Consider the following 288358-nt stretch of genomic DNA (forward strand, 5'->3'; position numbering starts at 1 on the left):
TGGTAAATCAGTGAATTGCCATCTCAGCCAGACTTAACTCAGTCCTGATATATTTCTTGGCTCTGGCTATCCATTTGGTATGATCAGTTAAACCTAAAATGAAAAGACAATTCAAGGTCAACTGTGAGAAAATACTCTGTAACTTGGCTGTGAATATATTAGACATGACTGAACTGGGCTGAGTTGCTGGGAGAGGTAACAGGTCAATTCCTTCAGCCAAGGAAGAAATGGACATAGATAAATTGTGCTAACTCCGGTGAACTCCCACAAAGGCCTTAACAGAGCTTACTATTCTGCTGAGGCAGGCCCTTAGACGAGGGCTTGGCCTTGTTTGCACAATAAACAAATGGTTCCTAGTATAAGCTAAGCTTTCCAGCCAGGCAAGGATTGCTTGGAAGATAGGTCTGGGCTCAGAGCTAATTGGAAGGAGTTTCTCTGTTGGAGTGGGAGGGGAGAATAGGTCACTTCTGATGAAAATGATAAACCTGAGGAGAAGGGGCTATTAACCCATCCCTGGCCACATGAGATTAGAGGCAGAATTTAGACTAGAATCTGGCCACACCTCAGAGTTCTCTTTGCCTCCTAACTAGCAGTTCTCATCTAAAGAACAAGTATCTTCTTTAAGCTTCCTTGCTGAGCAGTCAAATAAGAGATTGTTTCTTCCTGTTCCTTGGGGGAATTTCTCCTATGAAAAAGAAATGTGCCTTTGTCGATTTTCACAGAATTTGAATTTCCCATTTTGGCTGAGGCTCAAGCCTCCTTTTCAGTACTGACTTCGATAAAGACTAAGCACAAATAGGCCATAACACAACTTATGAAAATGCCGTTTTACCCCATGCAAAGTAAGAGGTAATATACCAACTAAAACTGCCGAAATCATTTGAGGTGAGAAATACATAACAATCTCAGAGGACACCAATTGCCATAGTGCTTGTCTTCTCTTTCCAGCCTTCTCTGTTGGTAGGCCACTTCCCCCCGATGTCTGTGGCTTTACACAAACTATATGTTTTCTCATCAAAGCTGGGCCTCAGTGTATTTGTGGCCATAATATTTATTAGAGATTAAATCTTTCTTGGTGTTCTAATCTAATGTCTCCTCCACCACCAGTTTGCCATCGTGTCTCTCATGGCTTTTTTATATTAAAAATATCTGTGCTCTAGGATTACAGGCAATGGTAAAACCCCAAGCTTGGAAGTTGCTTAGGTAGTCCACTGGTGGATCTCTAGAGAGCGGATCCCTACAGAAGATGACTAAAGTCATTCATACAGCATTTACTGAATATGCAGTGTGTGCAGGGCAGAATGGTAGGCAGCTAAGGGTGCTGATACATAAGACATTTCTCTACCCTCAAGGGGGGGGTGATAGTCTACTGGAGAAGTTTATGGTTTTAAAGTGGGAATTTTCACTTTGAAAGTCATTTGGTTCATTTCAAATCAGAACACAACAAACCACTGAGGTTGCCCACTTAGAGGATCAAATTGCAGCTGTAGGGTTTGGATACAAATACATTTATCTTAATAAAACAAGTTCATCTAAAATTTTAGGGAAATTATAAAGCGATTGCTGAGATGCAGAATGAATATATCAGGTAAGCGTGTCTACTTACTGGAAAGATTGCTTCCTGACTGGTAGAGTTGGCGGCTTGGAATCCTGGTGATTTATTCCTGTATTGAGAGTAGATAATATATGTGAAAGTATAATACCTTTACATTTGTAAAAGGTAAACATAACTGTTATTGTTACACACTGACACTATGTGGGGTAATATTGTTCCATATTACTCATCGTCATAGAGTATTGTTACATATTATACTATTAATATGTAGAGTAATACCCTAAAAATCTATGACAGTGGGAATTTCATGTGATTGGATATTAATTGGTAGACCTGACTGCCAACCATTTTTCAGTCACTATCAGAATAATCTTATGGAATTCTCTTGACCTTTTTAAGCTTTAGATTTCTTTGTTTATGAAATATGGTTATATCTAATCTACTTACTTCTCTTAGTGGTATAAAGGATCAAATGAGACAATGAGAATTGAAAATGTAGGCACTATCTTTCCCCCTTACCCTGTAATCAATGTTGAAAGTCCACTTCCAAAATCCCAGTGCACAGAGGCATGTTCAGAGAGAGGGAAGTGATGGGTGAGAAGGAGGCTGCTTTGCCCTGGTGAATTGATGTGAAGAAAGAAGAAAAGGAGGTAAATTGTGTGGTTTCATTAGCTCACTATACCCCTGACTCTGAGTCTCAGTGGATCACTAGCTTTTGTTACAACAGAAGCAGGATTTTTCAGAATCCCTATAGCATATTTCCCTGTCTCTTCCTGGAACATCAAGCATTTATTAAGTGTCTACCTCATAAATAACATTTTGCTTCCAACATGAAAAAGGCATAGTCCTTCCTCTCAAAGAAAATTGCACAAGAAAGATGACCCTTTATTAGAGGTTTCAGGGAGGAATGGTTCACAAGACAGACAATGAAGGAAAAGAGATCTTTATTAGTTAATTGTATCATGATCAAGATTAATTCAGAAACATTAGAAGACATGTTTGAACAAAGGCTAAAAAATTACTCTAATCACTTGACAAGATGCATCATGCCTCATTTTCCACCGAGTAAAGCACTAGATCACCCAAAATAATGGAGCTCCTTGTTTGCTTTGGAGATGCCTTGGATTTCATTCCCAAACTTTCTCAGATGTGAGGTTTCTCATGTTCTGATTTTAAGGAGCCTTAGGGAGAGAATAACCAAGGTTGCAATAAGACATAAAGAAGAAATAACATCATAGAGAGCACTGGAAAATAACAGAAATGGATGGGCAACTTCAGGGAAATTTGTAATGGAAGAGGGATAGCAGATCATGGCATAGACTCAAGAAATAAGCTATGTACAGCATTCACTTTGCAGCAATTATGTGACTGGTTACCGTAGTATAAAGCTAATCTAAATAAATGATTATAAAAAGCTAACATTTACATGCATGTCAAGTTTTTGACCGATGTATTATCAAATTTATATCTTCTTTTGTAGTGTTTGATTATAATATGGCCCAAGACTAAACCTAATAATTTGAATGGATGAAGACACGTCCTTGACCATCTTCTACAAGCCCTTTTAGCCCCTTATGGCATCTTTGGGCACCAAACAAAACCTGGTGAGAACCCTGTGATCCAAACCTCTCCCTGCCCAATATACACTATCAGCACTTGGGTTATAGATCCAAGTGCCCCATGGCTCTGTTCTCCACTGAGGAAGAAGACCAATGAATCAACTGCATAAAGCCCCCATTAAAGATGAAAATAGATCTAGCCAAGAGACAGAGAAGAATTTAGAGGACTAGGAAGGGAACTAGAAAAGTCAAAGAAGGAGTGAGATTCAAAAAGGAGATGGTGAACTACTAGGCCAAATGGTGAAAAGAGATGTTGAGCAACTGAGAAGAGTTAGGTTTAGTGATTAGAATTGTTGAGCTGGGAAGAATAAAAGGAGAAAAGACAGAAAAGTACAACATGTAAAGGACAAAAGCAGCCAGTGAAGAACTGGAGATGAGGTTGTGGTAATAACGGTGATAGCTAAAGTTTATTGGGGATGTTGGTTATGTGTACAGTATTCCATTAAACACTTGACATGCATTATCTCCTTATGGAAATCCTATTAAGTGGAAATATTATTATCCCCATTTTAAGCAAATTGTGACACAGACTGAATGATAATTTCCACAAGTTAATTTCCTACAATACATTCTGATATTGGATTTAATAGTGCAGATTCAAACTCAGATCTGTTCAACTCTTTTTTTTCTTTTTTTTTTGTGACAGAGTCCCATTCTGTTCCCTGGGTGAGTGCTGTGACATCAGCCTAGCTCACAGCAACCTCAAACTCCTGGGCCCAGGTGATTTTCCTGCCTCAGCCTCCCGAGTTGCTGGTACTACAGGCATGAGCCACCACGCCCAGCTAACTTTTTTTATTTTTAGTAGAGATGGGGTCTCGTTCTTGCTCAGGCTGGTCTTGAACTCCTGAGCTCAAGCGATCCTCCGGTTTTGGCCTCCCAGAGTGCTAGGATTACAGGCATGAGCCACCGCGCCTGGGGGTCTGTTCGACTCTTGACTACTAGGTTATTGTGCCTCTCACTCTCTTTTGAGAAGGTTATTTGAGTCAGAAGGAAAAATAGTTTTATCTTTATCTGATGGAGAAAATGGGGTTGTGGGGCTTTTTTTTTTTTTTTTTATCAGTACAGGGAAGATAAAAGGATCCATGTGAGCAGATGGAAAGGGAGCAGTAGAGATGGAGGCTGAATACACAAGGAGACAAGTTCTAACTGATGGGAACTCGCAACTGGTGGGATAAAATTTCCCGAGGAACAGAAGGGGCTCTGATTACAAACACAGCAGAGTAAGTTAACTTGAGACATAACTGAAGGAAGAGATAGTCACTGAGTGTGATGATTAGGAAATAATTTTGTTTGAAATAGCTTCAAAACTTAGATTTCACAGAGGAAGTCAGCTGTTAACGAATATTTAGTTATTCCTCTTATGAGTTATGAACGCTGTCACGTAAAGTCAACAACCGCATTGCTTGCCATTTCTAATTATTTTCTGGAAAGTGATTAAATAATGAAAAGCGATTTAACTATTACTACTCTATTATGTAAAATATTTATGTCACTCTTTTCATCCGAAGAGTTATATTTTTCTGTTGTCTCTGAATAGTTAAGTCATGTAAATTGGAACACATTTGATTTCAAACGTCAGAAACTCAACTGGAATTGGCTTAGGCAAAAGAAGACTGCATTGCCTCACACAGCCAAACCCCAGGAAGCACACGGTATAGCCAGTCTCAGGAAAACTGGTGATGGTTAGAAACAAGTAATAAAAATCTCCTATGTTAAGTGTAGTCCATTCTTTTACAGATGAGGAAAGTGAAGCACTGAGGCATTAGAACATCGATCCATATCTCTGTGAGTCGGAACTGATAACAGGTACAGATCCTTTTACCCATCTCCATGCTAAATTAGTTTAGCTACTGTGTTAAAAATGGGATCTGGTTTTAGTTGTAGTTATTGGTGTTCTCCAATTTTATTCTTTGTAAACAAATAGCAGTATGTGATTAGGAGTTCATATTTCTGGGTATATCCTCAAGAGTCAGCTTCCCTCTATTTCACATAAAGTAGTAGAAAAATACTCATAATTTATCTTGGGTCAGCACGATGCTGCTTGCTACAAGCCTGTCTTCACCTGGATTATTCATGGTGATCTCAGCAAGAACCCCACCTGCAGAATCATAATGAGTGAGCTGAGGAATAGGAAACTTCGGCTCCACCTGGTCTGCTGACACAAGCCTTTGCACTATCGTTTCATCTTTCATGGTTGATTGAAACTGAGGACTTGCTTCCTCTCCAGCCCTGAGGAAGACTAGACATTTAGACACTGTAAAATATAGACATTATATGTTCAACTTGTCTCTTTCGGCTTTAAATATTTTAAAGGTATTGGCATAGTTCACACAGCTTAAGGATATTTTTCTCCTCATTAATGAAAGGAATTTGCAAAAGTAATTAGTGAATGCTTAGAAGTAAAGCAGAATGTAAAGACTAACATTACAGGTAGGGCTTTTAGAATGTGTATATATGGAAGGAGAGAAACATAGATTTAAATAATAATATTTGGTTTAATTTATTATGGGCAGATGTTAGCCTGGGGTACCAAAAAGATTCATTATTGAGAAAAACTCATATAAGGAACTTCACAATTAATCTCCAGATTAATTGGCACAGCACATGAAACATGTTCCTCAACTAGCAGAATGGCTTGAAGGACTAAAAATAGTCCCAGTTTTTTTTTTTTTTCTTAATGTATTTTGTATTCTCTTTGACCTCCTGGATTTAGATTAAGATTCAGTTAATATTCACTAAATGCCTACTTCGTGAGGGCACTTTGCTAGATTCTGCTATTACATCATTTGGTTCTCACCCAACTCCAGAGATTTCTCACTATTCGCATCTTACAGAGACTCAGAGAAAGTAAGACCCTTACCTCAGGCAACACAAGTGGTGAGCAGGGAGCCGGGGCTCTGGCATTCCACTCCAGATCTTTTCTGGCACCATAGCACGTGTTCCTTCCACTGACTCTTGCTTTCTCCATTTTATCAGAGTCAATGAGCAGCATCAGCATGTAGATATTAGACAGTTATGGGGAAGGGAGGAGGGAGAAAAATATTTCTTTGTTAATTTTAATTTTATGAACAAAAATTTTAGTTTCCATAGAAATAATAGAGAATAGAGTAATTCATAATTTAAGTAGTCATGAGGCATGATATTGTTTTTTCCCATGTCAGAGTGTGTGTGTGTGTGTGTGTGTGTTTGATTTTTGTAGTGTAAGCAAGTTCACTCTTGCAGAAAGGTGTGAAAGGTGAAACACAGCAGGTATTTGAGTTGCAGAGTCTATAGGTGTGAGCTATCTCCCTGCCCCTAGAATTTTATTTACTCATTGAAAGCTCTATGTATCATGTGTCTGAAGACAGCTGTGTCTTGGAGGAAGCACTATGACACTTGTAATATTAGAGGGTCATGTGACACGTGGGACCTAAAGATAAGTGCTCCTTCTGCACAGCCTGTCCTAATCAACATGCTGTTTGCCAACTTCATATGAAATGTCCTTTTGGCAAATAGAAAGATTCTCTTACACAAACAAAGGATGGACACATGCTGGTATTTTTAACCTAAAATTAAAACAGAGGTATCAAGTAAATTATTAAAGATAAAAAATCAGTTATCCCTAAACATATACATCACCCTAATAATAAAGCTAATTTCTCTCCTGTGTATTCTCTTTCTGGGGACATCACTGTTGTTAGAGTGTATCATTTTTGACTCCTGTGTTCTCTTCTGATAAATGATAGTTTGTGAGAGTTGGAGTTCCTGATCTGCATTTTATTTTGTAAGACTTGTGGCCCACAGCAGCACGATTGCATAGTGTTTGTCCTTTTCTGCACTCCCTGATGGTGTCTGGATGTTCAAACAAATATGCTGAGAACAAAGCAAGTGTGCTAAGGAAGAACCACTGCTCTCTAGCCCCAGCTCTCACCGGTGGTTTCTGGCGCAAAAGAAAGAACCCAGGGACTGTCTCCTGATTATACATTTTCAGTTTCTTAAGCAACTGCAACAGGAAGGCATGGGACCAGGCCTTGTTTCCTGAGATACATTATTTTTATCAGCCCATTGCTCCTATCACACTTCAGCTTCTAGCTTTTATGTTTTAAAATAAATCCTTCTTTTCTTTTTTTTTCTATAAAAAAAGGTCACACTCAAAACTGTACATCTACTGTTGCTTATAAAAGTGACGAGAAAAGAAAAAGATATAGTATATCTTCCACTGCTCATTAGGCTTCTTTCTATTATAGATCAATTCTTCAAAGATTGTTTTCCTTAGAACATGCAGGAAGACATAGAAATTGCTTCATGAGAATGTCCATGATAAATGTAAAACTAGAGGGCTTGCCATGTTCCTATTCACTTCTTCTCCTTTCCCTGGTCCCCCTCATCTCTCCTCATTTTGTCTCTCCCTGTCTCTTGTTCATATTCTTTCTCCTCTCCTCTTTCTCTATGTCCCTTTTTCGGGACAGGTTTTTAATGTTGTAAGAATATTCAGATTAAAGAAATATTATCTAGGTGTTCTGATGACCTCAGAGGAAGGTTCTTTAGGGTTTCCTGGTTCTCTGATGACTAATCTCTTCTCCAAAAGTAAATTGTTCATTCATCAGGCAAATTAGTTCTTCTCCAGCACAGTAATGTTGGGCTTTAGGAGGTGAGAGATTCATTAGGTGATTTTTTTTTTTTTAAAGATTAAGGCTGAGAATCTGTATTGTATCCTTCTGGAAGGAAACAGAAGCAACTCAGGCCAGGGTTGCTGTCCCTGGACAAGGAAGAGAGCAGTACTAGTGGATGTGTGTGTGTCGGGGGGACTTAACAAAGCATTCAAGGCCTTCTGTATCTGTCCCAAACTGCCTTTTCAGCCTTGTCTCCAGTACCCCCTGTTATATATGTAACCTTCCCCCTTCTCTCAAGGTTATATTTAACTTTCTTCTTTTTCCTCAGTAAATGGGGCATTGCCTCCACTTCTTGGTTTGTATGCCTGGAAAGTGTAACCCCATAGTTTAAACTCAACAGGCACACACACTGCCAGGGGAAATGCATCTGTCCTTTAAGGCCAAGTTCCACATGCATCTCTTCCTTCACTTTCCTTGAGCTGCTCAACTTGCTCCCTCCCTGTTTATCTCCACCGAACACCTGAACACCTGTAGCACTTACCCCATGTCAGGCGAGAGTTAATTTCCACAATGAAAACATACCAGCACTGAAACCAAATATGATGCTTTTTATAAAATTTAGCAGGCTTTGAAAAAGTGGTGTGTATTTGTATGTGTGTGTCTTGGTGAAGAAGCTGAAGGCAGACAGTCAGTGCGGCTGAGAAGGTCTGGAGAAGGGGTGATTAATACAGAGAGAATAATTAAAAGTGATGAAAATAAAATGTCACCTTCTTTGTTCATGTATCTTACCGAAGCCCATTTCCACTAGTCCTCTCACATACTAGTTATCCCTCACTCTATGTTGGCTTTCATCCTGCAGTTGTTAGTCTTATAGACACTAGAAACTTACCAAGACCTCTCAAACTCCAATTTGGTATTTTAGAAACATCATTTCAGTTTTGAGAGACCACTAGTTAACACCCACATCCACATACAGACTCTATACCCAAAATGCCAAAATGTCTACTAAATTGCATTTAGCCTCATAAATGTTGCTGCTTTTAGCTCCATCTGTATCCTCTTGACTAAAACAAAAAAAGGATAGCTTATACTCTTCTCCCTTCCTCTCTCCAGCCTGTTCCTGAAAGTTCTAACTTCTTGATACTAGAAATGTTTCAGGCAGTCCACTTTCATCCTGTGGTTTACACACAGACTGAAGACTTCAACACATCAAACAAAAGCCCAAGGATGTTTACGTCTTTTTTACCTTTATTTTCCAATCCTATAAATACATACCTTAACAACATACTGATTATATATGCTCTGTAAATAAAATGTGAGTATGAAAAAGCCATTTTGAGTAACCAATTTTGCTTCTATAATAAAGACATGTTGGTGATAAGATAATGGAAAAATTATAGACTTTAAAATACTTTTCCAGATAAAATTCTAAAGATATGCAAATATATATTCATACCCACACATGTCAAACTTATGTTAATTGATAACTCATAGTTTTGAGATGAAAGAACTTTGAAATAAACATTGAAAATATTAAAAATAATACTTTCAATAAAATGTTAAATCCTCCCTTTCTTTTCCTTCCTTCCTTCTCAATTTTCCTTTCTTTCAACAAATATTTAGTATCCGTTACATGTGTATTTGATGCTGTAGGAGCTGATGAACCACAGATTTTTTAGGCCTAGAGCTATTTTATATGGCAGAGAAAGACCTCTTGGTTTAGGATAGCAAGTATTTGTACAAATTGCTTTCCCACTAGAGAAAGAAAGGTCCCACCTTCATTATTGAAATGGTTAGTTTATAGCCTGGGTCTTGCTGTTTATTTTATTAATAATCTGACCAAGACCAGAAAGCTTTGCTGAGAGAGTCGGTGCCTCATTGAAGTTTACATTCTAGGTTATATATTATAAATATACAGAATATATATATTCTGTATATTTACAATATGTAACTAAAGCCATTATTTAGGTGTGGAAAGACAAAATGGAATCAACAGAACCAGACTGGAAAAAAGAGCAGAGAAAGAAGAAATGTGAGTACATGAGAGAGAGAGGATTAGTGGAAAGAGCTTTTCTAACATCTTTCATTTATCTTTGCCAAATGGAAATCTTGAATGATAGAAGTTGGATCTTGGTAGGCAGAAGACAGAATGATCTCCAAGCGATAACATAATGAAAAGGCTGTACCAACGTAATTATTATTAGCTTTCTGCTTTGTCAATAATTCACAATTAATTTCAACTCAATAAACATGTATTTTATACCTATTATGTACCTGTTTTAGGTCTGTGAGAAGCATAGGCAAAACAAAAAATGAGAATTTGGCCTCAGAGAGTTTACTTGATGGGGGGAGGGAGTCACAGCAGAATTACTATATAGATATTATTATCATTGTTGTAATATATTGGATTTTATTATGAATACGATGATTACATCTGATATATCATTATATAGCATCTGTATCATTATAATGTGTATAGGTATTATCATTATTATAATATATCAGATGTTGTCATTCCCAGAATGATATGCATGATATATTTAATTTTTCACTCTAAAAGGGGAATGTGAGTTGTCAATTAATCAGAGTGGTGATGCAACTTAAACATTAAATGAAATGAGAATAGAAATAATGCTTATCAACTTTTTCTGCAACCACACTTTTAGTACATTACAATGAAAATGTTTTATTTCCTCTTATAAAAATAATGGCCCACAGAACCTAGTGAAGAAAGTTTTAGAGCAGTTTCCAAACTTATCTGACAATAAAATTCATCTATTATTTACATATTTCAGGGTCCTTCTCCTGGAATGCTGATTCTCTATTTTTAGGGTGGGCTTTGGAAACCTTACTTTTACAAGGGATTCTATTTTAAGGAAAGCTTGGGAAAGTGCTATTGCAGAAAAATTACAATTGACCAAAGAGGAATGAAAACACAAAGAACTATTTGTACAAGTAAAAGACAAAATAGAAGCACAGCTAATTACATGTCTTATGTACCTTTTACAAGTTGACTGAATCTACATTGGCAACACTGCATGCAGGTAAATTCAATAAAAAATACATTAACTCAAAACATTTTGCCCATTTATCAAGATATTTTCAGCAAATATAAGTCTCTGATTAAAAAGTAGATATAGTTCATTGCAATTATGCAGATATATGCATCATATCAAAAATTTTATCCTATAAGTAGGCCCTAGAAAAAAGTAAAATTAAAAACATGCAACCTTTAAAATTAAGCAAAATTATTTTAAAGGTAATCTTGGATTCGAAATTTAAATTTTACTTGGAGTTATCAAAATTTCCTTTCTTCCCACCCCTATTCTTTGATAATAAGCATTTTATTTTTCTTTCACACTTCCTAGAGTGTAATTTTTCTTTTCAATTTTATCTTTGAAAATAGGACTATAACTACCAACAGTCCTAATAAAGGCCAAATGTTTCTGAAAAGTCAGATTTTAATCTTCCCTTTCACAAGCAATATAATAACGATTGTATTCCCTACTTGTGTTGTTTTTTTCCTTAATTTTAGTTTTAAATGAAAGAATATACATGAAAGTTCTAATTTTGTATATATAAGGTGCTCAAGAAATTTAAATATCCCACTTCGTGAATCATTGTCATCATGACCAGTATCAGCCTCATAGTCAGGCTTGATGGAATTCCTCCTTTGTGTCAGGGATAATGCTGTGGGGGATCTGGAGATGAAATAATATGCACTTCCCATCCTACCAGTGACGGACACACTAACTATAGTGTAAGTTACAATGTGATAACCTGTGCTATGGAAGCTCACAAAGTGGAGGGATTGCAAAGGAGGGCCCCCCGCAAGAGGGAAAGACGTTGCAGAGAAAGTGGCTTTTGAGCTAGCCTGCAAAACACTTTCTATAAAAATGCTTTATTCTCAACAGTCACTAACCTTCCCTAGGAGCATTGCTTTAACTGTTCATTAATTATTTGGCAACGTGAAATGATTAATGTTTAATGCTCTTCTATGAACAGACTTTCTCAAGGTTCAATTAAATTGTTTGAGTCATTTAAGTAGCTAAATGAAAGTTGTGCAATGGAAAGAAAATGCAAAGGCTCCTCAATATCAGTTTACCTTAAATATTATTTCATGCAGATCCTTTACAGATTTACAGACTGACACACTCTAATACTGCATTTTCTCCCTGTGCAAAATGAAGAGGAGAAATTACTTGATCCATATAATGATCTTCACAACTCAGGCCTCAAACCAGGAAAATGACTGAATAACTGAGGCAAAGTAAGTTTTCCTCAACTATTCGGGTAAATATTTAACTTAATATTAATAGAACCATGAGATAGTTCTATTATAAAATAGACAAATAACAGAAGGAAGGAGAAAATTTAAGGCAAGGGAAAAATTACATTTTATACATTAAATAGATGGTTCTGAAAGCAGGTACTGCAGGGAGAGTTTCATTAATGGTAACACTTTTACATTCTAAAATAGAAAATAATCCTTAGGAAAATGTTCCTCATTGGTTTCACATCTCTACTTTTTCAAAGAGCTGTATATTATTTTCTTGCATTCTCTTCAGATTTCAATGTCTAGTGACTGAATGGAAAAATTGCAAAATCTATACATCATAACTGATAGTTTCCTTTGCTCCATATATTCAGTATAGAGGTACAGAAAAATGGGATAGCAAAAAACCATAAAAATACAGAGTTATTTTCCCACAAATCACAAACATCATAACTATAACATCTTAAGTCTTTTGAAATTCAAAGTTATATGTGTACACCAGGATCACACAGTTCTAGCAAGGTTTGTTATGAAAAACAGTAGTTCTCTATCACCCTCTTTCTATTTCTCCCTGCTCAGAAAGCAGCTGCTTTCACCTCTTGTAGCCAGCTATTTTGGTATTTGCCTGCATGTCCAAAATAGCATGTGTTGTTATTCTTTGTTTTTGTTTTTTCAAATTCTAGGTATCATTGACAGTCAGCTATGGAAGCTGAGGAGTTTGCCCTTTTTCCTTTCCCCTGACCAATAACCCCAACCAAAGACCTATAATCCGTCTTATCTTCTCATCTCTCTGATGTAGTTATATCATGATTTTGAGTAATTTTCAGTATGTTATTAATATTTTGAAAATACTATTCACAGATGAACTTTTCTTGCATAGTTCTGTTTTTCATATTATTTATTTGTTTAGTTTCTAAGTGCTTGCTGCCAAGATCTGAATGTTTCTGTTTCCCCCAAATTTATATGTTGAAATTCTACCCCACAAGGTGATGGTATTGGAGGTAGGTCCTTTGGGAGATGACTAGATCATAGAGTGAAGCCTTCATAAATGGGATTAGTATCCTTATAAAAGAGTCCCGAGAGAGACCTCGTGCCCCTTCCACCATGTGAAGACCAAAGAGAACGTGCTGTCTATGAATCAGAAAATGAGCCCTCACTAGACACCAAATCTACCTGTGCCTTGATGTTAGACTTCCCAGCCTCCAGAACTGTGAGAAATAAATTTCTGTTATTTATAAACTACCCAGTTTATGGTATTTTGTTATAGCAGCCCAAACAGAATAAACCAGTATTTTTCATTAATTCTACTAACGTTTCAAAATTATCTGAATTACCCCCCTAGATGCTTAGGTGCAGTAGGTATTCTACCAATTTAATCCTCCTGAAGAGGTCTGTCCAGGTCTCTCTGGTGCTTTCTGACCTGCTGAAGTCAGCAGTGGCTGCTGCCTATGCCAGGTACTCAGCTGCCATGTTGGGTTCTTCTTTCACTATCACCCTAGGGATTCCCTTCATCTCTTTCCTCTCTGTTGGATTTCCTGTTTCCTGTATCATGTGTCTTCCTCTTTTTTGGATTCTTCCCTGGTTTTGGTAGAGTAAAATCTCCTTTCATGAGAAATGGCACAGAGTAGGTAAATTTCTTGAGGTCTTGCTAGTCTCACAACGTCTTTATTCCCCTGATACTTGATTGGTAGTTTGGTTGGGCATAGAATTCTTGGTTGGAAATAATCTTCCTTCAGTGTTTGAAAGACATTGCTCCACTATCTTTTGGCTTCCTGTGTAAATGCTAAGAAGTCTGAAACCATTCTGATTCCTGATCCTTTGTGTGTGGTCTATTTTTTTCTCCTAACCCTAAAACTTCTGTGCTCTCCTCTTTGTCTCCAGTGTTCTTAAATTTCACAATGATGTGTCCATCAGTCATTTTTTGGTCCATTATGCTGGGAACTTAAATTATGGCACTTTAAATTTGGAAATTCATATGCTTCAACTCTAGGGAAATGTCTTAGAAAATATTTATTTCCTCACCTCTGTTTTCTAGTATAGATACACTGGACAATCTGGATTGTCTTTTGCCTTTTTGTCTACTTTCTGATGATTTCTTTGACTTTATTTTCTAATCCTTCTATTGAGTGTTAACTCCTGCTTTCATAGGTTTACTGTACAAGAGACCTTTTTGTGGTCCTTGTTGTTGTTCTTGACAGGTTCATTTCTTATAATGTCCTGCTTCTATTTTATGGTGGCAACATGCAGTAACGTTAGAATTTAGTTTTTTTTTTTAACTTTCTTTTCACAGTCTAGTTTTTCTTCTACTCCAAGTTATTTTTTATTTTGTTTTATTTTTTTCCTGTTTGTTTACATCTTTGTCTTTCATGTGAGCATATCTTCTTATGCCTGGTAATCATTTGTTATCTGTTCCTTTTTAAGAGTGGAACACTAAAATGTTGATTCGATACTCTGCGTACATGGCTAGGACTTGACTATGACCTTCCTTTTAGGGTGAAGTGGTTGGGAAAAGTCAGATCTCAGTTACCTTTTATTTCTTTCCTCTTGGAATGATCAGATTTCCCAGAGAAGATTCTTCTAATCTCCTGTCTAGAGAATGAGAGACTGGCTGTCAGTGCAGGAAGATGCCTGGGGCCTCAGCATTAAATAGATGCTTATTCATTTCTTCCCCCCAAATACTATTATAAAATTTTCAAACATACAGGAAAGGTGAATGAATAGTAAAATACCTACTGCTATATACTTTATCTAGATTCAACAATGATTAATAGTTTGCTGTATTTGTTCTCTTTCTCTCTGAACCTTCGAAGGTAAGGTGTCATCATCATGAACTTCACTCTTAAATATTTTAGTATATAGCTCCTCAAAATAAAGACATTTCCTGGCCGGGTGCGGTGGCTCACGCCTGTAATGTTAGCACTCTGGGAGGCTGAGGCGGGTGGATCGTTTGAGCCCAGGAGTCTCAGACCAGCCTGAGCAAGATCGAGACTCCATCTCTACTAAAAATAGAAAGAAATTATATTGACAACTAAAAATATATATAGAAAATATTAGCTGGGCATGGTGGCTCATGCCTATAGTCCCAGCTACTTGGGAGGCTGAGGCAGGAGGATTGCTTGACCCCAGTAGTCTGAGGTTGCTGTGAGCTAGGCTGATGCCATGGCACTCTAGCCTGGGCAACAGAGTGAGACTCTGTCTCAAAAAAAAAAAAAAAAAAAAAAAAGGCATTTCCTGCATAACCACAAGTGATATTATCATATCTAAGAAAAAATAATGATTTTATCACTTAATGCCTAGTTCTTATTCAAATTTCCCTAATTGACACAAAAAATGCTCTTTTTCTTTTAAGGTGATACCCCTGCCTTAAACTATGGTTGGTATTTCCAAGTCCAGGCCTTACATTTACCCTCCCCTAATAATAAATCTATAGCTTTGCTGGGGGTGGGGGAGGGACAGGCATCTAGCCAGGTAAAGTTGCGGAAGGTGTCTATTTCTTAATTTGCAATCCCCTCCCACCACCACTAGTACCAAACATATGGACCTTTACTCTCACTGCCAGCTGGACTTGGTGGTGCTATTTCCTGAATATGCTTTTTGGAGATTCTGTGTGACACATTGGATCACTTTTTGCCATTTTCCATTACTAAATTAGTGTTCAATTTTCTCATGTCCATTATGTCAAGGATGATAATATTATTTATGATTCAAACCAGAACACATTTGAAAGTGCTGGGGCTCAGGAAATGATACCCCATAGTATGGTACCTTGGCATGCTGAGTACTTTGGACTGAAGGAGATTGGAAGGACTCAGAAGAAAAGTTTCTCTCTGACCTTCTTCTGCCCTTCTGTTTCTTGCCCCTGTTTCTTTCCTGAGGCAGGTAATAGAAACTAGAATTCTTCTTCCCCAGAGATAGCCATAAAACCTGGAAATATTGTTCTAACCTTCCCCTGCCTTTCGGTGTAGGAGATGGCCATAAAAAAGTTCTCTGACCCACCTTGTCTGATAGTAGATCATAAGATCCTCATTCCAGAAGAGGTCATACCTTATACCCAGGAGGAAGGATTGCTACACAGACAGGCCCTACTGGGTTTTCCCCCATCAGTCTATTATCAGATCATATCCTTTTTGCCCAATTACATTTCTACACCATTGTCCATTCTTCATCGAATTTAAGCACAAAACTGAAGAGTTTTCCCTGTGTCTTTGAGTCTTCATTTCTGAAGTAAAACTTTGATTAGATGAATTTGTTATGCTTTTCTCTTGTTGTCTTTTGTATAGGAGTGTCGGCCATGATGGATGAGGAAAGATATCACCTTTTCTACCCCTACAAAAGTTGTCACTACTATTAATTATGACAGATTTATTAATAGGAGTAAACCAGGCTTGTTAATAGGAGTCAGACCAGCATACGGTCACTTTAGGAAGTCATTTCCTACTTATCTGCTTTCCAGTTTCAAGGTTTTCTTCTTACGGCGCTCTCATCTGATCTCCCGTTTGTGCAGCCTATATATTAAAAAACAAACTCTTTCTTGTTGTTTTATGGGATTTTGTGAGCAAATGTAATTGTATGTGTAAAAAAACATACATTATCCTTAACATAATTTATCTTGAACTCACCTTGATCACTCTATACACGTACAACTATTTTATTTTTAAATTTTAGTTTAATTTTTTAAGAGACAGGGTCTTGTTATGTTGCCCAGGTTGGAGTGCAGTGACTATTCACAAAAGTGACTCCACTACTGGTCAGTACAGGAGTCTTTATCTGCTCCATTTCCATTTCACCCCTCCTTAGGCAACCTAGTGGTCCCCTGCTCCCAGGAGGTCACCATATTGGTGTCAAACTTACTGTGGACACCCCATGGGCATAACACGCTACAGCCGAGAACTCTTGGGCTCAAGTGATCCTCTTGCATCAGCCTCAGCCTCCCAGTAGCTGGAACTATAGGAGCACACCATCACCTTGGTCACATTTTGTTATTTTAATGTTCTTGAATGCCATGCTTCATAGAAGATAACATCTCTAAATGCTTACTCTTTGAAGTCTTTGCATGACCTATTGTGAAGTATTTTATGGGAGTGTTCAATAAATATCTATTTTATCTGATTAGAGCTCACCATCACTGTTTATTTCAAACCAGGTAAATGTCAGGCAGACAAAAATTGGAAGGCATATAATAAGGGTTGTTAAGATAGTTTTGAACTAGATTCTAGGGTTTGCTGTTCCCTGTACCTGAAATACCTTCTCCTTGTATCTCTATGAAAATCATACTCACTTTTAAAGGCCCACCTGAAATCTGTCTACTAAGTCTTCCCTGATAATTTTCTCACAAAAAAGTAATTTGTTTTTCCTCTAAAATCTTGTGATGCCCACTATTCATATTTGTGGCATTTATTCCATATTTCTTATTAATGTATCTCATTTCACCTAGTGTGGTGGCTTTCACATTTTGACTGGAACCCATTTTAAGACAAATATTTTACATTGCAACCCAGTATGCATATATGCATATAACAGTACGCACACATAACTTATATGTCACTGAAATAAGAGTGCTCCCCAAAATACTCCCCCTTACTGATACATACTCAGATATTTTGTAAATTATTTTTTTAAGTACTAATAGACTCACTCAAAATTGACTTCTTGACTCTAATCATTTGTGACCTCACAGATTAAAAAACATTGCTGTAGTGTGGGGATTCTTAACCTGGGATCCATGTATAAAAGTCACGATCTTGGATGCAAAAATAATTATATCTCTATTATCACTAACCTCTTACTGAAATTTAGAATTTCATTTTGTTATAGGTGTAGGTAACAAACCGTGGTAGTACTAGCAGTATCTATAACTTTGTCACAAATAGTAAACGTATTTTCATATCACATTATGCATATTGTAAGTATCTTAGATATCTTCTATACTTATCACTATGTTGAAATTCTTGAAGTTATGAGACCTGCTGATGGACCTTTTTATGTATTATTAAAAAGCACATTATATCAGATTTTCTCTGTAATACTTCGATAACTATATTTCAGTATAATCGGTTTCCTCGTTAATCTATGTATTTATACCTTTATAAGCATTCTGAGAAGGGGTCCATGGGCTTCAACAGACTACCGAAGGGGTGAAGTATGGAAGAAAGTTAAGACTTCCTGCTAGGACACTGTAAGTTTTCTAGAAGCAAATATCTGTTTCAGCACCTGCCATATAAGAAAGGCTCAAAAAATACTTGAACACTTTATTTCTGCAGGTTACTCAGAGGTAACTAGAGCCAGAAAAATCTAGTCAGGCATAAGTAAAATATTATGCTAAAAAGTTAATTTGGCAATTTGTAGAAGAGAGAGTTAGCCAGGGGACTGCAGACTAGAAAATTGCACAAAACTTACCCATCATAAGTGCTTGCTATTCCTAGGAACTTAAATTATAGGGCAGATTGTGATTCAGTATGGTTAGACAAATCAAATAGTTAAGTAAAAATTTATTTTGGGGCCTTTGTAATAAAAAAAAACAATGTGTTATATGTATAACACAAGCCCTCTTTGCATAAGGAAATTATATGCTGCTTGAGGAGACAAATATTTAATAAAAAACGGTGTCCTGAGGGCACAGATGTTTTAGGACATAGCAAGTGGTCTGGTGAGAAGGCTGAGTTATGAAAGGAAATACTGGGAGATAATGTAGTGGCTGCTTTTCGCCTCTTTAGCTCTGTAGCTAAGGAATAATTACCCAAAATACTTAGTGTTTAGAGAAAAGGGAAGAGGCCAAAGTCTAAAGGAGAAAATGGCCTCCTCAGCTAAGTTCCTACCTGTATTTATTTCCAAGGACACGTGCAAAAGGTCAGGGTCATTTGGTAATTTCTTTAACAACATCCATACAGGTCAGCTGTTTTCAGCTGACTTTAGCCCATAGCAAACAAGCAGCTTTGGGCAGGAATTTTCACCAGACCCTTCATTCACCCTGCTCATGTTCTTTCCATCCATCCATCCTTTCTTCCAGGTCCAGCCCCCACAAGATAAGGCTTGAACCATCAACTAGGTTGAATTATGGAAGGCTTTGAATGCCAGGCCAAGGAGGCAGGACTTTATGCAATGAATATTTAAGGCCTATAGAAGATTTTTGCATCAAATAAAGGACAAGGTGAAGTTTTAGGAAGCTTCATCTGAGAGTATTACACCGAAGGTACTGAAGGACACAGTAGCTAGAACCTCCAATATGTTGTCTTTGGTTGCTTCTTTTCTCTTCCTGTTCGGAAGCTTGTAGTTACAAATTCTTGCCAGATACTTCCACCAGAACCTCAAACTCAATTCTGTTCCAAAGCCAAACTACTTTTCTTCCCTGCAAACCTGAAACTCCTGACTTTCTTATTGAGGTAATGACACACACCTTCCTGGAAACTGGACTATCTTTGATTTCTTCCTCTTCATCACTCATATGTAATCATTCCCTTCCTCAGGATGATTCCATTATGAGCCTACTAAATTCATGTATCTTCAAAATACACATATGTTAACCCAGTGATAGAACATTAAATTTGGGATCATGAAATAGAATTTTTTGAAAAGGGAAATGTTATTTTTTGTTATTAATACTTGCAGTATAAACAGAACTGTATAAGCTAACATTGCATTTTGTGATTCTTCCATCCCTTAAGAGACTGAGTTCTCAGGCTATATTAATGAAGCAGTTTATTGTCTTATCTCTTTCTGAGTTCTACTTTTACCTCCCGAAGCGGCCAAATCATCACTGCTCTCTTAAGGTAGATTTGGCAAAGTAGTTAAGGCTCTCTTCAAGTAGGAAACAACTAAATTAAAACAGATATATGCTATTATACACACATACTTACATACACATAAAGAAGAAGAAGAGAAAAATGAGGTGGGGACAAACTGTAAGAAAGTTCTGTTTATATTGTATTTACATGCAGTTAAAATTCTAAATGCTCATTGCCACATTCAACCTTTTTTTTCTTCTGATTTAGTCCCTTTTATTGTATGTTAGTCTCTTCTCAATTCCTAGTTTTTTCTTTTACTGATTTCCAGGAAACTTGCATTTTTAACTGGTTTTTACTCTGGAAGCATCTAATGTCATTGGGTGACAGCTGTTCCTCTCTAAGATCCTTGTGAAATGTATAGTATCTCAGCATTTTGTAATATTGAAAGGAGCAGATAATTTTTCAACTAAATCAAAATATGTTAAAGCTTGCTTATAAAATACTACCAACTTAAATTAGACGAACAGTTCTTCTCTTGAATGTCTTAAGTACGATTTGTATATGAGATACAGGACAAAGGAGATAGCCAGAAGGAGTTGATTCTTTTTCTAAGATCTGCTTGTGTTTTCATCATCAGCAAATAGAGTATCTGATCTTTATCAGGGCAGGGACTTGAGATGCCCAGTTTCTGTGTAGTTAACCTTTTAGTAATGGGAGAATATCCTGAATAACATAGTTCCTATGAGTAAGAGGAAAAGGGTGCCCAACATGGTTTGGAACGTCAATTCCTATCCATCTATTGCTCGTACTTTCTTTTTAACTTGCATATTAATTATTTGATACTGCTCTTAGGTGAGATACTTGCCTCCTGCGATGAAAGGATTTTATTGTCATATACTAAGTGTAGCATAGACACTACACTGTTACCTAATTTTTGTCAGAAATAAGTTTAGGGTGAACTCTAAAATCAAAATTATCAACCTTTGTAGAAGGTTGACTTATATTCAAGAATTATAGTGGGTCAAATCATTCAGTTCCTTGGGAATATATTTAACAACCAATTCAACTTAGAAGGTCAATAAGGACATTCCATGGCTCAAAAGTAGTTGAGCATTTTATTTTGTCTTCTTTTCCTACGGCCACATGAACAATAAGGAACACCTGCTTTAAATATTTTTCACACTAAACATCACGCTATGTTCCAAGGCACAGACAATTGCAGTTTCCAATCCCTCAGCAGCATAAAAATGTGGAACGGGCACGCTGACCTTTACTAAATATTGAAAAGTGGGCAGTTTTTTGCTGAGACTACAGTAATAGGTGGGTGTATGCAACCGCTTTCGAGGAACCCCAAGACTTGGAGTTTCTGTGGGCACCTCGCTCCCCCAGCGGGAACAGCAGTTTTCTCTTCTGGCCCCACCACAGAGAACCCAAAGCTCAAAACAACAGAATGAAGACCAGCTCAGCCTACGTCAACTGAAGAATGTGGCGGGCAGCAAAATTCTTGCTGAGGTCAAGAAAAAGAAAAAGGCTTTCCTCTCTAACCAATCAGGTGAGAGGAAGTCTTGGCGCGCCCCTTTCCGTCTACCAATCAACGTCTAGCTGAGTGGGCCAGCCCATTGACCCCGGGAAAAGGCCTTTTAAATTTTGTTAGTATAGCTTTCTCCCGCTTTCCTCTGTCATTCCACGAATTGTTCTCAAAAGAGGAAAAAAATTCCAAGGCTGCTCAGCCTCTCGGTGAGAAGCGAAACTATAGATTCTCCGTCAAAACCATGGATTCTAGGAGGAACAGGGATGGGAAAGGAGGGTTCTGGAAGGCAACTACAGGTCCCGTGGGGCCTTGCGCGGACTCGCCCGCGGGGGACCAGGGGCGGGCCATTGTAGGGAGGAAGGCCGAGGGTCACCGGGCTCCTCCCGACTTCCTGAACGTGAGCCAGCAGGCGGCTAGACCTGGGGTGGGAGGAGCGCGGCGTCGTCCGCCCCGCGCTTTGTGTCCCCCTCCCATCCGCTCTCCGGACGGAGACGTGCGGGGGGCGTGGCCCGCGCGGAGGCTGGTGGGGGAGCGAGCGCTGCAAGACGTGTGTGACGCGTCTCTTTCCAGCTCAGCGGTGTGTGCGGTGTCGCGGCCCCGCCGGCGATTGGCTGTTGAGAGGCGAGTACGAGGCGGCCGTTGGTCGCCGGCAGCACGGAGCGAGGGCCGGGGCGGGCGGGAGGGAGATGGGGCGGCGGTGGCGGCGGCGGCGGTTCCAGGAGGCGGGCGCGGACGGACCGGCGACCGCAGCAGCAGCAGCGGCAGTCCCCGGAGTCCTGTGAAGCGCCCCTGTTCGCGCCCCTGTGGGCCCCGCGTAGAGGGCGGCTGGAACGCGAGCCGCGGAGGAGCAGCTCCCCTAGCGCCACAACCTTTAGGACTCTCGCTCCCATCCTCTTGCTCCTGCTCCGGCTCCTCCATCTTGGCCTCGGCAGTGGCGGCTGCCGGGAGGATGTGCCGCCTTCTGGCAGGGGGAAGAAGGAGGAGAAGATGAAGAAGTACCGGCGGGCCTTGGCCCTGGTCTCCTGCCTCTCTCTGTGCTCCCTGGTCTGGTGAGTAGCCGCGACAACACGGAGGTTCCGTGAGGGGAGAAGTGGGGCGGGGGAGCAGCGCAGGTCACACCCCCAAGTCATCTTGGCTTTTGGGGTGCGGGTTTCCAAGGCCCCCATGTGAGGGACAGACCGACGTTTTATTCCGCTACCGTCCCTCTGACTGGCCCGGTATCACTCCGTGTGGAGATTTTCATGGTGTATTTTGGAATTTACGGAGACTAAGTGGGAGAAAAAGGTGCCTGGATAGAGGCGACCACCAGGTGCCTTTGTACTCGGTCACACTACCCGTGGGGGGACGGTGCAGTGTTTGGGTGGTGTTCATGTAGACTGTAGGTAAGTTGCTCGGATTTACCGCCAGCCATTAGCTTTCTTGGTGTGGTAAGGGCACAAAGCACGTCAGATGTTCTAAGTTCCGGACGTGTAATTTTGAAAACGCAAGTCGTCGTGTGGGTAAGAGTCATGTATAAGCAGTAGTTCTCCTCGACATTTCTCGCACGAGTTTTGACCCCAAGTGCACATGGGGTTGCAGTTCTTGGAAACTTTTGGGGCGTGTTAGGAAGCACTTTTTCAATTCGTTTGGTGGAGAGGGTGTCTTATTACATGTAGTGTATACAGTAGTTTTTGGTAATGTCTCTTAGTAATAGGAGGGTATTAGAAGACGGGAAGAGGGAAGAGTTCCTTGTCCCTAACGCTTTATGGGGTTTCTGTTAACCCCAGGCACTTTGGTGTTTTTTTTTTTTTTTTTTTTGAGCAGAGACAGCTTGTAAGTTGAAAGATTGCTGTCAGTGTACTTGGAAAAACCATTCTTTCTTCCCAGGGAATTTCTTCAGAGATGTGTGACATCTGATGACTAAAAAGATGCTTCTTCAGTCAAGGCGATTTGCTGTTTGTTGTATTAGTGTCCTGTTTAGCACCAACACTATTTTCATTTTTATGGATGCCTCATGGATTCAAAAGGCACTGAAGTTGTAGAGTTGTTGCTTACAGAAAATAATACATAAACAAAGGGGAAAAGAAAACACTTGCCTGGCTGAGGAATTTTGATTGAAAGGATGATAGAAGTTTTAGAGAACAAAAAAATTGGCGTTTTGTCTTTCATTCTGAATCCTTTAAATAGAACCAATGACATTCTCCCCTTTCTACTTTTTAATATGTTGAGTACCAAGAAGTTTCTGTAGGAGATGAGTTCACTTGCTGCTTTTTAAATTTACACTTGTAGGTGAGATGTTGTAAGCCTGTATTTTTTTTACACCTTTTTGGGGCTGCCTAGTTGTTCGTAGATTATGTGTTTTCTTATCTCTCCTCTTTCTCTTTGTTGCCCATCTTTAGACCATGTTTTTCTTCATCAGCCCTTGTTGAATTAATTGGCTAAGGCAAAAATTAGACTTTCATTCAGTTTAAAAAGCACCACTGTCTCTGATTTTTTTTGATTGGACGATGAAAACAAAATCGAGCAAGAGAGTGTGGCTCTAAAAATAATTTGTGAATTTAAATTAACTATGCTTCTATTACTTTTGGGAATTTCTGGCTATCTTTTGCTTAAGCTAACCTCAAATTGTTTTCTCAACTTTATTCATTGAAAATAGTGAGAAGATCATGACCTATTAGGGAAAAACATCAGTAGGCCTAGTATTGAAAATAGTAGTCATAGAGTTCTGTAATGTTTGTGGACTACCAGAGTGAAAAACAGGTGTTGAAGGTTTAAGAAAAGAATGTGAAAAGTTTAAGAATTAGTTTAAGAAACAATTGGATTAGAATATTTTTTTTTTTTTTTTTTTTTTTTTTTTTTGAGACAGAGTCTCACTCTGTTGCCCAGGCTAGAGTGAGTGCCGTGGCGTCAGCCTAGCTCACAGCAACCTCAAACTCCTGGGCTCAAGCGATCCTCCTGTCTCAGCCTCCCGAGTAGCTGGGACTACAGGCATGCACCACCATGCCCGGCTAATTTTTTCTATATATATTTTTAGCTGTCCATATAATTTCTTTCTATTTTTGGTAGAGGTGGGGTCTCGCTCTTGCTCAGGCTGGTCTCGAACTCCTGAGCTCAAACGATCCGCCCACCTCGGCCTCCCAGAGTGCTAGGATTACAGGCGTGAGCCACCGCGCCCGGCCGGATTAGAATATTTTGAGGTTTGTTTGGACCACCAAATTTAGAGACTTTTAAAAATAATTATTGCTTAACAAAGCTATTAAAAGCCATTAAAATAGGATGTTTTTCCTTGATATTTTTTTGGAAGGGTGATGGTGAATGAGATTGGGCAAGAGGAGTGGTGCATGGTGATGATTGGTAAAGGATATGTTTTGTCTTTTGAGACTCTTCTTGGGAAGGTGAAATGATAGCACTGACTTACTGGAGGTGTAACTTTTGCTACAAACTGGTCTGGTTTGTCATTTCCCAACATTTCCATTGCCCTTTACAGAAGTGGGTACCAAAAGCCATTGTAGGGTTAGACAAAAAGTTTGCTGAAGAGTTGATGAGCTCCTTTTAGTAGCCATTTTTGTCGTCTTTGTCATTTAGAAATTGTCCCCAAATTTTGTGATACACATGGGTTGAGTGCTATCTGTTTATACTACAATATTTTAGTTTCTAAAGTTTCCTCCCATCCTACCAATATTACTGTATTTTGTTATCACCTTATTTGTACTGTTATTGTTATAGTTACGTAGATTATCATTATGTCTCCCCACTGCTTTTGTCTTTCCATCCTAGTGTACTTACCTTAGATTACCTTTATAGAAAACCATATTATCCATTTCATTATTTATTTTGGTTACTATTTTTTCTTTCTGCATACTTTATGATTCTTGATTAAGTAGTACAGAGTATTCTAGGTATAAATGCACTATAGCTGCAGCACAGAACAATGATAGCTAATATTTGTTGTCTTTTAACTCCGTGTCAGACACGTGGCGTGTGCTTGATATATAACATCTTTACTCTAGACAGGAACCCTATAAAATAGGTTTTAACTTCATTTTGCATTTCACATACGAGGACGTAGAGAGGTTAAGTAACGTGGCAAAGGTTTAGCAGCTAAGTTTTGGAGCTTAGATTTGAACCTAGGCAGCCTGACTTGTAGCACAGGCTCCTGATTACCATCATTCTTTGACTGGAGGTCAGAAGGCCTGTATTCTATATATATAGTTCTTATATCCTCAATATAGGAAAACTGATTCATTTATACCTCACAGGGTTGTTAGGAGAATAAAATGAAATAATACTTATGATAGATCTTTGTAAAACAGTTAGAGTATATTATCTATATATTTCATCATGAAATCATTCAGCCAAGTTTTTTCCCATGCCTACTGTGTACCAGATGTCCTTATGAGCAGTGAAAACCTAAAGATAGGGTGACCAGCTCATCTTGGTTTTAACACTGAAAGTTCCATAAATCCCAGGAATCCCCTGTGTTAGTCCTATTACTGCTGTAACAAATTACCACAAATTTAGTGGTTTAAAACAACACACATTTATTATCTTACAGTTCTGGAGGTCAAGGCCAGAATAAGTCTCACTGGGCTAAAAAAATTAAGGTGTTTATAGGGCTGATTCCTTCTGGAGGCTCTGAGGAGAGAATCCATTTCTGGAGGCATTCTGCATTCTGTGGCCCCTTCCTCACATCACTACTCCAGCCTCCTGCTTAAGTCCTCATGTCGGCTAATGACTGGGCCCTGCCTCTTCCCCTTATGAGGACTCATGTGATTACATTGGGTCCACCCAGACAATCCAGGATAATCTCCCTCTCTCATAATCCTTAATTTAATCACGTCTGCAAAGTTTCTTTTACCATGTAAGGTAACATTCAGGGATTAGGATGCAGACATCTTTTGGGGGGGGCGTTATTCAGTCTACTGTACCCCCTCAGTCCTGGGTGAATTGGGAATGTTGATCATCATCCTGAAGAGGAAAAAGACTTAATCAGTGGATATTCTGAGTATGTACCCTAATTACTAAGACATTGTGCATGTACCTTTAATATGTGCTTAATTGTAAATTGTATGCAGGTGCCAATACAATATTAGTACACATAAATTAACACAAGTTAGATGTTTAGGAAAGATGAGATAAAAAGTACTTTCTTTTAACAGTACCTTTTTGCTCTCAGTAAAATAGTAAGAATTTTTAGTGAGAGCTATGTGATTGATTTACTAGACTTTAATTTTTATTAATACATCATAATATAGATGAGGAATAGCTTGAACTAGTTAGGAATTTTAGTCCTGTTAATTTTTTGTTAATTTGTGCTTGCATTATTATTTTTGCTGTCTTCGCAGAAATTTTTTTTAAAGCTGCTTCTCCATGTTTTGAGGGTCAGTTTAGTTAAAACTGAATGATCCCTACATCTGCTTACCTGGGCATAATAAACCACCATGAATCATAGTGTGCTGGAAGTAGACCTTTGTTTGTGGAACTTCCACTCTTTCCGTGGATTTCTGGCTATAGTCCTTGCTGTTCTTGATCCATGGCCAGCTGCACCTTCAGACCAAGTATGAATCCTTATATTAATCTCAGTAAAACTTAATTTATTTTTTTGTAGACTAAACGAATCTATTCTTCCTACACCCCAAAGGATCATCTTGGATAAGCGCATATTTAGACTAATGGGAAGAGCTTGATGTTTAAACAATTCTCATATGTTTGACAAATATACTTGGTACTTACGAAGGTCTTTAGGAACACCAAAGGAAGAATTTGGATTCTAGTTATGGTTCTGTTAATAACTGTATATCCTTGGACTAGTTATTTCTGTGAGTTTCAGTTCTCATCTATAAAATGGTTTGCAAGATGGATAGTTGAAGATGGGATTCTTTTAGGCAGAGGGTATACATTCTTGTTCTTGGGTTATCTAGAGTGTGAGTGTATGTGAGAAGAGATGGTAAGGGAAGCTAGACTAGGTTTTGAAGGGTGTTGATTATCGTGAAGTTGAATTCTGATTTTAACCTGACACAGGATGAGCAAGTGGAGTAGTTTAAACAGAACAGGAGCATGAGGTCACATTGGTCTTTTAATTCCATTGCTATGGAGAGTCAAGTTGATTGGAGGGGATACACTTTGGAGGCAGGGGGCCCTAAGTGGTGGTCACACAAGGAGAGAGTTGATAGGTAATCTAAATCAAGGTATATCGACCTTTTTGACCTTGGTAATTTTACTGTGTCAGCCCAGCTTTCATTGATTGAAGAGGTTTATTTTTTGATTTGAGCTTATATCTCTGTACCCTTTCATTTGCATTTGCTCTGATATTTTTGCTGGTTTCTTGATCATTTGTTAATATACATAAGTGAGCAGAAAAGTAAAAAGCTAGAAAAATATATAAGCTGTTTTTGTCTTTTGTGAGATGATAAATACAAACATTGAAAATCCCTGTTCTTTATCTTTTATCTAGAGAAATACGTTTGCTTGTTTTCTGTGTCTATCTCTTAACTTTTTAAAGACTCTGAATCTATTTCTTTTCTTAATAAATATTTAAAAGAAATAAAATAGTAAAATAACATTTGCACCCAAATCATTTGGTGACGTCTTAAACAATGACTATTTCTTAAAAAGTGAACTTAATATGAAAGACTGGGGAAAAAAGTTTATCTTTGATCTGGGATATACATTCCAAAGAAAGCATCTGGTACTTAAAAGAGGTGTTGGGACATTATACACAGTATCAGATCCCTTCAGACAGGTTAGATGAAGCCGGATTGCCTTAATACGAAAAGGTCTATGAAAGAAGGTGTGATATGTTTCTGTAAAACTTGAGCACTTGTGTCCAATAAAAGATGACAAATAATTTCTTTATAATATAATTTAAATTATTTTTAAAAGAGCTAGATGTGTTAACATGTTGCCCCTTTAGGTTATTAAACATTTGAGGATATGGTAGAATGGAAGCAGGTGGTAGGGTTGTCAGGCAATGGAAAAAATAAAAGGTATCAGCATTTAACTTACCTTTGAGCATTACTTCATTTTTCAGTTCATGAACTTGTAAATTATTCTTTCACATTTCTCAACAATCTGAATGGAGAAATATGTATAGCTAATATTCCTGTGCTTATAATGAAAAGGAAGAGAGAAACCTGTAAAAAAAATTTAAGTGCTTTATTCTCTCAAGCTATCTTCAGGTAGAAACACTTACATGTATGTAATACTTTTGTATAATAGTTTATGCATTACCAGAAAGAAATAAAATACTCTCTGCTTGAAACTTAATCATGTACTTGTTTCAGATTGTACTTTAGTGCCAGTTGTGTTATCTATTTTTCAAGACCATATTTTAAAGTAATTTTTTTTTTTTTTTTTGAGACAGAGTCTCACTCTGTTGCCTAGGCTAGAGTGAGTGCCATGGCGTCAGCCTAGCTCACAGCAACCTCAAACTCCTGAGCTCAAGCGATCCTCCTGTCTCAGCCTCCCGAGTAGCTGGGACTACAGGCATGCACCACCATGCCCGGCTAATTTTTTCTATATATAATTTTAGCTGTCCATATAATTTCTTTCTATTTTTAGTAGAGATGGGGTCTTGCTCTTGCTCAGGCTGGTCTCGAACTCCTGAGCTCAAACGATCCGCCCACCTCGGCCTCCCAGAGTGCTAGGATTACAGGTGTGAGCCACCGCGCCCGGCCTTAAAGTAATTTTTAAAGTAAAATTGCACATGTCACAAGAGAATGTAAATTGCTTTTGAGTATTTGCAGTATAAGAATGTTAATCCCTTGGAATGAACTTGTTTCATAAATGTAGATTTTTCTGAAGGAAAGTTTGGTTTTATTTTAGAACTTTATAATGAATTGCTAGTTAAAATTATTTTATATTTTACATAAAAGTGACACCTAGCTTTGTTTAGAAAATGTTTTGTAGCATGAACATGATTCATAGATACTAAACTAGTTTTGTATTGTTATGTAGTGTTTGTAACCTACTGGGAGAAAATATTTAAAGCACTAAGAACAATGCCTCACTCATTGGTAAGCGCAATTGTATAAGTTATTCATTCACTTTGGTAATTAATTTGTTGAGTAGAAGTAAGATGGCCTAAGTGTCAGAGTTAGAAATAGAAACCCATCAATTCATTTAAAATATTATAGTTACCCCACAATATACTTGGTGTGGCGAGGGATGCTGAAGCATGAAGCTGGTTGTCACAATACAGATTCTAATGTGGAGGAAAGGACATAAAACTAAGTCAGATCTCTATTGTAGCCCTTTCTTTGCATTACTAATAGTGAACATTTATTGAGTACTTATTTCTATTCCAAGTGCTTTATATACATTAATTAATTTTATCCTCATTACAGCTCTTTTGAGATAGACACTCTTATTTTAAAGATGAAGGAAGGGGAGCACAAAGAAGTTAACAAACTTGCCCAAGTTCTCATAGCTAGTAAGCAATAGAGCCAGAACCTAAGTAGGCCAAGTTCTGAGCCTGTGTTCTCTTAACCACTGTGCTATCTTGTCAGTAGGCTGGAAGATGGTCTTGGGCAAGTTTTTTTTGTTTTGTTTTTTTAAATTTCAGAATATTACAGGAATACAAATGCTTTGGTCACATAAATTGCCATTGCACTGCCTGAGTCAAAGCTACAAGTGTGTCCATCCCCCAGATAGTGTGCACTGCACCCATTAGGTGTGAATTTACCCATCCCCTCCTCCCCCTCCCACCTGCCCGATCCCTGATGAATGTTACTTCCTTATGCGCACATAAGTGTTGATTAAGTATCAATTTAATGGTGAGTACATGTGGTATTTGTTTTTCCATTCTTGTGATACTTCACTTAGAAGAATAAGCTCCAGCTCCATCCAGGATAATAAAAGAGGTATTAGTTCACTATTTTTTTTTTTATGACTGAGTAGTACTCCATGGTATACATATACCATATTTTATTAATCCACTCATGTATTGATAGGTACTTGAGTTTTTTCCACATCTTTGCAATTGTGAATTGTGCTACTGTAAACTATTGAGTGCAGATGTCTTTTTTATAAAATGTCTTTTTTTCCTTTGGGTAGATGCCCAGTAGTGGGATTGCTGGATCAAATCGTAGTTCTACTTTTAGTTCTTTTAGTTATCGCCATATTACTTTCCACAGAGGTTGTACTAGTTTGCAGTCCTTCCAGCAGTGTATGAGTGTTCCTGTCTCTCCGAATCCATGCCAACGTTTGTTGTTTTGGAATTTTTTGATAAAAGCCATTCTCACTGGAGTTAAGTGATATCTTAGTGTGGTTTTGATTTGCATTTCCCTGATGATTAGAGATGTTGAGCATTTTTTCATATGTTTGTTGGCTATTAATCTATCTTCTTTTGAAAAGTTTCTGTTGTTGTCTTTTGCCCACTTTTTAATGGGATTGTTTGGTTTTCTCTTGCTGATTGGCTTGAGTTCTTTATAGATTCTGGTTATCAGCCCTGCATTGGATGTATAGCATGCAAATATTTTCTCCCATTCTATAGGTTGTCTGTTCACTTTAATGATTGTTCCCTTAGCTGTATAGAAGCTTTTTAATTTGATCAGGTTTCATTTATTTATTTTTGTTTTTGCTGTGATTGCTTTTGGGGTCTTCTTCATAAATTCTTTGCCTAGGCCAATATCTATAAGAATTTTTCCAACATTTTCTTCTAGAATTCTTATGGTTTCATGCCTTAGGTTTAAGTCTGTTACCCATCATGAGTTGATTTTTTTGAGAGGTGAGAGGTATGGATCCTGTTTCTTCTACATGTGGCTATCCAGTTTTCCCAGCATTATTTATTGAATAGGGATTCTTTTCACCCCGTTTCTTTACCTGTTCTCTGTGTGTCAGTTTTTTCATCTGAAAATGGCCATGTCTGGATTGGCTTAGGAAGGAATGAACATTAGAATTATTCATGAAGCTTTTAAAAGAAACACACATGCCCAAGACTCTTACCTTGGAGATTCCAACTTTGTGATACTCTTTTGTGCGTTCAAGTCAGTATTACTGGATTAGATGAACTCTGAGATTTTTTGTACATCTAATATTCTAACATAACTGATTTGAATGTTAGTGAACAATACAGAAAGCTAAATTGTATAGTAGTTGCTTAAAGAAGAGAAAAATTAGGGCTGGAGTTCTCAGGGAATGCTTGACTTGGGTTTAAGGAAAATGACGTGTGGTTCATAAACTTTGCTTCTGTGGAAGCAGGTGCTTCATGAGGTGAAATAAGAGGTACTAGTGTTGCTGATATGAATAATGGCTATTTCTCTGTGTGTGTGTGTGTGTGTGTGTGTGCATGTGCACATGTGTCTGTCTGCTTGTCTGACTGCAGTAGGCAGATGGCACTTAATTGTCAAGGAGAAAGAGAGTTATGAGTAAAATAAATAATGTGCTTGATTTGGGTGGGAGTGGCAATAAGCAAACAAACCTGAGGAGAAAGTAAGAGATAAATTTTGGAGATTATGATGGATTTTGCAAGCTGTGCCAAAGAGTTAGAAAATAAAGATCCAGCAAGAAAAGTTGTGTTTCAAGAGTGTTATTTTGACATCATTGTGCTAGATATATTTCAGAGGAGAGAGACTTAGAGGGATGAGTACGGTTGGCCCTACGTATCTGCGGGCTCTGCATCCACAGATTCAACCAACCTTGGATTGAAAATATATTAAAAATCCCCAATAAAAATAATAATACAACAATGAAAATAATACAGATAAAAACAATGGAGTATAACAACTTTTCCATAGCATTTACATTGTATTAGGTATAATAAGTAATCTAGAAATGATTTGAGATATATAGGAGGATGTGTGTTGGTTATCTGCAAATGCCTTTTTATATAAGGAATTTGAGCACCTGCAGATTTTGGTATCCACAGGGTGTCCTGGAACCAATCTCCTGTGGATACCGAGGGACCGTGAGTGTGCTAGAAAGCAATTGGAGTAATTGAGGTTTGTCATAACAAGGACTTAACCTGGCAGTAGAAATGGAGAAGAGGGTGCATTGAGTAAAGATTTTGAGGAAGTAAATGATCTGGTTTGGTGATAGATTGGCAAGCTGGCAATATAGTGCAGTAGATACAGCACTGGGTTAGGATTCACAAGAACTGGGTTTTGGTTTGCCTCTAACCAGCTCTTGTTCAATATCCCCTTTCTGTCATCCATCTCAGTGTCAAGAGATACTTACTTAGGCTTCTGTGTGCTGCAGCCTGTACAGGATTCTGGTGTACAAAACAGAAAAAGTAGGTGCTTATCTTGCTTGGAGTATGGTGTAATTAAGAGAATAAATTCTAGGACCTAAAATTAAGAATTTGTGAAAAGTGTTCAAAGAGAAAAGAAACGTTAAGTGGTTTTGATATTTTGTTTTTTTGACTTGGGCAATTAGAAGAATTGGTGGTGTTGAAAAGAAATGGAGTACTTGGCAACGGGTTTGGAAGGGGAAGGAGCTGCTAGTTGGAGATAAGTAGAATATCCAAGTGGAGATATTGCATAGGCACCTGAAATGCAGACATTTAGGCTGGAGTTGTATACACAGAGGGAATCATTTTTGAAACAGAACATTTGACTTTTGAGACAGAACGTGGAGCTTCTGAAAAAAATTAGAATAAAGAAAGGTCCCGGCTGGGTGCGGTGGTTCACGCCTGTAATCCTAGCACTCTGGGAGGCCGAGGCGGGTGGATCGCTCAAGGTCAGGAGTTCGAGACCAGCCTGAGCAAGAGCAAGACCCCGTCTCTACTAAAAAAAAAAAAAAAAAAAAAAAATAGAAAGAAATTATCTGGCCAACTAAAATATGTATAGAAAAAAATTAGCCGGGCATGGTGGCACATGCTTGTAGTCCCAGCTACTCGGGAGGCTGAGGCGGTAGGATCGCTTAAGCCCAAGAGTTTGAGGTTGCTGTGAGCTAGGCTGATGCCACAGCACTCTAGCCAGGGTGACAGAGCGGGACTCTGCCTCAAAAAAAAAAAAAAGAAAAGAAAGGTCCCAAGCAGAGTAAAGCTCTGAAAAGAAGGAGGAAACTGTTTGGAAAGAAAAGATGAAAAGAGGTTTAAGGAGGTCATTTGAATGGTCAGCAATATAAAATGTCTTAGATAAGGCTGAAGAACTTGAAAACTGAGAAAAAGAACTTCTTTTCAAAAGAGGGAAGTGGTTGATAAGGCTTTGGGAATAGAAATAGAAGACATTTGGAGAGCTGGTAGGCGTGAGTTCTCATATATTTGTTTGGCATCCAGGAGAAACAGAAGAATGCTTACGTTGAACAAAACAGTTAAAGGCTAGAGTTATCTTATACTAGTATCCTTCAACCCATTCTACACAGTGCCACTAGATTTTCCTTACTAATACACAACTTTGAGTATGGCAGTCCCTTGATAAAACATCTTTCAGAGGCATCTCTCTTTTGCCTGAGGATAAAAATTTAAACTCTGATGTTAAATGCCTCAAGGTTTGGCCCAAACCTACTGTTGTAGCTTTATTTTCCACTGTTCCTTATATAGGCTTTTGGTTTTAGCATGGTTGATCTGTTGGCCTGGTAGTAATTTATTTGGAGAATGTCTTTATAGTTTTGAATTGAAAATTAAAGTAATGAAAGTATTGTGTCTTGTTTTATAGGCTAAATACACCTTAACCAATTTCTTAAAATACACTATTATTAAGTAAGCTTAGTGTATGATTATTTCCAGCAGCTTTGAGGACAAATTGTAGTGGCCAAAATTTTAATGATAGGTTCAGATAGCAAAACAGAACATACTACATTGTATAGTAAGTGCTTCCCTATGTTGGATCAATGAAATTATAGGTCAATTTAGTGACACAGTCCTCTGATAGAATTTGACATGTGGAATATTTAAGAGAATCCAAGACCAATCCTACATCAGAGTGAAGATTAAAGGGCAGAACCACTGAAATTCAAAGGTTTGATTAGAAGCAGGCACTAGAACAGAGCTTTCTTCAGCTTAGCTGTACAGTTCCATGTGATTTGACTGTGGACTGCTGAGGCAGCCAAATAGAATAAAAACTGGAAGGAGAAAGGAGCCTAGTGAGCCCTTACATACTAGCAGACAGACCAAGCAAAAGACAGGCAACTTTAAAAGAGCCCCAGACTGCTAACTGGTTAAGAAGAATATCTGTCTTTTAATAAAACATTGTAATTGAAAGAAAATAGGGTGCTTATTAAGCAAAGGCACTGAAGCCCAGTGATCTTTTGGTCTTGTTTTATTCCTAGTGTGTTTGAGCAACATGGCTTCCATGTTATTCACTCATTTCCCACAAGTCTCTTAATACTTCATAGGATTTCTGTAAATGTTTTCAAATTTCCAGGCAGTATTGTTCAAAAAAACTGTAATTTTCACGGTTACTTTAACCATACTGCCCTAATTGAATGCCTGGCACTATATTTCTGTACAAGGGATTAGATTGAATTTATGTTTAAAAAGCAATTCTTCACTGCCCAGTTCGGTTCTTTTACCACAAAGTCTTTTCTGATTATCCCTTTCCTAAGCTCTTTTTTTTTTTTTTTTAAGAGACAGGGTCTTGCTTTGTTGCCTGGGCATGAAGGCAGTGGCATGATCATAGTTCTCTGCAACTTCAAACTCATGGACTCAAGTGATCCTCCTGCTTCAGCCTCCCAAGTAGCTGGGACCACAGATGCACACCACTATGCCCGGCTAATTTTTCTATTTTTTGTTGAGGTGGGAGCTTGCTATGTTGCCCAGGCTGGTCTGGAACTCCTGACCTCAAGTGATCCTCCTGCCTTAGCCTACCAAAGTGCTAGGATTACAGGCCTCCCCTAAGCTCTTATTGAAAACTTTTACAATCCATAATTAAAGTAGGCACTCAATAGATCACTGTTCTGGGAACAGGGCAGTAAGTTCTCTGCTCTGGAGGTGCTTAGTCTTACGTGAGAAACAGAAAAATAAACAGTTAATTTCAGTTCAGAGTGTGTGTGCTTAGGTAGAGATACCAAAAGGGCTGTAGGAATTTAGAGTTGCCCCCAAAGAAAAGAAGAATTGTAAGGATTTAGTCAGGTTTTGGATGGTGGGGAGTAGGAGTAGGGGCAGAACATTCTTGAAAGAGAGAACAGCATGAGCCAGAGATTTGGAAGCATGAGACAGCATAGTTTATGTTCAAGGAACAACTATAGGTAGTTCTGTATCATTGAAGCATAAAGTGGGAGGCAAGGAGTAGCAGGAAATATGAAACTGAAGACTTAGACAGTAGCAGAATTTTAGAGATTTTTAAATATGTGAAGAGAAGCTTGAATTTTGTCACGTAGATACTGGAGCCCATACGAGGTCTTAAACAGGTGAGTGGCAGTCTGATAATTTAGTGTTGGGTTTTTGAAAGTGGTGTGAAGGATTTACTTGCAGAGATAGCAAGATAGGAATTACCAAGATCTGTTAGGAGGTTGCTCTAGGTAGATGAGGGCAGTCATAATGAGGATTGAGAAATGCTTTAAAGGAATTTGGAATAAAATAAACTAGAGGTTGTAAAGGGAGGGACAAGGCAAAGGAATAGTCACAGATGTTTTTCAGGTTTCTAATTTGAGGACTGGGTGGATAGCAGTACCAAATGGTGGGATCTGAGGATATAGGAGGAAGAGGTTTGGAAAAGGAAGATAATGTGTTCAATTTTGGATTTAGTTGTTTTTTGAGATATTTTGGAATATAAGAGAACTTTTATATTCCAACTTTTAAGTGTTATATACACCAACTTTTAAATGAACTTTATTCATTTGCAATATTAATATAGGGTATCATTGAAGGGTTTTAAGGAATGGATCAGTCTTGAGAAGATATTAAGGGATAAAGGTAAAAGTTTTGATTCCCATCTGCTAAAACCCACAAGAGTAGCTGAAGTCTCCCATATAGAATATAGAGGGAAAATTCAGAACAAAACCCTGGGAGCATCAGAATTTAAATATTGAGCAGAAGAAGCACATCGAATGGGACTCAGAAGAAAGAGAGAGATGAGAAGCAGAAGTGTGTAATTTGAAAAATCAAAAGAGGAGAGAGTTTCAAGTGGAAGCAATAGTCAAAGGTGCTGCATGTAGCAGGGAAATCAAAAAAGGTAAATTCTGCCACACCATACCAGTTTCAGTGGTATATTGAGGGCAGAGACTAGATTTCAGTGGGCTGAGGACTAGAAGAAGGTAAAGTAGTTGAGATTACAGGTATACACTACTCTGAAATTTGATAAGTGAAAGTAGATACAAAATGTAGTGGTTGATAACACTAACATTTGAGAGCATATTCTATGCCAGGCTAAGCACAGCACATACATTTATTTAAGTTTCTCATAATAACTCCATTTTACAGTGATGATATGGATGCATACAGATTTTATAACTTGTTCTAGATTATATAACTAGTAAGTGAGGGGGAGCTGGATTAAAACTTGGGTCTTTTGACTCTGGTGTTCATGCCCCAACCACTATACTACACGGCCTTCATATTTATAGCTTGCCACTATTAAAATCATCATGTTAATCAGTACTCTTCTTTTGTGATAGTTCATGTATTTTTGTCTTGCATTATAACTCACCTTGACTGGTATCACCCAATTCTCGAGTGAATGGATCAGTGTTATTTTCTCAGCTTTCTTTTCATTTATCTGTTGGCCAAAAAATATTAGATGTGAAATGTAGCAATACAGAAAGATCATAGGCTTTGGAGAGAGAGAGATGTTAGTTTGCAGACCCAAGTTGAGTGACTTTGGGCAAGTTACTTCTGAGCTTCACTTTCTTTATTTGTAAAAATTAGATTGATACTTTAATACAAAAGTCTTAACAAATTAAGAAAATGATTATTTTTTTCTTCTAAAAACATTAGATGTTTAGGATTGGATTGATTATACTCAGTTTATGCCACACTCAAGTTTCCCTTTTTGCTGTGTTTTGCATTATTACTCCTTTCTTTTATCTTCTATCTTCAGTCTTACTTCTCTCAACCCCCATCTTAGGCATTCACCCTAGAGTAAATTTGGTGAGTGTTTTTCCAGTTAATCTTCCATGTATTTATTTGGATGTATATTTTCTTCCAAAATAGTATTATTTTGCTTGTATGTTTTAACATTTACATAAATGGTATAATGCTATTAATCTCATTCTTTTTCTTACTTTTTTCCACTTGCACTTCTTTTTAACTTGCTTTAGTTGCTAGAGTAATTATAAAAATGAATTCTAAGTAGTTTATGAGGTGGCAAATGCCTTCAGGAAGCCTTTTGTCCGTTCATTCATTCAGCATGTATTTATTGAGTACTTTGTGTTTAGGCTGCTTCCAAAAGGAGACGTTGTGCCAGTGATTAACGTTAAGAGTATTCTGTTCCAGTTGCCTATCTTGATATCCTGGTATCATAATCTAATTAGAGTGGTTTTATAATCTTAATTATCTGGCAAGCTGAATCACATGCCTTTGCTTTTTTTTTGTTAGCTTGGACCACTTTTTCCCTTATGATATTTAAAACAGTAGGATCCTGCAGATATTTTGATAGGAGTTACATTTGAAGTGATAAATTACTTTGGGAAGAACTGATATCTTTACATTTTTGTTACCATCATTCCATCCATGAACATACTATATCTTTAGAGTTAAAAAATTTTTCTCTATAAATGGTAGTGAATTATTTTTCTTAGATTAATTTCTAAGTTATTTTATATTTTTTGTTAGTATTGCTAATAGCTTCTTATTTTCTTTTTGGTTTTTTGGGAAGAAAATACTGAATTTTTTGTTTTCTATATTTTTAAATTGAGATAATTTATATACAATGAAGTATATAGGTGTTCACTATATAGTTAGATTGGTTTTGACAATTGCATACACCTATGTAACCCATACCCCATCAAGATATAGAATAGGGAGAACCGTCTGGGATCCTGAGGCCTGGAGGAGGTTCTGCATGTGGCCAGCTGGTTGCTCTGCTCCACATCTGGTGCAGTCCCAAGTGGGCCTTCTCTGGGCTAGCCTGATGTGACTGAGCTCAAGGGAACCTGAGCAAGGAGTGCGTCCATTGCAGAGCCAGAGGAGTGGGAGAAACATGACATCATGGACATGGTTTCACCTAAATATCACTGACATGGAGACAGAAAACCTACTGTTGACAAGAGGAGCTGATGGCAGTTTTTTTGCAAGGGTTAGTAAAAGTAACCCATAGCTGTCACCGACATCAGGATTCAGAACACTGGTGATTACTATGACCTGTATAGAGGGGGAGAAGTTTGCCACTTGGGCTGAGTTGATCCAGTATTACATGGAACATCATGAACAATTAAAACAGAAGAATGGAGATGTTAGTGAGCTTAAACATCCTCTGAACTGTGCAGATCCTACCTTTGAATGACAGGTGGTTTCTCAGGCACCTCTCTATGAAAGAAGCAGAGAAATTACTAACTGAAAAAGGAAAACATGGCAGCTTTCTTGTGTGAGAGAGAGCCACACTGGAGATTTTTTTTTCTGTGTGCTCAGGTTATGACAAAGGGAGGGCAGTGATGCCAAGTCTAAAGTGACCCATGTCATGATTCACTGTCAGGAACTGAAACATGATGTTAGTGGAGGAAAATGGTTTGATTCTTTGACAGATCTCATGGACTATTATTACAAGAAGAATTCTGTGGTAGAAGCATTGGGCATAGTATTACAACTCAAGCAGCCCCTCAGCACAACTCATATTAATGCTGCTGAAATAGAAAGCAGGGTTCAAGAGCTAAGCAAATTAGCTGAGACCACATATAAAGGCAAACAAGGCTTTTGGGAAGAATTTGAGACACTACAACAACAGGAGTGCAAATTGCTCTACAGCCGTAAAGAGAGTCAAAGGCCAAATAAATAAAAACAAAATAGATATAAAAGCATCCTGTCCTTTGATCATGCCAGGGTTATCCTATACGACAGTGATCTCATTTCACATTACATCAATGCAAATATCATGCTTGAATTTTAAACTTAAGTGCAATAATTCAGAGCCCAAATAGTGTTATATTGCCACACAAGACTGTCTGCAAAACATAGTGAATGACTTTTGGCAGATGGTATTCTAAAAAAAATGCCTGAGTGAATGTCATGACAATGAAAGAATTGGAGAGAGGAAAGGGTAAATGTGTTAAATACTGGCCTGATGACTATGCCCTAAAAGAATATCGGGTTGTACATTGGGAACGTTAAAGAAAGTGCTGCTCCTGACTATACATTAGGAAGAAAACTTAAACTTCCGAAGGTCGGACAAAGGAATACAGAGAGAACGGTCTGGCAGTATCACTTTTGGACCTGGCCAGACATGGAGTGTCTGGTGACCCTGGGAACCTGCTGGACTTTTTGGAGGAGGTCCTCCATAAGCAGGAAAGCATCATGGATGCAGCGCTGGTCATGGTACACTACAATGCTGGAATTGGCCAGACAGGAACATACGCTGTGATTGATATCCTTAGTGACATCATCAGAAAGAAAGGTGTTGACTCTGACATTGACATCCATCCAGATGGTGCGGTCTCAAGGATGTTCCATACAGGAGCACAGTACTGATTTATCTATGTGGCTGTCCAACATTATATTGAAACACTACAGCACAAGATTGAAGAAGAGCAGAAAAGCAAGAGGAAAGGGCACAAATGTACGAATATTAAGTATTCTTTAGCAGACCAGACACGTGGAGATCAGAGTCCCCTCCCATCTTGTACCACAATTCCACCCTGTGCAGAAATGAGAGAAGATAATGCTGGAATCTGAAAACGTGGGCCTTATGCAGTAATAGAAAAGTTTCAGACGAGAAGACCTGCCAAAACTTTAGTACAGGGATAGATGTGGACTTTCACCCTTTCCCGAAAAAGATCAGGAACAGGTGCAAGAAAGTTTATGTGAAGAATGAATTTGGATTTGAAAGGCTTACATTATTATGGTTACCTTTTGATAAGCAAAATTTGAAACCATTTAAAGACCACTGTATTTTAACTCAGCAATACCTGATTTCCAATTACTCATTTCCTCAGATAAGAAGAAATTATCTCTAAAATGTAGATAATGTTAGATTTTATAGAATTTTGTTTTAAATTGAGGAAGCAGTTAAATTGTGCTCTGTATTTTGCAGATTATGGAGATTCAAATTCTATTTATGGGCTTTTATTTCCTTTTTATAATTTGAATTTTTTTTGCTCTTTGTGGGGGATGATAGGGCACCTGTAAGAAGAAATGATTTGGGAAAATTAAGTAACAACGTTCTAGAGAAGTGAGCACAATCTCATTTACCATTCTTATCCAGTAGTGGATAATTCATTTTGATGGCTTCTTTTCTTTTTCTTTCTTTCTTTTTTGGTTAAATAATAATTAAGCCAGTGCCTGAGACTGTTAGAAGCTTGCTGTCTACCTTGGCATTGCCATTACAGAATCATGAGGAAAAACATGGAAATTTATCAATTCGGATAAGAGATGTGTTTTCTCAGCAGATGACCAGTTACTTTTCAGCTGTTGACTGAGAAGTTTGTGGTGGAAAAACATTTGCTATATTTTCTTTGCATTTGAGTAATTGTCTTGTATTTAGGGAAAAAAGGGCATCTATGGATGACCAGTGTTTTGGTTGTCAAATGTTGCTGACAAACCACCCCAAAACTTAGTGGCTTAAAACAACCCCTCCCCAAATATTCTTCAGTCTGAGCTGGGCTCAATTGAGCTGTTCTGCTGGTCTTGTGGGGGGTCATTCATGTGTTCAGCAGGTTGGCTGAAACACTGGGATGGCTGGGCTTCTCTTTCTGCATTCGGTCTTCAGGGTCTCTCTTTCACGTGGTCTCTTTACTGGCGGGGTAGCTAGTCCTCTTTCACGTAGCCCAGAGCTCCCAAGAGCTTTATTAATTAAACAAGTCTCAAGTCCAGCCTAGATTCAAGAAGAGGGCGTGAAGTGGAGGTGCAGTTCATTGGGTGACCACCAGTCTAACAGACAGTCACAAACAGTGCCATGGAAAACCAATTATTATTAGCAAAAGTAGAAGCTGCTGGTGACCTTGGGAAGCTGAAGCTGCATACGGTAACTGGTATAAGCTGAAAGTCAGACTGAGAAAGAAAGAGAGGATCTTCAAGAAACTTCCTGAACCAGTTCTGCCAGCTCTGATTGTATTTTCTGAAAGATCACTCAGGTAAACTCATCTTGTAAGGATGGATGTGTTTAGGGGAACAGAGCTTTTGAGAACAGAACCACCTCATCATTGAGGTATCCACAGACTGTGGGAAATGTGATGCTTTCTTAATGTAGCTTTATTTTAGTCAGGCTACAGTGAGAAGGAGCAGTCTGAACAGACCTGGCCAGATTGAATAGCTCATTTTTGTTTTAACCAAGCATTATGATTTGCTAATGATCTGCTTTAAGTGCTAGTGTTCTACCTTAAATAATAGTCTCCTCATTCACACTCTTCTGGCCTTGGCTCCTAAAAGGAAGGCCTAGATCCAGGCCTGGTAGTGGTTCTTTTCTGAGATATTTCACTCCCTTGAAACCCTGAGGTAGTTTGGGAGCACAGTGGCTGCCATTTTCACAGACAAAATGTTTATTGATTTCCACACCCGCCACCTCCACCCCGAGCCCCTTCCCCTGCCCCAGTATCTCCTGAACTTAGGATTCCTTCAGAACACAGGTGGGGCCTGAAGGTATTACTTTATTAGGGGAATGTAATGACTACTGTCTTCTTGTCAAGCCTGTAAAGAAAGAGATCCTGATTCAGTATTTGCAACAAGGATCTTGAATCCTGTCCTTTTCAATTGCATTATCACATTGATTTTCCTTTTTATTTTGTGGTAACGTTTTGACTTGACTTTGGGGGAAAAGTCTTTCACCAGCATTCAAGGGTTTGATTGTACAAATATATCTACTGTATTAGCATCTTTGCCTGTAGCTTAAGGTCAGTTGTTTTTGCACTTGGAATGGAAATACCTGATCTTGGCTAGCTTTGTTTCAGGACCTTGATTTCATTTAGATTTCCCTCCAGGAGGTCAGTCAGTTATCATGTTGTTATAATAAATTTACACCAAGACAAGATTTATCATAGTCCTGAGATTGCTAAGGTTTGTCATGTGTTTGGTAAGAGGTGATTGCAGGTTCTTAGATGAGGTGGCTTTACATGGGTTGGAATCAGGCAGAGGGGCTGGGATGATGGGGGCTTGAGGTGCAGGTTTAAAAAAACAGTGGAAATGAAAGTTCCAAAGAAGTGATTTCAAGGAAGTCAAAGGGTCCAGGCCAAAGTGGTCAGTAATGGGTGAATCAGGTTACCTGGAAAATAGGTGAGATGTATGTATGCAGTCTACTTCTAGGTTGCTGGTAGACATTAAATATGCATACTATTCCATAGCTGGCTAAGTATATTAAAATTATAAGCATTGGATTTTACATTTGAAGTGAAAGAATTATCTGGCACATGGTATTGGAGTTTTAAAAAAAGCCAAATTTTAGAGTCTCATGTCTGGCTTGTGGCCCTTCTGAAAGTTATGGTCATCACTCCCAGCGAAATCAATGCCTTTTCAGACATGACTAAAAGGGATGATGATAAAATAGAGGTAGGACTTTCTTGGTATGTGTGCATTTGTTACAGAGCCCTGTTGCTTTGGAACAGCCAAGAAAATGATCAAGATTATTTTTATGGGTTATTTTACTGAGGATTTTAAGAACTAATATAACATTGTGGGTTATTTCTAGTTCAGGGGAATGTGGAAAGGTATGTAATTGTGAGGTGTTTTGTTGTAGGTAAATAGTCTATAGGGGAAACTTAGAGTGTAGACATAAATACAAATCCAGTGCAGTTTTGTTTTCTTTATGTTTTTGGAGGAATAAAGTTTTATATAACAAGTGCATGACCTCCCTGATTCCAAGATGCCTTTATTAGGATCTGTATTAGCCCTTAATTTTGTTGAACTCTTTTTCTTTTTTCCTCTTGAAAAATAAGTTTTAAATCTGTATCACCGTCTTTCCTTGATTGGTTTTGCCAGAGGTTTGTTTTTTAGTATTTTCTTCAAAGAACCAACTTTTGGTTTTCTTAATATTCTTTGCTATTTTTTTGTTCTCTATTTTAGTGATGTCTGTCCACATGTATCCTTCCTTGTTTCTTTGCATTTGCACTTTTTTTTTTTTTTAATCTTTTTGAGTGGAAAGATTAGCTCTTTTGTTTTCAGTGTTTGTCTCCTAATGTGTTCAAAAGCATAGTTTTCTTGCTGCTCTCTTATCTGCATTCCACCAATTTTGACTGGTAATCTTCTGCAAAAGTATTTCATAATGTTCTTTATTGTTTCCTCTTTAACTGAAGGATTATTTTGCTAATTATTTCTTGCTTCCAGGCTTGGGAAATTGTAAACTGTCTTTTTGTTACCTCAAATTTTGTTGCAGTGTGGTTAGAAAGTATATATAGTCTGTTAGATCTTGAGTCTTTAGAATTTGAGGCTTATTTTGAGTCTTTAGTTTATGGCATTTGAGAAATATTCCATATGTGCTTGAGAAGAATGTTTAGTTTGTTCTTGTATAAAATTCTGTATATTTGACCAAGTTTATTTCTTATATCTACTAGAAATCTCTTGTTTCCAAGTAGCTTTTTCCACTTAATCTGTTATTTTGTGAGAGGTAATTTAAAATAGGCAACCATACTTTCTGATTATTATGTTTCTACCTGTAACTTTGTCAGTGCTTGTGGTATATATTTTGTATTGTTAGCTGCATTATACTTATAATCATCATTTCTTTTTACTAATAGATAATCTCTATTATAATGCTTTTCATCTCAAGTTTGATTTTTGTCTTAATTAGAATTGCTACTTTCTTTTTATGTTTTCTTAACACTATATATATTTACTCAGATTTTTAATGATTTTTAATGAGTTGAAAGTTAACTGCTAATGTTTCTTAACAGGGCTCTGTATCTAATGTAATATCTGCTACTTACTGGGTAGTGTTAATGTGCTTTTAAAGTTTCTTCATTAAAACTCAGGAGAAAACAATTCATTTGAAAGTTTGATAGACTCCAGTTTAGTTTTTTTCCCTTCCCTGCAGTTATCAGGCTTGTCCTATTTGCATATTAGCATATTATTTATTGTACATTAATGTGTCTTTCTGGAATCATTGCACTATTTTGCTAGATTTCTTTGATAGGATTATAAAAGTGATTGTTAAAGATAGTTTAGTATCTCTGTGCTGGGCAGATGTGAAAAGGTATCATTCTAAGCCACTGGATATCATTTTAAAAGTGTTTCTTCAGTCAACTTCATGTTAAAGAATGTTTTATCAACCTTCTTGATGAAATCTTCCTTGGCATATTAAAGAATATTTTCTGCCTTCTTACTGAAGTCCTTCTTGGCTCTTCAGTTGCTATATCTTTTAAAAAAACTTTCCCAAGTCCATCTCCTGTTTTCTTTTGTAAGAACTAATTGATTTTCCTTTTCCCCTAACACTTAGTCTTAACCATTATTTTTTGAAACATATAGTTGTAACACACCCTTAAAACAACAGGACGCTTGGTGCAATATTAAATATTGTAGGTAGCCACTACAAGAAAAACTTCAGTCACTACACATTCAAGTGGAAAATACTCCTTCAAGAAAAAAAATATGATTTTTAGAATGAAAGCAATCAGGTTTAAGAAAAGACTAAATTCCCAGAATATGCCAGTTGAACCTAGGCATTCATTTCTTCTGGTGTTATTTGGATGACAACATTCATTACTTCTGTACCTGTAGTATTTTTTAAAAACTCTAGTAACCATTAAGCTATAATCTAAAAGAGGTTTTATGAAAATTATAGGTAAATAATAAATATTTGTTAATAGATTAATATATAGTCTTAATATAGATTAATACATATATAGTCTAGTAATATGCATTAAGCATATTTCTTGTATATGGAGAGTGAACAAAAAGGATGAATATGTTAATGATGTAAATGAAAAATTAAAATTGAGCATTCAATCGTTCTTAATTCAATTCCTGTTAAACTCTATACAGTTTATAATTTATGCAGATGTTTTTTGTCTGTTTGAAAGAGTTCTAGTCTGGCAACTGTACCCAGGCTGAGTATTAAAATAATACATGTATGTGAAAAGCAGGTATAGTATTCAATTCTCTTTTTTTCTTTCTGTTTTAAAAATTGACAATTCCAAAACTTTTTCTTATGGGAATTTAAAAATACAGCCTTCTGAGAAATGTGTCATTAGGTGATTTCATCATCGTGCAAACATCATAGAGTGTATTTACACAAACCTAGATGGTATAGCCTACTACACACCTCGTCTGTTGCTCCTAGGCTACAAACCTGTACAAGCACGTACTGAATTCTGTAGGCAATTCAATGGTAAGTATTGGTATATCTAAACATAGCAAAGGTACAGTAAAAATATGGTGTTATGATCTTATGGGACTACCTTTGTATATGTGGTTCGTCATTGACCAAAATGTTATGTGGGACATGACTGTATATGCACATGGTCAGTCAACTTTCAAATAGTGAGTAACATAAAAGTTGTCAATCATTTTAAACTGAGGGGGAGTGTCAAGGAGTTAAAGATCGCCATTTATCTTGATGTGATTTCTGGTGCTGAGCTTCTTAGAGGTCTAGAAAGAAACTCATTTAATTAGGATTGGGATTTTCATAGTACAATTTTAGCAAGTTGCTTAAGTAGCATGGAATCTGGCCCATTTAGTCATGCAACAAAGTGCTGTCAAGCCATTATTAGTGTGATCCACTGGATCTTAATCAAGGAGGTATGTATCTAATTCATTTGGGGAGACTTGTTGAAAGTAAGGACCCCATTAATTGAGATTCATTTTTGTTTAGTGGATTTGGGATATTTCATGTTACTCTGATGGTTTAAAATTTCTTTACTGTTATTACTTGGTGACAATTTTTATCTATTTTAGGCCTTTTCTTATGCAGAATGTTAAGGTTGTCTCTTATGGATGTATCCTCTGATTTTAGAGGCCTGATACTTATCACAGATTGCTTCTCTTGTACTGTGTACATACATGTTTTCTATAACTCAGATGGTAAGTCCTTGAGCTCACAGTCTCATATAGCTTTGAATCTCCTATGGAAGTTGTATTTTTTCCTGTGGGGATCTGTATTTTCTAAAAAACTCAAACAGTATATCTGCTTTAATTAACATTTGTCCTTAAATGGGAATTGGGGAGGGCAAATCAATTTATATGTGGTAGTTTCGCCTTATCCAGCAGTTTCACTTTCTGTGGTTTCAGTTACTGGTGATCAACTACAGTATTAAATGGAAAATTCAAAAAATAAACAATTTGTAAGTTTTAAATGTTGTGCTGTTCTAAGTAGCATGATGAAATCTCATGCTGTCCCACTCTTTTCTGCCACGGACATGAGTCGTCCAGGCTTTCTGTTCTGTCTATGCTACCTGCTTGTTATTCCCTTAGTACCTGTCCCAGTTATCAAATCGACTGTTGTGGTATCTCACAGTATTTGTGTTGAGGTTAGCCTTTATTTTACTTAGTAATGGCCCCAATATGTGAGAGTAGTAATGCTGGCAGTTTGGATATGTCAAAGAGAAACTGTAAAGTACTTCAAGCGAAAAGGTGAAAAAATTCTTGACTTAATGAGGAAAGAAAAACGATTGTTTGCTAAGGTTGCTAAGATCTACAGTCAGAATGAATCTTCTATCTGTGAAATTGTGAAGAAGGAAAAAAAATGTGTCCTTGTTTTGCTGTTGCTTCCCAAACTGTAAGCAGTAAGGCCACAGTGCATGATAAGTGCTTAGTTAAGATGGAAAAGGCATTAAATCTTTGGGTGGAATACATGAACAGAAACATTCTGATTGGTGGCAGTTGGGTTTGGTACTATCCTTGGTTTCAGGCACCCACTGGGGGTCTCTTCGGAGGATAAGGGGAAACTACTATATATAATTTTTTTTTTCAGGAAAAAAAATATTTCAGCAGCTCTTTTTAGGTAGGGAGAATATCTGGAGTAATGGCAATAATTAAAGGTTCATTTCTGAAAATTCAGAATTTAGGGTAATGGAATTTGATTATATGATAGTAAAAACAAGCATCATGAGATTTAATGTCCATTGGCTATCTTTTCACACAGTGGATATTAGGGCTTACACACACACACAATTCACACACAGATTATAAAACTAATGCATGCTCATGGTAGAAAGTATAGAAATGGATTAAAAATGAAGGGGCATAATCATCAAAATTCTTATACCCACAGTTTTCGATGTTTGCCTGCAAACTTTTTGGTATCCAGATATATATGCTAAGATTGCTGTATGCATAACTTTTGTATCCTGTTAATATTGTAGAATGAAAATTTCCAATAAAAATTAAACATTATTTTAGTTTGTTTTTACATTTTCCTTAAAGTTCTATATAGGCAATATATTCTTGTTCAGATTTCAAAAGTTATAGATTATACAATGAAAACTATGTTTCTACTGCCATTGATAACACACCCATCAGCTTTCATTCATGGAGGCTTGCAAAATGATACTTTAAAAAAAAATTCTTTCAGAGACATTTATGGACATACAAATGTCATACATGGGTAGCATACCACATAATATGTACCTTGCTTTTTTCCTTCTTTACTTTTTAATGTGTTCATAGTTTAAAAAATCAAGTAGCTCTAAAAGGTTTTTTTATTTTTCAAAGAAGCCATTCCCTCCTTTCTCTTTCCTCATTTTCTCTTTTCAAGGAAACCACTTTCTTGTCGTAGCTGATTAATTTGATATTTACCTCTTTTTCTCTAAAATAATTGCTCGGTAAATAGTAATGGTTTTCAGATCTTCGTTATGTTATTTTGAATTGTGTGAAATTAACATTTTTCCACGTAAAAGAATTGTCAAATATTGGCAATTTCAAAAGGTTCTACTTAATAGAAGATTTCTTGATAAGTTTATATCTTGGTATTTTACTGTTTCTATTGCAAATGGGGTAGTCTTCTTATATTACATTTTATAACTGATGGTGATGGTTTGAATATGGAGTCTGTTGATCTGTTTCTTAATTTTATATCCAGGAATATAATTTTTACATCTAGGACTTCTTTTATAAGGTGATTTTTTTCATATTTTCCAATTATATAAACTCATTATCTGCAGCTAATGCAGGTAAACTCATTATTTGCAATTAATGATAATTTTATTATCTCCTTTTCCAGTTTTATATCTCTTTTATCATGTTTTATAGTACTGGTGATAATGGGCATATAGGGGTGTTTTTAGGTTTCTTCACTAAGTATGATATTGACTTTTAGGCTTATATATTCTGCATATATTTCCTATGTTAAATATATACTTTTTCCTATTTTAGTCTTGATTTTAAAAATCTTGATGGATATATAAGTTTGTCAGATATCTTTCATCGGCTATGGAGATAATCATAAGTTATTTTTCCTTGATATTTTTACATGGCCAATTAAATAAATAGATTTTATTATATTAAACCAGTTTTGAATATCAGAGTTAAACTCCACTTGAGTAGTATATGCCTCTGGTATGTTCCTAGGGAGTTTCTTTTTTATCGTTTTTTTTTTTTTTTTTTGAAGTTTTGCATCTTCGAAGCACTGCTAACCTGTAGTATTCATTTGTATGTGTGCTGTTTCTGTTAATTTTTGCTCTCATTCTTATGTTTCCTTTGTAAACGTAATTTGGAAACTTCTATGCTTTGAAATCATTTATTAATAGGTAACTTTAGAATTATCTGTTCTTAAATATTTGGTAGAATTTAGAATAACATTGGCTTTTGGTACTTTTTGAGGAGGTTAGCTATTTGACAACCTTCTCTGTTCCTTTTATGATAATTATCAGATACTGCTTCTGTGAAGTCTGTTGTACCTTCATAAAATTCATAATGCCTTACTTAGAATGCTGATAATGTTTATGTTTTTCTTAGGGCACTAAATAAAAAGTCCTTGTCTTGTGTACATTTATCTTCATTATTAAGTTGTTAAGGGTATAGGGTAGGAACCATCTGTATGTTTATTGCCTCAAATTCTAACCCCTATAGGGAATATGTTGACTTAACAACTTTTCCTCCTTTCTTTCCTTTTTTTTATTGTTGGTGGCGGCGGCGGCAACGGCAACGGTGGTGGGTGTTTTACAGGCTTCCCAGTTGGCGTGTATGTTGTAAAGAAAGTTCTTCAGCTTCAGCGTCATCATATTACTCTCAAGACGTAAATTGTGCACTAGAAAATGAAGATGTACGATTCCAGAAAAAGGTACCTTAAATAAAGTTGACATTATAATTTTTGTGTCAGCTTTCTAAAACTGTCTCAAAACATTCAGAATAAAAGTAATTTCGGAAATACCATGCCATAATTTTTGTTGGAGGTTTGTATTTTCCCTTGCTATAATCTGAGGAGTTACTCAGGTAATTAAAAAATTAAGATAACTTGGAGGTATTTATATATTTATTCTTACTGCTTGTATTTGGAATTTTGTAACATCATTAGTCTTATAGTAAGGAGAAAAATAGTGCATGTTCAGAGAACTGAAAACTAGTGCTCTAGTGCTCTCTTTTTAATGATCTAAAAATACTTAAAGAGTTTCTAAGGAAACCCCAATCTTATAAATTAAAAACTATTAGAAATGAGTATTGCAAGGAGAATCTGCAATCATTGGCTTTGTAGTTTATTTTTAATAGTGAAGTGCAGTAAATAGACAGAGTCCAAAAAACCTGATGGTCTCTAAGTCATTGTAAATGATACAAGGTGAGTTATTGACTAGATATGGCCTTTACCTTCAACTTCAGTGTATGTATTTAAAATTACAGAAGTAATTTATACTGACTCTAAAATATTCGTATTTATATCCCATTCCCCTCCCCAAAGGAATAATAGTTTGCTAGTTCTTGTGAAAATGTTCAGACCTTGTTCTGTGGGTGTAGATACACCTTTATAAACACACACAAATTAATATTTTTATTTCCATTAAAATGTCATGTAAATATTCTACAAATTGACTTCCCCTTCTCCCTAAGTGATATGTAGTTTATTACCTTTTCATGCTGATACATTTTTCTGAATGGCTACATTTTTATTCTATCATATATATATCATCATTTCTTTACTGACAAACTTTTGCATTGTGTTCCTAGCCATGTGTGCACATATGAGTGTGTGTGCATATCAATACATGTATTTATTTAAACACATGTATTTACTTTTAAATGCTTGGGTCTTTTTTTTTGGTGTATTATTTGGAATGGATTATTTATATTTTTGAATTATATAGGATATATTTCTGGGATGAAGCATTTAAAATTTTAAGACTTGTTAAATATCTCTCCAAAAAAATTATAATTTTATGTTTTCATGCAATCTATAAGATTTAGATCTAATCTCTTTTTTGATGAGGTAAATGTAAAAATGAATTTTAGAAAAGCATTAAGTGAGGGAAACAGTCTTTCAGCAAATATTTAGATACCTAGTATGTGCTAGGTAGACTCAGGTAAACAAAGATGAATATAAACTTTGCTTTTATGAAATTTATACTCTAGAAGACATATTTAAACACGTAAAAGTATCAGGAGTCCTAACTCGAATGTGAATTAAATGTCAAAGAGAGAAAAAAGAGCTTTATGTACATTCATTCATCAAGTATTTATTGAAGTTTTACTATATGCCTAACATAATGCTGGGTGGTAGGACTAGAGTGCTTATTACGAATTCAAATGAGGTTCTTCAACTCATGTATTATACATTTTAAGTGTAGTGGCAAGAAGGGGGATACAGGGAGATAGACAATAAGCATGTAAACAAATGAAAGTAATTAGAGTCAAATATATACACGTCAGTTTTTTTGGTTTTACTCTGTAGAAAGAAATAGCCTTTTATTGCTTTAGAACTGTTTTGTGAAACCATTTTATCAGTATTTTTTTCTTTGTTGCTCTATAGGTTGAAAGAGAGGAGCCTATCAATGCTGAATTATCAGGAAAATCGGGTTCAGATTTACCTATTTCTCCAAAAGAACATAAATTAAAAGATGACTACGTTGTGGATGTACAAGTAAGCCTTGTTGCTTTGATTTTTAATAGTACACACTTTTAAACTAGTTCACAAGATAGAAAACCTGTTTGATCACCCCTGTGTATTATTATTTTTTCATTTTGAAGTACCGTATAACTGGACTTAAGCCATTCACCTGCTAATAGTAGTACTTTAGAGAAAATGTAAAATTCCAGATTTAATAAAAAATGTAACTATTCTCTTTGTAGTAAAAGTTTGAGTATAAGTCCTCATTTCTTCTGAGGTTTCATTTTGGGTCGTTGTGATGTATCTTGTCTCTTCAGGGTTTTCAAATGTCAGGAAATATTTTTCTAATCTGTTTCTCTTACAGCTAAAGGAAATATTTGTATGTAGAGCACAGTATTTTGATCCAACATTTTCTCTTACTGTGGAACATGAATTAATTATATAATAGGTTAAAATATGTTTTCTCTCTTTTCCTCTCATATTACATTCTAAGTATTGTTTTTCATTTTGTGCACCAGATTTTATGAAAAATATTAAAAAGTAAAATATATATGCTGTAAACTGACCAGAATGCTAAAGCATCTAGAAACCATGTAATATCAGTAATGGCTGAAGGAACTGTAGGTATTTGATCTGGAGGCAGGAGGACTAAGGAAAAACTGAATATCTCAAATATTAAAAAAAACAAAAACAAAAACAAATTTCAGCTTATAGTTAGGAAGAATTCTCTCTCTCTCTCTCTTTTTTTCTCAGTACAGCCAAGGCTATTGTATAACTTACTGGGTTATCTAAAGAGATAGAGTGAGTTTCGTTTTATTGGATTCTAGAAGACATTTGTCAAGGGTATGTACATAGGAGTAAGAGAAAAGTGATACCTGTATCACTTCCAGTTATATGACTATCCTGAATAGTCCTGCCATCGTTCATTTCCTAGAATTTTTGTCATGGTATACTCTTGCTCAAATACTTTGAAATGTTTACTACATCGTTTATACCTATGCTGTTCAATACAGTAGCTACTAGACACGTGTGCCTAATGAGCACTTGAAATGTGGCTAGTCCAAATTGAGATTTACTCTAAGTGTAAAATACACATTGGATTTGGGAAACTTAATTAAAAAGTGTAAATTATTTTAAAATTTTGAATACATGTTGAAATGATAATATAATATTTGATAATAAGGCAGTAGTTCTTTTCTTAAGGCCTCTACAATAAAAATAAAAATTAATAATTTGTATTTCTTTGTGAATTTTTTAGTGTAAATAATTCTCCAATGATAATACTTTGTATTCTTCTGACTCCATGCCTTGTGTGCCTTGTGTTTTTTTCTTGCTCCCCTACTGGCCCTTCTTTTCTTTAAGGCCTACCTCTTGCAATCCATAGTAGTCCATAGTTTCTCTTTTACTTGAACTGAGCATGAGTACCTCTCATTCATTTGTTCATTCATTTATTGAATATTTAAAATGCCTACTGTGTACTAGGTTCTAGACACTGGAACTATGAAAATCAAGAGAACATAGTTCTTACTCAAGACATTTATGGTACAGTTCAAGAGAGGGAGACATGAATAATGGCAGTTGAGGTGTTATAAATGCTGTGATAAAAGTCTGTACAGAGAAAGAACAGTGGAGGCTTAGAGGAAGGGGAATGAATGGCTAATTCTTTTTAGGAGTGGCTGTAGGGGAGGAGGTGCTGATAGAGGTTTTCAAAAATAAATGGTTATTAGGTAGATTTCAGATTATGTTTTGGAGGGGTAAATCGCCCAGGAATTCAGGAATGAAGGAGCAGCAAGAATCATTTATTGTTTTGTGATGTTACTTGTACATATATTGTTTGTTGATACATGTTATTGCCTAAACTGCTCAGGGACACAAGAACTATGTGTTGTACTATTTTGTATATTTACGTAGGATTTCTTTATTGTTCCTAGCATTGATTACAGCAAGAGGGAAATGTTTCTAAGTCCTAATACAAAGGAGGAAATAGGAAAGGAGAAAGAGACAAGCTCTTTGTCCTAGTTTATGAAAAATGTGTAGAGCCTGTATTTTAATATAAAATGTATTCCTTAGGGTGGTAATATTAGAAGAAAGGATTTTTATGAAAGTGCTTTTTTAGTGAACATTCTTTATATTGTCATTTTTTGGAAATACTTTCTATAAACTCCTGTTCACCGAAAGAGATAATTTACTATTCTCAACATTTAATATCGCTTTTTTTTTTTTTAAACAGAAAATGGAGTCAAAAAAGTTAAGTCCACCTATAGTTGAGACACTCTCTACAGTTGATTTACATGAAGATTCTTCCAATGTAGTTGTGGGCAGTGAAAATGTTGAAAATATTTCCAGCTCATCTACCTCAGAAATCACTCCTGTCTCAAAGCTTGAGTAAGTGGTTACAAAAAAAACTCCCTAGTTAATGATAGAAAAATTTCTTATTAAGATAAGGCAGCTTGAATACTCAAGTTTGAAATGTAGGCTAGATAGAAGACCTAAATTACAATGCCTGTGTTTTGTGTATGTATGTTTGGAATGTAATAATTTTATAATGAGTTTATTTATTTAGCTAACTAAGTGAAGTTGATTAGATCCCAGCTGTGAAATCTCTGCATAGTCTAGGCAAAGTGAGGTTGAGGTTCTTCTTAGGAACCATAGTGCTATGAATAATCTTTCCTAAAACTATCAAAAGCTGAAATGTCAGATTATTCATTTCCATTATGTATCCATTCCATTCATAGTTATGTCTTTGTTTGAATAGCTAGCTACCTTTTTCAGCTTGGTAATAAATACTCAGAATTTAGACTTAAGTTATTTTTAATTAGGTGGGGCATAGTGGCTCACGCCTGTAATCCTAGCACTCTGGGAGGCCGAGGCGGGTGGATCGTTTGAGCTCAGGAGTTCAAGACCAGCCTGAGCAAGAGTGAGACCCCGTCTCTACTAAAAATAGAAAGAAATTATATAGACGGCTAAAATATATATATATAGAAAAATTAGCAGGGCATGGTGGCGCATGCCTGTAGTCCCAGCTACTCTGGAGGCTGAGGCAATAGGATTGCTTGAGCCCAGGAGTTTAAGGTTGCTGTGAGCTAGGCTGACGCCATGGCACTCTAGCCTGGGCAACAGAGTAACACTCTGTCTCAAAAAAAAAAAAAAAGTTATTTTTAATTTAGGAAATCTGTTATGTACTACTCTTTGCTCCTTCTAACAACACTCCAAACAACAAAACAGAATGCCCATCTCTTAATCCTACGTTAAGCATTTCCATTATCAAATGAGTTTGTATATATAAGGTGCATAGAAGAACTGTAAAGCATTCTTTCTTCGGCTTAGATTATGTTTTGGAAATCACTAGTAGCATTTTTAGCTTATCTTATTATTTAATCACCAGATTGTCTTTCTTGTTTCTTTTCTCAGTGAAACAGAAAAATCTGGTACTATCCCTATAGCCAAAACAAGTGAAACTGAGCAATCTGAAACTGATTGTGATGTTGGTGAGGCCCTTGATGCGAGTGCTTCAATTGAACAACCTTCCTTTGTCAGTCCACCTGAAAGGTGGGTATGAGCAGTTGTTTTTTGTTGGTATGATTCTGTAATAACAGCAGTATCACGTTTAAATGGACCTTGGTTCAATTCCACTTTATGATTGAGAGAAAACTCATAATGTTATTTTCTTGGTTTACTTTGTACATGATAGTTGTAACAATTTAGATTGTATAAAACTTGCGGCCGGGCGCGGTGGCTCACGCCTGTAATCCTAGCACTCTGGGAGGCCGAGGTGGGCGGATCGTTTGAGCTCAGGAGTTCGAGACCAGCCTGAGCAAGAGCGAGACCCCATCTCTACTAAAAATAGAAAGAAATTATATGGACAGCTAAAAATATATATAGAAAAAATTAGCCGGGCATGGTGGTGCATGCCTGTAGTCCCAGCTACTCGGGAGGCTGAGACAGGAGGATCGCTTGAGCTCAGGAGTTTGAGGTTGCTGTGAGCTAGGCTAATGCCACGGCACTCACTGTAGCCTGGGCAACAGAGTGAGACTCTGTCTCAAAAAAAAAAAAAAAAACTTGGTATCTAGCTAAAATTTGTTTAATATGTCATTTGTATTCAAATAGCCTTGTTGGTCAGCATATAGAAAATGTGTCATCTTCACATGGCAAAGGAAAGATAACAAAATCAGAATTTGAATCAAAAGTTGCAGCAAGTGAAAAGGGTAGTGATGATCCAAAATCTGCATTGAATGCTTCAGATAATTTAAAAAATGAGGTAGGTATATAACTTTCACTATCTTCTACTTTATTATGTAATGCATTTTTGTTATTAACTAATCTTATAGTAATTTTCTAACCATATTTGTCATAAAATCAGGGACATTAAGTAGACAATAGTGTATGGACCTGACGTGAACTGTGCTTCTTGAGAACAAGTGGTTACTTCATGGTTCTATATCAAATACAGTGTTTATATATAAGTTGTTCCAACTATGAACTCTCTTTGTTGTAAATTATTAAATAAATGGTTTTCTGCCACCATCAGCTGTTTGATGCCAGATACATAGAGTCCTTATTTAAGCAGTTTCTTAGAAAACTATATAGAAGAGGCTATGACTATTAAATTTAAGTATCTTCAAAATTTAAGTTAGTAATACAAAGTTAAATTTGAGCTCTTCAAACAGAATTATTTTATAGGACATTTTACCTTATTTGTGTGCAAAATACATATTTCAGAATGTGATTCTTACAATAAAGATAGGACTTATCACAGTGGAGCAGTTTTACTTTCTTTTTTCCTTTGAGTTCTACTTTGACTTCATGTAAAGGCCAGTATAGAATTTCCTGAAGCAGTGTCAACACAGCAGTTTAGGCTCCCCTCAGGTAAGAAATAACCAAGTAAAAGAGATGAAGGTCACTCTATGAACTTAACAAACAAGTGAGATGAAAGAGTAGTTCAGAGTGCTAAGTACTGCATCCACATTTGTTCCTTTTTAATTTGGGGTCTTCTCCACTTTCTTCTTCGCATAGTTTCAGTGAGTCTGCACTTACAACTAACAAAACTTCATTCTGGAGACTTTCGATAAAACTGTTTCTGTGATGCTTCTTATAAATATAGGAGCTCAGTGTTTCATAGTCCAGCATATTAAAGGAACTAATTTTCCCAGTGAAACCAAATCAAGCATATTTGACAATTAAAGTTTAATTGTCAGTTATCACATCCATAAATAAAATTAGACAAACGTTAAAACATATCTTCTTTGGAGCTATTTAAGTATCAAATATAAAATTTAAGCATGGCAGCCAGCTTTGTCCTAGATTTGCTTGTTCTCCTTAACTTTGCAGATGGGGAAACTGCTCTTTTTCACCTAAGGGACTTAAACTGTTTGTGAGTCTGTGCTAATAGGCAAAGGATTGGAATTTTAATTAACTGTATTAATTGCCTACTAAATAAATTAGTATCCCAGAAAAATTGTCACAGACATTGAGCACATCATGAGTAATATCTAGTAGTTTTAATAGTATCCAATTCAGGATAACTCTGTCTAGTTAAGTTTAGGTGAGTGGGGGCGTTTGCTTTCTGATGCATTTAGTTCTTTGTGCTATCCTGTTATCTCAAGGACCTGGGAGACACTGTTTGCCATGCTTATATAGACAGTGTTTTACAAAGTGATTTTATTGTATTGTTTGTAGACAACTGCATTATGAAAGTGATTTTATTGTATTGTTTAATTCTCTTAGTTGTTGCTAAGAGGAAGTAGTGATCGCTTTGCCTGGGCCTCAAAGGGTATATATGTGTTCTTATACTTTTCATTGCAATTTTTGCATGTGGTCTTTGCTGTTTACTATCTGGCTGGGTTAACTTTTATAACTGTTTCTCGTTTATTTTCTTAATATATTCAAACTAGATTTTTATTATTTAATTTTTAAAATTAAATTAGTGGTAATACTACCTCTTTAATCTTTTTATGCCGTTTTTTTAATAGCCATAGACTTTATTTAGTAAATTAGCTTATTCTACAAAACACTACAAGATGGAAGTTGGGTGGGAACCAAATTGCAAAGTTGTCCTAAGGGGAGGTTTGGAAATGGTTCTACTTTCTTTTAAGAAAAAAATAAATTATAGTTCCAGAAGTTATGGGTATTTCATGTTAGTACTCAGAAGCATGCCCTAATATAACAAATATATACCAAATGAGACTTGTATTATTTACCAAAGTTCACTGTCTAAATAGACTTTTGTATACTTCTCAAGACACAGTTAATAAATAATTAAGCATTGTTTTAGGAATACAGAAATGATTAAATAATTGAATGAACATCTGTGTATTGATTTTTTTGTTTAAGGGAAAAAAATTACAGTTGTATTTCCTTTCTCAGTTACATCCCTTCTCTTCAGATCTAACCACTATTTTCAATTTGGTGGGGTTTTCTGTTGTTTTCTTTTTCATTTTAGAACTTTCCAAATAACTATAAGCAATAGATAATATTATGTGGCATATTTTGAAACACTGTAGAATAATATCATTCTTGCCTTAAGTAGCATTTTACTCAACATTGTTTTTAAGATTTGTCCATTCATTGTTTCCACTGCTCTGTTACAGCTGCTCTGCCACAGTTGATCCATTCTTTAGTTAATGGTATTTAGGTTGTTTCTTATTTTTGATATTAAAAACATTGCTACAATGAGCATTCTTATGCATATTTTTGAGGCACATGTGTGCATTTCACTGACATTTACACGTAGGAGTGGATTTAGTGAGCATACATATCTTTACTTAATATTGTCACATTTTAAACTCCCTTCAGTCAGCAGACATGCCACACTTGGCCACAGACTGTCACATTTTAACCTCTATCATATTGATATAATTTATATGATACCTCTGGTTTTCATTTGCATTCCATGATTATTACTGAAATTTTCTTTTTGCTGAATTTATTTTTATTCTTTGGGTCCCCCTCCTGTCCCCTCCTTTTATTGATTGTAGATATTCTTCATTGTTGGTAATAATTACTTGTTTTGGCTGAATGTGTTGCAGATACTTCTGTCAGTCTCTGGCTTATTGTTCCATGTAGTTTATGGTCTTTTGATTTATTTAATTTTTAATGTTAATCTAGTCAAATATATCAGCTTTTTAAAATGATTTATACATTCTCCATCTTGTTAAATCCTTTTATTAGCCTGATTTATAAATATGTTTTTTCTTCTTCTAAAATGTAAAGTTTTGTTTGTTCATATTTAGGTTTTTAAATTCACCTTAAAACTTTTATATACGTGGTACTTCTTGTTAAGGATTTTCTGGAAATAACATATACTACTCTTAAATTAGTTAGATTCCTTTAGTGGATGTATTATTTTAATTTAGATTTTAAAGGTGTATGCACTATAAATATAGCATTTTATTAATTTGTACAGTTTATGTATAAATAATTGCTTGGGATATAATACAGGCTTCTTTTTTTTAAACAACCCATGCTTATATTGCTAACATTTGAAGGAATATATCCTAAATCCAAGGTTTTAATTCTTTCAAAAGAAATTCAACTTTTAAGTAAACTAAAACTTTTCTTTTTACCTTCTTCCTTTCTTTGATATATTATCATTTATTATGAAATTGGATTTTTATTCAATTTAACAGAAACATTTGTATTTATTTTTATAATTTATTAATTTATATTCTTTGAAAATTGAAATCTGTTTATTTTTTGACATTTCTTTCAGAGTTCTGATTATACAAAACCAGGAGAAATTGACCCTACATCTGTAGCAAGTCCCAAAGATCCAGAAGATATACCAACGTTTGATGAATGGAAAAAGAAAGTTATGGAAGTAGAAAAAGAAAAAAGTAAGGAAGCACTAGGATCATTTTTTAAATTTTTTTTAATTTTATGGGGTGGTTTGAATATGCTTTTCTCTTTTTAATTGGTAAAATAAAATAAAACTTACTTTTGAAAATGTTTTAAAGGTGAAACTTAACCAAGTTGCTGTTGATTACTCATATTTCATTTACCCGAATATAATTATGTAGTTTTAAACTTAATTAAAAGCCATTTTTGTAATTATTAAGTGAGAATAAAATAAGGCAGAACAGTGATTTTCATCGCAATTTATAAGAAAATTGAGGCATGGAAATTTCTTAGTTATATAGATTTAAACTGTAAATAGAATTGGAATAAAGTATTACATTTTATTTTTGCTTTTGTAGACTAAGTCTCAGAGTTAAGAATTCTTTATGTTGGGGTTACACATAGAAAGATAACACTTATCCTTAATAGAATAACATGTAAATACAAACAGCTTTGATTCTCATGGACAAGCTTCATCTTGTTAATTATATTACTTTGATGGAAATCACGTAATATGGATTTTTGTAGTTGATTTGTTTATTGGGGATATTTTAAACTATTGAGGTAAAGCATTTTGAATTTCCTACAGATTTTTAAAATATTCTGTTAAGCATTAAAACCTATTCTTCTCTAGATGATAGGTTATTGCTTTTGAGATCATTGTGTTGCTGGGGTAGTTTCAATTGTAATCATCAAATATATATGTTTATAGTAAGGTTTGTCTGCAGGTCAGTCAATGCATCCATCTTCTAATGGAGGTTCACATGCCACCAAAAAAGTTCAGAAAAATCGAAATAATTATGCCTCAGTAGAATGTGGTGCCAAAATTCTGGCAGCTAATCCGGAAGCCAAGGTATTTTAGCATAAGTTGTTTGTTTTTTTTTTTTTGTTTTGTTTTTAATGTGTAGGAAACCAATAACTTTTTAAAATATAGGTATTTGTTACTGGGAACTATAGGGTATCCCAAAAGTTTCCATACAAAGGAAAAATTTTGTAAAATTTGTAATGAATATTTTGTAAATGAAGGTACGTTTAGCTACAATTTTCCATTTTTCCGACGGATGGCGACTTTTCGGACACCGTGTATATTTTAATGTGAACTATTTTCCTAGTTCACTAATAGATGCCGGATATGCCTTTCAAAACATTATCTTGTATGAATTCTTAGTTACATTGGTTTATACATTTGTACCCTGTTTTTTAACTTTTAAAACTTGTATGAAATTTTAAAAGAAATAGCTAACAGAAAATTGCTTTTGCTTTATAGCAACAGACATTGAATTTTAAATATGTTGTTATAAGGTTAATTTAATGCTGTAGAACTGGTAAATCTTAGCTACTTTCCCAAATGAGTATTTCAGAGTCTTAGGTGTGGTGTATTGTAAAAATACTTAAGTCTTAGAAAGCTTTAGAATTGAAATAAATATTTTTTCATTATTTTTCCTTAAGTAATTTATTCACTTTCCTCTTTTTAAAATAGAGCACATCTGCTATTCTTATAGAAAATATGGATCTTTATATGTTGAATCCTTGTAGCACTAAAATTTGGTAAGTAATACAAAATTTTAAAAAGTACATTCTTTGTGTGTACATATTATATTAAGCTTTTATATTGGGGATAGAGCGATTTATTCATATAATCATATAATAAGCATTTATGATTGATTAGTGCTGGTGCTATGCAAAATTGAGGACAAAATGCCTTTCTTTTTAAGGAGGTCACAGTAAGCAAACAATGGCAGACCTCATAAAACAATTAGGAAATGGTATCTAAAGTACTGTTGAAAAGGGTATTATAGAAAGAGAGATGATGTGCAAGAGGGGATGAGAGCAGGCTTCCTGGAAGCGGTAATTCTTGAGCTGAATCTTGAAGGATTCATAGGAAATGACAGATGAAGGAGGCAAAGATATCCAGGAACTGTAAGAATAAAGGGACAGTGTTAAAAGGAACATAATTGTTCTGGGCAACTGTTAGATGTGACAAGAATGAAGATACAATTAGAATAGTGGAAGATGAGGCTGGACCATTAGTTTATATATAACTGCCATCCAGTGCTATATACCCAGCTTAAAAATTTTTGCACTCTATCTGAAAGACCATGGAGAGCAGCATTTGTTTTTAAGAAAGGAAGTGACATGATCTCACTGGCATTTTATGAAGGCTTGTCCTCAAAGGATGGCCTTCAGCAGAATGCAATTGGTGGAAGCAGAGAAACCAGTTTGGAACCTGTTATCATAGCCCTCCTGAGAAATGGGGGCTGTAACTAAGGCATAGGCAGTTTGGTTGCAGAGAAGAGGAATGTATGCGAAAGACATTTATAGCAGATAAATTGTCAGCTCTTGGTTAGTAATTGAATATGAAGAAGAAAGAGACATCTAGGAAATCTCCCAGGATTTTGGCTTCTCTGTTTGGATGTATGACTCTGCCATTAACTGAGAATAGGAAAAGGAACAGATATGTGGGGAAAGGTAATGTGTAATATACTAACAGTGTTATTAGACTGCTTGATTTTATTGCACAAAGCAGCTGTTTAAAAAAAACTGAGGAAAATCACCACCATCATGTTGTTTTACTAGAATGAATGAATGAATAGTATATATAATTGTAAAAAAATTTAAACTTTTAAATGTTTAAATTAAAAAAAAAATTTAAACTTAAAAGATAATGCTTATTCTACCCTTGGTTTTCACTCCTTTCGGAATGAACCAAACTGTTTAAGGGTATTGAGGGATGGTTTTAAAAGCTTAATTTTTCTTTTTGCCCTTTGATCTATAAATTGAATTTGTGGAAATCATTATCTCAGATCATAATCAAAGTATTAATTTTAGGTTTTTGTTTTTATTTGTAAAAAACCTTTATAGTCAGTGATAACTCAAATTTTTATGCTTTAAAATTTTGTATTTCAAGCAAAGATGTGCCATATGAAGCAGTCATTTTTCTTTATTATGATTTAAAGAATAAGTGATCATAGCCATACACTTGTATTTTAATGTTTCTGCCAGACAGCACTTACTGTCATGTGCCATGTAACGACATTTTAGTCAACAATGGATTACGTGTACAAACGTGGTACCGTAAGATTTCAATATATTTGAACTGTAACTTTTCTATATTTAGGTATGTTTAGATACACAAATACTTACCATTGTGTTAGTTGCCCACAGTATTCCATATAGTAACATGCTGTACAGGTTTATAGCCTAGCAGCAATAGGCTATTCCATATAGCGTATGTGTCTGATAGGCTATACCGTCTAGTTTTGTGTAAGTACACTCTGATCATACAGCAAAATCACCTAATGACGAATTTCTCAGAATGTATCCCTGTAGTTAAGCACCACATATTATATTTGTATATACGTGTTTACTCTGTATTTTACTTTTTGCATATTTATGTATGCATCTTTTCATTGTGTGATTAAAGAACCTCAGAACATGTTTAACTGATTTTACCTGGTTTGAGTAGATTAACCCACCTAAGGCATAGTAAGACCACACTGTCTCATTATAGCTTATAAGTCTTAACATCTGCTAGAGCCAGTTTACATACCTCATCTTCTTCAGAATTGCCTTTATTATTCTTGTCCCTTTGTTTTTTCATTTAAATTTTAGAATCATCTTGTTCTATAAAAAATGCTGGCATTTTCATTGGAATTGCATCAACTCTGGATGAATTTTGGGATAATTGACATTTTAGGATATTGAGTCTTCCTATGCTTTGATTTCATATTTATTGAGTACTTGTTATGTGATGCTGCTGATGCTGGAAAAACACTGTTTTACAAGATAGACTGAGATCTCAGTTGCTATGGAGCTTGTATCTTAGAGAGGTGTCAATCCCTGATCACTAATGAGATTGAGCATATCTTTATGTGTTTGCCATTTAGTTTTTCCTCTCTCCTGAAATACTTATTTTTCTCTCTGTTTTCTATTGATTTATTTATGTTTCTTTTTTTCTTATTGTCTAGTAGGAGTCTAGATAAGACTTAGCAGTTTATCTTATAGAATGGATACAACTTAGTCTATTTTGTAAAACTCTGGATAGGACGTTTAAATTATATATGTTACACAGATTTTCTCCAGTTTGTGGATTGTCCTTTCAGTTTCTTTATAGTATCTTTTGATGAAATGAAACTATTTTGATTTTAATGTAGCTGAATTTATCTGTCTTAAAATGTTGGGAATTTTTTTATGTTGGTTGTTTCTTCCTATCCTGAGGGAAATATAAAGATATTATTTTGCATTTTTTCTAGAATTTAAACATTTTATACTTTACATTTAGATTTTTAATCCCTCTGAAATTGTTTTTTTTAAATATGGTGTACCAAAGGGATTTATGTATGCCCCCTTCCCATTTTTATGTTTAGATAATTGTTTATTTAATAATTTGTATATCCTCTCTGATTTATAATGGTACCTTTGTTGTAAAGTTCCCTTATATGCGTGGATTTTTTTCTGTCTTCCGTGTTCTGTTTCATTGGTCAGTTTATCATTACCTGCAGTAACACCACACTTTAGCTTATAAATCTTAATATTTGGTAGGGCAAGTTTTGTACTTCAGTACTAACTTAGCTATTCTTCTGCCTTTGCTTTTTCTTATAAATTTTAGACTTTAGTTCCCCAAATGTCATGTGGGGATTTTGTTTGGAATTGTATTAAATCTTTAAATGACTTACAGATACTGAATTTTCTATCCATACATAAGGCATGTCTTTCTTTGTTGCCTTTAATGTCTTTCAATAAAGTTATTTTAAAAATTTTTCCATAAAAGTATATGTTTTTTATTAAATTTTTTCCAGGACAACCTTTTTTTTTTTTTTTGGATATAGTTGTAAATGATATCTCATTAAAATTACATTGTGTTGTGTAAAACCGATGCAATTGATTTTTATATATGGATCTTATATCTGACTATCTTATATTCTTTTTTTTCCTAATAATATGTAGATCCTTTGGGATTTCTATGTAGAGAATTATAGCTTCCCTAGCTTTTCTTTTTCTTTTTAAAAATTTGTAATCCCTTTCATTACATTTTGTGTTTTTTGCCATAACATGCAGGCTAGACCCTTGAGAAGAAAGAAACATAGCCAAGCTTAGGAATTGCCGTTTTTGTTGGGAAGCCATATGCTCAGCTGCATCTTGGGTGTTTCTGTTACTGAAAGGCAGAAGGGAAAAATGTGAAGTAGTCAGTTAGTATTTATTTAGTGATTCTGTAAAATGGAGGTAATATCTCTTGCATTTGGTTGTAAGAATTAAAGGGGATGGGTGTAATATGGTCTCTGACCAATTTACATCCAGCAAATGTTAATTTGCCTCTCTTCATTTAACTGTCAATCTATATAAGATCACCTTTGATAAAGCAGTGATTAGAGTGTTAGATGTCATGAGCATTGCTTTTCTCAAATGCCATGCTATATGCAGTTTTATTTTATGCATCTGGAACTATACTTTTAATTTTTTTCTAAGCACCAATATTTTGTGGCATCTTTCCATGTTAATAAATATAGATCTCTAGCATCAATTTTTAAAAACAGCTTTATTAGGTATGGTTGACATACAGTAAACTGCATGGTCAATAAACTACAACATGTTGAAGTGTGTATAATTTGATAAGTTTTGACATTTATATATCTGTGAAACCATCACCACAATAAAGATAGATAAGGAACACATCCATCACTCCCAAAAGTTTCCTAACATCCCTCTGTAATTTCTCTCTCTCAAACCCTCTTCCCCCACAGCCATTACAGCTCTGCTTTCTTTCACTATAAATTAGTTTACATTTTCTAGATTTTTATATAAATGATAGCTTTTAGTACCAGTTTATTTAATAGTATTTCATTGTCTGAGTGAACCATAATTTGTTAATCCTCTATGCTAAATATTTACATTGACTCCCCTGGTCTTATAGACTGCTTTGATATAGCAAAATGTATATGCAAGGGTGGATATCTGGAGCGATGTGTCCTTAAGATAAATTTCTAAGAACTAAATCAAAGACTATGATACCTTTAAGACAATATATATATCTCTAGACTAGTCATTTGACACTATCACTGGCTTTTCTTAGTAAAGTCCTTCACTTCTTCAAGAATGAGCTTTGTCATTTAAATAAAAGTATCTTTTTAAATAGCTGGGGCTAAATCAGTATCTTGTTTTATTTACATTTTTTCCTCCACTAATGATATGGTTGGTTCCTCCTCCTTTCTTAACATTTTAATGAGTAACTTTTAATAGAAGTCTAGTTTTTCCAATTGAATGTGTTTAATACTGTTATTTTGGTTGGTTTATCTAAATAATTGTCTTGTGTTCTTTTTGAAGGTTTGTTATTGAACTTTGTGAACCAATTCAAGTAAAACAGCTTGATATTGCAAATTATGAATTATTTTCTTCTACTCCTAAAGACTTTCTGGTTTCTATCAGTGACAGGTAAATTCTAAAGCTGGTTTCTATAGGGTCTATGTTGGATCTTTGGAATAAAAACAAAAAAAAGGGTCACTCTTGACTTCAATGTTTTATTGTCAGTTTGTTGTGACAGTAACAGTACTACTGTATTATAGATTCTTGTTAGTCATTTACTTTCATTAGCTCATATAATGCTTTAAACATAACAACCATATGATATTATTCCCTTATAAGATGAGGTAAAAGACAAGAGGAGGTTAAGTAGCTTGCCTAGGTCACATGACTTGTGAGTTAGACAACCAAGATTGAAACCTAGAATTCTTGTGACTTCCAAGTCCTTACTTTTAATCATTATGCTCTATTGCTTCCAAACATTTCTTTAAAAATTTATTAAAAACATACATGTACAGGTGCATCCTTTTATGAGGTATATTTTTGTTAAAGTCTGTTCTGAAACCTTTTTTGTACATGTGTGATTATGAAAGAAATAAACATTGTAAGAAATTTGGAAAAGAACTACATCCTATCAACCAAAGATTGATTAGCATTTTAATATATTCCTTCCAGTTTTTCCCATGCATTTATTTATTCTATAAAAAGTATTTGCCTTTTACTTGTTATATCCTGAGAATATCCTTTTGTCTTTTAAACATATCATTTTTAATGTGTACTTAATATTTTTCCTTCAGCGGAGGTGTTTAATCATTCCATAAATACTTTTTGAGTGCCCATAATAGGCCATGTAGGATGCTATTATTTATGTAACTCTTCTTCTGTCATTGATGATTAAGAGTTTTTCCATGGTGTTTCTTCCTCCACCTTACACACAGCATCGCATGTGTATAGTTTTTGAGACCAGTTCTTAAGACCTCTTGAGAATTTCATCTATTATTTTGTGACTAATCTTCTCACATCGCTTCTTTTTCTCTAAGCTGCAATTTTCTTGCATGTCAAGTAGACATTGCAGCTCTGAAAAGTAAAGTTGTTTTTTTTCTTTTTTCTTTCTTTTTTTTTTTTTTTTTGAGACAGAGTCTCACTCTGTTACCCGGGCTAGAGTGCCATGGCGTCAGCCTCGCTCACAGCAACCTCAAACTCCTGGGCTTAAGCAATCCTACTGCCTCAGCCTCCCTAGTAGCCGGGACTACAGGCATGCGCCACCAGGCCCAGCTAATTTTTTCTATATATATTTTTAGTTGGCCAGATAATTTCTTTCTATTTTTAGTAGAGACAGTGTCTCGCTCTTGCTCAGGCTGGTCTCGAACTCCTGACCTCGAGCTAGCCACCGCGCCTGGCCAAAGTGTATTTTTTTTAATGTGGGAAAAGAGAGCTCGTTATTCTGAGGAGTTCTTTAAACGTTACAGTAAACAAAAATAATAGTTTTAGATTATCACATCCAATTTCCCTTTAAAGGGGAGCAGCTATGTACGATATGTCAAATTCAAGTATTGTAAAAGTTTTTTTTTTTTCCTGATCTCCTTTCCACCAGTTCTTATATTTGTACTTTACATCATCATACACTTGTCAGTATGTGCAGAGTTGTTCCAGGATGATCTCTTGACTTTCTGTTTTAAAACCTCCAGGAAGCCCTCCCAAACTCCAAGAAGTGGTACTGGCCCTGCTTTGTCTAATGGTGTGATTTTTCAAGGTATTTTTTCTCAGTAGAGAGGAACCTATCAGTTTAGTTGGAAAAGAAAATGTATTTATTTAATTCAGTGACCCGTTATATTTAAACTATGTTAAATCAGTGTTCACCTGGAGAGGGAAAAAATGTACAGGATATATTTTGAAAATATGATGGAAGCTCTCAATATGTGGTTTATAATTTTTAAAAAATAATATTTATATTTTATATTTTCTAGATATCCTACAAATAAATGGATTAAGCTGGGTACTTTCCATGGTAGAGATGAGCGGAATGTCCAGAGTTTCCCTTTAGATGAACAGATGTATGCAAAATATGTGAAGGTAATGTTTATACATATAGGACTATGTTCTATAATGAAAACATATCTGTTATTCACAATTTATGCACCCCAACCCATTTAGAAATGGAAAAATTCAGAGGAGATTGACCATAATATACCATTTAATAAAACAGTTCTTGCTTGGACATGTATTATTTTATGAGACAAATGTTAATATATTCCCTTTTGTATCACTGGTAACTCTTTTTTTTTGTTTTTGAGACAGTGTCTCGTTCTGTTGCCTGGGCTAGAGTGCTGGGGCGTCAGCCTAGCTCACAGCAACCTGAAACTCCTGGGCTCAAATGATCCATTTGCCTCAGCCTCCCGAGTAGCTGGGATTATAGGCATATGCCACCATGCCCGACTAATTTTTTTTCTATATATTTTTAGCTGTCCGGCTAATTTCTTTCTATTTTTAGTAGAGATGGGGTCTCGCTCTTGCTCAGGCTGGTCTTGAACTCCTGACCTTGAGCGATCCTCCTGCCTCGGCCTCCTAGAGTGCTACTAGGGTCACAGGCATGAGCCACTGCACTCGGCCTCACTGGTAACTTACAGGCTGTTTTTTTATTGGTGGCTCTGATAAGATTCCACATTATAACTCTGAAATTATTTTGAGTATTTATGCAAAACATCATCTTCCTAGTACTTCTATTTTGAAACCCAAATCATTGCTAGTCACTGAAGTCTTTAAAACAGTTCTGATTTCTTATTAGAATCTGATTCCTGGATCATTTTAATTACAATATCCAATTATTGGATGCAGTTATGACTTTTAGCTTTTCTTTTGTATGTTCAAATGAAATATTCTGTGTCCAAATATCAGTTTAAAATAGACTTTTAAGCACTGATATTAAGTGTTCCCTCTGCTTCCTCCACCAACTAATCAAGTAGTAATTATCACTCTTGAGTTAGATTTAGACAAAACAGAAATTCCTACTCCTTTCCTTCCTGCCCTCCCTTTTTTTCTTCAAAATAGTAGCCATACCTTAAAGTACTGTTTTGTTAATATTAATAATATGACCTTTTGGAATGGCAGCAGTTCTGATTTCTATCCTTTCTTCTTGAAATGTGAGAACCTACAGCTGGTACCTAATTTCACCTTCTATGATTATACTGTCTCTTTTTAAAGCATGTATTAAATTGACTTCTCTAAATGGCTAAACTTGTAGTATTCTTAGTCTCAGCATAAAAATGCTAGATTCTGTTTTGAAAATGCAATTCATATTCTAAGTTAATAATTCAACAGAGTTCAAAGAAATGAAGGAACATCTTCAATTCCTTTTAAAATGAGTACTGAAACAATTATTTAATGACCTTTTTATATAGTGTACTTTCTATAGCGTGAGGAGGAAAAAATGTTAAAAATCATTAGCCAGCTGATACAATTGTACTTAATTTTGCAAGTAAGACAACTCACATGTTATGAAATAGTTTTGAGAATCACTCTTTATAATAGCTACTTTGTTAATTATGAAAGCATACTTTATTGGTGGCATAAAAAAATGCCATATAAAACTTTCTACCTTGTCCCTTTTATAAAAGTCAGAGAATATAGAACATTTGGGTAATTAGTAGACTTGAGTCTACTAATCATTGGTAGACTTGAGTCTAAAAGCAAAAAACACTCTGATTCTTATTTATAGCAATAAATATGTAAGTTTACCTGGGTTTTTCTTATTCTAGAAGAACTAAACTCAAATTTACAAACTACTTTTTAATAACTTACATTTTAAAATTGCATTGATAAATATCTTCTACTTCTGTAAATTATATAACATAGCATACCAAAAATTTGTTCTTTCTCTGAAACAACTCATATACAATGTTATATAAGTATAAATATCATTTTATAATATGCTAATCTTTTTATATGTATATACATAGAACATATGCATATATATCTACATGTGTATCAATATATAAATTCACATATAGATATATACATGATACATATCTATAATATTTAAAGTAATTTAAGGCAGATTATTTCGAGATACTGTTTATTAATTGCTTTTAGAATGCTTTAGGGCTGGGCGCGGTGGCTCACGCCTGTAATCCTAGCACTCTGTGAGGCCAAAGCGTGAGGATCGCTTGGGGTCAGGAGTTCAAGACTAGCCTGAGCAAGAGCGAGATCCCATCTCTACTAAAAATAGAAAAAAATCAGCCAGTCAACGAAAAATAGAAACAAAAAATTAGCTGAGTATGGTGGCTTGCGCCTGTAGTCCCAGCTATTCGGGAGGCCGAGGCAGGAGGATCGCTTGAGCCCAGGAGTTCGAGGTTGCCGTGAGCTAGGCTGATGCCACGGCACTCACTCTAGCCAGGGCAACAAAGTGACACTCTGTCTCAAAAAAAAAAACAAAAACAAACAGAATGCTGTAATGTCTAACAGATAAGTAAAATAGCAGTGAATTTTAGATTACTTAACTATATAACCTTAAAGTATTTCATTACAGTTATTTGGAGTAAATTTAAATCGTTGCTTTGATTTCTGGAAAGAATTAAGAATACTACAATGTTATCCATCACAGTACGTTGCTTTCTATACTTTAATTATACAGTATAATTTACAAGTATTTAAAGTTGCTTATGGCACATTATCTAGACTTTGGAACTGATTTCTTTTTCTTTTCCTTTCTCTTGCTTCAGATGTTCATCAAGTACATAAAGGTTAGCAACCTTCTCTTTTGCAATATTGAATAACAGGGCATGGCATATTAATGCATTACAGAAATTTTACAAGTATTGATTTTTGGGGAAATAAGGACTTTATTTTTAGAAATGTTATAATGAAAAAACTGAGTATATTGTTACATGCACTCTGCTGGCTTCTCGTTTCATTTGCTTTTATTCTTTAGGTGGAGTTGGTATCGCATTTTGGATCAGAGCACTTTTGTCCATTAAGCCTTATAAGGTAATGCAGAACAAAATGCATTTACTGAGTGCTTATTTTTAAAAAGGCGGTATATAAAAATCCCAATATATTTTAAGTGAAGAAATAATTTTCTCTTATGTGAAGTTCGTACTGTAGAAATATGAACCCTGAATCCTTTCTTTCCCTTGAATGCAATTTGGAAACATGTCAAAATATCCTCTGTTAAAGAATAAACTTCATTTTGTGTATTTGGTTTAACTTGCTTGCTATTTTGCTATGATGAAAATGTATAGAAACATTTTAGACTGCTATAAAAACTTGGTCATTATATTCCTAAATGTCTTAAGTAGATTAGTTTTACATTTGAATGGAAGCAGTAGATAAGTAAAATGTAAGGAAAAGCCATTATTATTTTGGAATCCAAAAGCCAGTGGCCCTCAGAACATAACCAAAGTTGATGTGTGTCATTCATTATGAAGAGGTAAGTCTTAGCAACTCTGTTTGTTTTGGAAGTCTTTAATGAGATTGTTTTTGATAGGGTATTCGGCACTAGCATGGTGGAAGAATATGAAGAAATTGCTGATTCCCAGTATCACTCAGAACGTCAAGAACTATTTGATGAGGATTATGGTAAGTAATTTTAAATAGGTGAGCATTATATATATTTTTTTACTTTTTAAAATCTAATGGTGAGTATAGATTACTTAAGTCAATATGACTGTTGTCTTTAGACTTTAGTTTTCTTGTTTTTAACCCTAAGCCAATTTTTTCTTAACACCTATTTTCCAGTATGATTGCTTTGTTGTTGTATTATGTTCCAGGTTTATTAGTCAGTTATTTGTAACTGAAACTCCCTTCCATAAAATCAGTACTATAAATTATGATTATATCCCTGTGCCAGGCCCCAAAACCTATTAATCTCATAAAGCAGTTGACATAGTAGGTGGGAGCATTAATTCTTTTGGTTTGCTATGAGCCTAAGAGCAAGCACATTAAAGCCTGAGCTTTTGAGAAACTCCTGTGAGCCTGAGGAGGTAGAAGACAGTTTTATGACCTGTTCCATTTCTGCTTTAAGTCCTTATTTTAAGATATCTTAACCATAGTTTGAACAATCTAAATTTTTCCTTTCCTCATTTTCCTGTAAGTGAAATGAAGAGATTGACTAAGAGTTGATAAAATATTATATATTGAAAGCTTGAATAAAAGTCTTATAAATATGGTTAAAATTTTGGTGTTACAGTTTTCCTTGGTGTATTTTGGTTTGTTAAATGGCTTCTGAATTTTACTTTCTTTTTCCAAACTTGTTTTAGATGTATAATTCATGTTTATTATAAAATGTTTTAAATGTCAACTGACTTTGACAGGACATAATTTGAGTTTTTAAACATATTATTGGAGCTAGTTCTCAGCATAAGTACTTTCATTTTCTCTCTAAACAGATTATCCACTGGATTATAATACTGGGGAGGATAAATCATCAAAAAATCTTCTTGGTTCTGCTACAAGTGGGTATCTTGAGATTTTCCTATTCACATTACTAATGTGTTTCTCAACTTGTTCGTTCTGACATACATGGACATTTTGTTGTGGTATCGTTTAGAAGATGCCTTTTCCCAATGTTGAACTTTGGGCTTTTGAAAAGTATTTCTATGGAAATGGAATAGGAAGAGTAGATGAAAAGAAAGAGAAAAATGGAAGCATTATAAAGGTGTTTCTTCTACTCTAATTAGGCACTCCTATTTTGGGGTAAATTTCTGGTAGTGAAGAAAGGCTGTGAATTTCCTTGGGGAAAGAATTACTAAAGAGGTTGTGCTTCAGTGAAGTCCTAGCAAATGAAGATTTGTTATTTATGGATATGGTTAGTTTCCTATTTAATTACAAAATATAAAGGCTGTTCTTATCCATAATAGTATTGAGTATCAATAATGATACTACTACTAATATACTCTTTGTAAACTAAAGAAACAATGACTAAGACACTTACTTAGTGGCTTATATTGTTGTCATTCCAAAGTAGTGTCTGAACCTAGTGGTAGGCTGCCTAAGGAGACTACTGGAAGACCATTACCTCTGGCACTTTATTTTTACTGGTACAGTGTGAGTAGGTATATTTTAATGTTATTTTTGGTTATTCGTGAAGAATGTACAAGTAACTGGAAGGAGTTTTCTATTTGAAGATTAATAATTTAATAAAAATAAATCTCAGTAAAATAGGAGAGTAGCTGCTTATGCTTTTCACTTGTTGCTCTTAGTGAATTGAATTGCTCAAACATTGACTTTATAACTTTTTTAGATATTCAGCCAGTAGTGCATATACTTAGGTAGTTATTTTGTACAGCCACAGTATATGGAGTTAAGAATCACTTCTCTTTCTTTTCATCTTTCCTTCCTGCCTTTCCCCTCCTTCTTTCCCTCTTTCTCTCCATAGAGGAGTATGAACTTCAGTAGACTTTTTAAGGGATGGGAGGAACATTGTTAAAAATACCTACAGAACAAGAGTCCTTGATTACAAAGTCATATTATAAAGTATTATTCAACTTTGTTACATATTCAATATACTTTGTTTTACTTTATTCCTAGGGTTCTGACATTTTAGATATTAGTGATTATTTTTAAATAGCATACTATCTTGTTGAATATGATGTAAAAATAGATGTCTCATTCACTGCTATAGGATATAATTTTTTTAGGTGTGAAAGAAATGATACGATTTTATCTGGTTGGATATTAATATTGTTTGTGTCCTTAAATTTGTATTAATTCTGTATATTATATGAGAGTCATTATTCTGCTACTTATATGAATTAGCTCAATAATGCCAAGTTAGCTCTGGAAGCATCATTATTTCATGGGGTTGGAAGATAGCCCCAGACTAAAAGATGTCTAGGTTACTGGGAAGGAGAAGGCACCGTTTTACCATAGTTTCAGATAAAGGAAAACTTTGTTGATGTTCTGGGTTTTCTCTTTCTATGTGTCTATGGGATTAACTCCTAGACACCGTTAAAACCTAACCATATGTCAGTGGAGGACATTTCCCTATTGGTAATCTCTTCTCTGACCGGTGTATTATTTTAATTGGTTAGTCATAGAATCTCATTTAGATCCTCCTTTTTGGATCTTTCCCCTTGAAGATGTGTTTTTTGCTAACACGTCACTTATTTTTTCTTTTTACTAATTTCTAGGAGGGCAGTGTTGCCATCTAGTGTTCTAGTTGTTGAAAGAATTTGTATAGTGAGACAAAATGGGTGGGAAGATGTCAGCTGAGCGTAAGTGTGGAAAATGGGGTTTAAAACAATCTCCACCTCTTCAAGTTTTAGAACAAGAGAGGCAGTGGGAGCTGAATGGTAAGACTTTGCCATCATAAAACTTTATAGACATGGTCTAATATTGTTGCCATCTATATCTATGTCCTTTTAGTCTTCTCTGAAGAGTTTGGAACTGCTGTTTTTTTGTTTTTTTTTTTGTTTTTTTTTGAGACAGAGTCTTGCTCTGTTGCCCGGCTAGAGTGAGTGCCGTGGCATCAGCCTAGCTCACAGCAACCTCAAACTCCTGGGCTTCAGCAGTCCTACTGCCTCAGCCTCCCAAGTAGCTGGGACTACAGGCATGCGCCACCATGCCCAACTAATTTTTTCTATATATATTTTTAATTGGCCAGATAATTTCTTTCTATTTTTAGTAGAGATGGGGTCTCGCTCTTGCTCAGGCTGATCTCGAACTCCTGACCTCGAGCGATCCACCCGCCTTGGCCTCCTAGAGTGCTAGGATTACAGGCGTGAGCCACCGTGCCCAGCCTGCAAATGTTTTTGAGCTTGACTTAGCTATAGCCTTGTCCAAGGTGGTATAACTTTAAGGAGTACATAATAGAATAGAATCAGGCCAAAGAGGTGGTCTCTGGCATTAGAATGTCTGAGTTTGACTATAATCATCACCACTTTCTAAATTAGCTTGAAATTGGCCTATTTGAACCTAATTTATTTTTTCTTTATTTTTAATATGGACATATTTCCTAGAAAATAGTATTCTGTAGCTTTAATCATAAAAGAAACTTCTTTTTCTTTTTTTGTATCAAGTAGTTAGCAGTTATAGGAAATACGTGTCACCAGAATACATTGCTTCTGATGAGACTTGGATGTCAGAGAGCATGTACACTGCATATTTAGACATTCTTGCTATTATGTAATATACTTAACTGCTAACAAGGAAGAAACTATTGTCTTAGAGCTGCATTCTTGGCTTTCTGTGTATGCCAGTGCTGGCAACTCTTCTGCCTGATTCTTTTGTTTACATTCTTGAACTAAAATGTTTGAATTTTTTACATTAACAGGAATTCTTTATATTATCCTGCTTTCCCTATGCTTTGTTATGTAAATTTGCCAGACCACTATTTACTTTAATATTTGTGCAAGTCTGCCTTTGCTCTCATACATGTGGTCTGCATTTTATTAAAATCACTATAACTGCTAAAGGTAGATAACGTGCATATTTAAGACAAAATGTAGTTTTTGTTTTCTTTTAAGTCAAAGTATTTTTATGAATATACGTATGTTTATATAAAAATACATAAGTGTTAAGGTCCTAGAAGGACAATTTTACTAGAAGATGGAAGTGGCCGTGTTTCAGAGGTAGTACATGTAAGAGGAAGTAGTTTTTCGTTGGTTTCTCTTGTTATGTTATAGCACAGGTATAATAAACTCTTCAGTCTCAGCAGCCTGGACGGAATTTGTTTTCTGTATCAAAAAGAGCCATTGGTGTACTGAAGACTGAGTAATAACATGGAAATATTTGGCCACTAGGATAATTTTATTCCTAAATGAATTAGGTGGGATGAATAAGTTGCCCAACTCAAAAATAAAGATGTTGACTAATCCAGGAGAAATCAGGGACAGTTATCTATATTTGAAGTTATTACTTTAGCCTATTTTTGAGACTTTTCAGTGGCCAGATTATCACAGTGACAAGCTGTCACGTGTTTGGATGCAAGTTGAGAATGGTCAGAATAGAATATTCACAGTGCTGCTTTCTCTCAAAAGACAAAAAAAAAAAAAGACTATGTTAGTCAATGTTCTGTGAATGTGGGAAAATTATTTCTTTTAGGTTAGATGGGCTGAGAAAGTAGGAGTTTGCTAAATTTTGCTTTTGTTACCAAGTTCCCTGAAATGGTGATAATAAATAATATTTTAAAAGGGTAGATAGTATAAATCATCTTTATTATAGGTGCTAGTATTAAAATTTAGGTTCATGAAAGAATACTTTAAAGATAATTTCTTTATACAGAGTAACATGTGCTCTTTTCTTGAATTCTTTAATAATAAACGCCAAAAAATTTGAAGTCTAAGGTAAGATCTCACTTTGAAGCACAAGAAAGTAGACTGTTGGTTTCACCATTTGGGTTTGTGAAGCAGTCAGCATTGACTAAACTTTCGGTAACAGCATAAGTAAGGGGGTCATATCTAATACTGCAGCATTGGTTGGTGTTAAAAGTGGGTTTACGAGGAAATAACATTTTCCATTCCTGACTTTGTCTTAGTTTATGAGGAAAATATGGAGTTTCCATTTCTGTCATTGTCTCCTGCTGAGGCATCTCGTTAGCCCTGAGAATGAAGGCCACTTCTCCGTTCGCCAATTGGCTAGGCTGAAGGGCCATACATTTAAACATGCTATTTAAACATTTTAAAATGACACATATCAAGCTCTTGTGTTGGAAACAAAGTACTACTACTTTCTTCTCTTTTAGAATACAGAATCATAATTATGTGAAGATCAAAATTATAACTGTCTCCTAGCTATCACCTTTAAAACAGTCTAAAATCTCCTACTACTTTCTCCCACACTAAAGCATATGTTTTACAGGATTAGCTCCACATGACAGTGCTTGGCTTGCTCCCAGCCTTCTTGATATACTAGATTTTTCTCTCTTAGATCCTTTCCTAGTTTTCACATCTCTGGTTTTCATTGAAAGTGTGATGAAAATCGCGTGGATCTCTTTTAGGAAAGGAGACTAAGATGGAAATAACTTATGAGGCTTAGTAAGTAGCCCCTGCCAGGCCTTAATATTTTAACAGGAGAATAGAATACTTCTAGTGAAATTTCAAAGATTAGATTGGGGATGGAAGTTAATTTCATTTGAAATTACATAACATTACTGGAAAGAAGCCTCCTTATTCCTAGCACCAGCTTTTCATGGAGTTCTGCTGTTTTGTGGTCCTCATTTGTGTGTCTATTTTGCATAGATCTTGAGGTTTATACCACTTTTTCATATATCCTCTGTGGAAAGAGAGGCAGCATTAGCAAGTATGCAAATTGCTCTACCTGTAACACTTTGTTTTATGACTTTAACTTTCAACTGATCTGCCCCATATCTATCCCCATGCAATTCACCAAAGAATCTGTATGCTTTATACTGCAGAAACATTGTTACTTTAGCCAATCAGTTTTTAAAAGTAATTCGAGAAATTTGATTCTATACATTATCAATTTGGAATTTATCCATATTACCAATAGATACTATATGCTAATAGTTATTTTCTGCTTTTCTTTGGATAATATCACTGTTTTGTTTACTTTTACCTGTGATAATCCCTCATTTTAGAAAAGCTTTTGTTTTTTAAGTTTTTTTTAACTGTAGCCTTTTCAAAGAAAAACAAGCTTTTCTGTAAAATATGAATTTTAATCATCACATTTTTCCCTGTCCTAGTACAGGATGTATATTGAGTTATACTTGAATTTTCTAATGTGCTGAAAACAGTGTTTTTGTAAAATGTTTGGGAAGCTTTACCAAAAGGAGTATATGTAAATTTAAAATTCCTTCTGAATACAAACAGATTTATACTTTACACTTTTGGTCAAAATTTATTTGTGTCCTATGCTGAGATTTAGTAGTCAGGTGAATAAAAAGGTAACTTGCCAAAAAATGCAAAAAGATCATTATAAATGACTTTTTGACTATCTGATATTAATTTATATGAGAATATTTAGGTATATCGGTATTTTTTTCTGATTGAATTTTGTTTTAGATGCCATTCTAAATATGGTGAATATTGCTGCTAATATTCTGGGAGCAAAAACTGAAGACCTGGCAGAAGGTACCTAATCATTTTATGGGTCTTTTAAAGAGCTGGTATTCCAGGAGTCCTTCTAATTAGGAAAATCAAGTAATGAGCCAAGAAAATTTGATTTTTCGTAGAGAAATACAAAAATAGTTCAAAGGAGCTTACTGATCTTCTGTTATTCATTGTTTATTTGAATTCTACAAGTTCTTTTTAAAGGATCTTGTCTATATAAAATTCATGAATTTGTTTTTTGATTCTTTGCTGCTGTGATAGTGATGATTTTATCCCTTATCTCTTTACTGAGGTTTTGATGTCCTAGTAGTACTTCAAATATGTTTTCCTTTTATGTAACAAGTAGCTACTTAATTTAGAAAACCATCTTTTCCTTGTAGAATGGCAAATAAAATAGTAGCAAGGAGAAATAAACTTGTCTTTTTTGTTTTTAAAAAATGTTTAGTTCTAAGTACATAACTTGAAATGACCCACTTATTTCCTCTCATTCTTTTTTTTTTTTTTTTTCTTTTTTTTTTTTGAGACAGAGTCTCACTTTGTTGCCCAGGCTAGAGTGAGTGCCGTGGCGTCAGCCTAGCTCACAGCAACCTCAAACTCCCGAGCTCAAGGGATCCTCCTATCTCAGCCTCCCGAGTAGTTGGGACTACAGGCATGCACCACCATGCCCGGCTAATTTTTTCTATATATATTTTTAACTGTCCGTATAATTTCTTTCTATTTGTAGTAGAGATGGGGTCTCGCTCTTGCTCAGGCTGGTCTCGAACTCCTGAGCTCAAAGGATCCGCCCACCTCGGCCTCCCAGAGTGCTAGGATTACAGGCGTGAGCCTCCGCGCCCGGCCCTCTCATTCTCTTTAATAACTCTTTCAATATCTAGATGGTATATTAATCATGTAAGATTACACAGAATTCATAGCCATTTGACGTGTTTTAATTATCTGAGAAATTGAGAAATAATATACATTACTTGTAGTTGTGATCTTCTATGATCATTTCTTTCTAAAGCAACTTTGATTAAAAAAAAAAGTCTGTAGTAGCAAACCTATTTGACTTTTTTCTTCTCCAAGAAACTAAAGTTATAATAAAATATTTTCATGGTACAGCTTTTAAAAATGGAACTCAATATGAGCATCTTTCTTAAAATAGGAAATAAAAGTATATCTGAGAATGCCACTGCCACAGCTGCACCTAAAATGCCTGAATCAACAACTCCTGTTTCAACTCCTGTTCCATCTCCTGAGTAAGTTATACTGTGATATTAAATAGAGTTCTATTAAAATGGAGAGCTAAGTATACTATTATTAAAAAAAAAGGAACTTGTGATTTGTGTGTGAAATGATTACCTGTAGAGATCTCTGAATCATAGGACAAACATTCTGTGGCCACTCAGAACATCTTTGAGTTGCTTCTTCCCATTAGTGTTTATGTGTACTGGGAATAGGCTTCGTTCTAGACCAAACATTTGTTGTTTTTATATTATGTATTACTTTCATTATTCACAACACTGATCTTTTCCTTATTGCAAATAATTGACCTGACTCTGCAGGTATAGGCTTGAGGACAAATTTTAAAGGCCTGCTTTTATTTATTAAGGTCAAGTTGAAAAGCATTGATTATGTATCTCTATCTCTAGAAAGCTACAAAGGATACCTGAAATACTTAGAGCAGTGGTTCTTGAGTTATCTGTTTGTCACACAGCAAGCTCTTATGGTGTTCTATTTCTCTGAACTGTATAGGTTTTTCTCCAGGTTGCAGTGGAGCACTTTTGGCAGGGATGTATGTAGATATGTATCAGGTAAAATATACTCATTTTTTTGTCCTACCAGAGAGGATTATTTTTTTGGGTACTTTTTCTTATCTATAATAGATAATAAACTCTTAATTTGGATAATTGAATATAGTTATTATAGATTTAATTTATGTATATTTCATTAGGGATATTCCTATAAAACTTTGCAAGTCCTTTGTCTTAGAGGAACTCTACTTCAGAGGTTAAGATATTTGAACATGAAACAGTTAGTTCTAGGTAGTATGTAATGAGACCTACAGTGAATATGCTTTGAACTGCAATTCCTGAATATACTAATTAAAAAATGAGATTTTTATGCTTTGAAGGGCATAATGAGAAATATATATTCTCCTGTATTAATCCTGCAAATGAAGATATTTAATGGGTGATTAGAGAGAAAATATAGATTATGTGTTACTGATTCCTAGAAGGACCTAAGAAGTCTATTGGGGATAGAGACATTCTTGATGTTTCTAATTACGTGGAGCTGTGATTGCTATTCCTGATTTTGTAACTAGGCTTCTTCAGTTAACAATGCATGGTATAGCTTATTTTTCTAAACTAAATAAAGCTAATTGTATTTTATATATGTATACACACATACACATACATATATATATGTAGATAGGAATATTTGTTGAAAGATAAGTCAGTTTTTACTTTTTTTTAGATAGTTTTTAATAGATATTTTTCCATAATTTTTTACTTAATATTTCTTCATGTTTGTCTTAAATTCTTTTTAATGCTTATATAGCAATCCTTTGAGGAAAATATATGAAAATGAGAGAACCCATGATAGGGTATCACTTTTAAAGTTATTTTGAAAAGCTGACTTAAATTATTTTCCTGGGTTTGAGTGAGTTTAAGTATTGCTCTGATTAGAGTGTATTTAGATGGCATATAACATCTATATACATTAGTTTTTACCAAATTCAATTTAGTTTTTCTCCCTCCTCTTCTCTAGACATTAGTTCTTTTTACTGTCATCATTTATTTTGTAGATAATAATGTACCACCTGAATATGTAAGAAATGTTATTAGAGAGTATGTATATATGGCAATAAATATCTTTCTATTTAGAAAAGCATGGCCTAATTGTGTTTTAATTTGATCCATTTACTATTTTGCTGTCAACAAAATGAAAGTCCACCTTATAGATATTGTCTGTTTTATTATCTTCTCCTTTCTTTGCTATTGTGACATTAGTCTTTATTTGAAGACATTTCCTGGCATTCTTAGTAATTTTTCAGAGTAGGAAAATTGCATATAAAGGTAATTCTTTTTGGTGTTCAAATGACTGTATTTTTTTCATATTGCACCTTTTGTAAGGCTGCACCCAGAAATTATCTTTATCTTGGAAAGAACCACAGGCATCATAATTTACAACACTGTTCCCATCAGGTCCACCTTCCCACTTGCCTATACTCCATACACAATCTTCAGAGTCCAAAAATAGAAAAGAATTAGTGACACTATTAGTTTATCATAAACCACAATTTTTATTTAAGTTTTTAAGTATTTGGCTTTTAACAATAGAAAATTAGCCTAGACAATATTAAGATTATTGGTGGGGGGGATGTGTTTCTTCACTTCTAAAGCAGACGATCTTGTGTGTGTATTTAGTGCTGTGTTGCAATTTAGATCATCCTCAGAACAATTATCTTTGGGAAATCTAGCTGCCTTTTGAAAATAGGGTATTCAAGCACAGAGTACATTTATAAGTATTAAGAATCCTGGATTCTGGTTCTAGCTTTGGAGCTTATAGCTGTTAGATAGGTTAATTTCTGATCTGTAATGAGTGGTGAGGCTTATAAAGATTTGGTGACTATATTATGGGAGGAAAGGTATACTATACATTCAGTGAATGGAAGTATTCACTTATAATTCTTAAACAGATTAAAAGAAAGCAAGTTTGATATGATAAATGTGGTTTGAGTTATCTGATTGGTAACTCGATAAATGGTCTTTCTGTTACCATTTCTGAGCCATATTTGTTTTTATAATAAAAATGAAGATGAAAAATTCATCAAAAAATAATTTGAGTTTCTTCTGAATTCCCAGCCTTCCTTTTATCTTATGTATGATAATGTTTATTTTATTTGAAAATATTTAAAAATATTTTAACTTTAGACTTTCAGATAAAGTGATTTGTAATTATGATATATATTTCTAGGTATATAACCACTGAAGTACACATACATGACATGGAGCCATCATCACCAGATACTCCAAAAGAGAATCCCATTGTACAATTAGTTCAAGAAGAAGAAGAGGAGGCAAGTCCATCTACAGTGACCCTTCTGGGCAGCGGTGAACAGGAGGATGAATCATCACCCTGGTTTGAATCAGAGACACAAATATTTTGCAGTGAACTGACCACAATTTGTTGTATTTCTAGTTTTTCAGAATATGTATTTAAATGGTGTTCAGTTAGAGTTGCTGTTTATTGGCAGCGCAGTAGAACTGCTCTGAGTAAAGGAAAAGATTATCATGTGTCAGCTCAACCACCGTTACTGCTACCTGCAGAATCAGTAGAAGTTTCAGTATTGCAACCTCTGAGTGGAGAATTGGACAGTAAGGGTATGGAAAGGGAAGCTGAAATTGTTCTTGGTGACTTAAGTAGTATGCACCAAACTGATTTGATAAATCGCACTGTAGATGCAATTGAACTTGAACCAAGCCATCCTCAAACTCTTTCTCAGTCTCTTCTCTTAGATATTACTCCAGAAATCAATTCATTATCTGAAATGGAAGTATCTGAGTCTGTTAAATATGAGGCAGGACATACACCATCACAAGTGATTCCCCAAGAGAGTTCTATTGAGGTTGATAATGAAACAGAAAAAAAATCTGAGAGCTTTAGTTCTATAGAGAAGCCATCTGTTATCTATGAAACAAATAAAGTTAATGAGGTAATGGATAATATTATAAGAGAAGACATGAACTCCATGCAAATTTCCACAAAGCTATCTGAAACAATAGTGCCACCTTTAAACACAGCCACTGTGCTAGACAATGAAGACGGGGAAGCCAAAATGAACATAGCTGACACACCAAAGCAAATTTTGACTCCTGTTGTGGATTCTTCTTCATTACCTGAAGTAAAAGAGGAAGAACAATCTCCCGAAGATGCCCTTTTGAAAGGGTTACAGAGGACAGCTACAGATTTTTATGCTGAATTGCAAAATTCTACAGATCTAGGATATGCTAATGGAAATCTTGTACATGGATCAAACCAAAAGGAGTCAGTATTTATGAGACTTAATAATCGTATTAAAGCCTTAGAAGTTAACATGTCTCTCAGTGGTCGCTATCTGGAGGAGCTTAGCCAAAGGTAAGCTTTATTTTGAATTAGCACAATCTATTAAACACGGTAAGTTAAGTAGTGAAATATGATCCTCACAGAAAGAGAGGATTTAATTATCTCATGATATAATAGTAGTAAGCACAGTTTTTAGCTAGAGAGAAAAAGAAACCTATTTGAATGCTGATCAATGACTTAATGGTTTTTTTAAAGTTTTAGAAGTACTTCTCAGTGGCGTAGTACCTTTGTTATTAGGCTAATAACAAGTTTGAATTATTTATACTCACTTTTTTCTTCTTCTTTTGCTTAACTTTAGCTACTTTTATTGTTTGATTCCCAGAGGCCTCATGGAAAAAATGATAATGTATAGGCCTTAAAGCTCTTACTGGAACTTGACCAGATATCACTTAAAAGTTTAGATAAATGAAGACAAGGGTAGACTAAATTGGATGATTAGGCAACATTTGCAGTTCGCACTCTTTTAAACAGGTCCTAGTTCTAGTTCTAATTATTTATGTTGTGTGCTTCTAAGTGCCAGAGACAGTGCCAGTATGTTTTTGCAGTGATTAAGACCTCAGGCAGGCCGGGCGCGGTGGCTCACGCCTGTAATCCTAGCACTCTGGGAGGCCGAGGTGGGCGGATCCTTTGAGCTCAGGAGTTCGAGACCAGCCTGAGCAAGAGCGAGACCCCACCTCTACTAAAAAAATAGAAAGAAATTATATGGACAGCTAAAAATATATATAGAAAAAAAAAAAAAAAATTAGCCGGGCATGGTGGTGCATGCCTGTAGTCCCAGCTACTCGGGAGGCTGAGACAGGAGGATCGCTTGAGCTCAGGAGTTTGAGGTTGCTGTGAGCTAGGCTGACGCCACGGCACTCACTCTAGCCTGGGCAACAGAGTGAGACTCTGTCTCAAAAAAAAAAAAAAAAAAAAAAAAAAGACCTCAGGCACAGCTTCATTTTTTAAACCTACGTATTCTTTTTCAATCACTTAAGTGTCCATTGATTGTCCTTAGGGTTTCTCCCCCAACATTTTGCAATCATGTAGGCACCAAGTATATAGACACCACCTTTTCTTACACTTTAAATTGAAATGTTACTAATAAGATGTCACTCAGTCATATCCTAAGTGGAATTTCTTTCTAATTCATACATACAATTTATTGGCAAATTGTGTGTGTGTGTGCCTGTACATGCCCATTTAGTTACTTAGTTACCTGCTCTTGCCTTTCCCCACCCCTATCTGCACCCCAAGGAAACCACAGAAACACTAAATTTTATATAGCAATGAGATGCATAGAATTGATGTGAAGGTAGCAAATACCTCAAGGAACCTCTTCATTATACCTTTGCAAATGTCCCTATATTCCTGTATTGCACAGGTCTGAATAAGGGTCATTTTAAGAAAAATGATTTATCTCATATGTCCAAATCAAAGTGTTTCCAGTGCTAAGTGAATGAATAAGAAATTAAAGCTAATTTAAACCACTTCTTACTCTGTAGGTACCGAAAACAAATGGAAGAAATGCAAAAGGCTTTCAATAAAACAATAGTAAAACTTCAGAATACTTCAAGAATAGCAGAGGAGCAGGTTGGTCTCCTTCATCCCTTATTTACATTTTATATGAATTTTCATTAAATTTTATAGGATCTCACTGGTAAAAGGATTAGTATGGTTAGTTCACTTTTTCCCCGAATAGCTGATGTTTAAGTCTGTTATATGATGTCACATCAGCTGTTAGCATCATCATTTCCTTTAGAGAAAATTTTCTTGAGCATTATTCATATTACATTTTTTGTGTGTGTATGTGTGTAGTCCACCATAGAAGTGCAGTGGACTTTTCTGCAACTTTCATAAACTCTTTAAAATCTTCAGGAGGATTGGGAGGAAAAAAAATCTTCTGTGGTTTTTTATGTAGATAATCTTATTGACTGCAAATAAGAACAACTTTGTTTCTTTTTTTCGCCTATCTTTTTCATTTTTTTCTCCTATCTTGTTGATTTTAAGGAAACAATTTCAGTATTGCACATTTAAGTGTGATGTATTATCACAATAAAGAAATTTTATACTAAGCTTTTCTAAAAGGTTATTTGGAAGTAGGGCATGGTGAGGTAAGGAGGCCTGAGGTTGCAGAGAGTTTAGTTAATAAGTGCATCCTTCTCCCCGTTCATGGCACATTGTAATTGTGATTCCTTCTTTATTGTTTTTTTTTTAAAATTATTATTAAGGTTTGAGAGTTCTTTACATATTCTGAATATAAGTACTTTATCAGAGATATGCTCAGCAAATATTTTCTCCCAATCCATTACTTGTTTTCTTATTTTTGTTACAGTGTAGTTTGAAGAGCAGACATTATTGATTAGTTGAAGCCAATTTATCAATTTTCTCTTTATGTAATTTTTGCCCTATGCAAAATCACAAAGATTGTTTTCCCGTATGTTTTCTTCTAGAAGTTTTATAGTTTTAGTTTTTCATTAGGGCTGTGATTCATTTTGAGTTAATTTTTTGTGTGTTACAAGGTATGGATCAAGGTTCTTTGGGGGAGAAGGGGGGAGGGGGAAGGTATGTGAATATCCATCTGTTCTAGCATCATTTGTTGAAAAGACTGTCCTTTCTCCACTGAATTTCCTTTGTACTTTTGATAAAAACCAGTTCACCATAGGTCTGTTTCTGGGCTTCTGTTCTATTGATCTATTTGTCTTTCTTTATGCTAATACCACAGTATTGTGATTGCTATAGCTTTACAGTGACACTTGAAGTCAGGTAGCCTTAAGTCCTCCAACTTTGTTCTTTTCCAAGATTGTTTTGACTGGGTTTTTTGCATCTCCATATGGATTTTAGAATCAGCTTGTTCGTCTCCACAAAAAATAAAAAAACAAAAACAAACAACACACACACACAGACACAAAAAAAAACTCTATTTCAATCTTGATTGGGATTGCATTAAATTCACAAATCAATTGGAGAACTGACATCTTAACAATATTAAGTCTTCTGACCCATGGACACAGTATTTATTTAGGTCTTCATTAATTTTAATACGATTTCCCCTCTTCTATATTTCCTCTTTGCTTACATTTATGTCTTGTGTCTCAAAGACTTAAGTACTTTTCAGTGATCTTGTGTATTAACACTATTGGAAGTAAATCTTGATTCAAAGCATTAACCAATCTATTAAATTTAACAGCTCATACTTTAAATGTTTATAATTGCCTTGAATTTATCAGTATCAAATATGAGTCAGGATTCAAAAGAAACAATTTAATGAGTCACATTTAGCATTTTTAAAAATGAAGTAGGATAGAAAGTACCATAGTGGGTCATAGTAAGGGAAGTAAGTGAAAACCTATTATTACAGTTTTATATATCACCACCCCCAACTTACCCACACACAAATGCACCACTGACACTTAAAATTTTTTGAATCTAAATTTCAAAAACTTAAGTCTAGAATAATAAATAGTTATGTAAACATTTCATATAGGGTCCTAAATTAGAGTTTTACATTTCATTGACTTCTTCCTGCCCTTTTTTCTTCCTCCCTAAATTTATTATTATAAGGTCAAATTTTCAGTTCAGCTTCCCTAATATAGGTTCATAACTATGAGTGTAATGTATAATTCCCTAAAATAGACATGCAAATGATATTTTAAATAAGACATGTTTGTTGATTATAAAAGTTTCTAAATTCCAGAGCTGCCCAAAAAATGGAAAGATGAGTATTTTTCATGAATTTCTTTTCATTGGTGATATTTTAGCATTGATTAGACGAACAGTTATAGATATTTGACTATAACATCCTGAGTTCTATCATGATATGCTATGAAAGAGAAATTTTAAAGCTTTCTTGGTATTGAGCCTACTTTATATCCAAAAACATTCTTCAAAAAGTTTTCATTATGTCTTTGTCCAATTGCTTTGCTTTTAAAAATGCATATTTGGCAAAGTGACTGTTTTTGTATATAGCTGGTGATATACTAGTTTATATATATGGAGCCCATATTAATTTGAAGAGTACTTTATCTACTTCTGTTACACAGTAGTTCACATTGTAGCAGTGAGTGGCAAAAAAATTTTATGGTTGGGGGAGTCAAACATAGGTCCCAGATTCTTGAAGTGCTTTGTTTGGTTTTTAATCTGGTCAAACTTTACAGTATTTATTCATTAAGAGCTTCCTATTAGTACATTTGTTTTGGAAGAACTTAGTGTTTTTTGCAGATTATTTTACTTCAATTTGTAATGTAGTTAGTATACAGATAAAACACAAAGAAAAATGACACTTACTCCTTTATCATAGGATCAGCGGCAAACTGAAGCCATCCAGTTGCTACAGGCACAACTGACTAACATGACACAACTGGTTTCAAACTTATCAACAACGGTGGCAGAATTAAAACAGGAGGTAATTGTTATTCTAGTATTGTGAGATACAATGCATGTATGGAGGTTGTCACGAAGGCAAGCTTATTAACAAGAAAGTGGTACCTAAAAACTTTAACCAAACAAAATTATCATTTTTGGAGAACTTTTTCAGAACAACAGAATGTGGAATATTTAAGTTTGGGGAATATATTAATTGTCATAATATTTGTAAAACATGACTTTCATAATTTAGGCCTTAGAAGTGTAAAACTATTCTAGTAGGCTGTTTGCAAACATTGATAGGAACACATACTTCATTTTCAGTTCAAAAAGGCTTATCAAGTTGCTTAACAAAGCAAAAATTTCATTGATTTAACAAAAATTTATTTAGCATCCTAGTATACATGAGACATGCGCTGTATAGTCCTAGGTTGTGGCATACCGCAATGAATAGTCCCTGGCCTCACAGGATTTGTGTTCTGGGGAAGGGATAGAATGCATATATTAAATTTATAAACAGGTGATAATTTCTCCTAGTGATAAGTGCTATGGAAAATATGAAGAAAAAAGAAAGAAACGTATGCGTGTAGGGTGGTGATGGTAAGGAGTGGTGCTTTATTTTTAGCTACAGTGATCTTGGAAGGCCTATCTGAGGACGTAGCATTAGAACTGAGCGCTCAAGAGACTCCTCAAGCAGCCACACATTGCCTGCGATGAGAATGAACCTAATACTAGTAGAACTAGGGCAAAGGACCCAAGATTTGACACAGTGTGATGTGTTTGAGGGCAGAAAAAAAGCTAGTGTGGCTGGAGCATAGTGAGTGAGAGAAGTGAGGCTGAGATATGGGTTGAAGATACTGGCAGGGGCCTGGTCATGTAGCACTTCGCAGGAAATTTAGAGTTTGAGTATTATCTGAATCATTGTAAGTTATTGGAAAGTATTAAGTAAAGAAGTGTTATGGACCATGTCATTAATGCTTAACACTTTGAGAAACCCCCCAAATGTTGCTCTGTGGAGAATTGTCTGTTGGAGAACAGGAAGAGCAGAAGCGGAGAGAAAGCTCATTAGGAGGCAATTTTAGTAACCTGGGTGAGGTGATAATGCTGGCTTGGACTAGGATTTTAGAAGGGGAGTATTGTATACAATTGTTGAATTCAGGATATATTTAAGATTAGAAGGATAAGCTTTGTTGAAATGTTGGGTGTGAGGGGATGAGGAAATAAGGGTGTTTTTTAGATTTTTGCCTTAAATAACTGGGTGATTGGTGGTTCAGTTTTACAAGATGGTAAAGACTGAGTGAAGCACAATATTCTTTTCTCCCTGAGGAGATAATTCAAATGTAAAGCAAACCAAATGTGACAAAATGTTAACAGTTGATGAAAAGCATAAATATGTTTATTGTATTATTTTTAAAACTTTTCCGTAGGTTTGAAAATTTTCAAAGGAAGAATTAGTGGGGAGAGGAGAAGAAAAAAAGAAAAACGTTGATTTAATAGTTCATTTTCAAAGAGTATGCCCTGCATTTATGGTTTTGAAGCAAATTTAAAAAATGTTTAAAATGATTTGTCCTTTGAATTTTAAATAGCACTGTATTTTTTCTAATATGATTTACTATTATTATTTTTTTACTTTTATCTCAGGTTTCAGACCGACAAAGCTATCTTGTCATATCTTTGATTCTTTGTGTTGTCTTGGCACTGATGCTTTGTATGCAGCGTTGTCGAAACACTTCTCAATTTGATGGAGACTATATTTCAAAACTTCCTAAAAGTAATCAGTTTCCAAGCCCTAAAAGGTAATGCCAGCCTTATATTTCACAATGTTCTTTTTTTACTATGCTTTTTATATTTTTGAGAAATTTTGACTAGATAAAGGGATACTGAGGTAATTCGTTTCCCCATTTGATTATCTTGATACTAAAATATTTAAAAAACATCATTGGGGTAGTCAGATGGTCCTATGCCTGATTGGCTCTTTGAACTATAGTGAAAACACTAACAGTAAGTACATAAAACACTTGAAATGTTTTGGTTGAGAAAGAAACTCAAATGTGGAATTCCAAAGGAGGAGGAAAATAGGTATTTTAATATAGTACATTTTAGACAAAGATCTTTAATTTTTTTATTTTCATTAGCAATAACTAGAGTGTTAGAGTTAGTCCTATTGGTATGTACAGTTCTCAGTAGCCTCCATTTAGCCTCAACTACAGTTATATTTATGTGTAGTTTACTCATTTTACCCAATATTGATTTTTCTTAATATGTTAGGTGTTTCTCTTCCTATGATGATATGAATTTGAAAAGAAGAACTTCATTCCCACTCATCAGATCCAAGTCTCTACAGTTAACTGGCAAAGAAGGTAGATTTTTGTGGCTATGCAATATGTATATATAAACATGAAACTAGCTTACTTCTGGCATAAGTATAACGTCAGTATTGTGTTTGTGACCATCTGCATCAAAAAATGGATACAAGTAGCCTTTGTGTTTGTTCTATGTCAAAGCCACTTTATCATTTTCACATTTTATATCTGTCTTTGTTTCTAAAAGCCCAGAGGGTGGGAGGCGGGCTTAGTTTATTTGATTAGCAATTGGTAGCTTTGTTTGCACATGCTCCTGTTTAGAAGTATTTCTTTTTAGAAAGGGGTGTTTGAGAAAGTTCAACAGATATGGAAAACCTGAATGTGCTCCCATAGCATCCTGTGCTTATCTGCCTCCTCTTCTTATACAGGTAGGACCCCTTTTGTCTCTAGTTTAGGACTGTGAGGCACTTTCTGAGCAAAAGTCTTGTCTCTCTTGTATAGCCCCAGAGCCTATAGTTGGGTTCTGTTGTCTAATGCTCAATAAATACTTCCATTTAAATGAATATATGTGTACTGAGTGGCTGTTTTCCTATTTCAGTATCTTTGTAATTAATGCTCATTAAGTGACTTAGAAATTTGTCTTCATAGCAATATTAAAATAACCAGCTTAATTACATATTTCAATTAGGCGTGCTTCCTTAATAATCACTGGCTGTTGTCTCTTTCTTTAGGATTTAATAACCAAGTAGCATGTTTCGGTTTATTTAACCATTTAAGTAATCATTTCTGACCTTCACTGGTTTATTGCCACAGAGCTTTATAGACTTAACCCATTACGTGTGTGTTTACTTAGGGCTAATAAATCTCTTCCTCCTTCCTGCTTGTCTTTTTTTTTTTTTTTTCTTTTGGAAGTGAAATTTGTAATGGAAGTATTACATACAAGAAAGTTAGTTATATATAAAACTTGATTAATTTTCACAAACTGAACACAGCTGTGTAAACAACGCCCAGATTAAGAAGCAGAACATTATCCAGCACCTCAAAAAGTTCCTTATGCTCTTTTGGTCACTAGAGACCCATTCCCTTCCAGAGTAGTCAGTATTTTAACTTCCAACTATTGTAAGATTCACCATGCTATTGAGTGTAGTCATTTGTTTGTTCTTATTCATGTACAGTATTCCATTATACAAATATATTGCGTATTATTCATTTACATTTGGATTATTTTCATTTGGGGCTATTACAGATCTTTTAGTGAACACGTGTGCATTTCTTGAACTCCTGACCTCAAGCAATCCTCCTGCCTTGGCCTCCCAGAGTGTTAGGATTACAGGCGTGAGCCACTGCGCCCAGCCACATTTTTGTTAGGTATACACCTAGAAGTGGATAATAGTATATGTAGTGGATAATAGTATATGTATGGTCAGTTTTAGTAAATACTGCCACACAATTTTCCAGAGTGTTATGTGGATTTGCCCTTCTGTCAGCTGTATATGAGAGTACGAGTTGTTCCACATCCCAGTTAACATCTAGTATTTTTGGTCTTCAGCCATTCTGGTGAGTGTGTATGCATTCCTTATTTGAGCTATATTCATACAATTAGGAAATAATGTTAGAAATATTTTTCCTTCTCAGTATATCTAGTCTTATTTTAAATTAAGTGAAATCATGGCTCTTTTATAATTTCTGTCCTCTTTAACTCTTTAAGATCAAATAGAAGCCTTTTGCACCTGATAATAGAATTACTTCTATTTTAAATAACAGTATCATCTTGGTTTATCTTTACAAGTAAAGAAAGCTGAGTACAGTAGGTAGGTACAGTACTAACTTTAATGCTGATTCTTTTGTTAGTTAATTCACTTATTTTTTCTCCTGTTTGAATTAGATCTCTTCTCATGGCATTTACATAGTCTGCTTTGATTTTACCTGTCTTGTACTTGCCTTATTTTCACTTCTAAGCTCTGTGAGAAGGGACCATGTCTTGTTTTGTTTTGTTTTTAACTGTGGTAAAAAGCACATACACATAAAATTTACCATCTTAACCATTTTTAAGTGTACAGTTCAGTAATGTTAGGTATATTTCCATTGTTGTGCAACAGATGTCCATAATGTTTTCATCTTGCAAATCTGAAACTATGCCCATTAAACAAGAGCTCCCTGCTTTTTCCTCTTCCTAACCCCTGGTAAATACTATTCCATTTTCTGTTTCTATGAATTTAACTACTTTAGATTCTTCATATAAGTGGAATACAGTATTTGTCTTTCTGTGATTGGCTTATTTTACTTAGCATAGTATCTTCAAGTTTTATCCATGTTATAGCATGTGATAGGATTTCCTTCCTTTTTAAGGTTGAATAATATTCCATTGTACATATATAGCACATTTTCTTTATCCATTCATCTGTTGATATATGTTTGGGTTGCTTCCTCTCTTGGCTATTGTGCATAGTACTTCTATGAACATGGGTATACAAATATCTCTTCAAGATCCTGATATCAATTGTTTTGGATATATAGCCAGAAATGGCATTACTGGATCATATGGTAGTTCTATTTTTAATTTTTGAGGCGCCTCCATAGTTATTGCACCATTTTATAATTCTGCCAACAGCGTAAGAGGGTTCCAGTTTCTTCCCATCCTCACCAGCACTGGTTATGTTCTGGGTTTTTTTGGTAGCAGTCATCCAAATGGGTATGAGGTAATATCTTATTGTGATTTTGATTTGCATTTCTGTGATGTTCAGTAACTTTTCAATGTACTTGTTGGCCATTTGTATATCTTCTTTAGAGAAATGTATATTCAAGTCTTTTGCCCAGTTTTTAATTGTGTTATTTGATTTTTTTATTATGAAGTTGTAGGAGTTCTTAATATGTTCTGGATTATAAACCCTTATTAGATATGTGATTTGTAAATATTTTCTTTCATTCTGTACATTGTGTTTTCACTCTACTGATTGTGTCCTTTGATGTACAGAGTTTTTAAGTTTGAAGTAGTTCCATTTATCTATTTTATTTTTGTTGCTTGTACTTTTTGTGTCATATACAAGAATCATTGTCAAGTCCAAAGTCATGAAACTTTTCCCTGTTGTTTTCTTCTAGGAGTTTCATATATTTAGGTCTTTATTTAGGCCTTCGTTTTGTGTTAATTTTTATACATTTTGTAAGAGTCCAATTTCATTCTTTTGTATGTGACTATCCAGTTTTCTCAGCACCATTTGTTGAAGAGACTGTCCTTTCCTCATTGAGTGGTTTTGGCACTCTTGTTGAAATGAAGATCATTTGACCATATTCATGAGGGTTTATTTCTGGCCTCTTTATTTAATGCCAGTGGTCCATCTGTCTTTACGCCACTACTACACTGTTTTGATTACTGTAGCTTTACAATGTGTTTTGAAATCTGAAAGTATGAGTTCTCTAATTTTGTTCTTTTCAAAATTCTTTTGGTTATTCAGGGTCCCTTGAGATTTCATAAGAATTTTAGGGTGAATTTTCTATTTCTGCATAGTGCCCTTGGAATTTTAATAGAAATTGCATTGAATCTATAGATCATTTTAGGTAGTATAGACATCTGAGCAATGTTAAGGCTTTCATTCTATGAACACAGAATGTCTTTCCATTTATTTGTATCTTCTTTAATTTCTTTCATCAGTGTTTTTTCAGTGTACAAGTCTTTAACTTTTAGTTAGGTTTATCCCTAAGTATGTTATTGTTTTTGATGCTGTTGTAAATAGAATTGTTTTCTTAATTTCTTTTTCATATTATTCATTGTGAATGTTTGGAAATGCAGCTGAGTTTTGCTTGTTGATTTTATGTCCTACAACTATACTGTGAATTCATTTATTAGTTTTAACAGGCTTTTTTTTTTTTTTTTTAAATCTTTAGAGTTTTCTCCATATAAGATCATGTCATCTGTGAACAGAGATAATTTTACTTATTCCCAATTTGGATACCTTTTGTTTTTCCTGCCTAATTTCCTTAGCTAGAACTTCCAGTACTATGTTGAACAGAAACTACAAGAGCAGGCATCCTTGCCTTGTTCCTGATCTTAGAGGAAATGCTTTCAGTCTTTCACCATTAAGTATGTGTATTTTTTTTTATTTTTGTTTTTCTTTTTTGTTTGGTAGAGACAGGGTCTCACTGTGCTCAGGCTGCTGTTGAACCCCTGAGCTCCATTTGTCCTCCGCCTTGGCCTCCCAGAGAGCTAGGATTACAGGCATGAGCCACTGTGCCCAGCCTCACTATTAAGTATGATGTTAGCTGTGGCCTTTTCATAAATGGCCTCTATTATGTTGAGGTAGTTTCCTTCTATTACTCATTTATTGGTACAGTTGGCCCTCTGTATCCACAGGTTTCCCATCTACAGATTCAACCAACTGTGGATTGAAAATACTTGGGAGCAAAAAGCTAAAAAATATCAATACAACAATAAAAAATAATACAAATACAAAACCAATACAGTATAACAACTATTTACATAGCATTTACATTGTATTAGGTATTAGAAGTAATCTAGAGATGATTTAAAGTATACAGGAGGATGTATGTAGGTTATATGCAAATATGCCATTTTATGTAAGGAACTTGAGGATTTTGGAATCCTTGGTTGGTGCTGGAACTAATCCCCCTGATACTGAGGGATGACTGTTTTTATCATGACAGGGTTTTGAATCTATCTTGTCATATGCTTTTTCTGTATCAATGGAGAAGATCTTGTGGTTTTTGTTTTTCAATCTGTTAATGTGGTATATTATTACATTGATTTGTTTTCTTATGTTGAACCATCTTTGCATTCCAGGAATAAATCCCACGTAGTCATGGTGTGTAATCCTGTTAGTATGCTGTTGAATTTGGTTTACTAGTATTTTGTTGAGAATTTTTGCATCGGTGTTCATAATGAATATTGGTCTGTAGTTTTCTTAGTAGTGTCTGTCTGGCCTTTGGTTATCAGGGTAATGCTGGCCTCACAGAGTGAGCTTGAAAGTATTCTCTGTCTTCAATTTTTTGGAAGAGTTTTAGGATTGGTGTTAATTCTTTAAATATTTGGTAAGAGTTCTCCAGTGAAGCCATCTGTTCCTGGGCTTTTTTTGGTTGGGAAATTTTTCATTACTTATTCAGCCTCCTTACTCATTATTGGTCTTTTCAGATTTTTTTTTTTTTTTTTTTTTTTTGAAATGGTGCCTCACTATGTTGCCCAGGAGGGCCTTGAGCTCCCAGGTTCAAGCGATGAGCCTCCTGAGTAGCTGGTTCTATAGGAGTGCTCCACCATGCTCAGATTTTCTATTTCTTCATGAGTCAGTCATGGGAGGTTGTGTGTTTCTAGGAATTTATCCAATTTGTTGGTGTACAATTGTTTATAGTAATCTTTTATAACCGTTTTTATTTCTGTGGCATCAGTAGTAATGTCTCATGTCTTATTTTTATCTTAAGCTTAGTATTTTGTACAAAGTTGATATGTATTAATACAGAATTGGCAAATTATGTAATTTCTTGCCTATTAAGTATTTGAAGTTGTGTAATAACTGGAATTAGATGATCCATGTTGTAACATAAAGTATGTAATTCATTATAAATTTTCTTCTCAGTGTTCTTCCTCTCTCTCTCCTCCTCAAATTTGTGCTTTGATTTGCAACTCTGTTACTTTTATTGACCATCCAGATAGACCAAAATTGTTTTGATTTTGAAACACATTTTTATTGTGAAATAAAAGAGAAATGAAAAAAATGTTTATAAAACTAAAATGTACAAGTCATTGAATAATTATAACATGAACACCTGTGTATCTAACACCTAGATCAAGAAATAGCACATGGCTAGTACTCTTGGTGTTCTTGATCCTAGAAGTAACTACTATCTGTAATTTGAATTTTGCCTGGCTTTGAGCTTTGTATGAATGGAGTCGTACCATATGTACTCTTTTTTGTCTCTTTCATTCAGCATTATATTTTAAAGGTTTATATACATAATTGCATTCCATTTTCAATAATGTATAGTATTTCAGAGACTGATTAAATCACAATGCATCCATTCTGCTTTTGTTTGTAGCTTGAGGCTGTTACAAATAATGCTGTTTATAAATGTTTTTTTTGTTTGCATACTGGAACATGGTTGCGTGAGTTTCTCTAGGAATATTACCTATATGTAAAATTTCTGGGTTGTAGCTTGTAGCCTATGCTTATCTGCAAGTTATGAGATAACGGCACTTTTCTAAAGTGGTTCTACCAGTTTATGCTTCCACCAGCATATGAGAGTTTCCATTGTTCTACATTCTTACTGACACTTGGAATTTTCAAGTTTTAAAATGTTTGTTAACCACTGTCTAGGGATGGATATGCTTGAAGCTCTGACTTGGGTGGGGCAAAAGCAATAAATGTAACTTAAACATTTGTACCCCTATAATATGCTGAAAAGAAAAAATGTTTGTTAACCTCATTGCAGCTGTAATTTGCATTTACCTGATTACTAATGAGGTTGACCTTCTTTATTTATGCCTTTTGATCATTTGGCTTTTCTGGCTTTTTAAAGGTTTTGCCTGTTCTTTTGTTGGGTTGTCTTTTTTTTTTTTTTATGGTCTATGATTCTTTTTAGGATTTGGATTCTATACATTGGTTGGTTAAATGTGTTACAGATATCTTATTTCACTTTGAGACTGAGTTTTTTAAATAAGACAGGAAGCTCTTAGTGTTACAAAATGTGTGATTTTTTTTTTTTCATTGTAGTTAGTGCTTCTTTATCTCTTGCTTTAACAGAATTTTTTACTCAAGGCTATGGGTGCTATTCTCTTGTATTTTCTTTTAAATGTTTATTTTGTCTTTGATTTTTGGATCCTTAATCCAACTGGAATTGATTTTTTTTGTGTGTATAGTATTAGATAGGGGTTCCAATATAACATTTTACATGGATATTTAATTATTTTGGGTTTCTTGGCCATGATTGGCTCTTTGCATTTCCATGTAAATTTACAATCAACTACTAAATGTTTCATCCAACCAAAAAAGCATTAGGCTTTTGGTTGAGATTACTTTGACTCTACAAATCAGTTTGGGAAGAACATTGTATATCTATGTTGGTGTGTGTGCGTGTTTATTGTTCTTTTGTAGAAATACAATAGATTTTGGTGCTGTTTGAGTTCCATGTCCTTATTGAGCCTCTACCTGCTGAATTTATACACTTCTGATAAAGGGGTGTTAAAGTCTCTGACTATAATAGTGAATTCATCACTTTCTTTTTGCAGTTCTGTCAGTTTTTGCCTCACATATTTTGATGCTCTGTTGTAAGATGCATCCAATGGAGCTCGGCGGGTGACTGGGTCAAGTGGTTGCTCCTGGGGAGGGCAGGCAAGAGGAGCAACTTAGAGCAGGGAGCTGCTTGTGGGCACAACCTTGGCTCAGACCCAGGCCCTACTCCTCTGGCCCTGCCCCCTCCATTGGTGCACGCCCCGGTCCAGATTCATGACCTGCTGGGACAGACTCGGTTGGGTGGCCACCCCCAGGTGAAGAGCACCCTGGGCTTTGGTTGGCGTAGGTCCAAAGTCATTCTATGCTGACCCAACCGCAAAGGTCAAATGGCTTAAGGAAAGCCGCTGGCGGACGGCTTGGAGCGGCCTCCAAAGCCCTCACGGAGCAGGGCTCCTTCCGGCCCATCAGCTCAGCTGGGAGCTGCGGACAAAGGTCGCACATGGGTAGCCCTGGGTATGTTTTGTTTGGCACGTGCAGTATTCTTTTTAAAAAATCTAATAAGCCACTAACATTTAAAAAAAAAAAAAAAAAGGATCAGGATCATTATGTGTTCCTGAAGTATTGACCCCTTTATCATTATGTAACTCCCCTCTTTATCACTGATAATTTTCCTTTATCTGAAGTCTGCTCTGTCTGAAATTAATACAGCTACTCCCGCTTTGTTTTGGTTTATATTCGCCGGGTATATTTTTCTACATTTATTTATTTTAACCTATATGTATCTTTTTATTTGAAGTGGTTTTCTTATAGACAACGTATATTTGGGTCTTGATTTTTGATTCACTCTGACAATCTGTACCTTTTAATTGGTGTATTTAGACTATTGATGTTTAAAATGATTATTGATATAGTTGGCTTAATATCAACCACATTTGTTACTGTTTTCTATTTGTAGTCCTTGTTTTTTGTTCCTGATTTTGTTTTGTTCACTTTTTCTTCCTTTTGTGGTTTTAATTGAGCATTTTTACTTTTTTTAGTGATTGCCATAGAGTTTGCAATACATATTTACAACCAATCCAAGTCCACTTTCAGATAACACTATACCTCTTCACAAGTAGTGTGAGTACCTTATATTAACAAAATAATCCTAAATCTTCCCTCCCTTCCCTTGTATCATTGTTGTCATTCATTTCACTTACACATAGGCTTATGCATACACACACATAAGCACACTTGATACAATGTTACTATTGTAATATTTTGAACAAATAGTTATCTGTTAAATCTGCAGTCCCCAACCCCTGGACCATGGCCTGGTACCGGTCTGTGGTCTGTTAAGGAACTGAGCCATGCATCACTGAGCTAACTCCACCCCACCTCCCATGGAAAAATTGTCTTCCATGAAACCAGTTCCTGGTACCAAAAGAAAGCTGGGGACCACTGTGTTAGATTAATGAAGAATGAGAAGAATCAAAGTTTTTATTTTATCTTCCTTTTTCAATGCTCTATCTTTAGGTAGATCCAGTTTTCTGATCTATATAATTTTTTTTTTCTCTGAAACACTTCTTTTAACATTTTTTGCAAGTCAGGTCTATTGGCAACAAATTTTCTCAGTTTTTGCTTGTCTGAGAAAATATTTCTCCTTCACTTTTGAAGAGTAGAGTAACAAAGATAAGAATTAGATCTGACTTCAGAAACCCAAGAGAATTTTGGGAAATTCTCAGTAATTATTGCTTCAAATATTGCTTCTATTCCTTCCTCTTTTTCTGATATTCCCCTTGTGTTTATGTTATATCTTTTATAATTATTGCACAGTTCTTAGATACTTGGTTCTATCTTTTCAGTCCTTTTTTTCCTCTTTGCTTTTCAGTTTTTGTGAAAGTTTCTATTGTCATATCCTCAAATTCAAGGATTCTTTCTTCAGCCTTGTCCAGTCTACTAATAGGTCCGTCAAAGGCATTCATTTCTGTTGTTGTGTTGTTGATCTCTAGCATTTATTTTTTATTCTTTCTTAGAATTTTCATATCTCTGCTTATATTATCCATCTGTTCTTGCATGTTGTCTACTTTTTTCATTTAAAGCCCCTCACATATTGTTGGAAATGACCCACGGTGTCATTAAGAAAATAGGCACCGTAAATTGTCTCAGCAAGGCAAAACCTTTATTTTTGATCAGAAGGGTGCCTAGCGGCAGTCAGAGTAGCCAGCCAACATGCACTATAGGGTTGTTTTTTTTTTGTTTTTTTTTTTACCTTTTATCTCTAACGCAGACCTATGGCTGTGTCTCATCTCATTGGCTGGGATTTTGACTGCACAATTTTGTTCTTATCCGACTCGCTAAGGTATGTTATCAAGACATAAAGGAAGAGGAGTTAGGGGGCTGTTAGTATAGTAAATGTTTAGAGTTGGCGGGCTAAGACACACAAGAAGAGGAGGTAAGGGGCTCTTAGTATAGTAAATATTTAAAGTTGGTGGACTAGTCAGGCACAGTAAGGTATATAGAAGTGTGTTACTTTCTGACACTTTGACAGAAAAAAATAAAGTCAAGGTTATCTCTTCCTATAATATTAATCATAATTTTTAAAAAATTTCTGGTCTGATAATCCCAACATTTCTACTATACCTGACTCTGGTTCTGATGCTTGTTTAGTCTCTTCAAACTGTGTTTTTTCCCTTTAAGTATTCCTTATAATTTTTTGTTGAAAGGGTAAATAGGCCTTCAGTAATATGTAGTGGTCAGGGGAAGCATTCTGTAGGCCTATGATTAGATCTTAGTCTTTTGGTGAGCCTGTGCCCTGGACTGTGAACTTTGCCAGTGCTTCTCAGTCCCCCCCCCCCCCCATCTAGGTGGGACAAGTTTGCTTGTATTTCTCTTTCCCCAGGTAGGTTAGGCTCTGTTAAAACCCTAGCAGATTAGGCCCTGGTAAAATAGTTTCTCCTGAGGTCAGGCCTTGTTAAGAAGAACAGAATACTCTGGTATATTTCAAAATGGTAAGGACCTGGTTGTGCTGCTGGAAATAAAATTCATGAAAGTGTGAGGCCCCTCACACCCCCATGACTCAGTCCCCCTGGAGCTTTTAACTCACAGTCTTATCCACACTGAGCCTCCAACAATTCATCAATTACAATTTATGTTTCCATACCAAGGTGCTGGTTCCCTCAGAGGTGTCTGCTTCTGGATTTCTGCTCCAGTAGGTTGTAATTCTCTGCATTCACCTGTCTGGGGGTAATAGTTTGCCCTGTGACCTCATATTTCTGATAGATCTAAGAAGAGTTGGTGTTTCAGTTTGTTCAGCCTTTTACTTGTTAGGACAAAGTGGCATCCTCTATGCATCCTACATGCTGGACCAGAAACCAGAAGTCCCTAGATTTTTATATTGATTTTCACATTTAATGTAAACAATGTTGTTTTACTGGAGTAATTCATTTGTAGCTTATTTTGGATTTTCTGTCAATTCAGGTACATCTTCTGAGAATAAAGACAATTTTCTTTCTTCTTTGCCAATCCTTATAGCTTTTATTTCCTTTGCTTTCCTAACTGTGATGGTAGCATTTTCAGCAGTGGTAAGTAGAAGTGGTTGACAAGCATCTTTGTCTTGTTGCCAAAGGGAAAGCTTTCAGTGTTTTACTATTAAGTATTATATTTGTCATACATGTTTTGTAGATAACCCTTTATCTGAGGAAGTTCCCCTCTATTCCTAGCTTGCTAATAGTTCCCCTTCCCCATGAATCTGTTTAATATTGCCATAACTTTTTTTAGCATCTTTTGAGGTGATCATTTTTTGTAAGGTTATGGAAATGAATTACATTAATTTATTTTCTAATGTTAACCTTTTATTGCATTCTTAAATATCAGTTGGTTATGATGTATATGTGTATGAATTTTGTAACTATATGTGTTATGTTTTTACATAATTATGTTTGATAATTAAGAATTTTTCATCTATTCATGAATAAGATTGGCATGAAATATTGTATTTCTCATGTTCAGTTTTGACATATAAGGCTTATATATGTCAAATATATATGACATATATGTTAGATAGGCAGTGCTGTCCCTTTTTCTCCCTGTTCTCAGGAGGAGCTTATTTCTTTCTTGAATCAGTAAAGATATATAGGTCTGGAATTTTCTTCGTTAAAAGGAATTTTGAACCTTTAACTCAGGTTCTAGGAATTGGGATTTCTTGTCACTTTAAATTACAAATTTCAGGAACTCGTTCATTTCATCTGAATGTTAAAATTTATTAGTGCAAAGGTGTTCACATCTTATCTTTTGCCTGTTGTCTGCTCTTTTTTTTCCCCTTTTCTCCATTAAGATTTTTTGTTGGGGAGGAAGTAGATATTTCTTTCCCTTTTATTGTCATTACGTTGGAAGTTATATACTGTTTTTGTTCTTTTACTGATTACCCTGGAAACTATACATACTTATCAAAGTCTAAAGTTAATACTTTTACTTCTCCTGTATAATACAAAGATCTTAAAACTCTTACTTATCCCCAACCTGATTTATATATTATTATTCTTGTTATTTAGTTGTTTCTTTTTTGCTTAATTTTAATTCTATAAGGTATTATTATTACTTTTTACATTTAATGTTTATGTAAATTTATCCACACATCTACTAATTTCTTTATTCTTCAGATCTTTAATTTGTCATTAGTTCCCTTAAACTTGAAATATTGTTCTTTTTTTTTCTTTCTTTCTTTAATCTTCTTTCAGATTTCTTGGGCCCTTTGAATCTCTGGATTGGTAGGTATCTTTTATCAGTATTGGAAAATTCTCAGCCATCATTTTTCCCATCCAGATATTACCTCTGCCCATTCTCTTTTAGATTCTTGAATTTAATTAAACATGTTAGTCCTTCTCCCTATATACCCTTTTTGTCTTGTCCAGTTTCTATCTTTTTGCCTTTTTTTGCTGTGTTTTTATTTATTTTGGGCTTTTTTTGTTTGTTTGTTTTGTTTTTTGAGACAGTCTTACTTTGTTGCCCAGGCTAGAGTCCAGTGGCATCATCATAGCTCTCTGCAGCCTCCAACTCCTGGGCTCAAGTGATCCTCCTGCCTTAGCCTCATGAGTACCTGAGACTACAGGTGCATGCCACCACGCCTGGCTAATTTTTCTATTTTTTTGTAGAGATGGAGTCTCACAGTGTTGCTAAGGTTGGCCTCAAGCGATCCTTCCCCTCGGCCTCCCAAAGTGCTAGGATGACAGATGTGTGCCACTGCACCTGGCTATTCCTGTTTTTTGAATGATTTCTTCTGATCTGTCTTCCAGGCCAGCATTCAGTTGTGTCTAGTATGTTATTAAATTAATTCATTGAGTTTTTAATTTCAGTTATTTTTTTTTTCATTTCTAGGAGTTCTGTTCATAGTTTTTTTAAACTTCCAGGTCTTTTTTTCTGATTTTAGATTTCCTGCGGATATTTTCAAGCTTGTTTCTTATTTAAACATAGTAAGCGTAATTGTCTTTATAATTTGTGTTTGATAGTTTTAACATCTTATTTTTTTTTGTGAATCTGTTCATTAATTGTCTTTGTAGGCTTTTGCTCAAGATGTGTTTTGTCTTTATGTGCTATTCCTTCTCTTTGAGAAATTATTTGTAGGGATAATTTGAGAGCTATAGGTTCTTATTCCAGAGAGAATTTGTATTCACTTTACATTTACATAACACTTTACATTCATGGCTTGAGTTTTATTGTACCACCAGATGATAGGAGTTTGGCCTGCAAGTCCCTGAATGGTTTCATTCTTTCCCTGAGGATATAGTCCTTGGGAGACCCAGCTTACTGTGTAGAGGGAACAGGTATCTTATTAGACTACTACTTTCTGTGGGCCCTGGAATCTGATTTCTGATCCATTCCTTTCTGATACCGTCAGAACCAGAGTTCATATATTCTTGCATTGGCAAATGCTCTCAGAACGGAAATGACTTCTGTGTTCTACTTGACTGTCTGAGTTCCTACTTTTCTTTTCAGTTTTGATCTAGGGATTATTTACTTTCTTGGCAGCTCTTAAATGCTTTTAGTGATTTTTTTTAAAAACCCATCATAGTCAGTTGCTGTTAGTTGAGAGGTTGATCTGAATAACATAACCATTCCTAGAAGCAGACATCATGATTTTTTTAAAAAGCAATTTAAGATTAGTAATCTGGTAGAAATGACTGTTTAGAGGAATGTTTTCTCTAAGATATAATGTAAAAAATTATAATTGGTCAAATTGTGTTAATTAAGAAATTTCCTATATGTGAGTGAAGGTTTTATACTAAATTTGCTACTTGTAAATTTCTATCTCTGTCTTACTTAAATTGTTTACTTTTAATGGGTTGGATAGGACTAAAGTCTCATGGCCCCTATTTTGTATGTGTGCTTATCTTGGCAATGTGGAGATTGGGTATAGGGGTATCCTGAATGTGCTTAAAGTAATGAAATCTTATAAACTTTTAGCTAAAACTAATAGATCTAATTTTCTAGCTATGCCAGAAGTGTTTGTTTATTGTTGCTTGGTTCTATATATTGCATGTTTCAAGTTATTTTTAGATTTTGGAGTTCATAGTTTTGATCATAGTAATAAATAATTTGAAAAAGATTTCTTGGATTTCTTTTTATATGTATGTTTCCTTAACTGGCTTCCTTATGTGATGACAGCTGTTTATTGTACATTGTTAATCTACCTTTTCAACACAATGTAGAGTTTAGTCTTTTCAGAAAATATTTAAATGATCTGTAGGTTTGGTGTTAGCTTATCCAGAAATGTTATTTTTCTCATCAGGTAAGAAAGTAGGGCCCAAAAAAAAGTCCTTACTGTGTTGGTTGATAGTGAGATATTGTTTAAAAACTTAACAGGGAAGTATAGTTATATATCGTTAAGTTATACTTGTTAAGTATAAAAACTTAACAAGAAAGTATAGATATATATCATCAGTTATACTTGTTAAGAATTTAACAAGGAAGTTCAGTTATTTGAAGATCCAAAATAAGAGTGGTACCATCTCCCACCTTGCCTCTTTTGGCTTACTAATTTAAAATGCATAAATATATAGTTAACTCGGCATAAATATAAATGAATTGGTTCTATTAATAAAATCACTAAGGGATGATTTTTTCTTTTAGTATTTAATTGTAACATATTCCACTTTTTATTTTACATCTGCTTTTTTTTTTCTTACAGTAGATCCAAATGATTTGTACATTGTAGAACCCCTTAAGTTCTCTCCAGAAAAAAAGGTAATATTTTGTTTATTTTTAAGTTAATTGGTATGTTATGTGGTAATAAGTGAAGAAATAGGTTGAAAGGTCTAACATAACCTTTAAGTAGTCCTTAACTATGTTTATTTTCAATCATGATAATGGTGTAAATAAATGTTTATAGGGATCGGCAAACTGTGACCCACAAGCCATATTGTGGCCTCTGGCCTAAATTGTTGTATGTGCCGGGAGCCAAGAAGAGTTTTCTCATTTTTAAAGGGATATAAAATAAAACAAAGAATATGCAAGGGCGACAGTATGTGACCTCCAAAGCCTATTTACTATCTGATCCTTTGCAGAAAAAGTTTGCTGATCCTTGGATGATAGTCATTATTAATTGAGTATCTAATACATGCCAGGCACAGTGCATGCACTATTTCAATAATTTTCACATTAAGTTACAATGATTTTGATTAGCAAGAATTATCTCTAGGGGAAAGAACTTGGGCTTTACAGTCAAATAGCCTAAGATTCAATCCCAACCAAGCCACTTACCACTTTGTAACTTGGGTAAGGAGCCAAACCTCTGAACCTTGGTTTTCTCATTTAGGAACCAAGGGTAAAATACCCAACCTTTCAGGGTTAGTAAGTAAGATATACATGAAAGCAGCCTGTACAATATCTGGCACATAGTAGTTATTCAGATGTTGGTTATCACTCCCTGAATCACAGGTAGCAGGTAAGAAATTTAAAGAGTTTTGATTGAATAGTATTTACAAAATGGGAAGGTGATGATAGTAGCTGTACAGAACATGACTACTGTGGGTGTGTCTGTGGATGCTGTTTGTAATACTGTTTTACTTTTCACCAGGAGGTGGCACTTTTCTCCATTAGCTCAGCTATCTAGATGTTTGATAAGGTAACTATGAGAGTTCCTTCCTAATCTTTCTTTTACTTGTATCATAGAAGAAACGCTGCAAGTACAAAATTGAAAAAGTTGAGACCATAAAGTCTGCAGATCCACTGCACCCTATAGCCAATGGAGACATAAAAGGAAGGAAGCCCTTTACGAACCAGAGAGATTTTTCTAATATGGGGGAAGTTTATCACTCTTCTTATAAGGGTCCTCCATCTGAAGGAAGCTCAGAAACTTCATCACAGTCGGAAGAGTCCTATTTTTGTGGCATTTCAGCCTGCACAAGTCTGTGCAATGGACAGTCTCAAAAGACAAAAACTGAGAAGAGGGCCTTAAAACGAAGGCGATCTAAAGTCCAAGACCAAGGAAAATTGATAAAAACTCTAATACAGACTAAATCGGGATCATTGCCGAGCCTTCATGACATAATCAAAGGAAACAAAGAGATCACCGTGGGAACATTTGGTGTTACAGCAGTCTCGGGACATACCTAAAATTAATTGAACTTTTCATACTGGAGACTTGTTTTGTTCTTTGAAGAACAGTCTGTGGTATTTGAAGGGTTTGGGGAGGGAGAAAATATTAATGGGAAAAGTATTCAGAAATTATGGTTTCTGCGTTTTTAAAAAGTAGATGGGATCGTGTCAATCTTGTTTAATGAGCTGCAGTTTTACAAGGCTGATCACTTCCTACAAGGACAATGGTAGACATTTTATAAAGATGTTTTTTCACAGATTAATTACTGGGACAAAAGTAATTTGGAAGCCCAGTTCCTTGGGTGGGATAGGAATGAAAGCCTAAACCTCTTCCTTTAGCTTTGTTCCTATTTCTTGCACCTTCCCATATTTATGTGCCTTTTGTCTATTTATAATGCCACTGGAAGAGGAGGGAGAACCTTTTCTGTCATTTGATTTCTTTTATAACTTTGTTAGGTTTTTGAAGCTGCAAACACTACAAGGCTTTTAAAAGGTGGTCTGTGCCTGAAGCTCGGCAATGTGGGTCAGACAGTGTAAAAATCCTAAAGACTTGCCAACTAGATCTCTGTTCAGCAAACTCACTGGAAATAAACACTTGCTGGATTTTTAAATTCCGTTCTTTTAGGTTTAGGTAAATGGTGATGCTGTTTATCTTATTTTCATTTAACTTATTCAGACTTTTTCCTTAGTTACTAACTCAATGAGAAAAAAAACACCAGACTACAAGGTTTTTTTGCAAATAACTGGTATTTGCAAACAAATTTTTGATAAATTCACCTTTTAAACACATTTCACCATTTGTAAAGGTTTTCTTTAGCTACATTACATTTAAAGGTTCACAGTAAACACTAATCTTTGAAAGTTTCACAGCACAGTTTTCTATTACTACAAATATAAAATTTAAAGATTTAGCAAATGAGCCAGGTCTCGTATGATATAATCACTGCCTATGTACATATACACAGATCCAGCTAGTGAGTTTGTCAAGCCTTGTCTAATTGGTTAAGTCTAAAGAGATCATTATTCCTTGATGTTTGCTTTGTTTGGCTACAAATGTGCAGAGGTATACATGTGTGATGTCAATGTGTCTGTCTTCATTTGTGTTTTTTTTTTTTCTTTAAAAAATAATTAACAGTGATTGTATTTGAATTAAATGATTTCTCAGTGTGTGATTGTACAGTAATGAGTGAAAGTGGAACATGTTTCTTTTTGAAAGGGAGAGAATTGACCATTTTGTGTTGTGAGATTTAAGTTATAACTTATTGAGCACTTTTAGTAATTACTTTTTAAACATGTCTAATACCTTTCTTGGGTATTGTTTGTAATGTGACTTATTTAAACCCTTTTTTGTTTGTTTAAGTTGCTGCTTTAGGTTAATAGTATGTTTTAGAAGATTTAACTTTTTTTCCAGTCTGCACAATTAATTAGCCATTCAGAGGAAGAGGGCCCGATTGTTTAGAAGCCCCTTGAAAAGAGGTCCAGATGAGAGCAGATGTGGAGCGGGAGGTTACATGATCTGTGTATTGTGGAATGAGGACTTTCAGTATGTAACTACAGAGCTGTAGTGCCATTAGAAACTGTGAATTTCCAAATAAATCTGAACACTTGTCTTTATTAATTACTGGTTCTTCTGTCTTTTGAAAGAGAACACACAAATTTATTACTAACGTCTGGATAATGATTTAGGTTTTTGCCACTTTTAAGGCTAAGTATAGTATTAATAGCATCCCATTAAATATTAATCACATTTCAGCCAAATATGAACTGATTATACTTTCACATAAACACTTTGTTCCCTATACTATCATAATTTCACCTTTTCTTTTTCTTCTTTTTTTTTTTTTTTGAGACAGAGTCTCGCTCTGTTGCCCAGGCTAAAGTGAGTGCCGTGGCGTCAGCCTAGCTCACAGCAGCAACCTTAAACTTCTGGGCTTAAGCGATCCTACTGTCTCAGCCTCCCAAGTAGCTGGGACTACAGGCATGTGCCACCATGCCCAGCTAATTTTTTCTATGTATATTTTTAGTTGGCCAGATAATTTCTTTCTATTTTTAGTAGAGATGGGGTCTCGCTCTTGCTCAGGCTGGTCTCGAACTCCTGACCTTGAGTGATCCACCTGCCTCAGCCTCCCAGAGTTCTAGGATTACAGGCGTGAGCCACCGTGGCCGGCCAATTTCACCTTTTCAAACACTAAAATGATAGTTTTGAATCTTTATTTAGTAGAATACTTTTTTTTAGTAGTATGTGCTTTTTTTATGTGCCATCTTTAAGAATACTATTTGTTTTTATTTTTGTATATCTAAATAGAGCATAACATTTTGCAATTTGGGGTTTATTTTTTTTCTCCCTCAGATTATAACTACATGAGGAAAAAAAAAACAAGGAGTGAAAATTCTTGCCAATAGATTTGTGCCTAGTAAGAAGAAAAAATATACATATACACATATAAAAAATGGGCTTTTAATGTTTTAATGTTCCCTGATGAACACCCTCACTTTATTTCTTCTAATGTTAAGTAAAGCATTAAAACACCAAGGATGCAAAGTAAAACAGTTCTTTTAATTGGATTTTTTAAATGTTGAAGTTATATACATACATATAATTTGAGAAATTAAATAGTTTTCCAAGCTTGCACAGAAAAACAGCAGTTCTCTACTCCATGCTGTTTCATACCCCTGCCCCCAATCACTTTTCCCCACGAAGGATTTCTTGCTTCCCAACAGCAACCATTTTCAACTGAGTCTCCGCTTACCGTGCTTATCTGTTTATTGATTATCCATTTTTAGGTGTGTCCCCAGTTTGAATATATAAACTCATAAGCATGAACATGAAACACATATAAACTTAACCTAGGTAAATCTATTTAAAATCACAGTATATTAAGTAACATGTCACTTTAGAAATACTGCTTTATTAACTCATAGAACAAAGTTATTAAAAACCTTACGTGCTTTTCTCCAACTTCTTGATGTGAAAAATTTCAAATCCATAGAAAAATTGAACCACCCATGCACCTTTACCCAGATTTAGCAGTTGTTAACCCTTTTAGTTTTCTTTGTTTATCTGTTTTATCTATATTTATGTGTGTATATATATACATGTGTATATATACATATGTGTGTATATACATGTGTATATGTCTATATATGTATAGATAAAATGTGTATACGTGTGTATTGTGTGTGTGTACATATATAAAAAACATTTTTTGACTGAACCATTTGGAAGTTAAGTTGGGACATCGGAACTGTGTTTTCCTAGAACAAGGACATTTACTGATACGACCATAATACCAGTAGACCATAATACCTAAGAAAATTAATAATTCCATAATCTCTAATAATACAGCCCATAGATTTCTCTAGTTGTCCTCACACATACATACCCTTTTTTTTTTTTTTTTTTTTTTTGGTTCAGGGTACAGTCAAGATTTATTTGGTTGTATTGTCTATTTAATGTCTTTTAAAAAAAATAGACTACTTCATGACTTTGCATTCCTTCCTTGTAGAAGAACCAGACATATTTTCTCTTAATCATTCCAGTTTTAATGGATGAGCTCACCAAAGTGAGCACCAAGAGCTTTTTTGAGTAATGTGTAGATGTTGTCACTGTAAATTTTGTCTCAACCCACAAATATTTATATAACATTAAGACATATTCATGACCTGTGCATTATCCATTTAATCTATTTCAAAGTTAATCTTTAGAATTTTTGTTTATAACAGAGTTTATCACCCTGCTATTGTGAAGTCATATACCCTGGACTATCAAATCTGTTTCACTTTTTTTTTTTTTTTGACAAGTAGATAACAAATATTAAAACCCAAACAAATGCCTTCTGTTATAACACTTGTAAAGTCTTTTTGATCAAACATAACATTTGTGGTTAAAAAGAATGAATAGGGGATTAAAAAACAAGTTTTAATCCCAGGATGGTTTAAAATAGCCAGCTTGCCATGGAAATGGTATACAGTTTAAGAGCACTTGCTCTGAAGTGAGATTGCCTGATGATATCATATTTGCGGTCCACCTCTTAACTGGGTGTAGTGTTGGACAAATCACGATCTCATTAGGCATCAGGCTTCTCATATGTAAATGGGGATAATAGCACCTACTTCAAAGGGTTGTTGTGAGGATCAAGTGTGATAATAATATCATGTCCCTAGCACTCAATGTGTTAGCTATTAATGTCTGGATGCTCAGGATTCTCTCATCCCTGGTTTCCATACATCTACCAGCAGGGTTCAAGAGAAGAGCACACTGTGCTTGGTGTTAGACTGCATCACGTCCAACTTCAGTCCACGTCACCATTTGAAAGGGCAGCAGGGAGCTTGGACCCCAGTGTGCTCTGAGGAAGACCACCCCTCAGGTTTTCCATCACAAGGATCAATAGGCCATCCCAGAACTCTGCAGGGCTCCTGCAAAGACCTTGCCACCCTTTTCTACCATCCAATATAAAGCCTCATCACAACCTTATGCCTCAAGACCATTAAAGTGAATTTCATACATCCTAGATTCCTATTAATTTTATAACCACAAGAATCCTCATATTATGGCCCTTAACATCTTCCTTTTTGGACCCATATTCCTTCCCCAACTCCTAAAACACTTCCATTGTGCCATGTGAAACTGAAATTCAATCATCAGTAAAATTCCCCCCAAATCTTTACCTTCTCTTAACTTTCAGTTTGCCTCCTTGTTCTAGTTGAAACTACTTCCCTTGAATCCTTTTCAGGAGGTCACTTTTTTCTCCTACATCCTTCACACTAAGGGGCCTGGAGATAGGATAGATGTTCTCCTTAATCTTCAATGCGACTCTAAGACCACTTTCCACTTTCTCTAAAATTTCTCACTTTGAATCTTGTATCAGCCTATACCATCTGCTGTCTCATTGCAAATCAACTCCTGTTTTCTCACCCTCAATCTTGGGGTCATTCATTTCATTGCTGCTTCTGTTACAGTTGATGATTTCAATGTCTATCTTACATTATTTTGTTCTAGTTTCTCAGTTCGTTCTTTCTCCAGTGATCTTGTTCTCCAGACTATATTGGCCACTTACTCTCATAAAATCCTAGTTTTTGGAACTAACAATGTCCATAATCCTTTCTTAATAGCAATTTCAAGCATCCAACTCTGACCACCATCACTTATTTTTCTAGCTCATGCCCTTTCACATCCTAACTAGCAATTCCTTCATCCCACCAAATCCTTCAATCTATTTGTCATACCATTTTTTTGCACTTTTCCTCATTCCATTGAAGTCCTTATTCCTCTTCGGACTCAATTTGAATTCCTTGACCAGTCCTTAAAATTGCTCTTTTTCATACATCTTCAACTTCTTGCCATCTCTGGCCTTGATATATTGCTGGGAAAAGTAAAAACTTGGTTAAATCCTACTTTCTGCTGCTGCACACCTATGTCTGCAAAGCTAAAGTTGATCTGGGAGAATCACCATGACTGTTCTCATTTCATTCATGATGACTCATCTGAAGTAGGCCCTTAATGCTTCTAGCAATCATACTACATTTTCCTAGTCCACTTATTGATTCTCCTAAACTATTTCAGGCTTTCTCCCCCAAACACCCGTATCTCCTTGCCCTTACTGTCAGCTGATGACCTTTCTATTTCATTGAGAAAATGTTGAAGTAATCAAAGACGTTCTCACAAGCTCCCGCTTACTAGCCACTGCCCATATGCCTTTGCTCCTGCAACTGTCTCCTTAAAGCCAATGCTCTACCTGTGGACTAGATTTGATCCTTAATTTAATCTATCTGAGCACCCTGTTTCATTTTTTTCTCTCCTGCAATATCATTTGTTTCCTTTCAAATAGCTCATTCCCCTCGGCATCCTAATAATACGCTGTTACTTCTTCTCATTATAAACCCTTTTGACCCCTCTTCTCCAGCTACTGCCTATTTCTCTGCTGCACTTTACTATAAAACTCCTTGCAAGAGATGTCTGTCCTCACCATCATCAGTTTCTTACCATTCTTGCTTGAATTCACTCTAATCAGGCCATGGACTTACTCCATTGACGTTGCCCTTGTCAAGGGCATCAAGGTTCTCATGTTGCTAAAACCAATAAACAATTCTCAGTTCTCATCTTACTTGACCCATCAGCAGCATTGAACTCAGTTGTACATTTCCTTGCTGCCACACTTTTCTTCACTTGGCTTCCAGGACACCACAGCTTCCCATTGTCAACAACTCCTTGCCTTTTTGGTCTTTTGTTCTCTCATCTCCTCTTAATGTTAGAGTGCCCCAAGGCTCAATCCTAGGACCTTTACTCTATTCACCCACTTCCTATGCTGATTACTCCCATTTTGTCTCAGATTCAGGATTTTCTGTTTCATTGCATTGATCTTTGTATCTTTTTCTTAGCCAATGCTCACTGTTTTAATTATTACATTTAATTATCTGTTTTAAAAATATATATAGTTATATAGAACAGAGAATGACAGATAAACTAATACCAGAATCTAGGGAGATATATTTACTTTATCCTATAGCTTTATAGGTATTTTAGTGAAAAGCTGAGAGATGCTGCATCTGGGGCTACCAGCCAGAGGCCACTTACCTACTTGAAGAATTAAATCCCAACCTTCACAAAAGGATACCTTGGAATATTTCTAGGAGTAATGGTGAACTGGTGTTTTTAAGGGATCTGAAGAACGGCTTGGGCCTGTAGAAGCTCTTAGCAGCCATTTCTTATGACAGTTGTGAATTATTATAAGTTTAGTATATTTAACAAGCAGGACTAAAAATACAATCGTAAAAGCAACTTTATTTTGTTTACCTGCTCAGTGGGATTAGTTCTGCCCTTGCTTCTATTAATAGATAAAAAATTAGGCAGACCTCATTGCTCTGGGCACTGTAGATTACAAAACACAGTTTCAAATTACCATTTAGACGACCTAGTCCGGGCAAAACTTCCCATTCATTGTGATTTAGAGCTACTCTCCTGTTCCCAGGTTAGCCCAGGGTCAAAGAGAGTATGGCATCTTCTTGCTGCTTTGTTCACTTTCTCCCTTCAATTTGCTAACTGAAGTTTCAGGCACCTCCAAGGTTGGAGTCGGGGAAAAGAGAGGTAAAGGGAACAAAAGAATTCTTGTTTGATTTGTGTTGTCATAAGTTGGCTTCAGGCTTGTTGGGTCTGAAAGACACTTAAAAATTGCTTTTTCCCCTCATGGACACTCTTGAGGGGTTTTTGGAGGAATCTCTTGCCGGGATTTTCTCATCTGTGTTCCCTTGACACGGATGATACACTAGTCTCTGGCTTATCAATTACTCCTTTCCCAGATCCTACGATCCAGCAATAGCTCTAGCTTCTTTCTGCTGAGTCCTGATTGCTCCTTTAGGCAGTCGTAATGGATAGCACCCAGTCGAACCCCTGCCAGGTGGCTCTCCAGTGTGGTCAATATTTGGTCTCCAGAAAACATGCATCCTTGGCCCACAAACTCTGGGAGTGCTACCCAGTCCCGACACAGTAGCAAACTTTGTTCATACCATCAGAATAATTCGCAAATCTGTCTTTCAAATTTTCAATTTTCTTGGTGGGATTCAGATACCAGTCTACTGTGTTCCTTGTTCTCCCAACTTCAGGGGGCACATATTCATGGGGGAAGTAATCTCATTCCTAGATCAGGGGTAAGTTTTAGTTAATTTAAGTCAATTATGGTTCATCCATCGTCTTTTCCCGTGACTGGCTTAGGCAGGAATATGTGATTCAATTCTGCCGATGGCAAGTAGAGAATTCTGCTGAGAGAGGGAGGGGCTTTTGAGAAAAGCGTCTTCATTCTTAAAAATCGAGTTGTAATGAAAGATGGACTTTCTCCTCACCCTGGACAATTTCTTGTCTGGATGATACATGTAAATCTCTCAGTGATGGGAGCCTGTCTGAGGAAAAGCTGTCCTGGTGGGGACCGCAGAATGCACAAAGAAGTTCCTGAGACATTACTGAGTCACTGAATCAAGCAATCCTGGAGCTACCCCACCTTGAGACTCCTTGTTAAATGAAACAATAAATCCTTATTATGTTTAAGCCATTCTCATTGATTTTTGTATTCCTTATAAAGTTGACAGCCTCCCATCAGACAAAGTAGCACTTACTATGTACCAAGACAATGCTGAAGGACTGCACATGTATTCTCTACTTTAATGAACTATATAAGTGCTATTATTGTCCCAATTTAAAGATGAGTAAACTGAAACACAGGAAGGTCACAAAGTTAGAAAGTGGAGGAGGAGGGATTTAAACCCCATTGTGTGACTTCAATGCTTAAGCCCTTAACCACGATGCTGTAACGCCTCCTGGTGGAGGCATGAGGGATACCACCTGAGAATACCGGAGACAGCCCTCTGAGGAATTCAGAAGAATTCAGGGGACCATTTGCAGAGGCACCAATTTGTGGCGTTAAGCTGGTGGAACTTGTGCCATGAGTCCTTATTTTGTAGTCACAGCCTGGTGACTAGGACTCAGAAATGCAGTAACTATCCTCTTGATACCTACTTGGGCCAGAATATTGCACTTAGTATCTGTCCTCTGAGTAGTAATTTTAAAAAAATTAGTTATGTGAAAAGCTCCAAAATTATATTTTATAATATTACTTTGGGAGAAAAAGCATAATACTCTTTGAACAATTATGGGCACCAGATTTTATTAGTGGAAAAACTGTAAGGAAGAAAAATTAGTCCAGGGAATTGGAAGTCTGAAGAGAGTTCTTTAAGTGAGACTTAAATGGAAAGTCTTAAGAGAAAATGCACAATTTAGGAAAAATGTGCCAAGAACATATAGCATGCAGTCATCAGGTAAGAATATGAGTCTTTTCAAAGAGGCATTTTGTTTCATGAGGCACAAGAAATATTTCGTGGACACTGTTGATTAGGCAGGGTCTGCCACAGCTTTTAGCCTGAAGGCATCAGCAAGTCTATAGTACACCGTCAGGTTCTGAGAGCCAGGTGGCAATCTGGAGAAATGAACAGGACCTTACATCAGTGGTAAAGAAAAATCTGCCCTCCCCAGGAGCAGGTAATCAGAATTCTTATTTATTGGGGTTTACGGAAGTTTAAAAAAGAAAGTACTAAAATGACTCAAAATCCCCACATGAAAAAGAGTATTGATTTGAGGGATCATGAAATGCTAATATACATCAGATCAAAGAGGCTGTACTTAAAAATAACAACTATTAACACAGCAGAGAACGGAAGTTGTGCCTCTGCTTTTACCCTGAGAGTCTCTGATCTCCCCCCCAAACCCTAGAGCACCACTCACATGTACCCACGAGCCCCACCAGACTTCAGTAGCTCAGGTCTGCGTGTCTCTATCGTCTCAGAGCAACGGAGTTCATCAAGTCACTCAGAAATAACCAGAATATTTGCCACAGGACCATTTTGCCTATCCCAGGCTAGCTCTGGCACATCCTTGTTTGCCTAGTTACAATTATATTGAATAAATAAAACTGGACATTTTAGAGTGTTTATTTTCTTGACTAGGGTTATATTAATAGATCAAGTCAGGGCCATCTCTGTTGGCTATTTGATTGTGAACATTCAGTAAGCCTCTCCATATGTTATTAGGACTGAGAGTCCGAGCCTGGTGCTAACTAGATCACTTTTAGTTAATCATATTGTGATTCTGAAAACTGATTCATAGACAGTCATTTCTGACAAAGAAATGATTGATTAATCCATTTTTGAAAATCGGCTGTGAATTTGTACTTCCATCCTGCAATTTCTATGAAAGAGGAGTAATATAACTAAAAGATAATCTGTTAAATAAAGTTTAAGGAAATGATTTATTGTCCCCAAGATTTTCACTGGGGAACATTAATTTCTGATACATTTCATACCTCCTTGAAGAGGATGCACAAACTTCCACTGGTCATTAGATAAACTAATTTACCGTCAAATATGTAATCTGGTGACTTTCATTATATGTTTTATAGGTCCCAGGGCTCTCTCTCTGTGGACTCAATTGATAGTAACTGCCAATCATTTGCAACTGATTTATTATCCTCAGTTCAAAAAAGGGCCCAAAGGATAATCTTTTACTGCCTGACCCATTTCAAAACTTTTTCTCAGTAGCTCAACCCAGCCCTTTAAAACCTTCGTAGTCCAGTAATACATCTTCCGAATGTAAAGGCTGCTGTGTGGGGGCCAGCGGGCCCAGCCCAGGTCAGAAGGGGAGAAGGTCAGGCCTACCTGCCCTCTGGCTTTGGGCTGGGCCTGCTTCCTCCTCCCACGAGCACTGCTTGGCAAGTCCACATGGGCACACACATGCTTGTGCATGTGCACATGCCGTTCAAGAAGAAAATCCATAACTTTATGACAAAGGCTATCTACATACACATTTAGAAGCAATTCTAACCATCTTTACCTCCCCAAATTTTCCTTTGTTCTAATATTTAATCATACTATTATAATGACAACAATTTGCTCGTGTGTCTCTGTCTGCTAGTTCTCCTGACTAGAACTGTGAAGTTCCTGAGAAATTGAAGTCCTAGCATAATACAAAAGATATGCGTAGTTCAGCTAAAAGTCACACCCAATAGATTCCTAATTAAGATCTCAGTCTGAAACATCTGCTTTTGCAGTTATGAAGCTTTGCCAAGGCCAAGTACAGTTGCCTCAGGCAGAACTGATTTAAGCATTACTCGAAATGGAGGAAACACAGTCCCTAATCTCAGGAACCTCAGAGTCCAGTGAGGAGGGTAGGCAAAGAACTGTGAACAAACAGCCATCAATGTAATATCGTCTTTAACTGCTCTACCAGTGGTATGATTTAAACTATAGGAACAAGAAAGGTGTAATTCTGCCTGGGGAGGGCAGATTTCACAGAGAAATAGCCTTTTGAGATATGGCTCGAAGAATGAGTCGGCGTTCACCAGGCAATGGAAGCAGTGGTGAGAAGCATGGCCGGGGAAGGGTGGGAGTTAGGAGTGAACATTGGGAGGGCATTTCATCCAGAAAGAGCCCAAGGAAGCCTAGAGACATCATGTGCAATGGGCTTCATAGTGACAGCTGGTCACAGTTTCTTTCCTAAGGAGGAGGTCATCAGATTTGTATACCTTCTCTTAGCTTTCTCTCAGCATACGAAGATGTCATTCTTGAGCCACCATCATGAACTTTTCTGTTCATGGAAATTGGTAGGTGTGGGGCCTCCAAACTAACTCTCCCCACCTTGGGATCATAGGCTTGTGTTCGAGACGATGCCTAGCTGAGCGTAGGGGACTTAGCTGAGCTAGTCTGTGGTCCTGGATCCTTCTGGAATCCTTATCGGTTCTATTCTGGGCTAATCAACTGAACAAATTTCTGTTCTTAAAATCTATGAGTACTCTGGGAATTTTTAATTCCTTTTAGGCAAGGAATGGAGAGAAATGATTCACCTCTTCACTTACTTCATTGCCTTTCTCCATAGAGCACATATAAAAAACTCCAAAGTAAATGTGAGAAGAGCTTGGTTTTAAACAGTAATTGACATGGAGGAAACTAAAGACATAAATGACCAGGGAGACTAAGTTCCGATGTCTGAATCAAGGGCAAGATCAAACTTGATAGGTATTTATCTCAGGACGATATCCTGCTTCCATAATAACTCCCTCTTACAGAAAAAAGATTTCAGATCAAAGAGCTAACCCACCTGGGGAAGTGCTTTTCCTTGAGTAATGTGAGAGCGAGGACACGTGGAATCCATTCTCGTTATTCAAAAGGTTTCTCAGATGTCGGTGCCAGGTGTGTGTCCCAGAGAGCGGAGCGCGGTGTAGAATTTGCAGCTTCCTGCCCAAGAGTGTGATGGTTCTCTCAAGGCCTATTTGAGAATCACTCAAATGGTTTAGGATGGAAGTTCTTAATTTGAGCTTGGCAGAGGGTGTCTGGGAAACCTGAAATTCTATGCAAAATTCTGAATTTTTTTTAAATGCTTTTTTTTGTTGTTTGTTTTTTGAAATAGTGTCTTGCTCTGTCACTCTGGCAGGACTGCAGTAGCATCCTCATAGCTCACTGCAACCTCAAATTCCTGAGCTCACGTGATCCTCCCGCCTCAGCCTTCCAGAGTACTGTGATTACAGACGTGAGCCACCGCGCCCACCCCAAATCTTGAATTTGTTGTTATTTTTGTAGGAGTCTTTTCTAGGAGTTTTATCTTTCTTGGAGTCTTTCTTCAGTTTCACAAAGGGCTCTGTCACTCCCAAACAGGTTTAAACCCCCAGGTTAATACAATGTGTTTTATGTCCTTGCTTCCTTTCTTTGGTGGTGGGAGTAGAAGGCGGGAGGAAAGAAACTGATAAAGCCTCCTTTTGCTGTTGCATCAGATACCCCTGAAGAGAGACCTGAAGGACACAGGAAAAATCATACCAGAGCTCTTTTCATCTGGCTGTTTTCAAAATTCTGGAAATAAATCACCAATCATTCAATGAGGAAGAAATGGGGTGCCAACATTTCCAGAGGCCCATATTTCTACAATAGCTCAGACGCGAACACAACCCGTACAGGAGTGGGAGGTTTAACCAGTGGCACAGGTAAGTGTGGCTATCACGAGAAAGGGTAAAAGCTAGGGGAAACATGAGGGGAAGCTTACCGAAATGCGAAGTCTGACTACAAGGCCTTCTTTTTTTCTAGAGGAAGATGCAGTTCACCGATGAGAGCAGCAGGAATGATAACCATGTCCCCTCTTGGCCTGGGAAGGTGAGAAAGACATCACTACAAGGAGGAGAAAAATGGCTCTCATGCTGGTTCAGTGGGCAAAGGAAAGATGATAATAATCTAGGTCATGATTTCTGATTCAAGCCTGTGGGGACAAATGTGTTTTAGAATTTTAAAATGTTTTCATTTTGGAAAGGTGATGTCTTAGTTCAGGCTGCTCTGACAAAATACCATAAATTGAGTGGCTTAAACAATGAGCATTTATTTCTCACAGTTCTGGAAGTGGGAAGTCTGAGATGAGGGTGCCAGCAGGGTGGGATTCTGGTTTATAGACAGCTGTCTTCTTGTTGTGTCCTTGCATGACAGAAAAGAGATAGCTAGTGGGGCCTCTTCCTATAAGGGCACTAATCCCATTCATAAGGGCTCCACCCTCATGATCTACTAATCTCCCAAAGGCCCCACCTCCTAATACCATCACAGTGGATTTAGGGTTTCAACATATGAATTTTAGGGGGGACACAAATATTCAGTCCATTCTAAGTAACATAGTATATACCTTGCATATAATTTAACACTCCCAATCTGCATCAGCTTTCCATGATCAAACTAATATTTGATCAAAATTTCCATTTCAGGGACCTGATCAAATTAAAAAGCTTCTGCACAGCCAAGAAAACTATCATGAGAGCAAACAGACACCCTACAGAATGGGAGAAAATATTCACATGCTACACATCCGATAAAGGGCTGATAACTAGAATCTACATAGAACTCAGGAAAATCAGCAAGAAAAAATCAAACAACCCCATTAAAAAGTGGGCAAAACACAACAACAGAAACTTTTCAAAAGAAGAGACTAATGGCCAAGAAACAAATGAAAACATGCTCAACATCTCTAATCATCAGGGAAATGCAAATAAAAACCACAGTGAGATATCACTTAACTCCAGTGAGAATGTCTTTTATCAAAAAGTCCCAAAACAATAAATGTTAGCGTGGATGCAGAGAGATAGGAGCACTCATACACTGCTGGTGGGACTGCAAACTAGTACAACCTCTGTGGAAAATAATATGGAGATACCTAAAAGAACTCAAAGTAGAACTACCATTTGATCCAGCAATCCCATTACTGGGCATCTACCCAAAAGAACAAAAGACATTCTATTAAAAAGACATCTGCACTAGAATGTTTATAACAGCACAATTCACAATTGCAAAGATGCGGAAACAACCCAAGTGCCCATCAATACATGAGTGGATTAATAAAATGTGGTATATGTATACCATGGTTACTCAGCCACAAAAAACAATGGTGATCTAGCACCTCTTGTAGTATCCTGAATGGAGCTGGAGCCCATTCTACTAAGTGAAGTATCCCAAGAATGGAAAGACAAGCACCACATGTACTCACCATCAAATTGGTATTAACTGATCAACACGTATGTGCATATCTAGTAGTAACATTCATTGGGTGTCAGGAGGGGAGGAGGGGATGGGTATATACACAGCTAATGGGTTCAGTGCACACTGTCTGGGGGATGGACATGCTTGAAGCTCGGACTCGGGTGGGGCAAAGGCAATATATGTAACCTAAACATTTGTACCCTCGCAATATTCTGAAATAAAAACACATAAATAAATAAATAAAAATAAAATAAAATAAAAGACACTATGGAGCCCACTCACTATGGTCTTTGTGGAACAAAAAATATACTGTTGTTATGTTAAACTGATGCGATTACAGGATTATTTATTCCCTAACCTAATTTAACCTCATCAATAGATTGTCTTGCCTCATTCCAAAAAGAATCAAAAGTAGCTTAGGCTGAGCTCAGTGGCTCATGCCTATAATCCTAGCACTTTGGGAGGCCCAGATGGGAGGATTGCTTGGGGCCAGGAGTTTGAGACCAGCCTGAGCAAGAGCAAAATTCCCATCTCTATGTAAAATAGAAAAATTAGCTGGGTGTGGTGGCATGCATCTGTAGTCCCAGCTACTCTGGAGGCTGAGGCAGGAGGATCGCTTGAGCCCAGGAGTTGGAGGCTGCCGTGAGCAATGATGACACCACTGTACTCTAGCCGAGGTGACAGAGCAAGACACTGTCTCAAGAAAAATAAAAGTAGCTTAAAGAGACATATAGCACAATAGGATAAAAAAGTGACTAAGTAAGTTAAGGGCAATATGTAATAACATTGGCCTTACAGAATCACTGGGATAAAACATACGTATCTATCAGTGTGACTGATAAACAGCAGATATAACAGTGTGAGGCTCTGGCTCCGTTTTATGTTGGATCCTTCTATATGCATAATTGACAGTCCTTCCCCACCCAGATGCCTCCTTCACTTTCCCCCATGATCAGGGAGGCCTTCCTTGACCTACTTGTAATTACAACCCAGTTTCCTCCACCCCACACTCATTATCACCCTTATTTATATTTTTTCCATCATCTGCCACACTATATATTCTACTTATTTGTTTGTTCGATAAACACTAGAATGGAAGCTCCATGAGGGCAGGGATCGTTGCTCATGCTGTATTTCCAGCACCTAGAACACACCTAACATACATAGTCTGTGCTCTATAAATATTTTTGAATGAGTTATGAATTAGTGAATTGTGACTTGATAGTAGCTTTCAGACCAAACTGAGGCAAATAGCCAATTGCTTGGCACCCTGGGGTTTGGATATCAAGCCGTAGCCCCACACGGAGAGCTGTCTTTTCCATGTACAGCCTCCTCGAGCCTGGTCTGTCCTTCAGTACCTTCCCTGCCTCTTCTCCCCTCCTCTTCCTTTTCTGCATCCTGGTTTTGAGAGGTGCTACTCTCCAGACAAACTTCAACAACAGTAACAATGAGGACCAAAGTAAAATAATGAGTAACAGTTATTGAACACTTACTATTTATGGATGGCCCTTTTTCTAGCTTCATGGCTAAGTACATTCCATTCATGACCTAATTCATGAATTTCAAAAACCTCTGTGGTCAGTGCTATTATTATCCTTATTTGAAAGATGAAGAAATTGAGGATTATAATGTGCAAAAGGCCACACAGCTAATAAATGTAATGTAGGTGTTTTGGTTATCTGTTGCTATGTAACAAGTCACCCGAAATGCAGTGGTTTAAAGCAATTTATTATTATTGCTCATGGTTCTGTGGATTGAATGGGCTCAGTTGAAGAACTCTCTCTTGGGGTCTCTCATATGACTGTGTGTGGCTGCAGTTAGATGGCACCTGGCACAGCTGTCCTAGATGGCTTTCACATGTCTGGCATCTCTGATGGGACAACTAGAACACTTGGGGTCTGGCAGGGCAGCCCGCTGTCTTTCCCTATGTGGTTTCTCCCTATCGTTGGCTTGGGCTTCCTCACAGCATGGAGGCCTCAGGGTAGTCAGACTTCTTATGTGATGACTGGCTTCTTAGGAGCTTTCCTGGGAATCCCAGCAGTGTCACTTCCCTCGCATTCCCAGCTCAGATTCACTGTGGGAGGCATAAACCTACTGGAGAGCATGGCTCCTTGGGGGCTTGTTTTGGAGACTCACTTGCATGGTGGAGTTTCCAAACTAGACATTCTGAACCTAGGCTAGGGCTGCAAACTCGCCTATCAACATGGAACAGGAGGTGACGTACGAGTAAGGAAGGCCTGACGCAGGACAATCGCAACCGGGCAGACTGTGCTGACCCGCAGAGCCCAGGCCTTATTAATGGGACACTTGCTGCTCAGCACCAGCTGCCTTTCCCTTGCAAGACTGCAAGCCTCATATTACTGTATCTGAATTTTTAAAGGAAATTCAGCGATCTCGGTTTTTATATAAAATATCTTAATTTGAAAAATATAATATTGGTCAAGCAAAACACTCCTGTGTTCGGCCTGTGGGCTGCCAGCTGGTGAATACTGTTCTAGATCTGCAGGGTTGTTAGCACAGCACACAAGGCCCTCATGACCTGCAGGGCCACCCTGCCTGACTGTCAAGCCCCATTCCTCACTCCTTTCCGACATGCGTGCGTGCAGCAAGTATCTGCTGATTCCTATTGTGAACCAAGTATGTTCTAGGAGCTGGGGATGTACCAGAGAATAAAACGAGGTCCCTGTGCTCAGGGGGCTTGTACTCTAGCCGGAGGAGACAGACGATAAACAAATGAATGTATAAAATGTCAGATGGCACCTAGTACCACAGAGAAAAATAAAGCAGGGTGAGCCCCGTGTGGCAGGTTGCACAACATGCCTTGCTCTCCTGCCACGCCCTGCTGTCTACCTTGAATGCCCCCCCTTCCTTTAGCTTAGCTGCTCCTATCACTTGGGACCTAGCTTGAGGATCACCACTGCTGAAATATTTATTCTGATCCTTCCATCCTGCCAGTGTGAGGTAGGTGGCCCTCCTCCTTGCTTCCAAGGCACTTATGCCTACTCTGACCACGTGTTTATAACTGTTTCTCAAGTTCACATTTACTTTTCAGTGCCGCCCACTAGGCAGTGGGTAAGTTGAGGGCTTCTGCATATTCTTAAATATTCTATAAATCTTTGTCAATCCAAGGGAAAGTGTCTTTGAAAAGATCTTCAGGGAGGGAGCTGCTCTGTGGGAGAGGGATTCTCCTGCCCTCTGTTTTCTTCTTTCTCTTTTCCAATAAGGAAAGTTCTTTTCTCTGCTGTGCACAGAACCATGCACATAATTTTTCTGAAAACTAAGTTAAATGAAATTGATTATGTCCTTCGGTTTGGGGGCAGGTTACTCATGAGTATGAAATATCGTCTTATATTTTCATTGAGTCAAAGGAGCCCAAGCTAACTTTCTCTGGCTGTGAGATGCTGAGGTACTCGTTCTGTTTGCATAGTCATGCACACACTCATGCACATAAAAAGATGAAACATGTCCCTTCTGCCTACAGGCTGGGACTCACCTCTGTGCACTTCCACCAGGCAGGGAGGTAAACAGGATGCACACTTGTAATCAACAAGCATCAAACACTAAAAGCTGCTCCTGGCACTGCCCTATCTCTGCCAAGTATCTCTGACTTGCTGTGCGCTGTACTTCCGTCTGGCTCCTGCTGCCTGCATTGCCAGCTGTTAAAGCCTCCTTAGTGTAACATTCTGAGAACCCCAGTGAGAGCGCTTGAAGGCCAGCTCATTTTTCTAGAAGACCCACGGCTGGAGCTCCCTCTGCCTCATGTGTTGCTGCTCCATGGAACAAGATGATGGCTGAATTTCTGTTGCCCTGTGGAGCACACACATGTTCCACTGCACTCTGGAACGCTTGAGCTCTCGAGCCCAGACCGCAGAGTGCTGTGGGCAGATCAGCCTCTGATCTGTCTCATCTCTGGAAACCCTGACTTTCAAGCTGTTTCTATCTCCCCAAAAGAAAGTGACCAGGGACCAATCCTGCTGGAGGAAAACAGCAGCCTCGGGCACAGACCACTGCCTGGGAAGCCTGTGACCTGGAAGGCTGGTCGTGGAGAAGCAACAGCTGAAGAGCATCACACACACGTGTGCTCGCTGGCCTCACCTGTGAGAGAAGGCCTGGGCATGGACCAGGACAGCCTGCTGCAGCTGCTGCTGGCCTTGCCGCTCCATGGGCAGGAATGCCCGGAGGGTTCTGAGCAAACTTAGCAATGAGGATTCGGATCACCAGATTTATAATTTTTCTTGAATTGGTTGTTTCAAATGATCTTTTCAATGGAATGGGCCCCAAGTTTGTTTGTCTAGAAATAAAGTTAAACGACTGTGGAGTATTACTCAGCTATAAGAAATAGCATAGAATCTCTTTTGTTCTCCTGGAGAGAGTTGGAACCCATTCTATTAAGTGAAGTGTCCCAAGAATGGAAAAATAAGCATCACATGTACTCACCAGCAAATTGGTTTCCCTGATCATCACCTAAGTGCACATTTAGGAATAACACCAATTGGGTATCGGACAGAGGTGGGGGGAGAGGGAAGGGGATAGGTGTATACCTACACGATGAGTGCGATGTGCACTGTCTGGGGGGTGGACACACTTGAAGTTGTGACTGGGGGGGTGGGGGGCATGGGCAATATATATAGCCTGAACTTTTGTACCCCCATCATAAGCTGAAATAAAAAAAAAAAAAAAGAATTCTGTAATCCCCATCTCAAATTCAACCTTCTCCATGAAATATTTCCCCAGCTCCCAACTCTGTCCATCTTCCACCTTCAGTCCAAATATGCTTTCCCTCCTTTTAACCCGATACTCATTCGGAGGCTTCTTAAGAAGTATGTTTCTCATACTTGGCTTTGTAATGTCGTCACTGTCACAGGAGGACTTGTCAGCTTCAGTGCTGTTTTTCTGACTGTGGACAACCAGAATTGGGGGACCGGCCACTCCTGTCTGCCACCCTGGAGTGAGTAGCTAGTGTAGAGCATGTCTCATAGGAACTCAGATATCGATGGAAGAACCAAAGGACTCTCAGCCTCGCACCATTCCCTTGCCCACTCCTGCGATGTGGTGGCCTGCGCTGGTCACATGCTGGGAAGGGGATTGCCAGGCACAGTCTTCTAAATGTTTCAAACAGATCGGGTCAGGTTGGTAGAGCACACAGCGTGGCATGAGCTTCAGAAACGTGTTATGTCTTGACTGCCCATAATCCCTGTAGCTATGTTGTAGGCTGAGAGCCTATAACAAGTTTCCCGCTTACATTAGCTGTGTAAATTCCTTGAGGACAGGGAATATTTCTTATTCCATTATATCCCCACAATGGTACCTGGTGCTCAGGAAGGCTTGGTGGAATGATCAATTAGGCTGCCTGCTTTGTAGGGGCTCATAAGTCTATAATTTGCACGCCCCCCACACTCCAGATGGGGAAAAGGGATTTCCCGATGGTTAGTAGGAAATCACCCAGGAAAGACAAGAAGAAATTAAGACTTCTACTCAAAAAGTAGGATTTGCAGCAAGTCATGAAGGTCTAATGCTGTGCCTTTGCTAAAGGACTGAAGTCTGCCCTGTTTGTGCTGGGTGAGTGCAGGGAGCAATGACAGTCGAGGAGGAAGGTAAATGGAGGAAATTCAGATTTTAGCAGCAGAGAAAATATAGCTGGTGATGAACTCAGGCATTTGGGGGAGCCTCTAAATTAAACATTGTATTCTGGGCACCTGGAAAGCATTGTGGGAGTAAAAGGAGGTGAAACCTCAACAAAAGCAGTTTCAGATTCTCACACTGAAACTCAGTGGAATGTTAGGTGGGTGGGGGACCAGACGTCAGCCCGGGATGAGCTCTCCTCTCCTGGTAAGCTCTGCTCTGCCACTAGAGCACCCTACTGAGGGCCAGGACCCCCATCTGGGTGGGTTTGACCTTTCCTCTTCTCAGGACCCAGCAGCCATCAGGCTAGTTGCCCAAAATATTATCATTGCCCTTTCACTCTTACTCTTTCTGAGCATCTACTCAGTGTCCTTGTTGTGGTGTATTAGGTTTCTTCAGGTTGCAAATGACAGAAACCCAACTCAAATAGACTTACCACTGAAACAAAAAACAGAAAATTTTGACTTCCCAAATTTATAACATTTAGGGATAGATTTCCCAGATTAAGGCCCCGGTGAAATCAGACATTCAGCTGATATCCACGAGAGTCAGTCTTCATCCATCTCTCAGCTCTGCGATCTTCAGACACCCCCATGTAGATGACTAGACAAGCAGTTCCAGGCTTGCCCTCTATGTCATTAGCAAGCCCAGCAGAACAAGAGCACTTCCTTCCAAGTCCATCCAGTACAAGTCTCAGAACTGCTCAGTAATGGCCCAGCTCAGGGCACTTGAGCATCTACAATCCAATCACTGGGGCTGTTGAGACTCATGGCTGTAACCGACAAAGATGGGTCCTGCGCCTGTGCCTGGAGTAGAATGGGGTCCAGGTGGGGTCAGCTGCAATCAAGCCACACAGACAGAGCGGGAGGACAGCTGCTTACTCAAAGAAAATTGTACTGCTGTTACCAAAAATGGGGTGACGGTTACAATGACTAAGTGACATCACTCTATAAGGATTCTTATGTGTAGGAGTGTTCATATGGAAACACAAATTTCTCTCCATCTAAGTATTAAGGGCTGGTACCCTGAAATTGATTCCCCCTCTCCCCTCACCCTTGCTCATACCATAGAGAAGCAGGTTAAAAAAACAGATATTTTCTCGTGGAGGGCAATCATCCAGAGGGCAATACCATTTCATGTTTCCCAGTTCAGGGAACTAGGAAGAACAATGTCCTCAGCTGAGGACAAACATAAAGTTTCTAAAACCAATTACCTAGGGATAAAATGATATCATAGATTTAGCTCAATATAGCAAAATTTCATGTGGTTTGAGGCCCCCAGGGCAGCAGGGTATTTGACGCTTCAGTGGTGTGTGCCTGGCCTGCACTGATGCCGGGAGGCTGGAGGGCTCAGGCTCTGCCTCTGCCGCTCACAACCGGATGAGCCTGAGACATTCACTTTTTCCCTGGGTCTCAATTCTCTCATGTTTAGTATCAGTATCTAAAAACTCGATATGAAATAAGTTCTACTAGATAATTTCTCTCTGGTGTAGTCCACTCCCTTTCCAAAGAATCTGATTTTTAGCTGATGCTCAAATCCATAATAATCTGAGTTGTATCCCATGTTCATAGGTGGAGAAGCTTAGGTACTATAAAGGGATAAATAAATTTTTTTTAAAAAAAACCCCAACTTTCTGCTTGGTTCAGGAAGGGGAGTATGAGTGACAACACATCCTTTAGGACAAGAGATGTCACTAGGATGTGGATATCTTCAGATCCAGCGAGGGCCACACTTAGCTTCAGGAATACTGTCAACCACTGTCAGCACCTACTGGCCTTGTGACATGAAGCTGCCCAGCAACCATGAACCGACTCCTCCGAATGTCTGAAGCACAAAGAACATGAACCAGGAGAGACAACTACGTATAGGAAACCTCTAAATATAATACACTTAATATTTAATTTTCCTGTTAGTTCTGAGACATCTCATTATTGGAAATGAAGGACCACCAGTCGTGGTGTTCAGTACAGTTTGGGAAGGTCATTCTGCCTCAGATTTGCAACTGGAAGATGAGGAAGTTACAGTGGATGGTCACACTGTGTTGAGACCCCAGGGCATGGCCCACACCTGGCACAGGGCACGTGGTAGATGCACAGGGAATGAATGAATGAATGGATGAACAGGTAGATGACTGAGTGCTGAGATCCCCTCCAGTTCCAACTCTCATGACTGAGCACAGGGGTCTCCCTCCAGGAAGGAAAACAGTACATAGGGGTAGGAAGGTGAGAAAAAGTGGAGAATACATACAACATGTGTCTGTGAACTAGAGAAAGGGGCTGTGGGCAGAAGGGATTTTTGAACGGAGAGGTCCTAGGGCTTAACTTCTGCCCCCAGGCCTTCTGCGGAAGGAAATCCTTCCTGCCACCCTCTGACCACTTCCTGCTGCCCTCTGACCGCATCCTCGGCGTCCCACCCGCGCTATGCTCCTCTCTCTGGAGCTGGAGCTGAAACAGAATCCCTGACGATGTTGTGCTGGGGAAACGACACTGCTTCAGTGGCTGCAGTTACTGGGTCCTTATCAATGTCCTTATTCTCTGGCCCCTGCTCCTTTCCAGCCCCTTCTCTGCCCCGAGGGTCGTGCTGGTTAACCTGAGCACAGGGAGAGTGAGCAGGAATCTTTGTAGGAGGTCTTTCACACACACACACACACACACACACACACACAAGCTCTCGCGTGCTTCTGAGCGTATCAGCACGCAGGTGTGATAGCAGGGCTTGCTGTGCAGGAATAAGGAAGGTGCAGAGCTGTGAGGTAAGGTTAATTCAGAGGGACAGGAAACCCCAGCACCTCTGCTTTCTCTGCTGAAATTCCCACCCTCCGAGATGGGTGTCAGAGGAGTGCCAGGGCGCCAGGGCTGAGGTCTCCCTTTCTTTATACTCAAGTAACCTTGATATGTGAGAGGCCACATGGAGCAAGGAAGAAGTGCGTTATAGGGTTGGGAGTATTCATGGGCTAGAGATCTGTGAAGCTGCTGATTCAGACAGCTGGGGATGGATGTTAGTGTCTCAGTGCATGCTAAAAACAGGCTCCCCTATGGGAGGGACAGATCAAATGTGGACGGCAAGATAAAAACTTTAACCTCTTTGCATCTTAACTCAGTGATGGGGCCGAGTTTCTAAAGCTGGTGATAAAAGAGCAGGCAGGCTGGCTTCCACAGCTGCCAGGTAGGGGGCCAGGAGACAGTCAGGGGGTTGCCTGGATAGGCTGACAGGGCATCTGTCGGGGTTGGGGGCTGCATCAGGGGACTCAGCGCCAGGTGCCAGGGACCTGGTGCAGGAAGGAGAGAAGGCAGGCCCAGGTCTCAGGAGATGGGCATGGAGCGCAGGGCTCAGGGACAGGTCTCAGGGGATGGGCATGGGGGGCAGGGTTCAGGGACAGGTCTCAGGGGATGGGCATGGGGGGCAGGGCTCAGGGACAGGTGTCAGGGGATGGTCATGGAGGGCAGGGCTCAGGGACAGGTCTCAGGGGATGGGCATGGAGCGCAGGGCTCAGGGACAGGTGTCAGGGGATGGGCATGGAGGGCAGGGCTCAGGGACAGGTGTCAGGGGATGGGCATGGAAGGCAGGGCTCAGGGACAGGTCTCAGGGGATGGGCATGGAGCGCAGGGCTCAGGGACAGGTCTCAGGGGATGGGCATGGAGGGCAGGGCTCAGGGACAGGTCTCAGGAGATGGGCATGGAGCGCAGGGCTCAGGGACAGGTCTCAGGGGATGGGCATGGAGGGCAGGGCTCAGGGACAGGTCTCAGGAGATGGGCATGGAGTGCAGGGCTCAGGGACAGGTGTCAGGGGATGGGCATGGAGGGCAGGGCTCAGGGACAGGTGTCAGGGGATGGTCATGGAGGGCAGGGCTCAGGGACAGGTGGGGAGAAGGACACCGCTCCTGCAGGGCGGGCTGCTGTGGGCCTTGGAACTAGACAGCCTGGGTTTGAGTCTAGGCTTTGCCACTTAGTAGTTGTACATGTAATTTTAGAGGAATTACTTAACCTTTCTGAGCCTGTCTCCTCATCTCCAGTGGGGATATTTACAGTCCATGTTTCCCCGGGTTATTCTGAAGAATTAATAGGATAATCCATGGGAAGGACATGATTTAGTCTCTAGACGCAATGAGTAAGTTGTAAACAGTAGTATTCAGGAGTACCTTGTGAACATGCCTGGAGGCACCAGGTGGTTGGTCATCAGTAAGGACCAGGGTAGGAAGTCAGACCAGAGCAGCAGCAAAGGTGATCTCACTGCAGGCTCCTGTTGTTTCCCCTGCCCGAGGGTTACGCTGGTCCCAGAGTGTGGTGTCAGCTGGGCCTCTGGTAGCACCACCGCTACGTGTGATAAATTTCGGAAAAAGGGAGAGACTTATGTAGCCGGTGGGTCACCGCACCTGGGGTGGGCTGTTCCCGCTGCAGGCTGAGTCAGGCGGGCCAGGCTGCGGACAGCGGAGAGGGTCCGGTGGGGCAGGGCAGTGAGCGCTTTGACTGAGTTCCTGTGCGGCTTGGTTTTTGCCCCTTACACTTGATTTCTTTGGATTTTGGTTCCTCTTTGGCTGGGATGGGCATTAAGTCTGTTTCTAACTTCCATTAATAGCAGCTTGCAGCGCTTCGGCTTTCTCTCTCTCTGTCTGTGCCCATGCCTGGGAGGGGTCCCGAGATTCTGATCATGCCTGTGCACTTGGAAATCAAGTGCAGTGTGGTGCCGCCAAGTCTGGGAGCAGGAACTCCCGAGGAGTGTAGCTGTGGTGCATCCCAGGCTGCCTGCTGTAGGAGGACACAGCCTCAGTGGGCCCCAGTGCCTCTTCAGTGGATAGAAGGGCTGACAATACCTGGGCTGCCCCTCTTGTTGCTGGTGAGGAGGTTGGGGAGGCATGGGGTAGAGTCTGAGAAGGCTCAGAGCCTAGAATATAGCAAATTTAGGGAGATAAATATAGCTAGTGGTTGAGAGTGTGGCTTTAGAATGTCTTCCTTCTTTTATTTAAAAACAATAAAAACAGGAGGCATGAAGGGGTGGTGGGAATGAGCATGAAGCGGGGTTGAAAGTGAGAATGAGAGACTTCAACCTGGAATTCGTGTTCCCCGGAACAACCAGTAGGGCTTTTGATGTATTATGTGTTGGGGGGAATCCCATTTGTCAAAGGCATTCTAAGGGCACATAAAAGAGTCCGCAGGGAGGAGAGGGCTGCCATGAGAAGAAGAAAAAGCTAAAGAGTGACAGTATGGACTGGAGGAAAGACCTGAATTCAAGTCCAAGTTCAACCACTTCATGGGCTCTGGATCATTTGTAAAATGGGGATAATAATACTTATCTTAGAAAACTGATTGAGTGTCAAGTATTAATGTATTAATATATAGTGTTCCTAGCCCAGTGCCTGGCATATGGTCCCTTCCCTTTTCCTCTGCACCCATCCCAAAAGAATACTGAGTTAATATTTTCACTATGGGCCCGGTGCGGAGGCTCACACTTGTAATCCTAGCACTCCGGGAGGCCGAGGCGGGAAGATTCGCTTCAGATCAGGAGTTTGAGACCAGCCTGAGCAAGAGCGAGACCCCGTTTCTACTAAAAATAGAAAAAATTAGCTGAGCATGGTGGCACGTGCCTGTAGTCCCAGCTATTCGGGAGGCTGAGGCAGGAGGATGGCTTGAGCCCAGGAGTTAGAGGCTGCTGTGATCTAGGCTGATGCCACAGCACTCTAGCCAGGGCAACAGAGTGAGACTCTGTCTCCAAAAAATAAAAAATATTTTCACTATGAAGGACAAAAAAGTCCTGGTGAAGTGGAGGGAGTGTAAAGACAACACTAGGAACGTGACCCACCAAACTGTGAGCTCCTTAAGTAATCATGCTGTGATCATTGTTGTGTCCTCACACTCTCTATGGGTACTTTGCATGTATTAGGTGCTGAAGACATATATGGATGGAATTGAACAGAAACAAATGCTTGTTGATTTTCATTTCCGGACATTTAAGATGTAGTAGGGGAGCACTGGAGACAAGACAGGTTTTCTTCCCAACTCTTCCACAGACTGGCTGTGTGGTCTTGGGAAAAACCCTCTCATCACTCAGGAGCTCATGTTCACATGTGTGAAATAAGAGACAGGGCAAGATGATCTCCCTGTGTCGAGATTCTAGAGCCATGTAGGTTTCAGTTTGCTAAGACAGTTGCTATGGACTGAATTATGTCCTCCCTCAGATTCATGTGTTGAAGCTGTAACCCCCAATGTGACTGTATTGTGAGAAAAGGCTTTTAGGAGGTAATTACGGTTAAATGAGGTTGTAAGGGTGGGGTCTGAGTCTGATAGGATTGGTAGCTTTCTAAGAAGAGCAAGAGTGAGATCTCTCTCCACCATGTGAACATGCAGCAAGAAGGTGGTCCCTGCAAGCTAGGAAGAGAGCCCACACCAGAACCCAACCATCTGGCACCCTGATCATAGAATTTCAGCTTCCAGAACTGTGAGGAAATAAATTTCTGTTGTTTAAGCCACCCAGTCTGTGGTATCTTGTTATGGCAGGGTGAGCGACTAGGAGAACAGCACTGCAGCTGGTTTACAAATAAGGCTTAGAGGAGAGACCTTATTTCTAAAATAACAGATCAGGACAAGAGCTAGCACTCTTTTCACTCACTGGGCTGAGACCGTACTTTTGTCCCAAGGTCTGTGGCAGAGAGCAAACCACCCAGAGACCCAGAGTCAGATGCAAACTCAGGGACTGCGTGCTTACAAGGGCTTCTCAGGAGCCCACAAGGGTGGAAGGCTCTCGAGGCATCCCGCTGCATGCCCCTGACCAACATCTGCTAGGCACTCAAAGGAAATAGTAGGTGACAAAAGCAACGACTTTGACATTTAAGGCAGTCTTTGGTGCATCTGCTTTCCCACAAACCCACCATGACATGTGTTTTTGCAATGAGGCATTTCAGACACCAAAAAGGCCCTCATAAAAGAGCCCACAAGACCCAGGCATTTCCAGTCTTCTTAGATGTTGTTTGGGGTGTGCCTCACACTCTGTCCTTGCTTGTCTTGCAGGCAGCAGACCCCTCAGACTTATGGAGTAGTGGTGCTACTCACATTGCAGGACAGTCTTGAGCACTTTTTTACAATCACTCTCACAATGTGCCCTCTTTGGGTTAGAATTGTGGCTCAAATGACAGCAGGCTGTATGATCTCAGGCAAATCACTTAACTTATGTGTCAGTTTATTATGTGTATTTATCTGATCAATAAATATTTATTCAGTATCTCTAATACCAGGAGCTAACCTAAGTTTGGAATTCATGTTTAGCCATTTCTTTTTGAGAAATTCAGACAATTAGTCACTGACATGATTTAGTAACCAATGTATGATCTCCAACAGCTTTCTCAGTTGTGCATGATGTATTGTGCTTGCACACGAGGACTGAGAATAAAAGGTGGTCACTCTGCAGAGCTACTGCCTAAATTTTACCATTTCAGGGTTGGACACCAGGGTTCATGCAGGAGAACTTGGTGAGCCTCCTGAGGGACACAGTGAGTGCACTGAATGGTATATAAACCTTTGAGCCAGGACGGAGGGCAGAGGTGCTCTCTGGCTTCTTGAAACATGCTTTGGGTGGCAAGAAGGTCATCTGGAGGCAAGAGAGACCAAAGGTTTCTCTGGGATCCAGTTGGATTATTAATGGGAACAAATGTTGTTGGGAGTAAGCCTGTGTAATTTCTTTTTGGTTCAGGGTTTAAGAGCCAAAAATTGATAAGAATTTGAGAAAGTGAATGAATGGTAACTTGAAGGGGCTGAAAAACGACTGCTTGGGGATTCTGTTAAGAGTTGTTTCAACAATTATTTATTGAGTGCATTATTAGTTGTCAGGTATTGTGCTAGGCTGGGTATATGTACTATAGAGTTAGAGTGCAGAAGATAGACATTATAAAATATGTGTATATATGTGTGTATACATATATGAGAAATCAGGATAACTTATCTCATTTTACTATCTTCCTCTCTTACCACACTATGTCTATGATGATAAGATATAATAAATTGAGAGTCAGGAAGAGCCCAGATAATGCAGGGTCTTGGAAGTCATGATAAAATGTTTAGATTTCATTCTGAAGGCAATAGGAAGCCACTAAAGTGTTATTTTAAGCAGCAGACTGACATGATCAAATTTACATTTGCATCAGTGGCAACTGAAGGGATGACATGGTCCTCCTCATAATGAGTAATACAGGTTGAGCATCCCCAGTGCAGAAATCCAAAATCTGAAACCCTCCTGAATCTGAAAGTTTCTGAGAGTCAACATGATACCACAAGTGGAAAATTATACCACATCTGACCTCATGTGACAGATCACAAAATGCAGTCAGAACTTTGTTTTATGCACAAAATTGTTAAAAATATTGTATAAAATTACCTCCAGCCTATGTGTATAAGACGTATATGAAACATAAATGAATTTCATGTTTAGACTTGGGTCCCATCCCCAAGACATCTTATTATATATATGCAAATATTCCCAAATCCAAAAAATTCTAAAATATAAAACACTTCTGGTCCCAAGCATTTCAGATAAAAGATACTCAGTTTGTAGAAAGAGCACACGCCCTTTGGAGATGACAGACTCGGCTATGAATGAATCCTGGTTCCATCCTTCACCAGGGTTACTTTCTACTCTGAGTTCAGTTATTCATCCATGAAGATAATATAGAGTCATTTTTATAGGGTCATTGTGTGTATTATTAATGACAGTGATAAATAATAATTACAGCTAACAGTTGTAGAGTACTTACCATATGCCAGACACTCTTCTAAACAATTCACATGAATTAACTCTTTTAATTAATCCCCATAATATTGCTTGAGGTGACAGACATAGGAATTTAGCAGAGCTAATGTGGTGGCATACTGATATGGGTTTCTGACTTCATCACCCAAATCAGCCCCCAGAAATAAGAATTAGCATGATGGGCCTGAGAAACTGACATAGATCTGAGAAACTCTTGAGGGCAGAAGGGTGGTGCTTGGGTCTTGGCATGCATGTGGCTGTATGTATATAGCAGCTCAGAGTGGAAGAGCGTCAGATGCCATAGGGTGATAGGTTGGTGCCAGAGCTTTTTGGTTTGTGTCTTTCTCTTTCCTACATTGCCTTGTTGTCACTGTGAGGCATATAAACAACAGTGCTTGTTTTGAACCAGCAGGGGTCTTGGAGGGAAAATATCAAGATGGTGCTGGAATCTGGCTGAGGAGGGGAAGAGTTAACAGCAGGTATAGGCAGGTGACTCCAACGGAGGAAGAAATCTCTTGGAAAATGGCACTGCCAGGCAGAACCTCAGGAAGGTTCACTTGGCAAGGTAGGTGGCAATTAGGGAATAGGTGAGCCTAGATTGCAATGCCAGAGGCTCTTTATCCTAAGCAGTGTCCCACCACCAACTCCCCAAATTCTCTAAGAAGGGCACAGTTACTCCTGAGTTCCTGGGCCTTATCTACCCTCTCCTCCCCTCACCCCCAAGTACCCCACACACTAGCTACACTTTATCATCCATGATATCTGATACTCCCAGGAGAACACAAGCTCACAAGGAAAAGTGATGAGACATCTGAGAACACAACTTCCATAAAAGAAAGACAAAATACTGAGCAAACAAAAACTAACAGACTAGAGAGAATAAATTTAAAATAAGCATGAGAAATATCCTCCAAGAGATAAAGGTAAATATTGATAACATTAATCATGAATAAACAATTCCAAAGAAGAATCAGTTGGAAATACTGGGTTTGCAAAATGATATAGTTGGAATAAACATCTTAATAAATATTTAAATTATAGAAAAAATGCAACCAAAGAATGTGTTACTGAGCTGGAATTTTTCTGAAAGCCTGAAAGCTTCGGGAAAAGAGAAAAAGATATTTTAAAAGAGAAGTTAAGAAGTGAGGAGAGCAGAAATAGAAATGTCAGTATCCTTATGATAAGGGTCTCAGAAAAAAATATATGTAGAGGAAAAAGTATTTGAGCAAATAATGACTGAAGATTTTCTAAAATTAAAAAAAGATAAAAGGCCTTAGCCTTAAAAAAGCTTATAAAATTCCATATTGGAAAAAAAGCTATATTAATTTTAGTGAAATTAATCACACAAAGAGAACAATTTGAAAGCTTCTAGAAAGAAAAAAAATTGCCTAAAAAGGAATGTGAGTTAGATTGACCACAGACCTCTCAATAACAGTACTGGATGCAAGGAGATAAAAAGTAATACTTGCACAATTTTGAAAAAAGGATGTCAGCTTTGGAACTGAGCCAAACTTTATGTATGAGGGCAAATGAAACCTAAAAATTAATCACAATCCAGAATTAAAATTTTAGGCAATACCAACATGGTGGAGGTGGTGGCTGGGAATGGAGTGGTTGCACTAAGGTGCTTATGCTATTCAGGGAACTATGCAGATACTTACTAGTTTTAGGAACTAGTAGAAAAATAAATAAGAGCTTAGGGTTTTAATAAATTGGCAGTAATCACCAGAATAAAAATAAGACTGTTTAAATTTCTTACCAGCAGAAAAAAGTTTGATCTATCTAGTAGAAGAAAGGAAAACAGTGTGGGGGGGGGGGGGCGGGGGGGTGGAATCTGACAAATAATCACAAAATAAACTGATACATAAGCCCTAGTGTAACAGTAATTACAATACATGCCAATGGATTAGCTAAACTATTAAAAAACAGAACATAATTGGTCTGTTCAGCAGTACTATTTTTTCCTAACTGAGACTTGGAGGTTGTGTGTTTCCAGGAATTTGTCCATTTCCTCAACATTTTCAAGTTTATGTGCGTAGAGATTTTTATAGTATTCATAGATGACATTTTGTATTTCTGTGGTATCAGTTGTAATCTCTCCTTTTTCATTTCTGATTGACCTTATTTGGGTCCTTTCTTTTCTATTTCTGGTTAATCTAGCAAAAGGTCTATCAATTTTGTTTATCTTTTCAAAGAACCAACTTTTTGTTTCATTAATCTTCTGTATTTTTTTTATTTTTGATTTCATTTAGTTCTGCTCTGACATTAGTTATTTCTTTTCTTCTGCTGGGTTTGGGTTTGGTTTGCTCTTCCTTGAGACAATTCATTAGATTGTTGGTTTGTGATTTTTCTGTCTTTTCGTTGTAGGCATTTAGGACTATGAATTTTCCCCTTATGACTGCCTTTGGTGAATCCCACAGATTTTGATAACTTGTGTCTCTTTTGTCATTTAGTTAAAGGAATCTTTTGATTTCCACCTTAATTTCCTTCTTGACCCAATAATCATTCAGCAGTAGGTTGTTTAAGTTCCATGACTTTGTGCAGAATTGAGTATTTCTGTTGGAGTTGATTTCTAATTTTATTCCACTGTGGTATGAGAAGATACATGGTATAATTTCTATTTTTTTTTTAATTTTTTGAGACATGTTTTATGTCCTAAGATGTCATATATCTTATAGAATGTTATATGTGCTGATAAGAATGTATATTTGATAGTTTTGGGGTAGAATGTTTTGTAAATGTCCATTAGGCCCATTTACTCCAGAATCCCATTTAAATCCTTTGTTTCTTTATTTATTTTCTGCCTGGAGGTTCTGTCCAGTTCTGTCAGTGTGGTGTTGAAGTCACTGGCAGTTACAATGTTGCTGTTTATCTCTTCGTTTAGATCTAGTAGGGTTTGCTCTATGAATCTGGGTACACTTTTGTCAGGTGTATAAATATTTAGGATTGTTATGTCTTCTTGAAGAATTTCTCCTTTTACCATTATATAATGACCATCTTTGTCTTCCTTTACTATTGTTGATTTGAAGTTTATGTTATCTGATATGAGAATGGCTACACCTACTTTTTTTTGATTTCCATTTGCATGGAATATTTTTTTTCCATCCCTTCCTCTTGAGTCTGAATGAGTCAAGTCCTTGTGGGTTAGATGTGTTTCCTGGAGACAGCAGACACTTGGTTTGTACTTTTTTTTAATCTACTCAGCCAGCCTATGTCTCTTGAGAGGGGAAGTCAAGTCATTCAGATCTCTTGAAAAGATTGAGAAGTGGGATGCATTTCTGTTTATCCTATTGAGTAGAACCTTGCTGCTTTGTTTTACTTCTTGAGCCATTATTTTATATGGGCTCTGAGCTTTAGCTTTTGGGTAATTTTACACTGGTGGGTTTCTATTGTGGTGATTGCTATGTAATGTAGATCTGAGTACTTCCTGCAGGACTGGTCTGGTCTTGACAAATTCCCTCCATATTTGCTTGTCTTAAAAAGTCTTTATTTCTCCCTCTTATAAGAAACTTAGTTTTTCAGAGTACAAAATTCTAGGGTGACCATTATTCTGTTTAAGAAGATTGAAGATGGGGGTCCCAATCTGGCTTGTAAGATCTTAGTTAAGAAGTCTACAGTTAGCCTGGTGGGTTTTCCTTTGTAAGTTACCTGATGTTTTCACCTTATGGCTTACAGGAGTTCTTCCTTCATGTTAACTTTGGCCAGTCTGATGACTATGTGTCATTGTGATTGCCTCTTTGCGATGAATTTCCCAGGTGTTCTTTGAGCTTCTTGTACTTTGATATCTAAATTTCTAGGAAGACCAGGGAAGTTTTCCTCTATTATTCCCTCAAATAGTTTTTTTAACCCTTATAGGATTTATTCTTCACCCTCAGGGATGCCTATAATTCTTGTTTGGCCCCTTTTAATAATCCCATATTTTTTGTAGGCATTGTTCCTTCCTCTTAATTCTCTATTCTTTATCTTTGACTGACTTGTCTAATTTGAAGGCGTTGTCTTTGTGCTCTGAGATTCTCTCCTCCACCTTGTCTAAGCTATTCTTAAGACTTTCCATTGTTTTGCATTTTTTTGAATGAATTTTTCATTTTCAGATGTTCTATTTGACTTTTTTAAACAATTCAATTTCTTTAGTGAATTTTTCATTCATTTTTCTGGATTTTTTGTGTTTTTTTGTGTTAGTTTTCCATTTTCTCTTGTATTTTTTTGAGCTTATAATCCATATTTGGAATTCTTTATCTGTCATTTCATATTCTGATTTTGGTTGGTATCCCTTGCTAGAAAGCTGGTGTTCCCTTTTGGGGGTGACCTTTCACTATAATTTTTCATACTTATGGAGTTCTTTCACTGATTCCTTCTCATCTGGAGTAGCTATTGCCTCTTATTTTTGGATTTTCTTTTGTTTAGATAATGTCATGCTCAGTTTAACCTCTGAGATAGTAGGTGGTGCTTGTGGGTAAGAATCAACCACACTCTGTATGACGGAGTCAGAAAATGCTGTAAAAGGTGTGCAAATTGACCTCCTTGTCAGTAGGTGGTGCTTGCCAGAAGGAATAAGTTGCAATGTTGTTTTTGGGTCCTGTTACTGCCTCTATCCTTCAGAAGAAGTACCCGAATTCCCCAGGTGGTGGGTGTGGTCTTACAACTTCAAGTGAGCCCTAATTCTCTGCCATAGCAGAGGTGGATGGGGGAGTGCAGCTTGGCAAGGCTGGGTTGGGTGAGCTTGCCCTCAGGCTCCACAAAAGCAGGCAGGGTATCAACGAAATTGAAGCAGCAATAGAAAAATCTTCCAACAAAAAAAGTCCTGGTCCAGATGGTTTCACAGCCAAATTTAAACTATCAAACAGAAAGTAAGAGAAATATACTCACAACACAACTACCCTTTGTTTGATTAAAACATGTGTGGCCTAAGTTGTTATCTCTGAGTTATTTCTCAGCCTTGAAAAAGTTCCCGAGTGGACAGTAGGAGTGCAAACTTTCCCTGCTTCCTCAAGAAGGGGCAGTACCAGGTGCCTCCCACTATCAAGAAGAAAGAAGAAACTAATTTCTGCTGTCAATCTGCTACATGAGAAACAGAAAAGCCAACACAGCAGCTTCAAAGCTGCTTTTTTTTATCAGTCCTCTGAAGCAGAGGGGAAAAAAACATTTCTACCCTTTAAAAGCAGCAAGCAACTTTCCTTACCGCCTGACATTTCTTTCCCCGCTCTATGTGTCATGGCCACTCTCTCTCTCTATCTCTCTCTCTTTCTCACTCATTCTTTCTCAGGAAAATAAATGAACTTTTACTTTTGTATATGCTATTCACCGTCTAAGAATTCTTTCTCCCCCTGCACACAGACTTCACACCCAAACAATACCCATTCCACAGAAATTATTTCATAACATCAAGAAAGAAGTCCTATGAAGCCAGTATCACCTTGATACCAAAGCCAGGAAAGGACATAACAATAACAACAAAAAAAAACCATGGACCAATATCCCTCATGAATATAGATGCAAAAATCCTCAATAAAATTCTAGCAAACTGAATTCAGCAGCACATAAAAAAATAATAATAATCCACCATGACCAAGTGGGCTTCATCCTAGGGATGCAAGGATGGTTCAAAGTATGTAAATCCATAAATCTAATTCACACATAAGCAGAAGCAAAAACAAAGATCATATGCTTATCTCAACAGATACATAAAAAGCATTTGACACAACTCAGTACCCTTTTATGATAAAAACTCTTAACAAAATAGGCACAGATGGAACATACCTCAAAATTATAAATGTCATATATAACAAACCCACAACCAACATCATACTGAATGGGGAAAAGTTGAAAGCATTCCCACTCAGAACTGGAACAAGACAAGTGTGCCCACTGTCACCACTTCTATTCAACATAGTGCTAAAAGTCCTAGCCAGAGCAATTAGGCAAGAGAACGAAATCAAGGGTATCCAAATGGGGAAAGAGGATGTCAAACTATCACTCTTTTCTGACAATATGACCTTATATCTAGAATTCCACCCACAGATTTCACCAAGGGACTCCTGGAATTGATAAATAAATTCAGGAAGTCTCAGGTTACAAAATCAATGTACACAAATCAGTTGTATTCCTATACACCAACAACAGTCAAGCTGAGAATCAAATCAATGACTCGATATCTTTCACAGCAGCTAGGAAAATAAAATATCTAGGAATATATTTAACCAAAGAAGTAAAAGATCTCTAAAAAGAGAAGTACAAATAACTGAGGAAGGAAATTGCAGATGATGTAAACAAATGGAAAAACATGCTGATGGATCAGCAGAATCAACTTTGTTAAAATGTCTATACTACCCAAAATGATTTACAGATTCAATTCAATCCCCATCAAAATACCAATGTCATTTTTCACAGATCTAGAAAAAACAATTCTGCACTTAATTTGGAACCAGAAAAGAGTCTAAATAGCCAAACAAACCGTAAGCAAAAGGAGCAGATTGGGAGGCATCATTTTACCAGACTTTAAGTTATACTACAAGGCTATGGTAAACAAAACAGCATGGTATTGGCACAAAAATAGAGACATAGACCAATGGAACAGAACAGAGAACCCAGATATAAAACCATCCATATATTGCCATCTGAGCTTTGACAAAGTAGACAGCAATATACACTGGGGAAAAGAATCCCTAGTCAACAAATGGTGAGGGAAAAAATTTTAATTCATTCATCTCAGAAACTGACACTTGAATGACATTATTAAAAACTCCAACCAACAGATATATAAATTATACTAAGTACATAGATTTGCAGTAAATCGAAAATAGATTTTTTTCAGACAAGAGGCACTCATAAAAATGGAGCATCTACTAGCTGTAAGAGAAGACACAGTAAATTTCAATTGTCAGCATTATACAGACTACAGTTTGTTCTCACTTCTGAGACTTGGACCTGTATGTACTATGTCAATGAGATGCCTTGCCCTCTGGCTTCCAGTAGAGTTCACCCGATGTGGAGCACCAGCAAAATGGAGGGAGGTGGTAGCACATGGTACTTATTCCTCAGGCTCCTGCTTGTTTGTTGTAGTCCCTCCCTTGCACTGTTTGTGAGTTGAGTGTGGGATGCAGGTTGTGGGAGCTGTTAGAAGTCCCACATAAAGAGCCTAGGGTCATGCTAAGAAGTTTGCACTACTTCTGGAGTCAAGCTTTCCTGGAGGAGGTTTTAGGTAGGGAAGTGAGATCATTGGGTTTGTTTTTAAAAACATCGTCCTTACTGCATTTTACAGGGTGACCTGAGCTTGGGAAATGCTTGTAGCAGGGAGAGCTGTTAGGGCGCCATTGCAGTATTTCAGGTATGAGATAATCAAAGTCTGAACTCAGGCAATAGCAGTAGGAAAAATGGGAGTGGGGAAGGTGTGCCGAGGGGAAGGTAAGAAACAGGTCTCAGGTAAAAGCAACATTCCTGGGTGCCCAGGAAACAGTGCAAGAATGGGACTACAACTGCACATGATGCTCTCACTATCCTTCAGGGGTGGGCAGAGCTAACGAGGTTTTGAACTCACATGTGACTTTATTCATAGGTGTGAACAACACTAAGTTTAAACTTCATAAGTAATAATCAGAAATTATAGCTTCAAGAATTATACCATTATATATAACCAAAATTTTTTTTAAATCTTGAAATAATTTGAAAAATTGTCCAGAACCATATTTTTAAATATAAATTTAAATATAAAATATTCCTGGGTGGCCAGTTAAATGTTGGGGGAGAGGAAAAGAGAGGAGCTGAAGTTGTCACCAGAAAGAGTGACCTCAGGAGAAACAGGTTGCACGTGGCATGGGGGTGGAATGGGGGGCAGAATGCAGCAGGGAAATGATATGTGTGGTGTTGGTTTGCTACAGGTGAGAGAGCCAGGGTGATAGTCACAGAAATCTCAAAGAATGATATAACAACTAATGAAATTTGAAAAGTAGAGCTCTCCAATAAAGGGGAAAATAGGGATTTATGGAAGGTTTATATGGTTTGTAGGGGAGAATGATTGGGACTGAAGCTGAGTACTTGGAAGTTACTGGTGTATAAATGGTATTTGAGGCTGGGGAGAAGGTGAGGTTAGCTCAGGTAGAGTTACCAGCTTTAGTAAAAAGCAATCGAGCAGACATAGTTAAATTAAAATTTCAGATAAACAATGAATAATTTTTAGTATATTCCATGAAATGTTTAGGACATACTTGTCCTAAAAATTATTTATTGCTTATCTGAAGTTCAAATGTAAGTGGGCACCATGCATTTCGTCTGGCAGCCACGACAGGGGCTGCACACAGAAGTGCCTGCAGGGCCAAGGCATCTCTCCCGGGGCAGGGAAGTGAGACCCGGCGACTGGGGCACATGTGTGTCATTCTCAGAGGCAGCTGCTACCCAGCTTCGGCTGACTGGGTTTGCAGAGATGGCCTCAGCGTATCTAATATTGTAATGTTTCAAAACAGAATAGAAATATATATTTTTAACGTGGACTATCTCGATTTTAAAAAGTGGGCCACCAGTGAAAAGTAAAACATTGTGAAGTACAAAAAAAGCATGTCTACGGTTTCCACAAGGCATATGTGGGCCACTGGTTTGCTAGCTCTGATCTAATGTCTAGAGTGGGTGGGGCAGGTTTTTGACCTGTGAATTATGGTGATTTGCAATGTCAGGGTAAAGAGTACCTGGGTGTGGGGAAGGGATAGTGGCAGGGGATGATTTCCTTGTGCAAAAGGTAAGAAGCGGGAGTGACATCTCTGGCTGTGACCCCATGGTCTCGCCCCTCTGTGCCTGAGCATGCTTCTCTGGCCCCTCCTGTAGCTGGGCAGTGGCTCACACCCGCAGGGCCACACCCATGCTGGCTTGCCCTGCGGGACCCGGGGAAGGCAGGCACAGCCGACCAGCCGTTCAGACAGCGCAGCGACAGCAAGTGAGCTTCGAAGGCTTTCATCAGAAAATTGTGGGTGGAAACTTCCAGGGGTTTGCTCTGAGCTTCTTGAGGCTTCTCAGCTTCAAAGTGAGTGGGTGTCTCTCTGAGAAGCCGAAACAGAGAGGAAGAGAGAACGAAAGAGAGAGCAAGCGAGAAAGCATGCGAGAGAGGTGTTTCCCTTGGCTATGGAAACTCTATAAGAACGAGCCGGGTTCCCTTCTCTTGAGCAGTCAGCAACAGGAGTCCCGTCCCTGATACTTCAGCCTCCACAGGATTGAGAAGTAAGACCGTTCGCTGGGGCTGGCCCGAGTCACTGCCTGCCATGCAGCAGCCCTTCAGTTACCCCTATCCCCAAATCTACTGGGTGGACAGCAGTGCCAGCTCTCCTTGGGACCCTCCAGGCTCAGTTCTCCCCTGTCCGACCTCTGTACCCAGAAGGCCTGGTCAAAGGAGGCCACCACCACCACCACCACTGCCACCACCACCACCTCCACCTCTGCCACCACTGCCCCCACTACCACTGCCACCCCTGAAGAAGAAGAGGGACCACAGCACAGGCCTGTGTCTCCTTGTGATGTTTTTCATGGTTCTGGTGGCCCTGGTTGGATTGGGGCTGGGGATGTTTCAGCTCTTCCACCTGCAGAAGGAGCTGGCCGAACTCCGAGAGGTAAGCCTGCCTGTGGCTCGCTGCACCCTGGAGTCACTGGGCGAAGCGCAGCTCTGCTGCAGGAGGGGTGGAGGGGGAATGTGGCCCACATGGACCACTGCCTGGCTTGCAAACTGCTTTTCAATCCTTTTTTTCTATCTTACCAGTGAATTTTTCTAGTCATTCTATTCTATAGACAGAGAAGTAAAGGAATATTTTCTATCTTGTAAATGCAGAATAGAAATAGAAATTCTACAAAATAGAATATTTTCTATCTTGTAATGAGTCAGAGCCAACCAGTTCTTCCTTTCTCAGTTGTCCACTCAGTCTTTGAACCACTTACTGCCTCATAGCTAGTGATTCAAGGAATAAAAACACTTTGAGGCTTGCTTAGGAGTAAATGTATTCAAATGACTGAACTAAATCTTGAAAATACTTAAAAATATTGATATCATTCCAAATTGCAAAACTGAGGAACAGTGAGGCACAATTGCTTGGCCAAAGCTGGAGTTAGAAAAAGTTCTCAGGTATTTGGATTCTCTTCCTATGCTTCCTTTGCTTAAAGAACTTCTTATTTATTATACACCTTTTCTCTTTTTCTTTTGCTAGTCTACCCGCCCAAAGCACCCAGCATCATCTCTGGAGAAGCAAATAGGTGAGTCCTTTTATGAATGTACCCTGAGTTCCCAAAGATAATCCTCAGCACTGACCTGTGCTGGTGGAGTGGCTTGTATTCTGTCCCATGTTTGGGCTTATACTGTGAGAGGAATCCTGGCTAATTCTGAATCTCTGGTCAATATGGCTCCTTGAGCTGCTTTAAAATAAGAAATGAATTTAATTGCTCAAAATCATTGTAGCTGAGCATGCACACAACTCAAAATCATTTCCACTTGGCTTTGGAAAGAGACACACATATACAACCCTGGACTTTTGTACCCTGGGCAGCTGGCTTCAGGCCCATCCCCTTCCACAGGGATCCTGGGCCTGGCACGCATGCCAGGGGCCATAACTCCTGGGAAGAGAAGGGGAACGTGGAGGAAAGTGAGGGCAGAGAGAGCTGTTCCTAGGAAATGTCCTCTCCTCTTTTAAACTCTCTGAAAGAGATTACTCAAGAGTCAAGCATTATTTTTAAAATATTTTATGGGATATAACTCAGCTTTTAAAAAGTGGACAATTGCCCACATTAGAATGATTCTTTTGAAGTCACTGTGAAGCTTATGGGAAGACTGTAGCCATCATTCAAAGGATTGTTCAGCTTCACCCACAGTCAGGAGCTACCTTTGATAACAAAGTAAAATCCTCTGTATGAGAGGCAGCACAGGAAGAAGATGAAACATTGAACACTGACCTCATGAAATTTCAGGGCATAGTTTTGGAAACTGTGGGCTGAGATTTTAAGATATGCTTCACTTCTCTTAAATTAAGATTCATTGAATTTTTAAAGCTGGAAGGAAACTTAGAGGGTGTCTGGTCCAGGCACTTCATTTTTCAGAAGAGCACAAAACACCAGACAGATCAGAGATGTCCAAGACCACTGGTATGGAACTGGGGCTAGAAGCAACATGGCCTCTTGATGCCTTGTCACCTGCAGGATTATCCAGTACTGGGCTGGAGCCTCAGGAAATAAGGAAACTCCTGTTTCTCTACAGTGGCCATGGAATGAGAAATAAGTGAAAAGCAGAATATCTCTGCAAAGACAATAGGTAAATCTCATCATTAGAAACTCAGAAGAAAACAGACGGCAGCATGGCCCATCCATGTGGTGGAGCCTGGTCTAGTTTCTCAGGATGTGCCTACTGTAGTGTCCCCATCTGCCTACTGTCCTAGCTTTCGTAGGAGCCATCGCTGGGATGTTCTGGTCTCTAGCTCTGGGTCCAAGTCCCTAAGTGTTAGAAAGTCCATATGTATACAAGCAGAGTGGAAATATTTGTTAGAGAAGTGAAGCCTCTGGAGGATTTTAAAAATAAAATCCTTTTGAAAATCAGTGGAATGTGGCTGGTCAGACAGGTACCTAATTACTCATCTTTCACCCACTCTATGGAGTTATTTTAGTGATTAAAAGTCAAATGAACAGATGAGTCAGTTATACCTACCCTAGTGAATAACTGTCTTCCCTAGGTCAACCCAGAGGGACCAGGAATTGGTGAATTATCACATGGAAATCAAATAAGTAACTTTACTAAAAAGATAAGTAACACAAATTAAAAGAAGGGGATACCTATTTTTACCCATCAAATTAATAAAGAGTAAAAATAAAAACCCAAATTGGCAAAGATGTGAGAGAAAAGGTCCTGCTTAAACATTAGTTCCAGCTGGTGTGCATGTAGCTTAATATAACTTGTCTGAAGAGCAGTTAGCTTGAAACTGTTAGCTTACCTTTACTTTCACACTAAAGTATTTATCTTAACAATCAGAGAAGTGCCTGTAGATTCATACATAGAGATGTTCATCACTTCCTTTTGAGGCTATTTATAATGAACAATTCAGAAGAAACTTAAATGTCTCTTCAGATGACAGCATAATATGCAGCAACTAAAGACCATGTATCAGGACACTTAATGCCACGGGGATTGTGCTCTCTTTATTGCCAGTTAAAAAGACAAGTTAGGGTATGTTTCATTTCATACTGACTATGTAAGCACATATGCATATTTTTATATTCTTGGAAAGGAACTACAACAGTGCTAACAGGGATTTTTCTTTGGGAGGTACTAACATAGATTATTTTCACTTTCTTATTTGTTTCTTTTTACATTTCCACTTTTTCCACCGTTCACGAATTAAATCTTTCATTCGTTCACAAGGGTTCTTGGAGAGCTTCCTGTGTGCCAGACTAGGGGTTGGGTGTTGGGCGTTGGGTGAAGACTGAGAATGAGAGAGCCAAGGGGGCCTGTCCTCGAGAAGCTTTTAGTATGGAGGAGGAGATAAAAGCAAGCAAATAACATCATTTCAAATTGTACTATCTGTGACTCTCCAGTCTGGAGAGTGCCCCCTAAGGAGGCGCTGTTTATGCTGACCCCCAGGGTCGGAGCCAGCCAGCAAGAGCTGTGTGCGGGTGCGGTGGGGGATGGGGGTAGCATTCCAGCACGAGAATGGCGTGCGCTAAGACCCTGGGGCAGGAAACAGCCATCGCCAATGTCTAGGACCTATTTCCAGTCTATTTCCAGTATTTACACAGCAGATACTTTCAGTGAGTACCTTCTATGAGAGTCACATCGCAGCAGGCTCTGTGAGGGACACGGAGGCGCGCAACGTGCGGTTCTCTGCTGCATTTCCTGTCAGCGCGTGGCCCGGTGCCAGATCGGCTGCTCAGATGGTTTGTGGTACAGGAATGCAGAAAGGACTCAGTTTTGCCTTTCCTGTTCACTGACACCTCATTCATGGTAGGTTGTCGTGGGTGGCTCGAGAGGTCACGGTTACTCAGGTAATGTTCTGAGTGGATCGGGCCCTCCTCGTGCCATATGTGAGTTTCACAGGCTAATCGCGAGCCTGCGAGAGACAAGCACCTTTCTATGAATCATGAATCGTTCTTGAGTGTTTTAGGTAGCTGAATTCGTTAGCTAAGTGGTAGCTTCTCTACCTTGTCTGAGATATTTGAAGTCAGAGAAACAGTGTCTATTTTGAGAACTATTGTCTGTTTTAATTCCTTCTATTTAATTTGGGAAACATTTACTAGTACCATGCCCTGTGTTAGCAACTGGGCTAAAAACTCAGGTGAATTCACCTTACGGTAAGGAACTTGCCCTTATTTAAAGGGAATAAGTTATGCAGTTACCACAGAGGAGGGGAGTCAAACTGGCAAAGGAGGTGAAGATGGAGTGACCCTAGGTTTCAAAGGAGGAGAAGAGCGTATTTTATTAAAAACCCCTGGGAGGGTTTCCCAAAGAAGTAGGTGTTTTAGATGGTCCTCACAGGATTGTTAGGAGTTTGGCACCGAGATCTGATTAGGAGAAAGTTCTGGGCAGGAGACAGGGAGGTGGGGTATGTTCCCCCGCGGAGCTCCTGTCGTGTGGCAGTGTCCCGTGTGAGTGAGTAAGAAAATAAGCTGGACACACGGGCTGGGACTGTCTGATGGGGGACACTTGGACACACTGCATGTTCAGTGAAGAGCCGTTAAAGGTGTTTGAGGTCTCAGTGTTACAAGGTGACTGTTTGAGGCCTTCAGATAATTAATTTGGGGCAGATTGTAGACTCTGTCCTGCAGAGTCCAAGGGGCAGCAGAGCCAGAGGGGGCAGAGCCCTGGATCTGGAGTCAGGAGACCGGAGCACTGGTCCTGCCTCTGCCACTGAGTAGCTGGGTCTTCCTGGACTAGCCTTCCAACTTCTAAGCTCATTTTGCCATCTGTAAAGTGGGACGATAATCCCCACCTCGAAGGGTTGTGGCGAGTTCTAAATGCAGTAACTGATATGACCGCTCCTTAGGAATCAATGTTTATATTAATTATGTTTTGTTGTACCTTTAAAATTTACACATATGTCTATTTTAATTTGCTTTATTTTTTACCTCTCTGTTTCTGAAATATAGACTTCAATGAGTCCTACAGTTTGGACTTGCATGATTAGTATGTTAGACTGTTGCCATTTATGGTTTTAAAATATATTTGTTTAATGGTAGGATTTAGAGTCCCACCAAAATTATAGTTGCTATCTCATTTTTACATATATCTTTAATCTTTCCACGATATAGGCAGCCCCAGTCCACCTTCTGAAAAAAAGGAGCCAAGGAAAGTGGCCCATTTAACAGGTCTGTATGTGGATGTTACAGGTGGGGGCTGGGAAGGCTTTTGGCAAAAGGCAGAATGGCTGGCTAGTTATTTTCCATTACCAGGCTCTGAGGGAGTTGTTACTTTCCAGTGACAGTATTTAGAACCCAAGAATACTCACATCTTTATAGTCATATCAATCTTATAAACATATTTTGAGCCCTTACTCTGGGCAAGACCCTTTTCTAAAACTGGAGATCTGGGCTGACTGTGACATGATCCCTGTGTATAAGAAGCTCTCTCCCCAGTCATTCCAAGGACCTTCAGGGGATTTGGGGTACAGGTCCAAGAGGTTAGAGCTGAAAGGGTGGGGAATAAGGAACCATTTTAGTCAGTGCTGCTTTGGTTTTTTGGAAGAGCTTCACTCAGCTTTGTCCAAGAGTAGAAATAGGAGTGAGAGGGGAGACTCAGTCCTGGCACTTGTGGGCTGTTAGTGTGTGCTCATAGAATGGAGTGAAATGGTTTGCTAGCAATATGGTACGGGCACTCCTACTGTAAACTTCAGAAACAACTGGGAAGTGGATAAATGACATAGAAAGTGGGGTGTCACTGTACCTGGAATTATTTAGGCAGAGACTGTAGGATGATCCAGCCAGATCAAGAGACACTTGCTAAGCACCTGCTGTGTGTCAAGATTTAGAGACATGGAAATGAGTACTACATAGTTCCTGTCTCCAAAGAACTTGAGATCTGATAGGAAAAGACAGGTACATGGTGATGATTTCAGTGCTGCAGAGTTCTCTGATTAAGGTATGCACATAACACTGTGGGGACACAATGGAAAGGGGATTTAGCCCAAATTCAGGGGCTGAAGAATCCCTATCGTAGGTGAGAAGATGGACCAGATGATCTCTAAGATGCTTCCCAACTTGGGAACTTTAGATTTCCTTGGATTTGGGTTTTCCCTTAATGGAGGAACCTCAAAACCTAGCAGTTTTCGTGCTAGTTCTAAGGACTATAAGAGCTTTGTTCCAGAAAGCTAAAATTGTTTCAATAATTTCTCACTGTGATTGATTAGGGGCATATATTATTGTTCCATGTGTGTGGGTGATAAAATTGAGCCATGTAATTCAGCAAAGATGTTGAAGGAATTCAGTGATGGGTTGGGTTCTGATCCCTCAGCCAGTTCTATATGGGCTGTGATATTCTGAGTAAAACATTTGTTCAAAGAAAAGTCCAGAGTTTTGCCTTAGGAACTTAGTTTGTTGAATGCAATGCATGAGCATTCCTGGGTGAAAGCTCCTCTCTGATTTATTTCAGGCAAGCCCAACTCAAGGTCCATGCCTCTGGAATGGGAAGACACCTATGGAATTTCTATGATCTCTGGAGTGAAGTATAAGAAGGGTGCCCTCGTGATCAATGACACTGGGCTGTACTTTGTGTATTCCAAAGTGTACTTCCGGGGTCAATCCTGCAACAACCAGCCCCTGAGCCACAAAGTCTACATGAGGAACACTAGGTATCCCCAGGATCTGGTGATGATGGAGGGGAAGATGATGAACTACTGTACTGCCGGGCGGATGTGGGCCCGGAGCAGCTACCTGGGGGCAGTGTTCAATCTCACCAGTGCCGATCATTTATATGTCAATGTGTCTGAGCTCTCTCTGGTCAATTTTGAGGAATCTAGCACGTTTTTTGGCCTATATAAACTCTAAGAAAAGCACTTTGGGATTCTCTCCATTACAGTTCCTTGTTAGAGGCACTGAGAATATTGTCTTGAATGAGAGTCTTTTTAAGCCTATTTGAGGTCAAGTAAGAAGACATGAATCTAGAGGACCTTGAGACCACAGGGTCCAGCAGGTCTGCAGCACCTCATCTCAGCTAAGGGCCATGAGGCAGACAGGAGGAGGAATATGACTGAACAACATAAAACTCTGGGCTGCCATGTGAAGACGCAGAGGCATGGAAAAGCCTCTGCTACCAGGTGTCTACAGTCATCTTACATGGCCAAGAGCATTTTGGCACATCGAAAAGAACACCTTTTAACTCACCTCTCAGGTGGGTCTACCTGCTACCTCAGATACATAGTTGTGACATGAGTGTACAAGGCATGGAAAAGGAGGACAAGGCTCGCACAATAAGCTAATGAGACTGGAGGAGGCCAGTGCCTCACTGGCATCATCTTCACTTCTAAGTAAATGCATGGCCTGAGCCATCATGTGATGCTAACGGAGGAGCAAGAGGGATCTTTTGGGGATTCAGTCCATTTCCTAGACAGCATGTGTATTTCCAGTGCCATTGTAGGGGTGTGTGAGTGTGTGTGTGTGTGTGTGTGTGTGTCTAAAGAGTCACGTAAGTAGAGAGAATGTGGATATTGTGAAGTCCGTGTTTGGAAAGTATGGGTTGCATTTGGGGGTAGATTTTGAATGCTTCTTGGCATCCAAATCTAATAGTCTTCAAACATTGATTTTTCAGCTACTGATACTGTTTTCTTATAGTATAGTCAATATTTATGTATATTTTGTGCATTTTTAATGAAAAAATGTAATAAAACTATATTTTTGCATATAGATAAATATTGTGAATATCATTTTTAGAATTCACTCAGATTTGAATTTTTTGCTTATTATTTCTTTCTTCCATGGTTTCTTCATTTGTTATGACTTCAGATCACTTTAAGAAGGATTTCCTGGGGTAAGAACTATGAAGCAAATCTTTCCATCTTTGCCAGGCCATCCTCCTTTCTATATATTCTCTTCCTCTCCACCTCCCAGAGTTTCCATTACCAGCATTATTATCAGTGTTAAGCTAACCCAATTTTCCATATATTTGATGACAACTTGTCTCTCCCTAGGGGCAGAGCCATGGAAAGGGCATAGAATTTGGACCGAAAACCTTAGATTTGAATCTTTATTCTTCCTCTTGCTAAGTATGCAATCTCTGAACAGGTCACTTGACCTTTCTTGGGCAAAAAAGGGCTGATATGTACAAAAGTATCAGATACATAGTAGAACATCAAAAAATGGCATCTACCATTACTAATGAGCCACTCTATCAGAGGCACTTCATTCTCCAGAAGGAGCCGTTGCTATGTGGGATCCATCTAAACACTTGGTTTCTTGAATTCTCGTGCTTTCCACTTACAATGACTTTTTCTTATTTTCTTGAACTACTCTCTAGGATGGCTTCTCCCTGGACTTTGTTATCATTAGAAATTACAAAATCTTTGGAATTTGATTTTAGATGTCGTATTTTCACAACATCACCACCTATTATTCCAGCTCAATTGGTCTAACATTTTCTTTCCTGAAATACTGTTTCTTTAAATATCGAGACCTCTAATTAATAAACTCTATTATTTTCTTATATGTCCATCAGCTCCTTTCTCATCTTCACTCTTCTCTCTGTTCAGCTTAAATGTCATCATCTGTCCTTAGAATCAGTACTTCAAGAAAGACCCTCAACTCCAAAATACTCTCTTCCTCCACTGTATTCCCCTCACAAAGAAATCCTATTTTCTTTAAGCTGGCATCCCAGCAGCTGAATGTTATTGGAGAAAAGTTACCCAAACAGGCTGACTGGTTTCCTTTTATTTTTATCTATCATCTATTAAATTGATCAGTCAATTATTGATCTATCACTGATTTATTTTGATATTTTGATTGATTTGAATAGATAAAACATGTACATGGTATACATTTTAAAAGGACATAGAATGAAAATAAGTTCTCGTCCCACCCTGTCTTGTGGCCCCATTTTTGCCCCCAGAGAGGATTATTGTCTTCTTATGTGGCCTTATAGACATGGTCTGTACATAAATATAATATCACTTTACATCGGGTGTCTCAACCTTGGCTTTATGGAAATTCTGAGCTGTATAATCTTGGCTGTAGGGGCTGCCCTGTGCATTGTAGTATATTTAGCAGCCTCCCTGCCCTCCACCCACTGGATGCCAGTAGCACCCTCCCCTCCCCCACCTGTGACAACCAAAAAATATCTCCAGACATTGCTGAATGTCCCTGAGTGGGGAGGGGGACAGAATTGTCCCTGGTTGAGAGCTGCTGCTTTACATTAATGATCACAGATCTCAAATGGTTATTCAACCCAGCCCAGCACTTTTTCTTCAGTTCCCTAGTGAGCACGTTTCTTCACTCTTCCAGTTATATCATTTTTTTTTCCTCTTGTAAACCAACCACATGCCTTCCTCTCATCATGTAACCTTCCTTCTACACAAAAACACAATCCCACCTGCATCAGCGTGATCTCTTCCTTACATCTGGTTACAGTGGAGGAAGAGGACAGTTTCCATTTATCCACCAAACTCACAGTCCCTCTTCCCGACTTTGCCCCTTTTGACATTCTCTTCTCTCCTCTGAATCCTCAAACTATGCCTGCTTATGAAATCATTTCCAACAGTATGTATGTATGTTCAAGTACTCCCTTTTGTTAAAAGACAACTCAAACCAAACCAAACCAAAAACCTTTCTTTACCCTTCTCTCTCTCCAGCTCTGGCTTCACCCCCCACTTCCCCCTATTTCCCAAGTAGAGACAAACATCTGGGCAGACCATCTCCACCGGCAAGGACCCCATTCCCTTCACCAGGAATGCACAAGGTTTCTCCACGGAGTTCAAATGTCGTCTCCTCAGATATCCTAAGTACAGCCCTATCTTTTTCTCATTATTTTACGGATATTTCTTTCTTTCTTAGTAGTTATCATAACTTGTGATTAGACTACTTTTGACCACTTTTAAAACATTTGCTTTTTTTCACTGGAATAAAAGTTCCAACAGCAAGGCCTTTTTTACCTTGTTTATCATTCTACCCACATCACCTAAAGCAGTGCCTGGCACACATTAGGTACTCAATAAATATGTGTTGACTGAATAACCTTAACTATAAGGCAAGTGTCTCTCAGCTTGGATTTGTGGGTATGTTTTTAGGAGTAGGGAATCTATATCAGTGTTGGCTTCTGCATGTGTGTGAGTGTTTATCCAGCTTTGAGTAGATTATCCAAGAGAAGTTTGAGGCTACAGATGAAAGAAACAATAATGCATCCTGATTCATAGCATTGGAAAACAAGAAAGAGAATCAAGGGAAACTGCCAGGTCACTAGAGCTAAAACTGTTATTTAGAAAGTACTCAATAAATATTTGTCAAATAAATTAATCAACGAAACCAAAGCTCCAGTTGGAATGTGTCACCTGCTCGCCCTAAAACTCTTCTATTCATTCACGTGCTTTGGGTGATCAGGCTCCTGGCCAGGTACCTCACGGAGAAAGTCAGAGAGGTATTTGTCCTTCTTTCATCTGCTGGTCTATATTCTCAGCCCTCAAGATGAAATCCTCCTCTTTCTGTTCCTTCTCTTTTGGCTTCACTCATCAAGTATGCTACTTCCCAGGCCATGAGAAGTTTGCTGGACCATTTATTTTCTTTCTTTCTCTCTCTCTCTCTCTCTTTCTTTCTTTCTTTTTTGTCAGTGGATTCTTCTAGTAATGGTCCCAGAGCAAAGAGGGAGTAGGAAAGGGGCTGGGCCATCCTGAGATGGCCGGACACCATCAGCTAATAGTGATACCACTGGCACTTTCTCCCCTCTACGTCTGAGCTGTGCTAGGACACCTTTGGGATTTCTGGAGACAGGATTGTAGTTTACTATGCTTTAAGTACTGATTCCAGGGAAAAGATATTGGCAGTTCCTTTAGGAAGCTTGAATTTTTTTCTTACATCAGTTGAAACATAAGGAATGTCAAAAACCCAAAACTTCTGAAACTGTTTACTGAAAATTGAATCTGCATTGTTCCTTTATGAAATGCTAAACCCAAAGTAGAACACACACACACACACACACACACACACACGCACACGGTGCTTCTAGTTTAGTAGTTTGAGGTTTTCTTTCCTTTTTTCTTTTCAAAGAACTAAAAACACATTAAACTCATATATTTTCTTAGCCCCCCAGAGTGGTGACTTTGTATTCTCTGAAGTAGGTTTTGGCTTACCACAGCTTAACAGGAAAAGAGCTCTGTTGTGGGGGCATCTTTTTGAGAGTGACTCATTTGAAATGATAGCTCATCAGAAGAAGAGAACTGGAGAGCAAACCCTGGCCCCTCAGCCAGAGTAGCAGCTTTCCTTAGTGGGTTAGGCCCTGGACATTCCTTGGTCCTTCTCTAAGGAGGAGCGGGGGCCACATGTTAAATTACATTTTTCAAAGGGTTAGTAGAGATAAATTTTTACTTTGAGTGTTTTTTTTTTTTTCTTTCTCAAGTGTTTGTATCATCCTAAAACAGGTAATCCTAGAAAGGGGGAATCAGAGCCCTAATCCTTATGGTGTTCAGACTCAGAAATAAACCCTATTCAAAAACAATATAGCCCCTGGTGGTGCCAGGGACCTTTAGGATTTACCCAGAAGCCAACCAGCCTTGGCGATGTAGGTAGCTAAGCAGGTATTCTGTCCTCACAGCTCACCCAGCAGGTGGGAAAGCATCGCCTCAGTGATGATTTTCTCACTTTTGTCAAAGCTTCCCCTTTACTGGGAAAATTTCTCCAGATTTCTGGTAGATCATCAGAAAAAGGGCAATGCCAATGTTCTCCTCCCCCACTGGTGGTGCCTTCAGCTCTGCTGGGTCACCCTTTCTTCTGATTCTCAACAGAATGACATGAGCCTCCATTTCACATTCTGTAGAGAGTCTAGTCTTCTCTCCAAGTTTTCCAGGAATCTAAGGGGAGACCCTTATTCCCTTGGGAAGTCCCAGGGTCACAGATTTCCTGGCTGTGCTTGGATTCTGGCAGTGGATGTGCTCCCAGGCCTCCTGACACTCCTACTGTGGAATGGCTTATTGCCCCCAAGTCATCACGACCGCAAGTTGCTGTGTATAGAGAAAGATAGCTGAAGGTGGGGTAATGGAAAGATACGATATTACCTTATGACACACACTTTATAAGCTACACCTAAAATTGAGTGTTGGACATCACCACCATTTCCCAAATTTGCCACAAGGATATCCTTAAATATACCACTCAAAATTCTAGTATTTGAAGTAAGCACCAGCACTTTCATTCATTCCATCATTCAGCAAGTGTTTACTGAATATCTACCATGTACCAGAAACTGCCCTGAGTACTATGGTCACAATGATAAGCAAAGTCCCTTATGGAGTTGTATTTTAATGGAGAGATGGTAAATAGACAATACAAAAAGAAGCAAACATATTAATAAGTCACATAAAATTAAGAAAATTTTTCTTCCCGTGAAGAAAAATTAAGCAAGGCAAGGCAGCAGGGAGTGATGGAAGAAGGGTGATTGATAAGCTGTGAGAGAACAGGCCACGTAGACGTCTAGGGAAGAACACACCAAGCAGAGAAATGGCAAGTGCAAAGTCCTAAGACCAAAAAGTGTCTGGTACATTTGAGGCCAGTGCAGTTGGAGGCAGTGAGCTAAAGGGAAATTGACAGGAAACAAAATTGGAGAGGTAGCCAGGGCCAAATGGTGCAGGGTCTCGAAAGCTTTGGAAAGGGGTATGAATTTTATTCTAAGTATGATAGAAAGTCATTAGAGGGCTGAGAGCAGAGAGAGACGTGACATAATTCGCCATATAAAAAGGGACATTTTAATTGTTTATGGAGCACAGACTGTGGCGAGTCAAGACTCTGAGCTGGGAGACCAGTCGGAATCTAGTCTAGCAATCCAGGTGAGAGATGGCGGTGGCTTGTACCAGGGTGTTGGCAACAGAAGGGTTGAGAGGAAGTCCTCTGGATGAGAGTCAGCTAGATTTGCTAATGGACTGGATGAAGGAGTGAGAGATGATAATTCCTTGATTTTTAGTCTGAGCAATAAGGTGGATGTTGGTGGCACTTACTGTATTAGGGTTTTGCTGCTGTCACGTAGGAAGCACAGTCTGATGGAGCCAGAGAATTCTGTTTCCTGCTACATATCCTTGGATTTGCACCAACGGTGAGCTCCTCACTGGAGAGGCAAAGGCACAAGGCCAGCCAGCCTTTGGGTTCTGCATGAGGTCTGCTCACGGACATAACTTTTCTGTAACAGCCTTAAGAAGAAAGGAAAACAGTGTGTATCAAGATTGCCATTTATAAACCTGCGGCTTCCCCCATTCCCAAATATCACTCATCACAGATCTTGGATTCAGAAGTAATCTTAGAAATAATATCAGTTACCCTCCCTTCTAAGGCAGAAGTCCTTTTTGCCACATTTCTACTGGCCACCCAGCTTCTGTGGGAAAACTTCCTGGAGAAGAGGCTCACTGAACAGTAAGCAAGGAACTTGTTTCTACACTGGACTATGTTACCCCTCAGAGAGTCCTTTCTTACATTTAATTGAAATCCTCTGTATTGTAACTTCCACACATTGGTCAAAGTTTTTTGCTGCTTGATACTCCTATAGTATTTTATAGCATACAAAGTTCTCTTATGTACCTTATCTTGTGCAAATTTCACTAACAATCCTGTAAGGTGAATTGTGATCATCCTCATTTTATTTATTTATTTATTCAGTTTTTTGAGACAGAGTCTCGCTGTGTCACCTGGGCTACAGAGGCTACAGGGGCGTAATCATAGCTCACTGCATCCTCAAACTCCTGGGCTCAAGTGATCCTCCTGCCTCGGCCTCCTGAATAGCTGGGACTACAGGTGCATCCCCATGGCAGGCTAATTTTTTCTGTTTTTAGTAGAGACAGGGTCTCACTCTTGCTCAGGGCTCAGGCTGGTCTCAAACTCCTGCTCTTAAGTGATCCTCCTGCCTCAGCCTCCCAGAGTGCTAGGATTACAGGCATGAGGCGTGGCACTCAACTCTCATTTTCTACATGAAAACAACTGAAACACAGAAAAGTTATGAGCTTTGCTCAAGGTGGCATAGCTAATGAATGGTGGAGCTGGGACTTCACACTAGTCATCTAACCCTAAAAGTTATGTTTAAAGTTTCCCTATTCAAAGAGACTTCTTAGCACAACACCTTATGTGATGGCAGTCACCATGAGCCTCATTCCATTAATTTTTAGTGACACTTTTTATTTTACAATCATCTCTTTGCATTTCAATGTCAGTCTCCCTTTGCTCAATACCCATACTTTGCACTATGTAACATAAATGTATATTTATACATTTGATATCATGACCCTATAGATAGAGGTCATGGAGTTTCAGAGTTGAGAGCTGCTCTTAGAGTCTAGTTTCTTCCTGAGAGAAACTAGTTTCTCTCTCTCTCCCTCTCTCTCTCTCTCTCTCTCCTGTGTTCTACCTGAATTGCCCTCATTGGCTCTCTGCCACCAATAGCTTCCTAGTTTTAACAAGGGAAGAAGGAAGAAGATTGAACTTGAGGTCATAATGCCTGGGTTTGAGTCCAGCCTCTGATATTCAACCAGTTATGTACGTGACATAACTAAATAAATCACATGAACACGTTGAGATTCAATTGTCTCCTCTGTAAAACAAGGAAGCGGTTCCTATTCTTGTGACTTTAGAGGAATGTTGTTAATGCTAAATGGAATGAAGCCACTCTGTGACTGGGCAGTGCAGTGGCATTGTTATATTCCTCAGCAACTTTCCTGATAGAGTCATTGTTAAAACATTCTTACCTGCTGTTTGTATTTCCGCAAAATCCATCATCCACAATCCTACCTTACATAAAATCCCATCCATAAAAATATCAATTAGAAACAACAGATAGGCAAATCTCATCCTCTGAGGTATAAAAATAAAAAAAATACTATCTTAAATTGTCATAGCTTTTTAAACATTTTTTATGCCTCTTGCTTTTATTGCTTTTTTTAAAAAAAATATACACAAAAGCAGCTGGCATGTGTCAGAGTCTCTGTAAATGTTAGTTGAATATACTGAATATATTCTGTGGTCCATTATATTCACAGCCTACTATGATTAGCCATTTTGATGTCTATTTTTTTGTCCTGAAATATAGTTAAACAGAGTGAGAGTTAAATGTTTGACTGGGGCAATATAACACTTAAACTCACTGTTACCCCTATACATAGCCGAACCCAGCACTCAACCCCGGGTCATCCCCGGAGAGGTGTGCTGCTGAGGGAGCCCCTCCTCCAGTGGGGCTGGCCACAGAGGGGACGGAACTTCTTGGTTCTTAAGTCGCAGCCCTGGCTTTCGGTGGGTGAACCACTTCAAAGACGATATGAGTTGAAGTAAGACACCCTTGATGTATGTTATCGAGTTTTTAAAGTATCCATACCCGTAAGACGTCATATGCAAGACAAGAATCTTTGACAAGGAGACTTTAGCGTCAGATAGGTATCTATTGGCATCTCAACTGTTTCTCTGGGCCAGGATCTTTTAGTTTCCTTTGAATTAGGGCTCAGTTTTCTCACACTTCACCCTAACAGCACTCCTGCACCACTTCTAGCCTGTGGAAGGGAACTTGGTGCACATTGTCTGGAAGGAAAAGTTCTAGAAGTTGTTCTTGATCAGAAGAGAAGGTTGATGGAAATTTCAGGAAGCTACATAGAAGCCTTTCTATGGCCTTAAATAAATGAACTAAGATTCTAGACCTTTGAAACTGAGATTAAAGATTGTGGATTATAGAGACTGGGATTCCGGTAACATGAAATGTGTTTATTCTCCCACACCTCAACTTCATTGAGAGGAGACGACAGTTTTGACTAGATGGTGAGAAAGAGACACGAAGGTGTTAAACAGAACTCTAACGTGTGAGCTACAATGGAAGACTTATCTCAGACCTCAACATCTTCTTTGCATCTTTTGGATGGGTGGTATTCTGGCTTCTAAGAAATTCTGGAGGCCTTGGCAGGGGTCTAGGAGGGGTGGTGAAGAGAAGAAAGCCATGTAGGGGACTGGGATGGCTCATACTTCCTTTAGTGCTCTGTTCTAGGATTCCCTGATGTTATTGACTAGGCAGGCCAATTAGCACTTCCTAACTTTCCACAAGAACAGAAGACCGCTTCTGTTCCAGAAAGGAGTTCAGTCAGGGGGGCGAGGTGGCCAAGTATGGATTCACTTTTGAAAGGAAGATGAGTATGGGCATGTTTTTTCTGCCCTACTGCCAAATTTACATTTATGGCTCACTAGAGGGGTAAGAATGTCAACTTTTTATTTAAAATTAATGGGCACTTATCACAAGACTTATTCTTGCCCTGAGTCAAATTCTGAAGCATATGAATAGCAATAATAGTTAATAATAGTCCTGCCTCAGCTTCCTGAGTAGCTGGGTTTAGAGGCATACACCACCACGCCCGACCATTTTTTTCTGTTTTTTGTAGAGATGAGGTCTTGCTATTGCCCAGGCTAGTCTCAAATTTCTGGGCTCTAGTGATCCTCCTGCCTCGGCCTCCCAAAATGCTAGGTTTACAGGTGTGAGCCACTGTGCCTGGCCACTTTTTACTGGCTGTGTCTGCATAGACCATGTACATTATAAATTTCAATGGATATTGTCAAATTGCTCTCTAAAAGTTGTACCAATTTACATTCCCAGCCACACAGTGTAAGAGTGCCTTTTCTCTATATTATATGCACTATCCTATATCATCATTTGTAAAAATTTTTTATAACACTGGCAGGCAAAAAATAGTCTCTTACTATAATCTGCATTTTAAAAAAGTTTGAGAAGTTGAAAATTTCATTTTTAGTTTTATTTATTGCCATTTGTAATTCTTCTCCAGTGAATTACCTAGTATAATTTATTCTTTAAAAAATTATTCTGTTGTCTTTTTATTACTGATTTATGACAGCTCTTTATATGGCATGAATAAACTCTTTATATGTTACATGCATTACAAATGTTTCCTCCACTGTGTCACCTGTCTGTTAACTTTTTCCATGTAGAAATATTTAATGTTTTTTAGAGTAAATCTGTGTTTCCTTTATAGCCACACTGAGACTTACTTCACCCTGTGATTACAAATATATTCTTCTCTATTTTCTTCTAATATAAAGTTTTTGTGATGTTTTATCTTCATAATATATTTAAAAATCTATTTTCTTATAGTGGGAGGTAGGTAGTAATCTTAATTTTTTCAAAATAGTTAACTGATAACATAAATATTTGAAATGACAGTACTGTCTTAGACTAAGCTTCCCTCTATGTTTGAGTTTGGTGTCTTTGGTGATTTTTGTATATTTACTCTTTATATAGATGTTATAATCAACTTGTCAGATGCTCTTCCCTTCCTCCCACTTCTTTGCCATATTCTATTGGACTTTTCATTAGAATTACATGAAATTTATTATAATTTAATTTGGGGGGAATTTGACTGCTTTACATTATTAAGTCTACCTTTCTGGGAAAATATAGTATGACTCAGCATTGATTTAGGTTGTCTTATATTCCTTCAGAAAAATCATAGTTTTCTTTACTTTGGTTTTGTGCATTTCTTAATTTTCCTATATTCCTATTTATTTCCTATATTCCTATATAATTTATAGTTTTATAACCCCTTATAAATGTGCTAGACTTGAAACACTTGGATTCTTTTTTTTCCTCTTATTCCTTGATGGCTTCCATCTCCTTGAACTCAAACCATCCAACACTGCTGTCTCAAAGGGTCTTGCTCTCAGGTTGCCACCCATAAGTACATAAAAAAATGTCAGCTGTTGGCTAAGGTGCTGGCTGACAGTTCATTTCTTATTTTATTTGCCCTCAGACTGAGTCCTTCTGTTTCCCCTGCCCTGCCTTGACCCTTGCAGGTTGTGTGTCCTGGGCTTCTGGAGGCACCGGTGGGAGAGGGGAGGGTAGAGGGAAGGAGGAGTCTGGGACTTCTCTCCCTTCCTCCCTGACTCATGCAGCGGCTCCACCAGCAGCTGCAACTGCGCCATGACACTACTACTGCCTGACCCGCAGCTATGGCTCCAGCCTCTGCAGGTGGCCACCGGTTTCAGTACCCACATCTCCTTCTGTTGTCTGTCAGGCTCCTGGGGCAGAAGTGTCCCCATGATCTCCCCCTGCCTTCTCTGCTCTCCAGTCACTTGTGCAGGGGATTGCTATTTTAAACACTTACAGTGGTGTTCTTTTTCCTGATTGGACCCTGACCCATACACATATTATCAGAGTTTTTTGAATTCAGAAAGACATCAAATGAATTTTTAAAAAAGTCTACAAAGCATATGGCATGGTTAGGTCTACCGGGAGAATTTCCGATAGAAGAGACGTTGTGGGGCTGAGATCCTGCAGTGGATGGCAAGGAGGAGGGGAAGAAGGAGGTGTTGGTAAGCAGGGTGGAGAGGAGAAACTCACAGTAATTTAACATCCAATTTGTAATAGTGGCCATTCTAGGTACTTTCTAACAACAATCTTGCATTATTATTATAATGTAAATTATGCAAATGGAAATAATAGATATATTTCCATTTTGCAGATGAGAAAGCATGGATACATACACACCGGTCATGTCACACAGTAAGTGGTCAAGCCGTGGTCAACCTGGTTTCGAGGCAGATCTTCTCACTACACAGTTTTGCTTCTGAAAACCCAAAGAATTGAACAAACATTTAAGAGTGTAATTATAATGGTGAAATTCATACTGAACAGATTGCTTTTCCCAGTTCTCCTGTCTTCTTCTCCACACTAACCACTCTGGAGGTCCAGAGATGGCTCTTGTTGCTCCTTGGCCCTGTGCCCTGCAAAGCCTTGGCCATGCATGTAAAACTTGCTTAATGCATTATTTGATTTTAGTGATAGGTAGTTTGGTGTCTTTAAGGAAAATTATTTACTAATATTCATTTCAACTTCTTTTTTTAACATCTGATTTTACTTGTTATCAACTCAAACTGAAAGTGGGTCAAAGTAGGCCCTGGATGTTTGGCTTGTTCAAGATAATGGAAGAGGCACATCTGCGTGGATGATCTCTTTCCACTGTTAGGGGTTTCTCCCTTCGTTTTTGCCGCTCCCTCCCTCGGGTGCTCCACCGCACCAGGCCAGGACACTCCATCTCTTCCAGTCTTCATCTTTTGTGGTTCATCAAAACTTACCTTTCTTGAGTTTCATTCTCTCCCTTGATAAAGGGAGGCAACTAAATGAGTTCAAAATTAACCCTGCAGAAAGTGGCTAAAGTATAACTTTACTCAGGTAACTTAATGCCTTCACACAGTTAAAATTCATTTTTGTCCTTACGCGGCCGGTAAGGGCCATTGCCAGTGGTAGGGATTATAGTGACTGCAGGAGTGAGGTAGGAGGGCCTTTTGGAGAGATGGGCCTTTGATTGCCCCCCAGGCATGGCATTTGGTGTCTGTCTGTTCCTCCTGCCAGGGACTAGTGCAGACTTAATAAGGTTAAAGTACAGAGCACGCAGGGGGTGAGGAAGGGAGGGGCAAATGCTGCAAATGTGTGCTCAGGGTGTGCTCTGCTTCCCTCATGGGTTGTACCCAGATCTTAACATTTGTATAAAATGTAGTTTTTAAGCCATACTTCAATCCAGCCTTCAGTTCCATGCAAGATTTCTAGGGGGTTGATGGACGAGAACACACTACGGGTGTGTCTCGTAAAGTTTTGTCATACATTGGACTTGACCCAGTGATTTTATCAGGTGTCAGGACCTCTTGAGCTTGACATTTCTCCAGCAGTCCAGCCTCTGGGTGCTCACAGCTCCCTGTGTCTGAGTTTGAGATCGGCTGCACTGCTCTGAGCACATTGCTGAGCAGCGCAGAATCCCAAGTGAGGTTTCCGTGGGCTGGCCAAAGTGGACTCTGGCTTCAGACAGCCCTCCTGGTGAGAGGCGGGAAGATGGGCTAAGGCGTCAGGAGTCCTACTTCCAACTTCCTACTAAACCAGCCAGGCCATCGTGCTTGCGGAGTCCTCTATTTTACCTCTCGGGAGATGAAACACTTGGACTAGAATCATTTAGAACTTCTCAGGTTCCTTCCATGTCTATGAGGTTCTGAGGGTTGGGGTTTTTGATTCCTCTTTATGCATATGCAATTCTTCAGCATTAACAGGATGTGAAGAGAGCACTAAGAATAGTTGGCTTCTCTTTCATGGTGCAGCCAGGCCTCTCCAGCATTCCCGAGCCCACAGCACTCTTCCTCCTGCCAGGGAATGGTGCCGACCTAATAAGGTCGAAGTACAGAGAACGCAGGAGTTGAGGAAGGGGTGGGGGGCAGATGTTGTGAAGTGGCATGCGCAGCTACTCGAGGCCTCCAGTCTGTCTTGTTCACCAGGGCACCCTCAGTACCTGGCGCAGAGATGGGCACAGAGTAGGTGCTCAGTAAGTACTTGTGGAGTGAATGATGGTTAAATTGTGGCAGGGAAGTTGTGAGTGTAACTGCAAGCTCAAGGTTACTTTTATCTCTGGTAGGTTGTGATATAGATTACGTTTCCTTGGTATGTGGACTAGTGACATTTCTACTTTCAAACCGGGCACACTGAGTTTCCTAATTTTCTAGGGCTTATAATCGAGAAGCTTCACTTACAGCTCTAGGATAAGAATACCCAGCTTTTGGTGCAATGATGACAAATTGTTTAAATAACAGCTTCAGTAGCACACCAACTGCAGGTTCTTCTCATTACCTTTGTGATACTCAGCAATAGAACCTTATAAAAGATCTGAAGTCAACCTTCCCCATTCATTTGTAACTAGAGCCTCACATTAAAAAAATCTTCTGACTTTGAAAATTCTTGCATCTTGACATTTTATTTATTTATAAATCCAGTTATTTAGCCATTCATTAAATAAAGATTTAGGGTACTACTCTGTGCTAAACCAACGATACTTGAGATGCAGTGGAGAAGATAATAGCCAAGTTTTCTTCTCTCGTTATACTCTGAAAGTTTGGGTTCTAGTCCTCTTTTTTTAACTTTCACTTTACTGGACTCATACTAGTGTCTCTCTGGTGCTCTTAACTTTGTCATTCTCTGTTCTAAGCACTGAAATACTCATGGTGTAAGAGATTGTGATTTTTCCATATGATGTAATAAATGCAACTAGGAGAAGCAGGAAGCTTGGGATTTCGGAGAAAGAGCCGTATCTTCAAACCGAAATTTATGCTTTCATACTAGCTGACTTTTGATGAGCTCATATTCCACCCCAGACAGTAGGCGGCACATCAGGGTACCCTTGAGCCAAATCATCCATGTACTGTGCGTTCATCAGCCACATCCTCCCAAACACTTCGTTGATATTTTGAGCTGTCTGTGCTTCATTGGTTCCACGATGGAGCTCATATTCGAAAATAACACAAATTTTTGACTTATCCATGGTTTCACAAAAATTGCTCTAAAAACCAATTTGAAAGATAATCACAAGCCAAACTGTGCATTTGAAAGACTGAGGATGTATCTTCATAATAAAAAATAAAACAAGAAGCGTCAAAGTGAAACGTCAGAGATATCATCTATCAGACTTAGTACTTAAGGAAATCAAATGTTTCATACTTAACAACCTAATAGTTATAAATTAACTGATATGCTCCTCTCTCCCTTTCTATTAGCCTGGGAACCATCCTGTCATGGCACAATCAGCCAGGATTGTCTATGTGTACTGCGTTAGGGAAGGGCTAGGATAGAAATACTCAGGAAACTGTGATTCCATCAGACACTAAGCTCTTTGACACTTACGATCAGACGCTTATCTCCAGGTGTCCCCAGAACTTGCAACAGTTGGTCCATAATAGCAGTCAATGAATATTTTTTATTGAAGAATCAGATTCTTCAGTGTTCTGTTTCCAGAGCTTATTTTGAGTTATAAGAACCCGTATTTTGGAGTTTCGATAGTGTGAGTCCCAAACGTCTCAGGTAAACACATTAAAGACAAATATGATAGATTTGGAAGGGTAGAGGATCAGTCAGAGCCAGTTTTTATTACTCCAGAGCAGAAAATCTTTCTACCTCCATGGAAAAGACGTGCTCTGGAGGGGAAGCAGTGACATGCACTGGAATGGTAGGTGCCGAGCAGGCTCGGTCTGGAAACGGGAGGAGCACAGGATAAAAATCCTACGTGTATTTGGGGGATCACTTCAGCAGAGTGCCTAAGCTTTACAATGTCAGTGAAGCCAGGAGTGGTGACAGTTTTGTAGACGTTTACCTCTACCGTGCATAGGATGGGGATAGTGGAGGGGAGAGGACCATGTGTCTGTGATATTTAAGCAAAAAGACCTCAAAGAGTTTCCTTTCACCCACTAGAGTGTGCCAAACAACTCAGTATGTTATGGGTGTTCACCAAAAACAGAATGGAAGTTGCTGAGAGAGAGCCCAACCTGAGGAGACCTAAGGGCAGGGCAAGAAACATGTGACTGTGTCTTATACGGTCCAGAAACCACAAACCGGATGGGCTGATGGTGTCTCGGCTGAAGCCAAAGGGGCCAAATGGAGGCTGAAGGCCAGGTGTTTCTCCTCCCCTTCCCTGTATCTTGAAACACTACGAGACCTGAGGTCCTGCTTAGACACAATCAGGGGAAGGGTGGGGAAAGAAATTCTGAATTAACTGAGAACACCCTGAATTAAATTAAGATTGAATTTCCTTTAGCAATGGAGTGGGTACACAAAATAAAAATGAAGGTGAGTGATAACAATACACGGAAAGTTGCGTTTTGTACACACCTGAATTTGTGGGTTGAGATTCATATCATGACGTATTATTAAATACGGATTTAATTATGCATGAGATGGTGGCCATCATTCCTTCATTCTTTCCTTCAGCTTTTAGTAGGCACCAGGTGTGGGGTGGGGTAAAGGGCAAATATGAATCAGACAGATTCCCTGACTGCAAAGATTGGGCGGTAAAGTGGTGGGGGCGGGGGGGGGGGGGAATGGCACGAACACAATAGGATTGAAATACAATGGGGTCTTGCTCGGGTAGGGGAATATGTAAAGTTCACAGGAACTTTAGCTAGTGTTTAAATCTACTTGAGGGATTCAGTGATGGTTTCTCACAGGACAGAACTTTTAGCTAAGACATAAAAGATGGGCAGGTGTATATTTAGATGGAAGCACTAAATCTAAATGAGCAAAGGCACTGAGGCATGACAGAACATTGGTTGTTCAGGGAAGCACAGATAGATTATTATTGTCTGAGTGGAAAGTGTCATGGTGATGGTACAGGGTGGGGAGTGTAGACAGACGAGATAGGGCGGGCCAAAAGGAACGGGTGACTCATGCAAAGGAATTTTATTTTATCAGGTAGCCCACAGGAAACAATAAAAATTTTTCAGTAGGGGAGCAACATAGCAGTATTACCAGATCTACATGTTGAAATAATCATTTAGATAAATCAGACACTTGAAATCAAAGGCCATGAGATCAGTGAGGAAGGCTGCCATCCTATCACCACTGCTGATTCTGCTGATTGCTGCCGTCTATAAACTTTAAACATTTGTTCCATTTTATCTTCAAATCAACTTTATGAGGTGGCTATTCATTACCCCATTTTACAGTTGAAGAAACTGAGGCTCAAAGAGGCTAATTTAGGTGTCCAAGTTCATACAGCAGAGAGTGGGTAAATGAAGATTAAACTTCAGTCAACAGACCAACAGATTTCCAAAACTGGCATTCTTTCCACTCTAATATTTGTCCCCAGTGTCAGCCCAGGAAGGGGACACTGAGGGCTGCATTAGGGCAGCGGAAAAGATGAAAAGCCTGGCAGGAGAGGTGTTGGGGACCCGGTGGTTGACTGGATGTAGGTGAAGGGAGGGGCAAAGCCTGGGCTGAAGCCCAGATTCCAGGCAGGGCAGTTTGGGTGGGCGAGGGAGATGGAGCAGGGTCTCTGGGGAAGACAATAAGTTTGGTTTTGGATATGTAGATTTTGCTGTCATTCATGGGATAAAGAATATATGGTGGTTGGAGACCCGCAGGAATTCTGGTGGAAGGATAAAAGGGCAAGGGGAGATGAAGATCCTGGTAAAGGAGTTAATTCCCTGGACAACTAGACCCCTACAACAACCTTTACGGATGTGACAGGCCCCTGAATCTTCATGGCATACATCTCCCACCCCTAGAGTACCTGTATCTTACAAAGGCCTCCAAAATACTTGCCACCTCTTGCTCTTTGGCTGATTAACATGGTGCCATTCTTAGAATGGACTAATGTGATGTTCTTTGGACTATTCACAGGGTCGAGGTCACTTCAGACTGTATTATGGCAGAGGCAGAGGGTTAATACAGGCCTATGGCAAGACCATAAATGTAGACTACTGTCCCTTCCATGTGAATGTGAACTGTTTCTGTTGTTTTGACAGGATTGTAAAGGAACTCATTGGCCAGATCAATGACACATGTGGCTGAGGCTGTGCTAATCTACCCTAACAAAGACACCACACCTGTCATAGCAGCTGCACTTAGAGCCAGTATTGATGGCGTTTGTGGCAATCCACTGGCATCTGCCAGGATCCACAGGGTTTCTTTATGGGTTAGACTGGTGAGTTAAGTGGAAATCTGATGGGGACCACCGCCCCTGCCATTTCCCCTACGATGCAGGATTGTTTCTGATTTACTATCTTGACTAAGGGGTGGTGGTGGAGTTTGGTTTTCCTCACTCTGATCTATTATGTTGTGAATGACCCTAGTTATTGGTCTGGTGGCCAGATGGGGAGGTGGGAATAAATTCTGATCTTTGAAAGTATTGTCTTGCAAGGCAGTGGGTTCTAAAGGGTCATATTCAAATAAGAGAGAAGTATTAGCCTTTAATGGGGAGGACTGAGCTACTTCTGCAGGCCCAGAAAGGTCAAGGCAATCTGGTGTGTCAAGGTTTTTGGGTACATTAACATAAATGTTCCACTTCCAAGTCTCAGAGTATCATTCTTTTTCAATCAGGGTCCTTATTCTCCACAGCAGACTTGCCAGGTTTGAGAATTTAAATTTCTCTGGAGTGCACTGACCTGGTAATTAAGACCTAGAACTGCTCCTCAGATTTTTTTTTTTTTCCCTCCAGCTTTAGGAGGTGAGAGTCTTGTTGATGCTGCCAAAGAGGCCTTTTGACTTTCCTCTAGTTAGCACTGTTGACATTTTGGGCCAGTTAAGTCTTGTGGTGGGATGTCCTGGAGACAGACATAGAGTTAAATTCAAACCAGACCTCACCCAGTTGGTTGCAGATGCTCTTCCTTCCCGCCAACTCTTCAGAGCAACTTCCTGTTCTCATGAGGAACAAACCAGAGTGAATTACTTTATGCAAAAAAGACAAAAGAAAGGCAGTGTCATTTCCTATGCTGAAATTATGACCTAATATTCATTCACTTAGGTCAAACCTTTAACGGAAGGAGGAAATTTGGATAGACAGCTAATTATGGGGAAAGATGATGCATTTAATTTTAGAAATATTGAGTTTCACTATCTAGTGAGGCCAACCAGTTTGGGAGTGAATACAATTACTTTGCCTTTGATCACGCTGAGCTTGAGTTCAGGGGGACTTTCATGGAGAGGCGTCTGGTTGCAAGACTAACACACAGGAGAGATATCAGGGCCAGAGCTGTGATTTGGGAGCCTCCTGTCTGTTTGAAGCTTTGAGGGGTGTTGGGGAAGCGTGTAGACTGAAAGGGCAGAAGGCTGAGGTTTGAGCCTCGAATTATACCTGATTTGGGAGATGGAAGGAGGAAGTAAAACTAATGAAAGAGAAAGATTAGCACGTGCCATAGGGAAATTGTGACAATATAGCCTCTTGCATGCCTAGGCGGATAGAAATCTGAGATGGAAGGCATCATTATGTGTGTCTATGGCTAAAGAGAGAGATTAGGAGCATGAGAGCTGAGTAAAAGCCATCTGATTTGGTGACCAGGAGCCACTGGGGACACCGAGAAAAGTGATTCATTGGAGTGGTGTGGACTGGAACTAAGTACCTGTGGGTAGAGAGTGATTCAGTAGTGAGGAAATAAGGAGGTGAAGGCAGACAGCCTTTTGAAAACGTAACCAGGAAATGAAGGAGAAAAATAACGCCAGACTTAAAGTCAGAGTTATCTGGTTGGGCGCGGTGGCTCACGCCTGTAATCCTAGCACTCTGGGAGGCCGAGGCGGGTGGATTGCTTGAGGTCAGGAGTTCAAGACCAGCCTGAGCAAGAGCGAGACCCCGTCTCTACTAAAAATAGAAAGAAATTATATGGCCAACTAAAAATCTATATAGAAAAAATTAGCCGGGCATAGTGGCACATGCCTGTAGTCCCAGCTACTCAGGAGGCTGAGGCAGTAGGATCACTAAAGCCCAGGAGTTTGAGGTTGCTGTGAGCTAGGCTGATGCCACGGCACTCACTCTAGCCCGGGCAACAAAGCGACACTCTGTCTCAAAACAAACAAACAAAAAAAAGTCAGAGTTATTGCATACTGATGAAATAAACTTCAGGGCTCTTCACTGCTCTGGCCCTGGGAGGCCTTGGATTTTGTAATATTTATGGTATTTATCAGCTTTTTAAAAATGTGCTATTTGTTATGACTTCTCTTCTTATTCTAAATAAATGCTTATTTTTGTACCTGATTTTATGTTTGTAATTTTGTATTCTTTTTTTCTAAACAACGCCACCCAAATCGTTTAAGCTTTAGGTTGCCCAAACCTGATATGCTCCAGCAAGGGTCTATGTTCAAGAAGAAGATTCATCAGTAAGGGAATTTCTTTGCTCCTGTCTTCTAAGGCCCTGTAAAGTTTTGGCAGAGATGAATTCTAACTCTTCCAGTGAACACACTGGTGTGCTGGTCTGGGCTGGGCAGATGTGACAGTTAAGTTACCCTGCATGTTGAAAGGGCACTTCATTTTGGGTCCTTCCAGTCTAGGCCTTTCTTCCTTTCCTTTAACCTCTCATTACCATGTACTGGTTGATCAGATTAGCTACTATTCTTCGGAAGGTGGTACTTTCCTGGGTGGGACTGGATTCAAGTTCTTTGTCAACTTGAGGTTCTCTATTTATTTCAAAGAGCAGGACTTTGAGGGCATCTGTGACCAGACAGGGGGTGGGTGGCAGGGAGGGCATGGTGACAGGGAGGAGGTGAGTGGCTCTGGGGAAGGGTAAGGAAGGGGCACAGCATGGGTGGTTTGGTCCAGGTGAGGCATTTGAGGTGGGGTGGCTGGGTTTTCTGGGGTTGGACAAGAACACAGGTCCAGACGGACAGGACTAGGGCAGAGTTGGAGCTGTACCTGGGAGGACATGCAAGAGAGGGAGGTGTGGAAGGTGAGGTTAGTGTCAGGGGTGAGTGTGGCGGCTGCAGAGACACCTCCAGAGCAGCCGCTCACAGGAAGCCTCGTCTGATCACTGACTCATCGTGCTGCCCGCTCTTCCTGTGCTTCAGTTCCCCTCCTGTGAGACGAGAAGCACCGCAGGGGGCCATGGAGAGGAAAACCTAAGAAAAAACAGAATGAAAGCACTGGTGGAATATATATTCTTCTATGGTTTCTATGGTAATAATCCTGGGCTCAAGTTAAAAAAAACCCAACTATATAAAATGAGCTAAATATGTGTTCAACTTTGTTAGTAAAATGCATTTCAAATTCAGGTTTTGTGTGACAATCTTTTAGTGACAATCCTCTTCCAAGGGATTGTCACTAAAAAAGAGATAATTTCCTCAAGAAAACTCCACATCTCATTTGCCATTGACATGCAGAAGTTGAATCAGGCACAGATTTTTTTGCAATAAGGAAGGAAATGGTAAACAAATACTGCCCTTTTTATTCAAAATAATATTTATTGAGTACCTACCATGTGCCAACGTGCCAGCCTTATAATAGCTTCTCAGACTACAAAGCTGGAATGGGTAGATTTATCCTTAAATAAGTACAACAGAAGAGAAAGGAACACAGCTACTTACAATCGCATGGCATGAGGCTCTACTCAGAGGTATATGCCAGGTGCTCTGAGAGATCACACAAAGGAGTCATGTGTAGAAAAAGGGAACCCTCGTACACTGTTGGTGGGAACATAAATTAGGGCGACCACTATGGAAAACAGTATGGAAGTTCCTCAAGAAAACTAAAAATAGAACTACCATATTAACCAACAATCCCACTACTGGGTATAGATGCAAAGGAAGGGAATTTAGTGTATCAAAAAGATATCTGCGCTCCCAAGTTTATTGCAGCACTATTCACAATAGCTAAAATATGTAATCAACCTAAGTGTCCATCAATGGATGAATGGATAAAGAAATTGTGGTTCATAGACACAATGGAATATTATGTAGCCACAAAAAAGAATGAAATCCTGCCATTTGCAACAACCTGGATGGAACTGGAGAACATTACGTTACGTGAAATAAGCCAAGCACAGAAATACAAATCTTGCATGTTCTCACTTGTATGTGGGAGCTAAATATTAAAAACAACTGATCTCATGAAGACACAGAGTGATGGTTAACGGAGGCTGGGAAGAGCAGTGGGGAGGTGGAGATAAAGTGGGGATGATTAATGGGTGCAAAAATATAATTAAATAATTAGATATTTGATAGCACAGCAAATTAACTATAAACAACAATAAGTTAGGGTATACTTTAAAATAACTAAAAGAGTGAAATTAGAATGTTCCTAACACAAAAAAATGATAAATGCCTGAGATGATGGATACTCCAATTGCCTTGATTTGATTAATTCACATTGTATGCTTGTATCAAAACATCATATGTACCCTATAAAGATAAACAACTATGATATACACATGATAATTAAAAATAAAGAAAGGGGGCCGTGTTGGAGGGGACAGAAGCCAGCACATGTTCCACTGAGAAGCTGACACATGGGCTGGACTCTGGAAGTGTTGAATGAGGAGGTGCTCAGGTAGCAAAACGAAGGGCGGCAGCACCTAGGAGGAGGATTTTGTCACTGGCGGTAAATCTCAAGTCAGACTATTAGAATAACAGTCCCTTGCAAACTGACACTATGGTTGAGTCATATTCATATGTCCCAGGACTTTTTCCAGACCCTTGTCCGGACTGGAGCCCCAACAAGCATTTCTGTTTAATTCACCCCCTTGTCTAAAAGCACGCAGTGGCTTTCCAGAGATTACGAATGTAATGCACCTGCTGTCCTAGGCTAGGGAGCCCTGCGTGACCTTTACCCACCTGCGCTGCTCTTCCCCTCACGCTCTTGACCCTCACTCGTCGTGCGACCGGCTATCCTCTCTCCGTGAAGTATCTTCTCTTCAGAGAGATCTTGACTGACCAGCTTATCTTAGTAGGCTCCTTGTGCTCCATCCTGATTTTCTGAATATTGTATCCTACAAATAAAATATTTGCTGGATAAATTAAATGTTGATTGCAATAATAATGATGACATTTATTGAGTGCTTACTATAAGCCAACTATGTGGCAACTATTCTTATTTCTTTATAAACATTACCTCATTTAGTTCTCGTAATAAACTTACGAAGTTAGTGCTATTATTATTTCTATTGTACAGAAGAGGAAACTGAAACTTAAGAGAGGCCAAGAAAATTGGCCCAGGAAACACAGCTAGTGAGATAGTGACAAGCTTAGAAATCAGTAAGTCTGACCTCAGAGTCTATCCTCTTAAACATATTTACTGAATTTTAAATACTGCCTTTTGAGTATGTATGACGGCACAAAGGGTTAGCAAATTATTATCATATAGTTATTTCAGATCAGCCTCGTGTTCTATAAATTTTTAATTGATCAGGGACATTAATCTTCTATTACAATTCCTATTATTATCCATGGTATCAATTGACATTCCTTGTTTATTGGCAAAAGGAAAATATGAAGCTAATTCTCTCCCTTTTAGTCTTCAGGTTTCCCTTGCCTGCAATTTGTGTGATGCCTATGAGCTTGTATTCAGGAGGGAGCTCCAAGGCAGTGCATATCAAACATTTCTGTTCATAAGAATCACTTGGGGATCTTATTAAAATACAATTTCTGATTCAGTAGGCCTAGGATGGGGCCTAAGATTCTGCATTTTTATTAAGTTGCCAGGTGATCTGATGCTGCAAGTTGGGGAACACACTTTGAGTAGCAAGGATCTAAGGGATAAGTGTAGCGTGGAACCTAGGCTTTTTCTTCTATCCCCAACAGATGAAATCTGACCAAATGACCCTGTGGGGACAGACCTTGGTGAGGAATGAGGATTAGGACATGCAACTACACTAGAATTTAATCTCCAGGAGATCGGGGTCCTTTTCTGCCTTCTTCACAGCGTGTTCCCCATTCCTGGCACAGAGTTAGAGCTCAGTACTTACTGAGGGGAGAGAATCTGTCCTTGCTTAGAAGAGCAGACCATAGTTCATGGCCTCATTCTCCCATTCCTCCCCAGTTCCGTGGTCAGAGTGGGATCCACATTTTGAGGTAAATTCCTTTTGTGCACACTTATTTGCATGACGGGGGTGGCAGGAAAGGCATATGTGGGAGCACAAGAGGAAAAATGGGATCCCAAGACTTGAACTTCTACTTTGATTAATAGTTAAGCCCCTTTTGGATTTGTCTTTTCTGGTTTAGGGTCACATGCAATAGACAGTTTCCTAGTGCTCTGGAATTGAGTGAGTTTCTGGAAATATTTATTCATTCTTCCAACATATATGTGAAAGTGAACAATGACCTCTATCCTCACAGAGCTTTTATTGCAGCTGGTAGAGACATATGTAATAAGACATAAATAAGTATATTATATGTTATAAGGTAATAAGGACTAAGAAAAAAAGAGAAGTAGAGCAGGGTAAGGGAAGTACGGGAATATGAGGTACAAGGTAGTTTTAGTGTTAAATAGGAAGGCCCAAGTAGGTCTCATTGAGTAAAGGCTTGAGGTGGGATGAGGGAAAGATCCAGGCAGGTTCTGGGGGCATGAGTGCTGCCAGGCAGAGGCAGCAGCTGGTGTAAAGGGCCTAAGGTAGGAGAGTCGCTGGAACATTCCAGGGACAGCAAGGAGGTCATTGTGTCTGGAGTGCAGTGAGGGATGAGGACCATTATACAGAGGGAAGTTGGAGAAGTAAGAGGACAGGTGAAAGGTCATTCAGGTAGGTCCTGCAAGTTGGATTTTGCTCTGAGTGAAGGAGGCAGGCTTTCTAGAGCTTTGATCATAGGAGTGACATGATCTGACTTATGTTTTAGAAGAGTCTCTCCGGCTTTTGTGTTGTGAATGGACTGCGGGCCAGGACAAAGGCAGGGGGCCAGTAACAAGCTGTGGCAATAACCCAAGTGAGAGATGATGGTGACCAGGACCAGAGTTTAGGAGTAGAGGTGGTGAGATGTAGCAGATTCTGGACATTCTGAAGGTGAGAGGTGACAGGATTTCCTGAATGGTAGGATGTGGGTTGTGAGAGACAGAGAGGGGTCAACAATGTTTCTGATGTTTTTGACCTGAGCAACTGGACAGACAGAGTAACAATTAACCAAGGGGAGACATGTGATGGGAACAATCAGGAGTTTAGGGTTGAGAGAGAAGAAGAAAAGTTCTGTTTTGGACAAATTAAGCTGGAAGGGATTGTCGGGTTTCCATGTGAAAAATATAAAGTAGGTGGTTGTGGATATAGGATTTTAATGTTCAGGAGAGAGGTCTGGGCTGGATGTAGAAATTTGGGAGTTATGGAATACAGCAGAAATTAAAGCTTGAGACTGGATAAGTGAATGCCCATAGGGAAGATCAGAGGACCAAGGACTGAGTCTTCGGACACTCCAGAGATTGCAGAGAAGAGGAGGAACCAGATAAGGAGATGGAAAAGGAGTGACCTGCAAGGTAGGAGGAAATCAAAGAGTGTGGGGTCCTACCAGGTGGGGAAAGTGTATCAGGGAGTTGGGAAGGGTCTACTGTGACAAAGGCTTCTGAGGGTCAAGTGTGATGTGATCTGAGAATTGCTGAGAATTGATCACGGGAGCCAGCAAAGCAGAACTCATCTGTGACTTTGTTAAGAGCAGGTATGGTAGAGCCATGGAGACAAATGCCTGATTGGAAAGAGTTTAGGAAAGAGTAAGAGAAGAAATAGTGGAGGTAGCATGTAGAGACTCACTTGAAGATTTCTGTAGTAAAATATAATGTATTATTAAGGGCCCCAGAGCTGACCATGTGAGGAAATTTGAAAGAGAAGTGGAAAAGAAATCAATGCAATTAGGCAAGATGAAGAGTCAGAGTAAGGAAATTAGAAATTTATTTACTAGCAGACAATTAATAGGTAGTGTAGGTAACATGTACTTCTAAATTTTACCAAAGGCCCATATTAGGGATGCTCAGGCCTGGGCTAGGTGCTGCCCCCTCAGTCCTCAAAGAGGTACAGTCAAGTTGGTGGGACAGACTCTCTACAAAGGGATAAATGACCACAAAGGATTTGAGCCAAGGCAGTCCTGGGCTTGCTCAGTACCAAGGTAAAATTGCAGGTCAGCCCTGTTTTGAATGACAGGAGCAGGGATCCACTGGGGGACAAGGTGGGCAGAGCCGTCTCTAGAGGGGTTGTGAGTCAGGAGCTAAACCCACATTCCTTGAGAGATGGATGGAAACAGATCCCGTGAGAGATGTGAACCAAGGCAAGTGTGCAACATCCAGTAAAACGACCCTTTTGGCACTGTGGTTGAGCAGATGTTTAAGAGAGGGGAAAGTTAGGAAACAGGATGACAGGGCTGTAAATCCTTTCAAGGTCTCGTTTTAGTCAATAGTTGTGACTTCCCACCACAATGAACCTTTAGTTTTGCATCAGGAAGAAACAAAGCTAAGAAATTGTTCATCCTTTTAAAGCCACTAATATTCACCTCTTCCCTGTTGCGGGTGGTACTTACAGAGAGGGCACACCCAGAGATGGGCAGGAGAGAGGAAGAGAGTGTGACATGTTACTCGGACAGACAGGCCAGAAGGATCACCAGCCTGCTGTCTGCCTGGACTTTTGAGAGAGTGCTCCTTGGTCCTGGGCTGTGCTTTATTGGCTTACCCTGTGTGCAGAGGAAAGGAATTTTTGTAGATCAGTCAAATGTATAAATGCTCCTATAAATTAAGATATCAGTGGCATATGCAATATATGATCTTTTTCTTTCAACTTCTGCAACCTTTATACCTTTGAAGAGAAAGAACACAAGAGAGCTTGCTGTATTACTCAGACCCACCCAGGCAAGTCCCAAGCAAAATCCTTGTTCCCTGAAAACATTTGCAGGAACATGTGTAGTGTGTGTGTGTTGAAGGAAAGAATATGGGCATGATGTGCAGAATAAAAAGGCCAAGAGAGGGTCTTAGCCTTGCCCCCTTTCTCTGCCTTCCCCAGCTTGTTGGCATTTTCTTCTCAATCACTTCCTGTTCCTGAATCTGGCCCCTTCCATGTGCACCTGCCGGGACTTCACTTCAGGAGACCAGCCTCTGCTTAGCCAACATCAGGATGAGTCAGTTGTCAAAAACAATCCTCTAGTTCCTGACCTCGCGCATTCTTCCTTAGGTTACCTTTCTGAGCTCTCATTCTACACAGCCAAATGTCCCTTTCCTGTCAGAACAAAGAAGAAAAAAATGCTTTAGCGTGAGCCCCCTCTTGTGCAAAGACATTTCCTGGCAGCATGCTGTGGTCTTGTCTGAAGGTAGGCTTTGGTTGAGGTTTCAAGAATTTTCATAACGAACAAGGGCTATAAGTAGGTGAACCTTATTTACTGCTGATAAATAGACATTGGGGGGATAGATGATTCATCTCCACATATTCTGCTGCCATTTTACCATAAATGCAATAAATTATACAAAAAGAGGAAAGCAGGGATAAGTATTGGAGAAATCAACCAAATAGGCAAACCTTCTTCATCTCCTAATGTTTTGGTTATAGCCACTGACAGAAAGAGAGATTTTCATTTAGCCATTCCATAATGTATATGTATTTCACACCATCATGCACACCTGTGGTTCCCAATCCCCAGGCTGAGGATTAGTACTGGTCTGTGGCCTGTTAGGAACTGGGCTGCACAGCAGGAGGAGGGCAGCAGGTGAGTGAGTGAAGCTTCGTCTGTATTTACAGCCGCTCCCATCACTTGCATCACCACATAAGCTCCGCCTCCTGTTGGCTCAGCAGCGGCATTAGATTCTCTCTCATAGGAGCACGAACCCTACTGTAAACTGCGCATGCGAGGGATCTAGATTGCGCGCTCCTTATGAGACTCTAATGCCTGATGACCTGAGGTGGAGCTGAGGCAGTGATGCTAGTGCTGAGGAGTGGCTGCAAATACAGATTATCATAGCAGAGAGGTTTGACTGCACAATAAATGTAATGTGCTTGAATCATCCCGAAACCATCCCCCCGCTGGTGTGAGTTTCATGGAGGGACATAACTAGTATTGAACATGGAGAAACTCAGGCAGTGGGATAGAAGCCTTTTCCAGGTTCAATTTATGTCTTGACCTCACTAAGGATCATCTCCGGTCATCTCAGCAATACAGAGTCCCTGTATTCTGGTCATTTTAATGATCTTCAGGAAGAAGGAATGAAGTGCAATGCACTGTGGGCCCCGACCCCAAATGGGAGTTTAGGGTAGCTGTGCCAGCTAGGAAACCACAAGGGCCAGGTGTGAGTGTTGGTCGTGAGGGCTCAGTTGTGTGTTTAACTATTTATTCCAAGTACTCAAATTCAGTGTTGTAAATAAGGTGCCCAAATTTTTGAGCCTGCTGATCAAAATACCTTCAATCAACATATTTCTCTACAGAGAGAGCAAAATTTGCTGTCTCGTCTGCACCTCAAAATGGACATTCTTTAAATTGAATTTATGGTTCTCCTCCCCATTCCCAGCACCTGTCCTACCTTCCCTGCTCTGAGTCTCAGTAAATGGCATTGCCTCCCACACTAGGACGGAGATCTGGGGGTCACTTCTGATCACTCTCCGTCCTTTACCGCTTCATCCGACCCATTATTGAGACCACCACTTGCATGCTTTCCATGCCCTCGAGACCTTCCCGTCCTAGTCCTTTCAGCTGCTTCTCTGTCCTCAGGCCCACTCTTGACCTCCCAGAATCCATTCTTCACGCTGCTGGTGGAGTATTCTTTTGAAACTCTTCCCTGGCTTCTCATTGCCTGAGAGGTTGGCTCCAATTTTTCACGTGGCTCAGCTGCTTCTGTGGCCTCCAGCTACCTGTGCAGCTGCACCGACTCTGTTACCCTCCAGCCTCAGTTGAGACCTCCCTCCCTCTGCCCCAGTGGTACCTGATGACTGTCAGCTTCTCAGAGGACAGTCTCCTGCTGCCCCCCCAGGCTGTCCCTTTCCTTGGCCCTCCTGTCCCCCAGTCACACACGGATACACTCTGCTTAAATAACTCCAATTTGCTATTCAGGACTCAGCTCAAATGTCACTTCCTTTGAGAAGGCCTTGTCTGACTCCTCCACACTCTGTGAGGTCCCCTATTTACACACGCCCATGGGCCCCAGTGTTCTCCTTTGTAGCAGTTTGTGCACTAGAAATTTCTTAACTACATATATTTATATATTTAATGTGCGTCTTCCCCTGGGACTGTGAGGGAGAATTCCCTTCTATTCACCCAGTGTACTTAGTGCCTAGAGAAAGAGGCACCCAAGAAACATTTTCTGATTAATGCTGACTCCCTGGATCAGGGTGATTTTACCAGCAAGTAGCAGAATTCCCACACTCACATGTGTCTAAAAATAAGGTTTGCAATTCCTTCATGTGTCAGAAAGTTCAGAGATAGGGCAGACGTCAGGGTTGGTATCGATTCAGCAGCCTGACGGGCTCACATGGGGTCTCGCCATTCTGCTTTCTACCATGCTGGCTTCTTCCTGCATCCATTTCCCTGTGTGGTCATCAGAAGCTCCCACAGAGTCTGCCTTGCTGCTCAGTGAGAGTGGGTGGCAAGTGACCGTGGCCACAGATACCTCACAGGGAGCCCAGGCTGAGGGCCTGGGAACTGGCATGGCCCTGAGGCCACGTGTCCCTGCCTGCTGGTAATGCTAATTCAGCAGTGGTTTCAAAGACCCCAAAGATTCCATGAAAACCAGCACCTAGGTAATGTTCTTTATTTTAGACTTTTTAAATAGAGTCAACCATCACTTCCTCAGTTCAGTGAGGGCTTCTCTGGCAAAAGAACAAAAGACAGTGAAAGAAAATGAGGGTGAAAACAAAATTGCCCTTCAGATTGTCCTATTACTTTCCAGGGATTCAAACCTGAATACTTGTACCCTCTCTTCTAGAGTTGACCTACTTTACCTTTTCTGAAGTAGATATGAAGGCTTTTTGAGGGTTTGGCTGCTTTAGTGACTTCTAAAATTCCACCTTATTTTTTTTTTTTTGGAATAATATGGAGATGCTTAGGTTCTGAATATAAACAAGCAGCACTTAACATTTATTTTCTCCTTTAGATAATAGACCTCAATTTATGTATACTGAGTTTAAACTTGTACTCTAATTAAGAAGAGCCAAGATTCTTTTTCTATTTTCTAAATTATTTAGGAACCAACATTTAACCTTCAGATTCTTTGAAAAAACATTTAAATTATAAAAATTACATATGAGGAGAGGGGGAGGGACAGAGAGATGAGAGAGAGAGAGAGAGAGACTATATCTTGACAATAAATAAAGCATGAGTTGACTTTAGTGGCAAAGAGTGGCAAATACTGTGGCTAGGGCTTAATTCACGTTAAATGAAGAACCCTTGGACAATGACAGGTTAAAGTGAATGAAAGCCCTTGGTGGGTGGCTCCTGAGAACAGAGTCTCCCTAGCCTGATTCCTAGCATGGGAATCAGGTTCCAATGTGTCTCTAGTTAGAGCTCATTCTCTCTGACAGGTCTATTTTGTTTTTTTCCTGCTTATAACTTGATTAGGCTGCAGTGTTGTTCTTTTTTACCTTTATTTATTTTATTGTTCTTAAAACGCTGTAGTGCTCTAAAGATGCTGGGGAAATCTACTTCTCAAGTAAAACTTTTGTTTGTGGGTGGGAAGTGGGAGGCGGAGGACACCTTGGGTTACACCCCCCCCCCCCCCCCCCCCCCCCCCCCCCCGCCTCTACCTGTTTCTGAGTGTGAAGGCAACTGCTTCAGCTGACAGGCCGAAAACAAACTGAACAGCTGGAGCTTTTTCTTTTGATCTCTCCCATGGTGTGGGATTTCCTTACCTCATGTTTGCTGAGCACTGATTTCCACTAAAGATATAAGATGTCTGAGCATGTAACTGTTTCCCTCTATTTGTCAACTTTTACTTTTTGTTTAGTCAGGTAACCCCACGGGAGTGGAATCTTATGCATTGTTCCAAGTAGTGCATAACCAGACAGCTGAGAATGTTTGCAGAGTCTTTGGTGCATAAAATAATTGTGTTTCTCTGGGGACTCCTCAGTTGCAGATCTGATGGGTATTTTCCATGTTTGCTTTGCGGGCTGAGCTGTCTCCTCTTTATGAGGTTGGGAGATAAGGCGTGGGAGAGAAGAGATGAGAAAATTGCTTTTTTCTTTTCTTCTAACCGATGAATTTGTAAGATACTTACAGAATGCCTAAGAGGGTAATCTGGCTTTGAAGTCAGTGCTGAACCCTCTCCCCGTACTCACACCCATTGATTCTGGATGGATCCAGCAGGTGGAACTGGCTGGTTGGGGTAATGTCTTCCTTTATCCTTGCTCTTTGTATTTCCTTCCAGAAGCTTTGATTTTAACAGTAGAGATTGTATTTTATTAATAAATAACCTCCATTCTGTTGTCAGGAGTATTTGAGTAATTTTCTCTTCAGGTTGAAGAATGAAATAAAAGGATCAGAGAAAAGCCAACCAATTTCAATTAGTAGAGGACTATCCTTCTTTTACACTTCCCTCTGAAGCCTTCAAGATAAATATGATAGGGTAAAATTACTTTATACAACTGAAGAACTAAATTCAATCTCAAAGAGGTTAATAACCTTTAAGAGAGAAATTGGTTTACAAAGCATGTGGGTTCCTTCAGTCCATTTTCATCTCAGCAGCCAGAGTAATCTTTAGAAAACATAAATTAGATGGTATCACTCTCCTGCATTAAGCCCTTAATAACTTTCTATTACCCTAAGGATAAAGTCAACTTTTTTTTTTTTTTTTTTTTTTTTTTTGAGACAGAGTCTTGCTCTGTTGCCCAGGCTAGAAGTGCCGTGGTGTCAGCCTAGCTCACAGCAACCTCAAACTCCTGGGCTCAAGTGATCCTTCTGCCTCAGCCTCCCAAGTAGCTGGGACTACAGGTGTGTGCCATGATGTCCAGCTAATTTTTCTATTTTTAGTAGAGATGGGGTCTCACTCTTTCACAGGGCTCAGGCTGATCTCGAGCTCCTGACCTCAAGGGATCCTCCTGCCTTGGCCTTCCAGGGTGCTAGGATTACAGGCGTGAGCCACTGTGCTGGCCAAAATCAAAACTCTTGACCATGGCCTACATGGCCTGTAATGTCTGGCTCCTGCCTACCTCTCCACGCTCATGCCAGCTTCCTCATTACTCACTATGTCCCAGCTTCACTGGCCTCTTCAGTTCGTCAGCTTTAACCTCAGGGCCTTTGGACATGCTGTTGCTTCTTCTTGAAATGCTTGTCTTTACTTATGGGCTCTTTACATGGCTTGTTTCTTCACTCTCAGGCCATCGTTTTGGAAAGGGCTTCCACAATCACACTAATAAGAACCCTCCCCATTATTCTCTATCTGTTCAATTACATCATGTATTTATCAATATATGTTGATTATCAACATGCTCATTTGCTTGTATATTGTCAGTCTCTCCCTGTTGGACCACAAAGACTACATTTGTTCTTTTTTTCTTTCTCTCTCTCTCTTTTTTTTGAGGTAGGCAGGTCAACTAGAAGAAATAATTCCTTATAGATTATTTAAAAAGTTGTGGTATAATTTATATAAAATAAAGAAGGCATCTTTTAAATATTCAGTAACCACCATCATAATAAGACATAGAATTTTTCCATTCATCCTTGAAAGTTCCCTCTTGCTCTCTTCCAGTTAATTCCTCACCAGAGGTAAGCATTTTCTGACATATCACCATTAGTTTATTCTTGGCTTCTTTCTTTCAATGCAATGTCTGTGAGTTTCATTCATGTTGTCACATGTATCACTTCATTCCTTTCTATTGCTGAATAGCATTCCATGGGAAGAATATACTAAAAATTGTTTCTCCGTTCTCTGTTGACGTTTGGGTTGTTTCCAGTTTTTTACTGTTAGGGGTAAGGTTTTGACAAACATTCTTGTATAAATATTCTTATGGACATATGTGTTCTTTTTTTTTTTGTGGGGGGGGGAAATACTTAGAAATGGAATTCCTGAGTCACAGGGTAAATGTATATTTAACTTTGGACCAAAACATGGACCAAAAATCTGTCCATGTTTGTTTTATTCACTAAAATATACCCAATTTCTATTTTAAGGCCTGACCCATGGTAGGTATTTACTATCTCTGTTGAATGATTTAATGCTCTTTTTAGTGTTCCGACTTCCTGAGAGACATCTGTCAATTATCCAAGGGTGGAATTTTTATTGAGAATTATGACTCTAAGGTAAAATTCAAATCATCATTATGATAAACAGACTTTGGCAAGAAAAATACACAGGGTCAATTTTGAAATTAGGCCTCTAGCTCAGCTTTCTGTTTTATCTTATTTTGCCCTTTCTTTTTCTCTCTCCCTGTTTCCTTCCCTCCTTCCTTCCTTTTTTCTTTTCTTTCTCTCTCTTTTTTTTTTTTTTTCCCAGTGAGGACATTTTCTAAGCAGAAAATCTTTTCTACTTTGGTGTCATAAGTTGAGTCCCGTATGGGTTGTGGTTACAGTTTTCTTCCCCAGAGCACTTTGTAAGCAGGGCTAATCATTTAGCATCCTTTGGGAAACCGATGGGTAAAATATGCCTTGGGTCTTCCAGGTCAAGGGCAGAGCTGAAGTTATACCACCCAGCTCTCCTTATTCTTTATCATGAATTCACTATGCAAAATCATTACTTCCTCCCAATACCAGTAAGTCAGGCCAAAATCAACATTTGGTGGGTGGAGACAATGAGTACTTTATTCAGGGTGAAGCCTCAAGGAAACTTACTCCCAATTTGAAGTAATCCACATAGGTTCACACTTCTCCTTTGGAACTTATTTTTTTTTTTTTTATTTTTCTGGGAAATCTTCATGTAACCTCTGGAAGTTCTGTTAGGTGAGAGATTCTGCATTGTGAGAGAATGGGAATGAGGACTGGAGAGGGAGGAATAGGGTAGTGAGTGAATGGCAGTTACATCGATTTAAAAAAAATAAGATGTTGGTTTTGTGAGTGACTCCTTAAAAGACAAAGTCCTTCTGTGGTTCATGAATATTTGCATAACTGCTAATAATACTAGGCAGAACTGAATCACTGGAATGTCACGGGGGCAGATCATGTCTATTAAGCCTGGTGGAATATTCTTGTGGTGGGCATGGCCTGCCTGGGGCCCTAAAACATAACAGCTTGTAACATCCGGGTGTAGAAGACCCTTTATTTCTAGCAGTTGATCAGAGTTGTAGTGTTCATGAACACTGATGACTCAGAAACCTTCTAGAACTTAGATGGTGGGAATGAAGACCCTTTGATCTTCCTTTCTGAAGATGGGAAAGAGCTTGGATAATATCTAGGTGGAAGGGCTTATAATATTCTGCAAAGCTGTTAAGAATATAAAGCAATGATAAATGTTTCAGATGAATCATGTCCCAATTACCCTGATTTGATCGTTATATGTTATATGCTTGTATCAAAATATAACATGTACTCCATGAATATGTACAATTATCATGTATCAATAAAAAATAAAAAAATAAAAAAATAATGATTTGTTCATAATTATCACCCTTCCTACTTCAAAATATGTTTTGTGTCAAGCTATAATTTTTAAAAAAGTGCGGTATAAGACAGTAAAAACAGTATAACAGAAACTATTTTAAGGAAAGGGAGAAAATTTTATGCCAAAAGTGGGACGATATTATCAGTTTAATCAGGAACTACATTTAGCTCTGACCTTCCCGGCAGCCTTAGCAAAACAAAAACAACAACAACAACTAAAAAAAACAAGAAAAAGGGACATAGTTCCTGTTATTTGATAAAGAGAACCATAAAAATCCATTTATTTCTAAGAGAAATTAACTTAGTGGGTTTCCTTGTAACAGAAAATGAATAAAGAAATGGGCAATGTCTGCAGAGATGTCCTCTGGGTAGATGTCTCTTACATTCAAAGCCAAGGGCATGATATTAAGTTGTGCTCAGAGAAAGAATTCATATGGGGAGCTAAACTAATATTTTTTGTTTAAAGATGATCTAATTTGACATGGTGTCAGAGTTTTGTGAACTTATTGTTGAAGTTGTTAACCTTCTTATGCCATGGACTTTTTAAAAAATAATATTTTACATGAATACAACAAAGTACATAGGATTACAAGGACATCAATTATCTTGAAATACAGTTTTCAACCTATTTGAAAAATTGTGATAATTAATATATATTAACACATTAAATAACAAGATCTATCAGCTGATCTATAAACTACCATAGTTTAAAATAGATATAAATGTAAATGCTATTTTAACAAATTTGTGCAACATTAATGTGTTAAGAAAAATGTCTGTGGTTTCTATTAATAGTCACAGACACTTCTAAAATTGCTGTGGTTTATTTCGTATATTGATAAGAGAAGAAAATGTAAAATATCAGATGTAAGGGAAAATAAAGATGTATTTTTTTTTCCATCTGAGCTCATGAACCCCCTGTATTCTATCCATGGGCTCCTTGCAATCTGTGGACATCACTTAATAAGCAATAACTTAGAGAAATGAAAATAGGTAAGATAATCCATCTTCATTGGTTTTGCCAGGGGCTTTGTAAGAGTCAACCTAATATTGACTGAGTGACTTAAGTAAAGACATCCTTGTAAATGAACAGATTCATCAGCTTTAGACAACAACAAACAAAGTTGACAGTTGTTTCAGTCTTCTATTTGCTTTTCTCTGTCTTCTTTCTTTCTTTCTTTATTATTTTTTAAATTGATACATAATAATTGTACATATTCATGGAGTATATATTATATTTTGATACAAGCTTATAACATATAATGATCAAATCAGGGTAACTGGGACATGATTCACCTGAAACATTTGTCATTGCTTTATGTTGGGAACATTTGAAAACTTCTAGCTATTCTGAAATATAACAAATTATTGTTAACTATAGTTGCCCTATTGCACTATTGAACACTAGAGCTTTTTCCTTCTATTTAACAGAATTACCTCTTCACCAACACCTCTTCATTACCCCTTCCCACCACCCTTACCAATCTCTAGTAGCCACCATTCTATTCATTACCTTGAGATCAATTTTTTTTAGGTCCCATATATGAGTGTGAAAATGCAATATTTGTCTTTCTGTGCCTGGTTTATTTCACTTAAAATAATGTCCTCCAGATCTATCCATGTTTCTGCAAATGACAAAATTTCCTTCTTTTTCATGGCTAAATAATATTCCATTGTGTACATACACCACATCTTTTTTATCCATTCGTCCCTTGATAAACACTTAAACTGATTCCACATTTTAGCCATTATGAATAATGCTGCAATAAACACTGAAGTGCAAATATCTTCTGGTTACATTTTATGTCTCTGCCTCACCCAAGCGAGGTTTAGAGGCATGCCCTTCCCCTCTACAACGCTCACCATGTCTGTGACCTTTAGTTGTGAGTTTGCCCCCCCCAATCCCCTAATCCCGGGAGAATATTACTACCGTGTGAGCACCATAGTGGGTTGATTAGCTAGTGCCAATTTGATGGCTAGTATATGTGCAGACTATTCCTCCAATCTTGTGATATCTCACTGTGGATAATGGGCTCAAGCTCAATCCAGGAAAATATAAGAGGTGCTAGATCAATGTCATTTGTTATAACTGAGTAATATTCCATTGTATACATATACCAAATTTTAGTAATCCACTCATGAATTGATGGGCACTTGGGTTGTTTCCATATCCTTGCAATAGTGAACTGTGCTGCCATAAACATTCAGGTGCAGATGCAAGAATAGAGACATAGACCTTTGGAACAGGACTGAGAATCTGGAGATGAAACCATCTGCACTTGGTAATCTAATCTTTGACAAAGCAGACAAAAATATACACTGGGGAAAAGAATCTCTTTTCAATAAATGGTGCTGGGAAAACTGAATTGCTACACGCAGAAGAATGAAACTGGATCCCCACTTCTCGCCTCTCACAAAAATCAATTCAAGATGGATAACAGACTTAAACCTAAGGCATGTTTTTTTGATTTTAAATTATTTCTTGAACATCTCTTGAACCACAAATTAAGACTATATTTTATTTCATTTTTCTCATGCCCTGGCAAAAAAAAAAAAAAAGATAATAAAAGTATAGCTGCTGATGTTTGAATAAATGAAAAAAGGAATAAATGAATTTGTTCTTGATAGTCTTATTCTCTGGCTTCAGTTCTTTCAATAACTTTCTGAGTTGCTAACAAGTAATAAATAAGATTAATAAGATTGAATTTCCCTTATCTTTGACCTCTCCAGTGTATTCTTTTGTGGGATTTCAACACTTTGGGCAATGGGAAAAGAAAGAAGTCATGGACTTGTGTGCAAAGGTCATTTTATTATCATCAGGACCTGACTCGAGGGAATTTCTTAAATTTAAAAGTGCACTGACAAAAGACTATCTAGTGCTCAGAATGTCAAGACAAATACAGCCTTTTCTTCTACTACCATTTTCCTGTTCCATGATTCATAGCTGAAAGTGCAAAGACAGAGGGAGAAACAAACAGTGGAAAGGTGGAAGACCGAAAGGGTGGTAAGACACAGAAAAGTAATAGTGAAACACGGTGTGGGAGAAGGAGAAAAAGGAAAGGAATCCTTATTTGTGCTGAAAATTTACTCTCATTCCATCATTCACGGGGATCATTTGGAGCTGTTTTGTGTAGATGTATGGGGCAGAAAATTTTCTAGAATGGGGTATCTCAAAAATGTAGACTGAGGATCACCTGTGGTATTTGTTTCAAAAGTAGTTTCCTGGACCTTTCTCCAACCTACTGAATCAAAATCCCTGTGAGACCCAGGACTGTGCATTTTAACCAGCTTTCCAAGTGGTTCCAGTGCCCGTGGAGAAGCAATGATCTTGATGAGAGGGAGAAACTTGGCTGACTCTTGCTAAGGTAAAGTATATCTAATTTCCAATTAGGCAAGAAAGAAAATCTGCTCTTTCACCCACAGATGCCAACACTGCATTGCAATTCAGGATTTTTGACATTTGGCCAAGCAGCAGGTTAAGTATTTTCTTCATGGTAGCCAGTCATTAGCAAGGAAGCATGTAGACAGCACACTTGATCCGGAGTATGTGAGTATGTTTAGGGGAGACTTGCACCCATGGGGATCTGCCAATTATTCTTGGATGATAGCCAGTAGAGGCAGAAATCTATATATTAAAATATTATTAAATGATTCTCCAGAGAGAAAGAGCTATAAAACCAACCCCCAAATAATTTATGTTGACTTTCAAAAGCATGGTGTCTATTGTATTGCCTTTTAAAAATTAACAGCAAGATTTATTTTCATAAGCCTCCTTTAAAATCTATTTTTTTCCTTTTCATGAAGACACTTCGTGAAGCTTGAGCTCAGTATCCAAAACAGCCTTGCTTACTTCAGGAATTGTCTAGAGTATTTTTATATATTTTTAGTTCATGATATTTCTGTGAATTCCTAGGAGATACCAAACAAAACTACAAGGATCTCTCCTAATCCAGCCATCTCTCTAGCCATATCCCACATCCCAAGATCAGAAACTAAACTTTCTTAAATGTAAATGTAAAGCAAAATTAGATGAGAAAATTAGACAGGCATGACTGTATTTGAACATGAAATTCTATATGAAATTCTGAAAGTAAGCTATTAACCTCCCTCTAATAACAAATAGAATAAAATTTAAAAAGATAACACTAGTCTTTGAAATTTTTGCTTACTTTTTAAAGCCAAAAATAATTGATGGCTGTAGAGTTCCTCTTTGATCTCCCCATTACCTACAAAGTGAGCATTTGAAACCATGTGGAGCTGAATTTTTCTACCAACATTGAAGTTACTGTGTTGTTAGGCACAATGCTGTGGACCTGTCACATGAACGGCATTTTCATGGATATTTCAGTAATTTTAGAATTGGCTATAAGGCGTTTAACTCAGGCACTGACCAGTCTCTTGGTTTTCTTGGGACCATTGTCATTTAAAGGAAAGAGGTCTGAATCCTGGAGAAATCATCTATTTCAGAGTAATGATAATTCCTTTCCATAAATCATCTGAATTTCATGCTTTTCAGGAGAAACTCTTTTACCCTAAGAGTTAGTCAATCTACATTACTCTGCTAACCTTTTGTTATTTTGTATGTTAAATACTACAGCATTACTTCAAAGTTTAGAGTGTCTTGAAGCATGACTTACAGAATTAACAATTGTTAACGGGCTGGAAGAGACTTTGAGAAGTCAACAAACACCATCCTCTTACATATACTGCCTGAACAGCATTGCAAAGATAGGTGCCTGTTCATATTTCAGTAACTCCCTAGAAGTTGTTAGCATTACTCCTAGTTGCTTTTTTTGTGTGATGTTCAAAGTTTCTTTGAGAAATTACTTCATTTATAAATTGCCTAATAGGAGCAACTTGTAACCACGCAGGATTGATGAGAGTCTGTCTTAACTGGTTATTACTGACTGGCTTCCACGTCTTTCTTATGCTCACCAGTCACTCTTGACTGCCAGTTCACTCTGCACATCTAGATCTGGTTGGTCTAGAATTGGAATATCAACTGAATATTTGTACAGGGGACTACGATGTTTAAGTACTTTTACATTTTGCGGGGAGAAGGCTGTTGAGGAAAGGTGGAAAGAACAGTTGTCTATTGCTGACTCAAACATGGTCAAACAGAGCACGTGTGGCTTCTCCATTGACCAGAACAAGGGAGGTGATCTCCCCCTCTCAGCACTGGTTAGACTATACTTGGAGTTCTATGCCTAGTTCAGTGAGCCCCACCCAGGAGCAATCTGGACAAACTGGCATGTCCAGTGGAGAATGATCAGGACACATGAGGGGATTTGGATCCTTTAGGTAGAGTGTTTAACAGAACTAGGGTGTGTAGCCTGGAGAAGAACAAGAGTAATGGGAGATATTATATTTAATAGACATTTTCAAGTGACTGAAGGACTATGATGTAAGAAGAGGGTTTAGTTTTGTCCCCATGTGATCCCAGAATCAAAACTACCCATAGGTAGAAGTTTCAGGGAGTCAGACTTCTTTTCAATATAAGAAATGATTTTTTTAAAAATCCATTAGAATTCTCTGTACACAGAATACGTTGCTTTGGAAGGTGATAATTTCCCCATCACTGAGAGTATTCAAGCACAAATAGGGTAGCCGTTAAGAGTTATGTTATACAGGAGATCCAGCAGGAGACATTTGATTAATTCACCTCTAAATTTCAAACCTTGAGATTCTGTTTGAGAAAACCCAATCTTGTATTCTGACTTATGGAAGTTTGCCCAAATTGATTAAGGGAAGCAAGGCATGGTGGGGAAAAGGTTGCTTTAGGTCCTGCTCCTTGGTCTTTAATATACTAAGACTTTGAAATTAGAAAATCCCCTGGGTCTTCATCTATTTAATAAAAAAAAGGGTTTGAACTAAATAACTTCCAAGGCCACACATAGCATTAACACCGTGAGTCTAAGAAGGTGTCTTCCCCCCACCCCCTTGCTTTTTACTTGCAGTTCATCTCCATAGCAACGCCTCTTCACGACTCATCTAGGGGCTGAGAGGCTCAGCAGCAGTGACCTCTCCTGATGGACTCCTCTGGGTGCCTCCAGGGAGACACCTGAGCAGCAGGTCTAAAACATCAACCAGTTGCTACTGCAGCAAAGTAGGGCTCTGGAGAGAAGTAGGGTCAGGGTAGTCTGGAGGTCATCAGCAGACATGGTCTATTCCACTGTTTGTCATAAAAGCTATTGTTGAGGTCAACTGATTTGCCTATAGTTCAGGAGGTGAACTTCGTAATATATTTTAATGACCATTCTTCAGAGTATCACACTGTCCATGTGAGGATAAAGTTACTGATTTGTAGACTTTTAGACTTACCGCCTCCCGCAGAGCCTTCTGTAACCCCTCTCCCCCCAAAGGCCTATTTCCCTCCCTCTTGGCCTAGGCTGGTGGGTGCCATTTAGAGCTCCATCTTTCATCTTCCTCTACTCGCACCCAGGCAGGGTTTCCTCCCCCGCCCCCTCCCTTCCCTCCCTGCGGCTCTCTGTCACGTGATGGAAACATGCAGGGGAGACTCATCTTGTTGTGCTGCTCTGTGGGGAGGCCTATGCTAAAGTACAAACAGAAAACCAAATATGATGACAAAAAATAGTTAAATTATTTTGAATAGTCAGTAAGAAGGCCTCCAGCCAAAGCCACATCAAAAGCCCAGCTGCTGGGGCATACCTTTCAAATTCCATTAACTACAGAGGCCATGCTCAGGGAGGGGCTGTGGAGGTGGAGGTGGGTTTGAAGAAAGATAGAAAAGGTCAGGGTTATAATGAAAAAAAGTGCTTCAATAACAAGCTTGAGAAAGTGAGACAGAATATTTCGATCACAGAAATTAAGGAGCTCAGCTTCCAAGAGGCATAGGTGGCCTCTCACTGTCATCTTACTTTGTGAGAAGTTATTTTTGGGACGTCTTTCCAGGGGCTATCACTAGAAAATATTTTGATGAGCTTTTTCCCTCTCTGGGCTTTTTCTTTTTTTTAAGCATATATTAAATCCTACGGTTCCACCTTAGAAAAGGGTGATTTTGTAGGTTTGGCTAATTGAAAGTGGGCAATGAGCAATATGAGAGTAGCGAGGGATGGGGGACATTTGGGAACAGTTTCCCAGAGGCAATCTGTGAGTAGAAATGGTGCAGTTCAAAACAGTATCTCGTAGGTGTTTTGGACGGTGATGTGGGGTGGTTTGTGATCTCGCTGTGTTGGCAAGGGTGCTGTAAGCAGTGTGTTTATGACACAACATTGTCGCAGTGTTTGCTTTGACTCTGCTTTGCCCAGCAATGTCAGTGACTCAACACGTTTTTCTGTGATGTCACCAGTGCTCCAGTAATGATTGTTTCTGAGCATGGGAAACAAATACTGAAGACTCAATTCCTGGGCTGGGAATTATTTTAATATTTCATCTGTGAAATCAAACAGAACAACTTTACTTGCCTCCCCTAGCTCAAATTATTAATCCAGTAACACTTAGTGCTGTGGATCTGTGATTAGGTGAGGTTATTTAAAGGAGATTCCGTAGAAAGTGTGAGGGTTAAGAGAAATGACTAAGCAGTAGCTCCTAGCTAAAGTCATAGGGAAACAGACAATTTCCTTTTTGGGGGGACATGGAAATATGCAGGCAGTAATTTGTGGTTAATAGTGTAGGTTTTGGGGCAAGACAGCTGTGGGTCAAATCTTACTTTTACAAGTGGTATGACCCTGGGCAATTTTCAAGGTCCCAATTTTCTTATCCATATAATAGGGATAGGCCAGGCACAGTGGCTCATACCTGTAATCCTAGTACTTTGGGCGGCTGATGCATGAGGCTCTCTTGAGGCCAGGAGTTCAAGACCAGCCTGAGCACGAGCAAGACCCCATCTCTACAAAAAATAGAAAAATTATCCAGGCATGGTGGTGCATACCTGTAGTCCCAGCTACTGGGGAGGCTGAAGCAGGAGGATCGCAGGAGCCCAGGAGTTTGAGATTGCAGTGAGCTATGACACCATAGCACTCTAGCCTAGGTGACAGAGAGTGAGACTCTATCTCAAAAAAAAAAAAAAAAAAAATTCAGGAATAATGTTAGCAATTATATGTATCAGTTAAGATACCTTTGGTTGTAACAGAAAATTTAACTCACACTAGCTTAAAGGAAGTGTAGCTGTGAAGTCCTGAAGCAGGTCTAACTTCAGGTATGGTTTGATCCAGATGTTCACAATGTCATAGGCCTCTAGTTTCATTTCTTTACAATTGTCTCGCCGCACCTTCCTTCTTGTATTAACTATGCCCTCAGGCTGCCTGCATGAGGGCAGCAGCAACACTAATTCTGGATCTTACATCCTCACATTGCACCACATAAAAGAGCATCTCTTCTGGTAGTTCTCATGGAAGAGAGAAGAATCTCCTTTTTGGGAGGTCCTCAGCAAATGTCTCCTTATGTTTCTAGCCCTGTGTTATCTCATGAACACAACTCTGAACAATCACTGGGCCAAAGAGATGGGGTATTAGACTGCAGGCTCGCTCCTAGATCTGAGGGTGGAGTCAAATCCATATCAACCACCCTGCAAAGGTTATAGGAGAAGCAGTTCTCCAAAGGCAAATATGCTTGGTGTTCCAGAAAAAAGAGGGAGAAAGCAACGCTATCAGGCAACCAACAACAGTGTCCGTAGCGTGGTTGTAAAGGGCTTAGCAAAGTGCCTAACCCTTGGAAGGACTAGACAAGCATAACTAATGATGTATTATGTTGGTGTTATCCTCGAGTCACTGTTTCTGCCTAGAAGTGCCACCTCACCTTTTCTTCTTTCATCTATGAATGCCTATTTCTCCGCACCAAGTCTGGAGAACTGAATTCTAGCCTTAGCTCTGTGCCTCAGTTGCTGGGTGGTCGCACCCAAGTCACTGTCTTCCTGTCTGTCAAAAAAGAAGTTCAGAGGAAATATAAGCTGAGCCACTTTCCCAGAAATAAAGCAGCCTTTTTCTTTCTTTGGCTGCCCAAGAAACGTTCATAAAGTTGGACATGATTCGAGGACCTTGTCTACCTGTTGTATGGTTTAATTTAAAGACAAGAGGCTTTGAAGTCAGGCAGATCTGGGTTTTCCCAGCATCTGCTAGTGCTATGACTGTAGGGGAACTTGACCTTTCTGAGCCTCAGCCTCCTTTATGGTACAAGGACAGATGTGGTAAATAATATCTACTTTTCATTGCTGGCTTAAATGAATGTGGTAGAGCAGGGATGAGGCACAAGTTAACATTTAGACAATGGCAGAACAAATAGAATGATGACTTGTATTTAGAAATGCATGTTGATGATTTCATCTGCTCTCATTTTAAATGTCTTATCATTTGTCTGATTACTAAATATTTTCCCCCTGAGGGATATTGAGACATTAGAAAGGTAAATGGGGAAGATGCATGTGCATGCATCATAATGTGAAATGAGAGAGCACATGCTCCCTCCCCTACCTGGCTGACACTCATAATATGCGGGGCTGTTATGAAGAACAAGTAATATTCAACCCATATTAGTGCTATTCATCCCTCCTTTTCTCCCTTTTCTTCCCCGGCAACCCTGCATACACCTTTAGCTCACTGGTTCCACCTAGTGGCAGTTTCAAGCATTGCTTAAGCTTGAGAACGGCTTTAGTCTGTAATGGGATTGTCTGATCCCCGAAGCTGAACAGAGTCCTGGAACTTGAGCTCCTGACTTACCCCAACTCTGGAGCATCAGGAGTGAGGCTCAATGCAGAGGAGCTCAGAAGAAAACTGTCCTGGATAGTGAATGCTTGAATTCTCCTGCCACTGGGAAGCTTAATTGGCAAATCTAGGTTCTAGAAGCTGGAATTTTGTAATAAATTAGTAATTCTTACCTTAAGAAGCCCAGATAAGCTGATCAAGATGAGGGGAACTTAAGGTGGAGAGCGGGGGTTACTGAGCCGGTAGATGACAAATAGGACAGCTGCTTATTCCTAGAGAGCAAGGAATCGTCACTGGTCAGATCCTCAGAGGCAGCTATGCATCCAAAGAAACATCTCAGTGCTGCTCTACATTCATGTAAAGATTTGGTAATGTACCAGACCTTGTAAAGTCTCCAAAGACTTTGATATAGTACTGTTGATGGCATTCCTATCACTTTAGGAACAACAACAGATCCTTTTACAAGTCTAAGCACTTTGATATAATGGAAAGGCTAAGATGCAGAGTTGTTCTAGTTTCAAAAGACAGTCAGCACTTCCCTTTTGGCGGAGGGTGTGCGTGAGGATCCATTCCAGTGGGACTGGCATTAGTCTGAGCTGTTTTGCTGAAGTGCCTGCTGGGGACTAACCTGGCTACTGATGACTAGTGTTGCTCTGAGGAGTTTTGGGGCCGTTGGTACTGGCTTGTCAGTGTTTGACAGCAATGAGATTGCTGGTTTGCACCTGATCTTAGTGAGATCTCTGGAGGCCTCTGCCATTGAGCTGCTTACATAGCAGGAATATGTCTTTGTGATCAGCAAAGTATAAAAAAAATCCTCAGTTGGGATTCCATTTTGGACTTTGGGGTTCCAAATTGTTCCATGCTTTTGTCATTGGGGAAAGTGTGTTCAGCCACAGCCATTATGGAGGGAGAACAGTAGGAGTCTGCACCGGGTCTCCCCAGGCCCTTCCTGTGAGACAGCCTTTGGCTGGGACATATAGCTTCACATTAATGCTGTTGCAGTATTGCACCCTTCGTGTGAGCATTGCCATTTGGCGTCCTGTGACTCCTCCTTGCCAATTCAACCCTGTTTAACTGCCACTGTTAGTGACTAGTGACGAAGTAACATTTTTCTGTTGATGTACGAAAACCCTGGGATTTGGTATAGGCACCAGTAATAATTAGCTTTGCAACCTTGAGTAAGTGATCTAATTTCTCTAGCCTAGGGTTTAGGCTGGGCAATCAAGAAAGCAATAGTATGTGCTGCGTCATATCTAATGATTATTCTAAAAATCAAGTGAGATATGCGTGAAAGATCAACATTAACTTTAAAGCAACATATAATAATTTATCTTTAATATTACTAAAAGTACCATTAGTAATAGTAGTAATATGTTGAAGTCATGTAATTAGCCAGTGTAAAGAAACCCCTGGAACTGGAGTGCAGGGTCAGGTAAAGTTGCCTTTTGACAAAGAAAATAATGAACATCTGCTGATAATTTTGTACTTTGCTAAGCCATTTGTAAAAGTAACTTATTCTAAGGAATAATATCTTTTTTTAAAATTTTTTTAGAGACAGGGTCTCACTCTGTCACCCAAGCTGGAGTGCAGTGGCAAGATCACAGCTCACTGCAGCCTCAAACTCCTGGACTCAAGCGATCCGCTTGCCTCAGCCTTCCAAGTAGCTGGGACCACAAGCATACACCCCCACATCCAGCTAATTTTTCTTATTTTTTTTTGTAGAGACAGCCTTTCACTATGTTTCCCAGGCTGGTCTTGAACTCCTGGCCTTCAGTAAAGAATAATTTCTAACTGTGTTGCTGACTGGAATTGAAGAAATCACGTACAAATATGAAAAGTTAAATGTAACTAACTTTTACTGATTAAAATGTGCATTTTAGTGACAGACAGAAAAGATATTAAGATACTAAGCATTTTTATTTTTAACTATCACTATTCTAGGTTGCAGATATTAGTTTTGTGTATCACATGTTAGAACTTGAAGGAGCCTTAAAAGATGCCTTATCCATTCTAGACCTCGACTGTAAAGATATTTTGAAGACGAGGAAACTGCAATCCAGACAGGGGCTGGGACTTTTCCAAGATCAGGTGAAGTTATCAGCAGAGTAAAGTGTAAAACCCAGTTCTAACTCCCCAGCCTCAGTTCTTTCAGATATCTGTGGCTATTCTGGCACCTTGGAAGTCCAAGGGTGAAGAATAGGTAAGACCTTTTTCAGTAAAAACTTACAGTCTAGTGGAGAAAACAGGTAACTGGCAACTTTACTAAAAGATAGAGTGTAATGAGGGTCACAGTGAACAGATTAGCAACACACATGCTTTGGGAAAACATTTGGAGAGATAGTTTACTGTTCCTGATGGGGTTAAGGAATGCTTTCTAGGGAAGCTTCTCATATTTACAGCTACATTCATTTTTAGGACTTTGAAATAACAGGGAAAGCTACCAGGAGTCTTGCTGTTATGGTGACTCATTAGTACTGACCTGGAAACATGACTATGTTAAGTTTTTAACAATTTCAGTACAATATGCATAGCATGGTCTCATTTAAAAACAATTTGTGTGTGTGTGTGTGTGTGTGTGTGTGTGTGAACACACAGAAAGAAGTCTCTAAAGTTATATAACAAGATGTTGGCTGTGGTTTCCTAGGGGGTGAGTGGGGATGGGGTAAGCTCAAAGGGTGCCGGGAATGGAAAGGGAACTTCTTTTAGTTATTTATATAATTTGTATGTGATAAAATTATGAGTGGTTTTTACTTTATTGTGTATTTTTCAATTAAAAAAAGATTATGAAAGTCCTGTTCATCCCTGCTTTATTCCATAGGGTTCAGATCAGGATCCTTTGTAATCCTGATGTAATGGCAGAGATTTGGGGAGAACAACTCACTTTTTAAACCTGTCTTTATTGCAGCCCTCCTCTCAAAGACTTTGGCATGACACATGTCCTGTCACTTGACAAGGAGAGACACTGTTCTGTCTCTCCAATCCTGCACTTGGACCAGGGTCAGGCACATAGAAGCTTTCTGCCTTGGAATAACACTTCCTTCTCCTGTATTTGAAGTTACTCAGTGAGTTCTCTGGATGAATTCAGACAGGACTTACTTTCAGGATGAATACAACTGAGGCTATTAGCCTCTGACCTCAGGATACAGGAATTATCATCCCCATCATGCAGATGAGGCAGCTAAGAGTAATTGAAGAGCTTGCCTTAGTCACGTGGCAAATAAATGGCAAAGCAAAATGGTCAGGAGCTAGTTAGTCTAGCTGACCCCTAAGCCCATGCCCTTCCCTAGCACCATCTGTTGCATGTCTGATGCACAATCGTCTTGTGCACTAAGACTGGTGTGGGTGTTGTAGTCACTTAGTAGCAAAGCCCGCTAGCAAACAGTCACAGGTGGTAAGCAGAGAAGACTTCTTCTTGAAGCCACCTCAGAGTGGACTCTAAGAAGAAATTGTCGTGGCTACTTGGGAAGCCTGAGTCCTCGCGCCTACATGAGGGCTGGAGTGGCCATAAGGAGAAAGGGGCTAGAGACCTGGAACTCGAGCTGTTTGTATTCACAGCCAATGGCCTCTATATTATTGATTTTCAAACTATATTCCAAAGAAGAGTTCAATGAATGTTTTTCCAGGATTCCATAAAAATTTGATTCAAATTCATTTTTCAAATATTTAGAACTATTTGAACTATTTAGAAAAATTGTAAAAAAACTTAAAAGCAAAGATTGTAGAATAAAATTTCTTTTTCCATCATTGTACACATATGTGAATCCCTTATGATGGTTACAAGGAAAGTTACAGCTCTGCATCTGCAGTGTTTTGAACTTAGATCTGATCGTGTCTGCTGTGTAAACCTGTACAAATGATATGTGTGTGTATGCCCCCCAATTAAGCATTAAGCACAGACCAGACACCTCCTTCTCTCCATGTTGTACTACACATCTGTAAAAAAACAAGTTAAAGTGGAAGAAGATGGATAATGTGAAATCTTAACTTTTGATCATTTCAGTGTTGATTTAAGTTTCGGGTGATTTTGTCTGATTTATATTTGTGATAATGAATAGAGGTGGTTGTTAAATATTGTTGGTGATTTGACTTTAAAATCAAAAATTAAGGGGAGGGGCAAGATGGCAGATGAGAAAAACTGCCAGCCAGAGCGTCTCTGCAATAAAGACAGATTTTAGAAGAAAATAAAATAAAATAAATAAATAAGTAAATAAACAAACAGGCAGACAAACACAGATCAGACGAGGGTCGGAAGGGAGAGTGCCTGAAACTACAGGAGACTCCACGGGAAGAAGCTGCAGAGGAGAACTGGAAGGAGAAAGGCCCCGAGAGGCTTGGAGACCAGCAACAAGGGTAGGTGGAGCAGCTACATTTCCCCTCCCTTGCCTTTTGGACTGCGGGTGGGCTCCTGAGCGGAGAGACCTGCTCACACCAGCCCAGAGAGGGCCGTCGCCAGTGAGCCGTGAGCCTCTTGAGGACAGGGCACCAGGCTCCCAGCTCCCTCCGGGGACCTCCCGGCACACACACCCGAGCTGATCAGCAGGCGCCATATTGCTTCATTCTCTCGTTCCCCTTCCCTACCCGTGACTGCTGAGAGAGATAATTTAGCCACCATCTGGAGGCATTTGCAGGAATGGGACCTTTCCCTTTGGGGCCCTCCCGTGGACTGAGGGGTACTCAGATTTCGAGCTCCCTACCCACCTGCCCTCCCAGGTGCTGCTTGCCTGGTGATTCCAGGAGAGCGGGGAAAATCCCCAGGCAGAGAGACACTGATCCAGCCTGGGCACCCCGTGGGTGACTTGAGACCAGCACTCCTCTCCCTGGCAGGGTCAGGGATTGATCTCCAGGGCCCAGGGGACAGGCCTGAAGACCAGATCCTGTACACCCAGGTCTCAATCACATTGTCCTGGGGCACAGAAGGGATATTTGTGAATGAGCCTGCTAAGTAAGTGTGCGTGTGCCTTCAGGGGCAGATCAGCGTGCTTGAGGAGCAACCCTCCTCCCACGAGAAGGCTTTACACCCAGCTCAGGCTGCAATCCTGGGCAGGGACCCTCTCGGCTGGCATCATAGCCAGGGTAGATCCACTGGCTTGAGATTCTGCCTGCTGGCAGAGGCCCAAGAGAAACTGTGGAATGGGGGAGGGTGGAAAGGAGCAAGGCCTGCTCCAGACTGTAGGTCTCAGACAGCTTCACTCCCCACATACAGACTTTTCAGCCGAGTGGGGCCATTTCCCTCCCTGGCAGCTTTGCCCAGAAGCAGAGAACAGATCTCTGACCCCTGCTAACAGCATTTGTGGTGCTTGAGGGCAGGCTCACCTAACACAGCTCTGCCCAGACTCACTCCCTGACCTGCCCCCACTGAGGTGGAGATTAAGGACACACCTGGAAGTCTGAGGGCCCCACTCACCACCTGAGGCAATAGAGTGACTCTCCAGAGGAACAAGAGCTGGTTACAGGACCCCAAAACAACACTGCAGCCTGCTCCTTCCAGCAAGTGCCACCTACTGACAGAGAGGTCATTCTGCAAACCCTTTAAGTGCATCTACTGACTCATTATACAGGGTGTGGTTGAATCTCACCCACAAATGCCACCTACTGGCTCAGAGACTAAACAGGGAGTGTCATTATGCAAACGAAAATCTAAAGATAAGAAGCAACAGCTGATCCAGATGGGAAGGAATCAGTGAGAGAACTCTGGAAGTACGAAGAATCAAACGGAAAGCACACCCCCAAAGGGGAACACCAGCTCTCTAGCAATGGAGATCAACTAAATTCAGAACACTAAAATGACAGAAGAAGAATTTAAAACATGGATTGTAAGAAAACTCAATGATGTGTAAGAAAAAATGGATGCCATAAAGAAACCATAAAAAAAAAATCCAGGATTTGGAAGAAAAATTCACTAGAGAAATTGAAATATTAAAAATCAAACTGAACTTCTGGAAATGAAGAATTTATTCAAGGAATTACAAAACACAATGGAAAGCCTCAAGAACAGGGTAGATCAAACAGTAGAAAGAATCTCAGGGATTGAAGATAATAACTTTCAATTAAATAAGTCAGTCACAGAGATAAAGCAGAATGCTGGGAGATTCCCCAGCCATCACGGTTGAAAACAGGGCATTGTGCAGGAATAAGAAATGAGAGAATAGAGAAGAGTAGGGTCAGGGGACTCAAGGCTTTCCAGACCAAGAGTCCCAAGAGTAATTCCTCATTCATATTTATTCATTCTAAGAACATAAGATCACCCTAAATCATACAAGCAATCAATGCTCTATAGATATCCCACAGGCAAACAAGTTCTAAAGATTTAGAAAAAGATTACAATAACAGGTACATGTCATTCAGGTAAGCTTTAAAGATCACTGATAAAGATTACAATATCCAGGTGCACATTAACCTCAGCAAAGTTATTTCTAGCCTAAAACAAAATAAGAACATAAATCTTGGGATTGTGGTCATGCCAGTTTTACAGCAAGTTGGACGTTCCTGATAGCAGTCCTGGAGCAGTTTTCCACCCCAGGAGAGAAACTTTTCAGTTCCTCTTGCTCTTGGAATGCTTCACCATTTGGAAAACATCCATGCCTACGTGGACTGTCATGTCTGCAGAGGTTTCTGTGCCAGCAATCTCCCTAAGTCACCCCAACATTTCTAAGCTACCCCAACAGCAGAGAAATAAGAGAAAAGATCAAAGCCTACAAGAAATGTGGGATTATGTGAAGAGGCCTAATGTGAGAATCATAGGCATCCCTGAGGGTGAAGAAGAAAATACACAAGGGTTGGATAAGCTATTTGAGGATATAATAGAAGAACGTTTCCCAGGCCTTGCCAAAAATCCAGATATCTAGGTATAAGAAGCTCAAAGGACTCCTGGGAGGTTCCTCACAAACAAGAAGACACCACGACACACAGTCATCAGACTGACCAAGATAACCACGAAGGAGGCCCTTCTCTGAGCTGTAAGGTGAAAGAAGCAGGTAACCTACTGAATATGTGTTTTTCTCATCAGCTCATGCAACATTCTCTAAGATTGACCATATCTTAGGCCACAAAGTGTGTCTGAAAAATTTAAAAAAATAGAAATCATACCATGCATCTTCTCAGACCACAGTGGAATAAAATTAGAAATCAACTCCAACAGAAACTCTCATCTCTACACAAGGTCATGGAAACTGAACAACCTTCTGCTGAATGATTATTGCATCAAGGAGGAAATCAAGATGGAAATCAAAAGGTTCTTTGAACTAAATGATAAAGGAGTCACAAGTTATCAAAATCTGTGGAACACAGCTAAAGCAGTCCTGAGAGGAAAATTTATATCCATCAATGCCTACACCCAAAAGACAGGAAGATCACAAATAAACAATCTAATGAATTGTCTCAAAGAACTGGAAAAAGATGAGTAAACCAACCCCAAACCCAGCAGAAGAAAAGAAATAACAAAGATCAGAGCAGAAGTAAATGAAATTGATGATAAAAAAAACTATACACAAGATTAATAAAACAAAAAGTTGGTTCTTTGAGAAAATAAACAAAACTGACATTCCTCTGGTTAGATTAACGAGAAGCAGAAAAGAAAGAACTCTAATAAGCTCCCTCAGGAATGAAAAAGGAGAAATTATGACTGATACCCTGGAAATACAAAATATCATCTATGAATACTATGAAAACCTGTATGCACATTAAGTGTAAAATGTGGAGGAAATGGACAAATTCTTAGAAACACACAGCCTCCCTAGCTCAATCAGGAAGAAATAGAATTCCTGAACAGACCATTATTAAGTACCAAAATGGAAACAGCAATAAAAAATCTTCCTAAAAAGAAAAGTCCTGGACCAAATGGTTTCAAACCCGAATTTTGCCAGACCTACAAAGAAGAACTGGTGCCTATCCTGCAGAAATTATTCCACAATATGGAGAAGGAAGGAATCCTCCCCAACACAATTTATGAAGCTAATATCACCCTGATACTAAAACCAGGAAAGGATGCAACAAAAATAGAAAACTACAGACCAATATCCCTTATTAATACAGATACAAAAATTCTCAAAAAATCCTAGCAAACCGAATTCAGGTGCTTATCAAAAAAATAATCCATCATGACCAAGTGGGCTTTATCCCAGAGACGCAAGGATGGTTCAACATACACAAAGCTACAAATGTAATTTACCACATAAATAGTAGCAAAAACAGAGACTATATGATTCTCTCAATAGATGCAGAAAAAGCATTTGATAAAATTCAACACCCTTTTATGATAAGGATGCTTAACAAAATAGGCATAAATGGGACTTACCTAAAAATGATACAATCCATATATGACAAACCCACAGCCAACATCATACTGAATGGGAAGAAATTGAAAGCATTCCCACTTAGAACTGGAACCAGACAAGGTTGCCCTTTATCACCACTTCTATTTAACATAGTGCTGGAAGTCCTAGCCAGAGCAATCAGACAAGACAAGGAAATCAAGGGCATCCAAATGGGGGCAGAAGAGGTCAAACTATCGCTCTTTGCTGATAATATGATCTTATATCTAGAAAACACCAAAGATTCTGCCATGAGACTACTGGAATTGATAAACAAATTTAGCAAAGTCTCAGGTTACAAAATCACTGTACAGAAATCAGTAGCATTCCTATATGCCAACAACAGTCAAACTGAGAACCAAATCAAAGACTCAGTACCTTTCACAATAGCAACAAAGAAAGTAAAATACCTCAGAATATATTTAACTAAGGAGGTAAAAGACCTCTATAGGGAGAACTATGACACACTGAGGAAGGAAATAGCAGGGGATGTAAACAGGTGGAAAATCATACCATGCTCGTGGGTCAGCATAATCAACATTATTAAAATATCTGTACTACCCAAAGTGATCTACAGATTCAATGCAATCTCTATTAAAATACCAACATCATTTTTCAAAGATCTAGAAAACATAATTCTATGCCTAGTATGGAACCAGAGAGGACCACATATAGCAAAAGCAAGCTTAAACAAACAAAAAAAATTGGGAGGCATCAATTTACCAGACTTCAAGCTATATTACGAGGCTATAATAATGAAAAAAGCATGGTACTGGCACAAGAACAAAATGGAGAACAGAACGAGAACCCAGATATAAAATCATCCTCATATAGCCATCTAATATTTGACAAAGCAGACAAAAACAAACACTGGGGAAAAGAATCCTTATTCAATAAATGGTGCTGGGAAAACTGGATAGGCACATGTAGAAGACTGAAACAGGATCAGCACCTTTCACCTCTCGCAAAAATCAACTTATGGTGGATAATAGACTTAAACCTAAGGTGTGAAACTATAAGAATTCTAGAATAAAAGGTTGGAAAAAGTCTTATAGACATTGGCCTAGGCAAAGAATTTATGAAGAAAACCCCAAAGGCAATCACAGCAACAACAAAAATAAATAAATGTGACCTGACCAAATTAAAAAGCTTCTGCACAGCCAAGGAAACTATCATGAGAGCAAGCAGACAACCTACAGAATGGGAGAAAATATTTACATGTTACACATCCGATAAAGGGCTGATAACTAGAATCTATATAGAACTCAGGAAAATCAGCAAGAAAAAATCAAACAGCCCTATCAAAAAGTGGGCAAAGGACATGAACAGAAACTTTTCAAAAGAATATAGACTAATGGATGACAAATATATGAAAAAATGTTCAACATCTTGAACCATCAGGGAAATGCAAAGCAAAACCACAATGAGATATCACTTATCCCCAATGAGAATGGCCTTTATCAAAAAGTCCCAAAACAATAAATGTTGGCGTGGAAGCGGAGAGATAGGAATACTCATGCACTGCTGGTGGGACTGCAAACTAGTACAACCTCTGTGGAAAGCAATATGTAGATACCTCAAAGAGATAGAAGTAGAAGTACCATTTGATCCAGCAATCCCATTACTGGGCATCTACCCAAAAGAACAAAAAACATTCTATAAAAAAGACATCTGCACTAGAATGTTTACAGCAGCACAATTCACAATTGCAAAGATGTGGAAACAACCCAAGTGCCCATCAATACATGAGTAGATTAATAAAATGTGATATATGTATACCATAGAGTTCTACTCAGCCACAAAAATCAATGGTAATATAGCACCTCCTGTATTTTCCTGGATAGAGCTGGAACACATTCTACTAAGTGAAATATCACAAGAATGGAAAAACCAGCACCATATGTACTCACCATCAAATTGGTATTAACTGATCAACACTTAAGTGCACATATAGTAATAACATTCATCGGGTGTCAGGCAGATGGGAGGGAGAAGGAGGGATGGGTGTATACACACCTAATTGGTGCAGTGTGCGCCACCTGGTGGATGGACATGCTTGAAGCTCTGACTTGGGTGAGGCAAGGGCAATATATGTAACCTAAACATTTGTACCCCAGTAATATGCTAAAATAAAAGAAATAAAAAAAAATAAAATAAAAAATTAAGACTAATAATCTTTTAAGTGCCTTGACCAATTTAATTGAAGCTACCCTGAGATTTTAATGTGACCTGTTAACAATTGTAGTCAAGTCTTTGTTTCACTTGATTTGTAAAGTTCTGGCTCCCCAGGGTGCAAGTCATGTATGCTTGGCAAACCAGCCATTTTCCTTCTTGGGGATTCAGTTTTCTGGTTTTTACATTAAAGCGTTTGAACCAGATGACCATCCTGGTCTCCTTCAGCTCTGCGATTGCCTGAGGGTTCACCTTAGTTCACAGGTCATTTGCACAGTTAATGAAATTCATTTCTGGGAACTTATCTGCATATCCTCTGAATATTAATGTCAAAACTGCATACACATATTAAATAATAAAGTGGCTTAGAACTGCATGTAGATTAAATGCTTACTTGCATTTTATAGTGGGTTCTTACTGAAGTTAAAATTTGTCAAGAATTATGAAAAAGCTATGTGTGTTGATATGACTTATTCTACAGCAGGATTTCAAAAACGTTATACAGTAGTTTTGGGTTCATATAATGCTTCCTCAGAAAAAGAAATTGATACTGTATTCAAATTATAGTTATTCAGATAAAAGATGGAAATCTTTAAGTAAAAACTGCTAGAAAAATTCTACAGAAAAATGAAACACATTGTTAGTTTTTGTATTTGGCATGTCAGCTGCTCTGAATAATGAAGTCTTGGATCTATTAACAAAAGTCACTGCATTTATTGTACCCAAAGAGGGAATGTGTATTCATTATCTTCATCAGTAAAAATAAAATTGTTGATCTCCTTGCTATGTCCTCCCACATGGGATATGTATGTAATATAAAATCACAGAATAATCTCATTAAGATTAAATGGACTTTAGAGATCTTGTAGCCAAACCAGCTCATTTTATTACATGAAGAATGTTCAAATCCCCTAAATAATTTCTTTCTAACACTTGAAAAACCCAATGATATAATTATTTCCATTCTTTTTTACCCTATTTTATTTATTTTTAATTTACATATATTAAAATTCACTCTAATGTATATAATAGTCCTATGAGTTTTGACAAATGCATAGAGTTATGTAATTACCACCACAATCAGGATACAGAACAGTTTCATCAACCCCCCAAATTCCTCATACTACTCATTTATAGCCAGCTCTTCCCCCACCCACCAACCCCTGGCAACCACTGACATGCTTTCTGTTCCTACAGTTTTGCCTTTTCCAGAAAGTGCTAGAAATAGAGTCAAACATAATATAGCCTTTTAGTCTGGCTTTCTCACTCATCATGATGTATTTATTTGAGATTTATCCATATTGTTTTACGTATCACTAATTCCTTCCTTTCTGTTGCTGAATGGTATTCCATTGGACAGTTGTATCACAATCAGTTTATCGATTGAAACAGTTTAAAGACATTTGGTTTTTCCCTAGTTTCCAGTGAGTAAATAAAACTGCCACAAACATTTGCAAACAGGTTTAGTATGAGCACATTTTTATTTTTCTTGGGTTAAACACCTAGGAGTGAGATTGCTGGATTAAAGGATACATGTGTGTTTATATAACTTTATAAGAAATGGAAAATTGTTTTCTAAAGTGGCTATATCATTAATATTAATATATTGATATAAGAATTCCAGCACTTGTTATAGGCTTTTTTTAAATTTTAGAATTCTAATAGGTATGTATGTAGTGATATCTCACTTCCCTAATGACTTATGATTTGGAGCATCTTTCCAGGTGCTTATTTACCATCCATAGATATTCCTTGGTGAAGTGTCTGTTCAAATCTTTTGCCCATTTTCAAATTTATTTGCATTAATATTCTTATTGTTGAGTTTTCAGAGTTCTTTCTTCTTGATACAAATTCTTTGTCAGATATGTGATTTGCAAATATTGTCTTTCATGATCTAAGTTGTCTTTTAATTTGTTTAATAGTATCTTTTGCAGAGCAAAAGTTTTTAATTTTGTGAAAGTATCAGTTTTTAAATTTTTTTGGTCTTGCTTTTGGTGCCTAAGAACTCTTTACCTAACTCAAGTTCACAAAGATTTTCTCTTATGTGTTCTTCTAGAAGTTTTACATTTAAGTCCATAATCTATTTTGAGTTAATTTTTTTAATAAGGTATGAGGGATGGGACAAGGCTAATTTTTCTGAACATATATGTGTAATTTTCCCAGCACTATTTGATTAAAAGGTTATTGTTTCTCCAGTAAATTGACATTTCATATTTGTCAAAATCAATTTGTGTGGATCTATATCTAGACTTTTCACTTTCATCCATTAATCTAGTTTTCTATCCTTTTGCCAATACCACACTGTCTTTATTACTGTAGATTTATTGCACGATTTCTCAACCTTAGCATTATTGATGTTTTGGGCCAGATAGTTCTTTGTTGTGGGGGGCATCATAGGGATTTTAGCTGCATATCTGGCCTCCAGGTATTAATACTAGATGCTAGTAGTATTCCTTCAGTTATGACAATCGAAAATGTCTCCAGATGAGCCTGGAAGTCATTATGTTAAGTGAAATAAGACAAAGACAAAGACAAAAATTGTATATTCTTACTCATATTAGGAGCCAAGGTTGATCTCATGGAGTAGAGAATAGAATGGGGGTTACCAGAGACTGGAAAGGGTAGAGGGTTGGGGGAATGAAGAGAGGTTGGTTAACGGGTACAAACATACTGTTAGATAGAAGTAATAAGTTCTAGTATTTGATAGCACAGTAGAGTGACTATAGTTTTTAATAATTTATCATATATTCAAAATAGCTAAAAGAAAAGATTTGGGATATTCTCAACACAAAGAAATAATAAATGGGCCGGGCGCGGTGGCTCACGCCTGTAATCCTAGCACTCTGGGAGGCCGAGGTGGGTGGATCACTCGAGGTCAGGAGTTCGAGACCAGTCTGAGCAAGAGTGAGACCCCGTCTCTACTAAAAATAGAAAGAAATTATATGGACAACTAAAATATATATATACAAAAAATTAGCCGGGCATGGTGGCGCATGCCTGTAGTCCCAGCTACTCGGGAGGCTGAGGCAGTAGGATCGCTTAAGCCCAGGAGTTTGAGGTTGCTGTGAGCTAGACTGACGCCATGGCACTCACTCTAGCCCAGGCAACAGAGTGAGACTCTGTCTCAAAAAAAAAAAAAAAAAGAAAGAAATAATAAATGTTTGACATGATGGATATCCCAGTAACCCTGATTTGATCACTGCACCTTACATGTATGTATCAAAACATAATATGTACTCCATAAATATGTACAATTATTATGTATCAATAAAAATGTCTTCAGACATTACTAAATATCCCCTGGGGTTGGGGGAAATTGCCTCTGATTGAGGATCAGTCATTTATAGGAAGTCATGAAAATCAAACTTCATTCTTTTTCAAAACTCTTTTGGGTATTCTAGTTTCTTTGCTTTTTCATATAAATTTTATTAGCTTGTTGATATCTACACAAAATCCTGCTGGGATTCTGAGTAGAACTACATTGAATCTGTACATAAACTTGGGAAGAAGTGACATCTTAACAATATTTAGTCTTCCAATTCATGAACACAGTACCTCTCTACATTTATTTAGGTCTCTTGATTTTTCTTTTTTATTAGTAGTATGTTGTTTTCAGCATATATGTCCTGTGTATGTATGCATATATGTGTATGCTATCAAACATGCATATATTTATAAATATATAATAATACCTAAATGTTTTATTTTTCTGCTATTGTAAATTGCACCTAATATTTTGAATTCTAATTGCTCATTTCTGTTACTGAGAAACATAATTGATTTTGTATATTGACCTTCTATTCTGCAATCTTGCTTAACTTACTTCTAGGGGCCTTTTTGTTGATTCCTTAGAATTTTTTACATAGACAAACATCTGAATAAAAACAGTTTTATTTCTTCCTTTCCAATCTCTGTTGTTGTTTTTTTTAAATTTCCTTTTCTTGTCTTACTGCTCTACTAGGACTTCAAGTACAATGTCAAATAGAAGTAGTAAGAGCAGCTAGCCTTGTCTTGGTCTCAAGTATTCACTATTTCTCCATAAATGATAATAGCTCTATGTATTTTATAGCTGCTTCTGATCAAGTTAAGAAAGTTTCCTTTTACTTCTAATTTGCTGAGAGTTTTTTTTTTAAATCATGACTTGATGTTGAGTTTTGTGAAATACTTGTCTGCATGTATTGAGATGATCATATAGTTTTTCTTTTATAGATTTGTTAATATGATGAAATACATTGATTGTTTTTAAAATGTTGAAACATCCTTGCATTTCTGGGATAAGCCTCTCTTGTTCATGGTATTTTTTCCTTTTTATGTGTTCCTGGATTTGATTTGTTAATAATTCATTGAGAATTTTTGCACCTATGTTCATGAAGGATATTGATTTGTAGGTTTATTCCCATACAATATCTTTGTTTGATTTTGGTATCATGGTAATTCTGGCCTCATTAAATGATTTAGAAAGCATTCTCTTCTGTTCTATTTTTTTGAAAAGATTATGTAGACTTGATATTATTTCTTCCTTAACTATTTGATTGAGTTTAGCAGTGAAGTTCTGTGAGCTTGTAGTTTTCTTTGTTGGATGTTTTTAACTACAAATTCAGTTTCTTTAACAGAATAGACCATTCAGTTTACTTATTTTTTCTTGAGTGAGTTTTGATAGTTTGTCTTTAAGGATTCATTCCATTTCATTTAAGTTGTTGAGTATATGGGCATAAAGTTGTTTGTAGGATTCCCTCATATCCTTTTAATGTCTGTCGTACCTGCAGTGATATCCCCTCTTTCATTCCTGATATTGATAATTTGTGTTCTTCCTCATTTTTCTTTCTCAGTATGGCTAGAGGTTATGAATTATTTTACTATTCTAATATAATTTATTTTATAAATTTTCTCATTTTTGTGTTTTTAATTTAATGATTTATGCTTTTTATTTTTTTTCTTACTCCTGTTTACTTTGTGTTTAATTTGCTCTTGTTTTCCTAGTTTCTTAAGATATAAGCTTAGCATATAAACTTAAAGGCTTTCTTCTTTTCTAACATAAACACTTAGTGCTATAACTTTTCCTACAAGAACTTCTTTAATTGTACCCCCCAATTTTTGATATGTTCTATTTTAATATTTAGGTAATTTAAAATATTTTCTGCCAGGTGTGGTGGCTCATGCCTGTAATCCCATCACTTTTGGAGGCCAAGGTGGGAGGATCACTTGAGGCCAGGAGTTTGTGATCTAACTGGGCAACATAGTGAGACTGCATCTCTTAAAAAAAAAATTAGCCAGGCACAGTGGCTTTTGTCTGTAATCTCAGCTACTCAGGAGGCTGAGGTAGGAGGATTTCTTGGGTTCAGGAGTTCTGGCTTGGACAACAGAGAGAGAAATGGTATCTATTTAAATATATTAGTCACCTTGTACATCTCCATCATTGTGCTTGGGTGGCCAGGTACATTGTCAGTGAGCAGTAATATTTTGAGAGGGGTCTTTATTTCTGAGCAGTAGGTCTCAACAGTGAATTATGACATAGTAAACCATGTTGTAAATAGATGTGCTATCATTCAGACTTTGTTGTTCCATTTCTAGAGCAGGCAGAACAGATTTAGCATAATTCTTAAGGGTCCTAGGATTTTGGAGATGGTAAATAAACACTGGCTTCCACTTAAAGTCTCCAACTACATTAGAACCTACCAAGAGACTTGGCCTGTCATTTGAAGCTTTGAAGTTGCCTTGACTTTTCCTCTCTAACTATGAAAGTCCTAGATGGCATCTTCCAATATAAGGCTGTTTCATTTACATTGAAAATATGTTCTCTGGTATAGCTATCTTCATCAATTATTGTAGCTAGATCTTCTGGATAACTTGCTGCAGCTTCTACATCAGCAATTACTACTTCACCTTGCATTTTTATGTTATGGACATGGCTTCTTTCCCTAAACCTCATAAGCAAACCTCTACTGGCTTCAAACTTTTCTTTTGCAGCTTCCTTACCTCTCTCAGCCTTCATAGAATTGAAGAGAGTTAGAAGGTCGCTCGGATTAGGCTTTGGCTTAAGAGAATGTTGTGACTAGTTTGATCTTCTATCCAGACCACTAAAACTTCCTCCAAGTCATCGATAAGCCCTTTTCACTTCCTTATCATTTGTGTGTTAAGTGGGGTAGCACTTCTAATTGTCTTCAAGAACTTTTCCTTTGTATTCACAACTTGGCTAACTGTTCGGCACAAGAAGTCTAGCTTTCAGTCTATCTCAGCTTTTGGCATGCCTTCTCCACTAGGCTTAATCATTTCTGGCTTTTGATTTACAGTGAGAGAAGTGTGACTCTTCCTTTCACTCGAACACTTAGAGGCCATGGTAGGGTTATTAATTGGCATCATTTCAGTACTGTTGTCTCAGAGAATAGGGAAATCTGAGGACGGAGAAAGAGTTGGGGGAATGACTGATCAGTGGAGCAGTCAGAATACACACATTTATATAGGTGCAGTTTGTGGTGCCCTCAAATACAACAGTAGCATCAAAGGTCACTGATCACAGATCACCATAAAAGATATAATAGTAATGAAAAAGTTTGAAATATTGTCAGAATTTCCAAAACGTCACACAGACACCAAGTGAGCACACACTCTCGGGAAAATGCCAGTAGACTTGCTCCATGCAGGGTTGTCATAAACCTTTAAATTGTAAAAAACATGGTGTCTAGGAAGCACAGTATAGTGAAGCTCAATAAAACAAGTTCACTTGGACTTGACTATTTTAAATATTATATTTTAATTTATTTCTTGGCTTTATGTCTTTGTACTTTTTTTAGTGGCTGCTCTAGAATTAAACACATATACCAAAACTTTCACAGTCTATTTAGAGCTAATATTTTACTACTTCAGGTAAAGGTTTTAACATGTAGATCCCTTTATTCTCCCTCACTTTATGGTATAGTTGCCATATGTATTACATTTACAGGCCTTGAAAATCCCATTGGACAATGTTACAATTTTTACCTCTAATAGTCATATCTACTTTAAAGAATATAGGAGGAGATAAATAAACTTTTATATCTATCTAGATATTTATCATTATCAATGATCATATTATATCATTGCTTGGTCCTCAAGGTCTAAGTCTTCCCTTGTATCATTTTTTTTTTTTTTTTGAGACAGAGTCTCACTCTGTTGCCCGGGCTAGAGTGAGTGCTGTGGCGTCAGTCTAGCTCACAGCAACCTCAAACTCCTGGGCTTAAGCGATCCTTCTGCCTCAGCCTCCCGAGTAGCTGGGACTACAGGCATGCGCCACCATGCCCGGCTAATTTTTTGTATATATATATTTTAGTTGTCCATATAATTTCTTTCTATTTTTAGTAGAGATGGGGTCTCACTCTTGCTCAGGCTGGTCTCGAACTCCTGACCTCGAGCGATCCACCCGCCTCGGCCTCCCAGAGTGCTAGGATTACAGGCGTGAGCCACCGCGCCCGGCCTTCCCTTGTATCATTTTTAGTTAGCCTGAAGAACTTCCTTTAGTATTTTTCTTTAGAGCAATTTTGCTGAAAACGAATTGTCTTCACTTTTCTTCATCATAAAGTATCTTTATTTCACCATAATTTCTGGTGGATATTTTGTTAAATATAGAATTCTGGGTTGACAGTTACTTTATTACAGCACTTTAAAGATGTTGTTTCACTGTCTTCTGGCTTCCATGGTTTCTGATGAGAAATTCACAGAAAATTGAATCCTTTGCCTCTGGATGTAATATGTTATTTTCTCTGGCTGCTTTCAGTATTCTTTTATTTATTTTTGATTTTTGGCAAATTCATTATGATGTATCTGGATATAGTTTTATTTGAATTTATCCCATTTGGAATTTTCTGAGCCTCTTGATTTTTGTAAATTTATTTCTCTCGCAGAGTTTGGGAAATCTTCAATGATTATTTCTCTCCCCCCACCTTTATTGAGGTGTAATTGACAAATAAAAATTGTATATATTCCAGGTATACAATGTGATGTTTTTATATATGTATACATTGTGACATGATTTGCTAATTAACATATACGGCACCTCACCACCTCACATAGTTATCTTTTACATGTATGTACTGAGAATATTTAAGATAACTCTTTCAAAAAAATTTCAAATATAAAATATCTTATTATTAATATTTACTATAGTCACTGTGCTGCACATTAGGTCTTTGGAACTTATTCATCTTAAAAATGCAAGTTTGTACACTTTGATCAACATCTCTTCATTTTTCCCACCCTCCTTGACCCCTGGTAACCACTCTTCTACTCCCTGTTTTTACCAGTTCAACTTTTTCTAGATTCCACATATATATATATATATACACATATATATATATATGAGATCATATAGTATTTGTCTTTCTCTGGCTTGTTTCACTAGCATAATGTCCTCCAGATTTACCCAAGTTGTCACAAATGGCAACACTTTCTTCTTTAATAAGGCTGAATAATGTCCTGTTGAAGATATATATATGTGTGTGTGTGTGTATATATATATCACAATTTCCTTATTCATTCATCTGTGTTTCCATAACTTTGTTATTGTGAATAATACCACAATGAGCATAGGAGTGCAGATATCTCTTCAACATACTGATTTTATCTTCTTATATGTATACCCAGAAGTGGAATAGTTGGATCCACACAATTCTATTTTTAATTTTTTTGGAGACAGAGTCTTGCTCTGTTTCTCAGGCTAGAGTGCTGTGGTGTCAGCCTAGCTCACAGCAACCTCAAACTCCTGGGCTTAAGCAATCCTTCTGCCTCAGCCTCCAAGTAGCTGGGACTACAGGTGTGTGCTACTATACCTGGCTAATTTTTTCTATTTTTAGTTGTTTGGTTAATTTCTTTCTATTTGTAGTAGAGACTGGGTCTCGCTTTTGCTCAGGCTAGTCTTGAACTCCTGACGTCAAGCGCTCCTCCCGCTTTGGCCTCCCAGAGTGCTAGGATTACAGATATGAGTCACCGTGCCAGGCCCTATTTTTAATTTTTTGAGGAACCTCCCCACTGTTTTTCATAACAGCTGTACCAATTTACATTCCCACCAACAAAAGAGTTCCCTTTTCTCCACATCCTAACTAACACTTGTTATCTTTTGACTTTTTGATGATGTCCTCCTTAACAATTGTGAGGTGATATCTTATTGTGGTTTTGATTTACATTTTCCTGATGATTAATGACACCAACACATTTTCATATGCCTGTTGGCTGTTTGTATGTCTTCCTTGGAAATATGTCTGCTCAAGTCCTTTGCCCACTTTTGAATTGCATGATGATAATAATGATGATGATCATAATGATTATATGTTTTTACTATTGAGTTGAACTCTTGAGTTCCTTACATATTTTAGGTATTAACCCTGTATCAGATATATGGTTTTCAATATTTTTCTCCCCTTCATGGGTTGCCTGTTTATTTTGTTGATTATTGCATTTGCAGTGCAGAAATTTTTTTAGTTTGATGTAGTCCCATTTATTTATTTTTGCTTTTGTTGCCTGTGCTTTTGGTGTCATATCTAACAATTCATTGCCAAGATGAATGTTATAAAGGTTTCCCCCTATGTTTTCTTCTAGAAATTTTACAATTTTAGTCTTATATTTAAATCTTTAAACCACTTTGAGTTGATTTTTATGTACAGTGTAAGATAAGGGTCAAATTTCATTTTTTTTTTTTTTTTTGCATGTGGATATCCAGTTTTCCCAGCACCATTTATTGAAGTGATTATCATTTCCTGATTGTGTATTCCTGGCCACTTTGTTAAAGAATAGTTGACTGTGTAGGTATAGGCTTATTTGTGAGATTTCTATTTTTTTCACATTGGCTTATGTGCCTGCTTTTATGCTAGTATCGCACTGTTTTGATTATGATTAGCTTTGTGATATGATTTGAAATCAGGAATTGTGATGTCTTCAGTTTTGTTCTTGCTCAAGATTGCTTCAGCTATTCAGGGTCTTTTGTGGTTCCATGTAAATTTTAGAATTGTTTTTTGTATTTCTGTGAAATTTGATAGGGATTGCATTGAATCTGCAAATAACTTTGAGTGTTACAGAAATTTGGACAATATTTATCTACTGATCCATGAACACAGGATATCTTTCCATGAATTTGTGTCTTCTTAAATTTCTTTCATTAATGTTTTATAGTTTTCAGTCTACAGAACTTTCACCTCCTTGGTTAAATTTTTTCCTAAGTATTTTCTTATTTTTGATGCTGTTTTAAATGGGATTATTTTGTTAATTTCCTTTTTGGATAGTTTGTTGTTAGTGTATAGAAACACAACTATTTTTGTGTGTTGATTTTATAGTCTATAACTTTACTAAATTAGCTTATTAGTGCTAAGTTTTTTAAATTAGTTTACTTGTGCTAAGTTTTTTTTTGTAGAGTTTTTAGGGTTTTCTATATAAGATTATATTATCTGCAAACAGAGATAATTGCACTTCTTTTCCAATTTGGATGCTCTTTCTTTCTTTCTCTTTCTCTCTTTCTTTCAGAAACAGAGTCTTGCTCTGTCACCCAGGGTGAAGTGCAATGATATGATCATAGTTCACTCCAACACTGAACTTCTGGGCTTAAGTGATTCTTCTGCCTTAGCCTCCCAAAGCACTGGGATTGTAGGCAAGAGCCACCATACTTGCCATTTTATTTATTTTTCTTTCCTAATTGCTCTGGCTAGGACTTCCAGTCCAATGTCAAACAGAAGTGGTGGAAATAGACATTTTTGTCTTGTTCCTGATGTTAAAGAAAAAGCTTCCAACTTTTGAGTAAGATGTTAGCTGTGAGATTGTGCTACATTGTCTTTATTGTGTTGAGGTACATTATTTCTACCTAATTTTTTAAGAGTTGGATTTTTGTCAAATGCTTTTTCTGCATCTATTCAGATGATTGTATGATTTTAATCCTTTGTTTTGTCAATGTGGTGTATCACATATATTGATTTGCATTTGTTGAGCAACCCTTACATCATAGGAATAAATCCCACTTGATCATGGTATATGACCCTTTTAATGTGCTATTGAATTTGATTTGCAACTATTTTGTTAAGTAATTTTGTGACTATTTTTGCATCTATTAGGGATATTGGCCTGTAATTTTCTCTTCTTCCAGTGTCTATGTCTGGCTTTGGTATCAGAGTAATGCTGGCCTCATAAAATGAGTTGGAATGTGTTCCCTCCTCTTCAATCTTTTGAGAGAGCCTGAGAAAGACTGGTATTAATTTTTGCTTAAATATTTGATAGAATTCACCAGGAAGCCATCAGGTACTGGTTTTTCTGGTTTTATTAATTTGAGTCTTCTCTCTCTCTTTTTTTACCCTAGCTAAATGTCAATTTTTTTTTTGTCTTTTCAAGAAAACTCTTAGTTTCATTGATCCTTTTTATTATCTTTCTAGCCTCTATTTCATTTATTTCTGCTCTGATCTTTGTCATTTCCTTCCTTCTACTAATGTCAGGCTTAGTTTATTCTTCTTTCTCTAGTTCCTTAAGGTGTAACATTAGTTTGCTTAAGTTCTTCTTTTTTAATGTAGGTTTTTATTGCTATAAATATCCCTCTTAGAATTGCTTTTGCTGCCTCCCATAAATTTTGATATGTTGTGTTTTCATTTTTGTTTATTTCAAGATATTTTTAAATTTTCCTTTTGATTTCTTCTTTGACCCAATGGTTGTTCAGGATAATGTTTAATTTCCTCAGACTATGAATTTTTCAGTTTTCATCCTGTTATTAATTTCTATTTTTATAGAAATTGTGGTCAGGAAAGATAGTTGATATAATTTCAATCTTCTTAAATATTTAAAGATTTTTTTGTGGTCTAATATATTATCTATCCTGGAGAATGTTCCATGTGCACTTGAGAAGAATGTGTATACACTTATGTTAGATGGAATGTTTTATATATGTGTGTTCCATTTTGTTTAAAGTATAATTTAAATACAATATTTCCTATTGATTGTTTGCGTGAATGATCTATCCATTGTTGAAAGTTGAGTAGTAAAGTTATCCACGATTATTGCATTCCTGATTGTCTTTCCCTTTTGATCTATTAACATTTGCTTTATGTATTTAGGTTCTCTGATGTTGGGTGCATATATATCTACCATTGTTATATCTTCTTTTTTTTATTTTTATATTTTTATTCTTTTTTTTTTTTTTGAGACAGAGTCTCACTCTGTTGCCCAGGCTAGAGTGAGTGCCGTGGCATCAGCCTAGCTCACAGCAACCTCAAACTCCTGAGCTCAAGCGATCCTCCTGTCTCAGCCTCCCGAGTAGCTGGGACTACAGGCATGTGCCACCATGCCCGGCTAATTTTTTCTATATATATTTTTAGCTGTCCATATAATTTCTTTCTATTTTTAGTAGAGGTGGGGTCTCGCTCTTGCTCAGGCTGGTCTCGAACTCCTGAGCTCAAACGATCCGCCCACCTCGGCCTCCCAGAGTGCTAGGATTACAGGCGTGAGCCACCGCGCCCGGCCTATTTTTATTCTTATTTCAGCATATTGTGGGGGTACAAAAGTTTAGGTTATATATATTGCCCTTGCCCACCCCCCCGAGTCAGAGCTTCAAATGTGTCCATCCCCTAGACACTGCGCATCTGCACTCATTATGTATGTATATACCCCTCCCCCAACAACATCTGCCCAACACTCCATCAATGTTATTCCTAAATCTGCTCTTAGGTGATGATCAGTGAAACCAATTTGATGTACATGTGGTGCTTATTTTTCCATTCTTGGGATACTTCACTTAGTAGAATGGGTTCCAACTCTTTCCAGGAAAATACAAAAGGTGCTATATCACCATTGTTTCTTATAGCTGAGTAGTACTCCATGGTATACATATACCACATTTTACTAATTCACTCATGGATTGATGGGCAGTTGGGTTGTTTCCACATCTTCACAATTGTGAATTGTGCTGCTATAAACATTTGGGTGCAGATATCTTTGTTATAGAATGTCTTTTGTTCTTTTGGGTAGATGCCCAATAATAGGATTGCTGGATCAAATGGTAGGTCTACTTGTATCTGTTTAAAGTATCTCCATATTGCTTTCCACAGAGGTTGCACTAGTTTGCAGTCCCACCAGCAGTGTATGAGTGTTCCTGTCTCTCTGCATCCATGCCAACAATTGTTGTTTTGGGACTTTTTGATAAAGGCCATTCTCACTGGAGTTAAGTGATATCTCATTGTGGTTTTGATTTGCATTTCCCTGATGATTAAAGATGTTGAGCATTTTTTTCATGTTTCTTGGCCATTCTTCTGTCTTCTTTTCAAAAATTTCTATTCATGTCTTTTACCCACATTTTGATAGGGTTGTTTGAGTTTTTCTTGCTGATTTTCCTGAGTTCTAAATAGATTCTGGTTATTAGTCCTTTATCAGATGTGCCAATACCAAGCTGTTTTAATAACCACAGCCTTGTAGTATAGTTTGAAGTGTGGTAAATTAATAGCTCCCATTTTGTTCTTACTGCCTAAAATTGCTTTTGCTAAACGGGGTCTTCTCTGGTTCCATACAAAGCATAAAATTATTTTTTCTATATCTGTGAAAAATGATGTTGGTAATTTAATAGGGATTTCATTGAATGTGTAGATCACTTTGGGCAGTATAGACATTTTAACAACGTTGATTCTTCCAATCCATGATCATGGTATGGTTTTCCACCTGTTTACATGCTCTGCGATTTCCTTCCTCAGTGTTTCATAGTTCTCCTTGTAGAGGTCTTTACCTCCTTAGTTAAATGTATTCCTAGGTACTTTATTTTCTTTGTTGCTATCATGAAGGGTATTGAGTCTTTGATTTGGTTCTCAGTTTGACTGTTATTGGCATATATGAATGCCGCTGATTTGTGTGTATTGATTTTGTATCCTGAGACTCTACTGAATTCATTTATCAGTTCCAGGAATCTCTTGGTTGAATCCTTGGGGTTTTCTAGATATAATATCATATCATCTGCAAAGAGTGAGAGTTTGATCTCTTCTGTCCCCATTTGGACACCCTTGATTCTGCTCACTTGCCTGATTGCTCTTGCAAAGACTTCCAGCACAATGTTGAATAGCAGTGGGGACAGTGGGCAATCTTGTCTGGTTCCAGGTCTAAGTGGGAAGGCTTTCAATTTTTCCCCATTCAGTATGATGTTCACTGTGGGTTTGTCATATATGGATTGTACCATTTTTAGGTAGGCCCCGTCTATGCCTATTTTGTTAAGTGTTCTTATCATAAAAGGGTGTTGAATTTTGTCAAATGCTTTTTCTTCATCTATTCAGAGGATCAGATGGTCTTTATTTTTGCTTCTATTTATGTGGTGTTTTACATTTATAGATGTGTGTATGTTGAACCATCCCTGCATCTCTGGGATGAAGCCCACTTGGTCGTCATGGATTATTTTCTTGACAAGCACTTGGATTCGATTTGCTAGGATTTTATTGAGAATTTTTGCATCTATATTCATGAGGGATATTGGTCTGTAGTTTTCTATTTTTGTTATGTCATTTCCTGCTTTTTTTATTAGGGTTATGTTGGCTTCATGAAATGTGTTGGGGAGGATTCCATCTTTCTCAATGTTGTGGAATAACTTTTGTAGGATAGGCACCAGTTCTTCTTTGTAGGTGTGGTAAAATTTGGATGTGAAGCCATCTGGTCCTGGGCTTTTCTTTTTAGGGAGGTTTTTTATTGCTGTTTCAATTTCAGTTCTTGATATTGGTCAGTTCAGGAATTCTATTTCTTCCTGATTGAGCCTAGGGAGGTTGTGTGTTTCTAAAAATTTGTCCATTTCCTCCACATTTTCCAATTTGTGTGCATAAAGGTTTTTGTAGAATTCATAGATGATATCTTGTATCTCTGTGGCATCAGGTGTGATTTCTCATTTCATGTTCTGATGGAGGTTATTAGAGATTTTTGTTTTCTGGTCTTAGTTAGTCTAACCAAAGGCATGTTGATTTTGTTTATCTTTTCAAAGAACCAACTTTTTGTTTTATTAATCTCCTGTATTGTTTTCCTGTTTTCCACTTCATTTAGTTCTGATTTGATCTTATTAATTTCACTCCTTCTGCCAGGTTTGGGGTCAGTTTGTTCTTCTTTCTCCAGCTCTTTGAGTCTATTCATTAGGTTGTCTATTTGTAAATTCTCTGTCTTTTGGATATGGGCATTTATGGAAATAAACTTTCCTCTCAGTACGGGGACACTGCTTTAGCTGTGTCCCACAGATTTTGATAACTTTTGTCTCCTTTGTCATTTAGTTCAAAGAATCTTTTGATTTCCATCTTGATTTCCTCATTTATAAAGTAATCATTCAGGAGAAGGTTGTTTAGCTTCCATGACTTTGAGTAGAAATGAGAATTTCTGTTAGGGTTGATTTCTACTTTTATTCCACTGTGATCTGAGAAGATGCATGGTATAATTTCTATTTTTTTAAATTTTTTAACACATGCTTTGTGTCCTAGGATATGGTCAATCTTAGAGAATGTCCCATGAGCTAAAGAGTAGAATGCATATTCTGTGGAATTTGGATTGAATGTCCTGTAAATGTCAGTCAGGCCCATTTGTTCTAGCATTCTGTTTAAGTCCATTATTTCTTTGTTTATTTTCTGTTTGGAGGATCTGTCCTGTGTTGTCAGGGGGGTCTTGAAGTCTCCGGCTATTATGGTGTTGCTGTTTATCATTTGCTGTAGTTCAAGTAGGGTTTGCTTTATGAATCTGGGTGCAGCTAAGTTCGGTGCATACATATTATGTATAGTTATGTCTTCTTGTTGAACTGTACACTTCACCATTATATAGTGACCCTCTTTGTCTCTCATTACTTTTGTTGATTTAAAAACTAAGTTATCTGAAATTAAAACTGCCACGCCTGCCTTCTTTTGGCTTCAGTTTGCTTGACATATCAATTTCTTCCCTTTATTTTCAGTCTAGATGCATCTTTGCAAGTTAGATGAGTTTCCTGGAGACAGCAGATACTTGGCTTGTATTTTTTTTATCCATTGGGCCAGCCTATGTCTCTTGAGTGGGGAGTTCAAGCCATTCACATTTATTCAGAGAACTGATAGGTGGGGCAGATTTGTGTTCATCCTATTGGGTAGAACTTCATTGCTATGTTTTCTGTCTTGGGCCATTGTGATATCTGGCCTTTGATCTTTAGCTTTTGAGTAGTTTTACATTCGTGATTGTTTCTTGTGCTTGTCCATGTGCAACTCTGTTTTGAGTACTTCTTGGAGGGCTGGTCTTTTCTTGGTGAATTCCCTCAGTCTTTGTTTATCTGTGAATGTCTTAATTTCTCCTTCGTATACAAAACTTAGCTTTGCTGGGTACAAGATTCTAGGCTGGGCATTATTCTGTTTCAGAAGAGTGAGGATGGGACCCCAGTCTCTTCTTGCTTGTAAGGTTTCAGTTGAGAAATCTGGAGTTATTCGGATGGGCTTTCCTTTGTATGTTACTTGTTTCTTTAGTGCCTCTTTAGTGGATATTTTGGTCAGTCTGATGACTGCATGATGTGGTGTCTTCCTATTTGCAATGAATCTCCTAGGGGTCCTTTGGGCTTCTTGTACCTGTATATCTAGATTTTTAGCAAGGCCTGGGAAATTTTCCTCAATTATCTCTTCAAATAGCTTATCCAACCCTTGCGTATTTTCTTCCTCACCTTCAGGAATGCCCATAACTGTCACGTTAGGCTTCTTCACATAATCCCATATTTCTTGCAGACTCTGGTCTTTTATTTTTTTGCTCTATCTCTGTGACTGACTTATTTAATTGGAAGGTGTTATTTTTGATCTCTGAGATTCTTTCTTCTGTTTGGTCTACCCTGCTTTTGAGGCTTTCCACTGTGTTTTGTAGTTCCCTGAATAAATTCTTCATTTCCAGGAGTTCTGTTTGATTTTTCTTTAATAGTTCAATATCTTTAGTGAATTTTTCTTCCAAGTCCTGGGTATTTTTTGTGGTTTCTTTGTGTTGGTTATCCATTTTTTCTTGCATATTGTTCACTTTTCTGATGATCTATGTTTGAAATTCTTCTTCTGTCATTTTGGTGTTCTGAGTTTGGTTAATGTCCATTGCTAGAGAGCTGGTGTTTCTGTTTGGGTGTGTGCTTTCTGTTTTATTCTTCAAACAGAAGAGTTTCTGGAGTTCTGGAGTTCTTTTGCTGATTCCTTCCCATCTGGAACAGCTGCTGCTTCTTGCCTTTTGATTTTTGTTTAGGTGATGACACACCCTATTTAGTCTCTGAGCCACTAGGTGGTGTTTGTGTGTGAGATTTGACCAAACCTTTTATGATGAGTCAGTAGATGCAGTAAAAGGGTGTGCAGAATGACCTCCCTGTCAGTAGGTGGTGCTTGCTGGGAGGGGCAGGCTGCAGCATTGTTTTTGGGTCCTGGAACCAGCTCTTGTTCCTCTGTAGAGACACTCTAGTGCTTCAGGTGGTGGGTGGAGCCCTCAGACTTCCAGATGTGTCCTTATTCTGCACCTCAGTGGGGGAAGGTGAGGGAGTGAGTCTGGGCAGAGCTGGGTTGGATGAGCCTGTCTTCAAGCTCCACAAATACTCCTAGCAGGGGTCAAAGGTCTGTTCTTTGCCTCTGGGCAAAGCTGCCAGGGAGGGGCTGGAATGGCCCCTCTCAGCAGGAAAGTCTGCATGTGGGGGTGAAGCTATGTGAGACCTACATTCTAGAAGAGGCCTTGCTCTTTTCCACCCTCCCCTATTCTGCAGTTTCTCCGGGGGGTCTGCCAGCAGGCAGGACCTCAAGCCAGTGGATCTACCCTGGCTGTCATGCAGGCCAGGAGGTTTCCAGCCCAGGATCGCAGTCTGGGCTGGGTGCACGGCCCACCTGTGAGAGGAGGGTTGCCCCTCAGGCACACTGATCTGCCCCTGAAGGCACACACACTCAGTAGGGTCGTTCACAAATAACCCTTCTGTGCCCCAGGGCAATGCGATTGAGACCTGGGTGTATGGGATCTGGTCTGCAGACCTGTCCCCTGGGCCCTGGAGATCAGTCCCTGACTCTTCCAGGGAGAGGAGTGCTGGTCTCAAGTTACCCACAGGGTGCCCAGGCTGGATCACTGTCTCTTCGCCTCAGGATTTGCCCTGCTCTCCTGGAGTCACCAGGCAAGCAGCACCTGGGAGGGCGGTGGGTAGGGAGCTCACAATCTGAGTACCCTTTAGTCTGCTGTAGGTCCCCAAAAGGAGAGATCCCGTTCCCTGCAGATGCCTCCGGGTTGTGGCTAAATTGTCTCTCTTGGCAGTGGCCAGTAGGCAAAGGGAAGGGGAGAAGGAAGCAATATGGCGCCTGCAGATCGGCTCGGGTCTGCGGACCGAGAAGGGCCCTGAGGGAGCTGGGAGCCTGGTGCCCTGTCCTCAAGAGGCTCACGGCTCACTGGCAGTGGCCAGCTCTGGGCTGGTGTGGGCAGGTCTCTCTGATCAGGAGCCCACCCGCAGTCCAAAAGGCAAGAGAGGAGGAAGGTAGCTGCTCCACCTACCCTTGTTGCTGGTCTCCAAGCCTCTCGGGGGGCCTTTCTCCTTCCGGTTCTCCTCTGCAGCTTCTTCCCGTGGAGTCTCCTGTAGTTTCAGGCACTCTCCCTTCCGACCCTCATCTGATCTGTGTTCGTCTGCCTGACTATTTTTTTCCCTTTCTTCTAAAATCTGTCTTTCTTGCAGAGACACTCTGGCTGACGGTTTTTCTTGTCCGCCATCTTGATTCCACTCCTGAAGTTATTTTTTTTAATTAAAAAAAAAAAAAAAAAAGTAGGGCCTGCACCAGACTGGCCTTACAGGTCAGGAGGTGGGGGGCTGGGGTGGACTTGTGGGGAGGAGAGGAGAGAACAGGAGACCCGCAGAGCACAGAGAGGGCCTCTGTTATATCTTCTTGATGTACTGACCCTTTCATCGTGATAAAATTACCTTCTTTTTTCTATGGTTTTGACTTAAAGTCTATTTTGTCTGCTATAACTATAGCTACTCTTGCTCTCTTTTGGTTTCCATTTGCATGGAACATTTTTTTCCATACCTTCACTTTCAGTCTGTGTCCTTAAAGCTGAAGTGAATATCTTATAACAGTGTATAGTAGGGTCTTTTTTTTTTTTTTTTTTTTTAAATCCATTCAGCCACTCACTGTCTTTTCCTTAGAGAATTTAATCCATTGACAGTCTAGATAATTATTGATATTAAGGACTTGCTCTTGCCATTTTGCTAATTGTTTTCTGGCTACTTTGAATCTTCCTTTGTGATTTGATGATTATTTTGTAGTAACAAGCTTTGATTTTTTTTTCTCTTTATCTTTTGTGTATCTAATATAGGTTTTGCTTTGTGGTTACCATCAGGCTTACATATAACATCTTAAAGTTATAACAGTCTATTTTAAGTTGATAACCACTTAATTTCAATTACATACAAAAACTTTATACTTTTACTCCCCTATGTTATGTTTTTATTTTATAATTTACATCTTTTAGCTATGATTTCTTCAAATAATTTTTTTATGCCAATCTTTTTCTCATCTTTTTCTGAAATTCCAGTGACATGAATATTAGATCTTTTGATATTTTCCTCCAGGTCCCTAGAGCTTTGTTTATTTTTTTCAACATTTTTCCTCTGTATTCTTCAGATTGAACAATTTTTATTGAAATATACTTGTTTGCTGACTCTTTCCTCTGCCATCTCCCTTGAGTTTGTTTAGTGAATTTGTATTTCAGATATCACATTTTTCAGTTCTAAAAGTTTCATTTGGTTCTTATTTGTGGCTTCTATTTCTCTATTGAGAGCTTCTATCTTTACATTCATTTCAAGAGTGATTACTTCTAGAAACATGGTTATAATAGCTGTTCTAAAATCTTTCTCTGATTTCCATATCTAGGTCATCTCAGGATTGACATTTGTTGATTATGTTTTCTCTTGATTTTTCTGGCCACTTCTGAGTGATCAAGTAATCTTGGATTTTATCTAGACACTTTGAGTATTATACTGCTGAAATCCTCTGAAGAATGTTGATTTTTGTTGTTATTATTTTATTTTTGTAGATATAATACTGTTAGGTTTAGACTGCAAGTTTTATCTCACCTTCTCTGGATGATGGTTCCAATGTTGGTTAAGTTTTCAAGGCCTTCGCTGTGCTGCTTTGCGTATGTCCAGTGTATGTGCCACTCAGAGATGACCCCAGTACATGTTGATTTATTCACAGAATTAGGAGATCTCCTGTTCTTTCCTCCTCAGTAATTTTTCCAAATTCTCTGGCTTCCAGGGGCTCCTTTTTCTAGTTAAGTGACTCTAAAGATAAAGATAATTTGAAGTTCTAGTGACCATAATACCCATAATTCTTTATAACTAGGGCCACCTTGAGGGAAAAGTGATAGAAAAAAGAGAGAAGTAGAAAAAATAAAAGTGATTCCTCCATGCTTTTTTCACCACAGGGTTCCCTTTTTCTGTTTCTTCCAGGCAGAAATTTGTGTTTTCTTTCAGGATTTTAGATACTGGAGTCACTGGTGCCACAACATTGCAGGTTCACGACTGAGGCTGCCCTTGGTGTAGAACTAGAAGAAAAATAGGAAAAAACCAATGGTAATTCCCTATCATTCCCATTTTTCCCAGTCCTCTTTCTATGGTGACCTCTTTTCTGGGTCCTCTGATCAGAAATTACTATATTACTGTCAAAGCTTTTTCTGCCTATACCTGCTGCTTGGTTCCACAATGGAACCACCCATAGATCAAAGCAGGAAAACAAAAGGGGAGGCTGGGCGTGGTGGCTCATGCCTGTAATCCTAGCACTCTGGGAGGCCGGGGTGGGAGGATCGTTTGAGCTCAGGAGTTTGAGACCAACCTGAGCAAGAGCGAGACCCTGTCTCTACAAAAACAAACAAACAAACAAACAAACAAAAAAACCAAAAACAAAAGAAATAAAAATGAAAGAAAGAAATTAGCTGGACAACTAAAAATATATATTAAAAAAACTAGCCAGGCATGATGGCACATGCCTGTAGCCCCAGCTATTCAGGAGGCTGAGGCAGAAGGATCGCTTGAGCCCAGGAGGTTGCTGTGAGCTAGGCTGACACCACAGCACTCTAGCCCAGGCAACAGAGTGAGACTCTGTCTCAAAAAAAAAAAAGGGGGAGGGTGAGGTGCGGAATACCAAGGAAACTCACCTGTGTATGGATTTTCCTTCAAGTTTAGATTCTCCATTATCAGCTTGCATTCTTAACTTCTCAGAGTTTGCAGGTAGTTGCTTTTTGTGTTTTGTCCACAATTTTCACTTGTAGTCAGTGGGAGATAGAAATTTTAGTGGCCTTGATGCACCTTGGCCACAGTGGGAGTTCTCTGTCTCTATGCACATTTGTATTGATTCACAGTGCTGTCACCTAGGAGATGATAAAAAATTATATGTTGAGTAAAGGATTAATGAATAAACAAAAGAAGGATAAAAAGAACAATATAAAAAAATAAAAGGAGAAAAAGGAAGGAAGGAAAATAAAGGAAAGAAAGAAAATGAATGGATGGATGGGTTTGGCATGTTTGTGGTTCTTACTAACTTGGCAGTCTTTAGGCATAATTCTACTTTATGGTCAGTAGATGGCAGTAGAAGCCAATGCCCACTTTTAAAAATATATTCAACACTTATTGAAATCTATTAATACTATAGGTAAAGTATTTTATTAGGAACTCAGAGGGGTAGAAGTGAGGAAGGGAATTGGGTCAAAAGATAAATAAGAGGCAATTTCTGATTTTCAGCAATTCTTAAGTTAATATAAGTCAGATTGTGATAATTCTGCAGTAGGTATACAAACTAATGCTGTGGTAAGACAGGAGGGAGGGATAATTCTGACTACAGGAATTGAAGAAGGTTTTGCTGAAGAAGTGAGGTTTGAGACAGACCATGCAAGATGGGCATGGGTCGGGCACGTAGAGATGGGGCGCTGGAGGCAGAGAGGAGGAGACACTCCTGACAGAGGGTTCAAATCTGAGAAGAATATTTAGGGAACAGTAAATATTCTCACAGGTGTGGCTGCATTGTAGGATATATGAAGGAAATAATGGGAAATTATGTTAAGAAGCTAAGTTTGGGTCAAATTAGGGGAGCTCTTAAATGGGGTGAAGGCCACCGTCCCAGATTTGTCTCCACATTTCTGTGGTCATGCGCCCGTCAGCGGGCTGAGAGCGAGGTGGGTGGGCTGATTCCAGCTGCAGTCCACTCTCCCTTGCTGGCGGAGCAGTCGCCCCAGGACCCTGAGCTGGATCAGAAGCCAAAGATGCAAATGCTGCCAGGTTCCCAGAGGGAAGCTAAGTGATTGCCACAGGCCAGGTGGGCACCATGCCAGACACTGCCCTTCTGAAGGGCCTGGATGGACTCAGCTCGTTCCCATATGGGGACATGGGCCCAGTGTTACTATGATAGTTCTTCCAATTTCTCAAAAGAAGTCAAAAATATAAACTGATGTAAAATTTCCTGATTTTTAAATGCTGGCACTGATTCATAGCTTAGAAAGCAATGAGTGAGCCAAACAAAACACATCTGTAGCCATGAGCCATGACCTCTACTCCAGAGTCATCTGTGAGTTCCTTTCCTGGTCTCTGCATGGCCGAGATCCAGACCTAAGTGTTCTTCAAGGGAGTTCCTCCTTTCACCAACTTGCCTCATTCTCTTCCCATATGTACAAAGCTTCCCCTAAGACAGTGATACCTCCCAGCCCTTCTTGCTGCCAAGTTGGGCTTCCCGGCCGCTGGAAGGAGCCCCCAGGCTGGCCAGTCACGGCAGGTGGCTGGGTGCAAGCATTCTACTCCTGAAGTCCTTCTTATGTCTCAAATACATCAGCATGAGCTTTTTCATGACCCAGAAGGTTCATTAGTGCACAGAAATTCATTCAGTTGTTACTTTGGTTTTAAAAATTCTTCTTCTTCTTTTTTTTTTTTTTTTTAAGACAGAGTCTCACTATGTCACCTGGGCTAGAGTACTGTGGAGTTAGCCCAGCTCACAGCAACCTCGAACTCCTGGGCTCAACTGATCCTCCTGTCTCAGCCTCCTGAGTAGCTGGGACTACAGGTGTGTGCCAGTGCACCCAGGTAATTTTTTCTATTTTTTAGTAGAGATGGGGTCTTGCTCTTGCTCAGGCTGGTCTCGAACTTCTGAGCTCAAGTGATCCTTCAACCTTGGCCTCCCAGAGTGCAAGGGTTACAGGTGTGAGCCACTATGCCCAGCCTTGAAAATTAGTCTTTTAAAATCTATTTAAAAGCTTCTTCAATCTTTCAGGTTACATTTATAGTATTATTATTCTACTTATATATCTACACACAGATTTTAATAATTCTTATTTTTTTAATAGAACTGGGGGTGAATTTGGATTTTGTGTTTCTCGTGCTGATCTCTTATTACAGCTATCCAGATCAAAGAGAAAGCATAAATGGTATTCCATGTTCCGTGAGGCCATGGAAGCTGAGAATCTGGTCCAAGGGCAGGGAGGTACCTGTGAAATGGAGTTATAGAGAGGCACAGGGTGCAGGCTCAGGAAGGAGATAGGACGTTTCTCTTCGTCCTTTTCTCTTTTCTTCTGTGATCAGTTCTGCAGGTAATATAGTAAGAGTCAGAAAAATGCAGAAGTTAAGAGAACATTGCTCACTGAGGTTCAACCTCAACCCTTCTCCTAACCAGTGGGGTGGCTTGGCCTCCATGTGCCTTAGTTTCCCCATCTGGGAAGTGGGGATATTAATATATATTATCTCAGGGAGTGATGGAAAGGGAAGATGTTGATCAAACGGTACAGTATTTTAGTTAGACTGGAAGAATAAATTTTAGTGATCTATTGTACTCCATAGTGACCACAGTTAATAATAATGTATATTTTATAATTGCTAAAAGAATCAATTTTTAAAGTTCTCACCATAAAAAAAGTTAGCGAGGTGATGGATATGTTAATTAGCTTGATTGAATCTGTCTACAACATATACATAGATTAAAACATCACATTGTACCCCATAGATATACACACATAAATATACATATAAATATATATGTATGTTTTAGAGCTATTTTGAAGATTAAATAAAATGTCTGGCCTAAAGTAAGCAGAAGGGAAACATAGGTATTTATTTCTTGTTTCTTTGGTATGAACGTTGATATTGCATTTATTTCTTAAGACCAACCACAGGCAAAACTACGATGAATCAGCAAGATACCCTCAGGAATTCCAGCTCACTTACCCTGCAGGGCTGACTGTGGCCCCTTCGCAAGTCCAGACCCTTTTTATTTTTGTTTCCTTTCTAGTTTCAGTAAAGATTCCTAACAAAGAATTGGATTCTTGTAGGTCAGCTGTTCCCTCCTGTAGTACTAGGGCTCAGGAGAGGCAGAAGAGGGAAGAGGAGGGGAGGGTTTGTCCTGGGAATGCTAGTGGCCAGGCCTTTTCGGCGAGCACTGGATGCCCACGGGGAGTTTACAGACTGACGTCTGTGGGCGTCTGTTTCCCCAGGGTCAGTGTGTGGGTGTGTAGAAGTTTAGTCAATGGCAACTCCAGTGTCCTGTTTGGTTATGAATTTTCACCAGGTGGCAGCAGCAGAGTATTGTGAGAAAAGTCACAAGGCCTCGTAATCAGTCCCCAGCATAGTGGAAAGGCAAGCGAGAAAGCATGGCTTGTTCAGAGTGCTCGTTATCATTCTGAAAGCAGCTCCTGAGGGTAGGCAAGTCAAGCTCCAATATGAGTTCATTAATAACACTTCCATATAAAAACCAGCAAAATGAGAAGAGACCAGTCAGACAGAGGGGAGGAGGTTGTGTGTGAAGGGAGAGACTCCCAGAGCTGTGGGCAGAAAACCAGCCCTGTGGCCTGGAGAAATCAGCAGTGGGGTAGCACGAATGAGGCTCCTTTAGTTGGTTACGAGCATTTCAACTATAGCCATGAAATGCAGGGCTACCTTTATATGCTGGCAGAGGAGCTGCCTGTCTCTGTGGTTTAATTGGAAAAGTCCTGAATGTATTATCTTCCACGGTTTATCCCAGTTTCATTATGATGGTTTATCTGGGGGCAGCTCTTGCCTCTAAAAGGCCAGTATTATAATGCAGGTATATGAAACCCCTCCAACCCCTTATGGACAGAACATTAACTTTTATTAACCGAGATTAATTCTTCTAATTAGTTTATGCCACTTGGAAGAGAGAATTGTCCCCAGGAGGGAATGGAGAACAGAAACAATGTAAGCCAAAGGTGGGAGGGAAAGGTAAGAGTCTGGACTGCAGGATTGAGATTTAAAGCAAAGCAGCCCTTGACACGCAGGTGCTGGCCTGGCTCTGTCAGCCGGACCTTGGTATTGTTGGGCTGGCCCTGCACTCGTGGCTAGGCCTTGGTGTTCTCCTGTGGAATAGGAGCAATTTCACAGAATGTCAGCATCTGACAAGGCCACTTTGTGACCACAATGGAGCAAGAAAAAAAATCATTCCATAATTATGTCTGAGCGCAGATGAAACCAAGAGCATTGTCTAAAAGTGAGTGATTGATGCTGCTTTACCAATTAAAGCTTTAGCCTTGTTTTGTTCTTCACACCTTCTAGATAAAAATTATTAAAATACCCAATCATAGAATCCTGACAGCATCCAATCCAGAGCAAAACCCCACTTCCTTGAACCCTTCCCCAAATCACGTAACACGAAGTGTAGCAAGAGGGCACCAGATGTTTAGCGAGAGGATGAAAATGAGGGGAAGAAAGTTCCAAAGGAGGGGGCGATGACAATGAAGTCCAAACCCTACTGCATCACAGTGGGGCCTTGGGAGGACCCTTGTTTCCATGTGTTCAGTAACCAGAGGTCAAGGACCCTGTGTGCTCTTGCTGCTGATGTTTGTCCTCTGAGCCAGGTCTCTGCTTAGCAGAAGAGCCTGAGGGCACTTCCAAAGTCGGGCTGTCTGCAATGGGGGATGCGTTTGTTCAGTCCACTGCCTCTTCTCCTTCCTGAGCAGCTGACAGATTCTGATGTGGCTTTGTGGTTATGCAGTGAGCAGCACTACTCATGTGGACATGGTGTACTTTCAGTTTCTGGCAGTAAGTCATGTTGACTTTCCTCTTGGGAGTAAGAGTGACCCTTGCTCAAAAGGACAATATGACTAGAAACAAGAAACACCAGAGGCCACCTGTACCAGAATGTTTACCAATGTAGGCAGTCACTAGTTTGGGGGAGTAGTTTGTGTCATCTTTTTAAACAAGGTAAACGAGGAAGAAACATTTGGTTTTGAATCTTTGAATGCTTGCCAATGTTTGAAGTGATTCTTTATTGTCATTATTTGGAGTGATCATGATGGCTAAAGTGCTCAAGATCTACAAACGGACTCAGGTTAACATTTGGTCAGCTGGTACACAATGGGAAAATTTCCAAGATTATTTGCTATTGTTATGTCTTTAATTTTGGGTCTATGAATGAGCTCATGATATTGGACCATTCATCCAGGCCTTAAGAAATCTTGGCAGGCCTGCTGAGAATCCAGATTGAACCTGTAAAGAATTAGCCAATAGACAGAAGGGGTTTCTTATAGTTTAGCTGCCTTTGTAGTCCCATTTGGTTATTTTTCCCATGAAAACACATAGAGCCAAGATAGACTCTTGTCACCACTTCTGTGCCCTTGACAAGCATTGTTAATTGTCTGATTTTGTCCTGCTCAGCTGGGTGTTTTCAAAGCCCCTACTATTATATTGCAGTAGGCAGGTGAGATAAAGCCTATTTGCCATGTCTGTTCTAGAATCTCAATTTAACTTTACCCCAAATCATGGGAGTGCCACATCGAGGAGCTTGCTTTTTTTTCCCTCCATAATTAAATCCTGCTGAGTCCAAGAAAGAGCAAATAGAATTATTCTTGAATTTTATATGATTGATCCATTAATCACCACCTATTGCCTTGCCAAGTCATTTGAACGATAGGAAGAGAATGATAAGAAAAGCCCAGTAGTGATGTAAGATACATCAAATAACTAGTGAGACATTCAAGACAGTTTATATTTCACAACTATATAAAACTTGCTATCACTTTATGGGCTGAATTTTTAAAGCAAGACAAGCCCCCTTTCAGGTCTTTTTAGGTACAAGTCCTGTCATTTGGTAATTGCCATAAATTAGGTGGTACCCTTGATTAGGACAGAATAGATTCAGTAGAGAGACACATTAATTGCTAATATTTATGAGATTTAGCATGTGCTATCTAGTTATGCTTTTTAAATAAAATATACTTATTAAAATTACAGTGCATCAATGCTGATTAAATATTGTCCCAACTGAGAGTCTTGGTTACAATTAATAGGTAGTAACTCCAGATTACAAATTAGCAGAAAAAAGACTTATCCTAAGGATCTAGAGCAGCACAGAGAAGCAACCAGAAGGCTAGAAAAACAGACCTCCATCAAAAGATAGTCACCACACTTATGTCAGGCTGGTACAGGGGCCGTGTACTTGTCTGACTTCTTTTCAGAACCAGGAGTTCTTAATCTTCTGTCACATGAACCCCTTTTGCCATAGGATGAACATCTATGAACCTCTTCCCAAAATAATATTTTAAAATGTATAAAACGAAGTACATAAGAGTATAAAGGAAATCAATTATATTTAAATATTATTATTAAAATATCAAAAATCCCAAATATATGCTATCATAATTATATGTGCTTCTTTATTAAAATATTAAATAATATTGACTGGTGAGTCTAATTACTAACATAATTTCAGTAGTGACAAACATAAATGGATCTTGGGTATGCACTAGCTCAGTAGCTCACAATATCTGCAATGACTGTAAAAATATGAAAGCATCTGTCACTTCAGTTGCTGACAAGCTCCCAATAAGGTTAGTTTATTATCTACATTCATAACTAATGGAAAGGCTAAATTTTAGTTAAACGTTAGTGAAAATAATGGTGTATATTTTTTTCTACTCAATTCTATGAATTCCCTTAAATTCCATGTATAAACTCCAGGTTAAGAACCCCTGTTTAAGATGGTGAACTTCTTGAAGGGGGATTTGACTTTATTCAACTTTGAGCATATATTGTCTCTATTCACGTCAGTTCTGCACGTGTTCCTCAGGGTGCCTAGGTTCTTTAACTATTAATAAGTGGCATATTCCTTTTTCTGAGCACTTAGGGAAACATCTGAAAAATGGGGCAAGAGATCCCAACTATTGTGCAGATGACCATTCGGGACTGATGATTGTTGGGTTATCTTTGTATGGAAAAACTCCTTTGCCTCATTCCGCAGTCATTACCCTTCACTCCTCTTCACAGTCACCTGCTGAAACTCTGTGCAGCAGCCACCCTGGGGCTCCGCCGCAGGCCCCGGTGCTCTCCTGGACTGTGCGGACAGTCATCGCCCTATTATTGTCCTCTGGAAGGACACAGGCTTTACAGTAGTGATTGTCTCCCTAAACCCTCTCGGAGGAAAGGAAATTAACTCTTCTAGGCAGTCACAATTACTGTATCATCTCGCTGTCACTTTCCTTGCTTTGTCAGAGAGTTTCTTTCTATCCATGTTCAGCCATTCAGCCTTCCAGCTGCCCGTTATTTCTTGTTTTGCAATCCTGTTGAGCTTGAATTGAGCATTTGTACTTAGTAAGTGTTCAATAAATGTTTAATATGATAACATTATGGAAAGCTATCTTGGTGAATGAAAGTATCCCTTGTCCCTTTTGTCCCTTTACTAACCCAAATATCTGGTACTTACTTGGATCCTCATATCTGCTGCTGAGAAGCTTTAACCCCAATGCTCTGTTGCACAGTTTAGTGACTTCATCTGCTAGTCAGGAGAAAATGGGATCTGAAAATGACTTACCAGAGTATTTTTTTCTGTTCACCTCTGTCCTGACATATCTATCTCATTATGAAATGTGGAAAGTAAAGACACATAATGCTGAATATCAAAATGCATAGGAGAAAACTGCTTAAAATATATGGTTAATAAAAACAGTAACAACAGCAAAAAGATCTTGCAATAACCTGAGCTTTGAAAAGCTATTGGATATTGCTGAATATTTTCATCTCATTGACCAAAACATCTTCCTGAAAGAATAAGTTGTTTTGAACTCAGAAAATTAAGCCAGAAAATTCATTCTGTCCTGCTCCACTCCATTATTCTACAAACATCTCTTTTTTTTCAATAATATATTTTTCTTTTCTTTTTTTTTATTTCAGCTTATTATGGGGGTACAAGAGTTTAGGTTATGTATATTGCTTATGCCCCCCCCCCATAAGAAACATCTCTTTTTGATTGTTGACACGGTGCCAAGAACTGTTGTTAGAGGATTCTGAGGAGTTTAAACTGTTGAGAATTTGATCATGTAACTGTTTGCAATTACAACCTTGAGGTACATCTGGGATTATTATAGCTCTTGAAGAGACAAGGAAACGGGGGTACAAAAAACTGAAATGTCTCAGTTCACATCACCCATCTATTAATTGTCAACAGCAGAACTAGAATTCTAAGTTTCTGAACCTCTATCCAACTGTCTTTTAAAAGGGCAGGCACAAGGGCATTCATAGTAAAGTGACTTTTGCACATCCCTTTTCTATGGTGTCCTTTTCAAAAGAATTGTTTTCAGTTTTTCTAAAACCAGTTGTTTATTCACTAGGAATCCTGCTTTTTCCCCTGAAAAGAGAACTACCCATCGGTTCTAACTTGAAGAGCTGAGCCTAAGCTGGCTCTCCTCAGTCATTCTGGAGCAGTTGCTACAGATTTTTGTTTTCCTTACATGAAAATATAATGCACTTCAGCCTAATTGTCCCTTTCTTACATAGGCGTTCCTGTGTGACTTTGCCAGGTATTTACTGAACAGGGGCTATATGTAGAGCCTGGTGCGTCTGTGTGCTGGGATGTATATCTTAGGCCATTCCTAAGGGCTAAAAAGACTGGAGAGACAGTTGGTCTTTTTCCTGGGAAAAGAACTACAGAATTCCCAGACATGATGATCTGAGGCACTTCTAAGACCTCAACCATTTTGGAAAGATGGTCTCATAGGAAGAAAAGTTGACCTATTCTTTCTGTCATATTGTGTGAAACGATGTTTTGTTTCATTCCAATAACTACTTGTGTGAACACGAGATGAACTGAATTCTTGTCCTCTAGAAATAATGATTTGAATATAAAAGAAAGAAGTGATTTCCTTTTTCTTCCCTTTTCTCCCTTTCCCCTTTCTTTCTTCCTTCTTTTCTCTCATTGTTTTATTTTTCCCAATGTTTATTGAGTTCAGAACCAATCAAAGAACAGAGATATTGTATGAATAAAATGTTGGCTTTTGCCTGAAGGAGATAGACATGGCATAAGTTACAAAGTAATATGTTTTTCTGCAATGAAGGTAGCCATAAAGTTTAATGGCAGCACACGACTTGTGCTTAACTACCAGAGGTCGTTAGGGATGCGTTATACTGTAGATGATCTCTCAACAGGGCCTTGGAGAATCAAGAAAAGTGTGACAAGTGGAGATTATTAGACTTGTAAATTAAAAACTCAATGTACACCAAGAAATAAATGACAGAAGTCACATAGACTGAAATATTTTTATGATTACTTTAGGAGTAGGGGAAAAGAAGACTTAGGCTGAGAATTAGAAAAAGATAGAAAAGCCCAGCTCCAGCTCTAAAACGTGGCATTTAAGAAATTGGCCAGAGTCCCTGAGGTTCTGCCAGAGTGTTTCCTGCTTCTAGGTGATCTGAGGGTTCTGGTGGGAGGTCTTTAGAGGTAGGGCTTGACTCTCCACCAAATATCACTTTTCTAGCTCTCAGGGGGGCCCCAACAACTCAAAACTGGAAATTGTTAGTTAAACCACAGCTTTGACTACTCAGCCCCCCAAGTCTCCAGTCATACTTGCTAATTACCCCGACTCCCACACAAAACCTGCCCTTTTTTGCCGGGCAATGCCAGTAAATTCACCTCTGACTAGGATCAAGCTGCATGGGGGGCTCAAAGCCCGATGGGATTTTCATAATGTTTAAGAGAGTGTTAAAACATCTACAGGGGACGGCCCCCACAGATGTGCCAGTGTGACCTACGGCTGTCCTAACTCCTCACATGCACATGGCGGCTTTCTGCTAAAGTTCAGTGGCAGAACATGCTTACGAATAAATTCACAACTGAAAAGAACTATCGATTAACTAATTTTTGGAGACATTTCGTTTTTAGGAGAAAAAGCCAAATTAAAACTTCCAGGGGATGAATCCAGATTCATTTCAATGTCTTCAACCTTCTATTCCTACGTCAAGGTTCCATATATGTAATAATGGATGATCAGAATGAGGACCTAAAAAAAAAGTGATTGTTGACTATTTTATACTTCTGAATGCAAGAAACATTAGAGCAATAAAAGTTAAAACAAAAAGGAGGTAAGTGTGGGTTAATAATAGAATTAACTTGGAAATTCTCTTCTCTATGCATTTGAATTAATTAATTTCTTATTGTAAAACTTCACATATTCTCACATGTATTTTTTAAAAAAGTTTTAGAAGCACTATTTCCATGTCCAAAAAAAAGTATATTCAATAAAAAAAAGAATAGGAATCATATTTTAATTTTAACTTAAGTTTAACTCATTGCTTAATATGCATTCAATAAACTTTTGTTTCCTTATGCCTGATTACTACATACTACTTCATTATTTCAAAATCAACACAAAGAAAACAGCCATGAAAATAAATTCTCTGGCTCAGTTATAAATTCCATCTGCATTTAACCAGTGACATTAGACAGGGTTGGGCATCCAAATCACTTGTGGAACTTTTTAAAAATGGCATTCGTCTTTCCTACCGTCTGCCATTTTTATTCACTGGGTCTGGGGTGCTGTCTAGACATACTTATTTTGGAGATGCTTTCTAAGTGATTTCGATGCTTTTCCATTTGGAGAACTACAAGTGTAGATTATTCTCATTTTAGTCCTTGCATTTTCTATTTTATTTCATCCCAGTTTGCTGCTTAATATTCATTGAGAAACTTTCATTTCTTTGTATGTATTATTTCATACCTCCTTATTCCAAAATGAACACAAAGAATTCAGAGGAGATGCCTGGCTATACCTGGATGCTTGGTGGTTCCCAGTCAATTGGCTAGAACACAGTGTAGCATTCCTTAGGTGGGGCAGGGCCCAGAAGCCAACTGAAAATGGAAAAGCTGTGGATGCTCAGAGGCCTGGGTGGGAGGGATGGGCTAGGTACCTCCTAGGGCTGCAGGAGCTGTGTTGAGGGTGTATGGCTGAGAGGCTGAGAAGAACTGGTTGTTTTCTAGCTACCCCTGTTCTTAGGGACAAAGCAGAGGATTATGATTCTGAGGGTGGAGCTCTTGATATTGCCTCATTGGCCTCCTGGTTCCAAAGAGGAATTGATGGTGTCACAGGGGCCTGCTAGAATGGATTAGCACTGCTGAAGGGAATGACAGTCTCAGTTCATATGGTCTCACAAAGTTTAGACTCTCCTTGGAATGTTGAACTGTAATCTCTCTATCCTTACCACTTTCTACACCCAGCTGAGAGTACCACTGTGAATAAGGAAGTAAACATCTATCATTAGTGAAAAATTGTCCAAAGAAGGGAATCAATCAAAAGGACTCGTGAGCCCAAATATTTCACTTCTGTACCAACACTCTCTTTTCTACTTCTAACTTAAACTCTAACTCGAGTGTACTATAAACCTGATATGGGGTGTCTCAGGTTTTTTTCTATTTTTTTTTATTCTTATTTCAGCATATTTTGGGGGTACAAAAGTTTAGGTTATGTATATTGCCCTTGTCCCCCCACCCCTCCCAGTCAGAGCTTCAAACGTGTCCATACCCTAGATGGTGCTCATTGCACTCATTAGTTTTTAGCTTTCCAGCCTTGGAGGAATTTCCCCAGCATCCCAGAACACCACTGGGCTTCACTCCACACTTGGTCTGTAGCTTTCCAGGAGTTCTATTGCTTCCTCTTCTTTCTCTCCCGTTTCTACAAATGCTATGACACAATGACTGCCCCTCTCCTTTTATGAAACCACATCAAGTCATAACAAGCAAATTGATAATACTGCAGCATGGAATTATTATTTTTGTTTCTGTGTGTCTTGCAGGAGGGCGAAGTGGCATTTGTCTGAATTTCCTGCATTTTTATTTGGAGCCATGTACTCATTGGTCATTTTCTCATATTTCTTTGGGTATTGGTATTACATAGATAACATAATAAGCTCCTGAACCCGAATAGGAACTTTGACACATAAGGATGAAAAGAGATGAGGATTCCACTCCGTCCCCCCCCCCCCCCCCCGCCGCCGAGTACAGGGAACTTTATTGATGGTACCTGACAAGGTGGGGCTCCCTAGGCCCCTCCCATTCTTCAGGGGCTCTGGCATGGAAACTGTCTTGAGGACGGGAGATTCTCAGTGAGATGGGGACTGAGTAGGCAGGGACACCCCAGCATCTGAAGCCTCCCTCTTCCTCTGCGCTCTGGCTGGGGCTGGTGGTCCAGGGCTCTTACTCCTTGGTGTCCATGTGGGCCATGAGTTCCACCACCCTGTTGCTGTAGCCAAATTCATTGTCGTACCAGGCAATGAGCTTTACAAAGTGGTCGTTGAGGGTGATGCCAGCCCCAGCATCAAAGGTGGAAGAGTGGGTGTCACTGTTGAAGTCAGAGGAGACAACCTGGTGCTCAGTGTAGCCCAGGATGCCCTTGATGGGGGCCCTCCGCTGCCTGCTTCACCATCTTCTTGATGTCATCATACTTGACTGGCTTCTCCAGATGGCAGGTCAGGTCCACCACTGACACGTTGGCAGTGGGGACGCAGAAGGCCATGCCAGTGAGCTTCCCATTCAGCTCGGGGATGACCTTACCCACGGCCTTGGCCGTGTTCATCGATGCAGGGATGATGTTCTGGAGAGCCCCATGGCCATCACGCCACATCTTCCCAGAGGGGCCATCCACTGTCTTCTGGGTGGCGGTGGTGGCATGAACTGTGGTCCTAAGTCCCTCCACTATGCCAAAGTTGTCATGGATGACCTTGGCCAGGGGGGCTAAGCAGTTGGTGGTGCAGGAGGCATTGCTGACGATGGTGAGGTTGTTTTGGTACTTGTTGTGGTTCACGCTCATCACAAACATGAGGGCATCAGCAGAGGGGGCAGAGATGATGACTCTTTTGGCACCCCTATCTAGGTGAGCCCTGGCCTTCTCCAGGGTGGCAAAGACGCCAGTGGACTCCACAACGTAATCAGCACCCGCTTCACCCCATTTGATTTTGGTGGGATCTCGCTCCTGGAAGATGGTTATGGGATGGCCATTGATGACAAGCTTCCCGTTCTCTGCCTTGACCTTGCCATGGAACTTGCCGTGGGTGGAGTCGTACTGGAACATGTAGACCATGTAGTTGAGGTCAATGAAGGGGTCATTGATGGCAACAATATCCACTTTGCCAGAGTTAAAAGCAGCCCTGGTGACCAGGAGCCAAATACGGCCAAAGCCATTTATTCCGGCCTTCACTTTCACCATGGTGTCTCGGAGACGGTGCTGGCACTGCGCGAGAAGATGCGGCTGTCTGTCAAACGGGAGGACCAAAGACGAGATGAGGATTTTTGAAAGAGGGATTTCTCTTTCTCTTTTAACCTCTTCACTACTTTATTCTCATGATTGTGGAATGAAATGTCACTTAGCTCTTAAAAAACTTGAAATTAAATGTCCCCTAACTTGGAGTTAAAAAAAAGTTAAAGTTAAAAAAAAGTAGATTCACTGTATGTGAAAAAGAAGATATATTCTTCATGAGAAGCACATGATAAGCAGCTTTAAGATTCACTTCAAGGGTAAAACACAGCCTCAAAGACAAAGGAAAATTAAACTTTACTAAAGCTTAGCAAAATGTCCAAGTACACATTTAGAGGTTCAATTTTCACACCACTGGCTATTGACAAACATATTTTGGTATAGTATTTTCTTTTCTTTAAAAAAATTAATAGACCTTATTTTATAGAGCAGTTTTAGGTTTACAGAAAGATTGAACAGAAAGTATAGAGAGTTCTCTTATCACCCTCCTCTCCGACAATTCCTCCTGTCATTAACTTGCATTGGTGTGGCATACTTGTAACCACTGATGAACCCAACATTAATATATTATTATTAACTAAAGGCCACAGTTTTCATTCACCTTCTGTGTTGTCGAGTTCTATGACTTTTCAAAAATGCAGTGTCCTCTATCCACCATTACAGTATTGTACAGAATAGCGGCACTGCCCTAAAAATCCCCTGTGCTCCACCTATTCATCCCTCTCTCCTCCTTGAATTCCTTGTAACCACTGTCTTTTAACTAACTCTATACTTTTGCCTTTTCCAGAATGTCACAAAGCTGGAATCATGTAGTATATAGCCTTTTCAGACTGGTTTCTTTCACTTTGCAATATGCATTTATGCATTTATGATTTCTCCATGTCTTTTCATGACTTGATGGATAGTATTTCTTTTTATTGCTTAATAATTATTCTCCTTTATGAATATAGTTTGTTTATCAATTCACCTATTGCAGGACCTCTTGATTGCTTCTAAATTTTGGCAATTATGAATAAAGTTGCTGTAAACATCCATGCACAGGTTTTTTTGTGGACATAAGTTTTCAACTCATTTGGGTAAATACCAAGTACTACAATTGCTGGACTACGTGGTAAGACCATGTTTTGTTTTGTAAGAAACTTCCCGACTGTCTTCCAAAGTAGCTGGATATTGTGCGTTTCCAAAAGCCATGAATTAGGGCTTCTGTTGCTCCACATCCTCACCAGAATTTGGTGCTGTATTGTGGATTTTTGCCATCCTATTTGGTGTGCAGTGGTAGCTCATTTTACCTAATGACATATCATGTTGAACATCTTTTCATAGATTTATTTGCCATTTGTGTATCTTCTTTGGTAAAGAGTTTTTTGTTAATTTTAAATTGAGTTGTTTTTTTATTGTTGAGTTTTAAGAATTTTTTGTATATTTTGGATACAATTCCTTTTTCAGATATTTATTTTGTAAATATTTTCTTCATGTCTCTGGCTTATCTTTTCATTCTTGTAAGGGATCATCTTTTTAAAACAATATGTTTTATGCAAATAAGCAGTTTTCTTGGTTTCCCAAGAGTGCCCAGTTCTAATGTTATGAAAGGGGAAAACAGAAATTTAAAAGTTAAGTTCTCTTAAATCTGAGAACTTAAAGAGATTTATTGCAGGAGCCAAAAGGGAGATTATCTGAATTGCCACATTCCATGGGTGTGTTTGGCACCTTTTCAGAAGTAGCCCCAGCCTGGTGGGACACATATGCCCTTGCATAGGTCTTGTGTTCACAATCTTTCATCCTGAAACTTTGATACTTCATTGTTCTAATTGCCTTCTCTCTAGATGTGTTCATCTCCTACCATTTACATCACTGCCTGAACCCCTGCCTGTGCAGTGTTGGATCATGAGCTTGGGCTTTAATGCCAGATAGACTGGGCATCGGCACTTGGCTCCGTATCTTGTGAGCTGCATGACTCTAGGGAATTTCTTAACTTCTGGCAACCTGAATCTTCATGTGCCTAGCTCAAGGTCTGTTGAGAAGGCTAAGTTCTAAGTGTAAAGCACTCAGGACATGCCTGTTTCCTTCTCATCCTCCTTTCTTCTCCTCCCTACCTTTGTAACCTATAGCCTTTGTTTGTTTGACTACAATTTTCCTTGTTTGAGTCTATTCTCTAAATAGCCTTATGAGCAATATCCCCTTTCTTCCTCCCACCAACTTCCTCTCTTTTAAGTGTCTTGTGGTCAGTCCCCTTGTGGCCTTTTCTGTTCTCATGGTGAAGCTCCCACACAGACACAGTTGAGGTTATTTCTTGGACCTGCAGCTTCCCTTTCTCTTCTAGCCTTTGTTGTTTTTGCTATTTCTAACTTTCTACCCTTTTTAGAGACAATGAATTCAATAATTCAGTGATATTAACAAGTATTTAGTGATGAACTACCATGTTCCTAGCATTGTGACATACCTGAGAGCCTCAAGAGAACATAATATAAATCTTCCCTTCCAAATGATGAGCTACCCAGGGAGATGAGATACATACATAAAACAGATTTCAACATTGGACAGAGTGTGTCTAAAGGTAAACTATAGTTATAATGTGAGCTGGTGGCTTTGTGGGACTCACTGGAATGTCACCCAGGTGACTACTTCCCAGATTCAGGTCCCAGGCTCTGACAAGAGGGATATCTCTTGGCTAAACGAGTTCAGGGGAATGAGGATGGGGTTGATGATGGGGCACAATGAAGAGAGAAGAAGATTCAGTGAGCAAACAGACTTGGGATGGGGGAGGCTGTTGATCCTTGGAGGATTATTGAAATAAGTTGCTCCAGAGGGTGAGCGAGAACCTGACCATGAGGCATAGGCTCCTAGAACACGAGAACCTCCTCCTTCCTTTCCCTCCCATTTTCTTCCTGTCAATTGACTGTCAGTTTTAGGGCCTTGGACATATGTCTAGTGACAACTATGATTTGCAGGACTTTTAATCATATAATTGTTAATTCCAACATTTTTAAATACTCTACTTTGTTGCAAAGAGGATTTAAGAAAGCTTACAGAGCTAAAAAGAAAAGTAAATGAATAGAAAAATTAAGGCTTTGTGAAAATAAAGGTGGGGATACTAGGTGGATCTAGGAGTGAAGTTAGAGCACAAAATTCATGATACAGAGTTCACTACACTTGTTGGAGATAGGCATGTTTAGGGACTGATAAAAAAAAAGTGAATATAATTGTTCACTAAATTTCCAGAATTCATTAGGTAACAGCCTGTGGTGTAGGAGAAAAGCAACCATCCCCGATACTAAAGCCATGGAAAGCTTTTTCCTCAGAGTCTCTATAGATCAAAGATTTAGAATTTAAAAACCTGACTTTTAAAAGAATTTCATTGTAGGAAGGAAAGAGGAGAATATATACTAACCAGAGATCATTGCATTCATTTTTTTTTTTTTGCATCAAAATGACAAGGTTTATTTTCTACTTGAATATATCCAAGACTCCTCTAAGATTTCTTCATGGTTGACAGGGCCGAGGGGGTACCTCATGATACACAAGAAAGCAAGATGAGACTTCTGAACCTCAGACTCAAAATCGTCCCCCTCCTCCATCACGTTTTGCTAGTGGCTGAATTGTCTCCTCCTGAATTTCATATGTGGAAGCCCTAACCCCCAAGTACCTCGGAATGAGACTGTATTACAGACAGGACCTTTAAATAGGTGATTAAGTTAAAATGAGGCCATTAGGGTGGACCTAATCCATCATGACTGGTGTTTGAGTAAGAAGGGAAGATTAGGACGCAGACAGAAAGAGACACCAGACACACATGTCCACAGAGAGACAGCCTTCTGAACAGACAGCAGGAAGGTGGCCATCTGCAAGCCAAGGAGAAAGCCCTCAGAAGAAACCAAATCTACTCTTGTCTTAGTCTTGGACTTCCAGCCTCCAGAACTGTTAGAGAATAAATTTCTGTTTTTAGCCACCCAGTCTGTGGTATTTTGTTATGGCAGCCCTGGCAAAATGATACACCTTTCAATTGTTCTTATCTGCCACTCTAAGATTTTCCTTCCTTAAGTTTACTTTGATCAAGTCAATATTCTCTTTAAAAACGAAAGGTTGACTTCTTACTCTGGTTTTCATGACCTTCAAAAATCTGGCCCCAACCCACTTTTTCCCCACTTACACTATACAAAGTCACACTACACAAAAATTATCCAGCAAAATTGCTCAATATGTCACCCCCAGGTGTGGTTTGTATTTTATATTTATGTCTTTGCTCATTCTACCTGGAATATTGCAATTTTATTCTTTGAGGTCTTCTGAATTCTTATAATTGTGTCATTATTTATTTATGTCTTATCCTTCTTATTTGAAGGTAAGATCCTGGAGGGCACAAGCCGTGTTTTCACATCTATATGTAAAGTTGCTAGCATGACACTTTCCAAAGGGAAGATGCTTTGTTCATTCATTTATTCATTCATATGTTGCTGTTAGTCACAGATTGTATTAATTCGGATGAGATACAGCAGAGAACACACAGAGGTGTCTCTGCCCTATGGAGCTCACATTCAATCAGAGGTACTGACAAATGAGTAATCAAGCAGCTGCAGATGTTATTAGTGTCTTGACGGAGAATAACATTGTGATCTATTTCAGCTAATGGGTGCTCAGAGAAGCCATTCTGAGGAAGTGCCATTGAAGCCAGGACATGTAAAATGAGAAGAAACTAGCTCCGTGAACAGGGATAACAAGTGCTGAGTTTCTGGGGCAGGGATGAGTTTGATGTGCTCCTGACTAGTGTCCTGACAGTGCTGTGTGAGCAGGAGGGGACGCAACTGATGGGAGGTTGGAGAGGAAGGTGAGGGCCAGGTCCTGCAAGGCTTTGGGAAGAGGCTTGAGTTCCACTGAAGCCTCCAAAGAAGTGTTATAACCTGATTCTAGAATCACTCTGCTATATGGAAAATGAATTGTAAATGGAAAACATGGAGATACATTAGAAGGCTGCTGTGGTGCCCAAGTTAGAAGTGATGGGTCATAAATGGGGGTGGTAACAGTAAAGAAAAAGAGAAGTGGGTGGGATGTGATGTCCTGGAGGTAGAACTTGCAGATGGATAGGATGTGAGGAAAGAGAGATGTCCAGGATTATGCCCAAATTTCTGTCTCTATTAACCATGTTTTTTCTTATTTCTTTTTAAATTGTAATGTAGGACCTGATAATTAAAAACAATCTTATAACACACACACACACACACACACACACACACCCCTCCAACTTTGCTACATTCCACTTGTCAGGGATAATCTTTTTAATAGTTGAATATATATTTTACCAGAACATTTCAATGCCTGTCTGTGTGTGTGTGTGTGTGTGTGTGTGTGCATGCACACACATGCATTGAAAAGAAAAAGAATGTTATTTAAAATAAAAACCAACTACAGCCATTTCTCCTTTCCATGGGTGAGGCATAAATCCATCTTATGTAAACCAAGTTTTGCTTAGAAAAATCACCTTGATGGGTCTTTTTGGTGAGTGGTGAGAGAGGGGAATAAAAAGGAAGAGGTGAATTGCCCTGTGTAATAAAGTGAGAGGACTAATATACGTGGGCAGCCTGTGAGGGAGGTTCAGAAAATGAAACACGGGGAGACAAATGTAGAGGGAGCATCCAACGGGGGACCTGCGGAAATCCTTGGCGTGTGGGACATTATTTCTGGTGAAGGTGATCAAGGAACTTTAGGACAGTAATGATTAATCTTACTATAAGTTTCTCAGCTCTGCTGTACTCCTTCCTAAACATGCATGAAAATTTTGTTGCACAACAACTTTAAGGAATAAAAGGAAAGTTGGTATTTAGTGCAGGAAAGGCAGTGTTGGAAGAGGAGAATGGGCCCTAGGCACAGAGAGTCAGTCTGCAGAATGTACTGATGGAGGAAAAGAGACATCACTCCCTTTCTCTGCCCTGCAGGTAAGATAGTCCCTGCATTTGGAACTTGTGGTTTGAGCACTTGTGCCATTTTATTTGGGTAGTTGAAAAATATTTACACTAGAAGTCTGGAGTGTTTAGGGATATTCAGGCAGAAGAATCTGATCGTGTGTGTGTGTGTGTGTGTGTGTGTGTGCATGTGCACACACACACATATAAAATCATTTGAGAGCCTTCTCATTCATCTTCAGCATATCTCAGCTATATCTATAGCTGAAAGACATTTCCCGAACATTCCTTACTAGGTTTCTAGACAAAAATAAAATTCTTATGAGAAATTTCTGGGCTGTGAGTCATAGTTCTTTCATCACTTAAAACACATCAGCATCCCTGGTGAGGTATGGCAATGCTGGTAAGAGGCAGGGAATCTCCAACATTTCAGAGTCTCAGATGCCCCATAAATAAGAGGTGGTAAAATTGTTGGATGGCTTTTAAATTTAGATTTTTCAATTATAGCAACTTCTGCATTTAATTATTCTGTATTTGAAAGGTCACTAGAAACCAAGAGTTTAAAAAAAGTAGTGTTGAAACTGGAAAAAAATAAGTTTAATCAATTTCCATTCAAGTCAAGATCCTTCTTGCATTTTTTTTCCCTTTTAGGGAGGTTATGGGGTAGAGAGAGGTTGTGGGGAACAAGGTGGTGATTGTTTTTGTGAAACTCTTTGGGTTTGACTCTGACCTTTATCTTATAATAGAAGGTAGGACGTTCTGTATTAAATGGAAGAAGCTTGTGGTGAGAGAGTAGAGAAACCGTAACTGGGGAGGCTGAGATATGCTGTGATGGAGACCTCACATTGGCTGGGGAGGATCAGTGAGCAGCGATGCGTAAGCAGATCCACAGGGTGACGTGCAGCTGAATTCCAAAGATCAATGTAGTAGACACATATCAGGAGCTTGAGAAGTCTGATTTCTTGCCAGTTTTGATAGATACCACCCATTTTCCTCCTGGCTACATCCATAACTCCTCTTCTTCATTCCCCCAGTTCAGGAAAAGGTTGGCAACCTCAGACACCTTGAGAAAAAACAGGCAGAGTTCTCCAAGTCCACACATAGCCACATCCTCCCAAACATGCCTATTTCCATAAGATCTATATCTTAACAAGGTGGGAGGAATAAAGGAAGAGACACAAAAGATTTTAAGATCAAGTTCCCCCCCAGGGTTCCCTAGGCTTTTAATATGCATTAATTATAAAAGTGGGGTTCTTTTCTTGGTTCTATGGTTGACCTTGGGGAATTTCTGAAGAACCTGGGTGGTTTTTAGGTAATAAAGTACCTGCTGGAATTGTGAGGACTAAACTACTTTGAAGCTTTTCTGTAATATTAACTTAATATATCATTGTTGCTTTCAGCCATTATCATTTATTGTTGTTCTAGGTTCCGTAGTTGAACGCTTACACAATGTGATTACTTCAGATAATTTTTTGGTTTACATGAAGATTCTTGCTTTGTTGTTAGATTTGTCACTCTCTAGGGAGCCACAGAGAAAGTACAGTTGCCTTAGGACAGCAAATTGTTCATGAAAGTAATGATGCTGGCAAATTGTCAGAAGGGAAAACCAAATACCCAAATGAAGAAATCTGTTTTTCCCTTCCTGCAAGCTCGGCTGTGCTCTATCCCACAGAATCCACTGTAAGGCTTCGGAAGGTGCTGTCCCTGATTCAAGCTGGGGAGTTCCTTGGTTCTTTCCAACAATTATGGTTTACCAAGAACTGTCCTTACTCTGTACTGTAATCTTGAGCATCTATAATACCATGCTTGTTCGAGAAGTTGCTTGCTTACTGGCTTGTCTGTTTACCAAATTTCGAGCTCCAAAATGAAGACTGGGATTCATCTGCTCATCCCCAGGGCTGGTACAATGTAAAGGAAGACTATTTACCTGTGTCCAGGAATTTAATTTGCGTGCTCACCTCAGGAAATCTGCAGACCAGGGGTGCTGTCTGCATTAGGATCTCTTGGGCTAACTGGGGAGAGACATCTGGAATTAATATTCCTGAGTAAAGAGTTTAGACAGAGAACCATGACTTGCAGGAGGTAGAGGAGAGATGTCCTGGGGGATGGGCAGGGAATAGCTTTGAAGTGGGGTGTGGTGGTGGCCGGATGCTGGTTCATACTCACGAGGATCACTCTTGGGTTCAGCCCAGTATGGTATTACTCTAAAACATTCTGGTCTAGTTTTTCAGGATATGTCCCTCATTCTTGGTAAAGAACACTGTGAATTAAAATTCTAAGCCTCGTTTGTGGTTGACTCAGAGCTGGGGCACAGATCTGTGATGGCAGAGCTAGGGAAGGAGGAGTCATAATGGCGAGGCTTGCAGCTGCCTTGGGCTGGGCTCTCAGCTCTGGTGGGAGCAGGGGCCCACAGCCAAGGTTGCCACTGTGCAGAGCAGAGCAACAGCTACAAGGATAGAGCCCGCAGTGAGGGAGGGTCCATTCAGTGGGATTCCAGGGAAAGGGTGAGACTTGGGGGACTTGGAGCCCATGTCAACAAAGCTCAGAAGCTGAGGAGATCAAAGACACTGTAGTTGCCACTCAGCATGGGCCACAGGGCCTGGGTTACAGCTAGATGATCATAAAAACCCTTGGGTCAGACAGTTGCTTTGATGAACAGATGCAGAAGCAATCAGCTCTCTTAATAAGTCCAGGGCTCTACTCTTTTGGTGAGAGCGAATAATTTGATAGTTCCCAAGGGGAAATCATGCTCTTGGGCAGAGATGCCATTTTCCCATGAGGGAGGTGTGTTTGAGCAAGTGTGTTCTCTCTATGAAAGGCCTCTTCAGATTAGATCAGATGTGCAGTTGGGGTTTGCGTAGGGGCAACCCACAGGTGAGAATCACCTCACTTGGGTTTGTGTTTGACTAGGCTGAACAAAGGGGGAAGGTTGTGAGGAGCCCAGTGAGCTTCAGAACATCAGTTTCAGCCCCGTGTGCCGGGCTGGCTGGCTGCCCACCTGCTGCGCTGCCTCTAGCAAAGCTCCACACTCAGCCTTTGAAAGTGTTCTCACATGTAGATCCTGTTTATGTAAGAAGTTTGATCAAACGCCCACAGTCACACAGTGCTTTAATTACGTACTGGTAGGGTCTCCTCTTGTTCCCGCCCATGTCCTAGTCCTGCACGGAGAAGAAATGCTGCTCTGGTCTCTACACCCTGAATTTCTAAATTGGGACCACCTCACACAAAGCTGTCCATCTCTCAGTGGATGCTGCTCTGGCCAGCTACCACACCTGTCTACCTGGCTTGCACTGCTGCAGGGCTGGGGTTTATTGATTAAAAATAAAATTAAATTAATAAAAATGAATTGCTTACTTTTCCATGTTAGATTTCTTCCTTTCTGAGGCTCTCTCTTCTCTCCTCTTCCCATTATCTCCACACTATATTCCTCTTCAATTTAGCAGAAAGAATTGCTCACAAACTTGTTATTCAAACATGAAATGAAACAAAAAGTTTTCTGATTATTTGCTTCAGTGACACATTTTCTTTTGAAGCTCTCCCACTTAAATTCCCCCAAGAATTCCAGGGTTCATTTGGTGTAAAGAGGGATCAGTGCTTTTCTAATGCTAGATAAAGACAGAATTAGGCTTTGATCAGTCCACTGCGTGCTACCACTTGGGGTTGCAGCTGAAGATAAGTCCAGCACCTCACTCTGGCAGAACTTGTCCACAGCAGCAACAGAGCCCTTGGTGGTTCAGACCCCTCCATTTCTGCAGTTGAGCTTTGCCTACATTTGGTCTCTATGGATACAGCTTTAGCAGGCACAGCCACATCCTGAGGCACAAAATCACCAACACTGAAGTCTGGGTCACTTCCAATAACTAGTATCTACCTCAAAGACCAGAGCCGACATTCCCAGTTCTACCCTGGTAACTGTTACCATCCAGGTGGCAACACAACCTTTTAAAGGCTTCTCAAAATTTATCATGTCATTTAGACTCTTCTATAAATAACACTGTTTATTGGAGCAGATAAAATGTAACTATTCACAAAACCATTTAATTTTCCTCCTAGTCACATAGGAAGCATCTATTTTCCAACCCTCCTTGCATCTAGGTGGGACCCGCAATGAAATCTGCATAGAGAATATAGCTCCACATGCCCGGCTTTTCCCAGGGTTTGCCATAAAACCTTTCCTGTGTGCTCTTCCATGTGCTCTTCGCTTTAACTATGTGGCTGGAAGTAAAAGATTGCAAAATGGCAGCATCACAAATTGGGAGGAACCTGAGTCCTAAGCCACTGCTTAGAGAACCGCCCAGGAGAGTAGCCAACCTGCATTGGGGCTTGTGTGCATGAGAAATACAGTTTTATTTTGTGAGTTTCTGGGATTTGGGGATCAATCTGTTAGCAGAGCCTACCCTTCCTTAATTAATACACTTATTACTCAAAGCAATTTGCTTTCTCTGGATAATGTCACTCGACTTCTCTATGTATAACTAAGAGGAACCTTTTGCATGAATCCAACTTGAACTAAAATGTCTGCTTCAGGTGGACTTCCACACTGACTCCCAGTCTTTAAAGAGGTTGGCATTTCCAGGGCCACACCTTTATCCATCAGCGTGGTTGAGTTATGGGTAAGTAACAGCCCCCAACTCCAAGTGGCTTATACCAATATAGGTTTACTTCTTGCCCAAGTTACATGTCCATTATTGGGCTGCTGAGGCCCTGCTCCATGGCATCTTCATTGTGGGATGCAGAATGACAGCGTAGCCTCTAACTGGGGCATTGCTGGGCTCATGTGAGAGGGAAATAGAACACAGTGCCCATGTGCTTCTGCTTGTAAGTGAAAAACATGACTTCTGCTTGCATGTGATGGACCAAAGCAAGTCACATGGCTAAAGCTGATGTCATATATAATCCTCCTTTGGAGAAGAACAGCACAGAAGGGGAACTGGAATATATGGAGGATAATGATGCCATCTATCACAACCCTCAAAGGACACTCTTCTTAATTTCTCATCTTGACAGCCATCCTGTTATTTTTAAAAGGTACAGAATAGGTTTCTGGTGAGACCATGCTTAATTTAAATTCTTTGGAAATATATCCCTTTCTAGCATTGAGTCTGGAAATAAGCAAACATATTAATGGAAAGATAAGAATGTTAACTAACCCAAAACTCAGTGCTCCTCAAATAGCATTGTGCAAAAGGACACTACCAACTCTCTGCTCCTGTCTCTAGTCAGCTTCTCTTTTTGTTAGCCTCATAAGATAACTTTCATGGGCTGTATTAGTTTTCTACTATTTCTGTAACAATTACCATAAATTTAGCAGCTTAAAGCAGCATTCATTTATTGTCTCACAGTTCTGCAGCTTAGAGGTCTGGGTACAGCATCCAAGACTGCTTTGAGTCTTTCAAGGTTGAAATCAAGGTGCATCTCATCTGGCAGCTGTGGGGATGAGCTTACTTTCAGGCTTATTCAGGCCTTGGGCCAGATGCCGTTGCATGCAGTGGTAGGACTGAGCCATCCATTGCCCTGCTGGCTGTTGGTTGGGGGTTGTTGTAGTTTCTGGAGGCCACCTGCATTCCCTGTTGCATGCTCCCTTCTTCCACCTTTAAAGCCAGCAACAGTAGGTGGAGTCCTTCCCGTCCTCTGTCTCTCTCTGACCTTCCCTTCTTCCCCATCGCTCCCCTGCCTGCCTCTTCTGCACATCTTTCTGATTGGGTCTTCTGCCTTTCTGCTTTTAAGGGCTCATGTGATCACATTGGGCTCACCCTGATAATCAGAGACGATCTCCCTATTTTAAGGTCAGCTGATTAATAACCTTAATTCTATCTGCAAAATCTCTTTGCAGCTGTACCTGGATTAATGTTTGATTTACTAGCCCGGGGGTGGAAATCTTGGAGAGACATCTTTAGAATTCTGCCTACCATATGGGTTTTAGTTATATCTGTGCGCCAGATAATTACTTGGCAAATTGTTTTAAACCTTTTTATCTTGCAGTAAAAGGCCAGTGGGTTCTCCGGTATGAAAATCCACTCCCTAGAAAAGAAAAGTCTGTAAGCAAAGATAGTCCTGGACAAAACGATTTTCCTGACCAAATGTTGAGGTGGGAATAGAACTTTACACCATTTCCCCCAGTACCTCACTCGGTGCTGAGCCCCATGGACAGTGCCTGGGTGTTTACTGCTGCTATTCTGGCTATGGCTGCCAATGAACAACTCAGGCCCCGTCTACTTAAGCTCCAAACAAATTCTGAGGGCCTCTGTCATGTGTAGCAGAGTTTTTTAAATAGCTGATTTTTTTAGTTCATAGAAATGGCCACCTTGAGATGGCTCGAAAGCTTCTCCCATCCATCCCCCTCAGCCCATCACACAGCGTCAGCTTTGCTGGGCAATGGGGTGAAGATGTTTTCATGTTACTTATTAGCAGAAAACATGAAAGTGTAATGATTTCTGAAATTAATAACAGGAAATTTAGGTGGATTCTAATGGGAAGACTCTTTTCTTCCCCACCCATATTTCTCTGAGCCCATATGAAAAGGAAGTCCCACCTACCCTTTCATCCTTTCTGGGAAGTTCCTGAGAGGGGGTTTCTGTGTTTCTTTCTACCTCTCATATGCTATTCTTTAAGGAAGGAGGCGTGGTAAACCTGATGGGTAAGAGTCGTTATCCTCTGGGCTGGGTCCAGTGTCCTAGGGGGTAGGGTTTGCTTTAAAAGCAGGAACAGACTTCACACTCTCTCTTCTGCACTGACCATGGCATGGGTAGGTAAGGACAGTGTGCTCTCTCCTCTTCTTTCTTTCATATATAAGAGTTGCAGCTGGGTCAGGCTGGAGCCTGCTTTCTGGAGGCTGGCCTGGGGGAACCTCACTGTCCTCGGCTGTCTTGGCCTCTCTGTCCTACTGTTGATGGGCCTGTGGAGCAGCTGGTTGGGTAGGAATTTATGTCATCTTCTTGGTAGGCCTGACATTCCCAGCTCTGGACTTAGGAAAGCCCCGTTTTGGCCGCAGGTCCAAGCTGAGTGTTTTGGTTATTCCTATGATCTCAGGATAACAAATAGGACCTTTGAAAAGCATGGCACTAAATTCACAATCCGTAGAAGATGGCTGAATTTGATTATAATATCAGCTAGACGGTCAATATTCTCAATATTTAAACCATCCTCAAAATGATACAAAAATGTTGAATACCTCAAATAAAAAAATGAGCAAAGGATATGTATTGGTAATTAATTCATTAAAGAAGAAATAGGTAAAGAAAAATGGCGCCTTCTTTTCACTGTCTCCATGCTATTCCTAGATGATCTCATCTAACCTGTGGCTTTAGGTTCTGTCTATAGATTGCTGATTCCCAAGTTTTTATCTCTAGTCTGACCTCTCCTTAGAGCTTCAGATTAGCATTCCATTAGCTCATTGACAATCTCTTCTGCAATGGCAAAGAGTCATTTTAAACTTAACATGTCTAAATCAAATCTGTGGGTTCTCCACCATCCCCCAAGCCTGTTTCTCCTCTCATTGTGAGAAATGGCACTACCATTCATCCAGTTGTGTAAAACACACACTAAGGTATACCCATGATTCATTCCTCCCTTTTCCTTGCCCCCACTTATAACCTATCAGCAAGTTCTATTGGTCTTGCCTTTTATATATCTTTATTTTTTTCTCTTTCTTTTCTGCAACAGTATAGTCCCTAATACAAACTACCTAATAGATCTTTCTGCTTCTACCCTTAGTCCCTCCAACTCATTCTTGTCATAGTAAGATTCAGTAAACAAATCCAGTAATTTTATTACCTGATAAAACCTTGCAGTGGCTTTCTGCTTCACACAGAGCAGTGATTTCAAACCAGGGGTGGTTTTAACTCTAGGTGAGATCTGTCAATGTTGGGAGACAATTTTTTTGTAACAATTGGGTGGGGGAAGGGGCAGGGTCTCCTGCTGGCGTGCAGTGGGCAAAGGCCAGGGATGCCACCTAACATCCTAACCTGCACAAGATAGTCCCCACACCAAAGAATTCTTCAATCCAAAATGTTAATAGTACTGAGGTTGAGAAACTCTGGTATAAAGTCCACGCTCCCTGTCTTAGGCTATAAGGCCTTTTGGGATGTGGCCCTGCCCACTTCTCAACCTCATCTTTTGTTGCTTTTCTTTTCTGTCCCTCTTCCTTCTTTAAAAGGTCTTCTTTCTTCCCTAGAACATTCCAGGCTGGTCCTTGTCTCTGGGCATTTGTCCTTGCTATCACATCTTCCTGTTTTATTTCCTTTCTAGTACTTTTTACCATCAAGAATTTTCTTTCTTTGGTTTGTTTACAGTTGTATTAGTTTGCTAGGGGTGCCATGACATAGTATCACAGAATTGGTGACTCGAACCACAGAAATTTATTTTCTAACGCCTCTGGCGGCTCAAAGTCTGAGATTAATGCATCGCAAGGTCGGTTTCTCCTGAGGCCTCTCTCTTTGACTTGTCCATGGCTGCCTTTCACTATGTGTTCACACTGCCTTCCTTCTGTGTCTGAGTCCAGATTTCCTCTTCATGTAAGGACATCAGTGATATTGGATTAGGGCCCCCTGGTGACTTCATTTTAACTTAATTACCTCTCTAAAAAAATCTGTCTCCAAATATAGTCACATTCTGAGGTGCTCGGGGTTAGGACTTCAACTTACGAGTGTGGTGTGGGGCACAGCTCAGCCCATAACACGTGTGTGCTGTTTATGTTCTCCCTGCCAAAATGTAAGTCCCACCGTAGAAGAGACCTTATCTAGCTCGTTTGATGCTGTATCCAAAACACCTACATTGATACCTGGTATGTAGCTAGTACTCAATCACTATTCACCAATAAATGAATACATTTGGACAGTGACAATAGCTATAGGATTTGGTGACTGGTAACACGTGAGGACAAGGCAGGGGAAGGTCTTAAATGATTGCTAGGTTTCTAGTTTAGATGACTGAGTGAATAGTGGTACCCTTCAACATGATAGGAAACAGAAAACGTCAGGATTTGGGGAAAAAGCTTTGGACATACAGAGTGAGAGATACTTGGAATACATTTGAGTGGAAAAGTTAAGAGGAAGCATCAAAGGGGAAAAGATATTGAAAGGAATGGCCACCTAGCTCAAGGGATTAAAAAGAAGTATTTTTCAAAGACTGTTCCAGCGAATAACTCTGCCATGAAATACTCTTTGGAGAAAGATTCTGTGGTCAACAAAGTAGGAAGAATGCTGAAATCTATATACTTCTCTTGCAGAATCACAAAATACATTAGCATAATAATGTCTCTGAGAAGTCTTGCTGTAAAGAAACCCATACATTATAATTTCCAGATTAATGTTTCCAAAGTTTATGATTTGGGCATGAATATCTCCCCTTTCCTCCTATATAACTACTATTAATAATAGTACACAGAAACAGAGTTCCAAGGAATACTTTTTGGGAAACAATGCTGTAGGGTAAACAATTCAATAATCATTGAAAATATTTCTTCGCATTTGACAATTAGGGGTTTTACTGGCCTGTCTGGGTGGTTTCCATAGAGTGGTGGGGCTGAGAGTTAATAGGGAGGGGTGGAATTAAAGCAGTAGGCATAATGTGCTCCTTCTACAAGCTTGACCTCAGAGAGGAGGAAAATGTGTCTTGGGTGGATGGTTGTGTAGGTCAAATAATTATTTTTTGAATGGAAAGGATATGACTAAGTTTGTAGGCAATAGAAATATTGAGGAACAGTTGAATAATCAATAATCAATAGTAGAACAAAATCTCCAAGGAGATGGGAGAAATAAAGATCGGGAGAACGTTTCTCCTTTTTTGCAGACTGGAGAAAAGGAAAGGAGAGAATGCAGTTGTAGATATAGGTTAAGAGGTTCAGGAAGCCTGTGATAGCCTCAGATTCTCGGACAAGAACATGTGTTCAGAGTTTGTCTTTGGTGCTGAAACAAAAGGTGCCCTTCTCTCCCCCAAAATCCCAAGAAAATGCTCATGTATGCTCTTGTTTAGGTAAAAATGTTTTCCAAATGTCATTATTACTGCTATGATCAGGACATCACCTATCTCCTTTTTTGGACTCTTATATAGGCATCATTGTCCTGTACTTTTAATCATCTAATTTCCTTCAGGTCTCTGCTTTTGGAGGAGAGACTCATTTTATGCATTTCTGTCTCCTACTACCTTTCACAGAGTGGGGTGCTATAAACATCGTGAAATGATTAATGAGTCACAAGCGGCATTATAATCCACCCACTACTGAGAATTCTATGACTAACTTTAATTGTAGTTTGAAGAATTCTAGTACCAGGGTGTAATTATACAATTCAGTTCTGTACATTTTCAGTGGTAAATCTTACACAGAGAATTCTGATCTGATTTCTCCCCATTGTTTTCATTATCCACGTCCAATTCAGTTGATTACATCCCAGACTGCTGATCCCAGGTTGTCCCAAAGTGTATTGTCTTTGTAGTCTCATGTGTGAAGCATTTATCATAGTATAAGACACACAGTTAAAGCTCAATAAATGGTAGTTATTATTATCATTATAATAGATTCAACCCATAATCAAGAAGTGCTACATTACCGAGGTTACAGTTTTGTATTTCTCAATTATCTAAGTATTCTTTTAGTTTCTGCCCTTTCTCTCCACACTTTCTTTCATAATTTTTCCCCTTATGAATGATTTAGTCCTTTGCATGTACCCTACCCCCTTAATTTTTTATCACCAAATATTTATTTATTTAATATGAATATATTACTTAATATACATATTTATACTTTGACTTTTTTCTCTTCCCAGTATTCCTCTTATTTTATTTCTCTTAATTTCCAGCATTCCAAAATGTCATTCTTTTATTCATTTTTCTCTCAATCATCAATTGCCAAAGAAACCTGAAAGTCATCATGTTTTTATTTCCATGTACTCAATAAATATTTATTTGTTGGGCACTTACTGTGTACTAACTACTGTTCCTGGCACTGAAGATACAAACATGGTAAATCAAAAATCCACTGTCTTTATGGAGCTTATATTCTAATGAAGGACCTAGATGATGAGCAAGTCAAGTTTAGGTAATTAATGAACTTGCAAACATTGGTTTCTTAGGTTGGGTCACCAAACAGAAAACTAAGTTAAGGAAATCTGTGGCTTGGGCAGAAAATTCTCCTGGAGCAAAGACTATAGGTGAGCTGGATCTGAAATGCCAGACTAAAGAAGGGAAGGAAGTTCATCAGGTCATGTAATAGAGCAAGTCTGCAGGATTCACAATGGAAAGACCCAAAATGTAGTTAACTATGCAATGTGTAGATGAGAGTGGGTAGTTCTTAGAGGTGTAACCCTTTCAGTTAATTCTATCACTATTGTCTGAAAGCAGCCCTATTTAGGAATTGTGGCCAGTAACACTTTAGGCATCTGAGTCTATGTTTTGTTGGGATCTTAGTAACAGTGGAAGGCATCTATGAAACATACTTTATGATTTGGACCTTCTGTCTAGGTTTTTAAACAGGGAGGCAATTGCCATTGCATAGATGAAAGCATCTCACTCCCTAATGGATGCCAGAAACTTTCTCTATTTCAGGAGAAAAAGACTATTGAGAAAATTATTAATTTAATTATGGATATACTGAACTTTTGGTGTTTATGAAATCTTTAGTCAGAAAAGGCCAGTTAGCACTTTGACACATGGATCTAGAGTTTAAGAGAGGGACCTGGGCTGGAGACAGAATATTTGGTAGCATCTCACCCATGGGAATGAATGAGATTGCCTGGCAAAGATGTGCTCCTTTTTTTTTTTTTTTTTTAATGTTTAGAGCAGAGTTCAAGGTCAGGAAGGAAGTGACAGTGGACAGGGGCTAACTGTGAGGAAGGTGAGGGGATCATTGGATTAACAGATCTGGTTAAGAAAAGAGCAGGCATAAGGAGAGTAGCTGTATGAGAGATGTGGAAAAGTAAAAGTTTGTGTTCAGAGAGTGGGATGATTGAATTTAATCTTTTAAAATCTGGAACTATTATGGGTGACACAGTTGTGGATGTGCCCAGGGGGTGACTGAAGGTGAGGAGAGGTCCCATGGAAAGGATTGTTAGGGAAGCACAGAGAAATGAAAGTGATGAAGGTGCAGAAGAGACTCAACCATGGAGGGGCTGGGATGTCAGGACGTGAGTGAGGACACCAGAATGTGAGGCATGGTGAGCAGCAGTATTGAGAAGACAACTGGCCCCAGCTGCTCCCTGGAGGGAGGACTATGCAGTGGAGGCAATAGGTTCTTCTAGAGCCAGGCATAGCCTGGATAAGTTGCATTTTTGAGGGAATATTAGTTGCTGAGGATGTGGCAACTCAGATCTCTGCAGGTCTCCATTGCATTGGTTCTGGAGTCAAAGCTGTTGGTGTTCCATCTTGTCCTAGGGCTTCCGGATGGAGGACCTTGTCATGAGGGGTCTGGACTCTAGACTCTGTACACAGTACACTTTCAAGGAATCCGTATTAGCTGTTATCCCTGAAACCCTTCAAGTATATCATCCTATGGGGTTTTGTGCAAGCTCAGACTGGGGTCGGGGGACAGGCTATATCTGTTTCTGGGTGCCCTATGGAGTGAATAGAGACTACGAGTTGAAGACAGAATGAGAGCTATCTGGGGAAGCATGTGTGGAGCCGAAGGATTGAGTAGGAGGGAACGAATACCAGGGACAAGGTCAGAGCCAGGTGAGGGGCCAGAAGTCACTTCCCACATCACTTAACCAAGGAGATAAAATAAAAGGATTAGCAGATCGCATGTATCCCAGATAGAAGATAGAATGGTCAGATACGGAGTGGGCAAAAAATGAAATCTAGTTATGAGGGTGAAAATAAAAGGGAATCTGGTTATATGGTATATGGCATATGGCATGATATTAACAATGTGTCGTCATCTTTGCAGAAACTGTACAATTACAAAAAAAATAAAAACATGGCTACATTGGACAATTAACTCTTAGCCACTTCTAACCAGTAAGGTGATCTTGAAAAATCTGTTAAAGTCTATGGCACTCTGTCTTCTCATATGTAAAACTTAAGCAATTGGGTCAGGTGGTCTCTGAAGTTTCCTATAGCTCTGTGATTCTATATCATTTGTTCTTTTCTCATTCAGATCCCAACTATCTTCCCCTAACCCCTAGAGTACCCTCCAGGGCCCCAGATCACACTGAAGAGATTCACTGCTTTTAGGCAAGGCCAGCCCTGTATATTTATTTTCTTTCTAACATCTTGGGTTAAAGTAACTGCAGACAAATGGGGAAAGATAACTCATATCCTTCTGGAAATCTGAATGACCTAAATTCTCCAGAATGGAACATGACTGCATTGTTTATATTTTGTTTCTTTGTTACCAGGCAATCAATATGGAGCCCATTGGGATGTTGTGTACCGGTTGGGTTCTATGCCTCATCATGTTTGCAGAGAGAAGAGTGCGAGCTCTGCCCAGGGGAGTGGAGGAGGCTGAAAAGAAGGCAAAGAGTGAAAGTGGAGAAACAAGATGTCAGTGGTGGAGAAAAACAGGGAAGAGAAAACAGTGTCATGGCAGTGCCTGAGAAGGAACAGAAAGACCCTTCTTCTTGGGAAGGGCCAAAGGTGGTAGAATCCAGCTAATGATGATGCAGGGGCATCTGGCCTCCAGAAGTAAGAGATCATACGCGCCTACTCCTTCAAAACGGTGAGCTTCACAAACATTCTTGTTTGTCTGATGTAGATATTGCCTACCCAGTAGATGTGTTCCATAAGCATTTCTTGGTGGGAGTCAACCTAATCAAAGGGAGGGAATAGATTTTGAGAGGAGGGCATTACTCACGTGATGGCTATATACTTTTATTTGAGGAGCTAAGATGGGAGGATTTGAATGAGGGATTGAAAGTTGCATTCTTTGTTTCCATTTTGAGATATGAGAGTTGACTTGGACTGTGCAAACCACTGTTTTCTCTTTTATTTATTACCACACATTTAATGTGTGTCAGTAAGCTGCCCCTTTTCATTGGCTGGCAGGACAGAAACAATATCCTATAGGAAGGTGGAGCAAAGCATAAGCAAACTTAAACATGACTTGATGCCATGATGTGGCTCAATGGTCACCTTGTAGTCACCATAGCTCTACTACACACACACACACACACACACGCACACACACACACTCAGCACTTTATAATAACTCAACACCTATAAGGAGATCATGGATTTCTCTTTCCTTTACCTCATTCAGTCCTTCTAATAACCTGAATTTGGGTGGGAAGGTAGTCGGAGGGAGGCAAGTTTGACCCTAATTTACCATTCTTGAAGGTCATCTATATTTAAAAGAAGGAAATTCAAATGCCAGCTTTACACATGTGGCAACAACTTTTACTGTTACTTTTGTGGGCTCTAGGGAGGCTATACAATCTTCTCAGAAGTCCCTGCTGACTGTGATTCTTTTGTGATTTTTAAAGGGAACCTATTTTGGAAGTGAAGTGACTTAGAAGTGACTATAATTGACAGGGGTAGAGACATCAGAAAAGATGTGAGGTTGTCATAACAGCCTTGGGTGGATAAAATGATCCAGTTTTAGAGTTTAGCTCAAGTTAGATCTTTCAGAATCTGTATGTCTCTTCAATTTTATTATTTTATATTCATTCAGCACCACATCTAATATATTTTTAATATTCAAGCATGCTCTCTATCATTAAAAATAGCCAGAAGAAAACTTTTCTTTTCCATATGGAAACGATTAAAAACAATTTAGGGAGAATTTTAAAAGAAACGATTCTTAGTAAGCATTGGCTAATTGACAGCTACCAAAATAGGCTTCAGAGAGCTTAACTTAACTGGAACGTGTGCCCATCAAATAATTGGAAGAATTAATTAATTCCAGATGAATCCAGGACAGTTCTACAAGTGTAGGATGGTCTAAATTTCATGTTGTATAAATATTTTTTCACTGAAGAATTAGTACCAGTTACCTCATGATTGGTACATTGGATTAAGAATTAAAAGATCTGAAGTTTGGGTAAATGAAATAAAGAAAGTGAAGTATCTGAAACTATTACGAAGAAAAATTTTAAAACAATGCTTATTATCTTTAATTCAATTTAATAACCACGACTGTTCTCAAATGTAAAAACATCATGTCTGCTATTTAGCTCTCACTTCTGCCCCTTTTTCTTCCTTTTCTTGCATTTCTATTTAAAATATTTCAGTGACAACTTGAGTAATAGTTAATCTGCTTCTATCTTTCTGGACACAAAAATATGGTGTCTCCAATGTGTGGGAACCAGCCCTCGTGCCTGGGAAGGAAATTAAATTTGGGTCTCAGGTTCTTAGAAGGAGTCCCTGAAGAGTCCAGCTCCTGGTTAAAAGCCCATGTGTGAGTTCTCAGGCCTGACCATAGGCGATTACAACGGCTTTACCTGGCAGGCCTCATGGGAAAGCTGCCCTCCCCACACCAGGCGTGGTGGCTCTGCAGTGCACAGCCAAAGCACGACCATCTCCGAAGGGAGCTGCCATCAAGAATCCCCCTCTCTCCCCCGCTCCCCCACCGCCTACCACGGCACTGTCACGTGTTTACATTGCCAGCCCAGGCACCGTCGTTCCTAGGTCTCTATTGGAGATCTTGGGCAGAGGTCTTCTTGAGGATCCTTGGCTGAGACCTTCTTATGGGGGAGGACACTTCAAGACACTTTTCCTCAGTCTGACTCAGTACCCAGGACTTTTCCATTCCTAGACCTTCCCCTTTTCCCTCCCCAACTCCCTTTTGCCGGGTTCCTCAACCGCGAGAAGAGCCTCATGTCTGTGCTGACCCAGCTCTCAACCCATGTGCCCCTTCATGGGAGAAAATGGAACAGAGTCGTCGGTACTTCCTCCAGTTTTAGCCTCTTTCTTATACCATTGCAGTTGGTGATTAAAAACTTAATTCTGTTATTTTTGACCAATTGTTTTAATAGGCTACTCTCCTACGGGGCAGCTCAGCGCTGGTTCTCAGGTTGGTCAGCTGAGCTCCTGGCAGCCTGGCTTTCCTTCTTACTGGTTGTGTGACCTTAGGTGAATCATTTAATTTTTCTGAGCTTCATTTTATCATCTGTAAAATTAGGACAATAATCCTTACTCCATGAAGTTCTTATGAGGATTATACAAGGTGCTTGTGAAAAGTACCTTACCCAGTAGCTTGCTACTCAGTTTTTAATTAATCAGATATGGAAACTGAAACAGAAACAGGTGGTTACTTATCCAGGGTCCTTTAGGCAGAACTTACATGTTTTTCTAAAATTCCTTGGATTACATTGTATGGTACATATGGTAAAGTAGTTTTTTTTTTTTTTTGTTAATTGGAGGCAGAGTCTCACTCTGTCACCCAGACTAGAGTGCCGTGGTGTTATCATAGTTGATTGCAACCTTAAACTCCCAGGCTCAAGCTATCCTCCTGCTTCAGCCTCCCGAGTAGCTAGGACAACAGTCATGCACCACCACGCCCTACTAATTTTTGTATTTTTTGTAGAGATGGGGTCTTGCTATATTGCTCAGGATGATCTTGAACTCCTGGGCTCAAGCCATCCTCCCACTCTAGGCAGCTAAATTCTTTTATGTGTAAATACTACATGTGGGTGTAATTACTTGTTAGCATCTGATTATTTTCTTTGTTACCATTTCTGGTTAATTCTCTGGGAGGGAAAAGTTTTCTGGTAGCATTTATTTTGATGCTTTTTGTCAGATACCTTTCCCCCTAAGAGCTGAAATTTATGTTGTATGGTAGATAAGTTAACGTGACAAAGAGACACTACAGGAAGATTAAGGCTCCATAAGGGGATAAATAAATGTCAGTCTTCAAACAGAAACCAGCATAGGCTCCAGAAAAGAAAGCTTCAAGATTCTCGGCTTCATTCTCAGTTGTGTCGTTAGAATAAATAGGTTCTCTAATAGCAGAGGAGCTTCAGATAAAGATCTACAGGTGATATAGGATAAAACTTAACCACTAACAAACTTAACAAGGCATTATTTACCAAGATTACAACTTATCTGGGAAAGGCACTAGGAATGACTAAATTTATTGCCCTATATCATCCTTTAGGATCCAGGGAGATATCAGAGAGAAGGCAAGGTAAACAACCCAGATCATGTTCCTATTCGTCAGGCAGAAGCTCTAGCATGAGCTAATAGGTATCTAGAAAACTGCCCAAATTAGGACAGGTCAGGCTACTTTCCTTAAAGCCACACATATGAAAGATGTTTTTTGCGGAGTTCCTTGTTAGGTTTATTCTATTTTGAGTTTATTTTCAAATAGTATTGCACTTGAGTTGGCTCTAAGAAGTTCTTAATAATTGTCTGATCTTGACCTCGGCTTGTCTCATCATTTGAACACCAAGTCTGAGAATGGGCAGATCTCAGATCGTGAGTCACCAAACAATATTGACTATTTCTATCACATGTAAGACATTGAAGCTTTGAGGAAAAAAGTGGATTTGTTCTAGTTGTGGTGAAGTTTTATTTATATCAATTAGCTCATGCTAGATCTTCTTTTGTGACAAATATGGGCACCATCTGGATTCCTGACATTAGCTTTGGTCCTCATCTCTGAGGTCAATCATCAAAGCAAGCAGACACTACCCAGAAGACACACACACACACACACACACACACACATCTGTATACACCCCACACTTGGATTGGTCTAAACAAGTAGAAATTAACTTGAGTAAAAGCAAAGAACTTGCTGAAACACAAAGTCAAAAGACAGAAAATTTTCTTCACATTATAAATAAGATATAGATGGCAAATTAGAAGTTGTTGTGAACCACAATCAAGAAAAGAAATAAGATGTATTGGAGTCTGGGGATATTTACTAACATCCGTATTTAATACAAACAGAATGAGCTAACACAATTAGAGTTTGGTATGTACAATGGCATGGTGTATGTGCTTTGTAACTGAAATAATGTATATTATAGTTACTTTGTAACTGTAAACTGAAATTCATACTCAAGGTGTTTTCGTCAACAGATTCTCTAAAGGAATGACCGTCATTGAAATAAATAGCCATAGAGGAATAGAAGCCCTTGAAGGTTTTTGCCCTAGTTTCCCTGACTTTTTGACATTTGGCAAGTCAATTAATCTCTCTGGGTGTGTGTGTCCCTGCCTTAGCCAGTAAGATCACCATAAACTCAAATTTGATAATGGGCATAAAAAAACTTTGAAAAATATAAAATTGTATGCAAATGTAAGATTTTATTATTTTAAAACAGGCAGGAATGTGATAGTTAATATTTATTCCTCTCAACCTCAGGTGGGCCTCAAGGATGCAGAGTCTACCCCCAGGGAGAAGAACCTGGCCAAACCGGAAGTTCTTTGAGCAATGTCTCTTTCAAAGGGTACACATACCATTCATTCATTCACTTACAATTCTTGTGCAATTAAATGTCTTATTTTAAGAAACTGATGTCAGATTCCCTTTTCTTACAGTAAGTTCCAAACACAAGCATTGCTCCATCTAAAGATGACTTAACAAACGAATAGCTTGTATGCGTGAACATGTGAAAAAGTTCTGAATTATCCCAAGTGCTCTGAGGAAGGCATACTCTTGTTGGAATCTATTTCTCCTAGATTCTTCTAGGATATCCTTGATTGTGGATTTCTGTAATATGCCCGGAATTGTGAAATGTATCATGGACTATGCAGCAGAATTATGAAGGAGTTCCTTGCCTCAAGGAGCTTATAATCTACTGGGGGAGTAGGGAGCAAAAGTACATCTATGAAATTAATAGACACAAATACAAGTCAGTACTAATTGAGACACCTATTGATGACCTTTTATAGGCATACTCTAGGTGTAGTGGAAAAAAATAATCCACCTGGTCAATTCAGTCAATTCTAGGAGCCAGAAAAATATTATTGAGCGGACTACTTTGAAATTATTTTACCAATTATCTGGTAGAGTGGGAAGGTGAATGCCACAAATAATTTCTCTTCACCATTCTTCTTTTTCCTCCACACTTCAGAGGGAAAAACCCCTTCTGTCTCTAGAATTCTCATGAAAAACCAGCAAAGTAATCCAGTGGTGCTGCTAAGATTAGTAACCCAACCTCTGCTTGACTGGTGCATTTCTAAACCACATATGTCAAGGCCAAGTCTACGTATAGGTCAATGTGTGGTTTCCTACACTGTGGCCACTCTGGGGAGAGAAAGCTGGCCTGTTTTCACATGAAGAAAGGTGTTCACTGAAGAAAAGACTAGGTAGAGATGGTGGGCTGAAAAAACACAGGAAAACCTGAAGGTCATCTTATTCATCTGGAAATTCTCCCATTGGCCACTGACCCTCCCAGGCCATGACTCTTGTTCTGAGTAAGCTGTTCTTGTTCTAGGTGAACAGGTGCCAGGCCAGAGGAAGGATGGTGTGGCTTGAAGGGTTGAGTGAGGAAAGAGTGGTCAACCTGTGTAGGCTGAATGCCTGTTTCTAGTGTCTCTTGCATTAATAGGGCCAAGGATTGCTGCTAAGAGACCCTTGAGGACTGAGGGAGAAGGAAAGAGATTTTCCTGGATATCTTCATGGGATGGTAGAGGAATTTTGGAGGAGAGAATGGGAGATAAGGACATGATGACTACTATGAGGAAATTGGCTAATTGTCAGTCCCTGGGTGGTGGGTCCTGGGAAATGGCTCGGGACATTATCATGTCAGAATATTATATTCCTTAGTCAATTTAGGAGATGGATTGATTTTAAAGAAAGAACCTGGTAATTTTTCCATACTTCTTTATGCTCAAAAGGGATCTTGTATTATATTCTATTAGGTCATTTCTCCTACATTGAGGCAGTGTAAGGCAATGATTAAAAGTTAAAAATTCTGAGTTGGTAATGTGATTTAAAAATCCATTTCTATCACTTACTAGCTGTGTGACCTTGGGAAATTTACTTAACCTCTCTGTGCCTCAGTTTTCTTATCTATATAGTGGAAATAAATGAAAGTATCTATCTCACAGAGGATTGCAAGGATTAGATGAGTTAAAAGATACAACATTCTTGGTACATAGTCAGTACTCAATCATTGTTTCCCATGGAAATTATATGCAAACCAACCCCAAGCCCAGGCTGCACAGCCTGCTGATGCAACACATGGATTTTGTACTTAAATTGGATCTGGGGTCAGTCCAGTTGTGCCTCTTTCTTGTTATGTGATCTGGGTCAAGTTATTTAATTTTTCTAAGAATCATTTTCTTCATCTTTTAGTTAGGGTAATAGTAACATTTTACCTCATAGATTGTTCTGGAGAATAAATGAGATGATACACATAAAGTTCTTAATGTAGTGTGTAGCACACAGTCAGTGCTGCTTCTCTCTCTCTCTCTCTCTCTCTCACACACACACACACACACACACAATTTTATTCTCTCATCTTATACGACTGACCCTTTCCTCCTTAAAAAGAAGAGCTGAGAAAACATCATCTTTCCTACGGAAGAACAGAATCATGACCCTGAAACAATTCCTTATGTACTTGGGAAAATATGTCCTTCTCAGCTCTCCCCCACATTCTATTCTCCCTTTCATTGCAAAACCAAGGAGGGGAGGGAGAGGAGGACAACAGCTGATTTTGCACATGGCCCCTCTTCTCACAGATGACAGCAGCTGGCATTGGCTACATAATTTGTGGAACTCAGTGTAAAATGAAAATGCAGGGCACCTAGTTCAAAATTCATTAAGAATTTCAAGATAGTGATAGCAGAGCATTAAACCAAGTATAGTGTCCTTCTAAACACATGCATGTCTGTGACTACACAGGCCACGTACCCATGAAGCTGGCCCTGCTGCCAGCCCTGGGTGGTGGAGGAAGGTGACAAGTTGAAGCTTCTGTTGTTGTGAAGCCAACATATCTGTTCTTTCCATCTCAGAGCCTGGTTGAGCCATGTAGCTTTATTTATGGGCTGTCAGCAGCTCTCTGCCCCTGGGATCCTGAAGATTGGGAATATGAGGTGTCAGAGACAGCCCCAACCCACTTCGGAGGGGAGGTGGAGAGAAATTGGGTTAGAACTGTTCTGACCCAATAAATCTGATCAGTTCTTAGGAAAACCTCATAATTGTAAGAGGAAAGGTCATTCATGGGAAAAAAATTACAGTAATATTAGTTATTGGAGAAAGACAGAGAGAGAGTGTGTTTGTGTGTGTGAGTTATAATGCAAAATGTTCATCTTCCTGGTCTAAGTGTCAGTTAATTTCTTATGCTTAACAAAGCTTGTTAGATACTCTTCACATTACTTTTGGATGTTAAATTAAAGATGAGACACGTGCAGAGAATAAGGAAGCTTCAGAAGCCAATAATGAATATCAAAGAGTTACTTGCTACTTTTATCCAGAGTATATCCTGCAGGGAAATTTGGTGAATGACTTTAATTCTATAGCATGGCCCAAACTGCCCATATATTCTTGTTTTATACCCAAGTTGAGGTGGTGGGCCCTGGGGATGCTGCGTCAGCAGTGACTGCTGGAGGGCATGTGTGGATAAAAGGGGAGGAGGGAGGGTTCAGAGGGAAGCTGCTGGAGTCAGAGGAAAGAGAAAGTTGGGGAGGGTAAGGAGCAGAAGAGAGGTCTGGAGAGAAGAAAGTAATGTAATGGGGGGCTGGGAAGAGAGGAAGAGAGAGCCCAGGAAGAAGCAAGTCTAGGTCAAAGGTCCATAGGTTAACCTGTGGGTTAGGAAGTCCCAGTGAAGGTGGACAATCCCAGGAGTTTCTAAGATTCTATAGCAAGCCCTTTTCCTTAACAAGTGAAAGGAGACACTGAAGGGCCATAGAGAGAACACTGCTCATTGCAAATCCCCTGGCTCTATCACTCCTTAACTCTATAGCCTTGGGTGGTCACTTCTCTCTGTGATGTAGAGTCCTCATATGCAAAGCAAGGGGGTGAAGCAGAGGGCCTTCAAATCCCAGGCTGAGCCAGGCTGAGAATTACAGGAGAGTTAGAGTAAGTGAGATAGGAGGGGAAAGGTCAGAGAGAGAGGAAGGGAAGAATAGCCTGACTGAGGAAGTGTGGGGAGGAGGGAGCTCAGGGAACGCAGGGAGACAAATGGGGCACTAGTGAGGAGGCAGCTTGGTCCTTTTTGCCTGTTATTCTTTTCCTAACCTGCTCTTCAATAATAGCTTTAATGAGATATTTATATGCCATAAAAATTCATCTTTTTGAAGTGTACAATTCTGTGGTTTTTAATATATTTATGGAGTTGTACAATCATCACTGCTATCAAATTCCAGAACAATTTTATCACTCCTCCCCAAAAAAACCTGTCCCTGTTAGCAGTCACTTCCCATCTCCCTCTCCCTTCAATCCTTGGAAGGAACACATCTGCTCTCTCTCCTTATGGATTCACGTATTCTGGACATTTTGTGTATGTGGAATCATACAATATGTATGGTTTTGTGATTGGCTTCTTCACTTAGTATTGTTTTCAAGGTTCATCCATGTTGTAGCATGTGTCAGTACTTCATTTCTTTTTAGTTGCTGAAAAATATTCCATTGTATAGCTATATCGCATTTTGTTTTTCCATTCATTAGGTAATAGACATTTGAGTTGTTTCAACTTTTTGACTATAATGAATAATGGTGCTAGGAACATTCATTCTTATACAAGTTTTCATGTTATATGTTTTCATTTCTCCGTGGTATATATCTAGAAGCAGAATTGCTGGGTCATATGGTAATTCTATGTTTAATATTTTGGGGGACTAACAAACAATTTTCCAAAATGGCTGAACCACTTTACAAACCCACCAAATGTATGAGTATTTCAGTTCCTCTAATCCTTGCCATGCTTCTTATTTTCTTTTTGCTTTTATTTTCTACTGGAAATGAAATGGTATCTCATTATGGTTTTGATTTGCATTTTCTTAATGATTAAAGCTGAACATTGCTTTATGTGCTTATTGGCCATATGTATATGTTCTGTGGAGAAATCTTATTGATATCCTTTTGATTGGGTTATTTGGCTTTTTATTGTTGAGTTGTAAGAGTTCTTTTCATATTCTGAATACAAATTCCTTATTAGATAATGCCTTGAAGATATTTTCTTCCATTTCATGTTGTCTTTTCATTTACTTGATGGGGTCTTCTGAAGCACATATGTTTTAAATTTTGATGAAGCCTGATTTATCCATTTTTTCTTTTGTTGCTCATGGTTTTAGAGTCATATCTAGGAATGAATCCCAGGTAATTTGTTTTCTTTTAATACCATTATGGTTTTAGCTATTGCATTTACCTCTATAATTATCCATTCTGAATTAATTTTGTGAGGTGAGGGTCCAACATAACCAAAAAAAAAAAAAAATCTTTGATGAGAATATTCCCCAAAAGTTTTTTTTTTGTTGTTGTTAGGCATGGCATTAAATCTGTAAACTAATTTGGGGAATATTCTCATATTAATAATATGAAGTCTTCTGATCCATGAACATGGGGTGTCGATTTATTTGTATCTTTTTTAATGGATTTCAACAATGTTTTGTCATTCAATGTACAAGTCTTACACTTCTTTTGTTAAATACTTAATATTTTATTGTTTTTGATGCTATCATAATTTCTTTTTGTTAATTTCCGTTTCAGGTTGCTTATTGCTATGTATAAAAGCCCTATTGATTTTTTGTATCTTTATCTTGTATCCTGAAAGTTTGCTGAACTCCTTTATACATTCTAATAGTCTTTTCAGAGATACCCTAGAATTTTCTATATATAAGATTATGTTATCTGCAAATAGAGATTTAATTTCTTTTCTAATCTAGATTCTTGTCATTTGTTTTTCTTTCCAGACTGCCTTTACAGAATTTCTAGTGCACTGTGGGATAGAAGTGATGAGAAGAAATGTCTTTGTTTCATTCCTGATCTTAGGAGTAAAGCATTCAGCCTCACCATTATGACATCATCTGTAGCTTTTTCATAGATGGCCTTTATCAGGTCAAAGTAGTACCCTTTTATTCATAGTTTGTTGAATGTTTCAAATGCTTTTCTTCATCATCTGAGATGATCATCTGGTTTCTGTCATTTATTCTATTAAAATAATGTATTATATTGAATAATTTTTGTTTGTTAAGCCAACTTTGCATTTCTGGGATAAATCTTGCCCCTTAATGGTGTAAAATCATTTTTATTTGTTGTTAGATTTAGTTTGCTAGTATTGTGTTGAATATTTCTGATTCTATATTACTGAGGATTTATTAGTCTACAGCTTTCTTTATTTGTGATGTTTCTTTGATTTGTGATGTTTGATTTGTCTGGTTTTGATTTTAGGGTAACACTGGCTTCATAGAATAAGTTGGAAAGTTTTCCCTCATTTTCTAACTTTTGGAAGAACTTATGAATGATTGGTATTAATTCTTCCTTAAACATTTTATAGATTTCACCAGTAAAGCCATTCAGCCATTCAGGCCTGGGTTTTTTTTTTTTATTTGGAGTGACATTTTAAGATTACTAATTTGATGCCTTTCTTTGTTATAGACCATTCAGATTTTCAATTCCTTCTTGAGTCAGTTTCTGTAGTTTCTGTCTTTCTGAGAATTTGTCCATTTCATTAAAGTTATCTAATTTGAGAGCATACATTTGTTCCCAGTATTCCCTTGTTATCCTTTATTTCAGTAAAATTAGTAATAATATTCTCTCATTTATGATTTTTGTAATTTGAATCTTATCTTTTTTTCTTGGTCAGCCTAACTAGATATAGTCACTTTGTTGATCTTTTTATAGAACTGTTAAAAGAAAGACCTTATACAAATTAAATTTAATAGAATTTAATTGAGTGAAGAATGATTCGTCAATCAGACAGCCCCCTGAACCAGAATAAGTTTAGAGTGACTCTGTGCATTTGCATGGTTGGAGAGGATTTGTGGACAGAAAAAGGAAGTTATGTACAGAAAATGGAACAATTCAGTGTTTGTCTTATTTGAACATTGTTTGAACAGTTGGTCACCTTTGATTGCCAAAACTTGTTGATTGATACATGAGTAGGTTATAGTCTGTTTACACATCCAGTTAGGTTACAGTTCATTATGTAAGGAGAAATCTTTAGGCTGAACTTAAAATGTGTAAGGAGACAGCATTAGGCTGAACTTAATTTAACAGAACTTATTTTGGGTTTTTTTGAGCTTTTCTGTTGTTTTTCTATTCTCTATTTTATTTCTACTCTAACCTTCAGTATTCTCTTCCTTCCCTGTGCTTTGCATTTAGCTTGCTCTTCTTCCCTAGTTTCTTAAGGTAAAAGGTTAAATTATTGATGCTATCTTTTTTCTTTTTTTAATATAGGGATTTACAGCTATAAATTCTCCCTGAACATGGCTTCAGCTGTATCCCACAAATTTTGTGTTTTATTTTTTTTCCACCTCAACATGGTCCTTAATTATCTTTGTTTTTTTGAAACCTATTATTATTTTTAAAAGCGCTGTTTAATTTCCACATATTGTTATTTTATCAAATTTTCTTTTGTCATTGATTTTTAATTTCATTCTATATGGTCAGGGTGCTATTGTGATATAATAAGAAATATATATTTGGTCTTTGTCTCTGGTTAGTCACAGAGTGCCTAAAACCTTTGGAATTTTCTGAGTGGTAGGGATGAGAGGAACACATTTTGTTATTCATAATAAGCCCCTTTTAACCATATCTGCATTTATGCTAATGAGGTGACTCTTGGAGAATGGGGCTATTTCCAGGGGAACCAACCAAGTGATTAGAGTGTTGGAACTTTCATCCCCACCCGCCTCCTCTGGGAAGGACAATGAGAAATGGACAATGATTTAGTCAATATAGCCTCTATATAAAAGCTCAAAAGGACAGAATTTGGAGAGCTTCCCAGTTGGTAAACATGTGGAGGGTGCTGGGACAGTGATGTGCCTGGAGGGCATGGAGGCTCTATGCCCTTTCCCAAATACCTTACTGTGTGTGTCTTTTCCATCTGGCTGTTCGTGAGTCGTGGCATTTTATAATAAACAAGAAACCTAGTAAATAAATAGTTTCCCTGAGTTCTGTAAGCCATTCAAGCAAATCATTAATCCTGACGAGGGGCTTGTGAGAACCTCCAATTTATAGTACAGGAGGCCTGGACTTGCAATTGGTGACTGAAGGGGGCTCAGTCTTGGGGGGCCGAGCTCTTTTACTTCTGGGATCTGATGCTAACCTCAGGTACATAGTGTCAGAATTGGATTGAATTAGAGGACATCCAATTGGTGTCCACAGAGAACTGGAGAATTGTTTTGTGCAGAAAACCCACACATTTGGTGTCAGAAGTTCTGTGAGTATAAAAACTAATTTCTTCTCTTAGTTAGAAAACATACTTTGTATATTTTCAATTTTTTAAATTTATTAAGATTGGTTTTTATAGCCTATCTTATGATCTATCCTGGAGAATGTTCCATGTGCAATTGAGAAAAATATGTATTCTGCTATTGACGTTGGAGGGAGAGGAGGGAAGTAGTGTTCTATAGATGCTTGATAGATATAGTTGGTTTATACTATTATTCAAGTCTTCCAATTTCTTGTCCTTTTGTCTGTTTGATATATCCATTACTAAAAAGAGGGTATTGAAATGTTCAACTACTACTATTGAATTTTTTATTTCTCCCTTTAATTAAGTTTTTATACATTGTATTTTGCTTATTGTATTGTGGTGTTAGCTGCATCTATGTTTATAATCATTATATCTTCTTGATGGATTGACACTCTTACTTTTCTTAAAGCTCCATCTTTGTCTCTAGTAACATTTTTTTTACTTAGTAGATTTTGTCTGATATTAGTATATCATTATGGCTCTTTTGTAGCTACTGTTTGCGTGTTATATTTTTTTTCAACTAATTTTCTTTCAAACTATTTGTGTTTTTGAATCTAAAATGCGTCTCTTGTTCAGTTGGGTCTTTTTTTTATTCCTTCTTCCAATATCTGCCTTTTCATTAGAATATTTAATCCATTTATATTCAGTGAAACTACTGACAAGGCAGGACTTACATTTATCATTTTGCTCTTTGTTTTATATATGTTATTTTCTAGTATACCATTGTATTTCCCTTGTTTCTTTGATCATATATTTTCAGGTTATTTTCTGAAAGGTTTCCCTGGGGCTTACAATTAACTTTTTAATTTCAGATAATCTAGTTAAAACTTGCTTCACTATAGTTCTGTTATCTCCTTCCTACTTTGTGCTATTATTGTCATACAAATTACATCTTTTATATCATAAGCCCCTCAAAATAGTTGTATAATTATTGCTTTATGCAGATTTCTTTTAAATCAGATGGGAGAAAAAGAGAGTAATAAACAAAAATACATTTATACTCCGTATTGGAAAAACAAACTTTTCTCTATACTCTCACTCACAGCACTCAATACTTTCAAGACACTTTGACAGCAGATGTTTGGGGTTTTTCTCACAACAATTTAATTCAATTCAATTCTCTTGTGGACATCAGCTGGGTATCCTATAGTTCACTTCAATTCTGACACTGGCCACCTGGAGTCAGTCTCAGATCCCGTTATTCAAATGGCTAAATTCCACAGGACTGTGTTCCCTTCAGATACCAGTTGCAAGTTCAGGTTGTGCTTCTGGCCAATCAGCTATGAATCTGAGATTCCCACAACCCCCTCTTTGAGTTCAACCATTTGCTAGAATAGCTCACAGAACTCAGAAAAAAAATTTACTTGCTAGATTATTGTTTTGTTATAACATGATACAATTCAGGAACAGCCAGATGGAAGAAATGCATATGGCAAGGTATGCAGGAAGGGGCATAGAGCTTCCGTACCCTCTCCAGGCATGCTACCTTCCCAGCACCTCTAAGTTCTGTGAACCTCATTCTGTTGTGTGTTTTTCCCCCCACATTTACTGCTTTATTACAATGGATATTACAAAGGATATAGGTGAAGGATGCATAGGGCAAGATGTGGGGGAAGAGGGTTCCAGCTTCTAGGCCCGCTCTGAGTGCACTACCCTCCAGGAAGCTCCACGTGTTCAGCTATCCAGGAGCTCTCTGAAACCTGTCCTTTTGGGGCCTTTCATGGATACTTCATTACATAGACATGATTGATTAAATCATTGGCCATTGGGGATCAACTTAACCTTCAGCCTCCTTCCCTCCCTGTATGTTGGAAGATGTGGCTAAAAGTCTCAACCCTCTAATTTTGCCTTGGTCTTTCTGGTGACCAGCCACCATCCTGAAGCTGCCTAGGAGCTGCCAACCATCAGTCAATCATAAGCATACAAAAAGACATCACCTTGGAGATTCCAGAGATTTTAGTAGTTCTATGCCAGGAAACAAGGATGAAGACCAAATATATATATTTCACAATATATATATTTTCAAAAAATATATATATCTGTATCTTTCAATTCAGATCCCTTACATCAAAAGGGTATACAACTCAAAAGATACTGGTGCATTACTAGAATCTTATTCAGACATTAATAATTAGTTGAGTTTATCATATTTTATGAATATCTCCCAGGGTGAGGCCACTCAGGTTTATAGGCTTTCCATTCAATCTCATCAGGTTCAAAAGCAGGAGTGATCTTGACAAATTAACTTCAGTCTTTCAGGCATCTGGTGTAATTGAGCTAAGAGACAATGTCATCTCTTGCTCTGAGCCTCTTCTGAAGTGTTAATGTAATATTGAATTTCCCTGAATTTATCACTCATTTATTTCTTTACTTTCAGCTATTATACCTCCTTCTCTCCATAAATATCCAAACTTTTTCACTTTCAGAAGGGACATTGGAATTGCCACTGTGCTGGTCTAGATTGCAGACAGCAATACTAGTCTTGCAAGTGCCTCTCCCTCAGTCTATTCCCATTCAGAGGGGTAAGGTTACATAAGTGTTGAACTAGTGGGCCATTTTTGCCACCAGGCAATATAGCTGTATTCACTGTTAACCACAATTTTACACAAACCACTTCCATCAGGCCTTTAGTAATTCTGGCATGAGGTTTAAAAGCATAGTAACAGTTTCTTGCTTGGGAATCATCCCTGCTTCCAGCACTTGTAGTTGCCCTGGTCCTAGGACCACTGCATTAGATGGGAGAAAGAAGAAAAACTTTGAGGTCATGCAGGGAAGAAAGAAAGAAAAAGAGTAGAAAGTATAATTATACCAGGGTACTCCACTCTTGGCAAGAATTGCATAGTCATACCAGCAACTTCCCTTCAGTTAACTCCCTTGTTAACTGAAGAAATTGACAAGGTTCATCAATTTGGAAAGGAGAGCTTTATTTCTCATAAAGTCTTGCAAGGTGGTAGCTATTCTGACAGGCTGGAAAGCAGAGCCAGAAGCCAGGAACAACACGTGCTTTGAAGCAGGAACAATGGGAACAGGAATTTTTACTGAGCAGGATGGCCAAATATACATATTTAACAAGCTATAGGAGGAGTCATGAACATATATGAAAGGAAACATGTGCATTTGCCATCAAGCTTTATACCCCTTTATGGGGTCTATGTTCAGAAAATAAGGGCCCTCTTATGTCAAAAGGTGAAACAAAGACACAAAAGACTCTCTGAGCATGCCCCGTAGACTGGTTAAACCACTACCGTGGTTGATGGTCTCTTATCAGGAAAGAGTGTTGGTAGTCTCTTAGACCATTCACTCAAGAAAGAATGCTGGTTAGTTGTAGTGCCAAAACTGCAGGCAGGGAGGAGTAGACCATGAGACTGGTTTCTGTTTAGCCCTTAGGAAAAAAGCCTGATGGCCATTAGCAAGGGAGGAGGTATAATGAGGTGTGTCTGACCCCCGCATCCCATCATGGCTGGGAACTCAGTTTTAAGGTTTCTCTGGAGTCCCCTTGGCCAAGAGGGGGTCTGTTCAGTCAGTGGGGGACTTAGGATTTTATTTTAGTTCACACCATCTTCCCCAGATCAACCAGAAAAACAGAGGAAAATCTAGTGGAAACATTCCTTTAGTCCCATTCGTGTTGAGTGTGAGCACACACTTGTAAAGGCAAGTAAGCCAGACCTTCATGCTTTCATCTCCCTCTCTTTTAGACAACCAATGTTTCAATTGTCCTACTTTTTCTATCAAACTATTACTCTGAGGAGGATATCTCTTTGCCCATTGCTGGATATTATGGGTTGTACATTGTGTTCCTTGGTCTGAAGAAATGGCAACTGGCCATCCAAGGGCATACAATATATTTTGTTCTTTTTTTTATGGTACTATGAGCACTTGCATCTTTCACTGGGTAAGCAAAGCCCACTTCAGAGTCGGTGTTTATTCCTATCAAGACTCATTTGTAGCCCCCCACCTCCCTGGGCAATCAGCATCAGTCTCACTTTTCAGCTATGTTCTGGGCTTCCTACTAAGGAATCTGCCACATAGCCATTGGCAGTTTCTGTCTCTTGCTGGCACAAAGAACCATTCTTATTGACATTAGGTGCCTCAGAGGGTGCAAAAGGAACATGTCTAGATTTGGGCCATCTCTGCACTGCTGTAGTACCCCCATAATCTATTCATTTTATGGACCCAAGTGGCCATCTCAAGGGAGCACAAGGGAATATTTGCTTCTCGATTTCAGTCACCTTCCAAACTGGAAAGGAGTTCCTGGGATAGGCATCCACATGTCCTATTTAATGCATCCATTAAATTTACATAGGGCCATGCTCTATGCAGGCATCCCTTTACAAGGTCATTCTGCCTGACCATGTGGCCAGCCCATTGGCCCATGAGTCAGTAAAAACCCAAACATAGGGGCTTTACCACTGTTAGAAAAACAGCACATAATTTAGCTCACTGAGCTGATGTGTTTTTACATTCTTTTATCAGAGTGGCATTTTTCCAAATAGGATATTGTCTATTTATTTTGAAACTGCCATCCCAAAACCAAGCAGCCTTCATTGGTTGGTTGAGAGCTGTTTATAGGGTACAGAATCCAGCAGCTCCTCTGACAGTTCCAGAGTCAGTCCTAGAGGAAAAGAGACTCCCTGTTTATGAGTATCTCCTCCTTGCATTCACAGGTAGCATAATCCTCTATAAACTATTTTCACTTTATTAGGGAACTCTGCTGGGCAATGCCATCTACATTAGAACGTTTCTGTGACATCATCCAGGACACCATGGGTATTTCAGGTGTCAAGATCATTTTATGCCCTTCAGTCATAGAAGCTGAGATGAAGAGATGCATAGAGTGAAGTACTGGGGGAGGGATGCAGAATTCCCATGCCCTCCCCAGGTGTGCCACCCTCCAGGAACCTCTATGTGTCCAGCTATCATGAAGCTCCTCTTTTGAGTTTTTATGGAGGCTTAATTATGCACACATAATTGATTAAATCATTGACAATTTCTCATTAACTCACGTTCTGGACCATCTCTCCTTTCCAGAGTTCTGGGGTGGGGCTGAGAGTTCCAGCTCTCTCATCACAAGGTTGGTTCCTCTGGCAACCGGACCCCACCCTGAGGCTACTCAGGATCCCTCAGTCATTATTCATCTCATTAGCAAACAAAAGAGACACTTCTCATTTTGGAGATTCCTAGGTTTTAAAGGGCTTGGAAATAGTCTTAAAGACCAAATATATATATATATATATATATATATATATATAAAATAAATCACCATATCACATATTGTCTTTTATACTTACCTATGTAGTTAACTTTACTTAGACTCTTTACTTCTTTGTGTGGATTCAAGTTACTGTCTAGTGTCCTTTAATTCAGCACAAAGGATTCTCTTTACTATTTCTTGTAGGGTTGACTTACCGGCAAGGTAATAATTACTTTGTTTAATTTTTGTTTATCTGAGAAGAGCTAAATTTCTCCTTCATTTTTGAAAGAAAGTTTTGCTAGATATAGAATTCTTATGTGAGATTCTTTTCTTTTCCACACTTTGACTGTGTCATCCCACCACTTTTTGGCCTCCTTAGTTTCTGATTTTAAGTCCGTTGTTCATTTCATAGAAAATCCTTTGTTTGTGATGAGTGATTTTTTTCTGGCTGCTTTTGAGATTCTCTCTTTCTCTTTTAACAGTCTGACTATGATGTGTGTAGATGTGTACTACTTTGAATTTATTCTAGTCAAAGTTTATTGCATTTTTTGATGTGAAGATTAATGGTTTCATCTTATTTCTTCAAATATTCTTTATGTTCTTTTCTCTCTCTCCTCTCCTTGTGGGATTCCCATTATTTGTATATTAGAATGCTTGATGGTGTTCCACAGGACTCTTAGACTCTGTTCATTTTTCTTTAAGATTTTTTTTTTTTTTTGAGACAGAGTCTCACTCTGTTGCCCAGGCTAGGGTGAGTGCCGTGGCGTCAGCCTAGCTCACAGCAACCTCAAACTCCTGGGCTCAAGCGATCCTCCTGTCTCAGCCTCCCGAGTAGCTGGGACTACAGGCATGCACCACCATGCCCAGCTAATTTTTTCTATATATATATTTTTAGCTGTCCATATAATTTCTTTCTATTTTTAGTAGAGATGGGGTCTCGCTCTTGCTCAGGCTGGTCTCGAACTCCTGAGCTCAAACGATCTGCCCACCTCAGCCTCCCAGAGTGCTAGGATTACAGGCGTGAGCCACCACGCCTGGCCTCTTTAAGATTTTTTCTTTCTGTTTCTCAGACTGGACAATCTCAATCTCAATTTACCCATCTCAAGTTTTTAGATTCTATCTTCTGCAGTTCAAATCTGTTGTTGAGTCCTGATAGTGAATTTTTTATTTCAGTCATTAAGTACTTTTCAACTCCTGAATTTCTATGTGATTCTTCCCCATTCCCATCCCCCAATAATTTCTATAGCTTTATTGTTATTTACTATTTGGTTAGAAATCATCTTTCATACTCTTTTAATCCATTTTGTGTTGCTATAAAGGAGTATCTGAGGCTGGGTAATTTATAAAGAAAAAATTTTTATTTTAATTATTCTGATGGCTGGAAAGTTCAAGTTTGGGCATCTGGTGAGGGCCTTAGGCTGCTTCCACTCATAGTGGTAGGTGAAGGGGAGCTGGTATATGGAGGGGTCACATGGCAAGACAGAAAGCAAGAGAGATTAGGGGTAGCCAAGCTCTTTTTAACAACTAGCACCCCTGGAGACTAATAGAGTGAGAACTCACTCTCCTCCTGCCAAGGGAGGGCATTAATCTATTCATGAAGGATCTGCCCCCATGACTTACATCTTCTGCTAGGCCCCACATGTCAACATCACCACTTTGGAGATTACATTTCAACAGGAGATTTGGTGAGGAATCATATTCAAACCATAGTACTACTCTCCTTTAATCCTTAAGTATGGTTTTCTTTAGTTTTTTGAACATATTTGTAATAGCTGATTAAAAGTCTTTGTCTACAAGTCCAACATCTGGCCTTTATTAGGCACGTTTTCTGTTGACTGCTGTGTATCTGTGTGTGTGCCCATGCTTAGGCAATACTTTACTGTTTCTTTGTGTGTATTTTAATTTCTTTGATGAATACAGAACATTTAAAATAATATAATATGGCAATTCTGGAAATCAGACTTCCCCTTTCCCCAGGTTTGTTGTTGTGGTTGTTGTTGTTCCTGTTTGTTGCTTTTGCTGCTGGTATTTGTTTAACTTCCCTGGATTAATTCTGTAAAGGCTGAATTATTTGTGATATGAAGTCACTAAAATCTCTTCTTTTTTAGCTTAGTGATCAGCTAAGGATTGGACAGAAATTTTCTTAAATGTCTTTTATTAATAAGTCTTCCACCATAGACTGAGAGGCTGTGTGTGTGTGTTGGGGCAGGCTTTCAACACTCTGGAAGCTTACAACTCTGGCTTAGCCATTTCTTCCTGGTTGTGAAGAGCTTCTAGTTCAGCCACTTAGGACCTTTTTATATCTTTCTCAGGCATGCACAAAACCTCCAAAATAGACATCTTATACTTCAGAAGTCTAAGCATTAAGAATAGGAAGAATATGAGGACCTATAGACATCTTATTCCTCAGAAGTATATAGGGCACTTTTGAAAAGCTCGAACATATTCACGGGGAATCTAGAAAGATGATCTAGGGGATCTAGAAGGATGTTTGCATTTGAGGTTTTGTGCATGCCTGAGAAAGATGTAAGAAGGTCTTCATATTCTTCAGATTCCTTGTCCTTATTCCTTATTTCCCATTAAGTTTTCTGACCAGCTTCTTTTTGCCCCAACTGGTATCAATGCCACAGGCCACTGCAATGTTAAATAATTACCACATTGTTTTTAACAAATGCCCTTACTTTCCTCACTGTGTGAGCTCTGGGTGAGGTCAAATAACATATCTTATGAATAGGGCTTTTCCAGGGAGGTGCCAGACAGGTCAAATAGTGATGATAACTATCACCCAGATCAAGAAGAAGAAGAAGAAGAAAAAGAAGAATAAGAAGAAGAAGGAGAAGGAGATAATAGTGCAGTATACTGTACTAGATGCAATGGGAGAAACAAGGTACATAGGAGAGATCTGCCTTTCACACACACATGTACAAATTACTAGTTGTATGACTGTCATAGAAGTCTAGACATTTTAAGGTCATGGGGTGCTGGGTAGGGACTTTTCAAATGGGAACTATAATATAAGGGAAACAAAGGAATAGCAGGCTCACATGCCAGGGGTGAGAGGGACAAGACAGTGGGCGAGAGAATAGAGAATGCAATCTGAGAGACCATGTATAGTTATAGTATGCAGTGATGTGGTCAATAAGAAAAGGAAAATATAGGTTATCCTTTATCTGCTGTACCTCTATTTCTTCTAACAAGACATTATTCACAGGCCAGCCCACACATTGTATCCAAACTAATTAACCACAGATATCAAGATCTGTGAGGCTACACACAATATGTAGAATAGGTGAAAGCAAGAAGCTTTTTGAACAAGGAGTTTCTGTTACATGCCAATGTTGCTCTATAAAAACTCTAGAAGAGGCTGGGTGTGGCGGCTCATGCCTGTAATCCCAGAACTTTGGCAGGCCAACGCAGGAGGATTGCTTGAGGCCAAGAGTTCAAAACCAGCCCGAGCAACATAGTGAAACCCTGTCCCTACAAAAATTTAGAAAATTATCCAGGCATGGTGGTATATACCTATAATCCCAGCTACTTGGGAGACTGAGCCAGGAGTATTGCTTGAGCCCAGGAGTTTGAGGTTGCAGTGAGATATGATCATGCCACTGCACTCTAGTCTGGGCAACAGAGTGAGACTTTGTCTCAAAAAATATATAAATAAATAAATAAGCCAACTCTTCAAGAAACCAGAAAGGGTCTGTGATAAAATCCAGGGATATGAGTAACAGGCATTTAAGAATTATGGTATTTTCTTTCCAAGTAAGAATGCAGAAGTCAAGCTTTATATAATTTGAGAGGGCCAGAAGTATAAGAGTAACCTAGAGAGAAGAGCAAGGAAGTGGAATTCTAGAAGGGGACAAGGTTTCAAAAACGGGCAGGAGGTGTGAAGAAGATGGAAAGAAGAAAGCAAGAAAAAAATATGGGTAATCCCATGAGAAGGGCAAATAGAAATGTTCAATTGGGTAAGAGTGAGAGTATGAAATAAAGATGGGATGAACAGGCAACGGAGGGGAATTGTTCAGGGTAGGAGCAAAATATGGGGACGTTGAAAAAATGGAAAGAAAGGAGAAAAGCGTGATAACACTGAGTTTTGAAGGAATGTTTGAGAAAATAATAGAAGGTCAAATGATGGAAATGGATAAAAAGTGGGAGAAAAAGAGCCACTGGGTTATGGTGACAAAGAAAGACGAGGCTATGCCTTTGACTCTTGGACTATGTTAAGTAAAGTTAAAAGCATGGACTTGTTAGGTTATAAAGTCTGGTAAATGACTGTCAAGGGAGAAAGACAAAGGGTACCTAGTATTGATTCCTGTTACAGTTCTTTCAAGATTTCTATCTTATTCAAGGGTATCATTTTCTTGCCACATGGTTCTGTAATGTAGCAGTATCCTAGCACTCATGTGCTTCAAGGTATATGTGGGAGAAAATACCCTGTAGGGATAAAATACACAACCTATAGATTCCTAATTCATTGCACCCGAGGAGTTCATTAGAACACACACAAAAATAACAAGACCAGAACCGATGGACCCCTCCCGCTGAAACCCATTCATGGGTCTCATCTCTTCCTCTCACCTATTTACAGAAATGTGAAAAACTTGACCAAGTTTTCAAGTGATTTTCCAGCCATCTTACCTCCTAGAGGATTACTGGTGTTTTCTTTTAACAATAATTACTTGTTCACAGATATGTCATTTACTATGTGCCAGATATGTATTCTGGGCATCAAACAATGTGAGAATAGAATTCATCTTTTTCCTCTAACTCATTTCTCTTTGCTTGTGCACTCAGACAGTTTGGGGACAAGGGAAGGATTGTGGTGTTGCTGAGGGTGGTGAAGATGGAAGGATTATCCGAGGGATAGCCTTGTTAATCCCATAGTGTAGTAAATCTTGAGTTAAAAGACCCCTGACCTGGCAAAATTCTGAACAGCAGCTACAATTTTGCTGTCTCTAGGGCACGACGTTTGGCTGAGATGCCCACACTAAGGGTCCACGGACCAGAGCTGTGCAGTGACTCAGAGCAGGAGCAGCAGGGGAAATAAGGGGTGGTACCATCCATGGCGCATGGCGGGAATGCTAGAAGAAAGCCCTGATTGCTCATCTGTCTTTAGCACATAAACAGCCCTTTTCTGCTGGTACTAGGGCAAGGCAGGCTTGCTTGAACGGACTGCTTGCTCTAAAGTTCCTCTTAATTTATAAAAGAATAGATTGGCAATGGGAGTGTGTGTGTTCATGTGTATGTGTATAATGTCCATCTCCTCCCCTTTTACCCCCTCTGGTTTTCAACGCTCCCATTATTAACTAAGCTGATTATGGGGCCTTTGGTGTTCATTTAAATGATATAAAGTATTTTAAGAAGAAACTCAGCAGAGACCTTGGCACATGGGGATGCTCAATCCTGGTGCCTGTGTTTAAAAACACTAAAGGGGGACACGTGGTGTGACTTTTTGTGACTTCCGTGTTCTCAGCTGGCCTCCTCCCTCCCAAGCCTCAGCTGAGGGGTGCCCCACTGTAAGAGATTTGTTTTCTGTGACATTTGCTATTTGTTGCTAGCTCACTGTTTCGGTGGGGGAGGTGTCATGCTAAAGTTGGTAGGGGTAGTAGACCACGTACTTTTTGACACAATTACTCATCGCTCTCATGGAGAATGTCACCCAGTGTCACTTCCCCCAGTTTTCGGTATATTGGACCTGGTCAGGTCCTTGTTGTCACTCATGTGGCAAGTAGCAGACTTCACAGCCTGGGAGAAAGTGGGGGAGGAGGCGTCTCGCCTCTTTGCCCGCTTTCTTTTCAGTGTTTCTGCGGTGACGTGCGCCCTTCAGTCTGCCGTGTCCCCTGAGGAGTCTGACAGACTTGTTTGGCCCTCAGCTTTGTGACGGGAAATCTCTTGCTTGTTTTAAATAATTTGAGACTCTTTCTGGGTCATAAGGCTTCAGAAGGTGAACTTGTCAATAGAAGAGTCTGTTGGTTTCAGTTTCTGCTCGTTACTCTGTGAAACCAAGGCTGGGGGAAGGTTTCTCGGTTTTGTTTTCTCGTATTCCAAGGCCTTCATATCTTCCTCCCAACATTTCAATGCACAAGAGGACTTTCCATCTGAACTTTGATTTTTGCTTAAGTTTAAACTAAATGTTTTTGCTAGGCTGAGAGGGATCTTGGATAAACTGTTTCCTCCCAGTGTGCAGAGGCGTCCTGGGCCCTGCAGACCCGCTCCTCCGACAGTGGGCGGGGTCCGGCGCGAGGAGGCTTCTGCGGGCGGCTGTGGGGGGCGCTGGGTTAGACGAGGCTGCGCAGTTTTCTCTGGGAGTCGGTCAGCATATATGCATTATCCAGTCCTCCCCTGCTCCTGCACTGCAGACATAAGGCCGCTCAAGCCTCTGGGAACACTGGCTTTTCTTTATTGTGTAGCATCTTTTGGGCCTGGGGCGCTGAGGAGCACACTTTGGGAAAGGCTGTCTAGTTTTCACAAGAGCTAAGCTATTATTTTAAAACCCCCCATTCCTATCGGGCAACACAACTGGTACCCTGCGAACACTGAGATGGCAGAGTGAGTCGGGGGTCTATGTAATGTGGGGGAGAAGACCTCTTACTTCTTCGTGTTACTCTCTTTTAGAATGGCCCTAGAGAGGTACTGTTTGTGCCATTGTTTCCCAGAGTGTTACCCGAGTCTTCGGTGTCACTTAGGGCTGTGAGTGCATGAGCTAGACCAGGTGTGATCTGAGCACCTTTACTTACTTTTTCTTATCTTTACTTTCTTGTGACAACTAAGGTTTATAGTTTACCACTCATGTATGAATCCCTAAAAAGTATATCATGTAGCTTTTGGAACTTTGAGTGATAAGCACAGGTCTAGCTGTGTGTAGAAAGTGTAACATTGCCCCTATCCCATGACTGCTCCTGAGAGATGATAAACTGAACAGTCTCTGCACCGTAGTCGGGCTTCAGTTTTCCTGAGAGTTTATAAGAGCCCCTTGGGGTGAGGGGAAGTCAGTGGGCTTCAGTTTTCCTGAGAGTTTATAAGAGCCCCTTGGGGTGAGGGGAAGTCAGTGGGCAAGATCGAGAGCAAAAAACACAGGGGTCAGCACAGCTGGGACATCTGGCTGGGCTGTAGAATGGACCCATCTCTGGCCACCTGAGATAAAGGCTGCCAAACGGAGTGGCTGCTTTGTATCTTCTGCTCCTTGTCTCACCGCCCCCTCTCTGTAGCCCTCAGGAGTATGCAAAGGAGGGCGACTCTTTGGTATGAAAGAAATGTCCTCAGAAGGCCTAGGCTGAGGGGTATGAGGGAGAATGGAGGAAGGCCAATCAGCACAAAGTCAGGCCAAGCCAAGGACAGGTAAGAGTTTGTACCTGACTCACTAGCACGTTCTATACTCAAGTTAAAAAGATGGCTCAGTTGAGGCGAGGGTCTTAGTGAAGGTGGCCCTCATCATATGTGTCTCTTGTGCCATATTGCGTCAATTCAGACTGGTTGGCTGGATTTCAACTTCCTTCCTGGAGGGGAAGGGTCTTTCTGCCAGTGTTCTGGAAGCAGAGTTAGGAAAGATGGTCAAAGCTTGGCGTATTCACTATTCACTATGCACAGTCCCTCTCTCCCCATGTGGGGTCAGCTATCTGTGCCCACAACTCTACCCTAGATCCAGAAACCGTCTGTGTTGCTCTTTTCAGAGAACAAATCTTCAGGCTTCTACCGAGGTGGAGAAGTGGAAATGTGGAGATGACAAGGAATCTAGGGATTCTAACTGCTGCTGAACTAGTGCCGCCTTGGTCTTCCTCCTTCCTCCAGACAGCCCTTGCACCTTCAGTTCCAGAGATCCTGGGGCCTCCAGTTCCTGAACCCTTTAAAGCCTCTGTGGTATTAATTGGGTTGGTTCTTCTCAGCTTTGTCCACTGTCCAGATGAGATTCAGCTTTCTCAACTCTGCTAAGTTCTTTGTCACTGTCCTTCTGTTTCTAGCTTCCATATTGTGTTGGTTTGGTGTCTTCTCCTGTTCTTCCCATTCTTGTGGGTTTGTGTCATTTGAAAGCTTCCTTTACTGTAGTTCTGCTTTTAGAAAAAAGTAAAACCAGGTGTGGTGGCTCACGCCTGTAATCCTAGCACTCTGGGAGGCCGAGGCTGGAAGATTGCTCAAGGTCAGGAGCTCGAGACCAGCCTAAGCAAGAGTGAGACCCTGTCTCTACTAAAAATAGAAAGAAATGATCTGGACAGCTAAAAATATATAGAAAATTTAGCTGGGCATGGTGGTGCATGCCTATAGTCCCAGCTACTAGGGAGGCTGAGGCAGAAGGATTGCTTGAGCCCAGGAGCTCGAGTTTGCTGTGAGCTAGGCTGATGCCACAGCACTCTAGCCCGGGCAACAAAGCGAGACTTTGTCTCAAAAAAAAAAATAAAGAAAGAAAAGAAAAAAGAAAAAAGTAAAAATAGATGCACATATTAAATCTGCCACGTTCATCAGGAACCTCTGAAAAAATAATATCTCTCTTTTGTTTAGAGCTGAATTGATCTCCTTAAGGATGACCCATCTATTGGCTATTAGGTAAAAAAAAAAAAAATTCCTAATTCCTACTGTTCATCCCGGTTTAAACCAGTTCAATCTGATAATTTAATGCATTCCTTTAAGTAGTGCTTAGTCTCTCTAGGGAAAAACTCCTTTCTATGTTTGCTATCCTTTCCTCCTAAGTTCCCTCAGAGATGGCCTCCAGACACTGGATGAGGAGCTCTGAAGGGAGGTATCTTTGGGCCCCATGCCCTCTGAAGCCCAGGTGTTGTTCGTGTTTAACTGGCTGCTGTTTGCCTGGCTGGCATTTTGTTGTGAAGTCAGTGACTGGTATCTTGTTGCCCCATTTTTTTCCTGGCTTGCTCAGAACCTGGTAGTGTCCCTGTGGCTGGTCTGTCTTAAACTTGGCTCCCAATGGCTGCAGGCCCTGGGCTCTCCAGCATGTCCTCTTGCTAATGCACTGGCTTGCAGGTCCGTCTCAGCCTCTGCAATAAGACCGCTGCCACTGCAGAATCATGGCTGCTCTGCTGGATCTTGATTCACCCCTGATACCCCCTGGGACCCAAGGGTTGCTTTGGAGAGCTGAGTTTAAGAGACACCCTCCACACTGGGCTTCCTAGTTGCTATGGTCATGCAGCAGGTTGCTGTAGTCATTCCCCACATGCCCCAGTGGGGAGCAGGCCATGAGCAACCCTTCTTGCCCTCAGTGTTAACACTCATGTGTCCCCGCTTTGGGGGCCAAAGTCTGGAATGGGGCAGTTGAGGCACACATGACCAACAGTCTTGCTCTCCTGCCTTCCGACATTCTCTCTTTTATTAAAAAAAAAAACACGGTGGAGGGGGGCTTTCCTTTTATTTCCAGAGCCATATCTTTGAGCAGCAAGCTTCATAGGGAACTTGCCGTCGGAGGCCCGGGCTCCATCACCTCCACACTCTGTGAGTTGGGTTCTTGACGTGGGGTAATAAAAGAGTTTAGAAAAATTCCCTTTCAGGACAGTGGCATAGTGTCTTCTGAATAATTCTATGTTATATTTCAGAAGCTGAATATTAGCTTGTTTTTCCTCTTTGCATTCCTTTTGTAAAATATCCTAGTATTTCCCCAGAAATGGGCTCCTTAGGCTGACCTATTCAAAAAGGGCAAAAAAGAGAAGCAGGTATAAATTTTCAAAATATTACCCACTACACTTGTGTTGTAATCACACTGATATAGTTTGAAAAGAATCAGAAAACCTCGGACTGGCTAAGCATAGAGTATCTGGAAAATGTTTTGAGTTCAGGATTCTGGGTGCTGAAGCTGACACAATTCCAGGGTTTAGGGCAGAGGTTATTCTGTCTGAATACCAGCTGTGTGAAGTGGGGCCAGACTTAACAGCGTTTCTTTTGTGAGGTTGGCTTGTTAAGATGATTAAATGAGGGGTTTGTAAAACCCCTGTATTGTAAAAGCTTCATAGCTGTTACCATCACCATTATTGATATTACTACTGTTAGCGTGGCATTCAGAAGGAATCCACTGCCTTGATTTGAAACAATTTCAAAGCTTAGAGTGTTCTAGTTTTGTTGATTTATGCTGCTTCCATTCCAAATGATCTAGAATCCAGTGAAAACATCTTTGGACAGCCAGATCAAAGGATGCAAGGAGTAGCCAATGCCCTAGAGGTTTTCAGAAGTAACTAAGGAAAACATTAATGAACAAGTGAACTGCCTGGCTGAAGATGCCACCTTGGACAAAAGTGGCCCAAACTTAGTTAACTTTGCTGTTTTAACTGTTTGACATTTGTTTAAAGTCCCAGAGTTGACAGCTGTTTTTGGTTACGTGGGCTTAAAGTGAAGAATGAAATAATTTCTGTAAATATGAGAAATCCTTTTCATAAAAACTCTCAACTAATTTAGTAGAATAAATAAAACGATGAGTTTTGTATCTTTAACTTAAAGCATTTGGAAGGGATTGAAAGTGCCAAAATATTAAGAAAAATTACTGTCGGGTTATGAGAGTTTAAGTGATTTCTATGCCCTTGCCCCAGGTTAAAATCTCCATGTTTTCTTTAATGACATCTGTTACTTTTATTGTCAGAAAAAAATGATGAAGAGAAAAAAGAAAGAAAATGACAAAAAGATATTATAGAATTGATTTTTATATCTCAAGATAATGCACATATTCAAATTCTCACCTTAGGATTAATCTTTAGTAGGTGTGCTTCCTATTTCACCATTTCATCTGAACTAGCTTACCTTAAAAAACAGTTTTTGAAATGGCTCAAATTTAACAAAAACATCGCGTTAGCCTGGCAAGATGGTTGTTGCTGAAGATTAGTTCAGAAGCAGTGGTCTCTGTATGTTCCTGCATTTCACCAGTGGTCTGGACTTACAGAGCGCCTAACCCTGGGGTTTAAATGAAAAACTGAAAGATTTTGTATGTGTTTTTTGTTGTCTGCTTTTCATACAGGTGGTCACTCATATGCATATATCCATAAGCAAGTTAAAATAAAAAGATATTTACAAAAATTAGGCAAGTCATCTCTGCTGTCCTCATCTGCAAAATGATGAGCGTTTCTAAAGGCTCTTTGAGCGCAGAACACTTTTCTCTGAACCCAGTAGAGGCTATAAGAGGAAGTTGAGAAAAGTGCTATTCCCAAGAGTGGCCGCGTGGTGGTGCAGTGACTCCTCACAAAAATGGTGCTCGGCTTCCCTGAAAGCAGCAAAACTGAGTTATTCAGGGATTCCAGGAGGCACCTGACCACGGGAAGAGAAGAGAGGGCCCAGTTCCATGCAGCTCTGGTTCCCAGTCAGAACAGAAACTTCATAATTTTCCTGTACTCAAAATTGTCCGTAGGACTCTACCAAAGGCAATTCATGAGACTATTCCTTTTCTGGTATTGTGTCTGAAAGAGCTATTTGAGGAGTGGACTGTATATTTGAAGACTACTTTTTTGTTGTTCTGTCTAAAGCAAAGAATTAAATAAAGACCCGAGTTCACTGTGCACCTCTGTAGTCTTTATCCCTTTAGCCTTAGGCAGCTATTTCTTAGCACTGCATTTCCTCTGCTTACAACTCTAATTCTTAGCCTTTCCTTCTAGGGTAAACTTCATGACTGTAATTCATTTACTCTTCAACTTATTGCAGTTTGGAGCCCACACTCATTTCTAAAGGTCACCGGTGAACTTTGTATTGCTGAACCCAACGATGCTTTCTCAGTCCTTATCTCCACTCCATCTTAAAACTCTCTAGTTTACTTTCTTGGCTCTCCCTGACATTCCTACCACTTCTTCAGTCATTCCTTTCTGGTCTTTATGGGCTTTTCCTTTTCTGTGTATCCATAAGCTACTGGTATGCCCCAGGGTTCTATCCTTGGTCCAAAGTGTTCATTTCTCTCTTTACAGACTTTGTTTGTGGAATCTCATCACTATCACTGTTTTCTCTAACAGTGGAATGATGGTCAGTACCAAACTTAATCTTTAACCCTAACCTCATATGTCATCTTTAGTCCCATAAGTCCCATGGGAATCTCAAAGTGAACATATCTGAAAATTGTCTTCACTGTTATTCTGTGCTCACCACCTCCAGTCCTCACCACTGATCCCCCAACAACATACTATGGCACTGTTGTTTCTGGCTTAATTACTGGCACCACCACCCCGTTGCCCAAACCAGAGGCTGAGGAGTTATTACTATGTGTAACTTCTCATTTCCCTGAACCTTCTACATCTAGGCAATCAGCAACAGCTAATGGTTTTAAGCTCATAACTTTGTATTACAATCTATGTCTTCACCCCACCCCTGATATCATGTCCTTGGCCAACTCATTATCTCCTGCCTGGAACACTGTAATTGTCATCACCTTTCTCCTGACTTGTTTCCCTTAAATCTAGTCTCTACAGTGTGGAAAGAATACTTTCTTTAAAAGAAAAACTCAATACTTTAATCTCCTTCCCTAAACATTTTTTGTGGTTCCTCATCGTTTACAGATTAGAGTACGAAGTTCTTAATATAGTTTACAAAACCCTACAAGCCTCTGGTCACTTCCCATCTCTTCTCTTACCAGTTACTGTTTCCCAACATTATAGTCTAATAATACTAGGCTGCTTCTGCTTCCTCATCCCCTTCCCACTGTTTATGTCTCTGGCTTTATTTATTTTGTTCCCTTTGTCTCAATTTCCCTTCCTGCTTTTTTTTGTCTTGATAACTCTTGATCATCTTTTAACATTCTCATCACATCATATCTGTACTAGGAAGCTTTCCTTGAGCCGCCACCTGGACTAAATGCCCTCTTTTCTCACTCTCACAGCACTGTGTTCAACTCCATCTTAGAACTTCCCATATTTTAATGAAATGATATGTTCCTATATCTGTCCCCTCCAATAGGCAAGAGCTCCTTGAAAGGAGGGATCACACCTATTTATTTCCTTGTTTCCAGTTCCTAGCACAGGGCTTAGTGCATAATGAGTGTTCAATAAATTTTTTTGTTGAACAGAATTTAACACTTTTGAGGCTCAGAGTCCTGGAGGGTGCTCTGTGAAGTCTACTTCAATTCTAAGAAAACTAAACTATGGTTTCAGCTGGGGCCAGCTTCCTGGAAAAGACTTGAGCTGTGCCCTGAAGAGCTGGGTTAATAGGGTTGGACTAATAGAGAGAAGCAAGGGGTATAATCAGACAAAATTGGATAAGCAAGTGTAAAAAGGCCTTGTGTGGAGGATAGTGCAGAAACAGTGCTAAACAAACATGGTGTTTCTGAAATAGAGTAATGAGATATGAGTTAGGAGAAGTAGAATCCAGCTCATCAGAAGCCTCTAATGAGGGACCGGTGAATTTGGGGTTTGTTCCATAGGCAGAAGCAAGCACTCATGATTCTTTAGCAGAGGAGTGACATTTTCAGAGCTACACT

The 288358-nt window shown here is 38.8% G+C and overlaps 2 protein-coding genes, 1 non-coding gene and 2 pseudogenes across 6 annotated transcripts; 3 read left to right on the plus strand and 2 right to left on the minus strand.

Moving 5' to 3' along the window:
* The first annotated feature begins 21980 nt into the window (after positions 1–21980).
* Positions 21981–106455, plus strand: SUCO (SUN domain containing ossification factor). Of its 4 annotated transcripts, XM_069478355.1 has the most exons (24): positions 21981–22343; positions 49328–49442; positions 51120–51230; positions 53428–53582; positions 54609–54746; positions 55305–55455; positions 58906–59029; positions 59759–59883; positions 60511–60578; positions 65352–65459; positions 67295–67400; positions 70046–70066; positions 70255–70310; positions 70810–70901; positions 71711–71776; positions 77285–77353; positions 78477–78570; positions 81293–82453; positions 83926–84013; positions 86721–86825; positions 88427–88581; positions 89054–89145; positions 103429–103484; positions 104412–106455. In XM_069478355.1, the coding sequence occupies exons 1-24, from the start codon at positions 22282–22284 to the stop codon at positions 104853–104855; spliced, it is 3762 nt and encodes a 1253-aa protein (XP_069334456.1). In that variant the 5' UTR covers positions 21981–22281; the 3' UTR covers positions 104856–106455. The 4 variants fall into 4 exon arrangements, with proteins under 4 accessions (XP_069334456.1, XP_069334459.1, XP_069334460.1 ...); XM_069478358.1 differs by lacking the exon at positions 51120–51230 and having other exon boundaries at positions 81293–81457; XM_069478359.1 differs by lacking the exons at positions 77285–77353; positions 78477–78570.
* On the plus strand, positions 38292–40037 carry LOC138389088 (tyrosine-protein phosphatase non-receptor type 11-like; annotated as a pseudogene).
* A 1845-nt stretch (positions 106456–108300) lies between the features above and the next one.
* On the minus strand, positions 108301–108406 carry LOC138391116 (U6 spliceosomal RNA). The gene has a single exon (XR_011234737.1). It is a non-coding gene; the product is annotated as a U6 spliceosomal RNA (small nuclear RNA).
* Positions 108407–142474: 34068 nt separating this feature from the next.
* Positions 142475–149216, plus strand: FASLG (Fas ligand). The gene is made up of 4 exons (XM_069478360.1): positions 142475–142819; positions 143408–143453; positions 147486–147542; positions 148822–149216. Exons 1-4 carry the CDS (start codon positions 142475–142477, stop codon positions 149214–149216), a joined length of 843 nt encoding a protein of 280 aa, XP_069334461.1.
* Positions 149217–236563: 87347 nt separating this feature from the next.
* LOC138389767 (glyceraldehyde-3-phosphate dehydrogenase pseudogene) lies at positions 236564–237658 on the minus strand (annotated as a pseudogene).
* Positions 237659–288358: the final 50700 nt, after the last annotated feature.

This window comes from Eulemur rufifrons, chromosome 8 (genome assembly GCF_041146395.1).
Source record: "Eulemur rufifrons isolate Redbay chromosome 8, OSU_ERuf_1, whole genome shotgun sequence".
In the NCBI taxonomy this organism is placed as follows: Eukaryota; Metazoa; Chordata; class Mammalia; order Primates; family Lemuridae; genus Eulemur; species Eulemur rufifrons.

Excerpts from the sequence above, each read along its gene's own strand:
- FASLG (XM_069478360.1), top strand. The coding sequence starts at position 142,475 with ATGCAGCAGCCCTTCAGTTACCCCTATCCCCAAATCTACTGGGTGGAC. Across the intron at positions 143,454-147,485 it reads ATCTCTGGAGAAGCAAATAG|GCAGCCCCAGTCCACCTTCT; the intron begins GTGAGTCCTTTT and ends TCCACGATATAG. Across the intron at positions 147,543-148,821 it reads GAAAGTGGCCCATTTAACAG|GCAAGCCCAACTCAAGGTCC; the intron begins GTCTGTATGTGG and ends GATTTATTTCAG.
- SUCO (XM_069478355.1), top strand. The coding sequence starts at position 22,282 with ATGAAGAAGTACCGGCGGGCCTTGGCCCTGGTCTCCTGCCTCTCTCTG. Across the intron at positions 49,443-51,119 it reads ATGTACGATTCCAGAAAAAG|GTTGAAAGAGAGGAGCCTAT; the intron begins GTACCTTAAATA and ends GTTGCTCTATAG. Across the intron at positions 86,826-88,426 it reads TGGCAGAATTAAAACAGGAG|GTTTCAGACCGACAAAGCTA; the intron begins GTAATTGTTATT and ends CTTTTATCTCAG.